General features: G+C 40.3%; 1 pseudogene across 1 annotated transcript; it reads left to right on the forward strand.

Annotated features, from left to right (window-relative positions):
• The first annotated feature begins 219891 nt into the window (after window positions 1-219891).
• LOC308522131 (cofilin-1-like) lies at window positions 219892-220397 on the forward strand (annotated as a pseudogene). Its single transcript has one exon. The product of its transcript is annotated as a cofilin-1-like (transcript).
• Window positions 220398-288358: the final 67961 nt, after the last annotated feature.

Below are 288358 nucleotides of genomic sequence, written 5' to 3' on the forward strand. Positions count from 1 at the left end.
CTGGGCCAGCTGGGGGGAGGGGCCACAGGCAGTTTAGGGGGGCCCGATCAGGGATCGAGCTAGTTGGCTGCCTCAGTGCATGTCATAGCAACTGGTCGTTCCCGTCACTTGGCTTTTATATAGATAGATAGATAGATATTGTCAGCCTCTGGTAATAACCCTGATACTGTGTGTGTGTGTGTTTGTTCCTGTGTGCATATGTGTGTGTGTATATGTGCACATGCACACATGTGTAATGGGTAGGAGGCTGGTCTATTTGTGTTATTTTCTGTGTAGTACATCTTTATACATATACATATATACACTGACATATGGTATCTAAAAAATTGCTTCTAAATTCTTCTTCTATCATGGCTTAGAAGTTTAATAAAATAGTCCAGGCTTTTGAGTTCCAATTCAGGATATACACTTTTCTAGCTGAGATCTAAGAAATGTATTTTGTCTTTCTTACCTTTACGTGCCTTAACTCTAAAGTGGAAATTAGTCTACATATTCCATGAAGTTATTGCAAACATCATGTGCTTTGGGATATCACATTACTAGCAGGTACACCCAACAAAATCTATTGCCCTTTTGGTGAGTGTGATTAGGTGGAAATAAGGCCAGGAATAAAATATCAAAAATAGGGATAAAGCAGTGGTTCTCAACCTTGGTTGCACATTAGAATCACCTGGGAATCTTTTTAAAATCCTGATTTCTGGGCCTCATCCTCCAGAATTTCTGTTTCTTTGTTACTAATGTTGTGACCCCACCCCATAACAAAGAAACAGAATTTCTGGAGGATGAGGCCCAGAAATCAGGATGTTGACATATAGTGCAACTCAGAATTCCCACCTCTAGATACATGTGCTTAAAGAGGTAAAAATACTGATATTTATTGCAAAATTTGTAATATATAAAATTGGGAATAATTTTAAAGTGTCCATTAACAGAAGAATGGGAAAATAAATTATGATAGGTTCATTGTATACAGCCTTTAAACAGGACAACTTAGATGTAAATGTTTCTCAGTGAGGTGACATCCTCCACAAAGAGAAGATATGAAGAAAAGCGACAAAGATGGCAATACAAAAGAGATTTCAATGATAATTCTTTCACTCCTTCAGAAATATGGAGCAAATATTACAAAATATGAAAAAGTCGTATCTGAATAACATCTTATTGATCTTGGTATTTTATATTCTAATACCCGGATAACATAAATGATTTTTTGTAAAATATGCTGATGTCTGTGTACATATATGTGTGTGTGAGAGAGACTGACAAAGACAAATTGTTAATTTGAAAGAGACCTTCTGATCTGTTTAATAAGAATTTTTGAGGCTTTCTTTGCTCTTTCTAGAAGAAAAACAAATAAGATAATTACATCACAAGACCATTTATTTCTGATCAGTCATTCACTGGATTTAATTTTCTTCTTCCTCTTTATTTCCTTAAATCCCAACATTCATTTTTCAGAGACTGGTAAACACAAGTTTTATTTTCTCTAAATTAATTTGTAGGTATTTAATTAATTTGTAAGTACATTTTTTTTCATTTCTTTACTCAAATATTGTCTTAGATTTCTATGTTTCTGCACATTAATTAGAAGTTTGGTTTTAACTCTTGGGAATGATATTATTATTATCTATTTCCCTGTATTTGCAATTATGATCATTTACATTTGCCCCTTTAGTCTCTCTATCTGTGGTTTTCAAGGTTGCCATTGCCATTGCTTCAGGTACCTGCTTTGGCCTCTTGAAGGTTCTTATTAGTACACCTGGCATAGTTCCCATGCCTCTGGGCTTTTATGAGTTCCCAATAATTATTCCTTTGTGTAGTGTAGTCAAGCTTGAAAAACACTGAATTAGGGTTGATTTTCTGTTATTTTATCCTTTATTTTTATAGCACAATTTTAAATAATCATATTAAATCTTGCTTCTTCTCCCTAGTCTTTCATAACACTCCCCCTGGTTATTTATCCACATTACGTCATTGCCATTCAAGTATCGAGATCACGAATCCCTTCTCTAAGAAGCCTTCTCGGAACCACTGACTGAATTAAGATTCCCCCACTTTTCACTCCTCATTGCTTTCACATTCACTTGCTATCCTCATTTAGTGCTTGTCTTTCTGAGGATAGAAACCATATCTATATGCATATTCCTATATTTAGATAATGATGAACAATGGATGACAGATAGATGATAGATAAATAGAGAGAGAGAGAGAGAGAGAGAGAGAGAGAGAGAGAGAGAATTGCTGGATAGAAAATAACAATTTTTAATCCATCAGTGCTGAGTATAGGGCCTGATAAGATTTCTCAATGAACTAATATAACAAAATAATGGCTCAAAAACATTTAATTAGCTTTATTGAAGAGCAGACATCCTCCTGCGCAATTAGCATCAAAAGGATCTGATTTTCTATTATGCCTACATTTAATATTCCCGAGCTGATATTTAAATATGTTTGGCTAACCACTTCAATTGTTCAGTATGCAAGATTACAGTCATTATATATATGTGGAAACAAAATCACCATCTAAATTCAAAGCAAAGTGGGAGGAAATCAACTTTCATCATTTTACTTTCAAGTAACCATTTTGCAATGGTAAATAAAATAAAATTAGTACCATAGATTAATACCTACTTACCTTGTGATAAACTTTCTGACACCCTAAACATGTAGGCACAATTAAGGAGCAGCTTTCACAAATGCATGCACTGCATGTAAAGACAGTTTTCACTCAGCTTCCACACAATGAATGACTTTAAAATTGCACTGCCTCTATTCTTTCTTTGCGTACATTGTCATTCTAGTGCCACAGAAATTTTTTTATCACTGTAATAATTCTATTGAATTTTTATATGGAAACTGACCAACTGAGAAATGTTTGCAACATGATTAGCACACAAGTCTAATTAAAGCTCAGAAGGCTATGACATTTACCAAAACTATAAATGTTCAATAAACATATGAAAAGACATATACTCATCCTATCTAATATAAGAGAAACATGGTAATTGGCGTATGACTGCTACCCTTCCATTGGCTAATCAGCGAGATATGCAAATTAAATGCCAGCCAAGATGGCAGCCGGCAGCCAGGCAGCTGACTCGAGCAGGGAGGCTTGCTTGCTTCAGTGACGGAGGGAGCCAAGCTTCCCTGCCTGCCTTGCCGGCCTCTCTGCTGCACTCTAAGCAGCATTGTAACAAATATAGAAGCTAAACAAAACCCCGGGCTTCAGCCAAAAGGACCGCAACATTGTTTCACATACAGAAGGGTAAACAAAGGCCAGAAACCTGCTTTCACCAGCAGAGGTCTCATAGCTGGAGCTGAGCCTCAGAGCTAAAGCTGGACCAGAATTTTTAAAAAAAAGGAAAAAAAGGACAGGTTGGGAGCTTCAGTCGCCCGCCAGCCTGAAAATGGCCATCAGACCCTCACCCAGGCTGGCTAGGCACCCCAGTGGGGACCCCCACCCTGAAGGGGGTGTGACCAGATGCAAACAGCCATCATCCCCTCACCCAGGCTGGCCAGACACCCAAGCGGGAATCCCACCCTGATACAGGACACCCTTCAGGGTAAACCAGCCAGCCCCCATCCATGCACCAGGCTTCTATCCTATATAGTAAAAGGGTAATATGCCTCCCAGCACCAGGATCAGTGGAGCTGCGAGGCCTCCCAGCACCGGGATCAGTGTGACAAGGGGCAACGCCCAAACCCCCTGATTGCCCTGTGGCTCTGTGTGTGACAGGGGGCGTGGCCACAACCTCCCCATCCGCCCTGCTCTGTTCCTGACAGGGGGGAGCTCCCCAACCCCCTGATCGCCCTGCGGCTCTGTGTGTGACAGTGGCGGCACCCCAACCCCCTGATCCGCCCTGCTCTGTGTGTGACAGAGGGCGGTGCCCCAACTCCCCTATTGGCCCTGCTCTGTGCGTGACAGGGGGGAGCTCCTCAACCCACTGATCGGCTCTGCTCTGTGTGTGACAGGGTACGGAGCCCCAACCCCCCTGATGGGCCCTGCTCTGTGTGTGATAGGTGGCAGAGCCCCACCCCCTGATCGGCCCTGCTCTGTGCATGACAGGGGGTGGCGCCACAACCTCCCTATTGACCCTGCCTTGAGTGTGACAGGGGGCGGTGCCCCAATCCCCCAATCGGCCCTACCATGAGTGTGACTGAGGGTGGCATTGCAACCTCCCGATCCACCCTGCTCTGTGCATGACGGGGCAGCGCCCCAACTCCCCAGTCGGCCCTGCTCTGAGCCTGACCAGGGGCTGCACCTAGGGATTGGGCCTGCCCTCTGCCACCCGGGAGCAGGCCTAAGCCAGCAGGTCGTTATCTCCCGAGGGGTCCCAGACTGCGAGAGGGCACAAGCCGGGCTGAGGGACCCCCTGGAGTGCACAAATTTTTGTGTACCGGGCCTCTAGTTGATAATAAAATTAAATGATCAGATGTAATTTCTATAATCTGTGAAATAGTAAAATAAATACTATCTTCCATGTGATCAATAGAAAGATATCTATTGGATTATGTACAATCCTTCTGAAGGATAATTTGGAAATATCTTAAAGTCTTAAAATATCCATTCCTTACTTTTACTATTCATAGAGACATACAGGGATGCTTATATAAACATTTATAAAACAGTAAATTTATTAAAATAAAATAACTAACAAAATGATGATTGAACTAACTATGTGAGGGTACTATTATTGAATAGACCATTCTGTAGGGAATAGTCATCTATTGGCATATTCTTTATATTTGGAGAAAATATTTACAACATCATTTCCAAAAGGAGTAGATTTTTCATTGATAACACATGCTCAATATAAAGACCCATTTATATAATAATAATAGTTCTATATGATGATTTTGTCATTATTTAGCTCCATACCACAGCATGATCTCTGAATCCTGATCTGGTACCAAGCCTTTTTAGGGCTCCAGAGTGTTCCCCATGTATCTGGGTTGAGTGACATGACTAATTAAACAACACACACTTTTAATCATCATTTAAAAGAAAAACATAGTTATACTATGACATTTCAATGATTTAAAGATGGTCAGAAAAATTTGTTCTCCAGAATATTCAGAAAAATTCCATATAGGATTGAAACAAAGTAATGTTTCTAAAATTGTATGGGGATGTAAGGGAGATTCTATAATTTTACCCTAAGGCATTCATTCTGGTAATCATAGTCATATTACCACAGTTCTATGGTAACTGATGAAAATGTGTTATTTAATTATCTTCCTTGATGCAATAATAAAAATATTGAAATGAAAGCAAAATTGATTTAAAATTCAGTTAATAAGGCTACCAACTGTGTACCTTTAAAAGTTTATATAAGGATCAAGCCATAATACATTCTTTTCTTCAAATGTAGCTGTGGGAAATATATTAAAATATCTAAATGACATCCAGCCAAGATATCTGATCTTTTCTTCCTCACAATATATAATCAACTAGGGGCCCGGTGCACGAAATTCGTGCACTGGGTGTGTGTGGGGGGGGGAGAGTGTCCCTCAGCCCAGCCTGCCCCCTCTCACATACTGGGAGCCCTCAGGCGTTGACCCCCATCACCCTCCGATCACCTGATCTGCCCCTTGCCCAGGCCTGACGCCTCCGCCAGAGGTGTCAGGCTTGGACAGGGGACCCCCACCTCCCCCCGATCACTGGCTCTGGCCCCTGCCCAGGCCTGAGGCCTCTGGCCCAGGAATCATGCCTGGGCAGGGGACCCCCATCTCCCTCTGATCACTTGCTCCACCTCCCGCCCAAGCCTGATGCCTCTGACCCAGGCTTCAGGCCTGGGCAAGGGGACCATCATATCCCCCCAATCCCCGGCTCCCCCCCCACCCAGGCCTGATGCCTCGGCCAGAGAAGTTGAACCTCATCACCCTCCGATCACCAATCACCGGATCGGCCCCTTGACCAGGCCTGAGGCCTTCGGCAGAGGTGTCAGGCTTGGGCAGGGGACCCCCAGCTCCCCGCGGTTGCAGGCTCTGCCCCTGCCCAGGCCTAACGCCTCTGGCCTAGGCGTCAGGCCCAGGCAGCGGGGACCTGCAGTGGCAGCAGGGGGTGCCTCGATTGTGGGCTTCGCTTTAGGCCCAGGCAAGGGACCCCTAGCTCCTGGGACTGCCAGCTTCGACCGTGCCCAGCTCCCATTGCTGGCTCCACCCCTACTTCCTGCTATCACTGGCCAGGGCGGCAATGGCGCCTGATTCTCCGCTCATGGCTGGGGGGCAGGGCAAAGGCGCCCCCAGGGCCGCCTTTGCCCTGCCCCCCAGCTCTTAGCTCCCCCCTGGGTTTCTGATCACTGTCAGTGGCAGGGGGCCTCTTTCTGCTTTCCCTTTCGCCTCCCTGCATTGTGCCTACATATGCAAATTAGCCGCCATCTTGTTGGCAGTTAACTGCCAATCTTAGTTGGCAGTTAACTGCCAATTATAGTTGGCAGTTAATTTGCATATAGCCCTGATTAGCCAATGAAAAAGGTATCGCCGTATGCCAATTACCATTTTTCTCTTTTATTAGTGTAGATAACACACCTGATTATTGAAAATTCAGGCAGAAATGGACAACCTGAAGCTCTAACAAACTCCTGACCTGTGCTGGCTTCTCCTGCATTTTCATGAGACATGATGTAACTCACTCCTTCCACTGATGTTTTCAGGGCTCTTGGCAGCATCTTTGCTATTCATTTATTCAATCTAGAGTAATCTGTGTTTAATAAAATGCTGGAACATGTCAGAATGAACAATTAAATATGATTGCTGTCATTGACAACTAATACTTATTGCTAAAAATCTCCCAGGCACAAATATGAGCATTTGGGGCTTATCCTATCTAATAATAGAGAAACATGGTAATTATCCGTACCTCCGCTACCCTTCCCATTGGCTAATCAGTGAGATATGCAAATTAACTGCAAACCAAGATGGCGGCCAGCAGCCAGCAGCTTGAAGCTAACATGAGGCTTGCTTGCTTCAGTGACGGAGGATTCCAACGTTCCCCACCTGCCTTGCCAGCCTCTGAGCCTGCAGTTTGAAACATTGTTACAAATATAGAAGATAAACAAAACCCCAGAAACTTGCTTTCAGCCAACCTGGATCTCAGGACTGGAGTTGGTACAGTGTTTTGATTATAGAACCTAAACAAACCAGATACCTGCTTTCAGCAGCAGAGGCCTCAGAGCTGGAGCCAGAACTAAAGCTAGCCCAGAATAAAAAAAATAAAAATAAAAAAAGGAGCGGTTGGGAGCTTCAGTCACCCACCAGCCTGAAAACCGCCCTTAGCCCCTCACCCAGACTGGCCAGGCACCCCAGTGGGGACCCCCACCCTGATCCAGGACACCCTTCAGGGCAAACCAGCCAGCCCCACCCAAACACCAGGCCTCTATTCTATATAGTAAAAGGGTAATATGCCTCCCAGCACCGGGATCAGCATGACAGGGGCCAGCCCCCAAACCCCCTGATAGCCCTGCGGCTCTGTGTGTGACAGGGGGCGGGGCCACAACCTCCCTATCTGCCCTACTCTGTTCCTGACAGGGGAAGGCGCCCCAACCCCCTGATCACCCTGCGGCTCTGTGTGTGACAGGGTGTGGCGCCCCAACCCCCCCACCCCACGGGCCCTGCTCTGTGTGTGTTGGGGTAGAGCCATAACCTCCCCATCGGCCCTACCCTGAGTGTGACAGTGGCGGTGCCCCAACCCCCTGATCGGCCCTGCTCTGTGGGTGACAGCGGGCGGTGCCCCAACTCCCCTATCGGCCCTGCTCTGTGCGTGACAGGGGGAGCTCCCCAACCCCCTGATGGGCCCTGCTCTGTGTGTGACAGGGGGGAGCTCCCCAACCCCCTGATCGGCCCTGCTCTGTGCGTGACAGAGGGTGGCGCCACAACCTCCCCATGACCCTGCCTTGAGTGTGACAGGGGGCGGTGTCCCAACCCCCCATTGGCCTTACCCTGACTGTGACTGAGGGTGGCATCGCAACCTCCTGATCCGCCCTGCTCTGTGCATGACAGGGGGTGGTGCCCCAACTCCCCAATCAGCCCTGCTCTGAGCCCGACCAGGTTCTGCACCTAGGGATTGGGCCTGCCCTCTGCCACCCAGGAGCAGGCCTAAGCCAGCAGGTCGTTATCTCCCGAGGGGTCCCGGACTACGAGAGGGCACAGGCCGGGCTGAGGGACCTCCCCTTCCCCCAAGTGCACAAATTTTTGTGCACCGGGCCTCTAGTCTGTATAATAAAAGGCTAATATGCAAATTGTCCCCACAGGCAGGAGTTCAACCAACCAGGAGTTAGACGTGCACTGACAACCAGGGGGTAGCATGGAACATGGTAGGCGTCAGCAAAGCAGCACTGGAGGCGCTGCCAGCCACATGGGCCCCTATAAGAGTGGGACTGCAGCAGGATGGTGGAGTAGGTGAGCAGCAGCGCCAGGCCAAAGCAGGTGTGAAGGGAGGCCCTGGACGGCAGTGGTGGCAGGCAGCTCGGGGAAGGGAGGCCCTGGCTGGCAGCTGGCAGGCGCTGGCAACCCTACCCAGGAATGAATTTCATGCACTGGGCCTCTATTTTTAAATAAATGAGAAGTTTAATTGAAGTAACTGTTCAAGATAATGGCAGTTAAATGCTGCCATGCACAGGGTGCATTTCAGACTAATAGGAATATGAACACAGTGTTTTTCTTTCTGTTTCCACCTTTCTTTCCTACTTGCTGGCACAGGGATTGATTTCCGCCTGCTGAGGCCTTTTAAAAAATGTGTTTTTATTTATTTTAGAGAGAGAGGAAGGGAGGGGAAGAGAAACATGAATGTGAGAGAGAAACACTGAACCAGCAACGTTTTGCTGCATGGACACAACCAACTGAGCCACATCAGAAAGGGCTGGTCAGGCTTTTGACTGAGGGTGTGATCTGCAGTTATTGGGCTCATCTCCTGGGGTGAGATGAGGAGGGGGCAGAAAAGTGACCATTTCTGAATAAGGCAAGAGAGGACGGGCCCTTGAGATGGGCTATAGAGGACAATGCCCTCTAAGTAAGCACAGAGAAAAAATAATAAATTGGATAGTGAGTAAATAAAATGAGATTTTATCTGAATTTTCATGTGAGAAAGTACTTTGATAAATGTCTCCCTTTTGCACCAACTGTATATGTAAAATGCATGTGATGCTTATCAGTTCCAACATGCAGCGCCTGCTGTGTGTACATAATACCTGTGTGTGTGTGCCTGCACAGGCATGTATGGAGAGACAAGAGATACATAATGTTTAGAGCAACTGATATAAACACATATATTTCCTTTGATAAAATTATTGAAGCTGCTGAAAAGGATAGTTGTGTTTTTTCTAACCCCTGCAAACCAATTTCCCATTATGGATATAGAAATGCTTCAAAATGGAAATGTCACATCACTGTCAAGTCACTGGGCTTCCAAGAACAACCATTAGGAGGAATTCACTGGAACATATGTAAACACTTCACTCCACTGAGAATGGAAGAGTGTGTCTAAATGGAGAGCCTTGGGAGTTCCTGTGACCCTGCATCGGCGGTCACCCCAGGGGAAGGCCATGGCCAGCATTGGCCACAGGGGTGTGTGAGGACGAAAAACAGAGATGTGGAACAACACAAAGGAAGGAAAGGAGGGAGTGAGTCTCTCCTCACCCTCACCCTCACCCTCACAAACCCTTGAGGAGCTAGAATGTCACACTAGTGGGATAAACATCACGTCTCTTACTGGGTCAGACATTAAGTCACAATCTAGCTTAAGGAAAACCCTGGCTGTGCTCCATTATATGGTTGATCAATAAGTAAGGAAGGACCTAGACAATCTTTTACTTTTTTTAATCCATGGTAGGTTTTTTATACAGAACTTTTTCTAGGTAATTCTTCAACCTACTGGTATTTCAGCCTGCTTTTATGCCTATTCAACAACTGATAAATAAAGTAGAATCTGACTTGATTGGTTGCACACTATTTCACTTGAACCATTAGCCCCTCCCTAATTCATCAAATCCAGGGGGTGAGTCCTGGATATTGGCTAACAAACCAGCTTTCCCACTTTTCCACTATCCCTTCCATCTCACCCTTCTATACTAACAGAGGTCTATCTTCCTAGAGGAAAGTGCTACTGTGGTCGGCAAACTGCGGCTTGCGAGCCACATGCGGCTCTTTGGCCCCTTGAGTGTGGCTCTTCCTAAGCCTTAGGACTACCCTAATTAAGTTAATAACAATGTACCTACCTATATAGTTTAAGTTTAAAAAATTTGGCTCTCAAAAGAAATTTCATTTGTTGTACTGTTGATATTTGGCTCTGTTGACTAATGAGTTTGCTGACCACTAGCAGCTAGCACATTCTATCACACACACACACACACACACACACACACACACACACAGTCCACTATCCAATTAACCCATGTTTATCACATGCTTTTTGAGGATGGAATCAATATCTAGAGAGTGCGCAGGCATCTTCTCTTAGTTGTTCCTGTCAATGATATTTCTCATTGATTGGTGGCTGAGACGGGAACCCCGTTTCTGTCTGGGGAACAGCCACATTGCACTGGTCCTTACTGCTTGGGATGTTTGTTTGCCGCTTCATTTAAAAATAGTGTTGTTTTTTTTTCAAAATTATTTTTAAGATTTTTTAAGGGTAGGGAAGATATTTTATATTTAATATTGCCTCAAAAATTATTTACATACTTATAGGAGCTGGAGAAATATTTGTCGAATGAGTGAAAAATTGATAGATGGCAAAAGATGTAAGTATAGGCAATTATCAACTACCTCAAGGGAAATTTCTCTTTAGTTGGGGTTATATTGCATTATTTACATGCTCTTATTCACAAGCTTCTATTTACTATCACTTTGCCTAGCAACTTATATTTGAAAACCTCCAATAAATAATTGCAGTTGATTGTTTACTATTAGTAGACTCAAACTGTTCTTTTCCTTTAAATATTTCTTCCATCTCATGTATTCTATGGAATACAGTTTGAGTGGCAAGGAAAAGTCCCTTCAAGTAAGCAGCAAATTAAAACTGTGACATAATGCACCAGGAAAACTGGAAGAAATGAAATGAGATAAAACACATCAACGAGAGAGAGAGAGAGAGAGAGAGAGAGAGAGAGAGAGAGAGAGAGAGAGAGAGAACTATATTTTGATATGGACTTTACAGTAATCTTGGAGAAAGCTGGCTATTTTCTGAATAGATTGGAATAATTTGGTAAAGTAGAAGGGGAGAGGAGGAGGACGTTGCATACAATGATCCATTTTCAGAGTTCTTCCTAAAATGATCCATTTTCAGAGTTCTCAGAATTTGTTACACACATTTCAACTAATAAATGCCACATGTGCCCCAAAACCAAAACTAAAGAACTGTCTCCTCCTTCGGACACCAGAACGCCCCTCTCACAGTCTGAAGCCACCAGTGTGCAGTCTGCCTTGCCAGTGGTGTTTCCTGAAACACCGCCCCGAGTGGGGAGGCCCAGCAGGGGTATGATGACTCAGGATGCAGAGACCTGAGCAGGACATAGGCACAGCAGGGAGAGGGCGAGGTGGCATGGTGCACAGCTCATGCTAAGGAAGAACCTGTGTGCACATATAGATTCAACTGTCCAGTGCAGAGGGATTTGCTCACCCTAGAAAGTATCTTGGTAACAGGTTTTAAGTCAGAGCGTCCCTGTGCATATCTGCCTTTTAGTGACAAAGACTTTGCTTATCTTTACAAGATATACACTGTGATTATAGACAGGAATAAAATGTGAAATCCATTTAAAATTATATATATGACGTATCCATGACAGGCCAGGACCTTGGCATTAAACCCAGGGCATGCTCAGTTGGGATTTTTCAAAGAAACTTCTTAATGAGGTAACTTTTTAACAAGGTGTTCGCAGTTAGGAACCACAAAGCGTATGTAGACACTCAGAGACCAGCTGCAGTGGGAAGCCACCTGCTCCTCTAGAGCTGATAGAGCAAAGGGAGGAAACGGTGTTAAGGAGAGCGGTAAAGAGCTGGTGGGAGCAGGGCCACCTGCATTGCTGTCCTAGTGCCACCTAACCTGTACACACAGCATTGCAGGTGACCTGGCCTAGACCGACTTATTTAAAATTCACAAATTTCCTTAGATCAACCTGTAAACCCATTTACATCACCCTAGATGTTATCGGTGTGTGTAACCACATCGAGCAATCTGCTAGGAGTTTAACAGAAGGGCTGAGAGGTAATTGGTTAAGCTCCTTTCATGCCAATGCCACCCCTGATGTTGACGAATGGCAGACCTGTCTTTTCAGGGACAAGCCCAGGATGACTTTCAGGACCAGGGACTCCTCTGGCTCCACCTTCAGGGGCTGGCCCAGCAGCCTGGAGGACCCCCTGCTGACCTCTGCATAAGCTATTCTCCTGATGCCCTCCTTCTAATACCACGTTATCCCCCGGGGTGGAGATTTTCTTCCATTTGCGAACATGCAATCTATTAAAGGCATGTTTCCAGCTGCGCCTGCATAGGAACGTCTAACTGTACCTGCGATGAAGAAGCTCCCTGGATGCTTATACAGAATTTCCCTGAATAAAGACGAATGGATGTCCTAACCCGTGGTTGGCAAACGGTGGCTCGCGAGCCACATGCGGCTCTATGGCCCCTTGAGTGTGGCTCTTCCTAAGCCTTAGGAGTACCCTAATTAAGTTAATAACAATGTGCCTACCTATATAGTTTAAGTTTAAAAAATTTGGCCCTCAAAAGAAATTTCAATCTTTGTGCTGTTGATATTTGGCTCTGTTGGCTAATGAGTTTGCCGACCACTGCAACTGGTTTGGCTCAGTGGATAGAGTGTTGGCCTGTGAACTGAAATGCCCCAGGTTCAATTCTGGTCAAGAGCACATGCCCGGGTTGTGGGCTCGATCCCTATTGGGGGACTTGCAGGAGGCAGCCGATCCATGATTCTCTCTCATCATGGATGTTTCTATCTCTCTCTCCATCTCCCTTCTTCTCTGAAATAAAAATAATATATATTTTTTAAAAAGACGAATGGAATTCCTTGCTTGTACGCAGATTGCTTTGGTGAAGTGGTGGTCTCCACCCACAGGGGGACCAGGTTTGTCTAAGGGCTTTCAATAAAGTGCATTCTTTCACATACATTTTCTCAAGGTCGGCTTTTGGCTGCCGAGTACTCTGTAATTGGGCCTGGTCTGGTCCAGTAACGCCAGTGCTGTAGCCCTGATGGGCGCAGGGAGGGGTGGGGAGTGGGGGTGGGAGAGGTCAGCGCCTGTGTCTGTCTGTCTGTCTATTCCCACCCTCTCACCTCTTCTCCACCTTCCCATCAGCCCCATGGATCTGGAGCCAAGGAGGGAGGGACCTCAGGCGGTGTCTTCCTGGGTGATAAGCCTCCAGAGACACAAAACAGGAGGGAACAAACTGGAGAATAAAAGTGGAGAGTAAATGCTGGGAAACCATCACACAGGGAGTGATGCCTTTAAATAAATATTATAAAGGAAGCAGAAGTTATATGTATAGCAGCATTTTCTAGCTGAAAACTAAGCTGATACCTTAATTCTGGTTCCACATCTGCTCTTTATTTGCTGAGAATTTCAAAAGCATCCCTCCCTCCAATCCTCTCTGCCTCAATCCATAAGGGTATTTTTATTTACCTTTTTTAAAACAAAAGGGTTTGTTCCTATGCATGTGACAAGGGTTAAAATAAGCCATGCTTCCTGGGGACAGAATGTGCGCAAACCCAGGACCCCCAATGTTCTTGGCACGGGAGATGCATCTCAGTGATGAAGAAGTCAGTGCAAATGGCGGGTGCCCTGGGCCTATGAACTCATAAACGTGAGCTTGAGCATTCTTTAGGAAACTTCAGAGGAGGCCTCATCAGAAGGTAACTTGTTGACAAGGGAAGCTCTGGGTTTGGAGCAGAGGAAGCTGGGTTCTATTTTCAACATAACCATTCATGGTGCGTTTTGAAATTCTTTAGATTTTCAAATAGTGTTTCCAAAGGTAATTTGGGTTGAAGTTACAAGTAGGCAAACACAGCAGAGTGTTCCCTTTCACATACTTTTCTATTCATCTACAAATGTCTCTGGTCTGCAATTTGCCTTAGGAAAATGCATGCGATTTTCTTTGATAAACTAAAAATTCCAGCCTCATGCTGCTCTTTTGGGGGAAATCATGAGGCTACTGTAAGAACAGGTAAACAGAAATGTAACTTGTCAAAAGTACTAATATTTAAAACATTGGAATTATAGTGATTGCATGCATCCTCTTTTAAGGGCTCCTGTGAAAATCATCGCCTAACATCATTCAGTTCAAAAGGTGTTACTGTCTCAGCTCCGGTGCTTTGGTTCTAACATGCAGAACCAAATAGACATCCGACACAGAGGGGCAGGGAGCTCCGGGCAGAAGCTGAAGAGAATAAGCCTGGTGGAGGGTGGTCAATGGTAGGGAGGCCTCATGGAGTCCACGCAGGGCGATAGTGTCCTCCAAAATAGCACAAATCAGACACGATGCAGGTGCAAACATTCCCCATGTCCATCTTTACCTTTGGTCAATATTTCTTTAATTGGAACTCTCCCCTACAGGCTTGCAGGTCTTAAAACATCAGATGTTAAATAGTAAAAATATTTTTTCCATGGCCCTTCAGATTTTTTGCCTGTTGATATCTAGTGTGTAGCAGTTTTCTTTTATAAGTAGTACTGAAATAAAATAAAGTCCAACCAAAATGTAAAAGGTAATAAAAAGGTTTGCTAAGACAGTAGCTTTTAAGAGACACTTACTCGATTGTATTAAATATGAGCCCCCAAATTATCACAGGAATGGGAATTCTAGCTAAAGAAGGCTGAATAACACCATTTCTGTTTCACTTCTCTTCATATGAAACTTGCTAAGATCCACAAAACAATCACAAAAAAAAATCAAAGCCAAAGCTCTTTTCACCACAACATGAATATGTTTCCAACTCTAAATGCCATGCTTGAAGATTATTTGCTAAATATAGTGATACTGGACTCAAAACGAGGTACAAGGCTGAAGAAGCTGCTTACCCAGACCCTGAAAGGGAGAACATGGGTGCCAATGCTCATGCCTGGGGGAAGGGAGGGTGAGGCGTGCTCAGGAACTTACAGCAGATGCTTCCGAACACAGGTGTGCACCCATGTCCCCTCTGTCTTCATCTGGCCTCCTGGGAGAGAGAAATAAAAGAAGGAACAGCAATCATTAGCTCTCAACATGGAGGGCTTGTAGCAAAGGTTTCTGTGCGCCACACTGCCCCGCTGGATGTGACACATAAGGAGGCATTTTCCCAGCTCCCCATCCCAGTTCTCAGACTATTGCCCTCCCACTACCTCCACCCTCTGCCTCCCTCCCTGTCTGCCTCCTGCTACCAAGTGCCAGCCCTGAGCAATCTCCTGCAGGGACCCCGCTTCCTTTAGCTGTCTAAGGCTGTCCTTCTGTTTTAAGTATTGCTTAGGTTTTAAACACAAGTAAATCCTTCTGTAAATTAAATATCAGATAGGAAACATTAAAAGTCATTAATTAATGCCTCAAAGAAGATAGAAGAAATTAATGACTGAAATTATAATACCATCATTTTAAATTCTACTGAATATATATTACTTATATACACATATATGTATAGAACCTATTTGTAGAAATATGTAAAGAGAGAGAGAGAGGAGAGAGAGAGAGAGAGAGAGAGAGAGAGAGAGAGAGAGAGAGAGAGAGAGAGAGAGAAGGTGAGAGAGAGAGAGAGAGAGAGAGAGAGAGAGAGAGAGAGAGAGAGAAGGAGAGAGAGAAGAAGAGACAGAGAACACAAAAGAGAGAGAGGTGCCCCCTCCCGGGGGGTGTGGGGCCAGTGGCACTGGAGGGATGGGTGATGGTTTACATGCTCATGCTGTCTGGGTGCACTTCACAGTCCAAATTCAGATCCAGCACCCAGAGGCGTCTACGTTTGGATTCAGAGTCCTGACCAGTGGTTACAGAGCTTTCTTAGTTTTGGTATGTTATGTATTGTATTATTTTTTGTGGGTCTTCCCAGAAAAACGGTATTCCTCTATTTCTATACACAAATATCCCCTAATCCCATATTAGCCGTATCACATCAAAAGTAAGAGAATTTTCTGTCATTATTTATCATCTCAAGACCAATATTGAGGAAACAACACTGTCGTTTCCTATATCACTCTGCCTATAACACAAATGGTCTTCATTTTCTCTTAATTCATAATGATACTGTCATCATAACCTGGTTATTATTTAACAGGAAAGGAGCACAGGGGAGACCAGATAATACAGGCTGCCATTTATGCGGCTTTGCCAGGAAGCTGCAGTTCACACTCTCCAGGTCTAGTCCCTGCAAAGTGCTGGGGGAAGGGATTGGGCAGACAGTTTAGATGATGCCAAGTGAGACCTGGGTGACCTGGGAAGGGACTTACTTGTCAGTCACACCTGGGAGCAGGTCGCTGGCCAGAATAGGGAGCGTGGGGATATGTGATATTTAAACTCCTGAGCGAAGGGGGTTCTCTCTCTCGGGCTGCTGGCCCTCCTTCTCTGCTCTCTGGGATTCCTGCTGCAGGGCCATGCTCCCTGCATTCGCCCACGTGCCTCGCAGCAGGCGGGACCCTCACAATGGACTCGTGGATGCAATCATCCTGATGCTACATCAGACCTGCTCTACTGTGCAATGGGAGCTCTGGCACTGGCTTTGCTTGTGGCTCTGCTGGACCCCAGCTGCACCTTCACCAGGACTGGTTTAAGGGACACGTGACTTTGGAAACTGAGAAATATAATTCCACTCATTCTCCCACACGGGTCTTAGAAAGTTTCTTTTCTCAGGATATTGCAAGAACCCCACTCCCACTAGTGACGGAGAAATTCCATCCACTCATTTCTCCAGCAACATTAGAATGTAAGCTATTTGAGCCTAAAGGAAAGGAAGAGGGATGGGTAAACATTACTGAGCTCTGTTTATATAGCATGCATTGTCACATTCTCATTAAACTTGGTGTTAAAAAGTCCCTCTGACATTGATATCATTGCCCACATTGCAAAGATGGGATAATTAGGCTTAAATGGGGCAAATAACATGCACAAGGAGTCTGAGCCTGATATTGCAACTGTGACCACAGGCTCTGAAGACGTACTGCGTTCGCCATAGTGTGCGATTCCAGCTGAGGATGTCTCGTCTAATGCTTCATCATGCATACCAGGGAGTGAGGCTCAGTGTGAGCACTAATCCACACGGCTAATTTGAGTGCTTTTGTACAAACCCCGCTTGTTTTGTGCCAAACAAGCCCTGAGCTGGCCCCACCGGAATGCAAATGCTTTTCTGAACCATGAAGCTCCCCTGCCTGGTCTTTTTTATCTTTTTAATCCTCAGGTCACTCTTGTTCTTATCTATCTGCACAGTTCCTGAGCACAGGGGCCAGGCAGGAAGTAGATTCTTTTTGAAGATCTCACAAGTGCAGCCCAATAATTGAAGTAAGCGAGAATTAACACTCCATTATAAGCTAGCTAATAGGAAATTTAAAAATCAAGCCCCAGATCAAGTTCTGCAATATACACAAACATTAACCAGAAACTGTGAAAATGAAATCTCACTGTTCTACTTTTTTGCTCTAAAAACATCTTGCATGGCCCTAGTTGGTTGGCTCAGTGGATAGAGCATCAGCCTATGGACTGAAGGGTCCCAAGTTTGATTCCGGTCAAGGGTACATGCCCAGGTTGTGGGCTCAGTCTCCAGTAGGAGTCATGCAAGAGGTAGTTGATCAATGATTCTCTCTCATCATTGATGTTTCTATCTCTCTCTCCCACTCCCTTCCTCTCTGAAATCAATAAAATATATTTTTAAAATAAATAAATAAATACTGTATTTTTCTGTGTATAAGACACTTTTTTTCATTAGACTGAAAATCATGGGGCATCTTATACATGGAAATCAGCCAAGGAAGGAGCTGTGGGTGTGTAACTGCCCGCACCTTGTCAAACAGGCTTCCTCCAATCACGAGCCTTGTTGTTACTGACATTAGCTGATGCCATAATTGGAGGTGGAGATGGAGATTGCACAGTTGCAACAGGGACCAGAGTGTTCTGAGACTATAAAGATGTCAAAAAATAAAAAGTAAATACCTGTAAGTGATTGTCTTAGTTTGTAAAATTCAAACTGAATATCATCAGCTCTGCAAAAGAGCATGGAAATAGAGCGGCAGAGAGAAAATTTGGACCCCCTCCCACTGAGTGTGTGATCAGACAGTGGAGAAAACAGAAAGAACAACTCCTTAAGATGCCAAAAAAGAAGAAGGTCTTAAGATGAAAACCAGCAAAATGTTTAAAATATTGATTTCTTAATTTTGGGTTGGAAAAGTGGGGGGCATCTTATACATGGGGGCCTCTTATACACGGAAAAATTATGAAAAATATGTCTTGCATGGAAGTTTCTTTGAAAGCAAATGTTACAATATTCTAATTGTGTATTTCAGAGAATCATGTTTTGGAATTCTGTGACCAAACCTCTTCTAAACCAACAATAAGACACAAGCCCCTTATGATCAAACCTTCCATGTTTATCCCGAAGGGTATGCAGTAACATAGACATTAGGTTTTAAAGTCCTAATCCTGGAAGAGCAGGACATATTTGAAAGTACTTTACCTAATCCACATGTATTGAATACTAACATTTCTAACACCCACTATTCCTAATCAACAACTTTTCTAACACACATCAACTTTTCTAGTTCATTTGTTTGATGGATACAACAGCCTCTGATATAATTTGATGAGAAAGGAAGAAGACTTACAGTAGGCACTTCTGTAGTGTGGCCTTTCTGATCTAAACTTATCAGATCTCCCCGGCATGATGAAGATACTGACAGACCCTGGTGTCGAATGGAAATCATCTAATATGCACATTTATATCACGTGGCCTAGGATGAATTATTTAAAGAAAATGATTACTTACAGATTTTCTGACTCACCTCCCCCCACCCCCCGGCCTGTGATCACTTGCTCACTTAACTCTCTTGACTGCCTTGCTTCTCTGATACTCTGATATCCTGACTTTCAATACAGGTGTGTTTCCAAGACCCTGACCTCATGCTCCTACCCTGTTCCACTGTAGTCACTCTGGGCTTAGGCTAGAGACTTTCTGCACCTGCTTGGACCTGCTTTCTCTCAAACTGCATGCTCACAACCAGCATGGTTCACACTATGCCTCCTGAGTCTGTCTGGTCCGGAAAAGAAGCACCAGGCTTCAGCTAGGATTCCAACTTAGTGTCCACAAGAGCACCTTCTGGAGGGATATCTAAAGGCAAATAGGCCCATCTCTCAGCACAAGCTGGGCTTCTGGGAGTTCACCTCTGTCAGTCCATCATCACTCCCCATGCCTGGCCTCCCGCCCCTCCCTGCCTCCCTTTTGTGACAGGGAGTTTGGAATGGTAGATGCTCCCAGCCAGCTGCTACTCTTGACTGTAAAGCAAAATGCTCAAGATACAGGATCAACAGATACAAGATGGCTCTCGCACAGGATGAAAACCTGCATCAAATATGAAATCTTATTGTTTTAATATATTTTGAGTGATTTTAACTTAAATAAATGCTGTATGAGCAAAATATTGCTATTGTTCTGTATCTGCTGGTGCAGCTGGACATTGGGGCTAGATCATCTTAGCTCAGCTACAAGCGCTGAGGAGCCCTACCTGTGAGGGAAGAGCTATGAGCCACTCTATTTTGGCAATAAAATGTCTCTCATAAGATATGAAATAAAATTGTTTTATAGAAAATCCTTTAAAAAGCAGCATCTTCTAAAGGCTCCTCTATGAAAGACACAACAGAAGGCACTTTATCCAATTTGATCCTCATGGCAACCCAGAAAGCAGGTGTGTTTATTTCTATTTTGCAGATAAAGAGACTGAGAAACTCTAAGGGATAAGTGACTTTCCCAGCCTCACACAAATAAGCTGCACTAGCATTTGAACAAACATTGTATTTGAATCTATGCCCTGAGTACAAACTGCGCCTCACTAACTTAGACTTACTTAATAACACTTGGTACTGATACTTTCTTAATCGAAGTGACGGTGAGGTGCTAGCTCTGGCCCTTTTCACTCTTTTCCAGGAAGGTCATTAGGAATTCCTGTCTCACCTGTCCGGGGAGGGGGGCCAGGGGAAGAGCATCCGTCACTGTTATTGAACTAGAATAGATCTACGTGTGAGAGGTTGGTAGGGTCACTCTATGTTTTCCCTTTCATTGGAATGTTTCCTTTTTACAACAGAACCTACCATAAATGGTGTCTGTTTTATTGACTTACTCTAATTGGAGTGTATGAAAATGTCAAAGCACTCCCCAAAAGATGAAGAGAACTTTCAAGTAGAGCAGCCGCTTGAAAAAATTTAAGAATATTTGCTTTAAAGTGTTACTGAAGTGGCCGATGCTCCTATTATTACACAACTGGGAAGAATTTTGAAAATGCAGAGAGAAAAGGCAATGCTAAAGCCAGAGCACCCGGTTATGAACGGGGAGATTTCAGTCCATGTTGGGAACGTGGGAACATGCCTTAGAGAGGCAGTGCCTGACCTGGACACCACAAGCCATTCCCCCGGGGACTGGCTCTTCTGGCATTGAGTCTGAAGGCTGGTCCCCCTGGTCAGTATGAGGAAATGGAGGGGGTCTAAGAGGACAGAATGGGAACATGCAAGGGACTCTGTTTATTCAGTGAGAACAAAACAATTCATGTGGTTTTGCAGAAGGAGAATTTTTTTGTATATCTTTATTGATTTCAGAGAGAAAGGGAGAAAGAGAGATAGAAACATCAATGATGGGAGAGAATCATTGATTGGCTCCCTCCTGCATGTCCCCTAATGGGGATCGAGCCCGCAACCCAGGCATGTGCCCTTGACCGGAATCTAACCTGGGACCCTTCAGTCCACAGGCTGACCTCTATCCACTGAGCCACACCAGCCAGGGCCAGAAGGGGAATTTGATCTGGGGCCAGAGGACCTGGCTGCAGTTCCCTCACTTCCTATGAGGTGACCTTCCACAGAACTCAGTTTTCTCTCTGCTCGTAGAGAGGGATGGATAACATAACAACAATGGCAACAGCTGCATCGGTTTAAGTAACTACAGTTCCCTTGACTTTGTCTGCATGACCCAGTTACTCTTAGGGAAGTCCATGAATGTGACGAGTCCTCTCTCTTATGAAGGGCCACGTGACTGGCCCAGAACAACAGCAAATGCTAACTACAAATCCCAGGCTTTCCAGTCTCATAGGACTCTGTTTCCTCCAACATCTTCCCAAAGTTCACTCCATTCCCACTATTTTTTCCTGAGAGCCATTACAATGTTAGGAAAAGATGAATAATAGCAATTCAATGAAGTACAAAGCTCAGAGCTGCAATGCCAGGGGTTATACACAGGTGGGGAAAAGTAGGTTTACAGCTGTTATTTTGTTGCTGTTGTTGCTAATCCTCATCCGAAGATATTTTTTTCATTGAGTTTAGAGAGAGAGGAAGGGAAGGGGAGAGACACACAGAGAGAAACATTGATGTGAGAAAGACACATCCATTGGTTGCCTCCCACACACACCCATCCAGGGCCAGATGTTGAGCCTGCAACTGAGGTAAGTACCCTTGTCCATAATCAAACCCAGGGCCCTTCAGCCCATGGGCTGGTGCTCTATCCACTGAGCAAAAGCAGCTAGGACTACAGTTGTTCTTATGGAAAAATATATAATGCAAGATCAAATAAGAATATAAGCATAAACTCTGTTTTGCATACGCACAAGTATAAACCTACTTTTTCCCCCCTCTCTATCCTATATAATAAAGAGCTAATATGCTAATTAGACCGAACAGCAGAACAACTGTCCAGACAACCTTCTGGATGAAGCTGGGGCTGCGAGAGCCAGCTGAGGCATCAGTCAGGGCTGCGAGGGTGAAGCCCCTTGCACGAATTTCATGCATCAGGCCTCAGGCGATTCTAATGTGCAGCCAAGGTTGAGAACCACTGATTTGTGATTCATTAGAAAATGAGCACAAAGATTGAGGCAGGTGCAGGGGCAGGCGGAGGCCCCGTGCCTGGGTCAGGGACTAGAGGACACTGAGGAGCTGCTTCCCGCTCTCTGCAGTGCACAACATCTCCGCCCTCACACCTGTGCCCCGTAGGTCCTGGGCTTGCTGCTTGCCTCCGGAAGGCTGCAGCCCAACTCTCTCCGCGCTGCAGGAGGACCTGCCTTGCTCCTTCTCTGGGGTGACTGCAAATCTTTCAGGTATTTAGTGTGCCCTGCTCTGGTCTGCGTCTCCTCCCAGATCAGCTAGATGGAGGGCATCTCTTCCAGGAATTTACAGGCATCCGCTGACCTTGTAGCAGTCACCATACTGGGCCTGTTTACATATAAGGCTTCCATTACACGTGAGCCATCCCTGGGCAGTGACTGCGACTGCTTCTTAGCCTTTGGCTTGTTTTCTTTCATTTTACCTTGAGGCCCACTATTTCTCTCTAGTACACAGGGAAGCTCGCAATGAAGCATGTTGATTGAGTAAAGGGAGGAGTGGTTAAGGAACTTATAGCCTAATGGTGGAGACAGAGGCAAATGAGCAAGCAGAATCTGAGGAGCTCCCCAGGTGCCCCTGGGGCAGGCACCCTGCCACAGCATCGGGGACAGTTCACTCCCAGTGCACTCCACCGAGGAAAAGCTCAGTGCTGGTTTTTGCCCCAACTGGAAATGCAAGGCAGTGTAAACAACGCAGGATTGAGAGCCATTGGACAGAAGGACTGTGGTCTGAGGAGAGTGAGTAGAGACCACAGGAGCTACTGGTGCTGTGCAGCCTGGGAGGACACACACTGCAAGGAAACCCAGGGACAGGGTGGGCACAAAGGCCGTGCACCTGGAAGGGCACGGAGCAGGGCTGGGGTAGCAGAGGGGTATTCTGGACATAACTTTAGCTGTGCCCCTGTGTCCTAAGAAGGAGAAAGAGGAAGGTTTTGACCTCCCTGAAAATTTCCCTCATGTTATTTCAAGTTAAGAAGGTTTCCATGAGGTTCTGTAATGTTTCTTCCCACATAAATCAGCTAGGTAACGCCTGTGCCTCCCCCCCAGCACAAGGAGGGGGCAGCCAAGTGAGGTTACTGTGTAGAGTACTGTGTGAGACAGGGCACTTGCTGCGCAATTCTACCAGTTTCATAGGAAATCCTATATAATAACAGCTTGATATGCAAATTGTTTAACTGGGAGTTCAACTGGGAGTTCGACTGCTTGCCATGATATATGCTGACCACCAGGGGGCAGCGAGGAACATGGCAGGCGTCTGGGACATGGCGCTGGCAGCAGGTGGCAGTGGTTGCGCTGCTGGCTCTTATGGGCCCCAATGAGAGCGGTACCACAGTGGGATGGTGGAGCAGGTGAGTGGGTGGCACCAGGCCAAGGCGGGTGCTAGCAGGGGCGCAATCACCCCACTTATCTCCCCACAGATGGCAACCAGCGGCCAGGATCCAGGGTTAGGTGGTGGCGACCAACCTCCCACGGTGCCTGGGCGGTGGGCTGCGACCTCTTGCCAGCTCCCTGCGGGCAAGGCTGATGGGGATGGAGGTGTGGTGAGGATGCAGGGTATCCTTTGAGCTTGCTCTCACTCCCCCTGCTACCCTCCCCGGGGAAGCCAGGGCTCGCACTTGTGCTCAGGTGCCAGGCTTCTGCGAAGAGCTTGCCCCGCACCCACACAGCCTCTTTGGGTGAGCCACGCCGCAGCCACCATGACCACAGGGGCCAGTCGGGCTCCCAGTGGGTTTACACAGAAGCTGGTCTGCAAGGCTGGCAGGGAGAGAGCGCGCTGCCGCCTGGCTTCCATGCGGTGTTGCTGTGCGGCCCAGAGGCCCATGCTGCTCCCTGGCCCACAGTGTCTGGCCACGCTCACCGCATCTCCACGTGGGGACTCGGGTGCCATGACTCAGGCGGATTGGGGCACATGAGGGTCTGGGGGCCCAGGTTCCGCCCACGGCCCAGAGATCAGCTGGGACCTGCCCTTCCATGAAAGATGCTCATGCTTTGATCATTGGCCAGACCTAGGGACTGCACCTGTGCACAAATTTCATGCACTGGGTCTCTAGTAAACTATATTGGCATAGACAGTATAGATCAAGTACAATCACCAAGTGGAAGTTAAAACACACACACAGTTTCTCTTGGTAGTTGGATCAGAGACTGATTGCCGCACTGTGACCACCCTGGACGCAGCTTTGCCCACACTCTCAAGGCTCAGGCTCAGGAGCCTATGGAAGGCATCCTTCCTTTCTCTCCTCACACCTAGAGAAACTAAATGTATGAAGCCGTTTCCCAGACAAATGTCGGTGGACAGGCTTGTCAGGACCTTCTTCCTGCACCTCGAGAGGACAGAGCGGAGAGGGTACCCTTAGCTGGGCCTTCAGCCTCAGGCTCCACTAGTAAATCTTTTCTCATGGAGCCCAGGAGACAGGGTGTCCGGGTGGCAAGATGTGATCCTAAGGGCCAGCCTCTGCTGTGCACGCCTTACAGGAGGGGCATCTACAGACTGGAAGCACTGTGTGGGTTCTCAGGCTCCCCCCATTCGCGTCAGGCAAGATGGTCAAGAGACAAATGACAGAGTTAGAGTTCCTTGTGTTTCTTTTCCTAAGAACTCAGGCAGAAATATGAAGAGAAAAGATATCTCTTTGCCAGAACTTGAGAGCATCCTTTGGGCAAGAATGCAACATTTCTGCCTTATGTTCCTGAACTTTAAAATTAGGAAAACAAAATGAATTTTCTTAGAGTAGTTCAGAAGATTAAATGAGATAATTTACTGAACAATTGTAAGATGAACTCAACAAATGTTAGTTCGTGGCAGCTTACAGATGTATCTTAAGCTGGCCTGACCCCTCTCTCTATAAGTGATGATATTTTGTGAACACTATTTTTGAATCTTGCTTCCTGGTTTACTGATTTCCACTAGTGTCCATCCCTAGGAAAAATTAGTATAATTTTAAAATATTAACTTTCAATATGTATTACCAATTTTCACTTACAGCAATAGCTTGGGTGAAAAAATAAAAGGAATGAAAACCTTGGAACTGCTAACATACAGTCGGTGGCACAAACTTGCAGGGCTAGAGAACACACACAGCATAACGGACACCACGAAACTGCACCAAAGAGCCACAGAGCGGTGGGATGTGGCCAATGCCCACACGTGCCGAGGAAACAAAGGTCAAACCATCGGTGAGTATCACAGGAATTAGAGGAGACGGTTGTGTCACCTTTCCGTTAGGGGCTGGCGAGGTCGGGAATATCGGGGCGCACCCTGATATTCCCACCACAACTACCTGGGACAGGGCTGGAAGCTGGTGCATGAGGACAAGCGCCACTGAGCCCGCAGAGGGTGCCGAGCAGACCCAGCGCCTCACTAGCAATGCGAAGGCCCCACTCACATTTCTCTAAGGGACAGGTAAATCAAGGGCCAAATAATAAAGAAAGAAGAGGACAGTTCACCTTTAGTAAAACAAACAAACAAACAAAAACCAGTTTGGCAGTCTAGTAATGGAATGAGCTTCACACCATGAAAATCCACATGTGGCCACATTTGGGGTGCCCCCCTGAACTGTATATCTTAGCCACCGAAGACGTGTTCCCTCAGGCATAGCGCACCATTTGAAAATGGCTCTAACAGAGAAATGAGGCCGCTGGAATGCAAAGAGCAGGGACATCTGAAAAGTAACCCATTTCAGACCCCATTTTTTTTAAATGTAGGAAAAGAAAAGGTTAATTTATTGCCTCAAATATATTAAGAATCTATTATGTACAAACACACACTTAGTTTCAACACTATGGGAGATACATTAAATAAGTTATTCAGAGTGCAGACCTCATGAAATTTATAACCCAGAAGAAGAAATACACATTCATAGATAATGACAGTATCACATAGACAGTGACTTAAATGTGACACTAAAGTCTTCTGAGCATTAGACTTTTAAAAAGAATGGACAAATCAGCTCATCTTCTCCTTATAATAAAAAATGAAAATAATACAAAGGAATGTGAAATAAATTGCTTCTCATTGGCAATAAAATAAATGTATGCCAAAGCAGGTTGAATCAGAGAAATGAGAAAGAAAACATTTAGAAAAAATATTTTTGTTGTTTTATCTCGTTCATGTGATAAACCTAATTGAATGTCAGATTTGGGCTGGATACCCAAGAATACAGTTTTTAAGTTATTATAAGTATCTCCCCCTGAGACATCATTTTTATTTAACTTAATAAGATAAGTTTATTGAAGAAATACAAGAAAAACATAAATTTAAAATAAATATAACTCTCATTAAGTTTATTCTACATACAGCCTTTTCAATGTACATAAATGTAAGTTAATATGCACTTACATAAATATATATACATAGCATGAATAATAAACAGTAGCTACTTTTGTCCATTGTATTTATTTTTTATAGTTTTATTAATTTCAAAGAGGAAGGGAGAGAGAGAGAGAGAGAGAGAGAGAGAGAGAGAGAGAGAGAGAGAAACATCAATGATGAGAGAGAATCATTGATCAGCTGCACACCCCCTACTAGGGTTAAGCCCTCAACCTGGGCAAGTGCCCTGAACTGGAATCAAACCATGAACTCCTGGTTCACAGGTCAATGCTCAACCACTGAGCCACATTGCCAGGCATGACTAATTTTAAACATTGAGATCTGTCCCACCAGCTCTCCTTCCTAAATGCACTGAGATCTCTGTCCCACCAGCTCTCCTTCCTAAATGCACTGAGGTCTCTGTCCCATCAGCTCTCCTTCCTAAATGCACTGAGGTCTCTGTCCCATCAGCTCTCCTTTCTAAATGCACTGAGGTCTCTGTCCCATCAGCTCTCCTTCCTAAATGCACTGAGATCTCTGTCCCATCAGCTCTCCTTCCTAAATGCACTGAGATCTCTGTCCCATCAGCTCTCCTCCCTAAATGCACTGAGATCTCTGTCCCACCAGCTCTCCTCCCTAAATGCACTGGGATCTCTGTCCCACCAGCTCTCCTTCCTAAATGCACTGAGGTCTCTGTCCCACCAGCTCTCCTCCCTAAATGCACTGAGGTCTCTGTCCCACCAGCTCTCCTCCCTAAATGCACTGAGGTCTCTGTCCCACCAGCTCTCCTCCCTAAATGCACTGAGATCTGTCCCACCAGCTCTCCTTCCTAAATGCACTGAGGTCTCTGTCCCACCAGCTCTCCTTCCTAAATGCACTGAGGTCTCTGTCCCATCAGCTCTCCTTCCTAAATGCACTGAGATCTCTGTCCATCAGCTCTCCTTCCTAAATGCACTGAGATCCCTGTCCCATCAGCTCTCCTTCCTAAATGCACTGAGATCTCTATCCCACCAGCTCTCCTTCCTAAATGCACTGAGATCTCTATCCCACCAGCTCTCCTTCCTAAATGCACTGAGGTCTCTGTCCCACCAGCTCTCCTTCCTAAATGCACTGAGGTCTCTGTCCCACCAGCTCTCCTCCCTAAATGCACTGAGATCTCTGTCCCATCAGCTCTCCTTTCTAAATGCACTGGGATCTCTATCCCACCAGGTCTCTTTCCAGGGCTGCTGCGTTGCACCCAGCATCCTGGGAGCATGTGGAACCTGCTACTCTTCCTGACCATACATGCTGGGACAAGGGAAGGGCCACAGTCTGTTCTGAGACATGTTGGGAAGAAAGAAATGGTGAAAAGGGTAAACCAACATGTTCTCTGACCACGTATCAGGGTCTTTTGACTCAAAACTGCTACTTCCCCCTCAATGGGACTTAATCACAAATTTTGCATTAGTTTCTCTCATCTAACGCATCATGCATCTCAGCATTTAAGTGAGTGTTCCATCTTATCTGGAAGAGAAACCCAAGAAAAAATATTTTCATCTCCATTTCAAATATGAGGAAACTTTTATGTGTAGAGTTTAAATAATGCATAATACATTACTGCACCAGCGATCAGCAAAGAGGGAACAAACCAGGTTAGATCTGACTGCAGACCTCATGGCCTTTCCCTGGAGTTTATATCAGATATGATGCAATATACTGGAATTGTTTCTAAGAATATAATTTGCTCAGTCAATAAAAATAAATCACCTTGTTTTTACAAACCCTGGCACTGGAAAATCATTTCAAGTCTTTTTACCAAAATCAAACAGGTAAAAGATATCTTCAGGCCCAGAGGCCCATTCCCCCTGGATGGAGGTGAGAATGGCTGTTGAATCAGCATAAAGATAATTCTGAGTTACATTTAAAAAGACAACTCATGTGGAAACAGTGTACACAAAGCCCCTCAGAGGCCACAGAGCTGCTTGCAGGTTGGACTCTCTCAGGGCCACGCCCAGGGCACAGAGGCAGCCGTGCTCTCTACTATCAGAGAATATCGCTGCATTTTCAAGTAAGTGCCGTTCTATGAGGTGTCCTGAGCAACAGCTCTTGAAACAATGTAAAAAAAATTGTTTTTTAATCACCACATAGCTGCTTGCTATAGGCTGAGACATGCTAGTACCAAGTACTAAAATATATGCTAGACAAATAAAAAATACCACCTGGGTGTCATTTCCTTGGATCACTATGGGAATGCTGAAAATCTCCCTGCAGTGATGGTTAATTTTGTGGGGTTTTGTTTTGCTTTTGTCTTTTTGTTCCAGTGCATTTTAAAATCTATGTTGTTAGTGGATGAAAATAATATGAACTTTCTGATTGATTTGCACCTATTATGAGGAGAGGTATAAACTACGCACTCCAAAGTGGGTTGAGTTAAGGCCTTTTATGCAAAATACTCATAGGTATGTACATGATTTATACAGTGTTAAGTTTGTAAAAACCCCTTGCTGATAAAACGGAGCAGTAATGAGTTAAAGTTAGGTATTATTATTATCCTATATAATAAAAGGCTATTATGCAAATTTTCCCCTCAACTGGGGGAGATTGGCCCACGGTCCCTCCCCCGGCTGGCTTAGCCCAATTGGCCCCAATCGGGGCGGGCTGGCTGAACCCTACCCGTGCATGAATTCGTGCACCAGGCCTCTAGTTACTAATAAGATGATGCTAGTAATTTAAGTGGGAGTACAGCTAAAAAATACTAGCTATCATTCATTATGATATTTTATGTCCCAGGAGGTATATCAGATGTTCAAAATGCCTCATTTTATTGCATTTTTCTCTCAATGACTCTAAAAGTTTGGGTACTGAGGCTCAAAGAAGCTAAGTAAGGTACTCAAGAGTCACTGATCTACAAGTTGTGCAGTGCAGAGAATTTGAATCCAGGCCTGCCCACATCTGAATTTCTCGCACTTGTCACACAGCCTCAGAGTTCCTCGTATGCTGAAGATTGAACCAGACTAATGATGCTTTCTTTGACAGATGTGACCTTTTTTACCCTCTTGTCATTCTGTTGTTCCCACGAGGGAATCTATGAAAGTGAACCCTCCTCATCTAGGCCACATGTGTTATTTCGTTTCCTCTACCTGTTATGAATATCAGTAACAATCCAGGGAGTACAGCCTGCTCCGTGGGTGTCCAGGTTTATTGAAAAGCACAGAATAATTCTGGCATGTTAAGCTGAAAACACTTTCTTAGAGATTATCTGAAACAGCCTGGTCAGTGACACTGAAACAGAACGAGAGTAAGTCATATGCTGACCATTGGCTGGCAGAGCCAGAGGGACCTTAATAAATTGATAAATTATTTTATAATTCATTTCTAGAAGTGGGGACCTTGAGTGCTGTGAAGGTGAAGGATGGGCTTGAGTAATTTAGAGCAGAGGCAAAGCTTGACTAGATCTTTCAGCTGTTCCTACTTATACTCCTTATGCTGTTAAATATTCATGGTTTTGCTTATTAAAATATTAGGGAAGTATGAAGAGAATATAAAAATGCACATTATCCACCATCAAAATGTCCATATCCCTTATCCCCAGACACACTCCCCACTCAGTCACAGCTACCTTTATGAATGTAGGTGTGTGATTAGTACATTTTCTGCTTTTTCTCCCATGTAGTGTATGACACACTACATGAAGTGACTGGTGATTCTAGTTTACAGAGATGACACTGAGGAGTGCATTATGTTGCATAGCATGCTTTATACATTCAAAACTGTATTCTAGCAACTTGTGTTTATATGCATTCACATATTTTTATCTATTTACCTGCTCTATACTGCCACATCATATATATATATAACAGATTATTTAACCATCTCCTGACTGCTGCCAATCTGTTATTATTTGCCCTACCTTTTTTATTTATGCTGCATATGTACCTGTGAATCCCAAAGCATATATCATTTTATTTTGCTTATTTCTGTTTTTATAAAAAATTATGATTTGCTATAATAACTTGTAATATTTGTATAAAATGATATAATTTAGCCCTAGCTGGTTTGGCTCAGTGGATCAGCCTGTAAGCTGAAGGGCCCCAGGTTTGATTCTGGGCAAGGGCATATATCCGGGTTGCAGGCTTGATCCCCAGTGTGGGGAGTGCAGGAGGCAGCCAGATCAATGATTCTCTCTCATTGATGTTTCTCTCTCTCTCCCTCTCCCTTCCTCTCTGAAATCAATAAAAATATATAAACAAAATAAAATGATATAATTTATAAAAAGTCTTCTGTTTCTTGTTATATTTCTAAGAGTGAGTCATTCCTGCCCCCAAACTGTATTTTATTTACTTTTACTGCTACATGTGCTCCATTGCACTAAGTTTAATAATATGCACACTATTTATCTATTGTGTTCTTGGTGGACATCAAGCTAGTTCGCACTACTTGCTGTTATGAACAGTGGTGCTATAAACATTTCTATGCATATGTCCTGGTGCATATTTTAGTAAGTGCTCCTGATTTGATGGTTATGTTCAATTTTGGAATACTTTGATAAAAAACATTGTATCAGTTTATCTACTTCACATTTTCAATAACATGTCATTTCCCCTATGCTATATAAAATTAAAAGTTATAAAAATTATTAAAATTTCCATTTGTCAGAATTCTCATTAATTTTATTTTAGAGAGAGAGGAAGGGAGAGGGCTAGAGTTAGAAACATGAATGAGGGAGAAACAGCAATCGGCTGCCCTGATTGTTCCCTGAAGGAATCAAATGGGTATCTTCTTGGTTCCTGGATCAACACTCAACTGCTGAGCCACACCTGCAGGGCCCATTTGGTAGAATTCTTAAACGCTGGATATTTAGTGGGTGTGAGAGTGCCTCTCCCTGAGGTCTCTGTTGAGTGTTTCCTTCCCACGTCCTGCGTGGGTCAGGGTTCAGGAACTGGAAGCAGAGCCACACACAAATGAAAATGAAAAGAAATAATTTGAAATATTGGGGGACCAGGCGGGCAAGTCCAACTCAAGGGGAAGGACTTCCACCCATGCTCAGGCCTCACCAAGCTTTTATTGATCTGGGATGCACCCATAGCATAGCCCTTAGGCAGGCGACCCCTGGCAACAGGCAGACTAGCCCATCAGAAAGGATTTACATGATAATAAATGGGGGAATAGTTTTCAGCTACCACTGTCTGGACAAACAGAGGTGGCGCCTAGCTCCAACCTTTGCTAGGGCTTCAAAGGCACCCAGCCTTTGGGTGTTCTCTGTCTAAGCTTCTCAGATAGTGAAGACAATAAACTGTTTCCCACAGGTCTCAGTCTGCATAACAGCTCATTACAGAGATTGCCTCCCTTTTAGTCCATTGCCGCTTTTTCTTCTGTGAAATGCCCAGGCTTATTTTTTGTTCAGGTTTGTTTTTATTGTAGTTATCATATATTTAACATACATATTTAACTATAGATTTTTCTATTAATGTTAAAATGTGTTAAATATCTTGATTTTCCTCCTAAATGTGATAGGAAACACAGCAGATTTTGGATACTATTTCAATCTTTTTGCTTCCTTTCCATAAAATTGCTCCTATTATTTTTGCCTGGAGTTTTAGTTTAAATGTTTTATTTCCCTAAATAACTAAGTTTATGTTGGTTGCTGGTTTGTTTTTACCACTTTTAAGTAAATTTTACCCCATTTGATGCTCATCTTTATTATTGCATTCCACGTCTCATCTTCGTATTCACATATTCCCATTAGAGCACTTGTCTTTGGTAGTGTTTTCAGTAAGTTTTAGAATTTACCGGTAAATTCTCTTCATGTGTAAATGCTTGAGAAAGTATAGTGTATATATATATATATATATATATATATATATATATATATATATATAGTAATGACTGTGCATGTATCAGTAGTGATCGCACTCACATTGGGGTGACTTTTTATGCTTAATTTTTTATTTTTAAGTTCTGTATACTCTGTGTACAAGAAGCTTTGCTGGAACACTTTCCACAAAAGCAACAGTGAATTTTAAGAATATTCTGCACTCTGTTCCCTGCAGCAAAAAGATAAATCATGGTGTAAATTATGTTGTTCCTCTGTCATCTTTGACTGGGGCTGGACCCAGAAGCTTTTGACTAGCAAACCATTATAGTCAAATATTGCTGGTGCCCCGGGGGCCTTTATGCTAGGAGCTCAGTAAGAGATGTTTGTGTTTAATCAATCCCTTTAAGGTCCCTCCAGGGGTGCCACAGCTCACAGACAAATGGGGTGATATTTTGTTATTTCCAGGCAGTGTGTCTCAGGCAATGTCGAATCAGAATGCTCACAGCCACCGTCTGAGCCTCCTGTGTCGCAGAAACACCCACTGTGTCCTGAGGAAGAGAGGCCAAGTCAGAGGGGCAGTGGGAAGGGTCACCTGAGGCTCAGGCTGCAGGAGGTTACCAGCTGGTGAAGAAGTGCTTAACAGCTGACAATTCTTCTGCCAGGGCCAGCTTAGAGGAACGACCCTCACAACTGTTGTTTATCTAGTTTTTTCCACTGGTGAGAAATGCGTTCTATCCTTAATGTTCTTTTTTACTCCTAATGTCCATCAATTTTTCTGTAATATGTCCAAGTGAGGGAACTTTTAAATTTTGTTTAGTGCTCAGAGTGTATTTTTCATCTTTGGAGACTTGACTCTCAATTCTAGAAAATTCTCAGCCACTATCATTTTGAATATTATCTTTCTGCTATTTCATCCTTTTCTTCTGGCTCCTATATCAAGTGTGTGTCAATCTACCTAAATACCCCAGCTGCATAGCTTCTCTTTCATAGTTGTCATGTTTTATTCTCTCTAATGTCTTCCAGGTAAATGCCCCTTCCTGTGGTTCCCCTCCCTAGGGTGTTCTTTCTGCCAGTGAAGAGTGTACCCCATTTATTGACTGTTTTCTAATTTCAATAATGTTTTTTATAATCAAAATATCCAATCAGACCTTTTTTTCTCTATCTATTGATGCCTTAGATACATTTGTAGTCATTATTTCTTTTTACTGTTTGAAGTGTTCATATATGTCCATGTTAAGTTTGTTTTGAAATTGCTCTGTAACTTTGTCGTCTGATTGTCTAGAGTGGCTCTCGTTCTTCGTGTTAAAATTCTAATTAACACAGAAAAGCATGTGTCATAGGTTTTTAAATGTAAATAATAAATAACCAGAAATTAGCTTTCATCTGAGTACTGTAGACAAATAGCCATAATTTGATTTCAAGGATGAAATGCCCAGGTTCTGTTACACAGAATCCACCTGGCACGGGTCAGTCATACACTGACCTGTCCTCCCAGGTGGAGGGTGAGAGCCTCAGGACACCATCTCCAGCTTCCAGCTGCAGCACTACAGTGGCATCCTAACTCTTGTACACCTCCCCATGCTCTTTTCTACCAAAATAACTAGGAAAGAAAAATAAATAACAGTTATCCAAATTGGAAAGAAAGAACTAAAAATGTCTGACTGTAGATTACAGGGTCAAATGTGTAAAAAGAAAAAGTGAACTAAGCCAGTCACAAAAACGTGAGTGCTGTATAATTTCACTTACCTGAGGTGCCTTGAGGAGTTACATCCATGGAGACAGAAAGTAGAGTGTCGGTTTCTGGGCCTGGGAAAAAAGGGAAATTGGGAGTTAGTTTGGGATCATGGGAAAATTCTACAAATGGATAGTGGTGATGGTTACAACATAAGAGTACATAGTGACACAGAACTGACCAATCAAGTATAGTTAAAATGGGAAATTCTGTAATGTCCATTTTGCCACAATAAAAAAGTTGAAAAACAAAGCTCATTTTGATTTAGGGGTGGATAATGGATTGGAAAAAGAAAACAACAAGTGCATTGGTTCCTAGCACACTTATGTGATGGGCTTTGAGATGCAGAGATGGTGCATGTAAAACAATACTGCATCAGGGGATAGCAGATAGAGCAGGTGGAGGGAGGCATGGAAGCACAATAACTTCCATCTTAAAAACTGCTGTTTGAAATTATCTGCTATTGTTAGATAGGCCCTTACCCTGTAAACTCTGCCATTGTAAACTCTGTCACTTTAAGACAGTCTCTTATTCTATAAAATGACTTTGTTTTTAACTCAAATAATAGAAAATATAAACTTAACTGTCTGACCTTGCAAGCTAGCCGTCTAATCTAATAAACAAGAAACATGCAAATTGACTGTACCTTTGCTATGCCTAAGCCACTCCCAACAGCCAATCAGAGTGACTATATGAAAATTAATTCAACCAAGATGGTGGCCGGCAGCCACAAAGCTAGAGCAGGCAGGAGGCTTGTTGCCCTGGTGATGGAGGAAGTCAAGCTTCCCACATACCCTGGCCAGCTGTAGCCTCCTCTCAAGGTAACAAAGTTTCAATTATAGAAGATAAATAAATCCCAGATACGTGCTTCCAGCCAGCCTCCACTGGGAGCTTGGGTGGCTGGGGGTTGTGGCCAACCTGCAAACAGCCATCAGCCCCTCACTCAGGCTGGCCAGGAACCCCAGCAAGACCCCCATCCCTGAAGGGGGTGTGGCCAACCTGAAAATGGCCCTCAGCCCCTCACCCAGGCTGGCCAGGCACTAGTAGGGACCCCCACCTTGAAGGGAGTGTGGCCAGTCTGAGAACGGCGCTCAGCCTCTCACCCAGGCTGGCCAGAAATTCCAGCAGGACCCCCACCCTGATCCGAGACACCCTTCAGGGCAAAAAAGCCGCCCCCCCCACCCATGCACCAGGCATATAATAAAAGGGTAATATGCAAATTGACCCTAAGAGCAGAATGACTGGAAATGACTGGTCACTATTATACACACTGACCACCAGGGGACAGACGCTCAATGCAGGAGCTGCCCCCTGGTGGTCACTGTGCTCCCACAGGGGGAGCTTTGCTCAGCCACAAGCCAGGCTGATGGCTGCCAGCCCAGCAGTGATGGCGGGAGCCTCTCCCACCTCCTCAGCAGCGCTAAGGATGTCTGACTGCAGCTTGGGCTTTTTCCCCACTGGCAAGTGGACATAGCACGAGGGCTCCTGGGCTGCCAGAGGGATGTCTGACTGCCACCTAAGCCAGCAGGTGGACATCCCCCGAGGGGTCCCAGGCTGTGAGAGGGCACAGGCCAGCCTGAGGGTCTTTCCCCCCTCCCCAAGTGCACAAATTTTTGTGCACCTGGCCTCTAGTCCAATATAATAGACTAATATAAACTAATACTGATAATGATTCCCATATTTTTTTAATGTATTTTATTGATTTTTTACAGAGAGGAATGGAGAGAGACATCGTCAGAAACATCGACGAGAGAAACATCGACCAGCTGCCTCCTGCACACCCCCCACTGGGGATGCACCCAAAACCAAGGCACATGCCCCCGACTGGAATCGAACCTGGGACCACCTCAGTCCTGGTCACCCCTAAATGCCTCTGCCTCATCCCCTGTCACTGTGGCTTTGTCTGGAAAGATATCTCGAAGGATGTCTGGAAGATGTTCAGTCTAATTAGCATATTTCCCTTTTATTAGTATAGATAAGTAGTATAAACTTATGAAGTTGGATACTTTAAAGATAATAGTTTATCTTGCTGTTTACTTTTAGTGATAAAAAAATTAGTGTCAATGTAATTGCTGTTGCTTTAGAGAAAATGTGTCTTCTTCACCCTCTGGTGGCTATTTAAAATCATTTTTTAAAATTTATGTATTTTTTTTTAATTTTGTTTTATTCCTTAAAATATTACAAAGAGTAGTACATATATCTTCTTTAAAAAAAAAAAAAATCTTTGTTATCAGCATAGATTCCCCTCTCCTTTTTCAAAACATATCTATGTATTTTGTTTAACATAGAAAGACATTTTATTTGCCCTTCCTTTTTGTTAGAAAGAGATAAGGAAGTATTCCTTAATTCTCTCTCAGTTTTACATGGAACTAGAAATGCTTTAGAGATGTTTAAATAAGAAATGGGATAGCTTTACTAAGACTTCTTAAAATATGATTATTCTAATTAAAACAGTTCTCATTAATTTTAACACATTTGTTCATTCTTAGGTAACTTTTAATTACCTCATTTTGTATTGTTTAAAATTTTTGTATGTTTTTTTTATGTCCTGATCTTATTTTTTTCTATAATTGTTTCCACAAGCTCTGAATGCCTTTATATCCAGGTAAAATGAATATTAATGTTTCAGTTTAAGAATTCTAATTCATTTATTTAAATTACAGAGACTAGCTTTATGCCACATTTGATTATTAAAGAATAAAGTGATGTCATCTTGTTATCTTTTAAGGCAGAAAGTGGAAAAAAGCAAACAAAATGCTAGTTGTATATGGTATTTGAATTTTCTGAACTTTTCTATAAAATAGATAATATATTTATTTTGACAACTAAATAAAATAATTAAGCAAAAATAATTCCCTGCAATTAGCAGAACGTTTAGGTATATTCACACACACATGCACACATTTACTTATATTCACACACACATGCACACATTCATTAGCTCTCTCTTTCTGGTGAAAATGCAAATTTTGGGGAGAAACCAAGATGGTGGCATAGGTAAACACTGAAAATTGCTGCTTCGCACAACAACTTCAAAAATACAACTAAAAGACAAAATGGACATCATCCAGAATCACAGGAAGGCTGGCTGAGTGGAAATTCTACAACCAGAAGGAAAGAGAAAAGCACACTGAGACTCAGAGGAGGTGTGGAAGTAAAGTGCAGAGGTATGTAGGTGCACGCGAAAAGGGCTGGCAACTGAGGACACAGTTGTGTTTCTCATTCGGGAGGGAGTCTCAAGCTCCCAATGGCTCTGAACTCCAGTTCCGGGCGAGTCTCTGGGGACCCAGACTCATACGGGGAGAAAGTGGACTATCTGGCATCAGGCAGAACGTGAGGGCGGCTTTCTCTCAGAGGTGCTTGCAGTGATTACCTGGGGACCCTGAGATATGGGGCCTCTTAGGGGAGTGCTGAGGATCAGTCATAGCTGTTTGCTCTGCCCTGTTGATTCCCTGAGATGCTGCCCCACCCAAGCTGTGCACAGAGACTTTTGTATATAAATGACCTGGCCCTTTGAAATCTAAAATTACCTAACAAACTGTAGCTGGATCAGAGAGACCCAGAATATCCAAAAGAAGGCCCAAGGCCCCACAGCAGTTTTCATTGCTTCACAGCTGGGCCTCATCTGGGCACCTCAAAACCCCAAACAAAGAAGAGGAATCTGCAGATCTCTCCATAGCTCCCGCTGGGTAGCCTCAGGTAGAGGCTAACTTAGCACTTCCTTAGAGATCCAAGGGCCAGTGTACCAAGTGGTCAGAGTGGGACCATCCAGATTACAACTCCTCAGATCCATAAGGGACAAACTCAGGGGACAGACTAAGTGAGCACCAAAGCTCCACTGAAGCAAGTCTTTCCCCAGAAGGGTGTCTCTAGCACAGAAGTTGTCCCACCATAGACACATCTGATTCTCACAGCCAATTGGCCTGGAGGTCAATTCCTCCCAGTGATACCAACTACAATCAAGGCTTAACTACAACAAGACTATGCACCAAGCCCACAAAGGGGTGCACCAAGAGTGTCCATCTCAGGTAATTGGGGAGGCTGAGCCACTGGGCCCTATAGGACACCTAGCACAGAAAGCCACTCTATCAACATAGGGAAGCAGCCAAAATGAGGAGACAAACAAAAGGTCACAAATGAAAGAAATGCAGGAAAGGAAACTACTGGATATAGAGTTCAAAACCACAGTTATAAGGTTACTCAAGAATCTTCTAGAAACCACCGATAAATTTAGTGATACCCTCCATAAATCTAGTGAGACCCTCAAGGATATGAGAAAGGACCAACTAGAAATTAAGCATACACTGACTGAAATAAAGAATATTATACAGAGATCCAACAGCAGACTAGAGGATCCCAAGAATCAAGTCAAAGATTTGAAATACGAAGAACCAAAAAACAACCAACCAGAAAAACAAAAAGAAAAAAGAAACCAAAAATATGAAGATAGTGTAAGGAGCCTCTGGGACAACTTCAAACGAACCAACATCTGAATTATAGGGGTGCCAGAAGAAGAGAGAGAACAAGATATTGAAAATCTATTTGAAGTAATAATGACAGAAAACTTCCCCTACTTGGTGAAAGAAATAGACTTACAAGTCCAGAAAATGCAGACAACCCCAAACAAAAGAAATCCAAAGAGGACCACACCAAGACCCATCATAATTAAAATGCCAACAGTTAAAGACAAAGAGAGAATATTAAAAGCAGCAAGAGAAAAACAGTTAGTTACCTACAAGGGAATACCCATACGACTGTCAGCTGATTTCTCAATAGAAACTATGTAGGCCAGAAGGGAGTGGCAAGAAATATTCAAAGTGATGAATAGAAAGAACCTACAACCAAGATTACTTTATGCAGCAAAGCTATCATTCAGAATTGAAGGTCAGATAAAGAGCTCCACAGACAAGAAAAAGCTAAAGGAGTTCATCACCACCAAACCAGTATTATATGAAATGCTGAAAGGTATTCTTTAAGAAGAAAAAGGTAAAAATAAAAATTATGAACAACAAATACATATCTATCAACAAGTGAATCTAAAAATCAAGTGAATAAATAATCCGATGAACAGAATAAACTGGTGAATATAATAGAATCAGGGGCATAGAAAGGGAGTTGACTGTCAATTCTTGGGCGAAAGGGGTGTGGGGGGTGCTGGAAGAGACTGGAAAAAAATCGTGCACCTATGGATAAGGACAGTGGAGGGGGGGTGAGGGCAGAGGGTGGGGTGGGAACCGGGTGCAGGGGAGCTATGAGGGGAAAACAGAGGAACAACTGTAATAATCTGAACAATAAAGATTTAATTTTAAAAAAAGAAAGCAATTTTAATATTTAAAAAATGCAAATTTTCCTTTTAGAAACAAAATAAATGTTTTCCAACTCTCTAGTACTAAGAAAATAATTTTGTTTTAAAATTATGGGTTTTATATATTTTTTCTTTTTAAAAGTGAATAGCTCTATAGCATCCATTTATGTAGGTAGTTTATGAGACTAGTTCAGAAATGTCTTAGCTCAACATGCCAGCCTGCTGGCAAAGGGCCTCCCGAGGTGCTTTGTGAGAGCGCCCTCAAAGCCACTGCCTCCTCAGGCCCAGAGCTGTGCTCATGCCTGGTCTCTGAACTCTGAAATGCTACCCCTTCTCTTCGCCAGCCCTCTCACCAAAACCTCCTTTTCTGCAGTTGCCTGGTGTTAGCTGTTGACACAGAGGAAAAAAACAAAGACAAGCTGTACTCATTAAAAAAAAAAAACAATGTAAAGCCATGGCCTAGGGCGTAATAGCCCAGCAGTTAAAATCCTACTGTCACCACCGAGGAGTACATTTACAATCTACCTTAGATCCCAGTTTCTCTTTAAGATATTGAAGATTGAAAACATAATTGCCTCTTGCAATAATTATGAGGAATAAATTAATTAAAGTGTGTAACATTAGACCACAATGTGGTCTGAAGATGCAGCCTGAAAACCCTAAATTAAGGATAAAGCATGTAGAGAAATGAATACTGAATTTAAAATTTAGTCCAGACCCAGTACATGAGTGAAATGCTATTATTTATAACTCGCAGAACACTGTGTAATTGTTGACTGACATAACAATATCTCTAACCATAAATACCTAACATGTTGTACAGAAGTTTATAATATTCAGTTTTGGTAGGATGTGTTGTTTATGGGTAATGCATCAGTACTAGTAACTTACAGAAACTGAAAACAGGACAGCAGACTCAGACAGTGGAAGGGCTGGTATCACTAAAGCCTTCACATGACACTCAAATGACACAGAACTCACCTATTTTTGCTTCCATTAGACTAATTCTTGTACCAGCGCATACCTGTAACCCTTAGCAAGTTTAGTTTAATTACAATCTTAAGGACATTCAGTGCAACATTCTGCAGAAATTAACAGCTCTCCTGACAAACAGCAGCCAGGAGTTTCTGTGGCACTAACATGCTGCTGAGTGGTTTGGGCTACTCAGACATCTGGCCCAAATGAAACAGCTGGGAAAACAAAGCTACTAACCTTTGTACAGAGGCCAAAGTGTTAGGGCAGACTCTCCCCTAACTGCAGGCGATGGCGCGGTGCCTTCCTTTCCCCAAATGAGAAAGGATAGACCCGTCTACTTTTCCTTAGCTGATCTACGTCACTCTGAGCACGTCCTGTCCACTTGAAGCTCATCAGATTCCGGCAGAGAAAGACCTTACAGTCAAAAACTTCATGCCATTCCTAAAAACAAAGGAGCACTATCTTCACCAGTAAGGACAGCGGATGAAAGGGAAACTAAACCAACATATGTTCTAAAACTGTGAAATGTTTGTTTATAGAAGAGCAAAGTGAAGCGTGGACACCTTGTGCAAGTTGTCCACAATAACACATTTAAACACGGCTGTAATGAGATCAGAACCCCAGCAAAGCTGTGGGCCTTCCATACAGCCCTCCAAGTCTATCAGATTATAATTTTGGTGTCTGTGTTCATCATAGATATTGGTCTGCAATTATTTTTTGCATTGTCTTTATATGGTTTTTATATCAGGATAATTTTGGCCTTGTAAAATGAGTTAAGAATTAGTCCCTCCACTTCAATTCTTTGGAAGAGTTTCAGAATAATATGTATTCTCTTTCCATCACAATTTAACCTCCTATACCTCCTCCCACCCCTCTTTCCTTCTGATAACCACTATACTGTTGTCTGTGTGTATAATTTTTGTTTTATTGTATTACTAGAGGCCCAGTGCACGGATTTGTGCACCAGTTGGGTCCCTCGACCTGGCCAGCTGGGATCAGGTCAAAACTGGCTCTCCGACATCCCCTGAGGGGTCCTGGATTGTGAGAGGTTGCAAGCCAGGCCAAGGGACCCCAACAGTGCATGAATCCATGCACCGGGCCTCTAGTATGCATATAAGATTTTTGGTTAACCTCTCCCTGCCACCCTCTCCCCCCTTCCCTCTGAGATTCATTAGTCTGTTCCATGTTTCCATGCCTGTGGTTTCACTCCTGCATTGAGTGTCTGCCCCCTGGAAGTCAGTGTGCATCATAGCTACCAGTCAGATGGTTAAATGGTAGGTTGGTCACTTAGGCTTTTATATATATACTAGAGGCCTGGTGCACAAAAATTTGTGTACTCGAGGGAAGGGGGGGGGCCCTCAGACCGGCCTGTGCCCTCTTGCAGTCTGGGAGCCCTCGGGAGATAACGACCTGCTGGCTTAGGCCTGCTCCCGGGTGGCAGAGGGCAGGCCCAATCCCTAGGTGCAGCCCCTGGTCGGGCTCAGAGCAGGGCTGATTGGGGAGTTGGGGCGCCGCCCCCTGTCATGCACAGAACAGGGCAGTTTGGGAGGTTGCGATGCCACCCTCAGTCACGCTCAGGGTAGGGCTGATTGGGGGGTTGGGGCACCGCCCCCTGTCACACTCAAGGCAGGGTCGATGGGGAGGTTGCTGCGCCACCCCTGCTCTGTCATGCACAGAGCAGGGCCCATCAGGGGGGTTGGGGCTCCATACCCTGTCATGCACAGAGCAGGGTCAATCAGGGGGTTGGGGAGCTTCCCCCTGTCATGCACAGAGCAGGGTCGATCAGGGGTTTGAGGAGCTCCCCCCTGTCACTCACAGAGTAGGGCCGATAAGGGAGTTGGGGCACCGCCCCCTGTCACACTCAGGGCATGGTGGATCAGGGGGTTGGGGCGCCGCCCTCTATCACCCACAGAGCAGGGCCGATCAGGTGGTTGGGGCTCCGCCACTCTCATACTCAGGGTAGGGCCAATGGGGAGGTTATGGCTCTACCCCGTCACACACAGAACAGGGCCCGTGGGGGGCGGGGGGGTTGCAGTGCCACACCCTGTCACACACAGAGCTGCAGGGCGATCAGGGGGTTTGGGCGCTGCCCTCTTTCACGCTGATCCCGGTGCCGGGAGGCCTCTCAGCTCCGCTGATCCCGGTACTGGGAGGCATATTACCCTTTTTCTATATAGAATAGAGGCCTGGTGCATGGATGGGGGCCGGCTGGTTTGCCCTGAAGTGTGTCCTGGATCAGGGTGGGAGTCCCCACTGGGGTTCCTGGCCAGTCTGGGTGAGGGGCTGAAGGCTGTTTTCAGGCTGGGACTGAAGCTCCCAACCACTCCTTTTTTCTTTTCTTTTTTTTTTTTTATTCTGGGCCAGCTTTAGCTCTGAGGCCTCGGCTGCTGAAAACAGGTTTCTGGCCTTTGTTTACCATCTGTATTTGATACAATGTTGCGGTCCAGCTGGCTGAAGCTCCACTGAATAAAGCAGGTTTCTGGGATTTTTTTAGCTTCTTTATTTGCAGCATAGTTGCTTAGAGTTGCAGCTGAGAGGCCGGCAAGTCAGGCGGGGAACGTTGGAGTCCTCCGTCACTGAAGCAAGCAAGACTGCCTGTTCACATCAGCTGCCTGGCTGCCAGCCGCCATCTTGGCTGCCAGTTAATTTGCATATCTCGGCCCTACTGTGTGAGTGACAGGTGGATTGGCCAATGGGAACAGTAGCGGAGTGACACTAATTACCATGTTTCTCTTTTATTAGGGTAGATAGATTTTTTTGCTTAATTCTTTCAACTTTTTCATCCAACCACCAATACCCCTCCTTCTGACAGCTATGACAACCCAATAAATTCCATATTTTTTTTTAAAAAGACAAAAAATAAAAGAAGGAATGGTAGGTATTAAATCTTTGAATGTTTTGCAGAATTCACCAGTGAAGCTGTCTGGTCTTAGATTTTGTTTTTGAGAAAGGTTTTTTATTATTGTTTTCATATCCTTACTGGTGATCAGTCTATTTAGATTTCTCAATTCTTCATAGTTCAGTCTACAGAGATTATATATTTTATGAATTTTTGAACATTTTCTGCATTATCTAATTTGGTGTCTTGTAGCCTTTCACAATATTTTTGTATAATCATTTGTATTTCGGTTGGGTCTATTGTAACTTTTCCTCTTACATTTTTAATTTTTTAAACTATATCCTTATTTACTTCAGAGAGGAAGGGAGAGGGAGAGATAGAAAAATCAATGATGAGAGAGTATCATTGATCGACTGCCTCCTACACACCTCCTATTGAGGATTGAACCAGCAACCCTGGCATTTTCCCTGACTGGGAATCAAACTGTGACCTCTTGGTTCATAGGTCAACATTGAACCACTGACTCATGCTGGCTAGTCTCATTTTTAATTTTATTCATTTGAGACTATTTTGTTTATTCCTTAGCGAGTCTAGGCAGAGGTCTGTCAATTTTATTTATCCTTTCCAAAAATCAACTCTTCATTTCATTATTTATTTCAATTGCTTTGTACTTTACTTCACTTATTTCTGCTCTATTTTTTATTATTTACTTTATTATATTGATGTTTGTTTTCATTTTATTTTCTTTACCTAGTTTTTTAAGGCATAATGTTTGATGTTTTTATTTGAGATCTTTCTAATTTCTTTTTTTTTTTATATATTTTATTGATTTTTTTTTACAGAGAGGAATGGAGAGAGATAGAGAGCTAGAAACATCGACGAGAGAGAAACATCGACGAGAGAGAAACATCGACCAGCTACCTCCTGCACATCTCCCACCGGGGATGTGCCCGCAACCAAGGTACATGCCCCCGACCGGAATCGAACCTGGGACCCCTCAGTCCGCAGGCCGACGCTCTATCCACTGAGCCAAACCGGTTTCGGCTTTTTTTTTTTTTTTTTTTTTTTACTTTCTAATTTCTTGAGGTGGACCTGTATTGCTATAAACGTCCCTCTTACTACCAATTTTTCAACATTCCCAAAATTTTGGTGTCTTGTTTTTCCTCAATGTACCTTTTGATCTCTTCTTTTATTTCTTCTTTGACTCAATAGTTATTGATTGGCATGTTTAATCTCCACATGTTAATAGTTTTTCAGCTTTCTTCTTGTAGTTAATTTTCAGTTTCATACTGTTATTGTCAGAAAATATAGTTGGTGTGATTTAATCTTATTTAATTTATTGAGACTAATTTTGTGCCCCAACTTATGGTCTATCCTTGAGAATGTTCCATCTTCACTTGAGAAGAATGTACATGTTATTATTTTAGAATGTAAAGTTCTATAAATATAGATTATGCCATTTGCTCTGATGTGCCATTTAAGGCGGATATTTCCTTGTTGACTTTCTTTTGGGATGATCTATCCGTTACTGTCAATGGGGTACTGAGGTTTGCTACTACTATTGTATTTTTGTGAGTTTCTCTCTTTAGATCTGTTATTAATCACTTTATATATTTTGCTGCTCCCAGGTGCAGGGCATATGTATTAATGTGTATGTCTTCTAGATTGTTTCCTTTATCATTATAAAATATCTATCTTTGCCCCTGATTACCTTTTTTATCTTAAAAATCTAATTTCTTCTGATATCAGTATGACCACACCCTCTGGTCTCTGGATCCCTATGCTGGAAGTATCTTCTTCCACCCCTTCACTTCGAGCTAGATTTCCTTTACAGCTGAGATGAGTCTCCTGAAGGTGACATATAGTTGGCCTTGTTTTTAATCTATCCTGCTGCCCTGTGCCTTTTGATGGATGAATTCAGTTCATTTAAATTCAGGGTTATTATGGATGTATGAGGACTTATTATCAGTATTTTCTCTTGTTACTCTGTATTTCCATCATTTTTTTCTCTTGTGTTTCTGTTTCCTGTTTTAGTTTGTTTTTCTATGAATGTTATCTATCAGCTCTAGATTTTTGTATTGTGATTACTATTAACTTTATGTAAAAAATAAGATACATATGTTTCCTGCCTACAAGAGCCCTTTTCTTCTGATTGCATCTTATTTCCATCCACCTGTGCAAGGTCAGTCCTTTCCCTCTTTGCCTTTCATGCCTTTGTGTTACAAATTATCCCTTTTCTGCATTTGTTTCCAAATTATAGAAGTTACAGTCATTTTAAAAATGCATTTCCCCCTTTCACGTATATGGTATACTTAATTGTTTAATACCCTATTCAGAAATAGAGTTACAATTATGTGCTTCTGTCTGATTGTCATCGTACTCACATGCTATACATGCTTGTCCTTGGCTTTGGGTGCAGCATCTCCTCCCCAAGTGGACTGTAATGCAGGCTTTGTGATGGTAAATTCCCTCAGCTTTTTTATTAATTTATTTATTTTTCATATATAAAAGATAGCATCCTGGTTTTATTATTCCTTGCTTTTTCTTTCTCTTTTTCAATATTTTGAATATTTTATATCCTTCTCTCCTGGCTTGTACAGTTTCTGCTAAAAAACCTGCTGATAATCCAGTGATGTTGGCTTTGTTGCAGTCTCTCTCTCTCTCTCTCTCTCTCTCTCTCTCTCTCTCTCTCTCTCTCTCTCGCTTTCTCTCTTTCATCAGTGCCTTGAGAATTCTTTCTATTTCATTAACGTATGACAGTTTCAATATAATGTTTCTTGGATAACGTGTTTTTACATTGAGGTGATTAGGTGCTTTACTGGCTTCTTGAAATTACATTGTCCAGTTCTGTCCTCTTCCCTTGCTCTTCTCCTTTATACCTATTATTCTGATTCTTTTTGATAGAATCAGACAATTCTGGCAGACATATGTCACTTTTTAAAACTCAATCCTCGCTCTTCTTCCACTTGAGTTATTTCTAGATTTCTGAGTTCACCAATTCTTTCCTCCACCCAGACTACTTTGTCTCCAGTGCTCTCTAAGCTATTCTTTATCACATTTATTGAGTCCTTTAGCTCCAGAATTCTTGTTTGGTTATTTTTTACAGTTCCTATTTCTTTGGTAAAGTACTCATTTGTTTGTTAATTTTATTCCTGACCTTACTGAGCTTCCTTTCTGACCTTTTTGTATCTCGAGGGTTTTTTTTTTTTCATAACTGCAATTTTGAATTCTATTATTTAAATCAGTATTCCAGGTCTTTGAGTTTGCTTTTGGATACTTTTTATTTTCTTCCGGACTTTTCTTTCTACTTTGGTTTTTCATGGGCATTTGAGATAGTCACCTCTTCTTTTTTTTTTTTCTTTTAAGTACTGTTTGTCTCTTTAAAAGTCAGCAGTTTGAGGCCCTGGCCAGACAGCTCAGTTGGTTAGGGTGTCACCCCAGTATGCCAAGGTTGCGGGTTTGACCCCTGGTCAGGGCACATTCAAGAATCAACCAATGAATGCAGAAATGAATGGCACAACAAACCTCTCTTTCTGTCCTTCCCTCTCTCTCTAAAATCAACCAGTAAATAAAAATAATTGGCAGGTTGATAAATACAGTGCTTTCTTCCAAGTTCCAGTAGACAGTGCTGTAGTGCAAGCTTTTGCTTTCTATTCTCTTCATTACTGGCCCCCCTGTGATCTCGGTTTGCTAGTGTTACCTCAGTCATGGAAAATGTGTTGTTTTCCTTGAGGTGCTGGGCATCCTGCCTCGGTTGTCTCAGTTTCAGGGCACCAGCCTCATAGTGGGATGTGGCAGGGCATCGTGCTCAGGGCTTCAAGTTCACAATACTCACTACTGAGATGCAGTGGTTGCCAGCCACACCGTGCTATCTGAGGTGTCTCCACTTCCTCTACCTGGTTCTGACTCGACCAGGTTCCACAGCCATGGGAGGCAAGAGGGAGAATGACGGGAGGAGAGGGGGGGAAGAGGAGGTGCACTGTTGTACCTGCAGCTTTGCCTCCTTGCAGTAATGGCAGCCCTTGTCCACAGCTGCCACACTGCTGTGCTGCTTCTGCAACCCTGTCCAGGGTGTAGATGCAAGAGGTGCTGGCTGCTCAGGCTGGAGTGTGGCTTCTGCCCATCCTACCCTCCAGGCTGCCATGTGCGGGCTGCAGCTTGACTGCACCGAGAGGAAGAGGATCTCTCAGAAATGCGTGAGTATTGAACAGGGGCCCTTTGTTGAATTATAGTCGTTTGATTTGTAACTTTAAGGGGAGAGCTTGTAACTTCTCACTCTGCTATGATGCTACTGTCACTTTCTGTACAAAAAAAAATAATTTTTGCTTGAAATGCCAAGGTCTAGATATATTTTGAAACTTGGGGTGTCTCAGTGATTTTTTTGTTTTGTTTTAGGGGAAAAAGGCAGATATATGATGTCATTTACTTTAGTATTTTAGCTAGAGAGGCTCATGTGTGTAACAGTTATGTTCAGATAAATTTATAAAGGCCAGTATCAGTGAGAGAGCAAAGTAGGAAGGGAAAGATCAGAGCAAGATGAACTTGGGGAGGTAGACAAAGGTTAGAATATCTAGAAACTTAGTGATTATGATCATTTTTTTCTAAGAAAAAATGTATTACAATGGTGTTGGTATTATGACTCTATTAGTTATGTTTTTGTTTTGTTTTTTGTTTGTTTATTTTGTTAATTCTCACCTGAGGATATTTTTTTTTCATTGATTATTTTAGAGAGAGTGGAATGAAGCAAGGAGGAGAGATAGAGATAGAGAGACAGACAGACAGGAACATTGATGTGAGGACACATGGATTGATTCCTTACCACATGCGCCCTGACCAGGGCTGTTCGAGGATCAAACCTGCAACCGAGGTATGTGCCTTTGACTGAGAATTGAACCCGCGACCTTCCAATGTGTGGGACTACTCTCTAACCACTAAGTGATGCTGGCCAGGGCTCTCTTAGCATTTTTTAAATTGCTATAATTGCTGTATGAAGAAAGAATTCCTGGAGGAATAAAGGCAGTAAATTATGGTATGTTCAACTATGGTGATGGCTATGAAAACAAAGAAATAGACTGGTTAAGGGACTGAATGTGGAGGGTAGAGAAGTAAGTGTCCAGGGGACTCAGGTTTCTGCTTGCATAGCAGGATGGATTAGCCAGTAGCCAGGAAACACTAGTGAGGACCTTGAAAAGGGAAGCCTAGAGTTCATTTTGGATTATAAGAAGGTTGAGGTACATTTGAGAAACCTGACAGGGGTTATCAGCCAGTAACTAAATAGGAATGTGTTACACAGCAAGGAATCCTGGGATAGAGGCACAAACTTCTAAATAAATCTCACTGGATAGTCTCATCCTTGCTTAAGATTGCTTAGGTAGAGAAAACCGACACATTGAAGGACTCAGACAGAGAGGAGTTACTTCATCGTGTGTCACACAAGACAACAACACTCAACTTCAGAAACCACGGGCCCTTTGATGCACGGTTCCTGAACCCTGGAGTTGCTCCATGTGGCAGACCTGATAGAGATCGAAGGACACAATGACTACGGGAAATGAAGGTGGGCTTGCAAAGTGAGTGCCTGTGAAGAGAGACAAGAGGGAATTATGGACAATGTGTGATGATGGAAAATAAAGGAAGATAATATCTTGAAAGAAGGGCTATGTGAAAATTTACAACTGCCACTGAGACACCAAGTAAAATATAGTAAACAAGGACATTAAACTTGGCAACATAAAAGTAATCAGAATCATTAGCTAAAACTCTCTCAAAGGACCTCAGGAGGTGGGATTCATATTGGAGTAGGCCGAGGAGCGAGCTGTAATCTCACCTGTTACTTTCAACTTGCACAGTACTCTGGATTCTCTAATCACACTTATCTCACTACATAACCTTATCCCCATATTAGCCTTTCAAATTAAGTGTGATTTTATTGACATTGGGACAATATCTTTGCCTTCTAGTCTCATCACAGCAGTAGAGTGGTCCTTCTAAATCATAATTCAGATCAGTTCTCTACTCTTTTTAAAACATTCCAGTGGTTCCCTATCTAAACAAAGCCCTTCATATTACTCCATAGACCAGTGGTTCTCAACCTGTGGGCCATTGCAATGTGAGAAGATGCTTGATATGACTTAAGTCTTTGTGAACTTGTAGAGACTTGTTTTGTGTCTTAACATGTGGTCTTTCTTTGAGAATGACCCATGTGCACTTGAGAAGAATGTATATTCCACAGATTTGGGGTGAACTGTTCTATGAATGACAATTAAAGCCATCTGATCTAGTGCGTCATTTAGAGTCACTGTTTCCTTGTAAATTTTTTGTCTGGAAGATCTATCCAGTGAAGTAAATGTGGTGTTCAAGTCCTTTACTATGATGATTGCTGTTGATCTGTCCCTTAAGGTCCCCCAGAAGTTTTTTGTTTATTTGTTTTCTGTTTGTTTGTTTTTTTATAAATGTATATGTAGGTGCACCCATATTGGGTGCATATAAGTTTATCATGGTTATCTCCTCTTTTTGCATTGATCCCTTTAATAGTATGTAGTGACCTTTATTGTCTCTTGTGATGTCCTTCATTTTGAAGTCTATTTTGTCAGTTATGAGTATTGCTACTTCAGCTTTTTTTTTCTTCCATTTATACTTGCCTGAAAACCTTTTTTCATCTCCTCATTCTAATTCTGTTTAAGTCTTTTGAGGTGGGTCTCTTGTAGACAGCATATATTTGGGTCATATTTTTTGTACCCATTCAGCTACCATATCACTTTTGATCAGAGCATCTAATCTATTTACATTTAAGATTATCATTGATAGAGACTTATTTATTGACATTTTAATTCTTTATGTCTAAGTTTCTCACGATATATTATTTCTTCTTTTCATTACAGCAGTCCCTCTATAATTTCTTGCAAGGCTAGTTTTCTATTTTTATTGATAGCTTTGCTGGGTATAATAATCTTGTTTTCAGGTCGTTGTTTTTCATTAATTTGAATACTTTATGGAATTCTCTTCTGTCCTGTAGAGCTTCTGATGAAAAATCAGCTGACAGCCTTATGGGATCTCCTTTGTAGGTAACAGTTTGCTTTTCTCTTGCTGCTTTTAAGATTCTCTTTCTGTCTTTATTTTTTGGAATTTTCATTATGATGTGTCTGGGTGTGGGCCTGTTTGGGTTCTTCTTGCTTAGGACTCTCTGTGCCTCTTGAACTTGTGTGACTTTTTCCTTCATCAGTTTAGGGAAGTTTTCTGCCATTATTTCTTCAAATACATTCTCTATTCCTTGCTCACTTTTTCCCCCTTCTGGCACTCTTATGATGCAAATATTGTTAAGTTTCATGTTGTCCCACAGCTCCCTGAAACTATCCTCCTGTTTATTAATTTTGCTGTGTTATTTTTTTTCTTTTTGGTTCTCTGATTGAATGCTTTACTTCTACCCAATCTTCTAATTCATTGATCCAATCCTCAGCTTCCCCTAATCTGCTGTATATCCCTTCCAATGTGTTCTTTATTAATGTTATGTAATTCTTCATTTCTGACTGTTTGTTTTTTTTTTTAGATTTACTATATCTTTTCTCATCTTTGTCATTATCTTTTTGAGTTCTATATCTGATCAATTTCTTTTTTCATTAATAACTTTTTATTTATTTGTATTGATTTCAGAGAGAAATGGAGAGGGAGAGATAGAAACATCAATGATGAAAAAGAATCATTGATCAGCTGCTTCCCCCATACCTCTCCCCGACAACTGGAGATCAAGCCAGCAACCTGGGCATGTGCCCTTGACTAGAATTGAATCTAGGACCCTTCAGTCCACAGGCTGATGCTCTATCCACTGACCCAAACCAGCTAGGTCTGATCAATTTCTTACTTTATTTATCTCTTCTTCTGGATAATTCTCTTTTCCTTTCATTTGGGGCTTATTTTTTGCCTGCCCATTTTGACTGCCTATTTGGGATGGGTCAATGTATTAGGTAGACCTGCTGCAACCCCCAATCTCTAGTGCAGGATAATGTCAGATGCTGTTTGTGTGTGGCCTGAATAGGCTCTTTTTAGCTATCAGCAATCCACAGCTTTTGGCTCCCTCTGCTGGGGCTGGATGACTTTGGAAAGTACCAAGATGTGCACCAGGGCCTGCTTTTCTTAGCCCTGAGCCCAGGAGGAGATCAGGCAAAGACTCAAAGCCTCCAGAGATCTGTCTCTACCTGCTGCTGATTGACCCTCAGTCTTTAATAGCCCCAGGTTATTGACCACAGGGTGAGGGGGAGAGATCTTCCAACTAGGTGAGACAACTGCTTTCCCCCACTTCCCAGGCAAAAACACTGAATAGCAAAAGTTTGCCAGATAAAGAAGTGTTCCACAGCATGAGGGAATGACCCAGCACAGGACACTGGGGTGGCTGCCTTCTCAGCTCCAATCCCAGAGCCCCCATTCCTGACTCTCCTCACACAGCTCTAGTGCACTCTGCCCACCCTCTGTCAGAGTGCAAGGTGAGTGCCTGCACATGAAATTTTGTGCATTGGCCTTTTATGAGGGTGCTTCCATGTCCAGCTGTCTCTGGCTGGTAGATAGCAATCCTGCTGCTTTTCTCAGCCAAGTGTTCCGTGGGCTCCTTTTTCAGTTTTGGTGCTCTAGGCTGGGGAGTCCACCTTGGGGTTTAGACTCCATAGTTCTTAATGGGAACCCCCCCACCCCTGAGATATCCCTCTGGAATTTCAGCTGCTGTCTGTGGGAGCCTGGCCAACCTGGCCCCCACCTTTCCTACCAGCCTCTGTGTGGTTTCCACTCTGTCCTGGTTATCGGGCTCTCTCCAGCTAGTCTTCAGTTGATTTTTCAGGGTGGTTTTCTGTATTTCTGTTGAATTTCCAGTTTGGTCCTGGGAGAGTGTCAGTGTAGCTTCCACATACTTTGCTGCCATTTTGGAATCTCTGACCTGCCACTAGTGATATGTTTTTAATCATTTAAAAATTCATGTGTGAGTGGGTGGGAAGAGTTCAACCAAAGTACTTGTATACATTATACATAATCCATGGATACAGACAATGGTGGTGGAGGCTTGGGGTGGGGTGCAGGGATGGACTATAAGGGGTCAATGGGTAAAAAAAGGGGGACATATATAATACTTTCAACAATAAGTATTAAAAAAAGGATCTGTGGCATCTCTTCTTAATAAAAGTTGTGATATCATACTGTGAAATGTGAATTTAAAGCATCAGGCAATTTGTAATTAGCTCCCAGCTCCAATTGAGTGAGGGGAGTTTGAAAATGAACTATCTATAATCAGGCCACCTGGAATCACAAAGTAAAAGTCAGCCTGTTGGTATTTGCATCCTACTCTGAACTACATTATACTTCTAGTACTTATAGAAATGAACATAAAACTAAGAAAGCTGTCAATTTTTTCATGCAAGCATAGTCTCCTGACCTTTACATTTTCACTTTAGCACTGTATTTAAACATTCAGAATAGACAAAACCACATTTCCAAAAAAATATATGAAGCAAGTAAAAATATTTACTCATTTTTAACTTATTAGGTACGTATTGTTCATAAAGATGTTAAAAACTGGGAATACAATAGTAAATATATCTGAAGAGGAACTAATGACTAATGGGAACTTATAGTGAATTTAAGGACTTGAATTATGATCGTGCTTTAATTTTCTAGTCTCAAAGTGGTTGTTTATTCAAACTATGCCTAAATGTTTCCTTTAGTAAATGTAAATGTAAACAAGATTCTATCCTAACTGTAATGCACAAGTTATACTGAATTAAGCATACCACATTTCTGCATATAAGATCCATATAACTGCATTTTCACTTACAAATGGTTAAAAAGACCAAAAGAATTTTGTGTCATATCCGTAAGGAATCGCATTGTAATCTGAAGCACAAGTTGATCGCCTATCGATTCTGTTGGAGTACTGATCATTACTGCAATGGAGAAGGTGCCTACATCATATTTAGAAACCGCTGGTCTCTTTCCCTACTTAAAGACTACAAAGCTGATTTCCCAAAGCCTCATCTTTACCAGTGGCTCTTAAAGAGTGCTTCCCAGGCTAGCGCACTGATATCATCGGGAACATGTTAGAAATGAAGTGAAGGGCCTCATCTACACACATTTGAACCAGAACCTCCTGATATGGGGTTCAGCGATTGTGTTTTAACTGGCTTTGCAAGTGATTCTGGAGGACATCCAAGTTTGAGGGTCATAAATTCAATCTGAAGTCAATCCTTTGGATTGGTGTTTCCAATCCAGGTTTCACACTCCCTAGAGCTGCACAGTCCATCCTGAGAGTTAATAGTTAGTGTGTGTATTGGTCATTCGGAATGTAGCTAACCCAAATTGAGATGTGCTATAATGGTAAAAAGAGTTCGGAGTCAAAGAGTTTATAAAAATGTAAAATATTTCAATAATATATATTGGTTAATAAACTATATTTTGGAGCAGTTTTTATGTTCACAGCATGATTGGGTGGAGGGTACAAAGATTTCCTATATACCTCTTGCCCCACACATGCATAGCTCCCTTCTTCCCAGTTATCAACATCCCTGCCAAGTGGTGCGTTTGTTATAACTGATGAATCTGTATTGACACATCGTGACTCAAAGACCATCATGTACATTAGGGTTGACATTTGGTGCTGTACATTCTATGGGTTTGAACAAATGTAAAAAGACATTTATCCAACATGACTATAATATACAGACTAATTTCACTGACCTAAAATATCTCAGCTCCACTATTGCAACTTTTATTCTCCTCTAAATCATGGCAACCGCTGATCTCTTTACTGTCGCCATATTTTTGCCTTTTCCACAATATCATATAGTTGAAATCACATAGTATATAGCTTTTTCAGATTGTCTTCTTTCATTTGTATTATACAATTAAAGTTGCTCCATGTATTTTCTTGGCTTGATCACTTATTTCTTCTTAGTGCTGAATAGTATTCCATTGTCTAGATCCGTGGTCTGCAAACTGCAGCTCGCGAGCCACATGTGGCTCTTTGGCCCCTTGAGTGTGGCTCTTCCTAAGCCTTAGGAGTACCCTAATTAAGTTAATAACAATTTACCTACCTATATAGTGTAAGTTTAAAAAATGTGGGTCTCAAAAGAAATTTCAATCGTTGTACTGTTGATATTTGGCTCTGTTGACTAATGAGTTTGCCGATCACTGGTCTAGATTATCACAATTCATTTATCTATTCATCTACCAAAGGATATCTTGGTTGCTTCCAAGTTTTGGCAATTAAGTTTGAAGTTGTTATAAACATACATGTGCAGGTTTTTGTGTGGACAAAATTTATAATCCATTTGGGTAAATACCAAAGATTGTCATTAAAAGTATATATTAAGAGTATGTTAGTTATATAAGAAACTGCCAAACTGTCTTCCAAAGTATCTGAACCATTTTGCATTCTCACCAGCAATGAATAAAGTTCCTATTTCTCTACATCCTTGCCAGCATTTGCTGTTAGTGTTGTGGATTTTGGCCATTCTAATTAATGGCTGTAGTAATAGTACCTCATTGTTGTTTTAATTTGCAATTCCCTAATGGCATATGGTGTGGAGCATCTGTTCATGTGCCTACTTGCCATCTATATCTTCTTCAGTTTAGGTGTCTGTTCAGGTCTTTAGCCTTTTGCTTATTGGGTTGTTAAGTGTATCATTGACTTTTAAGAGCTATTTTTAAAAAACTATTTTGGAAAAAAAGTTCATTGCCAGATATTTTTTTGCAAATATTTTATCCCAGTCTGTGGCTTGTCTTCTATCTTAATTAATAACATTTTAATATTGATTGCATGTTGAGATAATTAATTTGATATATTTGATTAAATGAAATATATTACTAAAATTAGTTTTACTTTTTTATATTTACTTTTCTTAACGGGACTACTAGAAAATTTAAAAGTTCATATGTGGCTTACATTTTTGTTACATTTCTGTTTATATTAGACAGCACTGTCCTTAAGCCTTCCGTTTCTCTCTTGAACAATCGCCCATTTCAAGGTGAGGCATGATACAGAAAGCAATGGTGTCAGGACTTCTGTGATAAATATTATAATAAGGAAGTAAAATGAAGTGTGAAAACTGTAGAAAAGGACTTACTGAAATAATTCTTTTATGTTACTGTAGTCAAGAAAAATATACTGAAATGTATTTTAGATCAAATATCTATTATGATTACAGCTTCATATCAGGAACTGGATGTCAAACATGGCTTTCATTTCAAAACTCGTTTGTTTAACTCTTTCTTAAAACCATGTTTTGGCCTTCTTCCTCAGAAGCTCTTGGACTTGTCTGTTTCTCAGTCCCTGGTCCTCTTGTTTTGTAGGCAGCTGCCAGCGCTCATGCAGAGGCTCTCTGTGGAAGATCCAGAGGCGCTGGCTCCTTGAATGAAGAACCACACCCTAGTGGGTGGGGTCTTGTTGCCCATGAAGCTTCCTGCACAGCCACTTGAAGCAATCGGAACCACAGGGAGGGGAGAGGGGGTTGCCCTGGGATTGATCTTGATCAATAGGAAACAGAAAAGGGCAAGCATGCGCAGATACTTCCTTTCATCCTCTCTTACCTCCTCCGGCAGAGCCCTGTGGAGAGATCTTTCACCTGTGCTTCTGTGGGTCTTCAAAAACAGAGGCTGGAGGCCAGAGCCACCTCCCTGCCACCGCACTCCTGCCTCAAGGGCCTGCTCCCACAAACACTGGACTCCAAACCTGGGATGTGAATGCTAGGCGGGACAAAGGGAGGATGGAAACCACAAGAGGTTAATGGACCATGAAAAGAGACCAGGATTCTGAGTCAGACGCCTCGTTGCATGGGGTTAATGTGTGGTGTGAGCACAGCAAAATCCGTTTCTTCAGGTTGTTTCTTATAAGTGTTTATTTCAAATGAAAGGTCTTTTTTCATTTCAATCTTCCATGCAAATTCAGGAAGATTGACTTTCCAAGTGTTATTTCAAAAATACAGTTAATTTTTCTTTAGTTAACCTAAAATAGCTTCTGTAAATACCAGTTGGCCCACTTTTTTATTATATATTTAGAGGTAAAATAAAGTTCCTCAAATATAGAGTTTCTCTGACTTATTCTTCAGTCATCTCCTGCTACTTGTGAATGTGACAGGAGAGCTAGCTCATCACTGCTCTTTGAAGATTGTGTGGGAAGACTTAGCATCCTATCTTACTTCGTTGTTTGGCATTTTCTCTGTACCATGTAACCTACAAAAGGAAGCTCATCCTGCTCAGTGGGAAGTGAAGAAATCGCTAATGACTTTATGGTGAATACACAAGTAGTGTAACGTTTGGTTTGGGTATTTTGTAGATGGCATTAATGAACACCATTCCTCAATGTGGTGATATAAAGGTGGAATGTCTACTGATACCTGCCTCATATTTATTTATACTGAGTGTAAAAATGGAACACAGAGATACATTCCTTCAAAATTTTATCAGTTGCTGAGAAGCAGTACTGCCACAGTTCCTTGGGAGCAAACCTAAGTGAAGATTCTGAGAATCCCAGAAAGCTGGGGAAGGATGTGATATACCAACAGGACAAACTCTGAGCTAAGACAAGACTCACAACTTCAGGCTAAACTCACCTAACAGGTTTTCTTAAGCTTATTCATTGTTTTTATAAAGTGAATTAGTTACCAAAATTTAAAATTTGGCAGGCTGCACACACACATGCAATCCATATTTGTGACTTCCTTTTAACAAGAATGTGATGCAGCCAGCTGCTCCCATCTTCCTCGTGGCTTCTGTTGGAGGAATCAGAGGAGCATGATCTCCCCAGTTCACCAATATCCCCACCTGACCTGCTTCTCACTCACTGTACCTGCTTGCACCTGAAGCCATTTCTGTTTGTTTTCAGTTAAGAACTTCTTCACATTTGCCCTGCCCAGTTTGGCTCAGTGGATAGAGCATCAGCCTGCGGACTCAAGGATCCCAGGTTCCATTCTGATAAAGGGCATGTACCTTGGTTGCCGGCACATACCTAATAGGGAGTGTGCAGGAGGCAGCTGATCAATTTTTCTCTCTCATCAATGTTTCTAACTCTCTATCCCTCTCCCTTCCTCTCTGTAAAAAACCAATAAAATATATTTTTTTAAAAGAACGTCTTTACATTTAATTACATCTAACCTGACCCATTGGAGAGTTCTAGAACAGTGGTTCTCAAACCTGACCACACACGAGAGTTACAAATAAAGCTTTAAACACTATTATGCTTAGCCCATACCCCATAGTAAACTAAATTTTTGGGGAAGGAAGGTGTAACATTCAAGCATAGGTGCTATTCAAAGTCATCCACAATATTCCAATGTGTAGTTTCAAAATCATGGTACCTGAGAACTTGGTTTAATCAAACTGCTGAAGTGTTCTTCCGCGGATTTCAAATACCTTACCCAGAGGAACAAGATGGCAAAAGGGATGACACACGAAGGGCACAGGGAAAGAGAAGCAGATTAGGTCAGGAGTTTGCAATGTTGGCTGCTCATTCGAACAACGTAAGAAATTTTAAAAATAACTGGCCTCCTAGCCCTAACATCAGGTCCTCTGATTTGAGTAATTTGTCGCAGTACATATTCATCAGTAATTTTTTTAAAGCTACCTAGTCTTTCTAGGAAAAAACTAGGACTGAAGACTAGTAGTTACTACAGCTTAGAGTACTTAACTAGAAATAAATAAATTAATCACAATAACTATGAGTCAACAGGCACCCTGGATTTTGTTGAACAAGCCAGGATTGTTAATGAATCTCATTTTCAGTGTGTGGACCTGACCTTCACTTTTGTTTAGCCTTTCAATTTCCATGAAAAGTTGTCACATCTCCAGAATTAGAGATTGGGTTTCTTACTGGTAGGGTCTACAACAGCATTTCATTTTCAGCATATATGTGAAATGCCTACTAGCTGCTTGTTTCTATCTTATTTCTCATTCTGTTGCAAGAATTGAGTTTGAAACCTGGCACCTGGTATACTGTCAATAAATGATTATTGAATTTGGACTATAGCTAAAGAGTTTTCATAAATTTTAATATCTACCTCTAAGTTTTCTTTCTTAATTCTCAGTTATAAAACAAACACTGCAACATGTTCTTTTCTGAAAATTTCCTAAAAGTTCTAAAATGTGGACTTAAATCAAAAAGTTATTAATTTAAATGTTCTTTAGGATTATCTTTTTAATTATTCAACAATACAAGATCCATTTAACCTGCTCAGCAATTCTCCTTTTTTAATATTACATTATCTAACAGTCTTTTTTTAATTTATTGATTAAGGTATTACATATGTGTCCTTACCCCTCCCCTCCATTTCACCCCCCCACACACACTCATGCCCTCACCCCTGGTGTCTGTGTCCATTGGTTAGGCTTATATGCATGCATACAAGTACTTTGGTTGATCTTTCCCTCTTATCCTCACCCTCCCCTACCTTCCCTCTGAGATTTGATGGTCTGATGGATGCTTCTCTGTTTCTCAATCTGTTTTTGTTCATTAGCTTATGTTGCTCATTTTATTCCACAAATGAGTGGGATCATGTGATATTTATCTTTCTCTGACTGGCTTATTTCACTTAGCTTAATGCTCTCCAGTTCCATCCATGCTGTTGCAAATGGTAAGAATTCCTTCTTTTTTTACTGTAGCGTAGTATTCCGTTGTCTAGAAGTACCACAGTTTTCTAATCCACTAGTCTGCTGATGGGCACTTAGGCTGCTTCCATATCTTAGCTATTGTAAGTTGTGCTGCTATGAACATAGGGGTGCATATATTCATTCTGATTGATGTTTCAGGTTTTTTAGGATATATTCCTAGAAGTGGGAGCACTGGGTCAAATGGGAATTCCATTTTTAGTTTTTTGAGGAAACTCCATACTATTTTCCACAGTGGCTGCACCAGTCTGCATTCCCACCAGCAGTACACAAGGGTTCCTTTGCTGCATGGAAGGACATATTTGCCAATGTTATCACCAAGGGCTTAATCTCCAACATTTACAGGGAACTGATACAACTTAGCAAAAGGAAGATAAACAATCCAATCAAAAAATGGGCAACGGAACTAAATAGATACTTTTCAAAAGAGGACATAAGGAAGGCCAAGAGACATATGAAAACATGCTCAAAGTCACTAATCATCTGAGAGATGCAAATCAAAACGACAACGTGGTACCATCTCACACCTGCCAGAATGGCTATCATCAACAAATCAACAAATGACAAATGGTTTTGAAGATGTGGCGAAAAAGCAATTCTTTTTACCTTTGTCTCTGATCTTCTGGTTCTTATTGGAAGAATCAGCAATGGGAGGAAAGGGTAATTTTCTTCCCCATCCTAGCACCAGAAATGTTGAGACAGCCTCACCAATGAGGAATAAGTATTCTGTCTACTGTCCAAAGAGATAAAGTTGAATTCAGGAAAACAGGAGACAAAAAATATATATGGAGGTAAAAATATTTATTGTTAATCATTACCCTAGGCTGGACTCTCTGGCTCCATTAAATTTGCTCAAATTTGGAAGTGGTATTTTAAGTCACACATGTAAATTGTATCTCAAATTGATAAAAGCAACAATTTTCAAGCATCCCCCAAGAGTGCCTTCCATAGTCGTAGCTACATATCCTTGATTTTCTCAAAGTCATTTGTGGACTGGGCTCTGTGACAGACAATAGATTCTAAAGATGGCCCCAAATTACTTTCCATTTGCTATATTCTTCTTAAATCTTGTCCTTACTGATATGAGAATTAACTCACCCTGCCCTGAGTCTGGGCAAACTGCTGACTTGTCTGTAACCAACACTATGTGTAGATGTGGTTCTGCTATTGAGGCAAGAAAGTAAAAAGTGATGTAACTTCCACATTCTTCCCTCAGACATTTGCCTGAGGACCACGAAAACAATGCAACAACCAGGAGACCAACTCAGTGGGAGGAAGCGCAGCCGGTCAGCACAGCCAGAAAAGACTGTGCAAGACAGGCTTGGCCAGCTCTGTGGCTCCAGCTCCAAACTGTCTGATCGCATTTGACAGAAAGACCATTAGCCAGAGTGACCCAGCTGACTACTGGAAACATTACCAACAGAATTGCGCTGTGAGTTATAATAATTAAATAGTAGCTATATTTTAAACCACTGAGATATGCGGTGATTTTTTTTTTTTTTAATTTAGTAATAGTAAGTGGAACACACTTTGCCCCACTGTTTATTTCTCAGGTAAGGAAGTTCCTACTTGATTATTGTTATTCTGGTAAATGTTAAACTACCAGCTCTCCAGAGGGAGCCCTGATTTTTACCACAGTGACAGGTTCTAGGGGATCGCAGCTGTAGGTTCATGTAAACCACAGTTAAGTTCCAATGGCATATTTCTGGTCACGAAAACATCACCAAAATTATAAATAAACATCCGAAGCATATCTAATATTAAGGATTGAGGTAAATGTGTGCTATACATACACTGAAGAAAGATGAGTGGAAACAAGACCATTCTTTCCAACCAGCTTATCCGCTTCCCGCTCAGGGTCGCCAGCGGCAGGTCAGGGCGCCAGGCACAGGCAGGAGCCCACCCTGGTCAGGACCATTCACACATCCACACTTACCAGCCTGGCCAACATAGGCACGCGGTTACCCAGCATGCACATCTCTGGGATGTGGGAGGGAGGAAGCCGGATCCGGGAGCAAACCCAGGCAGACCCGGGGAGACTGCAGACTCCGCTCAGACAGTGGTCCTGGCTGGGGACTGTTTTCCTTTTCCTCACCAGTTTACAGCCAAACAACACAGAACGGAATCACATATTTGAGGACCCGCTGTACTTGCTGATTGCCTGCTGTCATTTCAAGCTACGAACGTGATACGACTGAAAGTGGGGTTGGAAGAGCCACACAGCAGCCCACCATGGTAGGTTTCCTGCCACGCAGATGGCCTCAGGGCATAGGTGGCAATGCATTGTAGAAGACAATTCTAAGAACGTAAACTTTACGTTGGTTTATCTTTGTTTTTAATGTAATTTAATTAGTTTTAAATGTATATGGTGTACTATTTAATAATGTCAACGTCTAATAACCTAGCTCACAGAAGTCCTGAGAAGTTCGCCATGAGCCCCAGCGCACCACTGCGCATGTTCTCCTCTGTCCTGTGTGCGGCTCTGGCTGCAGTAGACACCGAGCTCAGGGGCACCACTTCCAATAACAGATGAGGCCTCTCTTGCACTGGCTGAGTGCCACACCAGGGACCAATCCACTCACTCTCCCAGCTTCTCGCACTGACTTCCATGGCTTACCTGAACTTGAGCAATCTGATTATCCACAATCATCAAATCAAAACCCATGCCGCATGTCACTTCACTAGGATTTAGTATTAATATGCCCCATAAGTAACTCGCATTCAATTTATAAAAATGGAAGTCAACATGTTTCCCATTGCCGCTTCCCTTCTTGTATCTTCTTTATCTTATTTAGTAACATTATGAAAAACTGGGTCCCAGAGTATGCTTGAATTCCACTCTCTCTTCATGTTCAGTCATGAAAAAAATCTGCTTATTCCACTGGCATCAGGTGACTCAACACAGTGTCCTTCTCTCTACTTCAGATGTGACTGCCATATCCCCATATGGATTCTTTATTGATCGGTCATTTCTCAAGCAGCCTCCCTACTTCTGGTCATCCGCTTAACCTTCTTTACCCTGACCTCAGGGTTACCTTCCTAACCAGGCTGTTCCTCTAGGCTGTTCCCTCCTTCCCAGGCCGGGAGATCAGTAGCCCCTACCACAGCACTCTTCCCACATCACAGCATCACCGGTGGAGACAGAGGGCCTTCTCAGGGTTCCTGTAGGCCTGCACATGGACAGTGTCTTCACTCAGATAATGGGCGAGTCTGAGAAACAGCCCAGATTTTCCTTTGACCAGGGTCTTCTTGACTTGCGGAATTTTACCTCAGTTCAGGTCATTTAAATTGTTCATTGCTCATTTCAAGGGTGCTTCTTTGTTGTATTTCTATGCTCTAGCTAACCTAACCCATGGGAACTGAAGTCAACCTGAGAGCGATCTGCTCTTGTCTGGAGATTAGTTCCACTTTTTCTCCCTGGTTCCCATGGGATAGAGCTATAGAAGCACAGTTATGGGAACTAACTGATGTCTCAAGAAAAGATTTCCCAAGGAGTTATGTCACTTTGACCAACCTCAATTTATAACAACAGAGCCATGTAGGTCCAATTGCTGTGGACATCAAATTGAAAAGGAAATCAGTTCATGTACCTACACTTCACCTCTGAGTTGGAGCATTTTATTTAAGTGACAGTGGCTGTGCAATAAAAAAATATATTGGTTTTATTTTTATTAACCTAAATTCAGATACTCAGTATTTTAATCTTAATCCTAATGTACTTAGATTCAGCACAAACTGCTGAGATGATACAATTCATTGAATCATAAAAGAAGATAGAAAACTTAAATGATCTGAAATACATTTTATATGTGACTGTCATTTTTCAATAAAACTTCAGTAACATGCCTATATCTTACAGTAAAGAATATATTACCATCACATTAAAGATTTCAATAAGTTCTGATGGTCACAACAGATTATTTGGATGTTTATAACTGAAAGGAAATGTTTTCCATCAAAATCTGCTGAGTTATGTTTTCTAGGGAGATTTTTCCAATACAAGTTCACATAGTAGACACACGAAGAGAGCTTTAGGAAAGCAATCTATTTTAGAAAGGATAACATTTTACCGAAAGATCTTTGTGTTTTTATTCCCATATAGAGAGCTTTACAGGTCTCTAAACTCTGGCCGAATACAGACAGCAATGCACAGGGCTGTTTTCTTTGTCATGGGCCTAAGGACTAAAGCTATTTTGCACCTGGCAGCCACGCCCCAGTGCTGCCGTCTCCCACCCACCAAGGTGCAAGAGCTTCACCTGAAGAAGGAAAGATGACGTTTCCACACGACTGTCCCGGGGCTTGTTATGCCACTTTGTTTTGATTGTCGCTCTTACAGAATGGGATGAAATATTTCAGAATTTACGTAGATTCCCGTGCTGTGCTACTTTAGCAATAGCATTTATTTATTTATTCACTACCCAGTCATGTCTCCATGAAACATTTATTTTAACAGTGGTTGAAACTTATTGAACAATTACTATATGCCAGGCCTATTGCTTAGCAGTTCATCTATTACCTCATACACTTCCCCCTACAGCCATATAAGGCATAGTTACCATTACTATGTATTTTGCAAAGGAAGAAACTGAAGTAAAAATAAGGTTCATGTGACGTAGAATTTTTCCCTCTACTTCCCACCATCAGCTGTTAAAAATAATTATTCAGTCCTAAAAAAGAAAAGGTGATTGCCAACATTTGTATAAATACTGTTACAGATTTAATAAATAAAAATATGCAATGTAAAGATAATGTATCATAGAAATGCACTGGATACTTATATAATTTAATTAACCAATGTCACCTGAATAAATTTAATAAAAATAAACAAACAAATAAATAAAACAACACGTAAAAATACAGCATGCCTAATTGGGTTTGAATTTCAGATAGAATATGTGTATGTATGTGTATGTGTAATATGCCTCATGTAATAATTGGAACATATTAATATTAAAATTATTCATTGTTAATAACATAAAATTGGCCTTTTGTGTTTTATTTGGGAACACTATTTATAAAGCTAGTTCAGCTTCTAAAGTTGGATGCCATCAATGTGCTACCTAGGCAAGGTTCCTTCAGGCTCCCGCAGGTCTGAACCCAGCTGGTCTGTGAGACACAGGATGATGCACGTGTCCCTCTTCCACCTCACCCGCCATGTCCTGAAGTCCCCAGCTGAGGACTCCTCTCCTGCCTGCACCAGGGGGTCTGCTCCGAGGCCCCGCTGTCCGCAGTGCTGTGTGTCTGCTGTTGTCTGCGGTGTTAGCTCCTGACCCATCTGAGCCTTCTGTTTTCCTGACAGGCATTTGTGCCCTGCCGGCTTGCAAGCTTGGTGGACTCTGCGTGCATGCAGCCTGCACCAGGTTCTGCATCTCACTCATGGGCTGTGAGACACCATTTTTGTTATTTCCTCGTCCGACTGAGAAACACATGAAGTCTGGGCACTGAAGGGGCTAAAGTGAAGAACTCCGCAAGGACTATGGCAGATTTAATGTCATGAAAGTAGAAACACAGAACACAGTGGGGACAAAGGCACAAGGAATGGGAAGCATGAACTCAGCCACAAATGGATAAACGGAGGCTTGGGTAAGTGCTTAGGATGGTGATAGATGGACATGCACTCACGCTCTGCCCTGCAGTTGGTCACTGCCTGCATACAAGTGTTTTGCAAACTCTGGGATGAATTCCCCTTGGACAGGCCAGGGGTATGTTGTGTCCTAGGTACCTTGCTTATAAATCATTATTTTTTAAAATATTGATCACTGCTTTTTTTCAGTAGGTATTTAACCATTGCACATGTGAGATAAACAGGGTACCTAGGACATAGCATGTAAGAAGACTCTTGATGGTAAGGGGCGTCCATCTTGCACCTGCATGGCCCTGAAATGAACCACTTCCTTAAAGATTATGCCCAAGGCACCTTTCTTGCCTGCCTAAGCCTCAGCACTATGGTAGGACTGTCTTCTGCTCCGCAAATATGTTGATTTCTTTGAGATCCCCAGTGAGTATTAACCATGTAAAATGAACATGTATCGAAGTGTATTTAATTTAAAGAAGAGCACTAGCTCATTTGTCAATCAGAATAATTCAACTGCACAAAATTATAGTTCCTAAATGTCAACACTGACCCCAACCTGGTGTTCACTTGTCCTTTCTGTTAAAAGTTAGGTAGACTATATCCCATTTTGAAATCACAGCGTGGGTTAGAAGGAACAGATAATGGGACTCCAGGGCAAGCCCCACCGCCTGCTGTGTAACCCCTCATGGATAAGTTCACCTTCTTGAAACACTTTCTTCCCGCGTGCAATGCTTAAATACCTACTGGAAAAAGCAGTGGTAAAGATTTTTTAAAAATAATGATTTATAATTGACTGAGGCTTTGAAAGCTCTTAATAGATAATGGTTCTCTTACCTCTGCTGCTTTAGCAATAACTTCTTTCCTTTGAGGTTAATTAAGTGTTAAGTTCTTATATAAGATAGTATGCAAATCCTTTTCCCAAAGACCATCTGTATTTGACGGAGGAGAACTAGCACTAGACATGCAGCCAAGAATCTGGGATTCACGTCTTAAATTGGCCAATACTCTCAGGTGAAATCATTTAACCACTCTGAACTGGCTTTATCATCGGTGCAAAAAAAAAAAAAATGCGCATGTAGGAAATCCGTTTCTTTACGAATATTCCATTCATTATCCTGTGCAAAGACCAAGTCCTTCTTCCCTCAGCCTCCCAGTACCATGTGCTCACCCCATTTGCTCACCCCACTTGCTCCTGCACCTTCTCTGTAGCAGCTGGGAGGACTCCAAAGGAGGAGCTTTAATGTGGAGCAGGAACTTGGACACTGGCCTTTGTTTCAGGCTTGATGATGACAAGACTGAATATTTTCCAGGGCAAGACAGATGGAGCTGAGGCACTGGGAGCCCAGGGTCAGCCTTCTACATCCACCCAAATGAGTATGACCACGCTGCAGTCTCCGCTCAGTGGGTCCCTGAAACAAGGCGATGCCCACTGGCAGCACTTAGAGGCAGTGCAGGTAAAGCCACCAACACCCCGCTGGGCACTTGGCAGTGTGCAGGGAGCAGTAATAGGATTTTTGTCGTTGCTTGTTTTTCATTATGAAGAGTTGTGAAAAGTCCAGATCAAGTCTGTAAGAGCCAGTGAGACAGGGATGGGACAACAATAAGAAGCATTAAAAACTCACAACAGAGGAAGCTGAGCTGGCAGACTGGGAGAGGAAAAGCAGGAGCTATTGGGGAAGAGTTAGAAGAGGCACAGTGGGAACCAATGGTCCCCAGCAGTACCCCTAGCACGCAGACCCCCCATAGCTGCAACACTGACCTGTCAGGCCCAGCAGCAACAGCAGTGAGGCCCTGCACACTGTGGGGATCCTTCAGGGGGAGGCCCTCACACTGTGGGGATCCTGGAGGGGGAGGCCCTCACACTGTGGGGATCCTGGAGGGGGAGGCCCTCACACTGTGGGGATCCTGGAGGGGGAGGCCCTCACACTGTGAGGATCCTGGAGGGGGAGGCCCTCACACTGTGGGGATCTTGGAGGGGGAGGCCCTCACACTGTGGGGATCTTGGAGGGGGAGGCCCTCAGACTGTGGGGATCCTGGAGGGGAGAGGCCCTCACACTGTGGGAATCCTGCAGGGGAGGCCCTCACACTGTGGGGATCCTGGAGGGGAGAGGCCCTCACACTGTGGGGATCCTGCAGGGGAGGCCCTCACACTGTGGGGATCCTGGAGGGGAGAGGCCCTCACACTGTGGGGATCCTGCAGGGGAGGCCCTCTCACTGTGGGAATCCTGCAAGCCCAGTGCCTAGGGTTCTGCAGCAACTGCCATCCATGCCATGGGCTAGTGACTTGTCCTCAGCTCCAGGCCCCAGCTGGTCTGAGGAGACAAGGCAGCAATCAGAATAATTAGGACAAATCATCACAGTGAATTAATGAATCACCACCCTCCCCTTGAGCACTATGGAAGGTTTAAAAGACTAACTCCCAGATGTGCTGCTGACAATAAATATTCCTGAAATGCTGTGGCTCTGTTTGTCCAGGGGACAGCTGCTAGGAGAAAAGCAACTTTGCCTCCTCCAAATTTGGCTGATCTGGTCACTTTGGACACTTGCTTAACTGAGTTTTTAAAAATAAGATTCTGCAGTTTAGCCAGCGTGACAGCATGAAGGCATTCCAAATGCAATTATTATGGTCAAACCACACAAATGCCCTCTTCCTCAGTGAAGGAAAATGAAAAGGGAAAAATACTATGACTTCCATTTTCCTTCACTCTGCATCCTGGACTACAGGAGGGATTCTGGGATTCGGGACATCACTCGCTGCTGTGGGCATATCCCAGTCCCCAGGGAGCACTGGATGCAAAGCCTGAGAAGGTGGAACTCACACCTGTCATGCAGAACCATGCTAGGTATGCTCTGTAAATCATTTCTCTAGTTAATATGCACAACAATCACATAACGTAGGTGTTCTCTCCAGGTCCCTAAGAGAAAGCTGAGAGCTGGCTGATTGCAGCTTGCCTGAGGGCACAGCCCACACCCTTCAACAGGAGGAAAGGGACTTAGCTCCACCCGTTAGGAATCGGCAGGCATGGCCCCTCTGCTGCTGTGAACAGGGGCTCCACCTGCCTCAGTGCCCTCGCCTTCTCCACTCCCACCCTCTGAGCTCCAGAAAGTCAGACTCTGAGTTAATTAAGAAAATTAATTCCGATGAGATGAAAAAGAAACCCTTATTTTTCCTAATTGTGTACACTGTTGAGGAGGACCAAAGTTCTGCCCCACCAAAATGTAACTTTAAAAGTCACATTTCAAGATGGTAGCTGGTAAGTGACATCATAAATTAGACATAATGATGTGGTATGATTCAAAAGCACTGACATTATTCCATTCTTCAAAGTACAAACTTTGCTTTTAAGCTGGTTTTAAGAAACAAAAGACTCACAGAACCTTTGACCTTCCCGCTTTATCTACCTGAAGAAATTAAGATAGAAACACCTGCTTCAGGAAGGGAGCAGCCCCTGCATACTCCCCTCAGCGCATGTGAACGTCGTCATGCGGACGGGGGAATCCAGCAGCGCAGGTCCCTCCGTGGCTATGGGTCCTGGCGGCCAGCAGGATTGTTGACCAGATGTTGGCTCTTTCTCACCTGCCTGGGCGTTGCCTGCTTCCCCTTCGAAGTCCCGCCTCCCTCTCCGTAGCCCAGGATGGCACGTGAGCCTCAGGGCCAGTGTGTTCTGGAGTTGCCTTTCCTTGTGGAACCCCGGGTGAACATATGTGGTAACTTTGCACATTTCCTCCTGTTAAGCTGTCTCGCGTTAATTTGATTATTAGCCTAGCCATGCCAGAAGAACCTAGGAAGGTGTCATCAATTATATTTCAGACTGGCATCAATCAATGTCAACAATGTTGGAAGTCGGTGTGGAAGGAAGAGCTCCAGAAAGCTCTGAGCAGTGGGACCATGGCTGTGCACGCACACTGGGGACAACGTCACACGGGGGACTGCAGGAGGTGGCACAGGTGCTATTCCTCATGGGGAGGAGCCCGGGCTCTGTGATCCAGCCAACACAGGTGTGTGAAAACAAGTTAAAACGTAACTTCTAGTTCCTCATGACTTTGGGGAAATGGCATAATTACCCATCATACTGTTTCCTCTCAATTCCAAAGATTTTGTGATCAGATGATGACATCCATGTGTTCCTCTTAGTTTCCAGGCAGAAGAACCAGCATTATATAAGTGTTTTCATTTACCTCCTGTTGGCTCTGAGCTCCTCTGCCAGGGACAGAACCTATCCAGGACACCAGAAATTGGAAAAAAAATATGAGCAGCCATAGGTAGATGAGTCATGCTTTATTTCAGACAAAGCAGCCATTGCCAACACAGCAGCCCAACCAAGAAGCCAGCCACCGCTGGTCAGCAACACATTTTATACCAACTCGGACAAAATAAGCTTCCTGCCAAGTGGTGGCACCCGTGTTACATGTGATACAGGTGCACCCGCAGTGCGAGCAGTGACACTGCTGTCATTGCCCTTGCACACGTGTGTGGCACAGGCCTTTAACATCAGGAGTACTCTGGGCAGGGTCCCCACACATCCCATTACAAAGTTATAAAATAGATAATATCTATCCCCATTATGAAGAAGGAAAATATGTTCTGGCAGGATAGAGCAATGCTAGGAAGGCCATGGTCAAAAGCTGTCAGAATCGGGATTCAAATTTGGACTTGATAGAATTTCAAGCTCTGGAAAACTGTGTGTACATGTTTCTGTGTGTATGTTTCTGTGTGTACATGTGCATGTTCATATATATATATATATATATATATATATATATATATATAGTTTATACTTTGAAGAATGGAATAATGTCAGTGCTTTTTGAATCATGCCGTATCACTCTAATTTATGATGTCACTTCCCAGCTACCATCTTGAAATGTGACTTTTAAAAATATAATTGATAGTGGAATTTTAAAATTGTAAGGAGGTCAGAGAACATATTATCCAAATTATTCTTTATTTTATACAGAAAGACTCAAAGCTCCCAGGTGGTGCTGTTACACATAAACCACAGCAAGCTATTGGCTGAGCCAAGACTCTCATCACATGGGCCATGTTCCACTCAGTGTCTAAACTGCTCTCAGTGCCCTGCTCTGAAGATGGCAAAGAATACACACATGCACACACAGGCACACACATGCACACATGTGCACATACACACAAACACATGCACACACAGAGGAACACACATGCACAAACACACACACATGCACACGCACACACACAGCAGTGGAAGCTGTCTTTCACTCCAGATTACAGTTCTTCTTACTGAAATCCCTGCTGATTTTTCTCCGGGGACATCCAGGTGCTCACTCAATGAGCACCCTCACTGGGGAAAAAGAAGAGATGATTAGACACAGACACTGGAGGAGGAGCCAAGAAGTCACCTCCCCTCCCTGCCTGAGTCTCTGAAAGCCCACCAGCTGCCCTCCACCTCCTTACTCCCCTGTGGTCTCCTTACACCCACCACTCCCTCCTTGTCCACCCAGGGCTCCCATGCCCTGGCCTCCAGAGCTCCCTGCAGCATAGCCTGAGGCTGGTGGTGTCCCCAGAGGGAAGCGCCCTCATGGAAAAGGGGGGCTGCTCGCCTTCAGGAATCTGTGGAGCAGCCTGTGTTTTCTGCTTTTCTGGAGGCGCAGCCTGATGTCTGATCTGAAGCTGTGAGCGCGCTTGCTCCTAGGAGAAAGTCAGTTCCCACAAAGCTCCTGGCCAAGGAGGCCGGGCTGCGGCCTCTGCCTGCGGGTCAGGAAAAGGCAGATCACCTCAGGACACACTGAGACCCCACCCCACCCCACTGGGACCAGGGGCTGCCCCTGGTGCACAGAGGGGACCTTGGCCACTGGGAGCACAGCACCCTTGGCCAAGTTGCTTCCCTTCGGAGCTCAGTTGCCTCCTGTGTCAAATTAATATTTGGTAGAAAGAGGTCTTTGGAAACATGAAACCCATTTCCAAAGAAAAAAACATAAGAAAGGCTGCACATAGAAGCAATAAAGCCACTCTGGTGGGAGCAGGAGGAAGACAGACCGATGCCAGACAGGATACCCCGAAGGGCCCTGCAAAGCCCTGGCCCAGGCACAGTGAGGACTTGTTGGGAGACCGAGATGTCCTCCCCGCGGATTACACTCTACTCCTGACAGCAGAGCCCCGGGAAGACGCAGCTTCTAATCAGCCTCGAAGAGCAAGCAGTGGCAGCCTGGCCTCCTGAGAGCGCTCACAGGTAACTCCTGATCACTGGTGCCGGTCAGGGAGGCATTCTCCCACCACCTGAGGAAAATACCCAGCCATCACTTCCCCTGAACTCCAATATAGCTTTCTCCATTGTACTTACAGCTGTCTGAGAGCATTTTGTGAACTTATTTCCTTATGTGTTTATTGTATATTTCTCTTATTCGGGGGCTCAGGACTCTGATGTGTTCAGTGACTATGTTTCCTGGCACAGAGATGTTCTATAGTGCATTATATGCACTGTGTTCCTGGCACATAATAAATATTTAGTGCCCAGCCAGCTTGGCTCAGTGGTTGAGCATTGACCTAAGAAGCAGGAGGTCACGGTTCAATTCCTGGTCAGGGCACATGTCTGGGCTACGGGCTTGATCCCCAATGGGGACCATGCAGGAGGGAGCCTATCTATGATTCTCTCTCATCGTTGATGCTTCTATCTCTCTCTCCCTTTCTCTTCCTCTCTGAAATCAATAAAAATAAAATTTAAAAATAAAATAAATATTTAGTGACTATATGTCTGCATTTCCCAGAATTTGATTGCAACTCTCCTTTGCTCCCTAAATTGCATCACTGTATGTATAGTCGACTTAAAGTCTGAATAGTGAGGTGAGCATTTCTTTGCCTCTCTAAATGGATCATTTCTTTGAAAGAAATAAATGAGACTTTTCAAAACAAAGCCAATATTACACATTTTGTTCTACTAAAAATAATCATCCTCTTCATAAAAGTTGTAAAGCCAGAGGGTGGTGTCAGCATGCCCCCCAAGAGAAGGGCTGAGGAAGATGGAGCAGCAGCCAGTGGCTGGCAGGCAGCTTGTTGGCACAGGGTGGCATGATGGAGGCAGAGCCCAGGGAAGACGCAGCTCTGTAATCAGCTTCAAAGAGCAAGCAGCTGCAGGCCTCGGCTCCTAAGAGCTTGGATTGCACCACGCAGAGCCTGCAAATTTGGTGACAGTGAAGAGAATAAAACGGAACAAATATGGCTAAGAGAGGCCCTTACAATAGAGCCAGGGCCTCAGTGCTCAGGAGCTGCTCTGGCTCCACCTGTTGCTAAACTCGGCCCGAGGCTGAGCCATGAGCATCCTGGGACAGCACCGCTCCATGGACACCTGAACTTCACCTCCTTCCTTGTCGTTTTTGCCTCCCTTGTTTGCACACTGGAACTCACCAATCCCTATTGGCCTCGTCAGAATCCTTCCTTTGTTTGAAAGAATTATATGTTGTTGATTTTGCTTTTATAAACCCTGCCTTTCTTTGTTCTCGCCAGAACACACTTTGGGTTGCCACACGAATCTGTGTCTCTCAGATTGCAAACCTTTTACTTTAAATGATGCTCCTTGTTCTTTATTGTAGCCTGAACCTCTTCATTGGTTAACACTGGAAAAGCATAAGTTGCTGGATTTCTAGTCATTGTTCAAAACCATCTGGCTGCTCTTAGAGCAGTGGTGCTCAACCTTCTGGCCCTTTAAATATATTTCCTCATGTTGTGACCCAACCATAAAATTATTTTTGTTGCTACTTCATAACTGTAATGTTGCTACTGTTATGAATCGTAATGTAAATATCTGATATGCAGGACGGTCTTAGGCCACCCCTGTGAAAGGGTCGTTCGGCCGCCAAAGGGGTTGCGACCCACAGGTTGAGAACTGCTGTCTTAGAGGGTTTCTGTCTGTTCCCAGGTGAGCTGAGTTCCCTGCATAGGAGGAGAAGGGTGCCTCAGAGCTGTGGCAAGCCCAGTTCAGTGCTAAGACGCATTTGCTCTTGGTGCTGCTTCAAAGTAGTAAACCTCCTCTGTTACATGGGGCTAGGCATGGCTCCCTCTGAGGACTCTGGATAAATGGAAATGATGTTTATAAGGCATCCAGGGCATTATTATTTTTCGACAGTTAATACTATTGACAAGAACAAGGTTCTGTCATGTCTTAAATTAAATGACAGCAGACCAGAGAGTGGGAGAAAGAGACAAGTTAATTAGTTAACAGGTGTGGGTGGAAACCAGTGAAAAGCTGCTCACGTTTCTGAAGGTACGTTGAAACTGAATGAACTTTCAGGCAGCTCCCTAGAAAGAACAGCCAACCCCCAGATGTCCCAGCATCCTGCTTACCCATGAACTCTGAGTACAACCAATCCAGGAGCAACAAAGCCTTCTTTCCTACAGACACTGCGTCCTGTTTCTCCTTTTCCCAACCCCTTCATCTACAGCCAATGCAATTCCTTCAAAACAACTTACTTCTCCCAACTGATTGTGTGTTTACTTTTTGAGCCTATTCCAGGAAGATAAGTGTGTGTTTTCCCTACCTAGCCCTGCTGCCGGTGGCTTAGACTGCACACCTTGGGGACTGTCTATTTTTGGGTTAGTAAATGGCTCAATTAACTTTCTTTCAGGACACTTTTGATTTATACGTTAATTTCTAATAAGATAAATAGGCATTCTACATGATCATAATACAACACAAGCCAAGAATGAACTGGAAACCCTGTAAAAAGTGAATAGAGATGTTATTGCCTATCACAGCGATTTTCAACCAGTGGGGCGCAAGAATCTTTAAAACATGCAGTAGCTGACTGTTTAGTCAGGGGCACTGACCTCTTTTCCTTAGATGGAATAAACATTGCTAAGAGAGTCCCTTACAATAGAACCAGTAGGTTATTAAGAAGTGGGGAATAGGAACTGCTCTTCCCCAGGAAACATACATTACAGGAGTTAAGAACCACAGTAGAAAGCCAATAGACTTGGCTTCGTGCCCAGGTCAGCCATTTACGATCTCTCTCTGCACAAATTACTTAATGCCATTAAGCTCCAGTTGGTTCAACCATAAAATGAAGTTAACAACACCAACCTCACAGGGCTGTTAGAGAGATTAAATTTAAAAATGAACATAATATGCCTGGCACAATAGCAGAGCTAAGAGTCGAAATTTGATCTTTGTCCTATAAGATGACATTTGTAAAGGCGATAGCATGAACTTCAGAGGCAATGTGGTGCAATATTTTTTTAAAAAAATGGTACATTTACTGAAAACTAGACAAAGTTGAAAGCTATTTAACAACTGATAAATAGAAAATAAACATTAACACTAAAAATTATATACATTCTAGCATGAATATGAAAAACAGTCCATCTCTCTTACAATATTTTAATCCTCTTAGTGATGGGTTTGGTTGTCTTGCTCTTGGCAGGATAGTTATTATTTTTGTTTTATTTTGTTCACTAAAAGGTTGATATATCTGAAACAGTAAGATTTAAGATTTCACTTATTTTGCCTTGCATTTTAGTATCTACTGAAGAACCCTTAACACAAATGACAGTCACAGTATAGTAGTCTTCCCTTATCCACAGGGGAGATGTTTCAAGACCCCCAGTGGATGCCTGGAGCCGCGGATAGGTGAACACTAGATATATTGTGATTTTTTCTGATACACATATACCCATTGTCAACATAAATTCCAGAAGACCATTTTGGGAGGCAAAAGAGATTTTAATTCATACAGGGTTTGCAAACTAGGCAGACATAGCCTTTGGCAAACACCAAAAGTTCTTTTAGAAGAGGGAGGGTTAAAAGCAGAAACAGAGAGCTGATCTTTAAGGGGATGTGTTGGGGCGAACGGCCACACTGCAAGTATGTGCGAGAAGGATGGAGATTGGTCAGGACTATGGGGCAGCTTCAGTTTCTGGTGACTCATAGTCAGCAGGTAGAGTCATGAGATATGACCAAGGTTGGAGGCATAAGACATGGTCAGGGGGTGTTACAACACATGGCTAGTAAGGGGGTGTTACAGGACAAGGTTAGTGGTGAGGATGGCAAGGCATGGTCAGAAGGGTGGAGTCACAAGGCTTGGGCCAACGCCTAAGTTTCCCTTGGCATCTGCAAATTAAATCGGCAAAACTAGATTTGAGGATAAAGGAACAATTCAGGGAGTGCAGTTCATTCATAGATTCAGAGTTCAAACTGCAAAACTGCTTAGTCACTAGAGCAAGATCAGAGATCAAATTACAGGAAGGTCTAGATCAGTGATGGCGAACCTATGACACGTGTGTCAGAAGTGACACTCGAACTCATTTTTTTGGTTGTTTTTTCTTTGTTAAATGGCATTTAAATATATAAAATAAATATCAAAAGTATAAATCTTTGTTTTACTATGGTTGCAAATATCAAAAAATTTCTATATGTGACATGGCACCAGAGTTAAGTTAGGGTTTTTCAAAATTCTGACACGCCGAGCTCAAAAGGTTCGCCATCACTGATCTAGATATTTGGTCACAAAATTGTAATATTAGAATCCTCACTATTGTAAAGTTTAATTTATAAATTAGGCACAGTAAGAGATTAACAACAACTAATAATAAAATAGAACAATAATCTATATATATAAAAGCCTAAGTGATGGAACGATGCTCACTGACCACCAGGGGACAGATGCTCAACACACAGGATCAGGCTCTCTCCTGTCTGGATCAGGCCTGTGGGGATCTGGCTCCCACCTGTCTGGATTGGGCCTGCAGGGATCAGGCTGAAACTGGCTATCTGACATTCCCTGAGGGGTCTCAGATTGCAAGAGGGCATAGTCCAGGCCAAGGGACCCCACCCGTGCACAAATTCGTGCACCAGGCCTCTAGGAAGAATATACTGTAATAAGTTTTGTGAATGTCGTCTCATTCTGTAACTATTCTGATGCCTGAGAGTGCTGCTAACAAGGGATGCACATGCAGCATGGATATGCTGACCAAGAGGTGATGCGTGTGTGGGTGGGCCAGAGCAGGACTGCGGGGAGGACAGGGCCAGATTCCATCACAACACTCATAATGACACACAATTTAAAACTCATGAATGTTTTATTTCTGAAACTGTCCATTTAATATTTTTGGACCAGGGTTGACAATGGGTAACTGAAACTGAGGAAACGGAAGCCACAACAAAAGCACAATGGCACCTGCCAGTGCTTCCATTTTTTAAGAAATTTGCCCTGATTTTTGCTCCTTCCATTGTTGCTCTAAAGTTAGTCAATTCAGTTTCTCCTCTTATGTCTCTGGCACTCTTTGAGCTGTTGTCACTGCACGAGATCTTAGAATGAGTGAGGTGTGAGCAAGTGAGTCTGTACATGGGCTCTAGTAGCCCTCTGTCTTTCTTAATGCAATTCCTACTGTTTTTCTTTTTTTTAACCCCTTGAGTGATGGGGAGCGCGATCACCCTCCTCCTGCAGTGTCACTATTAGATGCTAGTAGTTCACCCTGACCGGTTTGGCTCAGTGGATAGAGCGCCGGCCTGTGGACGGAAGGGTCCCAGGTTCGATTCCGGTCAAGGGCATGTACCTTGGTTGCGGGCACATCCCCAGTGAGGGGTGTGCAGGAGGCAGCTGATTGATGTTTCTCTCTCATTGATGTTTCTAGATCTCTATGCCTCTCCTTTCCTCTCTGTAAAAAAATCAATTAAAAAAAATATATATAGATGCTAGTAGTTCACTCTTTATGTGGGAAAAAAATTTAAAAACCTTAAATCAAAATGCCTTGGCAATTTTAGCATAGTTCCTAGGATATTGGTTGGCATTCAAAGGGTTAATCATGCCTGTGGATTGATTTTTTTTTTTTTTTAGAGAGAGAGGAAGGCAAAGGAATAGAGAGAAAAACATTGATTGGTTGCTTTGTGCAATCCCTACTGGCTATGGCAGCCAGATAGTATGGGTACTCTTCTTCTCGGCATGCCTGCCCCCGGCTAGGGAGCTACGTGTTGTGCTGGACCCCTCACTTCTCACGGGAACACTGCAGCTGAGACATCCCCTATTTCTCACCTCCACACCATGGGTGCGGGGCTTGTCCCATCTGCATCTCTGCTTGTCCTACCAGACTAGAGGTGGCCTTTACTTATAGGAATTATATAGTTGTGTAAAGGTAGTTTTCAGTTATGGTTGTTCAATAATTTAATTATAATTTTGATTGATTGTGGAAGGAGATGACCTAAGTTTTTTTACTCCATTATCTTGACTGGAAGCCTCAGACAAGGGAATATATTTTAGTTGTATTGCATGGTAAATAGGGCTTGCAAACAATCACAATTTTTATGAATAATATTTGTTCATTTTTGTGCGCGTGTGCGCGTGTGCGCACACACACACACATATATATATATATATATATATATATATATATATATATATACCCTGTATATATTTCCTATATAATAAAAGCCTAATATGCAAATCAACCAAGCAGCAGAACAACTGGTGGAACAACCGGTTGCCATGACATGCACTGACCACCAGGGTATAGAGACTCAATGCAGGAGCTACCCCCAGCCAGCCTGCAGGCCCCAGGCCAGTCAAGGTGGGTGCCAGTGGGGACCCCCTGATTGCCCTGCTGGTCACCCCACCAATTGGCTTTGATCACCAGCCAGGCCTAGGGACCCTACCCATGCACAAATTTCATACATCAGGCCTCTAGGAGTGATTATATACATACATATATACATATATAAAATATATATACATCGCCGTATATGGATATGGCACTTATTAAATAAAGAGCAGGATTCTAGTCATCATTGAGTTATTCCAAGCTTAAATTCTCAATCATCTGCCAAAGTATGCAAATTGCTTCTCAATTTCGAATGCACAATAATTAAATTAGCAGGTATTTTAACTGATACTTCATAGAGTAAAACCATGCTGAAAATGTAGTTACAGCTGTAATAGACTCAAGATGATGAAATAAAATGCAGCATAAAATATGCTCAGAAGCATAGCTGAGAATGATATAAAACAGCAAATTGGAAAGGTTTATGAAGTATTGAGAAAAACGAAAGAAAATTATAAAACTATTTGTGTATATTGGCCTAAGTAATAGGACTGTTTTAGTGCCCCTACACTTGTTGCTACAGAATTTAGGACCATGCTGTATAATAATTGCAGGGCCAGGTTTAAAAAAAACAAAACATGGTTGCTGGCTTTTGGCCTGCCCCTAACTACTGAGAAATAACGACATTCCATGCCTGGCATTCCTTTTCTCCTCTAAAACATGAGAGAACTACAGCCACCTTCCAGGGTTCTATTGGAATGTTACCTAAATAAGGATGTCTTCTAACTTGTAAATTATATTATGAATTTTAGTAATTAAAATCATCATGTTAGTTTATATAGAAAGGCATGAAACAATGTAATTATTATGCATATACTCATTTCTCATATAAAGAAATAAAACTCATTGAGGTTATAGTCATAAAATAAATATAACAAGTAGAGTTTAATGAATGGTGTACACTGTGCTTCTTTATTTAATTAATCTTTATAATGATTGTACAAGATGGATTACCTAATTTCTATTCTATAAATGAAAAACCTGAGGCTTGAGGAGTGAAGTAATTTCCTCAAAATCAACCAGCTCATAAGAAGTAAAAATGAGATTTATATCCAAGTACATCTATTCTAAGCTTATATTATCACCACTATGTTTCAATGCATTAACATCATAATTAAGTGTCTTCCTACATGCAAGAAACTACATCAGCCAAAAAGGGCTGTGTGCTGGGCAGGATAAGATACAGGTCACAGAGGATTTTGCTCTGTACATCTATAATATTTCACAGAAAGAATCTGAAGTTGACTGAGCATGGGTCGCAGGCCCAAAGCTTGGGTCTATCTGTCAGTCATAGGGGGTAAGTTGAGGCCAAATTCCCTAGAACTCCAGAGATAAAAAGCAGGGAAATGAAGTTCAGTCATCAAAGACCATATACAAGCCATAAATTTAGATTTAAAAAAATCCTGTCTGATTAAAAATGACAAAAAATATGATTTAACTCATATATGGAATATAAAGCAAAAAAGTCACAAACAAACCATCAGACAAAATAAAAAAAGACAAACTCATAAATACTGAAAACAGAAAGGTAGTTATTAGATGGTAAGGGGTATAAGGGAAAGACAAAATAGGTAAAGTCAATTAAATAGATGATAATATATTGAAACTACATTTTTAGTGATGAGCACTCCATAGAATATACTGATATCAAATTATAATGGTGTACACCTGGAATTTATGTTATTGACCAATTTTATCTCAATAAAAATTAAATTAAACATGTCATGTCTAAATTCATTACAATAAAATAACTATAATAAAAATGCTAAAAGATCTAATGGAAATTGTCAACAACATAGGTAAAGAAATGAGGAATTCAATAGAGATTTAAAAATTTTTATAAAGAACAGATGAAAACATTAGAAGTAAATAAAATGCAATAAATAAGGAATTATTTTGATGGCTTAGCAGAACGTACAGAGCAGATAAAAGATCAATGAATTTGAAAACACTTCTATAGAAACTATCAAAACTAAAATATAAAACTAAAAAGGATGACATAATGGAGACGCAGTATCAGAAATCTGAGCTATAACATCAAATATCTAATGCAAGATGTTCAGCTCTATTTGCTCTAACCCATAACTCAGGCTGGAAAAGCAGTGAGCATTGGTCAAAAATAATACAAGTCAAATTAACAAACCTCAAATGCTTGAGCAAAAGATTACAACATATACAATTGACTGTATAAGGTCCAGAGCAAACGCTGGGAGAGTTTCTTTCAGAAATTAAAACTTTTAGAAGTATCCATGTCTGCTGGGGATTTTAGAAAATCACATGCACGCCCAGAGAAAAACATGCTCAGAAAAGACCTGGGAAGATGAAGCTTCACCGTTGGTTGCTGCCTGAGTCACCTGGATATGTGATCAATGAGGACACCAGCAGAGAACCAGTCTCCAAAGACTTGGAGTGGTGAGATCTCTCTCTCTCTCTCTCTCTCTCTCTCTCTCTCTCTCTCTCTCTCTCTCTCTTTCTTTCTCTTTCTCTCTCATTTCTTTTTCTCATTTCTTTCTTCATTTTCTGCTCTTTCAGAATCAGTGAAATAAAAATTATTTTTTTAAAGAACAAAAACTGGCAAATATTACACAGGTAAAAAGAGGAAAGACACAAATGACTAAAATAAGAAATAGAAGTAGGAACATTACTACTGACCTTACAAAAATAAAATGTATTATAAAATAAAATAAAAACTCATACCACCAAATTTTATAGCCTAGATGAAATAAAAAAATATTATATAAACACACAGATTAATAAGCTGACTCATGAAATTGAAAATATCAACAGACTTACAAGTAAAGAGACTGAATAAGTAATAAAAAAAACCTTTCCATCTAAGAAATTCTATGAGCAGGTAACTTTATTATTAAATTCTACATTTAAATAATAAGTAACAAAAATGTCCCTCTAATTAATAAAAAATAGAAGCTGTCTTATTCATTTTATAAGGCAAACAAATACCCTGATATCAAAGCCAGATAAAGATGTCACAAGAAGACTACAGACTAATAGTCCTCATGAATATACACTTTAGAAAATCAATAGAATACTAGCAAGTTGAATTCAGAAGCATATTAAAGGAACCATGTGAGATTCATCCCAGAAAAGCAACGGTGGTTCACATACTATATAATAAAAGAGAAACATGCAAATTAACCATCACTCCGTCACTCCACTACACCCACCAGCTAATCAGAGTGACTATGCAAATTAACCCAACAAAGATGGTGGTTAATTTGCATATGCAGACGTGGAGCGAAGACTGAAGACGACTGAAGATAGTGGCGGTCATGGAGCTGGAGTGAGCAGGAGGCTTGGGTTGCTCCCTGCGATGGAGGAAGCCAAGCTCCCCCCTGGCCCTGGACTCGCTAAAGGAGTGACTGGGGGTGACCCTGGCCTCTGTTGGAGGAGCTGGAAAAAAAAATAAAAAGGAGTGGCTGGGAGCAGCCGGAGTGGAGAAGCCAAGCCTCGCTGCTGTGGCAGGACCAAAGGCCTGGGTCCCAGGTGACGGACAAAAACCAGTGCCAGCAGCCATGGGAAGGAAGGCCTATTGCGCGAATCTTCATACAACGGGCCACTATTATTAAAATAAAAATTTAATATACTACATTAGTGGTACAAACAAAAAACATAATTATTTCAATTGATGTGGAAAAGACATTTGAAAAAAACTAATAATCTTTCATAATAAAAACAATTAGAAATCCTATATAATAAAAGCCTAATATGCAAACTATCCCTAGATCGGGAGTTTGACCAGGAATTTGATTGCTCACTATGATGTGCACTGACCACCAGAGGGTGGTGTAGAATATGGTAGGTGTTGGTGACATAGTGCTGGCAGTGGGCGACAGTGGGGAAACTGCCAGCCCCAATGGGCCCCAATGTGAGCAGGATACCAGCAGGATGGTGGAGCAGGTGATCAGGTGACACCAGGCCAAGGCAGGTGCAAGTGGGGTGCCATCTCCCCTCTGATTACCCTGCAGATGGCAACCAGTGGTAGTGGTGGGGGGCAGGGCCGCCACCTGGCTTCCAGGTGCTGAGGGAGCCAGGTGGGGGCCTGATGACTCAGGACTTAGGCGCAGGGGGTGGGGTCATTCAGGGGCCCAGGAGCCCAGGTGCTGCCCAGGGCCCAGAGGTCAGCTGGGAACTGCCCTTCCACACTAGACGCTCGCTCTTTGATTGCCAGCCAGGCCTAGGGACCACACCCATGCATGAAATTCCATGCACAAAGCCTCCAGTCTATGAATAAAAAGTAACTTTCTCAATATGATAAAGGGTACTTATAAAATATCCATAGCTACCATCCTATTAAATAGTGAAAGACAGAAAATTTCACCCAAATATGAGCAATAGATAGTCTATTCATAGCAATTAAACAAACAAAAAAGGTATTTCAATTAGAAAGGAAAATGTGAAACTACTTCTATTCACAGATTATCTTATTCCATATACATAGAAACTTCAAAAAATATATACAAGAAAACTAATAGACTTAATAAAAAAATTAAGCAAAGTTGTAAGGTATAAGATGTACAAGATCAACACACAAAACTTATTGGAATTCTATATAATAAAGAGGTACTATGCAACCTGACCATCACTCCAACACACAAGATGGCTGTCCCCATCTGGACACAAGATGGGTGCCACAAGATGGCTGGCAGAGGAGGGCAGTTGAAGGGAACCAGGCCTTCAGGGTGGGGCAGTTGGTGGGTGTTGGAGACCCGATGTAAGCTGACATGGTCCTTGCACCTGAAGGGGCTAGCAAGGCGGGGACTCTTACCCACACAGTTTTCCCAGACTTGTTTGGATGGCGGTTATCAGTAGAATGAGAGCAACATTTGTAGAATGAGAACAGTCTTTCATGGCTTACCAAGAAGTCTGTAACTACTGAGATTTACTGTACCGAGAATTTGTCCTTCTGCTGTCTCCTCCCTTAGAGATTAAGAGGAACAAAGAATACATTCCTCTTGACAGACCTCCTGTTCAGTGTCTTGTCTATAAAGGCATTATGTGGTTAATAAACTTGCTGCAGTTCCTCGATTAAGCTGTAGTCCTCCCGATCCCCCTCTCCTGTCTTTCTTTCTTTTCTCAATTCCCACCTCCCTACCTCAGCCTGGCTCAAATTGTCAGGCTGGCCCTGACAGGTGGGACCAGGCCTGCAGGGGAGGGCAGTTGGAGGAACCAGGCTGTCAGGGGAGGGCAGTTAGGGGTGACCAGGCCAGCAAGGGAGGGCAGTTGGAGGTGATCAGGCCAGCAGGGGAGCAGTTAGGCATCAATCAGGCTGGTAGGGGAGTGGTTAGGGCATAATCAGGCTGGCAGGCAGAAGCGATTAGGGGCAATCTGGCAGGCAGGTTGGCGAGCAGTTGGGAGGCAGCAGTCCCAGATTGTGAGAGGGATGTCCAACTGCCGGTTTAGGCCCAATCCCAATCCCCAGTCGGACATCCCTTGAGGGGTCCCAGATTGGAGAGGGTGCAGGCTGGGGTGAGGGACACATGAATTTTGTGCTCCGGGACTCTAGTTTTATATATAATAATAAGCAATTTTGAATAAAGCATTTAAAAGAAACTCTAATTATAACAGCCTCCTAAATAAATAAATAAATAAATAAATAAATAAATAAATAAGAATGAGTTTAACCAATGAGATGAAAGATTTGTATACTGAAAACATAAAAATAAATAAATGAATAAAATGTTGATAAATGAAATTTTTTTAAAAATATATTTTATTGATTTTTTACAGAGAGGAAGGGAGAGAGACAGAGAGTTAGAAACATTGATGAGAGAGAAACATCGATCAGCTGCCTCCTGCACATCTCCTACTGGGGATATGCCCGCAACCCAGGTACATGCCCTTGACCGGAATCGAACCTGGGACCTTTCAGTCTGCAGGCTGCCACTCTATCCACTGAGCCAAACGGGTTTTAGTGATAAATGAAATTTAAAATGACCTAAGTACATGGAAAGACATTCCATGTCCATGAATAGGAAGTTCTAGTATTGTTAGAATACCAATACCACCCAAACTGTCTACAGATTCAATATAATCTCTATTAAATTTACAAAAGTCAGTTTTCAGAAGTAAAATAGTTGTCCAATTTATTGGCAGAGGAAATTAAAATGGTCCTTGAATAGCTAACACAATCTTGAAAAAGAACAAAAGTTGAGGTTCACACTTTCTAATCTCAAAACTTACTACTAGGCTATAGTAATCAAAACAGTGTGCTGTTGGCATAAGGATACACATTGAGGCCTGTAGAATGGAACTGTTAGTCCATAAATAAACTCATATCTCTATGACATACATTTTTTGTCAAAAGTGTCAAGTCCATTCAACAAGAAGACCCCTTCTAACAAACGGTGCTAAGAGTACTGAGTTCCGCCCTGACCAGTTTGGCTCAGTGGATAGAGCGTCGGCCTGTGGACTGAAGGGACCTGGGTTCGATTCTGGTCAAGGGCATGTACCGTGGTTGCGGGCACATCCCCAGTAGGGGGTGTGCAGGAGGCAGCTGATCGATGTTTCTCTCTCATCGATGTTTCTGACTCTCTGTCCCTCTCCCTTCCTCTCTGTAAAAAAATCAATAAAATATATTTTTAAAAAAAGAGTACTAAGTTCCACATAAGAAAATTAACTTAGACCCTTACTTCACAACATCTGTAATCTTAACACAAACTGAATCTATTACCTAAATGTAAGAGATCAAAGACTATGAAATTCTGAGAAAAACACTGAAGGATAACTTTTCATGACCTTGGGTTTGGAAATGGATTCTTATATATGACATCCAAAAGTACAAGCCTCAAAAGAAAAGATAAATTAAACTTCATGAAAATTATTTTTTCTTTGTATAGCAAAATATATTTGCAAGAAAATAGAAAGAAAATATATGGGAGTTGACCAGGAAAGTAGAAAATATTTGATATATATATATATATATATTTTGTATATTTGTTTATTGTTAATAGTATTACAGATGTCTCCTGTTTACCCCTGTTTACTCCTTTCCACCGACCCCCCAGAACAACCCAATTAAAAAAAGAACTGACTTTGAATGCATATTTCTCCAAAATATATACAAATGACTTATAAACACATAAAAATGCAAAATAGTATTAATCATTAGGAAAATGCAAATAAAAAAGACAATGAGATACCAATTCATATCTATTAGTATGTCCATAATTAAACAAACAAACAAACACAACAGAAAATAAGAGGTATTGCCAAAGATGTAGAGAAATTGGAACCTTGTGAATTGCTGATGAGAATGTAAGATGACGAAGCCACCACTTGTGAGAATGTAAGATGATGGAGCCACTGCTGGTGAGAATGTAAGATGATGGAGCCACTGCTGGTGGGGCTAATGCAGGTGCTGAGGCGGGAGCAGGTGTGGACAGACATACCTGGTGGGCAAGGGGCAGCCCTTGCTGAGGTGCCTTCGGTCAGCGTTCGAGGTGGGGAACCCAGAGGCAGCAAGAAGTTCCGCCCTCTCAGTGAAACGGTGGGATAGTCAGGATGACTGCAGGGGAAGAATGTGCACTCAGGGTGCGGGTGCCCATGAGCGAAGGCCGCCCTGACTGAGTCTCGTTTGCTTGGGGCCCAGCACACTCCTGCCAGGCAGCGGGTGACAGGACGTGCTTTTCTGAGTTAATGAGAGAAAACATTGATTCTCCCACTGCCTGCGAAGGTGGAAAGTGAAGTGGGGAGACATGCGGGGAGTGAGGTTTCCTTTCTGGGGGTTCCAAACTGCCATTGGTTCCTTTCACTGCTGACTAGAGATATACAGGGTGCTCCCCCAAATGTATACACACTTTGAATACCTACTAATTCCAATAGGCTTAAGCATGAAAAGAAAGAAACAACAATGGACCTGTCATCTGTTAAAAGCGTGGGCCTAAACCAGCAGTCGGACATCCCCCAAGGGATCCCGGATTGAAAAGAGTGGAGGCCAGACTGAGGAATACCCCGCCGTGCACAAATTTAGTGTACCTCTAGTTGTAAATAACACTACAATGAGCACAGAGGAGCATATATTCTTTCAAATTATTGTTTTGAGTTTCTGCAGGTAAATTTCTGGAAGTGGAATCACTGGGTCATAAGACAATAGCATTGGTAATTTTTTTAGGTAACTCCATACCATTTTCGAAAGTGGCTACACTGATCTGAATTCCCACCAACGGTGCATGAGAATTTCCTTGTCTCCACTTCCTCAACAACACTTGTTGTTTGTTGATTTATTGATGATAGCCATTCTGACAGGTGTGAGGTATGAGTGACACTGAGCAACTTTTCATGTGTCTTTTCCCCATCTGTATGTCCTCTTTAGAGAAGTACCTCTTCAGGTCCTTTGATCATTTCTTAATTGGATTATTTGTTTTTTTTTGGTATTAAGCTTTATAACTTTTTTATAAATTTTGGATATTAACTGCTTTTCACATTTATTATTGGAGAATATGTTCTCCCATATGGGTTTTCTTATAATTTTGCTGATAGTTTCCTTTGCTGTGCAAAAACATTTTTAGTTCGATGTAATCCATTTTATTTACTTTTTCTTCTGTTTCCCTTGTCCCAGGAGATATATTGAAGAAACCATTTTAAAATGTCTTAATTATTCCCCAAGTAAGTAGAAAAAAGACAATAATAAGTATCAGAATCAGTAGAAATAAAATATAAAGCAGAACAACAATAAACAATTCAAACAAATCAAAAGCTGTTTTTTTTTACGATCAATGAAATTAATAAAAATTTTAGACAGATTGATTAGGAAAGAGGAAGGTACAAATTACCCATAATAATTGGAAGAGAATTGCCATGTATTCTAAGATATTTTTTTAAATATGAAGAAAATATGATGATCACCTCTATGTCAATATATTCTACAGTTTAGATGAAATGTGCAAATTTCTTGGAATATACAAATCATAAAAACACACTCAAGAAGAAATAGATAATATGAATAGTCATAAACTTATTAAAGAAATTGAACTTGTATAAATAACACTCCAGACCCAAATGACTTTATTGGTAAAATCTATGAAACTCTTAAGAAAATTAAGGAGTAAGGGAGTATCTGCCAATTTCTAATGCCAATGAACCACAGAATTACTCTGATATGAAAACCAGAATATATATTACTAGAAACGGTAACTATAGACCAATATCTCTCAACATATAGATGCCAAAATTGTAAGAAAATGTTTATAATAGTAAGGAAATGGTTTCAAGCAATAAATAAAAATAATAATACATGATTAACAAGTAAGTTTTTCCCAGGAGCACAAAATCAGCTTAACATTGGAAAGTCAAACTGCTTAACAGCTACTAAATACAATACTAATTTATAGAAATCAATTTTCTTTTTAAAATATATATTACTTTATATTTAGTATCACATAATTTTTAAAGAAAGTCAATCAATATATTTCACTGTCTTAATAAACCACACAAAAAATTTCAAAAAATGGAGAAAAATATTTGAGAATTCTGATAGTTTCCATTTCATAAGTAAAAGCATAAAAATAAAAATTTATATGTGTGAGCAGCAAATAATAAGGAATTGAAAAATTTGAAAATATCATCTACCACTCAAAACACATCACATAATTATGACTAGGTCTAACAAAATATATGAAGTAACTTTATATTAGAAACTACAAAGTACATATAGAAGCAATTAAGGAGACATAAAAGAAGGCTGAAATATATCATTTTTATAATTAAAAATACAGAGAATTAAGATGTCAATTTTTCTTAAATTAATATATATACAAATTCAACAGTGATGGAATAAAAATCATAGAAGCTTTTCTTACAGATATTAGAAAGCTAATTTTAAAACTTGTGTAGAATAGCAAAGAAACTAGAATAACCAAAACAAATTTAAAAACTAATATTATCTGCTTTCAAGACTCAGTAACCAAGCTAGTGTGAATTGGTATTTGTGCTGACAAACAAATCAATGAAAAAGAATAGAGATCGCAGAAATAGACTCACATTACTGATGTTCATAAAAAATGCAAAGTCTGTGCAGTGGAGATAGAATGGTCTTTTCCACAAATGACAGTGGAGCAATTAGGTATTCACATGCAAAAGAAAACATAACCAACCACACACAAAACTCTAATCCATTCCTTGTGCATATACAACAACCAAAATGAGTACCAAATCTAAATGTAACAATAAAAACTACAAAAACATTAAGAGAAAACATGAAGATAAATATTTGTACCTTTGAATTAGGCAATTTTTAAAATATATGATACCAAAAGTCCAGTTGATAAAAAAATGATTGGTTACAAGGACTTCCTCAAATTTAAAAATTTCTGCCCTTTGCCCTAGCTGGTTAGGCTCAGTGGATAGAGTATTGGCCTGCTGACTGAAGAGTCCTGGGTTTGATTCCAGTCAATGGTATGTGCCCAGGTTGCAGGCTCAATCCCCAGTAGGAGGTGTGCAAGAGGAAGCCTATCATTGATTCTCTCTCATCATTGATGTTTCTCTCTCTCTCTTTTCCTCTCCCTTCCTCTCTGAAATCAATAAAATATATATTTAATAAAATAAAATAAAAATTTCTGCTCTTTAAAAGACACTGTTGAGATAATGAAAGGACAACTTAAATACTGGTAGACAATATTAGCTGTCTATATAATAAGGTGTTTATATTCAGAGTTACCAAGAAACAACAAATATAAAAAGCACAAAACAATTAAAAGACCATAAAAACAGCCATTAAGATAATTAATAGGCATTTCACAGACTCAGAATATAGTTCACAGTACATATATTTGATGAAGCAGTAATGGTTAGACAATACAAAGAACTCCTACTTATTCACAATAAATTTATGAACAACCCAATAAAAATGGCCAAAACTACTCAGAAAACTCACAAAAGAACATATATGACTAGACAATAAGTATCTGAAAAGGTGCCAAATTTTAATTATCAGACAAATACAAATGATAAACCCAATGAGACACCATGTTATATCCACAGGAATGCCTCCTGCCCCAATATTAAATACTTAATGAGCAAAATGTTGACAAGAATGTAGAGCAGCCATCCTCTATGACAGTGCTTGTAAAAATGTGAAATGGTGCAAATACTTTGGGGAACATTTGGGCAGATTTTCATAGAGTCAAACATATACCTATCACATGGTTCAGCATTTTTACTCCTAGGTATTGTATTTTCCTAAAAGATATAAAAACATATGTGCATAAATATGTCTACAAGATTAATAGCAGCATGTTATAGACCAACCTGGGAATGACTCAAATGCTCATTGACAAGGGAGTGAGTGAAAACATGGTGCTATTACCAAATATTAGTTTGATGGAAAGCTACTTAGCAATACAAAGTTGTTAACTAGTGATATAAAGGTATGAACATACAATATACAAACATTATGCTGACTGAAAAGTATCAGTCTTACAAGAGCTCATATTTCATAATCCCATCTAAATGAACTTCTAGACCTGACAAAACTAACACATAGAAGAAGGAGTTGCCTGGGCAGGAACTGACTGGAAGGAGACCAAAGGCATGTTGGGGAGAAAGAAAAGTATTTTTGGGATATTGTTTTAAGTGGCAGTAATATAGATAAATGCTATTATAGAAACTCATTAATCTGAACACTAAAAAAGTATTGATTTTATGATATGTGAATTATAAATCAAAAAAATAAGATAAAAAAGAGAGATGCAGGTATGAATTATCTAGTTTAATAACAGTGTTGAAAAGTACAATTATTTCTTATCTCCAACTGGTAAAAAATAAAACTGAGCACTGCTTTGAGCTGAAGTATGATACGAAGAAGAATTAACCCCTTCCGACTCCTCCTCTTCGCCCTCCTTCCCCTCTTTCTTCCAGCTTTTCTCTTGCTGCTTTTAAGATTCTCTCTTTGTCTTTAACCTTTGATGTTTTAACCTTTGATGTCTTGGTGTGTGCCTCTTTGGGGGTTCCTCTTGTTTGGGGCTCAAAAAAAAAAAAGATAGCTATAGCTGGTTTGGCTCAGTGCTTAGAGCATTGGCCTGAGGACTGAAGGATCCCAGGTTGTGGGCTTGATCCCCAGTGTGGGGCATGCAGGAGGCAGCAGATCAGTGATTCTCATCATTGATGTTTCTCTCTCTCTCTCTCTCTCTCTCTCTCTCTCTCTCTCTCTCTCTCCCCCCTTCCTCTCTGAAACCAATAAAAAATTATTTTTAAAAAATATGAACATAAAATCACAATAAATATATATCTTTCAGCAATCAAATCAAAATAAACAAAGAATCTAATGAACAAAATAAACTGAGAATAAAATAGAACCAGAGACATAGAAACATGGAACAGACTGATGAATCTCAGAGGGAATCAGGGGAGTGGGGGCAGGAAGAGATTAACCAAATAACTTATATGAATGTATGCATTACCTATGGACACAGACAATAAGGTTGTGAAGGCCTGGAATGGGGTGGACGAGGTCAATGGGGGAATAATGGAGGACATATGTAAGACTCTCAACAATAAATATTTTTTAAAAAGAAAGTCTCAAGACAAAACATAACTTGCATAACTCAACACACGCATAATTAATAAAAACTTAATTTTCTGCATAGTTTATTCTTGTATACTTAAAATAGTTCTTATCCTACCCTGCATGGTAAATCACACATTATACATTCTTCATATTAAAGGTGCTAAAATAAAAAGCATTTAAATGCTTAATACTGTAGTGCCCTATTTAATTATAAGAATATGTTATTCAATGTTATCTTTAACTGTTTTCTAGAGCAGTGCACTTGATGTTATTTTTAAATATAGAAAAATCAAAGTTTTTTAATTTTTAATTTACTTCATAAAATCACTTCATTAAAAAAATAAGACTACATAGTCACAGTGTTACAGTGTTTGAGAATATCTGTCCCCACCTTTATACGAGTGTATCGGTTAATAATGCGAATTTTGTAATCAAAGAAAACAAGATAATTTCAAGAGAGACATCAAAAGTGCTTTATTCAAAGTAATGTCCATCGCTAGGTACACATTTCCTCATCTTTCAGGTAATTTGTGGATATCGTCCCAATAGAACTTTTCTTGTTTTGAGGCAAACCGTTCAGAGTTCCAATTTTCCACTTTTACGCACGTTTTGAAGTGCTGCTCAAAAAGTATGTGTGCCACCGATCAGAACAAATGGTAATCTGAAGGAGCAAGGTCTGGTGAATATGGCGGGTGGGGTAATATTTCCCGGGCAAGATCTTTTAATGTGTCTTTAACTAGTTTTGAAGTGTATGATGGTGTGTCATCATGAAGCAAAATTACTTTGCTGTGTCTTCTGGAACATTCTGGTCGTTTCACAATCAAAGCATGGTTCAAATTGATTATTTGTTGTCGGTAGCAATCAGTACTAATGGTTTCACCTGGTTTTAGAAGCTCATAATACACCACACCTTCCTGATCCCACCAAACACAGAGCATTGTCTTCTTTCCGAAGCGATTTGGCCTTGCAGTCCATGTTGATGGTTGACCTGGATCAACCCATGAATCTGTGCATTTGGGATTCTCAAAATAAATCCACTTTTCATCGCCAGTCACAATTCGATGCAAAAAAGACTTTCTTTCATGCCATTGAAGCAACATTTTACTGATGACTTTCCAGTTTTCATTTGTCTTTAGTTCAGTTGATATGGCACCCACTTTCCTTCCTTTAAAATCTTTCCCATTGCTTGTAAAAAAATCGGAAATTGTTTGCTGAGTAAAGTTTAATATTTCTGCAAGTTGGTTTTGAGTTTGACATGCATCTTCTTCCAATAATGTTTGTAATTGTTGGTCTTCAAAAGTTTTAGGTTGACCTGGACATTCTTTATCTTTCACATTGAAATAATCACTTTTAAAGCATTTAAACCAGCATTCACAAGCATCTTGAGATGAAGCATGTTCACCATAAACTTCCTGAAGTATACAATAATTTTCAGCAGCACTTTTCTTCAAAATAAAGTAATGAATTCAAACTTCCTGCAAATGCTCTTTTTTTGGCAAGAAATTTGACATTTTTAAGCTTAAAAATATATATGATATTAACATCTTCAGAAAATTTGACATATAAAGTTTTGAAGCTTGCTGTCAATACAACAAAATAGCATACATATCAAATTGCATATATATCAACATATGTGTAACTCCATCTATTGAAGAAAAAATCCACATTAGTAACTGGTAACTTGATTCAGAATTCATTTATGTAAGAAAAACATGTATAAAGAAGAGAGATTCTTTATTATTTTATGTTTCAAAAGTTATATAATATGTTTTATATGTGTACATACAGTACATGCATAAATGTTACATGTTATATGTATGCCTCATATTTATATATCATGTGCAACAGAGAGGCTTTATATATGTCTAAGATGGTTCTTAGTAAGAAAGGCTATGATTTCTATTTTTAAAAAAAGAATCAACCCTTCTTGTTGTAAACCTCTAACATTTTTGTATTCTTTGTTACTGAGACACAACTAAGTAAACATATCAAGTCTTATTTGTTCTAAGACAAATTACCTTCTTATTTCTTCAATTTTAAAAGCCTCACCATCTTCCAACGCTTAAAGCATGAAATGTATCGATTACTTATAAGGCCTTTTAGTTAACTTGTTTTGTTGTGTACGGTTTTATTTTTTGTAGTAAAATTCCATACAGAGGAGGACAACTGACAAGGATGACTATGGAAATTAATTTTGAATGGCTTATGGTTTTAAAAAAGTAACGGCTGAGGGTGGCCGTGGCTGCAAATGACAAGTCGATTGTGACAGGCTGAGAGGAGGGTGGGAGGAACCAGTCTCTTTGCTGGATGAGTGAAGGCCAGAGGAGGAAGAGACCTTCCTGAAGTCCCCGCGCCTTCTCTCACCTTTCACTTCCAGGAAAAGTTTGAGCATTAACATTGGAAGAAGGAAAGAAAGTTGTAACTAACATTTATGGACTGAACATTACATGCTTGTTATTCTGCAAGGTGTTTGCCTACATTTCACTTAATCTTCATTAATCTTCATTTAAACCTACAAATTATGTGTTATAATTTCTGTTTTAAACATGAAGAAATTGGGGCTTATGAATTAAAGAATTTGCCTATTTTTCAAATACCTCTGCAACACCCTGGTCAGTGTGGCTGGGTTAGTTGGAGAATAGTCCCATACACCAAAAGTTGGAGGTTTAGTTCCCTGGGTGAGGAAAATAATTATGATGCAACTAACTGTTTCCTTAACCTCTAAAGCATGGCCAGTCTTCTTACAGACATACCCCTGTGTTTGGAAGGCAGTTGTGTTCAAGGTCAAGAGAAGGCAATCTCTTAGAGGGACTTCCATCTTCGATTGCAGGCATACAATCAATAACTTCACCAATCACCCATCAAATGAATTAACGAGACTATCTTTCTCTTCTTTTTCACTCTGCAGACCTTGCACTTTCTTTTCTCAGATGGCAAATTTCTGCTTTCAGCAACATAAAGACAACATGACAAGTTTGCCAGCATTTACAACATTACAGTCAGATTCTCATCATTGAAATTTTTCTTCAGTCTCCTGGTCACTAACAGACCTGATCAGTCTCTGTTCAAATTCTATTTCGTGTTTCAAATTCCAAAAAATGTCGGCCCTTGCTCCAAAAAAGATTAGACCAAGTATCAGAAATTAGAAAGAAGCAATAAAATGAACATTCTACTTTGGTCAGCTCATTTCAAATATTTTGTGATGCAAATAGAGAACAGTGGAAAACAAAGTGTGTTTTCTTCAAAGCAGCTTTTTAATAGTGTACGGCAGCCAATTACTGAATTTAGCTTGCACTTTCACACGTTTTACTTCAAATAAGAATATAAAAGAAGCAGCATCTCAATTCCTAGCTAATTTCATTGACGAGAATACTTACACATTAGCACTAAAATAATAAGATTGTGACTGAATTATACAATACACTATCCCTGCTTTTCCTGAAGCCATTTTACCTAGGTGTTATTAAATATTCAGGCTGTGCCAATATACATTAAACTACTTAACTTTAAAAAGTAAAATCTAAAAATCACATGTTGCAAATATTAAATATTTGAAAAGTACCTAGGTGAATATCAGGAAGAGGTAATTTACACTGAATCAGAGACAGAATAATAAAATAATAGCTTCACCACAAATTTATTTTGGAAGAAAAATTGTTAAGAAAATACTTGATAATCACCTTTCAGTAGAAGTTCAGATCCTAAGACAACAGCCAAGAGCACACAAATGATGTATAAGTGTATTATGTGAGAGCATAAGTGGAAAGAAAAAAAAAAGGATGGAATGGGGAAGGCAAAAGGGAGAGAACCAAACTAGGACATGATCTGAAACTATGGACATGATGACATGGAAAAAGTACCCACAATGGAATGGCCAACAGACTTTAAAGATCACGTTTTATCAACCACTTTTAAGGATTTTAGTTATCTCTTTGTAAACACCACCTCTCCCCCCACCACCGCTTCTTTTAATGAATCTCTTATGAAAATGGTAAAATACAAATGCATGTGAGTGAAGACCTTTTGCTAATATTTTAAAAGACTGAATTTTTCTTTCTATCACAAGAAAAAAATCAATTAATAAATTAAAATCTGCAGAAGCCATATTCTGATCCAAAGTTCACCATAAAATCACAATCCTTCCTTCACTCTACTTCCCTACACATACTCCTGTCATTATTAAAAACTAGAGGCCTGGTGCACGAAATTCATGAACAGGGGTTTGTCCCTCAGCCCAGCCTGCACCCTCTCCAATATGGGATCCCTCTCACAATCCAGGACTGCTGGCTCCCAACTGCGCACCTGCCTGCCTGCCTGATCACCCCCTAACCACTCCCCTGTTGGCCCAATTGCCCCCAACTGCCCTCCCCTACTGGCTGGGTCACCACTAACTGCCCTCCCCTGCTGGCCTGGTCAACCCCAACTGCCCTCCTTTTCAGGCCTGGTTCCTCTCAACTGCCCTCCCCTGCCAGCCATCTTGTGGTTTCCATCTTTGAACACATGGGAGCAGCCATCTTGTGTGTTGGAGTGATGGTCAATTTGCATAGTGCCTCTTTATTATATAGGAGCATCATACAAGAAAAGAAAACATGGGAAGATACCACTGAATAGTGAACATTAAAATATTTTAATATTGCTCTTAAGCGCTGAGAGGTTCCTCAAGTCATTTTGTGTATGCTGTCTTGGACCTGACCCATGCAGGTTTAATTTAAACCAGTGATGGCGAACCTATGACAAGCATGTCAGAGGTGACACGCGAACTCATTTTTTTGGTTGATTTTTCTTTGTTAAATGGCATTTAAATATATAAAATAAATATCAAAAATATAAATCTTTGTTTTACTAAGGTTGCAAATATCAAAAAATTTCTATATGTGACTCGGCACCAGAGTTAAGTTAGGGTTTTTCAAAATACTGACATGCCGAGCTCAAAAGGTTCACCATCACTGATTTAAACACTTTCTATACTATTAACCTAGCAAAGGCATTGCTACAGTCACAAAGGTCCCATCTGGACACCTCACAAAGCCTTCTAAACTCTGAAGGAGGGTCTAGGTGGGCAAAACCATGCCTTATCTGGAAAGAGGATTCACCCTTGACCTATGCCTGACATGGTTTACTAAATGAGATAAAACATAAAATTCTTACCTAACTTTGAGAGAAACATTGATAAAGATATGAATTTATGTGTTTTTGAATAAAAATAGATGTAAAATTAACTTTCTCTGGTGTTCATTTATTTCTTAACTAGAGGCCCAGTGCATGAAATTTGTGCACTGGGTGGGGGGCAGGTCCTTCAGCCCAGCCTGTGCCCTCAAGCAGTCCCAGGGGATTGGGCCTAAGCCGGCAGTCAGACATCTCTCTCACAGTCCGGGACACCTCACTCCTTACTGCCCTCCTGCTTTCTGTTCCTTGCTGCTTGGCTCACTGCTCCTTAGAGCTGCCACAGAGGTGGGAGAGGCTCCTGCCACTGTCGCTGCACTCACCAACCCTGAGCCCAACTTCTGGCTGAGAAGTGCTCCCACTGTGGGAGCACACTGACCACCAGGGGGAAGCTCCTACGTTGAGTGCCTGCCCCTTGGTGGTCAGTGCACATCATAGCGACAGGTCATTCCGCTGTAACAGTCACTTAGGCTATTATCCTATACTAGAAGCCTGTTGCACAAAGATTCGCGCAATAGGCCTTTCTTCCCCTGGCTGCCGGCACCGGTTTTCCTCCAGCACCCGGGACCCAGGCCTTTGGTCCTGCCACAGCAGAGACGCCAAGGCTCTTCAGTCTTCAGTCTTCAGTCTTCAGACTTCAGTCTTCAGTCTTCACTCCTACCGGAGCCCACAGTATTTGCTCTGTGCCTGCATATGCAGATTAACCTCCATCTTTGTTGGGTTAATTTGCATGGTCGCTCTGATTGGCTGGTGGGCGTAGCAGAGTGACACCAATTTGGATGTTTCTCTTTTATTAGTGTAGATAATAAAAGGCTAATATGCAAATAGACTGGACAGAGGAAAAACCAAACAACCAGTTGCTATGACATGTGCTGTCGACAAGGGAGTGTGCACGGAACATAGTGGGCATCAGCTGCAGTGGGATGGTGGAGCAGGTGAGTGCAGGATCCAGACCAAGGTGGGGCACCAGTTGCTGTCAATGGGGTGAGTTTCTGGTGGTTGCTGAAAATTCTTTGCTCCCATGCACCACGGTCCCTCCCGGTGCTCACACCTGCTGCCGGCCTCAATTGCTCAGTGCTGTCAGTGGTTGTGAGTGGTGGCTTCCAGCCCTGATTGCCCCTGAGGGCTTCTCCACCTCCCCCTGCTCCTGGAGGGCGATCAGGGCAGTAGCTGCCACTTGAACCCATTGACTGTGCCGGCCCCAATCTCTCCATGCTATCAGCAGGTGCGAGCAGGACTGGCTCTGTCAGCATGTGGGAGCAGCCGCAGTAAGAGCAGGGCTGCAGGCAGACAGGGGATGGGGGGATGTGGCAGGAGGGGCAAAGACCTGCTCCTGTGTCCACCACAGCCTCATGACCCACAGTTTCTTTCAAGGTGCATGAGTTTGTGCACTGGGCCCCTAGTATATATAGATTATTTCATGCACTTATGCCAATGAAGTTACATGTTTAAAATATATTTTAAATTGATGACGGTCTACAGAATAAGTAGTTTTAGTGTTACCTTCATTTTACAAATACAGTTATGTGCCACTTTACAATGGGAATATGTTCTGAGAAATGTGTCATTGTTAGGCAATTTCATACTTATGCAAACATCATACAGTGTACTCACATAAAACCTAAATGGTATAGAAAAATACTGTAATTGTATAAACTATACTTTTATATGACTGGCAGGAAAGTGTATTTGTTTACATCAGCATCACCAAATGCATGTGAGTAACGTGTCATGCTCTGCTGTTATGACAGTTACAAGGTCATTAGGCAATAGGAATTTTTTTAGCTCAATTGTAATCTTATAAGACCATCATCAACAGTGTGGTTCATCACTGAACAAAATGTTGGCCATGAGTGTAATGTTTGTTATCAGCTGAAAATTAGAGTGGTATAACTAAAACTTAAACATATTTTAACTCAGACTAAATAAATCCTATTTAATAAAAGAGTAATATGCAAATTGACTATCACTCCATTACAAAGATGGCAGCAGCCATGGAGCTGGAGCGAACAGGACGTTTGAGTTGCCCTGGCGATGAAGGAAGCCAAGCTTCCCACCTGCCCTGTTAGCCCTGAGCTCCATTCAAGGCTACAAAGTTTCAACTATAGACGATAAATAAATCCCAGATACCTGCTTCCAGCCATGAGGCCTCCACTAAGGAGGGGCTAGGAACATGGGTTGCCAGGGGCAAGCCAGGCTTCAAGCGGGATCAAGGCAACAAAGTTTCAATTATAGAAGTTAAGTAAATCCCAGATACATGCTTCCAGCCCGGCCGTGGCCAGCCTGAAAACGGTCATCAGCCTCTCACCCAGGCTGGCCAGGCACTCCAGTAGGGACCCCCACCCTGAAGGGGGTGTGGACAGCCTGAAAACGGCCATCAGGCTCTCACGCAGGCTAGCCAGGCAGCCCAGCGGGACACCCCCACCCTGAAGGGGCTGTGGCCAGCCTGAAAACAGCTCTCAAGCCCTCATCCAGGCTGGCCACACTCCCATGGGGTGAGGGTCCCCACTGGGGGGCTTGACCAGCCTGAAAACAGTCCTCAGCCCCTCACCCAGGTTGGCCAGGCACCCCAGTGGGGACCCCCTCCCTGAAGGTGGTGTGGCCAGCCTGAAAACAGCCCTCAGTCCCTAACCCAGGCTGGCCAAGCACCCCAGTGGGACCCCCACCCTGATCTGGGACACCCTTCAGGTCAAATAAGCTGGCCTCCACCCATGCATCAGGCCTCTATCCTATATAATAAAAGGGTAATATGAAAATTGACCCTAACAGCAGAGAGACTGGGAATCACTGGTCACTATGACACACACTGACCACCAGGAGGCAGATGCTCAATGCAGGAGATGCCCCCTGGTGGTCAGTGCACTCCCACAGGGTGAGCTTTGCTCAGCTACAAGCCAGGCTGCCAGCTGCCAGCACAGTGGTGGTGGCAAGAGCCTCTCCTGCCTCCTCAGCAGTGATAAGGATGTCTGACTGCAGCTTAGGCCTGGTCCCCGCTGGCAAGTGGACATCCCCCGAGGGCTCCCGGGCTTCCAGGGGGATGTCTGACTGCGAGCTTAGGCCTGATCCTCTGGGGAGCAGGGCTAAGCCAGCAAGTGAACATCCTCTGAGGAGTCCCAGACTGCGAGATGTCACAGGCTGGGCTGAGGGACCCCCTCCCAAGTGCACAAATTTTTGTGCACAGGGCCTCTAGTCCTATATAATAAAAGCTTAATATGCTAAGTGTCTGACCGTTGGTTCAACCTTTCGACCAGTCACTATGATGTGGACTGACCACCAGGGGGCAGATGCTTCAACCAGTAGGTTAGCTTGCTGCTGGGGTCCAGCTGATTAGGACTGGGCGAGATGGGCTGGACACACCCTGAAGCCCTCATGTAGTCCCTCCCAGTCCCTGACCATGCACCAGTGGGGTCTCTTGGCCTGACCTTAACCCTCTCGCAATCTGGAACCCCTCAGGGGATGTCAGAGAGCCAGTTTCGGCCCGATCCCTACAGGCCAGGCCAAGGGACCCCACCAGTGCACAAATCCATGCACCAGGCCTCTAGTAAAGCCATAGAAACAACCAACACAGAATATAGAGATTATTTGCCTTTGAGGACTATTTGCTACTGCTCACTAAAATGACTTGATGGCCCTTTTAACTTCCTCTGCCCCCGCAACTGTAAACAACACAAGATGTAAAGTCCTTCCTTCTCTGCACCCACTGTTCTGCCTGGACTTAATGTGGTCTGCAGGGGTAGCCACGTGCCTTCTGCTATCCCTGATTGTCTGGGACTCACTCTCTCCATTCTCCCAGCAGATATAATTTATGAGTCAGCTCTGGTTGTGCCACCTGGTACTTCTTCAAGCTGAACTTTAGCTGTACAGTATACCAATTGAACTTTATTCCTTACAAATAAACATTGCCAAAGGATCAAAACTTGTTTGCACCATTTCTCTAATGCATTTCCAAAAATAAATAAATTCATTTGTTCTTTAATAAATAGCCAAAAACTTTAGCTCATTGATACTTCTATGTATAAAAACTAAAAAATAAAAAAAAGCACCTGGAATGGAAATAAACTTGCTTTTTAGTCAAGTTGGCAAATTATCCTCCAGGAAATTTCTATGTTCCTATGTTTTACCAGTTACCACTACTCAAATAATAAAAACTTTTAAAAACAAGCACATTTCTTGTGTAGTCTCTAATCATTTGTTAATACCTTTCTCCAATGAACAATATTGGAAATGTTATTTTATATATTGTGGCAGTTATGTATTTCTGATTATTTTAATATCTGACATAAAAATTTTTGGTCTAATATAGCAACAAGTATCTGTATGAAAGCTTAATATTTAAGTAATTTAGCTCTATGTTTTCAATTACCCTCATGTTTGACATCTTATGGAGCAGACATCCAGATGTACCTCTGAAGATTTCATTTTTAACCAGGTGTTTCATTATCTACTAGACATATTTCAAATAAAAATATATATGTACGTACTTCTTTTACTTTTCTTAATAAATGAGCTTCTTCCAACCTAGGGTTCCAATTGTTCAATTCTGTACTCAGCAGAAAATCCATTGTCCTTGATGTTGTGTCTTTTTATTTGTTTGTTTGTTTGTTTGTTTGTTATTTATTTACTATTAAGCCCTCATTCTCTTCTCACTGGATCTTTTCTTCTCCAATCATGATAATGATTCTAACCAACAGATTTGGAAAATCTTCTCTGTTCTATGTTACAAAGAAATTGAATTGGAAAGATGGTTGCTACATAAAAGTTGAGTTTTTATCTTTTCAGAACACACTTCTTCACAATGTTGAGGGTTCAAATCAAACATTTTTTAGGAATTTGCTTAGTTCAATGTTCTGTGACAAAAAAAATGGAGGAATTCTAGAATTATATGGCAATTTTACTTTTTATCACTGAATTTAAAGACAGCCATGTATTTAATTGGCAATAAAAATAATTGTCTTAGGATCATTACTCCTTGGTTGCAAAGATTAAAACCAATTCAAATTGATCCAAATACAAGGGGTTTTTTTGTTTGTTTGTTTGTTTGTTTTCAGAAAGATTTACTAAAATGTCAGCAAAACACAGAGCAGGAATTTCAGCTGGGTCTAGTGAGGACTGAAAACTCATTGTCTGCCTCCCTTACCAAACCGCTCTTCTCTCTCTAGAAGTACAAGATTCCTGGTAACTTAGATGTCTCTTGTCAAATCTGCTCCAACCTCAAATCTTCAAAATGATTCTTCCTGAGTCTCTAAACTATTCTTTATATATTTGCAGCTTTCATTCATGTTTCTGTCAACTATATTCATTTATTTCTATGTGATATTACAATTCAATGAGTAGATCAAATTGTATTTCTCAAAAGAATTATCTGAAAGGCTCAGTGTGGGTTAATTCTAGTCTCTGCCAGGTTTCCGGCTTGGAGCAATCAATCGTGACCGGAGGATTGGGTATATGCAGGGCAACTGTATCAGACCTCCAAGAATACGTGGAGCATAAGAAATTTCTAAGAAAGGAGCATGACTGGATAATCAAAAATATATTGGGTTCCCTCTCCATAGAGGCAAACGCCAAAAGTATTTTGTTCAAGAGCAACAAACTTAAAAGCAACCTTAGAAACCAAATAGCCCAAATTCCGATAGGAAATAAAAGTCCTGTAAGAGAAAATAACTATAAGTTAACTTTATTACTGATTTTCCTTAATATTAAACTAAGATTAAACAAAATGTCAAATATCTTAAATATAATATATTAAAAATAATATGTGGATTGTGAATATAATCATAAACATCACTGGTCACATACTTTTATGATTCTGTTTTGAAATATTTTATTTTGGAAATATAATTGTTAATTTTTATAATACAAAGAACTAGTGCATATAATTAATCAAACATCCAACTGTCACAAAGACTTTTCTAAATTATCTACTATTTTCACATAACCTGTATTAAACATTCCTCAGGAACATATATTAGCCTATGATACCAAGAGTCAGACCTTACCTCTGTACTGCTAGGGTATGAATTGAAATGGCTCTCCTTCAAAATGGTTATGACAAAATATGATACACCTATTGTATGTATTCAATAATGTATTATAATATATTTGAAAGTGTGCCTCACATGGTTCAATAGTATATAAGTGCCCGAGGCTAGTGTCTATTGAAGAGTAGGGGTCATTATTAACCTCATTTGAACAACAGAGAGGCTCATTAATACTATGTCCCAGAAAAACATTCAGTTATGATGTGGTAAATATGAACTTGAATGCAGATTTGGCCAACTCCAAAGACTGTAATTTTCATCTGCTTTGCTGCCTCTTAAGAGATCTTAAGCTTATCTTATCTGCCTCTTTCCACACTGAGAAAAGAATGAGTCTAATATCAGGTAGGGGACAAAGAAAATTTACCTGCTGGCTTTGTGGGTGAAAATAATCCCAGACATCAACCAAAACAATCTTTGCATATGTTGATTGAATTTCTGTCTATTGATTTACATAAGAAATCTCCCTTGTTCCAAAGGAACCACATTTTATCTCCTTGGTTGCAAGTTTGATCCCTGGCCCTGCGGGGGCAAGTGTGGGAAGCAACCAATCGATGTGTCTCTCTCACACTGATGTTTCTCTCCCCCTCCCTCCCTTCCACTCTCTCTAAAAAGCAATGGGAAAAATATCCTATATAAATAAATAAATATCCTATTATAAATAACAAATATAAGATATTAACTAAAAGAGTACATCAAAATAAAAGCAGATAATAAATAAACTTCTCTTCACCAGGCCAACTTGTAAAAGCAATAATCAAAGTATATACTCAGAATTATTGCACCTAATCATTTTGATTTGGAGTTTCAAGACTGTAAATGAATAATTAGATGATAAGTTGCTCAATGAATCCTGATGTTCATTTTCCCTAAATAAATAAAGAAAGAAATAAAAGAAATAACTACTTAGAAGAATAGACAAATGTTTTAAAAGCCATTTACATTAAAATAATCAAAGACTGGTCATTTCTAATTCCAAGAAATTATAAATAGCATTGCATTACAAGAGATGAGGAGAAAGAACCTTAATGATTAAAGACAATATGCTCTTTTATGATTTTAATTTATTGATGACAAACATGAATGTCCTTATTCTTCTTTCCATTAATGTTAGGAAACTGGTGCTGATTTCTTATGTTTACATATTCAGAATCTCTAGGGATGGCTTCCCTGCATAATCAAAAGTGGATCAGCATAGAGAGCATTGCTTTTCTTTAGAGTGCTGGGACTGAAATATTTCCGCAACGACCTTACCTGGAATTTCGTGCATATAAATGACGGAAAAACCATGAGTGACCAGTTAGTTTCCACCAAGCCTGAACAGGCATGGACGATGCACCTGCCGGAGAGAACTGAGTGATGCTTCCCAAGGTCACCTGAGACCAGAACACCTGCTCGGCAACTACAGGAAGAGACACATCATGAAAGGACATTTATTTACTACATATATGCACATTACAAATGTTGAGAGAGAGAGAGAGAGAGAGAGAGAGAGAGAGAGAGAGAGAGAGAGAGAAAGAGAGAGAGACAGAGAGACAGAGAGAGACAGAGAGTCTCTCATTGTTCACTTGTGTCTTTAAAGCTGCCAGGCATGTATGGGGAGTCAGTGTTCAAGATCACTATTAGTACTTCTGACATTTTGCTTTTTCAAGATAAAATTTTTTTTACCAGTTTTGCAAGGTATTATTATTCCCTTTTGCAAAAATGAAAACTAGGTTTTAAAAATAGAAAATTTGCCGAAACCGGTTTGGCTCAGTGGATAGAGCGTCGGCCTGCGGACTGAAAGGTCCCAGGTTCGATTCCGGTCAAGGGCATGTACCTGGGTTGTGGGCACATTCCCAGTAGGGGGTGTGCAGGACGCGGCTGATCAATGTTTCTCTCTCATCGATGTTTCTAACTCTCTATCCCTCTCCCTTCCTCTCTGTAAAAAATCAATAAAATATATTAAAAAAAATAAATCTTAAAATAAATAAATAAATAAATAAATAAATAAATAAATAAATAAAATAGAAAATTGAACGAGAAAACTCAAATTATGGGGCTATAAGCACTCACTGTATCTATGTGCCTTCCCAAATAAGTCTAACTGCCTTATGTCAAACATTTCTGTTATCAATCACTGAGTAGTGGGTCCCCCTAACAAAACGTCATCCTGAGGTCATAAAGTTAAGACTTGTATATTATTAGAAGAGTTTTTTTTGTTTTGTTTTTTTTAAGACTCACTGTTGTTCACTTATAAACCTTAATCTCATTTTCCATTCAAAATTTCCAGACATGACTATCCTCGTAGCTCTAGCAGGCTGGCAGAGAGGGAGGCAGGTCTGCTTTTCCACCCCGTTCTTCCTCCTCGTCATACCTGATCACCCTGGTGGGGCAGGTCATGCAGAGAGGGCAGAACAATTCTCACTCCATGAACCATGGCTCGGGGCAACTGCTCTCCCTTTTTGCAATAAAATTGACTGCTGAGGTGCATGGGTTTGTAGTTGTTGCCTTCTCCATCCACAGTCCATTAGCAAGGAGGATCCAGTTTATGCACACCTCAGCCCCTCGTTGCTAGTTTCATGCAGTAAGTGATGCCATAGATATCAGCAAAGCAGTTCAGTCCTTAAACCCAACTCTTTTCCATAGCATACCAGGACCACACCAGCTAATGCGAACACAAGTGTCCTCACTCAAATGGCACACCTTGCCTCCCTTCCCAGCTTGTCTCCAAACTCCAGAATCAGGCATTCTGATGGTCTAGTGGCTCAGAATATTTAAGTAAGAGATTAACCAGGGCCCACTAGAATCATGAACTTGTCATGTTTCCATTCCAGAACACCAATTCCAAAAATTATTACTAAGAAGGTACAAAAAAAAAGAGAAATAATTTGTAAAATGTGAATACTTGTTTTCTTAGAATGGTTGCTTACAAATATTTTTTTCAAAGCATATTCAATATTATGTAAAAGTAATAATTTACATATAAAATATTATATTGGAGTATATGAGATCAGTGTTGGCTGGAAGTAGTAGAGTCAGAGTCATTGATTTAGGAAGTGGAATTTATGTTGACCCTTGAAAGATAGGCTGGTATATAGATAGCAAGAAAAAAGAAAAGGAAATTGGTGATAGGGATTGGATATTTTTGGGGAAGATACCAGAGGGGGAAGTACCTACTGTGAGTTTATCAGAAAAAAAAGACAACTCTAACCAGAGAGTCTTTTAAAAGTTAGTATTAAGTGCTGATCCTTCTTAAAAACAAACTAGTAAGGCCCTGGCCAGTACACTCAGTGGTTAAAGCATTATCCTGCACACCAAAGGGTTGCAGGTCTCATTCCTGGTCAAGGGCATCCATTTTTTAGGATGGATTTTTCTTCTCTCTCTCTCTCCTCTCTCCCCCCTCACATGCACTCTCTTTAAAACTGCAATGCAAAAATATCCAGGGGTGAGGGTAACAAACTCCACCCAAAAAACTGGAAAGTTAAAAGTAAGTAATACCTTTCAGGAAGGTGCTCCCATTGATTTTCACCAAAGACTTAAAAACCATCAAGCACTTAAGAAAGCTTTTGACTTCATCAAGGACAAATGCCAGCTATTACTTCTAAATAGTTAATTAAAAATGAAATTGAACTATTTGTGCATTCTTATTTTAATGACATTTTATTTGTTAGAATTATTTATTTATAGGATCCTTGTTTCATGACTTTTAAAATCAAAGAAGAGCAAAAGTGGACATCATTTCACCTGATATGAAATGCTTGGTTTAAGTAAAATACATAAAAACCTGAGCAATCATTTTATTTTGGTGGTCAGACTCTTTCGATAGATTTTTTTTAAGCATAAACGATCAGGCGAAGAGAGGTCACCATCACCACCAATGATATCCTAAACGTGATGGCTGACAACATCCCCCACCTCAATTATTGGTCAGGAACCTTTCCATTCTTAAGCCAAACACTTTGGGATCACCCATGACTCCTTTCTGTCTCTCATCAGCAAATCTTGTGACCTATCCCTTCAAAATATATCCAGTATTTCATCACTCTGCTCCTCCGTGGCCACGCTTTCCTCACTCCGCGTGGAGATGATCACTGCAGTAACCTTTAATCAGCCTCCTGTGCCTCTCAACATTCTTCCTCAGTACAGACATGACCATTGTATTTTTACCTCTTAAATGACATAATACCGCTCTCCTGCTCAAAGTCTGCCAGTGGCTTCCCGTCTCGTTCAGAGAGAAGGAGACTTTTCACAGCTGTCTTTTATTTGCTCCAGCCCTCCCCCCTCCTCCCTGCCCCAGTGCACCTTCACCTTTGTCTTCTTCAGCTGCCCAGCTTAGACTCTGCTCAAGCCACACCGCCCTCCCAAAAGCAAACCGCTGTCTCAGGGTACCAGCTGTTTCCTCAGTCTGGAATATTCTCCCAATATTTACCCAGCTCCCTGCCTTAGATGGTGTCCATTAAATAAGACTTTCCTTGACTATGGTATCAAAATGGCATGCAAGTCATCATTGTTACCCTGTGTGGTAGATTGCATTGTTGTATCCAGTTATTTACTCCTTCCCTTAATAGAATAATGCATCCAAACCTTGCTCTTATGGTGCATGTTGCAATGTCACCCATGTGACGGGGTGCCTTCCCATGTGGCTTGATTTGGCCAATACATTGAGGATGTGAGCTAGAATGTGGCAGCTCATTGCTGAACTTCCATTCAGCCTATTGTGTTGCTATAATTCTTTGTGAGGAGAGTATGCTCTGGGAGGCCACAAGTACAAGCAGGATGAGACAGATTTGGGAAGATATGAACCTGGAAACCACCAAAGTGACTTATTACAGATAATTATAGGCTTGTGAGTAAGAGAAATCAATGTTTGTTATTATAAGCTGCTGAAACTTGAAGATGCTGTGCAGCCTTATCATAGCAGTAATAGCCAATTATTTACCATGGTTTATTTATTCCAGAACACTTAACAACCTGTGACTGCAATACACCGTTACCTCTTTTTTCTATTTTCTTTCTCCATTGGTGACTATTGCTTTATTGCTAACATCTATAACAGCACTTAGGACATAATAGGCACTAAGTGAGCACTTACTAAATGAATGAATGAATGAATGAATGACTAAATGACTAAGTGTATGAATGGGTTATAAAATATGTAAATGGATAATAAGAATGTGCCCTTTGAGAAAAACTAGGGGAATTTCAACAGCATCACCACCTTGGGACTCTGAAAACAACTATCGCACATGAGAAATTTTTCATTACCAGATAATATGTACAGTGGGCATCCTAACAGCATCCCTGAGCTTGCTCCATCCCTAAAGACCCTTTTCCAGAGGAAGTCTAATTCTCCAGCCACAAGGAACCTACAGTCTAAAGCAGTGGTTCTCAACCTTCCTAATGCCACGACCTTTTAATACAGTTCCTCATGTTGTGGTGACCTCCAACTATAAAATTATTTTCGTTGCTACTTCATAACTGTAATTTTGCTACTGTTATGAATCGTCATGTAAATATCTGATATGCAGGATGTATTTTCATTGTTACAAATGGAACATAACTAAAGCATAGTGATTAATCACAAAAATAATATGTAATTATATATGTGTTTTCCGATGGTCTTAGGTGACCCCTGTGAAAGGGTTGTTCGACCCCCAAAGGGGTCTCAACCCACAAGTTGAGAACCGCTGGTCTAAAGAATTATTTTTTCTTATTATGAACTATTGTGCCCCAAAGACAGTTCCACATGATTTTTGAAACCCACATGGATAGAGGGATGAGAGTGCAGTGAGGCTCTAGGGTGGAGTGGCGATGACAGTAGTATTGGGTCAGGTATGATAAGGGATGGAGATGTGATCCAGGTACACTAACAAGAACCTTCAAAAAGTGTGTGTTGCCCATACAGAATGGCTCAATGGTTGAGCATTGACCTATGAACCAGGAGGTCACAGTTTGATTCCTGGTCAGGGCACAGGCCCCGGTTGCAGGCTCCATTCCCAGTGTGGGGTGTGCTGGAGGCAGCCGATCAATGATTCTCTCTCATCACTGATGTTTCTTTCTCCCTCTTCCTCTGAAATACAAAAAAAAAAAAAAAAGTTTTTGAAAAGGTGTGATAGTATCACAGTTTAAACACAGGAACAAATATATTACTTAGATTATCTGAATCAAAATGTTCCTGATGATAAAGGGGCTGGTCCAAGATGGCTCAGTGACAATGACCTTGCCCTAGAGAAAATTTGAGGCCAAACAAGAGAAGTGCATTACCCAGAGTCACACGGCCAGGCAGTGGAAGACACGGGGCTAAAACCTGCTCTCTGACTTCAGTCCCAGTTTTCAGCATGAAGGAAAGAGCACTAACAGGCCCCCGCACCTGGCTTTCAACTTCTCCCAGCTCTGCAATATGCCTTTGTGGCTCTTCTCTCAGTTCTCACTCTGTCCCTCCATGCTAATGATTATTCCTGTCACTGCTAGATAGGGAATATTATCTGAATACACTTGACATGACAGGTGGTTTGGATATATTATTATGTCATGTTTGTGACAATTCATGAACATTAGATAGTATTACTCTATTTTGCAGATGAAGAAAGATTCTGGAGGTGAGAGAGTGAGGTGAACTGGCTAACGGCTAATAGATGGGAAAGCCTGAATTGAGGCCCAGCTCTGCTTGGTATCTTATTTTTGTGATCATTTTACTAACCTGTGCTGCCACCCGTCGGCATGCTTCAGAATGTCCTGTTCATCCATGTGTCTGCCTGCTCCCCCTCCCCCAGTGATCATGCATGTGATGAACCTGTCCTGAGCTTCCGAAGCAGGACTCCGACCCCTCATCTCTGGTCACTAAGCTAATATCCAGCTGGATTATTGTACTTAGAGCATCTGTGGAGAGGGAGCAATTACAGTGATCCCTGCTGTCTGGTCATCTGTGGGTAACCTTATTTAAGAGAGGACACCCAGCTTTGTATGGAACCAGGGGACACAAGATACTGTAAGCCTAACTGCCATTTACAGATTCCTTTGGTGGATATTCTGTATCTTCCTGATTTCTCAAGGAAACCTGCATCTATTTTTGCTTAACCTTGTCAATGCTATGCAACCTTAGTATCTTTGCTTGGTTTCTTCAAAGATTTTTCTGTAAGGAAATGTCTTTTTTCCAGGATCTCCAGGATTGAGGTAACAGAACAGTTATATAGGTAGGCCAAGGTGCGGAAGTGATCTCCCCCAAATACAGGCAATAAGGGTGTGCATTATCTCTAGATAATTTTATAAAGCAACTAGAGAGAACCACTGCACAAAATTCACCCATCACCGAAGCTACGCAGGCCAGCCATGAGCCCAGCTTGTGGGAGCGCACTGACCACCAGGGGGCAGCTCCTGCATTGAGCGTCTGTCCCCTGGTGGTCAATGTGCATCATAGCAACCTGTCATTCTGCTGTTCTGTCAATTTGCATATTAGCATTTTATTACATAGAATGCTGTTGTCTTAAATTTAGCCTGATTTTTATTACCATGCTCCATCTACACTAATAAAAGACAAAGATGCTAATTGACTATACCTTTACTACACCTTAAGTCACCCCCACCAGCCAATCGGAGCGACTCTATGCAAATTAACCCAACCAAGATGGCAGCCAGCAGCCACGAAGCTGTAGCAAGCAGGAGGCTTGGTTGCCTGGACGATGGAGAAAGCCAAGCTTCCCCCCTGCCCTGAGCCAGCTGTGGCCTCTGCTCATGGCAACAAAGTTTCAATTATAGAAGATAAATAAATCCCAGATACCTGCTTCCAGCCAGCCTCCACAGGGAGTTTGGGTAGCTGGTGGCTATTGACAGCCTGCAAACAGCCATCAGACTCTCATCCAGGCTGGCCACATCCTCATGGGGTGAGGGTCCCCGCTGGGGGGCTTAGCCAGCCTGAAAACGACCCTCAGCCCCTCACCCAGACTGGACAGGCACCCCAGCAGGACCCTCCACCCTGAAGGGGCTGTGTCCATCCTGAAAACAGCCATCAGCCACTCACTCAGGCTGGCCACATCCTCACAGGGTGAGGGTCCTTGCTGGGTGGCTTGGCCAGCCTTCAAACAGCCATCAGCCCCTCACCCAGGCTGGCCAGACACTCCCATATAATAAAAGGGTAATATGCAAATGGACCCTAACAGCAGAATGATTGAAAATGACTGGTCACTATGACACACACTGACTATCAGGGGGCCGATCCTCAATGCAGGAGCTTTCCCTACTGGTGGTCAGTGTGCTCCCACAGGGGGAGCTCTGCTCAGCCACAAGCCAGGCTGGTGGCTGCCAGTACAGCGGTGGTGGTGGGAGCCTCTCCCACCTCCTCAGCAGCACTATGATGTTGGACTGTAGCTTAGACCTGCTTCCCGCTGGCAAGTGGACATCCCCCGAGGGCTCCCAAACAGCCAGAGGGGTGTCTGACTGCCAGCTTAGTTCCAATCCCCCAGGGAATGGGCTTAATCCAGCAGGTGGTCATCCCCCGAGGGGTCCCAGACTGCGAGAGGGCACAGGATGAGCTGAGGGACACCCCTGAGTGCACAAATATTTGTGCACCGGGCCTCTACTCAATTATAAATAATTTTAATAATAAAATACTCCTTTAAAATATATATGTAAGTTCTAAACAATTGTTAGGATCATTGTTGTTTCAATATTACACATGCATGTCCCGTGAGCAAATTTTTATTACTTATCTTTTAATAAACATTGAACTCTATGTGGGAGTTAATTTAAGAAGTCCCATTTATACAGTCAGTCCTGACACATGCAGACTCAGCTACAGGTGTTTTCAGAGTAAATTTATAGGAATCTGAAGTCATTTGGGCTCACGCTGCACACAGCTCACTCAGGTGAAGTCCATGTCTTCAACACCTGGAGTGTTGCATTTTCTTGTGTTTAAACAGTAGAGTAAAAATAAATGAGATAGCCCAGGAACTGCAAAGAGAAAGAACTAGAACTTAACCTTAAGTGACTGCCATTCTGTCATTCATAGTGATCATTTCCAATCTCTGTTTATTATGTTTGTTTGTTTTTATTTCCCTTCACCTTTTTCACCCTTTACCTATCCCCTTCCCTCTGGCAACTGTCATTTCCTTCTCTGTTTCTATGAGTCTGTTTTTGTTTGGTTTGTTCACTTCTTTTGTTTTCTCTAGATACCATATGTAAGTGAAATTATACATTATTCGTCTTTTTATGACATTTATTTTAGCATAATATCCTCTAGGTACATACATGTTATTGCAAATGATAAAATTTCCTTCCTTTTAATTCCTGAATAATATTCCATTATATATGTAGCATATCCTCTTTATCTATTCATCTATTGGTGCAAACCTGGGTTGCTTCTGTATCTTGGCTAATATAAATAATGCTGAGATAAACAAGGGTGAATATATCTTTTCAAATATTTTGTTTGTTTGCATTCTTCAGATAAATACACAGTGGAGTTATTGGGTCAGATAGTAGTTATATTTTTAATAACTTGAATAATTTTCATACTGTATTCTACTGCACCAGTTTACAATCCCCCTTATAAAGCATAGTGTTCCCTTTTCTCCACATCCTCTCCAACACTTGTCACTTGTTGACTTTTTGGTGCTAGCCATTCTGCCAGGGTTGAAGTGATATCTCATTGTGGTTTCAATTTGCATTTTGAATTCTTATGATTAGTGATTCAGATCATCCTCTCATGTATCAGTAGGCAATGTACAGGTTGTCTTTGGAGAAATGTCTATTCACGCCCACTGCCCATTTTTTAATTGAATTGTTTGGGTTGTATTTTTTGTTTGTTTGTTTGTTTGGTGTTGAGTTCTATGATTTCCTTATGTATTTTGGATATTAGCTCCTTATCAGTCATGCCATTTGTAAATATTTTCTTCCATTCAGTAGGTTGTCTTCTTGTTTTGTTGATGGTTTCTTTTACTGTGCAGACGTTTTATTTTTAATTTAATGTAGTAATGTTTGCTTTCGATTTCCTTGCTCAAGGAAGCATATCCATAAAGATAGTTTTTCACATGTACTTGTCCAATTTTTAAAATAAAATTTATTAAAGAGAATGTCACATCTCCATTGTATAATCTTGCTTCCTTGCCCTATTTCTGTTTGAAATATATTACCGTAAACAGAATGCAAACTGCTAAGTGTAATATTTTTTGTTTAAGTGGAAACTTTAATTTTGCATGCAATATTTTTCATGAATATTATATTTAAATGTACTCTTATTTAGTTGTTAGTTGTTTTAAAGCTTAACAATGAATCAAAAAGTTATCTTCACTGGTAACTCATTGACTGTTACTGAAAATAATGTTGTATAGTAGGTGAAGGTTGTTAAAAATGACCCTCTGCAGGTGTTGCATGTGCCAAACATACCCCTGGAGATTCTAACCAGGACAGCGAGCCTCATACATTTGCCCAGGCAGGTGTGTGCTTCTCCTCTCTGGTGTCACCAGGTGTCTCTGGCTCATTTAGTTCACATTTTTTCTACACAAAGAGCCAAGCCTTCTTCAGCTTGAAGACAATTTCCGATGTAGGTATTCTGAACGCCGGAGAGGAAAGAACCCAAGGTGTGTTCGTAAACCCACGTAATGTTGATACATCAGAGCAGAAGATAAAACGCAGACACTCAAAGAGATTGTTGGCCATAAATGCCTGTTAGAGATTACCGTGATTTCATCCATAACATTTTTACAAATGTTAATTAGGCCATCACATTTTAGTGAAGAGAATTGAAATAATTATTATCTGTTCCACACAGCAGTTGAGTGGTTTTCTCAGCTCACAGACATGTTTCCGTCTCCCTCACCCTCATCATTAAAGTCCCTTTGATAGTGTGGGTGGTGGAAAGAAGGGTCTGCAGGCCCCACACTAAGTCCAAGACCAGGACTGCTGTCTAAACTCTGCTCCTGCTTGCTCAGTGACTTGTAGCTTATATTAAGTTTGCTGACTTCAACATCTTTAATTTTTAAAATAGACATCACGCTTAACTCCTGGATGGCTTAGAGTGATGAAATATTAAATGATAAAATGCCCATCAAGTGATACACAAATATAGCAAAGTTTACTTTAAAAGTGCCTTAAAAACTTCCTTTTTCAGAGGTTTTCTCATATTGATACATTTGAAGATAAAAATAAATGGAAATAAGGTTTTAAGTTCATATTTGAAAATTAATGTAGTTACCAAATGTGTTGCCTTTTGGCTTCATTAATTTAATCTGGCATATATGTTCTGTTTGTTTAGTGAGACCAGGCACATACCTAGGACAATGCTCACCAAGGACTGAATTATTTGTGAGGATTACACACACACACACACACACACACACACACACACACGAAAAAAAAAACAAACAAGTCTAAACTGCCATGTTCACATCAAACCATGTCCACAAGGTGGCACAATCCTATGACAGCATACAAAAACTTAGGCACATATTCATGATTCATTTGTAAATTAATTAACTGTGACTCCAAATACAAGTCTCAGTATATTATTCCAGGCTACAGAGGATGTTGTCATTGGCATTTAAAGAAGCCCTGTCTCCATATAATATACTAAACCATCATGCTCTCAACTCAACATAGGCTTATCTACTGGAAATATCTACTCGGTTTATAAAAATACTAGGGGCTTAGTGCACAAATTCATGCACCTTGAAATAAACTGTGGGCCGTGAGGCTGTGGTGGGCACAGGGGCGGGTCTCGGCCCATCCTCCACTCCCCTGCTCAGCCCCTCCTGCTGTGGCCCCCACCCTCTGTCTGCCAGCAGCCCTGATACTGCCATGGCTGCTCCCACACAATGATAGCGCCAGCCCCTCAGGAGCAGAGGGAGGTGGAGAAACCCTCGGGGCAATCAGGACAGGCAGCCACCTCTCACACACACTGATGGCACCAAGTGATCAGGACTGGTGCTGGACTCCAGCAACGGGTGTGAGCAGGGTCAGCACCAGCAGCAGGTGTGAGTGCCGGGTGGGACCACAGCATGCGGGAGCAAAGAATTTTCAGTAACCACCAGAGGCTCACCCTGATGACAGCGACTGGTGCCCCACCTTGGTCTGGTGCCCCTGCTCACCTGCTCCACCATCCCATTGCAGCAGATGCCCGCTGTGTTCCGTGCTCTGCTGCCTGCTGCCGACACCCACCATGTTCTGCGTGCACCCCCTGGTGGTCATTGCATGGCATAATGACTGGTTGTTCAGTTGTTCAGTTGTTCTGCCCTTTGATCTATTTGCATATTAGCCTTTTATTATATAGGATTGAGAGCTGAGTCAAATTTCAGGCCTACATAAATTAGAATCTCTATGCCTTGAATCCAAAAGTATATCTATATTTTCTAAATTGACAGAGGTCTTAGTCTTATTCTTCTAATCACACAAATATGAATGGTATTGAGTTTGGCCACATCACTTTGTTCCAACTTCAACCACATATATACCTTATTTCACTTTAAACACAATTTGGGGCGACTTTAAAGAAACATACAAAATGTAATAAAAGATCAAGGACAGGGAGAAAGTTCAAACAAATATGCAGTGGTGATGGCGGGAGTCTCTGCCACCTCGGCGGCAACTTAAGCCATCAGTCAGATATCCCCTGAGGGCTCCCAGACTGCGAGAGGGCACAGGCCACCCCTCCCTGAGTGCATGAATCTCAAGCACTGGGACTCTAGTGCCTTCTAGTATTATAATAACTTTGAATGATGGCAGATGTGTACTAGACTTATTGTGGTGAGCACAACATCTATAATAATAAAAGTGTCATATGCTAATTAGACCGGACAGCTAAATGACCTTCTGGACATCATTCTGGCTGTCCTATTCAATGAAGCCACAGTGGTGGGGGCTGAGGCAGAGGCAGTTTGGGGCAATCAAGCAGGTAGGCAAACAGTTAAGGCAGATCAGGCAGGCAGGCAGAGGCAGTTAAGGGAGATCAGGCAAGCAGGCGAGTGGGTGATGGGCAATCAGGCAGGCAGCCAAATGGTTAGGGGCAATTAGGAAGGCAGGCAAATGGTTAGGGGCAATCAGGCAGATAGGCAGAGGGGTTAGAGGCAATCAGGCAGGCAGGCAGGCCATTGGTTAGGAGCCTGTGGTCCCAGATTGTAAGAGGGATGTCCAATTACCAGCAGTCGGACATCTCCCGAGGGGTCCCAGAATTCAAGAGGGTGCATGCCAGGCTAAAGGACTCCACCATGCACAAATTTTGTGCACTGGGCCTCTAGTCCTATATAATAAAGGGCTAATATGCAAATAGACCAAATGGTAGAACAACTGAACAACTGAACAACCAGTTGTTATGACGTGCGCTGACCACCAGGGATGTGTATGGAAACATAGCAGGCATTGGCTGCAGTGGGATGGTGGAGCAGGTGAACAGGGGTACCAGAACAAGGTGGGGTGCTAGTCTCCGTCATTGGGGTGAACCTCTGGTGGTTACTGAAAATTCTTTGCTCTCGAATACCACGGGCCCACCCAGCCATCACACCTGCTGCTGACACCAGCCCTGCTCACACCCCCAGCCAGTGCTCGGCACCGGTCCCGATTGCCTGGCACCATCAGTGGGTGCAAACAGCAGCTGCTGGCTCCAGTCGCCCCTGAGGTCTTCTCCACCTCCCCATGGTCCTGAGGGGCAATCAGGGTAGCAGCTGCCACTCACACCAGCTGATAGCGCTGGCCCCAATAACACCTGCTGCTGGCACTGGCCCCAATCGCTCCTCACCATGAGTCATGCAAGCAGCTGCAGCGGGAGCAGGGCTACTGATAGAGAGGGGGCTGGGGTCTGATGTGGGAGGGGCTGGGCAGGGGAGTGGAGGATGGGCTGAGACCCAACCCTGTGCCCACAGCAGCCTTGTGGCCCATAGTTCCTTTCAAGGTGCATGAATTCATGCACTGGGCCCCTAGTAGGGTATATAAATGTCAAATCAATATTTTGGACATTGGACACTTATATAAAATTGTATGTCAACAATATTTTAATGAGAATGCATTTTAAAAGTTAAGAATAAAATAAATATCAAGTGAAAGTTATAAATAAGCAGTTTTAATCCAGAGGATTTCAGTATATTGGAGAGAGTAAAAGAGAGGGAGAGATAGAGAAAGAATCTGTTATAATTAAGGTACACTTATTTCCTTAACAAAAGTCAATTACTTGATAATAAGTTAAGAATAAAATACTAAATCAAAAGCATAAACAAGGGAAATAGCTATATATAAAACCAAACAATTATTTTAAGCAATTAAATAGATTTTATAGAAATTTAAATTATCACCTATGGTATCAAAATCCCAGTGGGTACATTAAAGAAACAGATTATATGTAATTAAGCAGAGAACTGGTGAACTGTAAAAAGATCTGAATAATTACCCAGATCACAGAAGTGAGGGAAAAAAAGTGTAAGTAAAACTGAGGTAAGTTGAAGATAAAAGGATAATATCTAATGTGAATTTACTCAGCTTTTCAGAAGAACACAAAGAGAAAGAGAACATGGAAATTTAAAGAGAAAGGGACCATCAATAGATGAGTGGATAAAAAAGCTGTGGTATATTTACACAATGGAATAATATGCACCTGTAAAAAAGGATCTCTTACTCTTTGCAAAAGCATGGATGAACATGGAGAATATTTTCCTAAGCCAGTCAGAGAAAGTCAAGTATCATATGATCGCACTTATAGGTGGAATCTAATGAATAAGGTAACCTTACCCCCAAAATTGGTCCAGAATCATGGAGACATGAAACAGAATCACAGATCTTTGTCGGCAGGTGGTGGTGGTGGTGGGGGGGGGAGGGGGTCTGGAAGTGATTAACAAAAGAAAATATAAGCATAAATTATAGCACATGGACACAGAAAATATTGTGGTGAAGGCCTGGGATCAGAGGGAAGAGCTGGTTGGAGGGGGAAAAGAGGGGCACAAATGGGGGACATCTGTAACACTGTCAACAAAAACAAAAGTAAATTGATTAAAAAATAAAGATAAAGGAACCAAGTGATAATATAATAACAAGGAATTTTTGATAAATTATGAAGAAAATGACTCTTAAGATTCTAAAAATTTAACATATTTTAAAAAGTATGAAGAAAGGGAAATTCACATCCCAAAACATTTCAATAAAACTTCAGCATATCAAAAACAAATCAATTTTCAGAAAGTCAGAAATCTGAGAAACAATCCTATCTAATAAAAGGCTAATATGCAAATTGCCCTCTTGGGAGTTCGACCAACTGGGAGTTCAACTGACTGGGAGTTCGACCACTGGTTGTGCCATGTGCTGATCACCAGAGGGCAGTGCAGAATAAAGGAAGGCCCCAGTCAGAAGCCAGAATCCAGCAGCCAGGGAAGGAGAAACAAGGCCCTGGTCAGCAGCTGGCATCTGGGAGAAGGAAGGCCTCAGCTGGTAGCCAGCAGCTGGGGAAAGGAAGGCCCCAGCTGGCAGTCAGCAACCAGAAGAAGGAAAGCCCTGATGGGCCCTGATTGCCAGCCAGGCCTAGGAACCCTACCCTAGCATGTATTTTGTGCACCAGGCCTCTAGTCTACATATGAAAAATCAATGGATCCCAGGTCTGTAATGTTAACCCCTTTGCTACATTGAAAGTAGAATTAAAAGCAAGCACAGACAGTAAAAAGAAAATATCAAAGTATAAGAAAAGATGGCAGAGAATATTTCAAATTGATCAGTCAATACAATAAATGAAAATAAAATAATCAGTGAAACATGGCTTTCAGAGAATAACATAATCAAGATGATAGATAGGAAGTTCCTGACACCTGCTCCCCAACAAAAACATTAGAACAAATACTAGAGACTATTTACTTATGAAATATCTGGAGCCACACAGCTCAGTGTGTGTCTGAGTCTTCAACAAGAGCTTCCCAAGGAAAAGTGCACATAAACTCTTGGCTGAGCCCAGCCAGCTGATGCTTTTGCAGGATGCAACCTCAGCAGGGCAGTCCATCCATGTGGTTGCAAAGGTAAGAGTTCCTTCCTTTTTACAGCTGCATAGTATTCCATTGTGTAAATGTACCACAGCTTTTTTATCCACTTATCTGCTGATGGGCACTGGGCCTATTTTCAGATCTTGGCTATTGCAAGTAACGCTTCCATGGACATAGGTGTACACATATTCTTCCTGATTGGAGTTTCAGGATTCTTGGAAGATATTCCCAGAAGTGGGATCACTGAGTTAAAAGGCAGTTTCATTTTTAAATTTTGAGAAAACTCCATACTGTTTTAAATAGTGGCTCTTCCAGTTGGCATTTCTGCCAATAGAGCACTATGATTCCCTTTTCTCCACATCCTCACCAGCACTTGTTTTTTATTGATTTATTGATAGTAGCCATTCTGACAGGTGTGAGGTGATAACTCATTGTAGTTTTAATTTGCATCTCTCTCATTATTAGTGATTTTGTGCATTTTTTCATATGTCTATAGACCATCTGAATGTCCACTTTGGAGAAATGACTATTCAGGTCATTTGTTCATTTTTTAATTGGATTGCTTGTATTCCTGATGTTGAGTTGTATATGTTTCTTATATATATATATTTTTAAATTAACCCCTTATCTGATGTATTATTGGCAAATATGTTCTCCCATAGAGTGGATTCTCTTTTCATTTTGCTGACAGTTTCTTTTGTTGTGCATTTGATGTAGGCACATTTGTTTATCTTATCTTGAGTTTCCCTTGGCCTCAGAGACAATTGACAAAAATATTGCTGTGAGAAATGTCTGAGATTTTATTGCCTATATTTCCTCTAGGATTTTTATGTTTTTGCATATTAATTTCAGTATATTATCCAGGTTGAGTTTATTCTTGTGGATGGTGTAAATTGGTGATCTAATTTCCTTTATTTGCATGTATCTATCCGAATCTCACATCACCATTTATTGAAGAGACCATATTGACTCCATTGTATGCTCTTGACTCCAATGTCAAATATTAATTTTCCATAGAGACCTAGGTTGATTTGTGGACTCTCTGTTGTGTTCCGTTGTCTATATGCCTGTTCTTATGCCAGTACTAGTCTGTTTTCATTACAATGACCTTGTAGTATAATTTGATATCTGGTATTGTGAAACCCCCAATTTGTACTTCTTTCTCAAGATTGCTGAGGCTATCCAGGGTCTTTAGTTCTATATATATTTTGGTAATATTTTTTCTATATCTATGAAATGTGGCATTGGTATTTTAATAGGAGGTGCATTGAATCTATAGGTTGTTTTGGGTAATATGGACATTCTAATGGTGTTAATACTTTCAATCCATGAACATGGTATATTTTTCCATTTGTTTGTATCTTCCTCTATTTCCTTTTTCAATGTCCTATAGTTTTCTGATTACAGGTCTTTTATCTCCTTGGTAATTTTATTCCTAGGTACCTTATTTTTTGGTTGCTGTAGTAAATGAGGTTGTTTTCTTAGTTTCTCCTTTTGATCATTTATTATTGGTATATAAAAATACCATTGGCCCTAACCAGTTTGGCTCGGTGAATAGGGCATTGGCCTATGGACTGAAGGGTCCCAGATTCGATTTTAGTCAAGGACATGTACCTTGGTTGCAGGCACATCCCCAGTAGACATGTGGAAGAGGCAACTGAACAATGTTTCTCTCCCATTGATGTTTCTAACTCTATATCCCTCTCCCTTCCTCTCTGAAAAAAAAAATCAATAAAATATATTTAAAAATAAAAATTAAAAAAATACCATTGATTTCTGGATATTGATTTTATATTCCTCTACTATGCCAAATTACTTTATTAAATTGAGCAGTTTTTTTGGTGGAGTCTTTAGGGTTTTCTATGTACAATATCATGTCATCTGAAAATAATAAGAGTTTTAATTCCTTCTTTCCAATTTGGATGCCTTTTATTTCTTCTTCTTGTCTGATTGCTGTGACTAGAACTTCCAGCACTATATTGAATAAGAGTGGTAAGAGTGGATATCCCCGTCCAGTTCCTGACCTTAAGGGAAGCAATGATAGTTTTTGACCACTGAATATGATGTTGCCTGTTGGTTTTTCACATATGACCTTTACTATATTGAAGTATGACCCCTCTATCTCCACATTGCTGAGAGTTTTTATCACAAATGGGTGCTGGATTTTAGCAAGTGCTTTTTTTTGCATCTATTGATATGATGATTTTTATCTTTCATTTTGTTTATGTGATATATAAACCTTTTATGATTTGCAAATATACCAGCCTTATATATCCAGAATAAATTCAACTTGGTCATGTTGTATGATCTTTTTAAGGTATTGCTGAATCAGATATTCAGATATTCCATTAAGGATTTTTGCATCTATCTATATTCACCAAGAATATTGATCTATATATTTTGTTTCTTTGTAGTGCCTTTATCTGGTTTTGGCATTAGGGTAACATTGGTTTCATAAAAAGTCTTCCCCTCTCTTGAATTTTTTTGGAATAGTTTGAGGAAGATAGCTGTTAGTTCTTCTTTGAATGTTTAGTAAAATTCACCTGTGAAGCCATCACATCTAGGACTGTTGTTTGCTGTGAGTTGTTTGATTATTGATTCAATTTCATTAGTTATTATTGATCTACTTACATTGTCTGTTTCTTCCTGATTCAGTTTTGGAAGACTGTATTTTTCTAGGAATTTGAAAAATATTCACAGTGGGTTTTTAATGTCTCATACTATGACTGCACTGCTGTTGATCTCTCCCTTAAGTCCACCTTTATTTTCTTTATATATTTAGATGTTCCTGTATTGGGTGCATATATCCTCTTGTTGCAAAAATTTTGATGCTTTTATCCAGGTCTTCTATTTTGTTGTCATGTAATATTTTGTAATATTTTCTTACAAACTTTCTAGTGGTTACCTCTCCTCTTTCAGTTCTGATTTTATTTATTTGGGTCCTTTCTCTGTTTTTTATGAAGTCCAGTTAAAGGTTCACCAATCTTATTCATTTTTTCAAAGAACCAGCTTTTGGATTAATTGATCTTTTTTAAATTTCTATGTCATATATTTCTGCTCTGATCTTTATTATTTCTTCCCTTCTACTCACTCTCAGCTTTTTCTGCTATTCTTTTTCCATTTTTTTAAGGTATAAGGTTAGGTTGTTTACTAGAGATTTTTCTTGCTTTTTGAAATAGGCCTGTAAAGCTATAAACTTCCCTCTCAGAGCTGCTTTCACAGTGCCTCATAGATCTTGGATGTTTATATGTTCATTTTTGTTTGTTTTCAGGTAATTTTTGACATCCTCCTTGATCTGATTGGTGACCCATTCATGGGTAAATAACGTTATCTTTAGCCTCCATATGTTTGAATATTTTTGAGCCTTTATGTTTTTATCATGCTTGATTTCTAGTTTCATGCCATTTGGTCCAAGAAGATGCTTGATATTTCAATCTTCTTGAATTTGCTAAGCCTCATTTTGTGTCCTAACATGTGGTCTATCTTTGAGATTGTTCCATGCGCACTTGATATAAATGTATACTATGCTTATTTGGGATGAAATGTTCTGTAAATATTAATTAAATCCATGAGATCTGGTGTCACTTAAGGTCTTCATTTGCTGGTTGATTTTTTGTTTGGAAGGTCTATCCAGTGCTCACAGTGGGTTTTAAAGTCTCATACTATGACTGCACTGCTGTTGATCTCTCCCTTAAGTCCACCTTTATTTTCTTTATATATTTAGATGCTCCTGTATTGGGTGCATATATCCTCTTGTTGCACAAATACCTTTATTATTATGTAGTGACCATCTTTGTCTCTTTTATGACCTTTATTTTGAAGTCTATTTTGTTAGACATGAAGTATTGATACCCCAGCTGTTTTTTGTTTTCATTTGCATTGAATATTTTTTTCCAACCCTTTACTTTCAACCTCTATGTATCCTTTGCTCTTGTAGATAGCATATATATGGGTCCTATTTTCTTATTGATTTATCTTTCAATATCTTTTGATTGGATCATTTAATCCATTTGCATTTTCCTTCACCAGGATAGGCAAGTTTTCTGTCATTATTTATTCAAACAGGTTGTCTATCCTTTGCTCATTTTATTTTTCTTCTTGTACCCCTGTAATGTGGAAGTTGATATATGTCATGTTGTCCCAAAGTTCCCTTAAACTATCCTCCCGCTTTTTAAAACTCTTTATTGTTGAGAGTATGAGAGATGCCCCTCCTCTTTCTCCAAATTTCCCACTTTCACTCAGTTCCCACCCAACTTCAGGCCTTTATCCCTATTGTCTGTATCCTTAGATGATTAATATATGCATATAAATATTTTGGTTAATTTCTTCCTACCCCCCTTCCCTCTGAGATTTATCATTCAGTCCCATGTTTTTATGCCTCTGGTTCTATTTTATTAATCAGTTTATTTTGTTCAGTGGATTCCTTGTTCATTTATTTTGATTTTTAGATTCAATTATTGATAGATATGTATTTGCCATTTTATTGCTCATATTTCTTCCTCTTCTTCTCTTTCTTCTTCTTCTCCTTCTTCTTCTTTCCTCCTCCTCCTCCTCCTCCTCCTCCTCCTCCTCCTCCTCCTCCTCCTCCTCCTCCTCCTTCTTCTTCTTCTTCTTCTTCTTCTTCTTCTTCTTCTTCTTCTTCTTCTTCTTCTTCTCCTTCTCCTTCTCCTTCTCCTTCTCCTTCTCCTTCTCCTTCTCCTCTTAAAGAATACCCTTCAACATTTCACATAATAATGGTTTAATGGTGATGAGCTCCTTTAGGTTTTTCTTGTGTGTGAAGCTTTTTATCTGATTTTCAAATCTAAAGGATACCTTTGCTGGGCAGAATGATCTTGATTGTAGGTCCTTATTATCCATCATTTTGAATATTTCTTACCACTCCCTTCTGCCTGGAAGTTTCTGTTGAGAAATTAGCATTTGTAGATAATTAACTTCTTTTCTCTTGCTGCTTTTTTTTATTGTTTTATTGCTTAAAGTATTACAAAGAGTATTACATATGTCTCCTTTTTTTCCCGCCCTTAACAATCCCCTGGCCTCCCCTACCACCCAGTGTCTTATGTCCATTGGTTATGCTTATATGCATGCATACAAGTCCTTCGGTTGATCTCTTACCCCTCCCACCCCCCAACCCTCCCCGGCCTTCCCGCTGTAGTTTGACAGTCTGTTCGAGGCTGCTCTGCCTCTGTATCTATTTTTGTTCATAAGTTTATAATGTTTTTTCTTATCCATAAATAAGTGAGATCATATGGCATTTTTCCTTCATTGACTGGCTTATTTCACTTAGCATAATGCTCTCCAGTTCCATCCATGCTGTTGCAAATGGTAAGAATTCCTTCTTTTTTACAGCAGCATAGTATTCCATTGTGTAGATGTACCACAGTTTTCTAATCCATTTTAAGATTCTCTCTGTTTTTAACCCTTGATGTGCCTTGGTGTGGGCCTCTTTGGATTCCTTTTGTTTGAGAGCTCTTCACTTCCTGGACTTGTAATTCTATTTTTTTTCACCAGGTAAGGGAAGTTTTCTGTCATTATTTCTTCAAATAGGTTTCCAATATCTTGTTCTCTCTCTCTCCTCTCTCTGGAACCCCCATAATGAAAATCTTGGTATGCTTGAAGTTGTGCCAGAAGCTCTTTACACTATCTTCATATTTTTGGATTCAGGGAATTTGGTGAGAACAACAAAGCATGAAGAAGGACATAGAAACAATGAAAAATAAGCTAGAAATTAAAAATGCCATATCTGAAATACAGAATACATTGGAACGAGTAGCCAGTAGGCTGGATGAAGCAGAGGGCAAAATACAAAATTTAAAAATCAATCAGAACAGCAAAAAGAAAGAAAATAATAAAAAAAGCAATAGGATGGGACTTGAGAACCAAGATGGCAGCATAGGCTTGCTGCAGGTTCAGGTTGGGTACAGCCTGCAGCCTCCTCTGAAGGAGCAGGTTCAGCCTCCCTGGGCTCAAGAGTTTCCAGTTGAGGATGTTTCTGACTCAGCCTGCAGGAGGGGATTAAGCACTTCTTCCCAGTCCTAGACAGTAGCCACCAAGGGTTTCACATTTGTGTTCTACTCTGAGCCAGTCTCCCATCCCCCAAAGAAGTGTGCCCAGCAGGGGGATCTGAGACTTCACAGGGCTGAACTAATAGTCTCCTATTGGGGGTGGTGTTCACAGCCAATAGGAGGGGGCACTGGCTCTACCTCTACTTCCTGGAGCTGGGATCTCAGATAAGCTTCCCTACAATGCAGTCCCAGAACCCAGCACTCACCTGTCTGTCTCCCTGACAGAAGCCTCCCCAGGGAATAGAGTCTAAAATCCCAGCTCTGAGTGGAATCAGCACCTGCATCCCCCAGTCCAAGCAGGCAGGGGTAGAAATCAGCTCCAAGCAGGTCTCCAATCTCTCCACTGCTGGTCTCAGTAAAGTGGGGATCGAAATTCCCAACTCTGCTCCAGTTCTCAACTCTGCAGTGTGGTCCAAAAATTCCTGACCTGCCCTTCTCCCCTGGACCATCAATCCAGCAGGATAGATAAGTCCAGCTACATATGTCGGGGGAGGGTTCCAACCCTGTGCTTGAGGTGGGAGAAACCTTTCCCCAAGCTAAACAGTTTAGTCATTCCTGGGGTCTCCACAATGCCTAGTAAGAAAGAAGAGGTCCCTCAAAGTCACTGCTGGGTGCAACCAGCAGACCCCTCTGCTGGACCCAATCACAGCAGCACAGCTTCCCCCACAGTCAGAGCCCAGGACCTGGGCTGCTAACACTAGGAGCGCTCCTTCACCAGGAAGGTGTGGTTGGAGTCTCCCAGCAGACAGTGTACCCCTGTATCCCTCTGCCCGAAGCTATATGGGCGCTCCTTCTTGTCTCTGCTACTCTGGGTTTAGGATCCCCTACCTGGGGTTATGACCCCACACTCCCAGGGGAAGGGAGTTTTGTAGCCAGTATCCCCTGGGCCTTTCAGCCATCGCACCTGTTTAAGGAGGGCTCCCTCTTTCTGAGACTCCCCTCCTCTTACCAGTCACTCTGCGGCTTCTTTAGTGCTCCTTAGATATAATATTTCCAATCAGCTACACTTCACTTGGTTTTCGAGTTGATTGCACAGTATTTTAGCTGTAAATCCAGTCCCCGGGGGGAGCAAGGGCACATAACCTCCAGCCACTCTGCAGCCATCTCGCCTCTTCAAGTTGATTGTGCTATATGATTTGGTAGCCAATCTACTCTGCCTCATTCTTTTTATTGTACTCCGCCCTGGGAAATAAATGCTTATCTGGGTGCACTCAATTCTTAGTTATCCCTCAGAGGAGCACCATGGCTTCTGAGTCTCAGGATGATCTGGAAGAGACCACAGAATCATATTATTCTATTGTGCTTTAGAAACTCAATTAAAACATCTGACTTTTTCATCAAGGGCTGACTCATTCCTGAGGAAGAATAAAAATAAATGTAAATGTGTGGAGTGAGTAAGAAGCTGCCTTAACCACCAGATCTAAAGTAGTCAAACTCTTAATGATATCTGCTTTGTGACCTGTGTTATGCTAGAAACAGAGCAGGCAGAGGCAAAATCAGACATAGCCTGTCCTTATGGTATTCCAAGTAAATTGGGGGTTGGAGTAGATACCTATTGTATAACTATTGACATTTGACTATATTCACTTGGACTCAATTTCTAATTCACTGTGACCAGCCAGTCAAACATGCCTCCCTGAGATCTGCATCATTGGGTGTGACTTTAAGAAAGAGGGAAGGTAGAGACAATAGCTTTGAGAGCCCAGGGCCAGGGTGGTCATGGTTTCTAGGTGCAACATTGAATCTCCAAGGCTGGGAGCTGCCACATCCTCTGCTCAGCTATAGGCATTGCAATGCCCTGCAATGTTGGTTCTATAGTGTTTATGGGCCATGGTTTCTTTATCCTGACTTGTGTGTAAGCCTGACTCACTAGCATTTTGTACAGTGTTATGACTTCCTTTCTGAACTTGTTTGCAACTTAAACTATAGTCAGTTTCTTTTATTGCATGGTTTTTAAAATTTATTTCTATTAAGAAACTTATCTGATGAAAACACTTCATGCGTGTGTGTATAGGTGTATAAATATAAAACTCCATATGATATGGTAAACTTAATTTTAGAAATGTCAAAAGATGAGAATCTACTAAAATGTAAACTTAATAAGAGCAGGATTATGGCTTTATTTTTGTTTTGCCAGGGACTTGTTAAATATTTTCAGATGAATGAATCATTGCTGTTTGACTATCTGGATGCATATAGCTTATATTGGTTGATTTAGACCCAAGGAAAAAATTCACACAAACTGTGTTCTTTAATATTTTAAATAATGTTGTGGCTTGCCTGCTTTAAAATATCCCAGAAATATGCAAGTACTTCACATTACTAAGACTGCCTTGCAGAATCCTGTTGACAGTTCTTAATGCCTGAGGGAAATGTGAATGTCCTCCACTTTGCTCACCCCAACCTTCTGAAGAATATTATTTATCTTTATGTGGCATAAATGTACACCTCAAGGCAAAATATTATGGAAGTTCCCTGCATTTCTGAGATGTAATGCTGCAGGATTGTCCCTCAGTTTTCAAAGCAGGATGGAACAGATTTCTACTAAATAGTTTGTCATATCTTTAATGTTGCCATTTTGTTCATGTTCCCTCACTCACATAATGGGGAGGTACAGAAATACACAGGGTTGTGCATCAAGTCTATTGCATTTATTTTGCACACATAATGCTGCAAAAGGGAGCGCAACAGAAGATAAGTTATGGCTGTGCAGCATGCTTGCTCAAAGCACAATAGCACCTACTACAGGCCTCCTCTGCTACACAATTGCCCATGCATCCAAGCAGTAGCTGTTAGGGGAGCCTTGCTTTCATCCTCACCAGTGAGAAGGCATCTCTCAACGTATTCCCCAGTCAACCATCACCATGAAATGAAGACCTTATGCCATTTCTGAATAGATCAGCCATGACCACTTTTAGGAAAATCAATTCACAACATGGGACCTTCACCCTCTCAAACAGGGGTCCTCAAACTACGGCCCGCGGGCCACATGCAAATACAAATATTGTATTTGTTCCCATTTTGGGTTTTTTTACTTCAAAATAAGATATGTGCAGTGTGCATAAAAATTTGTTCATAGTTTTTTGTTAACTATAGTCCGGCCCTCCAACGGTCTGAGGGACAGTGATCTGGCCCCCTGTTTAAAAAGTTTGAGGACCCCTGCTCTAAAAGTTGCCAAGAAGTTTCTTCCTCAGAAACTCTAGCTGGTTATATGTGCAAACATATTGGTTCTTCTTGTGACTTTTTAATAAAATAGATCAAGTTAGTAGCCAAAATAATTTAAAATTCTGATGGCCATTCATCAGAACCTTTATTTTAAGTCGACCTCAAAGTCATCTCCCCTGAGAATAGAGGGTTTCAATACTCTGAGACAATGAAATGTGTGTTTTGAAAGACAAAACCTTTTTTCTAAAAAAATCTTAGACCCTCTGAGTAGGTGCTTTAAACTTTCTTACTGTTTGTCCCTCCTGAAGCCTGAAAAGGTATTATAAGAATTTAATAACTCTATAATTAGAAACTTGGCAAAATTAAAATTCTGATAAAATTTTTCAGTTTTCTAAGCAACTTGCAAGTGCCTCCTACAGATAATCCGAAATATAAACAGCCCCAAACTCTCTGAAACTGAATGTTCCCTTGCCTAAGAAGAACAATGTCCTTTCAACCCTGACCCCTTAAAAGTTGCTTATCAATGAAATACAATTGTTTTAATCTTCTTTAAAAACAGCAAAAGCATAAGGCTCCTGAACAAATACTGTAAATTTATTCAAACTAGCATAAATAGCTTTTTGCCTGTACATTTCTTAGGGCTGCAATTGTAAAATCACAACTGTCAGGTCTTTGGTTGCATCTATTTATATTTGGGTTTCCATATTTACCTCCAGAGACTACTGATAGAATTCATTTATAAAGAGCTCTGTTTAATTGCCTTAAGTGAGTTAAACACTTACATAAATTAAGAGAAGTAACAGAACCTCACCCAAATGTTTTTCAGGTTCAGAAAAAATATTTTGTATTAAAGTTACAAAAATAGACATGACTTTAAAATTGTCAGTATTATACTTAATACTTTTATGCTACCTAAGCTTACAAACTGATCAGCAACAATAACTTAATACAGTGGCAGGCTTGGTCTAACATCTCATTAACTTTTAGCGGGTAACCTAAACATAATTATTGAGAAAAAAATAAAATAAAGTGATGTAAATAGAGATGTCAGCTGGATAAAATTAAAGTAATTTATTAAAATATTTAATATTGACAATGCACTCATATTAAAATAAAATTTAGTTATTCCATCTGCTAACAAGTAAAATTTTTCCTGTACTGTTGGTATGCTATTAATAAGAGATTATGAAGAAAAAAAAGCAAATATTTAATGTTTTATTAAAATAAATTATTGTCTGTGTTTTTTATCATCAGGTTTTTAATTGGTTAAGTAAACCAAGTATAGTTAATATTAAAGGAGCTAAATTTTACTTAAAGCTATTTAACTTTCTGTATTTGCCTGTGAAGTATTTCTAACCATCCTATATAATAAAGAGGTAATATGAAAATCAACCCTCACTCCATCATGCCATCACAAGATGGCTGCACCCACAGTGGAGTTAGGGTTCCCATAACACAAGATGGCTCTGCCCAGCAGTGGAGGCGGGATTCCCATAATGAGTGATCAGAAGGGACTTGAGGCTGCGCCCCCCCGCCCGGCGGGGTTTGGCAGGGGACCTCAGGCCATGCCCCCCACCCCAGCAATGGGCTGGGAGACCTGAAGGTGCTCTGGGGGTCCTGAGGCTGTGCCCCCAACCTGGAGGGGCTTGACAGGGGTGGGGCCAGCCAGGTCTGGGTCTTGTGCAGTTTCGAGGTGCACATGGGTGGGCGGGAACTTGACTCTGGGTCCCACAGCGTGCCCCAGATTCTAACAGGAGGAAGATTTTCATATACATTTTACTAATTTTTTTTTTCATCTCTGACACTTCTATTATAAATAAAGGGCAAATGGCAATATTAAAATATTTCCTCTAATTAATTCACTTTTAATGTGCATGAATTTCATGCACCAGGCCACTAATGTTTACATAAATAAGTATTGTTTCACGATTACCTATAATTCTATTTCACCAAATGTTTTAAAACTTTTGATACGTTTGACAAACTTCCCAAAACTAAAAAAAAATTATATCTAAGATATTTTTCTTGACCTTAAAAAAACACACCAAAAAATATTTTAGTTTTTCAAAATAAAGGAGGTGCTGCATTTGAAACATTTGAAAGAATATCTCTTTTATTAAGGTTAAAACATGTAACTGGTTACATACATAGTCAAGGATGTTTAATACCAACTCCATTAGGGCAATTACAACCCCAATGTAGGAACCAGATTTTGAAAATACTCTTTTCTTTTATTAAAGCAAAATATTAAACTATTTAGGCTACTTTAATATGTTAAATTACTTGAGAAGCATTGTCAAGTAAATGACACCAAACCTTTGATTATATATATGTAGATATTATATTAATATCTTTTGTTCTAGATATTACATCAAATTATTATATTCTGACTTGGAAAACTTACATTCTTTATTTGTCTCTTAAGTCTGTAATTTTTTTATGTCTTTGAAATGTAAACTTCCAGGAACAAAGAAACCAAAAAATAAAAAACAAAACAAAACAAAACAAAACAAAACAAAAACATGGCCCAAAGAAACTGAAGAATAGAAGAAGCAGAAGGGGGAGGGGGAAGAGGAGGAGAATATATTTTAAAAATACAGAGTGTTGTAGAAGTTCCCTTATAAAATTGATTTATAAACAACCTAAGGTTTCCTACAAAACTACTAGAAAGTAATAAGAATAGAAATGATTATATGTAAAAGTAGGATGTATCTTTTCAATAATAGAAGATATACAGAAAGAAGATGCATCATGCTGAGGGAAAATAATAAGTAATGATCTTTTGGTTAAAAAGATATTAAGAACATTTTATTTTACTTCTTTTTTTTTTTCTTTTTTGGAAAGAAAAAAATAATTTTGTCCTAAAGTAAAATGATTGTTTTAAAATAAGAAATGAAAAGATTGGATAAAAGCTAAAACATATAGATAAGCTTCAGAAGATGTTGAAGTTACAGAAATTTTGTGGAGGCTATTGAAAGTTTATAGAAAAGTGATATTGAGAAAATCATTTAATGTTGGTCTAACTGACTAAAGTTGAAGTGTAAACTAAGTCAATTACACTATGTGTACAAGTATAGGAACCCTAACCAGCTCTTTAACTGACTATATTTCAGTACTTTGTCATTTGCAGACAATTATTTTACTCTTGATGCTTTTATTGCAAAAATATTAATCTTCAAAGAGATTTAGGGAAAGGACTCAGAAACTCCAAAATGTAGGTTTCTGAAGAACTTTCAGACCATACCATTAAACTGGTAAAGATTTGTAGAATTCTGAGGAGAAATTGGGTTCATACAAGTGCTGCCAAAAAGATAAAGACCAATGAGAATTAATAACATGGGACTAAATGAACTGATGAGAATAATGATAATTTTATAACTTTTATTTGAAACATGAGTTTTTAATCTTTTTTTCCAGATATAGGGAATTTGTTTTTTTGCTTAAGCTACCTATGACTTACTACAATTTGGTAAATTAGACCTTTTAAACAAAATTAAAACATTATTTTCCTCTGTACCTGATCCCTCCAGAGTTTAAAAACTTATAATCTGCACCTTCATTTTTCCCTTACTTTAGTTTCTTCCTATCTTGAAAATAATATGTCAAGCTAGGCATTCACTATAAATTTATTGTTTCCTTTTCTCCCTTAATTTATGCCAGGAAAGATAACTCAACTTTAACAAACATCTTTAATCCACTCCACAGGTCAAAACATGCAACTGATTACACACATAGTCAAGGATGTTTAATACCAACCCCTTAGGGCAATTTCAACCCCAATGAAGGAACCAGATCTTGACTAATATTTGTTTCTTGGGTAGGTATTACAATAAATAAATACATGATTAAAAACTTGCCAAAAATCATAGAGGAAACCTTGGAAACTATTGCCTAAGGATATATATTTAAATTTCTTTACATGAGTTCCACTAGAAAATATAATTCATCTTAATTAACCACATCCTGGCTGAATAAGGTGGGGTGTGCTCTGTTGGGAGCACCTCCTGTTGTACTTGGGTAAAGCAACTCTGATGAAATGGAGATGAAACTGGATGAAACCTGGGCACAGCCAGATGGTTAAAAGCAGAGCCCACGTTCCCCTCATGGTTCTTTATATCTCTCGCCGACTGCCCTCAGGGACTGCCTCCTGGTCAGATCTGTGTTTCAGATTGGACTTGCATTCTGTTTGATGTTATAGAATTTTTGCTGTTATAAATTGTGTTTATTCTGCGCAGCTCAATATTACAAAGACAGCACTCTGATAATGGCTGCTCCAAATTTTGAGATGATCACTAAGGCCTATGTTTATCTTCCTCAATATTTTGATTTTTAATACTAGTTCTTCATTCACTCATTTATGGTCTTTATTCTTTGTACTTACTCTTTCTTTTTGAAACTATGTAGAGTCTTTTCTTTTTGACTGCACTGTGCCTTTGCCTTCTTTATGTTTCTTTTAGACACCCTGATATCTCCTCACACACAACATGTGTTGAAAGCAACTCAATTTCTTCCCAGGAAAGGCACCCAGTGACAACACTGTGCACCAAATCACACATCCCTCCATCCTTGAGGCCACCTTTCTTTAGGCCAATGCAGATGCCTGTTCCGTTGCACACACTGCACTGCTTGCCTTCGCCCCAGCCCTGGTCATTGGGACGTGTCTCTGGTTGGCGGGCAAGGGCTCTAACGAGGCAATGGGCACTGCTTGCCTTGCCTCAGCCCTGCCCGCCCCCAGATCTCTTTGGGACGTGTCTCCGGTGGGTGGGCAAGGGCTCCAGAGATGCATCTGCACCACTTGCATTCGCCCTAGCCCCTTCCCCCGGATTGCATTGGGATGTGTTTCCGGTGGGCAGGCAAGAGTTTGGGCGAGGCATCTGCACAGATTGCATTGCCCCAGCCCCCGCCCACCCCCCGGATCGCATTGGGACATGTCTCCAGTGGGCAGGTGCGGGCTCAGGGGAGGCGATCCGCATTGCTTGCCTTCGCCCCAGCCCCCATGCATTGGCACATGTCTTCGGTGGGCAGGCGAGGGCTGGGCGAGGGGATCCGCATCTCTTGCCTTCGCCCTAGCCCATGCGCATTGGGACGTGTCTCTGGTGGGTGGGCAAGGGCTCCAGCGAGGCAATGGGCACTGCTTGCCTTGCCCCAGCCCCTGCCCACCCCTAGATCGCATTGGGATGGGTCTCCGTTGAGCGGGCTTGGGCTGGGCGAGGTGATCTGCACCGCTTGCCTTGGCCCCAGCCACCACCCCTCCTGTGGGCGGGGGAGGGCTCCGGTGCAGTGATCAGCACCGCTTGCCTTGGCCCCAGCCCCCGGCAGCCCCCATGGCAAACGGGGAGCCTGGATGGTGGCTTACGCTGTCCTACCCTGCCTTCAGTATGCAAATTAGCCGCCATCTTTGTTGGCAGTTAACTGCCATCTTGGCTGGCAGTTAATTTGCATATCTCTCTGATTAGCCAATGGGAAGGGTAGGGGATGTATGGCTAATTACCATGTTTCTCTTTTATTAGATAGGATATTAATTCAAATAGAAATTTATATCTCACAATTATATTTCTGTGATAATCTTTCTGCCTTTAGTGTCTCTTCTTATCCCACTCTACCATCCATCTTCTGGGATGATGTCTGGTTAATCTCCAAATTATCACTTTTTGTTTTTATGTAAAGCTTTGGGGCCTAACTGATAAGCTCCAAACTTAACAGCCAAACATTCCAGACCCCATACTGATACCCCGATTTACTTCTCTATTGCATTTCTGGAAATCCATCTGTAGTAGTCAATTTAGTCAATCTTTCCCCTGAGATGTGCTCTGCAGTCCTTCAGAGGTACAATGCTCCTTTAAGAAGTTAATAAAACAGAGGGCTAGGTCAGTAAAATAGCAGTGGATCCCAGGGAAGAGTTTCAGGAATGCAACGGCCACGATGTGACAGGAAGGAGCTAGAAATACAAGCAAACAGTGCTCTCTCTGTTTACCTAAATAACATGGAACCCTTGGGTTTGCAAATTTGATCAAGGACATGTTTTTGCAAAAAAATTAGCACTTTTTACTTATTAGCTTGCACCAAATGCTGCAAAATATATAGCTGTACTCCCTGCATCCAGAAGAGCAAAGGCAGCATGAAGACAGACTTCACAAAGGAACACCATGTCAACTATTTTCAGCCATGCCAGACATCCATGGAATTGAAAGCAGGGACTTCAAGTGTTTTTAGCTTTGATGGTTCACTCTTCTGAGCTTCTGCATTTTTGCTTTTCTCTAACAACCTCTTTGTGCTGTTTCTTGCACCATTACCTCTGTGAATACTGTAATCTAAAAAGGCATTAATTTTCCCACCAGTTGCATTGACTCATTTGCAAATGTGGAATTCGGCCTCTATTAATTTCCTCCTTTTCAGTACTTTCTTAATTGAATTACAGCATGGTTTATAATCTGTCACTTCATTCTCTTGCTTTGAGGGTGGTTCGGTTATATTAAAATCATTGGGTAGGAATTGAGCACATATGTTGTGGATCAGTAAATTCAACACAGGTTTAGCACACACACACACACACACACAGAAAATGTTTCCCAGAATTGTATAGCTTGTATGAAGACAATTAAGAAGAAAGTTGACCCCAAATACCCCCTTGCCCTGGGTCCTAATTGCACTTCCCATTTACCACTTCTGAAATATTCAGTTCTCTGTATTGTGCTTATTCCTCATTTTGACTGTGAACTTCTGGAAGTTAGGGAATAAGACTTTTATCTTTATATCCTAATACCAGACTCGTTGTAGTCATATTACAAATGCTTACTAGCTATGGACCAAGTATTGGATTATATTTTGGAGTTGAGGGCTGGATACAAATTCATATTTTTAAAAAAGTCTCTACATTAGAGACTCAAAGGTCTAATTTTATAATAATATGTTCTCCATTCTTTGAGATATCTCTAAATTATTTTAATACATTTTGAGAAATCCTCAAAAAATTCTCAAATTAGTAAAAGAAGAAAGGATAATTAAGATTTATTTATTTTCTTGTAGGGACATGTGTGCTTTTTCAGAGATAAATACCTAGAGTAAACACTATGAATGTATCCACATGGCCTCACTGGTGTACAGCAGGTATCACACACACACATACACACACACACATGTACACGCACATGGTCTTGAGCATGCCCCCTGATGCTCTGTCATCAGAGCTGCTGGCTTTCCACATGTCTGACTGTGTTCAGGACTGTGAAAATTGATTAGAAGAAAGCTCATTCTTGATAGATTCATTTTCTGGTCAGAAACATATTAAAAATATACTCAAGCCTACTAGCAATTAGGAAAATGTAAATCTTACTAAGATGAGATGTCATTTTTACGTGTTAGAATCAAATGAAATAAAACACAACCAGACCTGGTAAGGATGAGACGATGTGGACACTTCTATACTCTATTGATAAAAATTAATTTTTTGGAAGGCAATGTGTGTTCACCCTTTCAACAGTAGCTATTCCAAAAGAATTTGCAGAAGAGTTGAACATACCTAAAAATAAATACAAATGGTTCACTGAAAGAATGCTTCAATAAAGTTACAATGTATCCATGTGAAGAATGCTATGTAACCAACAAAAGGAATGAAAATTCTTCTCATGTTAATTTGTCCACATATATTATTAAGAAAACATAAATGACAGAACAGTATGTCTAGAATTATATTTTTCTTTTATGTGTGTGCATATGTATTTCTCCATATATATTTCTGGAAGGGTATATAGTCAATTTTTTACAGTTGTTAATTGTTGGTATTATTACCATATACGTTTAATGTAGAGGGAAGCAATTTAGGCACTTTTATGTATGTCTTTATATGCTTAAATAATGAAAATGTAACAGGGAATAAAAACTTTACACTGCTCCAACTCAACATGAAGTGAGATTAGAATAAAATGTACTAACAAACTGATCAAAGGAACTCACACACTGACAGTTTCTTATCAGCATCTTGCAGGCCTCAGCAGCTCCAGTTGCTTTTACAAGAAACGGCCTTGACCATTACTTCGCTGACACGGATAGCCCAACTGCAGGAGCTTGGCTAGCCCTGACCACTGCCAGTGTGCTGCCCTTAGCATCCACATCAGGTCCAGCAAGGGCACGGCCTGCCTTTCACTGACCCTCCTGTGACCTCTTTGTCCTGCTTTCCCTCTTCCTCCCTATAACCCTGCCTACACCGAGATGCTAAGAGGGGCTGTGGACAAGAGTTCCCCATCTTCTCGATATGCCAGCACTCAAAACCTTTTTCCTTTTCACCAGCAACTGTCTCACGGGTTTCGTTTTCATGTCTGTAGACAGTAAGTCTGGTTACAAAATCATGGAGGAAAAATTTCTAAAGATTCCTTAGTATACACACATGTCTGCTGAGCTTTTAAATGATAAAACAACCCATTAATTGGTTGAAATTAGGAGCATTTCAAATTTTAAAAAGCATTTGAATAATATTGTGGTAAGAGCATTGGAAAAGTACATCGACTATTCTCAGTCCAAGTGTAGTTTAAAGCAATAGGCCAGCCAGTGCCTGACATCCTCCAGAGGAGAAAGCCTTGGGAACAGCATGCTGGGCTGCTGGCATCTGTGTGCAGTTTCTGCAGCTGTGATTTGGGCTTAGCTGTAACTCTAGGGATGCAAGTAAATCGATTCCACTAACAATTACCTCCATTGGCTTATCAGGTGTCTCCAGGGGGCACAAAATGGAGATATACAGGTCTCTGCATCTCTTTCAGTTTTATTAACTATCACTGATGAAGCAAACTACAAATCTTTAGACCATACATGCTTCTTACAACAAATTTATTTAATTTAATGTAAATTACTGATGACTATAATATTAAATTATGATAATTCTATAAATTGAACTATGAATTAAGACAGACTGTATGAAAAAAAGCCAGTTCAGAGACAAAATACCTACACCTAAGTACTTTATACTTATTATTTTCATTCCTTATTCTAACTGGATAAATTATTTCAGTGCTCTCAATTTATATAAAAGGAAGTTGTGTCTGATGATGATCAAGTGCCTGTCCCAAAGTCACATAATCCATAAATACCAGGATTGAAATCCAGGCTGTATGACTCCAAAGCCTATAATTCCCCCTGGAACATGTTGCTTTCCAAAGCATTAGAATTCACTGAAGAAAGTAAGTGAACTTGCCTTTTCACTCTGCAGGTATTTTTGTTAGAACCACCAATTTATTTTCTGTTATCTGTGTTTCTCATTGGTCCACCTCCACCTGTTTCAGTTGTGTTAGGGCTAATGCTCACATTGATGTTGTCCTATAAACTCTCGCATTTCCAACTCTGGTCTGTAGAGTCCCAAATATTAGGCATTCTTATTTTGGGGGAAACAATCAATTAATGAGACCACAACTAATCGCACCTCAGAAAATTAAAAGTATTTGCTAAAAAACAAATTAGAAGTAGACAAAAGATTATCCTGATGTGGAAATAGGTGCATATCTTTCCCAGGTTGGCACATGCCCATCACATCCCCGGTACACTCTTAAGTTTTCTGTAATTGGCCCAGTGCCCCCGTTCTGCCAGATACAGCTGGACCATGTTTTAAGCACTGGAAACAACTCAGGTTGGGTCTTCAAAACCTGTTTTTTTATCTCTTTAGTGTTCCAATTCCTAAATCACTGAGATCCATGGAGTCTCAGCTGCTCACCTGGAAAATGGGAAAGTTAATGCTGCCACAAAGAGTTTGCAGAGGATTAAAGATGTTTCCTTTAAAACACCTATGTAATATATTCATTCACAAATGAGTTCACAAAATTATCCACACAGTCCTCAGCTCCTCCCAGGTGCCTGACATAGCCTGGAGGTTAAATCCTAGATCACTGTCTGGGGGCATGGGGTCAGGAGGGGTGGGAGGCAAGCACCAGGGAATAAGCAAGTACAAATATGTTTGGCCTATAACATTGATCATGAGGTAGTAGCTATTATGGCTTCCTTCGTATCAAACAAAATCCATAGTGAGATGCATAAAAATATACATATAAGGCTATGTTACTTTATTATTGAGGCCAGGAACAGGGAGCAATGGGAGCTTGACTTAAACATTTTAACAAGATTTTCAAAGAGGGAATATTCTTAAAGAGCCTAAGCTTAAAACTTTAATAAATTCAGCTAAAAAATGTTCCCATTCATATTCACCAAGATATTATCAGAACAATCCTATATAATAAAGCCTAATATGCTAAGTGTCCGGGTGTCCGGTCATCTGTTCAACCACTCAAAGTGTAATATGCTAATGATATGGTAAGGCCCCTCAACCGCCACTATGATGTGCACTGATCACCAGGGAGCAGATGCTCCAACCAGTAGGTTAGCTTGATGCTGGAGTCCGGCTGATCGGGACTGAGCTGGACATGCTGGACACTCCCTGGAGTCCTCCCAGAGTCCCTCCCTGGCTGGCCAACCTCCCACGTTCCTCCCCCACCCTGAATGTGCACTGGTGGGGTTCCTCAGCCTGGCCTGCACCCTCTTGCAATCTGGGCTGAGGGAAACCCCCAAGTGCATGAATTTTGTGCACTGGGCTCTAGTTTTCTTTTTAATAAAAGGCAATTGAAGAAAAATTGTCCCCAATGAGGTAGAACCACTTTTCTTTTTATTAAAATATATTTTATTGATTTTTTACAGAAAGGAAGGGAGAGGGATAGAGAGTCAAAAACATCGATGAGAGAGAAACATTGATCAGCTGCCTCCTGCACACCCCCTAATGGGGATGTGGCAACAACCAAGGTACATGCCCTTGACTGGAATCAAACCTGGGACCCTTTAGTCCCCAGGCCAACACTCTATCCACTGAGCCAAACTGGTTAGGGCTAGAACCACTTAATGACTTAAGTGAAAATTAGATCCAGTCTCCATCCTGTACTAAACACATATTATCTTAGCAATTATAGGGGAGAGGAACTTTTCCTTTCTACCCTTCCAGGTTCTTTGCCTATTCTGACAATCAATTTGACATAGGAGTCAACAGAAACAGAGTCTGAATGTACAGGAAGCCCAAAGATATGAGGCTACTAACAGTCAGGTCATTGAAGCTTATATGCAGTGCAGAGCTAAGGAGAGTGAGGCAGGGGTCTGGACTTCAAAAGGAAGGAAGACAATTCAAAGAAAGATGGTAAGAGCAAACATTTGGTAACCATGTAAAAACTTATCTCTAGTAATAGCACTTCTCCTGGCATATATTATTTTAGACAGAAGGCTCTTCTTAAGTCTGTTCAACCTTGATTATATTCATCTCAAAAAACAAAAAAGATGCCAAGGTGGTCCCTTCTGGGTTGGCCTGACATGAATCCCATCACAATATATTTTTATATATGGTGGGTTTACATAAAAAATAAAAAACAATTTTATAATCTACATTTAGTGTTCTGCTTATGCAATTAAAGACTTTTATGTGTCATCTTCATTATACATTTAAATAGTTCATAAAATTATAATCTAAGGTATTTACCCATTTTGGTTATAAATTTTAACTACAAATGCAGTCAGAACAAAAGAGCCAGAATGTCCATATTTTAGAGGCTTCAAACCAGCCCCTGCTTCAATTATGCATGGCTTAACAGAAATGAATTTGCAGCCTTTTATTTCTTGGTGTAATGAAGCTCAAGTATTTCATAAAGTATAACTGTACAGCAAATTTTGAGCTCATTTTAGAATAATTAGCACAGTGATGTTACTTATGAAATTAAAAAGAAATGTTAAAATTTTCCAATTGTAAGCACTTTTCAAAGGCTCGTTCTTTTCTCTAAAGTAAATAATCTTTCACTCAGAAGAAAGCTAGTAGCTCTCCATTTCCTGCACTCCCTATCTTCTCTCTTTCATCTCCATTAAAATACTAGTGCTTGTTCAGACAAGAGAAAGAGCCTCTGTAGATTAAGCAGATAATATTTTAAATGATGCATTTACCTCAAGTTACTCTAGCTCAGTCTGTTGAACCAAAAAATACTTAAAATCTGTACATTAAAGTGTCATCACTTAATATTTCACTAAAATATGACATTCTCATATCCTTTCCCCCACCTTCTCCATAAACAGAAGGGCACCCTCTCGGGAGAAAGGAAGAACTAACACGTCATTTCTACAGTATGTCAGACATACTACAGTGTGAGGCATATCACATTCCTAATTCTTTGAATATTCACACAGTTCTATGAGTTCAGCGATGCCCTTAGTCATGCTGTAGGCAGCAGCGAAAATGACACGAGGTGATGGGCCAGTGGAGTGACACTGCACCTCAGTTCAGCCATCTCAGTACATGAGTCCTGGCTAAGAAAGGATTCCGGCTAAGATCTAAGACTCAAACTATGAGAGAAAGTTTATTTAAAAAGCCACAGAGGAGGAAGAAGTGCGCAGTGGAAGAAATGAGCTCAGGGAACCAGTTACAGAGGCAAAAGAAGGCCCGTGGAGCTTAGGAGAGAGAGCCCTAAAGTAGCACACCTGAGAGGACAGGGGGTGGGGGTGAGGAAGGCTGGAGCGTGCTCCTGAGAAAAGCACCCTGGTCCTCCTCCTAAAGGCTTTCACGGCAGGGATTTTAGGGGAGTACCAGGGGAAGGTCTCAATAGAACAGGGGTCCTCAAACTTTTTAAACAGGGGGCCAGTTCACTGTCCCTCAGACCGTTGGAGGGCCGGACTATAGTTTAAAAAAAAAAAACAAACTATGAACAAATTCCTATGCACACTGCACATATCTTATTTTGAAGTAAAAAAACAAAACGGCAACAAATAAAATATTTGTATTTGCATGTGGCCCGCTGGCTGTAGTTTGAGGACCCCTGCATAGAATATCCATCAGCTTCCAGGTGTGTCCTTTAATTCATTGTTCCTCCTACTAGGGCAGTAATGGCGAACCTGACACGCGTGTCAGAGGTGACACACGAACTCATTTTTTTGGTTGATTTTTCTTTGTTAAATGGCATTTAGATATATAAAATAAATATAAAAAATATAAGTCTTTGTTTTACTATGTTTGCAAATATCAAAAAAATTTCTATATGTGACACCGCACCAGAGTTAAGTTAGGGTTTTTCAAAATTCTCACACGCCCAGCTCAAAAGGTTCGCCATCGCTGGCATAGGAGGTCTACCGCGTGTCCAGCCACATGCCAGGGGAGGGTCTAAATTGCATGACCAGTGATGTGAAAGGTGAGGGGTCCAAATCACATGACCAGTGATGTGAAAAGTCAGGGGGTCCAAACCGCATGATCAGTGATACGTTAGGGGAGGAGAGGTTCCCCTGGGGAAAAGGTACTTGATTTCCCACTTTGCCCCTTGCTAGGCACCCTGGCGACCTTCTATACCTGGCTCACTGCCCTTGCTCTTCTCATGTCTGCGTAGCTGTCTACCACAATTCCTGTTTTGCAAATGAGAATAGTCAGACTCAAGAACGTTAAGTAAGCTTCCCAAGGTCACATAACCTAGGGGAGGATTTAACTTAAACTGGTCAAAGTTTGGACTCTGTCTTGCTACATTCTGTCCCGGCCAAAGGTGGCAGAGGCTGTTTGAACAAGTTCTAAACAAATCTCAGTATGAATTTTATTTACTTTAACTTCATTTATTAAAATTACACATTGTAAACTAGGTTGTTAGAAAAGCTAATAAAGCTGCAACCTCTGAACTCTGGAAAATGTTAGCATGAGGCTTGGAAGGCCTTGGTGCCAGGAAACAAAGGCGGCCCGCACCCCGGGCGAAGCTCTGGGCCTGCTCCTCATTGAGGCTGAGACCTTCACAAAGATTTGCATGATCCAGTATTTCAACCTGTTAGAGAGAGCTTCTCAGGTAGGATTCTGTTATATTACATTGTAGCAAACAAAGGAAAAATGACTATGAAATCATGTTATTAAAAAAAAAATTGTTAGCAAGCATTTATTGAGTGACTGCAACAGTATAATCCTATGCTGGGTTTGGGGAATAAAATCTCAAAATAATTGGATGGACCCAGCTCTTACCGAGCTGGAGTAAGCAGGAGAGGTAAACACAAAGTAGATACTTTGGAATCTCATGCGATGCATGTGAGGCAGGCATCTAGTGAGCAAAAATGCTACAGCCAGGAATTGTGTTTTGTTTACACAAGCACCTAATAGCTGGCAAACTGGACGCTCAATAACTACTTATTGAACAGAAGAGTCACAGAGCATCAAGGAGCCACATCACTGCAGGCTTGGTGACTTGGGGCAGAAGTGTGAACGTTCCTGAGAGGAAGTGATGCATAAAGAAAAACCAGAAGAAGAAGTAGTTGCTGTTCTGGTGGTAAGGGACTGCGAGACAATAGCCAAGTGCCAAAGTCAGCAAGAGGTGAGTCTGGACATCTCCTTAAGGAAAAGAAAATACATCAGTCTTGGTGGCTAGGCTGCAGAGGCCCCTGCAGAGTGGGATCAGAGAGGCAAAATGTGTGAGAGCGAAACCTCTGGGTTAGATTGCGGGAACTCCGTGCTGTGACAGTCTGGGTTAGAGCAGGACTTTTCGAAACACGCTCCCAGGATAATTTTCTTAAGTACATTTAGAATATGTTGGCTTAACAAAGTTATTTTAAAAATATGATAGGGTAATATGTTTTATAAATTAATCAGATGGAAATATTGTTCCATGTTTATTTGACCATAAACTAAGAAAATCAGTTTGAGAAACACTGGACTGGAAGCAATGCACAGATCAGCTACAAAACTCAAATCTTCTCTCACTCATGGTCAGGTCTGGAGTTTGCGAGGTGGCGATGGAGGGTTAAGTCTCCACTGTGGTGGGAGAGAGCTCTGGACATACATATGTCCGGAAATCATAGGTCTTTTCATTACACCCTGCCCTGTGGCCAATCTCTATACCCTGGCTTTATGTACAATACTTCTACTTATTTTCTCCTACATGATTCAGATTCCTACTGGGAACAGATATTTGGCCACTCCTACTCCATACTGTTAGAATTCCATCTCTGTACCTAATTCTAATAAAGTATTCTTTCAAATGCCCGGAACTTGCCTCTACATGCTCTTGGAATGACCTACTCCTGGCCTATACAGAATGTCGTTTGATAGGACGTGCACTTCTGCTGAGTCTCCTATGGAGCAGAGCCTCCTTATATATCTAATGAGTATGAATTACAACCAAACTCACCACCCACCTTTAAATAATACTTTTTTTCAAAGTTAGTGACCACCTACTTTGTATGGCTGCACGAAGCCAGGGCCCCAGCTCTGTTCTGCCTGGCCTACGCTTGTTCTCCTCCACCTCCAACTCCACCATGTTGCCAAAAGCCATCCTCCTTTGACCTAAAACACTGGATAACTGAAGAGTGAAAATAGGTGCATTACAAAAATGTAATTGTTGTAAAAATACAACTTGCTTCAGAAATTACTACAAAATTTGTTTTTATACATTTTTTGACAAAGATTAATTTTGCTCCTTCCATATGGGTATTTGGCTAATTTACATATGAGATGATGACAACCCATTGTCTTCAAATTCAAATTTCCCTCTAGGAGTGTGACTGTTCTTGATTTTCCTCCAGGGGTGTGACTGTTCTGGTTTTTCCTCAAGGGGTGTAACATTCTTGATTTTCCTCTAGGGGTGTGACTGTTCTTTGCTTTCCTCCGGGACTGTGACTTTCCTTGTTTTCAGTAGTACTCGCTGACTTGGCTCTCTTCAGTCACAGATGACTCTTTTTATATCTTATCTTCACAACCTAACCTTCTTTATACTCTTTATCATGTGACTTGTTAACCAGGCTTTTAGATAAGCTTCTGGGCCACATTATGGACATCTGACAAAAATGCTTTTTGTTGAACTCCCATTATGTCTCATAATATTGAGATTAAAGCTAGAGTATTGGTTTTCTTAGCCAAATTTAATTTAAAATTCACATATACTCATATTTACACACATTCACACAGTTCCTCATTATAATTCTCATATTTTTCTCAAGTTTATTTTGTTTTTATTTTTCAAAATTGTCTAGGCCAAAATTGCCAACAAAGGTTTGTAGAATATTTTAAATGAAATATAAAAACCCTTAACTTGAGGAGTGTTGCAATGATATTATAGACAAATAATCAATATTACTCCAAATCTAACCTAAACTGACCCATACATTTTTCCAAAATTTTGTAAAAAATACGTCAAAAGAAATAATTGCAAAACATTTTCTAAAATATAAATATCTACACAATTTTATGTAGAATTCTGATAAAATGCTAAATTGCTGTAATTTGTATTCAAGGCTTCAGAAGTAATTGACATTCTTCCTAAGTCTGGGGAAAGGCAATCAATGCCAAAAAGGATGATGAACCCGCTTATAATCAAGCCACAAGAATCAGAAAGAGAATGGAAGGTAACAATTAAAAAAAAGATTGTATTAAACTTACTATTTCTTTCATGTGGAATTGTTACCACAGACAGGGAGCACCTGGGAGTCTCCCCCATTGGCCAGGTTGGTGCATGGGTGGTTCTTGCACTGAGTGTACCAAAAGCTGGAAAGATAAATAGACAGGACCAAAGCACATGGGAAAGTGGTAAGATAATTGGATAAAAAGATAAAGCCCACCCCTCCCTATCCCTATCCCTATAAGAAACTTGGGATTTAGCTGGAAGGGGGAGGGGGGGATGGTATTTGAGATGGGAGTCCACCATTCTCCCAGGTCACAGCATCTAAATAAACCTCTTTCCTTTTTCACCAGGTTCTGTCTCATAAGTCTGGCTTTCACTGTGGCAGGCAGCCAAACCTGGATTTTTGTTTTCAAAATTTGAAAAAGCCAGGGAGCCCACGTACCAGGTACCATGACTATTTGGGCTAGAGTTTTGCTTTAACTAATGTTAGTAACAAAGAGGATTTATCTATTAGTTAAAAAAGTCTGTTCATGATTTCAATCAAAGGAGAAGGATTTGTCAAATACATTGTATACACCAATTAAGATGAATATGTAAATTATTTTCTTAATTCCATTAATATGTATATTACACTAATTCATTTTTAGATATGGAACTTCTTTTGTATCCTTAGGCAACTTCCACTTGGTCATGGTATAATCTTTTTAATATGCTGCTAGGCTCAGTTTGCTAGTATTTTGGCACGAACATTTTCATCTCCATGGATAGGGGCCATTGGTCTATAATTTTATTTTCTTGTGATGTATTTGTTTGGCTTTATTATCAATTATATTTGTTATGCTGACCATATAGAATGAGTTAAGAAATTATTGTCCCTACTGTATTTATGAAAGACTTAAATATTTGGTCTTAAATCTTTGTAAATGTTTGATAGAGCGGTCCTTGGCCTTTTTTTGGAAGTTTTTGATGGCTGATCTATCCCCTCATTTTAAATTAATCTTTGTATATGACGTGAGGTATAAATCCAACTTCATTCTTTTGCATGTGGATATCCAGTTGAACCGGAAACAATTATTGAAGAGACTATTATTTACTGAATTTTTTTTTGGAAGTCTTGTCGAAAAACTATTGACCATAAATGTAAAATTTTATTCAGGGGCCCTGAATTCTACAATATTTATCTAAATACAATTTCTTATACTATTTTTGAGTTATTTTCTCAAAATTGCTTTTCATGGGGATTACAATTAACATGTTAATTGATAACAATTAAGTTCAGATTAACGTTGACTTGATTTCAATATTATACAAAAAGTTGGTTCAGATATAGATAGATATAGATACAGATACAGATACAGATACAGATATAGATATAGATATAGATATAGATATAGATATAGATGATATAGATATAGAAGATATAGATATAGATGATATAGATATAGATACAGATATACACATATACATATGCATATACATACACATACACATTACCTATACATATAGACATGGACATAGATATATAGATATAATTCATTCTCTCATCCTTTGTTCTATTATTGTTATATGAGTTATATCTTTGCTCACCAATACAAATGTGTAACTAAAGCTTTATACAACTTTTTAAAAGTCAGATAGAAAGGAAAATTAAATTAGTTACAAACATATAAATATATGAATACTATCTTTTTCATTTACATATGTACTTAACTATACTAATGTTATTTATTTCTTCTTGTGGGTTCAATTTACTATTTTGTGTTCATTCATTTCAGCCTGAAGGACTCTTTTTAATGTTTCTTACAATGTATATTTTAAGCAATAATTTATCTATTTTTTATCTAAAATGTTTTAATTTAAAATAATGTAAAGGATAATATTGATGGATATAAATTCTTAGTTGATTCAAGAAAGTAAGTGAGGTTTTATAGGCTTTAATTAAGCTTCTAGGGCAAGTCATGTTCTTCAGTCAAGTTTTCTGTTTGTTTGTTTGTTTGTTTGTTTGTTTTTACCTGAGGTATATACAGGCATTGCTATTGCAGATTCTCACTCTGCTATAGTTCTTTTTGTTTTCAACTCTTTTTGGAATCCAGAGGAGTGGAAGGTTGTTGGCCCGGCTAGGATTTGAAAAGTTGGAATTTCCTGGTCATAGTAAGAGTAGGATAGTACCAATAGTCTATCTTGAGCTCCTCACACTTTCCAGTTTGGCACCCATGAGAAATTATTACTATATCAAGCTGTCATAAAACCATATAGGCCACAATTTGTTTGTGATTTTTTTTAGTAAATCAACTAAAGTAAATATAAGCATGCCATTACATACATGTCAGCTATAAAGGTAATGGATATGACCCCAAACCTTGAGCATGTCCAGATACACAATTTCAGCAGCATTTCATGCACGCAAGAACAGACACAGCTACTGAACTCAAAAACTAAAACACATCTTCAAAGTCTATCAAGTAAGAAATAAATATTTTAATCTTATATTTTAAAAAAAAGATTGTAGGTATGCTATGTGGAAAATATATGGACCAATTTGTATACATTGGGACTAGAAGAACCCTAAGATTAAGTAAACATTAGCATAATAATGAGAACATCTATATAGCATTCATAATTTCACCAATTGGACCTCTTTAGCTATAATATCCAGTGAAGTAATGTATTAAATGGCTGTTTTGACTTTTCTCTTTTTCAATTGTTTGGCTATTCCAGTAGAAAGTAAAATTACTCAGCAATGTCATTTCCTTTAATTTATCCAAGCATACTATAAAATGCATTTTATAACCCTCTCTGTTTAAGGTTCCAATTATTTAAGAAACTTGTCTATAATTACACAGTTGATAAATGTCCAAAAGTCAAAAGCCTATCATCTTGCTCTTTTTGGGAAAACACACTGCTCCTTATGAATTTCATTGAGTATTCTCCAAAGAGCTACCCTCACATCTATACCCTCACATTCCTTCAGAAGATGTCTTTTTATTCTCTCCCTGAGGAGAGGAAGCTGGGAAAGGGTATAGGTGATCCGACTGTGGAGAGTATGACATGCCCAAGACCCTGGAAAGGATGCACAAAATTTCTGTGTCTGAGAGAAGTTGAACCTTGTCTTTTGGTTCTTGTTTCATGGATACATGGAATTCCATAGTCATCCTTCTAGCTTCTGGTTTGTACTTAGGTTAGCCAAGGATCTGTGCTTTCTGGCCCAGCTCCTTCAACTACCTATTCCTGGGCCTTCCCCACCACCCCAATGGGGAGCATTGAGAAACAGGAAGTGTAAACCTCAGATTGAAGTAATTCTCTGAAGTCATGTTCTCTCATTAGAGCTGATATTGCTACCTTCTGTTGACCATCAGTTTTCTAAAGGTATCTTCTAATATTCCCAAGTCTGGGACAAAGGAAATATAGGTGTTGTGATCAGAGGCCAATTCTAAGGTCTCCAAATGGTCAATGCTTGAAGACTGTATCTTTAAAATTATGGGAGCAAATTTGCCAGTATTAATAATAAACATTAAAAGGTTTACATTTCTGGAGTCTCATATTTATCTTAATTACTTATAACTAGCATATTAAAAGCACTAATAACAATATCTGGCACGTAATGGATACAAAATATATAGATGTAAATGAATGAAAGGAAGCAATCTGAAAGGCAGACCAGGATGTATGCACAAAAATGTTTACCAGAGCATTATATACTGAGATTTAAAACAACATTAGAAATGTCTTAAAACATAGCATTTTTATGTCTTATGATTAATATGTATTTATAGATTAAAATATGCAGAAAAGACTTGCATTTCTTAAAATATAATGACATTAGAAAATGTTATTGATCTAATTCAACCAAACAAAACTATATATAAAATTACTTGACCTGAATTTTAGTCCCCTATAAGTTAGAAGTGTCTCTGGGAAAAATTAAACATATTGGAAAGGATTCTGAGAAGTTGGAAGCCTGAGTTCACATCAGCCCCTTCCCCAAATCCTTGTTGGAATAACACACTTGTAACAGAGAGAACATTCACTAAAATGGGCCATTCCGATCAGGGGATTAAAGTGCAAAAACCCAGCTGGGGCTCTTCCCACTAAGTTGTTTATTTTGAATAGTTGAGCATTCACTTTTTTCTCATTGACTTGATGTGGCAGAGCCTGATCCTAGCTCTCCTGGAATTGATTGGAGAGATTGCATTTGTAGGTCTGAGAGAAGAGGGATGAGTGATGGAAGAGAAGTTTTGCTTCTCTTGCATTATGCGGCTCAAAAAAATTCCATTTTCATCTTGTATAGGCAAAGGTGTACTTGGATGGATGACTGAAGATGTGATATATCAAACAGGAATTTGATCAGAATCAAGTAGTTGTTCTGTAGTTTGCTTCAGATAACTCTCAGAAGGATTTACGTTTCAATTTCAGTTAAGGTAATGTTAAGGAAATGAGGTATTGTTGCTTGATGCTTGAATGGAGGAACCTGGTCTCTGTTATTGAACCTCTAATGGTTAGTGAGCCTTAAATGGTTCTTGGCATTTTTTTGCAATTCACATTTTTTGGTCTCTTTAACATGTGAAATTATACCAATTAGTTTACCCAAGACTCCTACATCTGATCATTGGTCAGGAGGACTGTAACCCACAATATTTATCAACTTTACAAGGATATTTGAGAGAAATGACCTCCTCTGGTGTTGATTTAATTCCTGCAGAATATCACATATGTGCATGGACCTATACGAAGCAAAGCTATGTAGCCAATTCCTACCCCTTACTATGGCAACAACAACAAAAAGCAAAGAGCATCCAATGAAAACTATAGATAGACTTTATAGGGTACCATGACTTGAATAGTTGTACCAATCAAACAGCATAAAATAAAATATGGCAGAGAATATAGTATCGTTTTCAACTAGAAAAATGTGTCGTGTCACCTCCCAGGCATAAATGATAATCTGGAACCAAGTTAGCTGGCAATTTAACAAGTACATACAAGTATCTGTATAATATGGCACACAAGAGGCACAAGCAACCATTTTGGAAAGCTTTGGGGCAACATCTCATAAATTCCAAAAAGTATATAGCTTCCAATTTAGTAATATCATGATTTGTTAAGTATCTTACATAAATTCTGAAATATGCGTAACTGAAAAAGTGGGTTTGGCTGCCTGCTGAAACAAAAGCCAAGTGCTGGTACAAAAGAAAAGAGATTTATTCAGGTGCCATGCAACCTGGGAAAATGGTGGATTTCTGTCTCAAAGAACAGCTCCCCTTTCTTCTCAAGCCTGTGGTTCTTATAGAGAGGGGAGGGCTTTCCCCCCTATCCAATTATCTTGCAAGCTTTCGGCTCTCTTGCATCCTGCCCATTAACTTTTATAGCTTTTGAGCACTTGGGTCCTGTCTATTCATCTTTCTAGCTTTCTGTCTACTCATGTTAAAACCTCTTCCTGCACCATCGTGGCCAATGATGCTCCAACTGACTATCTATGGGAACAAATCCTCCCTCAAAACTATGGACCCTTATAGTTTTACAAGAGTAAATGAATGGAGGTCTCATTTTCTGTAGTTATTTTTCCTGCTGTCAAGAGTGGGGGGTAGTCTTAGCTATTCTCACTTCCAGAGATTCTTGCTATCTACTAAAGGAAGAAGGGGTAGAATAGAGGAAAGCCTTTACATGTAGGCGAAGGATTGCTGTCTTTGGAAGATAGCATATTCTTTGTCAAGAGGATGGCACTGCTGAACAAGTGAACTTGTAGATTGCTTCATATTTCAAGAGGCAGTGCTGCTGATGGGCTTCTGAAGTGAGACGTATTTGTAGACAAAAATCAAGTGCTTAGTGAGGGGGAATGCCTAGTAATGAGCTGGAATTGCAGTGAAATAAGAAACTGGAGAGACGAGGGGATCCTCACGATATAATCTTAAGTGGGGCTTGAGTAGCATACCAATAGCGAAATAAGTTTGCCAAGGAAGCCACGGTCTAGGAAATGTGGACAAAGGCTTTATCAGTCCAAGTATGTGCATAAAATATAGCAATTGTCAAAAAATTAATAGTAAAATAGAAGGTAACATTGTCACTTAGCCTTTGGAGATGCTGTCCCTTTCTGAAATAGGAATTTTGAATCTCTTTCAGGAGTATAAGTCCAGCTTTCTGGTGCAGTATCAACAGCAGCAGCAAGAGCCAAGTCCTCAGGTGGTGCCCACTTTATCTGTGTGTGGTGGATCCAAGGCTTGATTCTTGTGAGCTTTAAGGAACAGTATGTGGTCAGAAGGACATCATAGGGATAGATTGCTTGGCTGTTCAGAACTTGAGTGTTTAAGGTCATATGTTTGTAATCCTCACCTGAGGATACATTATTGTTTTTTTTAACATATTTTTATTGATTTCAGAGAGGAAGGAGGAGAGAGAGAGAGAGAGAGAGAGAGAGAGAGAGAGAGAGAGAGAAAGAAGAAGAAGAAGAAGAAGACGAAGAAGAAGAAGAAGAAGAAGAAGAAGAAGAAGACGACGAAGAAGAAGACGAAGAAGAAGAAGAAGAAGAAGAAGAAGAAGAAGAAGAAGAAGAAGAAGAAGAAGAAGAAGAAGAGAAGAGAGAGAATGAGAGATAATAATTGATCGGCTGCCTCCTGCACGCACCCCACAGGGAGTTGAGCCCACAACCTTGCCATGTGCCCTTGACCGGAAATGAACCCAGGACCCTTTAGTCCACAGGCTGACACTTTATCCACTGAGCTAAACCAGACAGGGCTGAGGATACGTTTTTATTGTTGTTTTTTAGGTAGAGAGGAAAGGAGAGAGAGAAACATAAAAATGAGAGAAACATCAATATGAGAAACATCGATCGGAGACTATTAATTGAACCTGCAACCTTGGTATGTGCTTTGACCTGGAATTGAACCCACAATCTTTTGGTTTATGTGACAATGCTCCAAACAACTGAGCCACCAAGCTGGGGCTTTGAGGTTTTTACTAAGACTTGGGTCTCCTGGAATGAGTGTAAGGGCTCCTCAGACATGTAGATAAACCTGCAATAAACAAACTTGTTCAAACATGCTAATGCTTGCCTTAAATGTTGTCTAATGTTTCCCCAGGTATGGTGAAAGGATTCTAAAATTCTGTGGCAACACAGTCCAACCGTATTAGAGCTTAGCTTTAATTTTTGGGTCCTGCCATTCAAAGACATTTACTTGAGCCTATTCATTGATTGGGATGCAGAAAAAAACATACTTCAAATCTAGGCTGAAAATCATTTGCTGTCCCAGGGTCAACAAAGTATAAGGGTTGGGCACTGAGTATGCAGCTCTCATAGCTGTGTCCTGGACAATGTTGTTTATAGCCCTAAAGTCCTGTATAAGTTGAATTCATCAGAGTTAGGCTTTTTGACTAGCAAATTGGGGTGTTACAGGGAGACAGGCAAGACTAAATTAATCCTGATTTTAAGAATTTTTGCAATACCGCTTAAATTCCCTCTAAAGCTTCCTTTATAAGGGGATATTGTTTCTTCCATGGGATTTGTGCCCCTTCTTTTAGATTATTTTTTGTGGTTAGGTGTTAACCACCCCACTTTGGGTTCCATCAGTTGAGACATTTTAATTGACCTGCTCATAGATGGGAACAGTTCACCTCTGGGTTCTTTTAGGCAAGTCAGGAACACCTGAAGTTGGAGGGCATATTCTGGTGGGACTCTTAAACATCATTGCTGCTTCTCAGGGAAAAATATTTTTTTTCATGCAATTTACAAAGTAAATATTGACCCAAAAATAGAATGGGGAAGCTTATGGAGAGAAAACTATGCATATGTTTTTGACCTAGAGATCGAAGGAGTACCTGCTTTAATAATTGTCCAGTCACTCTAATAACTGAAACTATAGCTCAATTTTTCATGGTTAGCTTTGTTGTTGTTGTTGTTGTTATTATTATTATTATTATTATTATTATTATTATTTAGCACTGAGTAGGTAGCTCTCATATTTATGAAGAAGTCAATTAGCTCGTTCCCCACTGTCAATTGTACTCCAGGTTCCTGTGGGGATATAGTAATAGGTTGTGAGGTGCATGCTAGTGTCCTGTCTATTCATCTTTCTAGCTATCAGCATGCTCAGAGTTAGAACCTCTCCTTGCGCCATTTTGGCCAATGGGGGAGACTCCCCCCCGCACTCTGACTGACTGTCTACAGTAACAGAACAACTCAAGGATATTACAATGCTACTCTCACATCCTGTGGAGCTACAGCTTATCTTGGGAGGCAGGTAGGAAAGAGCAAAGAGAGCTTCAGTACAGTCCCCTAGAAATTTGTCAAAATTGTATTATGGAGAAGAGTGTTTTCAGTTCAAACAAACTTATACTATAGTAGAGGCTGGGTGCACAAATTTGTGCATGGGTGGGGTCCGGCAGGCCCACTCTGATCAGGGTCAATCAGGCTGGTTGGGCCTGGGGGAGGGGCTGTGGGCAGTTGGCTGGCCAGCCCCGCCCCCTGGTCGAAATCCCGGTCAAGGGGACAATTTGCATATTAGCCTTTTATTTATAAGATTACAATGTAAATTTATTTGGGTATAACTGAAAATATACTTATATTAAAATACACTAAGTAATTGAGGAACACATATCATATACATATGCATAATACAGTAAAGATGAGTAAGGAATCATTCCCAGTAAGACTGCTAACAAGGCAGACCTGTTAACTCTAGGTCATGGCCTTTGTGCATTACGGTTCAATTTTAGAATACTGCTGTACGTCCTAAATGTTAATAATATTTCTGCCTTTATTTTTAACTGAGTTAGAAGATAAACTGCTTCTTGTTGTTGGTGCTAGCAGATATAATGGGCTTGGCCTCAAAAAGGTTATTTTAACTTCCTTCTTAAAATCTCTATTCTTAGAGCATTTTCGTTTGCATTTGGGCATGATTAAATTGAGTAGGTGTTAAAGAGAAGATCCTGGTTATAAAATTAAAAAGAGTTTTCTTCTCAGGATTTAGATATGAGGCAACATTGCAGATAGTTAAGCCAAGAACAATAGCACTCATTTATCCAAAAGGTAAATTGGACAATCACATTAATATTCTTAAAATTTATGTTTTAAAAGAGGTTGGGGTAAATAAAGCTCATGGCAAAAATAAGCATTTTACAAAGTTCACAGTTAGGTGCATCAAATACACATTTTTGTTATGTGTCAAAAGACCAGGAATTAATTCTTAATGTAGCAGAACCTAAGTCCAAAACAGATTGTCACTATCATAGAATTGACTTCAGAGAGCAATAATGAATCTTGGGGGTAAGGTCAGCACCCTGCTGGAGGAAGCTGCTCCAAATTCCTGTCCTTCACACACAAAAAATTTTAATAAAATAATAAGCAGTAATTGTAAGGATTTACTTTGCCAAATCTCTAGAAAACAGTTAAATGTCTACAGCAATCATGTGAATGAAAAAAAAAGTAAAAGGCAACTTAAAAATGGTAGAAAAGGTTTGTGTGTTTCACTCGCTTTGCTCACCCTGCTAAGCTTGATGGTGATCTTGAAAGTGACACCCTATATAGCCCATGTGAGATCTTGGTCCCCAATTCCATATAAAGCTGAGCTGTCATTATTGGCAAATTATTGTTTGTCTGTTCTAATCAGTCTCCAGACTACCTAAAGTTTGAGAATAAAACCTGGGAAATTTTTATTTGGGAAATTAGGACATACAAAAGCATCTGTGTGTACCAGTAAATTTAGGAGGAATATAAAACAATAGAGCTCTGGCTGGTGTGGGCTGTTGGTTGGAGCGGCCTTCTGTACACTGAAACATTGTGGGTTCAATTCCTAGTCAGGACACATACCTAAATTTCTGGTTTGATGTCTATATGGCAATCTCTCTCTCTCTCTCTCTCTCTCTCTCTCTCTCTCTCTCTCTCTCTCTCTCTCTCTCTTTCCCTCTCTCCTCATAGAATCTCCCCTAACCCCTAACAACTTCTCTGACCATAATTCCCTTCTAGCTCACTCATTCCAGGCTTACTGGACATCTGGCTAATCCCCACCTCCCAGGCTATGCATACCTTAGGGCTTTCATATCGGCTGTTTGCTATGTTAGGAATGCTCTTCCCTTGATATCCCCATAGATATCTTCTTGGTCTCTTCTCAGTCTTTGCTCAGATGATATCTTTTCAATTAAAGCCAACTTTTAAACTTGCAACCATACCCTCCCCCAGCCTCCCAACTCCCTTAGCCTGTTCTACTTTTTTGTCATAGTACTTATCACCTTAGAATATATTATACATTTAGTAATTTATTATGTGTTTGTATATTATCTATCTGAACACCCTAGAGCAGTGATGGTGAACCTATGACACGTGTGTCAGAGGTGACACGTGAACTCATTTTTTTTGGTTGATTTTTCTTTGTTAAATGGCATTTAAATATATAAAATAAATATCAAAAATGTAAGTCTTTGTTTTACTATGGTTGCAAATATCAAAAAATTTATATATGTGACATGGCACCAGAGTTAAGGCTTTTCAAAATGCTGACACGCCGAGCTCAAAAGATTCGCCATCACTGCCCTAGACCATAAACTCCATTTCAGGTTTTTTAATCTGTTGTAGTTATTGATACATCCCAAATATATTCCTTGTGCAGCACATACTTAATGTTGAACACACATTTATTAAATTAACATATAATTTAGGGTAGAAAGTTTTGAACAAGCAGGCAGATTTATCCTTGTCTTTCTACTGTAATTATAAAATGTAAAAAACCCTTTGCTTCCCTAGATTACAATTAATTTATTCTACAAATATCATTGGTTTTAATCTTAAAAATTATGAAATTTAAATAAACACATACATAATGCCTTAGTCAATAAAGAAAAATATAATTTAAAAAATAAATAAATAAATATAAATTAATTAATATTTAAGGAAAAGATGATGTTAATGTTCAATAAATAAAATATAAATATGAGGTTGAGAAACAAGGGTGTAAGGCCCTGGGGACGGTCCCAGCACATGGCAGGTGCTCAGTGGAGTCGGGTTGTCTGGGTGCTCATCACCTCCTGTGGAGAGCAGAGGAGGTTAGAGTCCGTATGGTGAAGCATAATCACTGAAGGGACTTCACATTCACTTTCAGGTAGAAATATAGTGTTCATTGGAGCAAGTCATCAACAAAATAAGCTAAGACTTAGAAATGACTAATAATGGCCATGTGGGATTCAGACACTGGGAACCAGAACTCCAACATACTCGAAGGTTTGTAGAAACTGTGAATAAAGTGGATGCTATTTGAAAGGTAGCTAAGAAACACGGAGTTATTGAAAGGGTAGAAAGCACCACTGTTCTGGATAATCTGAAGCCACCATGTCCTAGCCAATATCATTCTCTCTAGTTTTTTCCTCATCACTCTCACTCGCATATCTTACTTTCCAGGTGTGCAGCTTCCTACCGCAGATCTGTGCGTTGAGCCATACAGGACATTCTACTATCTAATAAACATCCCAGGCAGTCTTCTGGGAGACTGAGCTCACATTTACATATTCTTCTAGTACTTCCATGGCCCCTCCCCTAATCTCAGTGAGAAGTCTCTCCTCTCCAATCTGTACTCAGTACACTCTGTCATGTTATCTATACTAATGAAAGCCTAGGTGGTCCTTGTGCCCTCGTGCGTGAGGTCATCACAAGATGGTCACCACAAGATGGCCGTGGCTCCATGCAGCATGGAGGAGGCCGGTCACAGAGTCTCTGCTGCCTCACATGGAGGAGGTGGGTCCTAGCGGAGGAGGTGGGTCATGGCAGGGGAGGGCAGCTGCGGGCGATCAGGCTGGCAGGAAAGGAGAAGTTAAGGGCAATCAAACAGGCAGGTGAGCAGTTATGAGCCAGTGGTCCCAGATTATGAGATGGATGTCCAACTGCCCTGTGGGATCGGGCTTAAACCAGCTGTTGGACATCCCCTGAGGGGTCCCAGATTGGAGAGGGTGCAGGCTGGGCTGAGAGACACCCCCCATGCACGAATTTTGTGCACAAAGCCACTAGTTTATCATAAGGAACTATAATTTTCTATTTACCAGTGTGTCTATACACTACTATATTATTAATTCCCCAGACATGCCTGTGGGTTTTTTCTCTGGACCCTCAAAGTAGAACATACAACAAGACATTGTCTATGCTGGGCAAACAGATCTCAACTTTTCTATCCACCAAGTATATCAAAAGCACCTGAAGGCTAGGCTGTGTTTCTGTCACCTTTATATCTGCCATAGTACTTTACACAGGGTCTGGTATACATTAATTGTTCAATAAAGTATCATAGTCAGTATAATTAGTTAACCAATGTATTTATAAGGATCACATTCCATGGAGCTATAAAAAATTATTAGTTCAGGAGGAACAGGAAAAAAAGAGCTTAAAAAATGTTAACTGATACTTTGAGTCCTCTACTGTTTTTCTTGGGAAACACTTACTGTTGTTGTAGATCTGAACCTAGTATAACTTCTTCCTGGAAGCCTTCAGAGAAGGCCCTCACTTTGTTCCCTACATATACTGCTCAACTTTATTCTCCAGCATTCTATTACAGGCTCTCAAAATCCTCTCATCAAAGTACAGTCAGCCATGGATATTGATCCATTGTTAACTGAATTCCCCTGCCTCATTTAACATTGTAAACAACCCCAAATTCTTAAAGTTTGATGCTTCTATATCTCTGGATCTATTTTTGCTCATCAGTTTACGTTGTTCATTATATCCCACATATGAGTGAGATCATGTAATACTTATCTTTTCCTGATAGGCTTATTTTGCTTAGCATACATAGAAGCATTGAACAGACTGTCAAACTTCAGAGGGAAGGAAGGGGAGGGTGGGGGGGTGGGAAGAAATCAACCAATGAACTTGTATGCTTATAAACATAGTCAATGGACACAGACAATAAGGGGTGAAGGTCTGGGCTGGGGGGCAGGGGCAGGCTGGGAAGGGTCAATGGGGGAAAAGGAAACATATGTAATGCTTTCAACAAGAATTTAAAGAAATTCTTAAAGAATTAAAAACAATTCTTAAAGTTCTCTATTCTGTTGGCTTTCTTAACACTATTATAACTTAGTTCTATCCCTATGTCTGACAATTCCTTCTCAGGTTTGTTTTTCTCCCTCTCGACTATATTTTCATTCACTCCATTCTTTCATCAACAGGAAAATGTATTTATTGAGACCTACTATATGACAGACATTATTCCTATTGGAGCAACATTTCTTGACATTTTATCTGTTTGACAGTCACATAGGAAGTTATTTACTTTATCGGAAGACCCAACTAGGCACCATGGGCTCTCTTCTTTGGACATTATTCCTTCTTGGAAAATGTGTTCAGTCTCATGGAAGATATAGGTGAGTTTTAAAAACTCACATGAATTCATAATTGCAGGCTTTATCCTCACATCCTTAACCTTGACTTCACATCTCAGCTTTTTAAAAGTTTAAAAAGTTTTCCATTAACACAATCCTTTGCTATACCCAACTCAAATTGGCATGTTGGCCTCATGCCAATACACAATAACTTCAATATGTTTTGTTATTGTTACCTTTTATTTAATATATTGGAGTGCCATTGATTAATAAAATTATACAGGTTTTAGGTATACAATTCCACAATACACCATCTGTACATTGTATTGTGCATTTACCACTGCAAGTCAGTCTTCTCCCATCACCATTTATCCTGTCTTTACCTTCTTTCTCAATAATTTTGGCCTCAATATTTTCTAGCATAAAATGTCATCAAAAAGGCTTTGTAATGAAAAATAAGATTACTCATTTTTAATATATTTCTTTCCTTCCTTCCTTCCTTCCTTCTTTCTTCTTTCTCTCTCTCTCTCTGTCTCTCTCTCTCTTTCATCCTTCCTTCCTTCCTTCCTTCCTTCCTTCCTTCCTTCCTTCCTTCCTTCCTTCCTCTCTTTCTTTCTTTCTTTCTTTCTTTCTTTCTTTCTTTCTTTCTTTTTCTTCTTTCTTTCATGTGGCTTAACAGTTACATAGCTATTGTGGGTTTCAGTTTATTTTTTTCTTAATTTTTGTTTTTTTTTCATTTTATTGAATTTACTAAGGGCCCAGTGCACAAATTCATGCACCTTGTAAGGAACTCTGGGCTGCAAGGCTGCAGTGGGCACAGGGGTGGGTCTTGGTCCATCTTACCCACCCCCACCCAGCCCCTCCAGACGCGGTCCCCAGTTCCCTGTCTGCCAGTGGCCCTGCTCCCACTGCCACTGCTCCCACATGCTGATGGTGCCGGCCCTGCTCACACCTGCTAATGGCGCAGGTGATCGGGGCTGGCGACAGCAGCATGAGTGAGCAGGGCCAGCACTGTCAGTGGGTGCAAGTGGTGGCTGCTGCCCCGATTGCCCCTCAGGAGCAGGGGGAGGTGAAGAAGCCCTGAGGTGCCCAGCACAGAAGCGGGTGTAAGCGGTGGCTCTGGTACCAGCAGTGGGTGCAAGCGGGGCAAGTGCTGACAGCAGGTGCGAGCACCCAGAGGGACAGTAGTGCACGGGAGCAAAGAATTTTTACTAACCACCAGAGGCTTGCCCTGATGATAGAGACCAGCACCCTGCCTTGGTCTGGCACCCCCACTAATCTGTTCCACCATCCCATCGCAGCTGACGCCTCCATGTTCTGTGCTCTACAGCCTGCTTCTGATGTCCACCATGTTCTGCACGCACCCCCTGGTGGTCAGCACACACCATAATGACCAGTTGCTTGGTTGTTCAGTAGTTCTGCCATACAGTCTATTTGCATATTAGGGCTTTATATATATAGATTAGGGTGACATTGGTAAACCTAACTATACAGGTTTCAGGCACACAATTCTACAATGCACTATCTATACACTGTATTGTATGTTTATCACCTCAATTTAAGTCTTCATTCATCACCATTTATACCCCTTACACCCTCCTCCATGGCCCCTAACCCAATACCTCCCTGCAATCATCACACTGTTGTCCATATCCATGAGTTTTTCCTCTCACTCTCTTTTTCCATTTTGCTCAATCCCTCCACCCTCCCAACCAGGCTCCCCAACCCCAACAGCTATCAGCCTGCTCTCTATCTATGAGTCTGTCTCTATTTTGCTTCTTACTTAGTTCATTTTGTTCATTGGATTTCACATATAAGTGAAATCTTATGGTATTTTTCTTTTTCCTGATGGGCTCATTTCACTTAGCATAATACTCTCCAGGTCCATCCATGCTGTCCCAAAGGGGAACATTTCCTTCTTTTTTATGACTGAGAAGTATTTCATTGTGTCAACATACCAAAGCATTTATAGTCACTCATCCACTGATGGGCACTTAGGCTGCTTCCAAATCTTGGCTATTTATATGTATATAAAAGGCTAATATGCAAAGTGTCCCCTTGGGAGTTCAACCGAGAGACTGGGAGTTTGATCACCCCTATGACATGCGCTGACCACCAGGGAGAGGTGCTGAACGAAGGAAGACCCTAGCCTGCAGCCAGAAGGCCTCAATCAGTCCTGATCACTGGCCAGGCCTAGAGACCCTACTTGTGCACAAATTCATGCACCAGGCCTCTAGTTGTAAATATAGCTGCAATGAACATATGGGTGCATATGCTCTTTCTGATCAGTGTTTCTGGTTTCTTCAGATAAAATCAAAGAAATATAATCTCTGGGTCCTAAGGCAGTTTCATTTTTAATTTTTTTGGGAAACTCCATACTGTTTTTTTCATAATGGCTGCAACAGTCTGCATTCCTACCAACAGTGCAGAGTTCCTTTTTCTCCACATCCTCACTAACACTCGTTGCTTGTTGATTTATTGACAGCAGTCATTCTGACAGGGGAGAATTGATATTGCATTGTGGTTTTAATATGCATCTCTCTGATTATTAGTGACATTGAACATCTTTTCATATGTCTATTAGCCATCAGTATAAGCAATTTTGAGAAGTGTTTTTTTAGATATTTGATCATTTGTAATTGGATTTTTTGGATGAATTATATAGTTCTTTTTTTAAGTATTACCTATGTCTCCTTTTTCCCTGAAGGACCCCTCCCCCACCACTCCCTCCCCTGAGGACAAGCCCCCAACTGCCCCAGTGTCCGAGCCCATTGGTTATACTAATATGCATGCATACAAGTCCTTTGGTTGATCTCTTACCACTAACCGCCCCCCGCCCCCCCGCGCCTTCTCTCTGAGGTTGGACCTATTTTTGTTCATCAGTTTATGTTATTCATTATATATATAGTGAGATCATGTTATATTTGTTTCTCTGACTGGCTTATTTCACTTAGCATAATGCTCTCCAGGTCCATCCATGCTGTTGCAAATGGTAAAAGTTCCTTTTTTTTTTTTTTATAGCAACGTAGTATTCATTCCATTGTGTAGATGTACCACTGTGATGTGCCACAGTCTCCATTCCCACCAGCAGTGCAAAAGTGTTCCTTTTTCTCCACATCCTCTCCAGCACTTATTGTTTGTTGATTTGTTGATGACAGCCATTCTGACAGGTGTGAGATGGTACTTTGATGTTTTGATTTGCTTCTCTTCGGTGATTAGTTACTTAGAGCATATTTTCACATATCTCTCGACTTTCTGTACATTGTTTTTCAAAAAGCATCTATTTAGATCCTTTGCCCATTTTCCTTATTTCTTCTTCAATTTAAAATAATAGTCTTGCTGAGTAATGTATTTGGGTTGTAGGTCATTGCTCTTCATCACTTTGAATAGTTCATGCCAATCCCCTCTTACCTGAAATGTGTTTGTTGTGAAAGCAGCTGACAGTATTATGGGAGCTCTCTTATAGGCAATTAACTTTCTCTTACAGATTATAGGATTCACTCTTTGTATTTAATCTTTGTCATTTTAATTATGAATTGTCTCGATGTGGACCTCTTTGGATTTATCTTTTTGCTACTTGCTGTGCTTAACCATGTTAGGAAATTTTTTAGTCATTATTTCTTCAAATAAGTTATTGATTTCTTACTTTGTTTTTCTTCTGGTACCCTTATGATGCAGATGTTGTTATATTTCATGCTTTTCCACAGGTCCCTTCAAATATTCTAACTTTTATTATTTATTTTTATAACATTTTGTTGTTGTTATTGCTCTGATTGGGTCTTTTTTCCTACCTTGTCTTCTGAGTCACTGCTTCGATTCTCTGCTTCATCCAACTAACCATAAATACATCCCATTGTATTCCTCATTTCAGATATTGTATTCTTTATTTCTAACTGGTCCTTTATTATGGTTTCTGTATTCTTTTCTATATTCTTGAGCCTCCTTGTAACCATTACTTTGAACTCTATATCAGATAAATTTCTTGCCTCCATTTCATTTAGCTCTTTTTTTTTTTTTTTCTGGAAATTTCTCCTGTTCTTTCATTTGTAGCCTGTTTTTTGTTTATTTGTTTGTTTGTTTTGTTTGTTTGTTTGTCTCCCCATTTTGTATGCCTTTTTTGTGCTTGTTTCTATGTATTAGCTAGATTTGCTATGACTCCCAGTCCTCGTGGGGTGGCCTTATACAATGGGTGTGCTGTGGGGTCTAGTGGTGCAATCTCCTTTGGTCACTTGAGCTGGCTGAACCAGAAATTGTGTGTGTGTGTGTGTGTGTGTGTGTGTGTTTTATGTGGGCCTTCCTGTTGTAATTGAGTCTTGATTTATATTGGTTGGCTAACTTTGAGTCTCAAACCCAATTACAGTGTGCTAGCTGCTGTGCAGATGCTTACCACATGAAGCAGAATTTGCCTCAGCAGAGTTTAATGCCTGCCAAGATCTCGCTTTGGTTATGCTGTTTGTGAATCTGGCTCTGCTGTTGTTTAAGTTGTCCGCTGGGTGTGTTTTTCCTGGGCCACATTGGGGGAACTCTGATGCAGGCCAGTGTAAGATGCTGCCTGTGATTGGCCTTTAGACACTTGTTTGGGGCGGTCTTGATGTGGTTTCTTCTGTAAATCCTTGGTTATAAGTCTTCTCTCCAGCTTGTCTTCAGTTGGTTATTCAGTTCTATAATTTAATTGTAAATGCAGGTTGGTCCCGGGGGTATAGAGTATAGCTTCTAACTATTGCAGTGACATCTTGGATCACTAATATATTGCTTAATCACAAAATATCACACATATCCACAGAGTCCCCATACTCATTACTCATATAAGGATAAATGTACACACACACACACACACACACACACATATCCATACAACACTGGTCACTAAATATTAGTAAGTTGACCCAATGTCCTAATAACCCAATGTCAAGAAGCAAAAGACAGTTTCACTTTAATACTGTAGTTTTTATTGGCCTTTGACAGCATTCCATGGGTGCTATATCCATCCCTCTTTGTATAAGAAGATACTTTGGATGGCAATAACACTTTAAAAACATGTTTTCTTTAACAGATTTGAAGAATTTTCAGGTTTATTTTCATTTTATTCATGCCAGCATAGAATTTTCTTCTACTCACTACCTAATTGAGCTTATTCTTATTTATGGATTTAAATACCATATTTCAATTCCAGCTTCAATCTCTTTCCTTATAATCAGATTTCTATTTTATCTGGCTATGTACTGGCTTATCTAAGTATCTGAAATACATTGCAAACTTATCTAAAAACAGAACTCTTTTTTTCCCCATTTATTCTCTCAGCATGATTCTTTTCCAGTATTCCTCATTACAATAAATATCATTAATATTCAACCAAGAATAGTCCAGGAGATACCGCTGATATCTCCTTTTTTTACACTATATTTTTTTAGTCTTTCAGGGTATTCTGATAACTCTGTCCTTAAATATACCTTGAATCAATTGCTTTCTAGCACTTTCTTTATTATCATCCTAGTCCCAACCACTGTCATCTCCCAACTCAACTATTAATAAAGTCTTCTAAAATGTTCCCCAAAACCTACTTTTGGCTATACATTGTCTCTTCTCAATCCTGTAGGCACTATAATACTTTAAATATATGTCAGTTTATGTGGCCATCTTCACCATTCTACCCCCATTTAAAACCATAGCACTTGGAATAAAACCAGTGTTTCTAGCCTCATCTCTGTTTCTAGCCTCACCTCTGCCTGTGGCTCATTAAAAGCATCTGCATTGATCTTCCTGTTGTTACTCAAATATTACTTGTTCATCCTATGTTAGGGCATTTTTCTTAATCTTGTCTCTGTCCAGAATATGTTTACTCACATGAATGATAGTGTATGCTTATGCTCTATTGTCTCCCTTCCAGAATATGTCCCTGACCTCCGCGTCAGCAATGCCCTTTGCCTCTCTTCTTATGCATTTACACACTCTCTTTCTCACCCACTAGCTCAGTGGTCGGCAAACTCATTAATCAACAGAGCCAAATATCAATAGTACAACAATTGAAATTTCTTTTGAGAGCCAAATTTTTTAAACTTAAACTATATAGGTAGGTACACTGTTATAAACTTAATTAGGGTACTCCTAAGGCTTAGGAAGAGCCACACTCAAGGGGCCAAAGAGCCACATGCGGCTCGCGAGCTGCAGTTTGCCGACCACAGCACTAGGAAATATACTTTATAATATACATACCATTTTTAAAATTGCTATGTGCTGTCCACACTAAAGGGATGGTGAATTATGTTCTATCTCCTTGATAGCAGAGTAGGTATTAAGGTTATATTTGTTAATATTTTTTTTTCTTTTTCCTCCCCCATGCAATATACACTCAAGTTTAGGAGCTAATTCTCATGGCCTAAAATAGTTCCCAGTAAATTTGTAGATTCTCACTAAGCATTAACCAATTGAATGAACTAATCTTCCACCACACATACTTAATCATATGTCTGAGGCTTTACACAACCACTTGCACCTACCTAAAAATCTCTTCTTTCCTTTTCCCATGTCTGGGTAGTATATGATCACTCACTCTTAAAATTCAGGTTTTTTTTGTTTTTTTTTTTAACCCTAACCCTAACCCTAACCCTCTCAGTTCTTTATATATGCTTAAATGTAAAAACAAATTCATTTATACACTGCATTGTAGTTAATATATAACTATATTATTGCGCATGTTACTCAAAATTACAAATTAATTTATTTTTGCATTTCTGCTTGCTGACATCCCTAGTGAGTTCCTTGAGGCTTATTTACCTTTTGCAATTGTGATGGCTAGCACTGGTTTTTGGATATTGTAAGATATATCTTAATGTTTTCTAGTTAAAGGAAATTAAATTAGAGTCATGCACACCCAATGACTCTTCTGTCAACACAGACAGCATATATGATGGTGTTCCCATAAGATTATAATAGAACTGAAAATGTTATATTGCCTAGTGTTGTCAAAGCCATCATAACATTATACAGGGCATCACAAAAATTGTATACACACTTTAACAGCTGATAGCTCAATTTTGAAAATGAAATGTATTTTAATAAACACTGCCTTTATAATTATTCAAAGTGTGTGTACACATTTTATAGCACAATGTATTACTCATGTGTTTGTGGTGATATTGGTTTAAAAAAAATCTCCTGTACCCTGGCCTAATTTGCTCAGTGGTTAGAGCAGGGGTGGGCAAACTTTTTGACTCGAGGGCCACAATGGGTTCTTAAACTGGACCGGAGGGCTGGAACAAAAGCATGGATGGAGTGTTTGTGTGAACTGATATAAATTCAAAGTAAACATCATTACATAAAAGGGTACGGTCTTTTTTTTTTTAGTTTTATTCATTTCAAACAGGCCGGATCTGGCCCGCGGGCCGTAGTTTGCCCACAGCTGGGTTAGAGTGTTGACCTGTGGACGAAAGGGTCTCAGGTTTGATTCATGTTCAAGGGCATGTATCTCAGTTGCAGGCTCGATTTCTGGCCCAGGTAGAGGCTTGCACAGAAGGCAGCCAATTGATGTGCCTCTCTCACAGCTCACATGAATGTTTGTTTCTCTCTCCCCTCCTCCCTCCCCTCCTCTCTTTCTAGTATATATATATATATATATATATATATATATATATACACACACACATATATATGTATATATATATACACATATATGTGTATATATATACACACATATATATGTGTATATATATGTGTGTGTATATATATACACATATATATGTGTGTATGTATGTATATATATATATATATATATATATATATATATATATATATATATATATTCAATGAAAAAATATCCTTGGGTGAGGGTAGAAAAACAACCCTACTGTTCTGCCAATTGTATAAAAAATATAGCACATACAATTATGTACATTACAGAATACTTAATAATAATGATAAATTACTATGCTACAGATTTAAGTATTTACCATAGAGTACTTTTTATCATCATTTTATAGTGAGCTCTTTCTACTTATAAAAGAGTTTGCTTTAAAAGAGTAGGCTGTGTTACTCCAGCAGCAGCCGCATACATGTTGTGTTCACTCTCGTGATTAGATTATGTTATTTTCTGCTTGATTTAAGCCCATGTTGTTTTGTACAGTAGCATGCTGCACAGGCTGCACCTGGGAGAAACAGGCTCTACAATTTAGCCTTCATGGGTAGTAGGCTAAACCAACCAGGTTTGTGTACGTGCATTCTGTGATGGTTGCACAAACACGAAATCGCCTAACCATGCATTACTCAGCCTGTATCCCCCTTGTTCAGCAATGCATGACTGGAGATGAATAGCTTGAGTCTCACTTTCACACAGTTGATTTTCCAAGCCTATTTCAGGAACCTGACCTGAATCATCTGCTCACAATGAATCCAAATCCTTGCTTTGGATTACAGCGCCCTCACGTGGAATGGCTCTTTCTCTCCCTGGAGTCTACTAGAGCTGTGTTGTGTGTAATCGGTAGGACTCTGAGTCCTTTTATGCCAAGAGCCTTTACGCCTATAAACTGAGGCCAGAACAGAATGGAGGTGAAAGGAAGTAACAGAGAACCAGGTAAAAGTTCAAGTAAGCAAGTCAAACAATCACCTGGCATTTCAGCCATAGTTTGGGTATGGACATGTACATGAAGAAATCTGGAAATATATGGAAGCTTTTTTCTGTCCCAACTTCCTTACTTAAGCAAGCTGCATTTCAGGTCTCAGCTGCCTGTGCATGGTCTGGGTGAGGATGAAAGGTCAAGATGCCTCTAATAGAGAAGACTGTTAATTAGAAATCAAGCCTGACAATTCTTTATTTTGCTGACACCACGGATTCCAGAGATTTGGTAACTGTCCAGATATCGAGGGTAAGATGAATATTTTCAAGAATTAAAAAAATACAATATTTTTGGATTTTCTTTTCTATTGTAACATTTTTATTATAAAAGTAAATAAAATTTTCCAGAAAAGGTAGGAACGTATAACAGTGTAGAGAAAAAAAAAAATACCCTCTTTGAAAAAAATGAATTGATATATTTTCAAGCACTATTTACAAGTACATTTAAAGTAGTTTAAATTTACTTGTACAGATAACTTTACACCTTATATTTTCAGGTCACATTATAAAATAAGATAATTTTACATCTTAAAAAAATCACATGGACAAAACTAAATGAATGTGAGCTATCTCCAATGACTTTTTCAAATTGAGGAGGTTCCAACTTTTTGTCATTACAATTTTCCTAATTGAGGAGGTTCCAACTTTTTGTCATTACAAATTATGTTGTAATTACATATTTCCCCAATGTTGAGCAAATACTTTTTCTCAACACAACTTGTTCTGCCTTCCAGAGTAGCACAGCCTGAGTCGGTTACTCCTACAATATATAAATACTTTGAAAAAAATCCACTAGTAGCTGCTGAGTTTATTCTTAAATTTGATTATTGTTAGGTTGAAAAGAAACTCTAAAGAAGATCTACCTGTAGACTGAGCATACATGAAATCAGAAGGCTTTGCCCAGAAATAAATGATAAGGTTTAGTTCAAGGGCCTGAAGGTCAGTGAAGGGAAACCACAGCCAGGCAGTCCCCAGCGATTTTGAAGAAGACAGACAAGCTGAGACTTCTTCTTTTTTTTTTTTTTTTTTAAATATGTTTTATTGATTTTTTACAGAGAGGAAGGGAGAGAGATAGAGAGTTAGAAACATCGATGAGAGAGAAACATCGATCAGCTGCCTCCTGCACATTTCCTACTGGGGATGTGCCCGCAACCCAGGTACATGCCCTTGACCGGAATCGAACCTGGGACCCTTCAGTCCGTAGGCTGACGCTCTATCCACTGAGCCAAACCGGTTTCGGCAAGCTGAGACTTCTTATAGGAACAGCACACTCTTGAGAAGAATCAGTCCTGCCTGCTCAGCCTCTGGACTGGTCGGGAAGGATAGCCCTCTGCATGGCTGGGGGTCTACCGGAAGCCAGGAGGTCTGGATAGGTGAGCATCCTCTCCTTCATCCTTCAGGGGCAATGAAAGGCTCGGTGGGAGGTCTGAGGTGGATGCCAGCATGACATGGGACTGAAGAGGTCAGGAGTTTAGGTCCCAGGCTAGTTAATCCTCATGCCTCTACTTGATTTTAGTAATTTGGCAGCTTGGCAATAATGACTTCATTCCCTTTCTTTACTTTTTCTTTATATTCTAGTCTCATTTTGTAAATAGGGGAAATTAAGTCCACAATAGGACAGTCATCAGGCCCCCTCAACACTACCCCCCACCCCCATGGCATACATAGTAGTGGCAGAGCTGAGTGGATTTGATTGTATTACAACTCTCAAGCCACGTATACATCCAACATGCTGCCTTCTCGTCTCCATGATGAATCTCCCATCCCCTCCAAGCATTCACTGGTCATACCACTTTTCCTGCCTCTTCAGGATCTCACTGGTCTTCTCCCACGTAGCTCCAGGAGTCATTCAGTTCACTTGGTCTCATTGATACAAAAATGAATCCCCAGTATTTTTATAGGTGTTTTACATAATACATCCCAGTGAATTCTCACAACCTACGGATACAGGTTTGTCATCCTTTCTTCACAGATGAGAGAACTGAGGCTCTGTGCAGGGTGGGCCTTGCACAATAGTACAAAGAAGGTAAACAGTGAAAATAGGGTTTAGTTTCAAATCCATTTTTAATTCCTCTAATTCAAGTTACATTATTATGCTCTTGGTTGGTTTTAGAATTTATTAATTGTTGAACATCTAATTAACAGTAGAACATTAACTAGAATTCACGCCTCCTGACATTAGAAAGTCTTCCCTCTCTTAGCCACATTACGACATCACATATCAAAACTGAGATCGAGATACTTGTACATATTCAGGTCACAGTGATCATTGAAATTATCCCACCAACTGTTAATATGGGCCCCACACTTTCCATACTTGTGTCTTATTGCAAAAAAGTCTGATTTTTAGCATCTGCCCCCTCAGTGGCCCCTTTGTTCTGCTGCTTCCTGACCAGTTGATCCGGGTGCAGGGCACCACGGGCCTTCCAGGGCCGGGTGTGCAAATCTCTCAGCAGGGCGAGCACTGCCGGCCAGGCAGTAGAGTTGCTTACTCCCTGGAGAAATGATAATTTGGCTTGAGTTTTAAATTAGAAAGTGTTGTTGGGCTTAAAATTAAGAGTGTCACCATAAGATGTTTGGTTAAATAATAACATATTACTGATTATTTTAATTTAAAAACAGCTATCACCTGTAATTAAATGTTCTTTACTTAACATGTTCTCCTGTGGCTTGCTCTTTAAATATAAACAAGAAAAACGGTAGGTAGTAGGGTTCAAACATTCCCAAAGATAACTGGGACAGGGCCCATGGCATCATTGCCGACAACTGCACATTTGAGAAGCAAAAATGTGTGTGCATTTTTCTCCCACTCAGAGAGACATTGGCAGATTGAATTCATGTTAAAAAAAAAAAAAAAAAAAAACTCTAGCCACAGAATACAATATATGATGTTTTACCATGTAATTCAGGTAAGACATGTATTATGTACATAATCATTTAGCAGAAAGTAAAAATATTACTGCAGTTCATTTCTAATAAATACAAAGTTACTTACTATTAAGATTAAATCTTACTTTTCCAGGCTCCTTGGTTTAAAGAAGCAGTTTGGTGCAGTGGGGATGAAAGGAATAAGGACAAAAATACTGGAGCTTGATAAGAAATAAATGCTGAGCAATGTACACTGGAAACTCAGGCACCAATTCTGCTCAATTTTTTTCAAGTTAGGGAGAGATGAGTTCATTCATCACTTCACTCAAGAATTTCCATTCAGTCTCCCCTCAGTGTCAGATCTTCCAGTCCTGAAGACAGTGAGCACATCAGTCCCAGTCCTATCTTCACGTCTCCAACATTCTAGAGAAAAAATTAGAAGATAAATAAACAAGCTATTTTTAAATATTATTGATTACTGTGAAGAGTGCCAGGACTGACTAGTAGACCCTGAGTGATGGATGAATGATTACTCTGACACACGTTTCTGTGAAAGAGAGGGCTAAGGGATTGCCTGGCTAAAGGAACTAAACAGCCCCATTTGCTTGCCTCCTTAGGCTTTTATTGTAGTAACAGCTTGAACTAAAAATAACTATTAGATACAATCAGCAGGATAAGTATCCTTGAGAAAGCACATGCTTCTACAAGGTCGGGTCTAAAGACTAAACATAAAGATTCTAGTAAAACACCCCGGGGCTCAGACTTGTTTGGAAAAGTTAAGGCAGGGGCTGCTACCTTCAGCAAAGTCCCCCTAGAAGCCCCCAACCTTTCAGAGAATCCTCGTTATAGACTGTATAACTAAGTCCTATGCTTCCTTACATCTCTCCCCTTTTTGTTTTGCTGGCTGTAGAAGACAGAGGAACGTGGTAAACTTTTTGCATTGGAATGTCAGGGTCCCCAAAGCACATTTATGCCTCGAGTTTGATTTTATAGTCTATAAGAAAAACAAAGAGAATTATAATGACTGTAATGGTTATCCGATCAGGTACTAATTGATTCTAGGAAACTATGTGGTGGGGTTTCTCTACTCTAAATGCTCCTTTACTCTATTCCAAGCAGTAGTCTGTTTTTCATGTTCATTGACACCGTTAATGACTCTTTAATTTTCCCTTGTAACATGTTTACTTCTTCAATAAGGTTATTATGAAAAGACTCTCTATAGATGCTTTTTAATATCAATCTACTGATGGTGACTACTGTTCCATTTTAAAGGGGTGACACATATGTACTTGTGCTCTCAATCATAATTAAGCAGTTGCCTGTATGCTATAGCATCCTGTCTTTCCCCCAGATATTCAATGGCTATCTCTACTGTCTATAGTCTAGCTAATATATTTTTTATCTATGTACTGTTGTATAGTGAATTCCCTAGTTACATTATAGGCCATATTGTCTACAAATGTGGCCATATGCACAGACTCAGAAAAGGCCACCACAGTGACACTGGCAGAAGCAAGAATAACAATAGCCAAGATGATGGCTCTAATGAGCATTCCTAAAAATCTGTTGGGCCATAAGTCTTTCTTCTGAGACTTCAATAGCCGATGAGCCTTGCCATTTCCTGGTGAGATTAACAGGTATCAGGATTTCTGCTTGTCTCCTAAGTACCATAATAGTGCTGATGGTCAATGAGGTAATATTCTGGGTGGTAATACAGGAAGCAAAATAAGCTCCTTCTCCAACCTGTACTAGAAAAGATGAACTGTGGCTGATTAGTAGATGGGGGCCTATAACAAAGGTGTAGGGGTGAGTGGTGCAAATCAGGCTATTGTCAGTAAGATTATTAGTAAAATTATACTATAGTGGCCAGAGGAGTTCTGACCGTCACCGTGCCACAATTTCAAAGAGCTGAAAACATGGCCTAATCTCTTTAAAGTTTCCTGAAATGTCACGCCTAGTGCTCGAGGTCATGGGGAACTCATCCTTCCCTCAGTCCAAACCTCAGTCATGCCTGCATAACCGATGTAACTAGTATCAGATGCACGGTGTACCAGGGTGTCAATGTGCTTGGCTTGCAAATGACTATGTGGGCTCTAAACTATAACCTGTTGGTCCCCTAGGACCATCAAATGGGTATGATTTCCTTGACAAACTTCCTAATGGAATGCTTCGGTAAAGGGGTCCTACTGCTGTATGGAGGGAGGGGAGGTATAATAGTATTAGATTGCCACAGGACAGACTGCCTGCTGAGAGAAATATTTAATTTACTAAATTACTTTAAACATGCTTCCTTATATCTGAAAAGTATAAGAATTAGTAATACTTTCAACAAAAGTTACAAAAACTATATAACTATTTTCCATTTATTTAGCTCTATAATAAAATTGTTGTTTCTTCTGGGTTTTTCCTACTAGTATTTCTATAAATTCAAATACTTTATAGAGTAATTTAAATGATATGGAATCTTGTCCTTTCTGTAAAACATAATATTCTAGAATAATAATTAGAGCTATAAATGTAAGTATAATATAGTTATTATTTGATAAAGCTCCCTATGTACCTTAAGTAGAAAATTTTTCTTTATGAGAGAGAAGACAAACATGAGGTATTTTAGAGCCTATTGTATGATCTAAAGCCAATTCTAGGTCAAAAAAAAGTTTCTTAAAATTCAAACCCTGGGAAGGTAGTCAAATACATTAAACTAAAAAATTATGTATTATTATTATTAAACAGTATTAAGTATTTTATTCAGTTAAAGTAATCCAGTTCCTGATTAATATGACATAATTATGCTTCTTAGGCAAATATAGGATAAATCTCTTTTTTCCCCCTTTACTTTTATTTATAGGCTTATTTTTTGAATGCAAAATATACTTATATTTTTAAGAAGTATAACAGTATAACAGAGATAACATGACCTTAACGACTCTCAGGAGGCTGGAGAAGGGTGGGTGTGTATGTGGGGAGATAGCCAGTCCTAAGGCTTGTTCCCAGGATTGCAGTAACTCCTGGGCCTCTAACAGCTTTAGTGTAAAAGTACCATTTTTTTCTTCTTTACAAGGAGAGTGGCCCCCCACCCCCATCTATCCCCTTGCTGCTGCTTCTGTAGCCTACGCAAGGGTACTTCTGTAGCTCCAGTCCTCTAGGATAAATACTTGTGGAGTTTAAATAATTGTTTCCCATATTTTTTTTCTTTTTAAGTAGACTAAGAATATGAAATATTATATATAAGAAGAGATTTTTAAAACAGAAACAAAAAACCCCTATAGTAAAAGAATGAGTACTCACAAAAGGGTTGACTGGGACATTAACCTTAGAATCTTATTTTACACTAACCCAGTACAGTAAATGAGTTTTGAGTGGAATAAAGCCTAAACAGTAGAGATGAAGGATTCCCTATGTTTATAAAATGGCAAAGTTCAAACAAAGTCCCTTAAAGATAAGAAAGTGAGCAAAGAACATCAATCAGTAACTAAGCTACATTACAGACAGACAAGACCTTCCACTTGCTAAGAGTTTCTGGTGGCTGATGTCTTGAGAGGGAGAGCAGGAAGGGCTTCCAAGATTAAGAATTCTTGGCAGCTTCTGAGAAGTTCCTGCAATCCCTGCCACATGTTCAGCCTGTGACAAGTAGCTAGGGCCTCTAGTAAAGTGAACTATGTCACATATTTAAACAAATTAAACCAAACAACAAAGACACAAAACAATTAACAGAGATACTCTATGTACAATGGTTATAGGTAACATAACCTACAGACAAGCTTAATAAACTAGAGTCCTTTTCATGGATCTTTCAGAAGATCTTATAGTTCCCAGGACTTACAGCCAGAATGTGGCCCAGAGGGCTCCTAGATGGGGTGGAGAGTGAACGCCTATAAACAGCCTGTTGTTCACAGATCTCATCACATTCTGCTCTCTATAATAAATATTGACTGGCGTCTAGAGTTGTTTTGGCCAAAATCTGCCAGTCCCAAACAGCCATGTGATAGTTTTCAGACAAGGCATTAAGGAGTCCTTTTGTAAATGGACTGTTAGTCCCATTTTCTCTAACACTTTTCCTTATTTCTTTAAAGGTATAAAAGGAGAGCGGCTCATGGATTCTATTATCTTGTTGATCTTGCATAACTGGGCAAGTTAAAAGCTCTCCTCCTGACATGGCCTGCCTGACACAGGAACCCGTAATTGAGGATCTCGTTGACGAGCCTTCCCACACGGGATCGGGAAGTATTTCCTCCAGCCGCAGGGCTTTAGGTATTACAGGCTCTGCAACAGGGGGAGGGGGCGGTGGTAAATCCTCCTGTGCTCTGTAGGCTTTTGATCTTCAATATGAAGTGGGCATAATGCATCTCAAACAAGAGCCCACATAGTTAATGATGATAAGGACACTCGTTTTCCCTGGGCCTGATTTCTCTTTAAAGTCCTGCCTGCCCACTTGTTCCCAGAGATTAAAGTCTAGCGTTCCAGCATCAGGGAACCAAGGATTATAAATTATTACAGTTTGTAATAAGCTTTTTAGTTATTCTTCTGTAACAAAGGCACCACCTGCTTTTAATAACTATTTCAGCACTGTGATATATTGCTGCTGTTCTGTGGACAACTGTTATCCCATTATGAAACCTTAGCAGAGAAACAATTCCCTCAAACTTGGAAATCTTAATAGGGCTCCAATGACTTACTGCACAGTTACTTTTGTTTTCTTCCTCTTTGTTTTCTAGGGCTCCGTCGCATTTCATTGCATTCCTCAGTTCTCATATGGGGCACCACTTGCTGGGATTGACCAGCAGTCCCTGAGCGACAGATAAATGATTATTCTGACAAATGTTTCTGTGAAAGAGAAGGCTAAGGGACTGCCTGGCTAAATAAACTAGACACCCTCTTTCTCCTGCCTCCTTAGGCTTTTATTCTAGCAACAGGTTGAACTAAAATTAACCTCTAGATCAGTGATGGCGAACCTATGACACACATGTCAGAGGTGACACACAAACTCATTTTTTTGGTTGATTTTTCTTTGTTAAATGGCATTTAGATATATAAAATAAATATCAAAAATATAAATCTTTGTTTTACTATGGTTGCAAATATCAAAAAAATTCTATATGTGACACGGCACCAGAGTTAAGTTAGGGTTTTTCAAAATGCTGACACGCCGAGCTCAAAAGGTTCGCCATCACTGCTCTAGAGACTATCAGCAGGGTAAGTATCCTGAGAAAGCACATGTTTCCACAAGGTGTGTCTACAGATTAAACATAGAGATTCCAGCAAAACATCCTGGGGCTTGTTTGGAAAAGTCAAGGCAGGGGCTGCCACCTTTGGCCAGGTCACCCAGAGGCCCCCAACCTTTCAGAGAATCCTCCTTACAGACTTTCCAGCAAAGTCCCATGCTTCCCCACAGAAGAGTATAGGATGGGCATATGATTGAAAGCAATTTATGGACCATGATATGCAAATGCCTGTTGTAAAAATGAATAAAGAATTAATGCTAGATTGTTTCTAGATGGAAGATCTAAGGAAATATTATGGGAAAGGCACTTTAACCATTCTTTGAATTATAAATAGGTTTTCCAGGAAGAAATGGGGTCAATGTTATTTCAGTTAGAAAAATAGCAAAAGCAGCAATAGATTCTGGAAAGGGTCTGTTTCATTCAGTGATAGGCCTCTTCTTCTCATTCTACAAATCTCTAAAATGGAGAATCTGATGGCTTTGCCATTCCTGGCATGTCATAGGAATGAAATGACATGCTTTTCAAAGGTCTCACAGATTCTGAAGAGCCTAAGTCTTTTCCCTTTTATTAAATGATTACAATAATCTCCTCACCCTGGACCTGTGGCTCAGTTGGTTGGAGCATTGTCCAATATAACAAAATGTTGTGGGTTTGATTTCTGGTGAGGGCACATACCTAGGCTGCAGGTTTGATCCCTGGTTGAGGCTTGTAAAGGAGGCAACCAATAGATGTTTCTCTCTCTCCCTTTCTCTCTCTCAAATCAATAAAAAATAATATTAATAACAAAAAAATCGATATCCCTGGATGAGGAATTTAAAAAAAATCTTCTAAATGGTCTCCTGGCTTTCAGCTGCCTGAAATTTATATCTAAAACATAGGTTCTCAGATTATTTTTACCACAACCCAAAGTAAGAAAAACAAATTTTGTGACCTCCTACACACATTTCATAAGGCAATACTTATTTGTGGGGAGCCGATATAGGGTTAAGCCTTGGACTGACCTGTTAGCAAAATCACAAACAAGTCTTCTTCCGAGTCTTAAACAACCCAATCCAAGAGGTGGCTGCTGATTTACACGCACTGTCATTTAAAAAATAAAAATGGGGAAATTTGCCGGAAACCAATCCACCTTGCTGCTTGACACAGTCGCTGCAGGGAAGAAACATCTGCACAGCTTATGTTTCAAGGGACCTGGCATATATGGCATATGTTTTCTCCCCCTCTTAGCAATATGTGTTTTAAACAGGACCGCCTCCCCAAGAAAGGCTGTTTCCCCAGGTGGGGATTTTTCCCTGGAGTTAGGGATTAACAGGACTAAGACTGTTGGCAATAAATTTGGTACTTGTTGGGCCCACATCTCCAAGGGTCTGCCCACCAGGGAAAGCACCAAAGCCTATACCCCTGGAGACCCACCAACACAGGGCAGTCCCAGGGAAGGCAAGCAGCGAGGCTGGGAGGACATAACCTTTACTGGGTAGGATAATCTCCTTCAGTCACTTCCTTGTAGCTTATCAGTAGAGCAGTGACCTTGGAATAGCCTTTATAATGGAACACAGAGATTAACCTAGACAGGATTAAACTCAACAGAACTAGATTAACAAACGCCATAACCTTTGGAATAGAATTGATAGGATTAAATCAACTAGTATAAATACAGATGTAATAGGACAATAAAGACCAAACCTGGCTGGAGAACATGGCTAGGCTGGTGATCAACTGAATGCTGTCTCCGTGTTATTCCTTCTTCGCTGACTCCGTCCACACCTTTGGGAACCCCTGGACCTGCTGGGGTTGGACCCCAACACTTACTCATACTACTTGCAATTTGTTTTAATATTATTTTCAATTTTATCTATTTTATTAAAAAAATGCTGGTTTGGAGCATCTAATTTAATTTCATGACCCTAATGGATTTAAAACCTTTGTGTGTAACCCTCTGCTTTAAAGCATATATGTCCACAGGACTTTTTTGCTTAGTCATTTTTTTCAGAACTTTAAATTTTATTTTCCATTACAGTTTACATTCAATATTATTTTGTATTAGTTTCAGGTGTACAGCATAGTGGTTAGACAATTATATACTTCACAAAATGCTATCCCCAATATTCTAGTACCCACCTGGCACCATACATAGTTAATGCAATACTAGTGACCTGGTGCATGGATTCCTGAACATTGACAGGAAATAATTAGAAGGTGGCCAGTGGGGTGGTACTGGGCAAGATAGCCCAGACACGCCCTGGAGCCAACCTCCTGCAGTCCCTCCCTGGTGTCTGCTGAGTGAGTGGGGTCCCTCCAAAAGGTGGAGTTCCTTGGCCTGGCCTGTGGGGATCGTGCTGAAACAAGCTCTCCGACATCCCCCGAGGGGTCCCAGAGTGCAAGAGGGCACTCTGCAAAGTTGCTGTCATGCAGGATGCGGAACACAAACACAAGAGTGCAGTTAATCAGATTCAGGGCCAACAGTGCCCCAGCAACAACATAACCAAAGGCTGAAGGTGGAATCACCTAGCCCCGCAAGGAATCGGGCTCCCTCCTCTCTAGTTTTGAGGTGCATCACCCGAGAAGCACCACTGCCAAGTTACTGCAGTTTGGCAGCTCCTGCATTGAGCGCCTGCCCCCTTGGTGGTCAGTGCATGTCATGGCGACCGGTCAGATGGTTGGACACTTAGCATATCAGCCTTTTATATATAGAGAGAGTGTGACTATATTCCCTATGCAGTGCTTATATCCCTGTGACTATTTTTTATTATCAATTTGTACCTTTCTTACGGTTGACACTATTATAGATGTCCTCTGCTTAATCTTCAATGGCTCTCTATTGTCCACAGTATAAAGTACAAACTTCTGAGCAGGGCTGAGGATTTTGATGATCTGGCCTTTTCCTTCTTCCCCAGATCTCCCACTAGTTCCCACCTCATTACTTCTATTCCCGTCTTGAATTACTTGCAGTTTTCTAATCCAGCCATCTGGAGCTCTACATACACAGCTCCTTCTCTCCATAGGAAGCTCCAATCCCCACCACTATCACCACACAGATGAGGTTTCTGGGTCTTATGGTTATTTATACTCATACTTCAAGTCTGAGGTCATGGGATTCTTGAAAAAAGATGGTCTATATTTGCTAGCCTGGCCTTGATTTCCAGTCCATATATTTATCTGTGTGCACTTCTAGGAATGCCTTCATTATATTATACTAGAGGCCCAGTGCATGAGTTCATGCACGGGTGGGGTCTAGCCAGCCTGACCCGATGGGGGCCCATCGGGCTGGACTGGGCTGGTGGGAGGGGGGAGGGGCTGTTGGCAGTTGGACAGTGGGACCTGCTTCCAATTGGGATGTTGGGGGCCTATCAGGGTACATATCAGGCTGGTTGGCTGCTGCAGTGACATCATAGCCAATGACACGTTGTCCTGGTCATTCTTTATATTCCACTGTTTCAGTCACTGGGCTTTTATATATATAGATTATAAATGTGTTTCTTTTTCTTTAAATTTATATAGCTTGAGTTTTAGATTTCTGTATTCTTAATTCTTGGAGTCCAATGGGAATTCAATAAATGATTTTATTAAATAAGTTAATAAATGCTTCAATTAATGATAAAACATAATAAATTCTTCCCAAAGTACTATTTCCTCTATATAGCCAGACAATTCTTCCTAGTTGGCTATGAATCACCTAGAAATTTTATTTTCCTTAGTGTTTTCTCTGCTTCCTGAGAACTGACTCTATTAGGGAGGAGTAAATGATTTGCCAATTGTTGTGTTTTAACTGAGTGCACTCTTTGATTCTATGGCTGGTTACATGGTTCTGGCTGCCCTTATTTCCTAACAATCTCAGGGATTCTATGTTGTTAAATAGTGGAAAGGGTTAACTTGAATGTCTCTGTTTTAAAATATCTTAGATGTCAATGTGTTGAAGACAATTACTAGAAGAGTAGAGTTTTCAAGTCCTTTGTACAACTAAGAGTTCAGTTTATTCCTGAATATTCAATGGCTGATTGGAGACATCCTATAGGACTTGCTAGTGTGCAGTTCTGAGACAAGGAAGGTTGTATAATAGTTGAACATGTGGGTTGAGTATTCTGGGAATACATATGCTGAATTTCCTAAACAAATAAAATTCATAAAGTGTTTATGTAAACAGTACCAGTCACTGCTTCTGTAGGAATTAAAAGTATGCAAGAGAGCACTTTTATTTTCAGGTGCACATGATCAACTATAACATGTTAATTCCTTTATTAGAAACTAAGTGGGGAGCTCTTTGTGACTTTCCTAGGTGAAGAGATAGATAAACGATGCTGAGAAACTTTCTAAAATATTTTCTTAGCAACTGTGAAAGCCGAGACATTTCATTCTCTGTGCTTTGAGATTAGATTACCTGTGGGCATTAAAAAATATACCCACATAATGCAAAAGATATAGTTCTTGTTTTTAAGGATAACGGGAAATCAAATGCTGGGCATGCGAATGATTCTAAGCTTGTCAAAGCTAATGCAGCAGTAACACCTCACCCTCATTCCTCTGTCAGCAGCTCAGCTTCAGTGAGAAAATGGCCTTTGACCCTGAAACTCTTGTCCTCCTGGCAGTCAATGGCTGAGTAGAGTCATAGCGACCGTGAAAGGGTCAGGAAGAGTGAAATTAATGAGGAAGAAAATTAGAGAACAGTCTAGCATTGTATTATGCTACACCTCTATATTCCTTTCTTACAAACAACAACAACAAATAAAGACAGAAACCCCACCCCAATATATGTGACTTAAAAATTCATTCCACAAAAGAATCACTTGTGAATCATTTTAGATTTTTAAAAACTGATAACAGCAGTAGATAGTAAAAACATTAATGGTTTTATATGTATACATCCATACCAAATGTATTTCTGCACTCCAAACATAAGGAGAAATGCCAATGGATTTGCATGTTGGCATTGCCTCTTTTTCCATGAAAATTAAGTTACTTCTCCAACATCAGCAAGACCATAAATAGAGATCTGCTTGTAACAACTAGGACAACTCAGGTATTCAGGACATTTTATTGAGAATATTAGATTGTGGTGGACACATTAAGGCTTTGTGCTCTAGCTGCTTCTTCAAAGGCTCAGAATCAGTGACGAACTAGTGTAGAAGAATCTTGAACTCAAACAAGCATTTAAGCTCATCAACTTCCTGTGAGATCAGCCAAATCTCTCATGTCTGTACCACTGCTAACTTCTCTGCCCACTGTCCTTCCTCCCCCTCCCTTTCCCAGGGGTGCCTTTCCAGACAAACCAACTTGAACACGTAAGCACTGCAAATGTTTGTTGGGTTGTGATCATGTGGCAAAATAATGACTGAACATATTTTCTCTGTTAAATATAAATATACATTCTATTAGCTGGAGAAGTGTTAAGACTTTTTACCAATTAACTCTTTGACAGCAGTGTGAGTTTGAATCATATGTCTCAATATTTCCACATAATTTTATGCTACAAAAACAAATAGAAGCATTGAGTTGGGACTGAGGATAACAATATGATTAAATATACAGAGTCAGACAGCCTAGATACAATTCTGACAACATCACCCATTTGACCTTGGGTGAGTTATTAAATTTCTTTAAGAATAAGTATGCTCATTAATGAAATATTGATGTTAATAATAATATCTTATATGTAGAGTTCTTGTAAGGACTCAGAAACATATCAACACAGACAAAATGTTTACCACAATGCACAGCCAAACATGAGCATTCAATGTGCGGTCTCTCTGAAACCCACCCAGTTATGCAGGCCCAATTGCGGTCTCTCTGAAACCACCCAGTTATGCAGGCCCAGTTGCGGTCTCTCTGAACCCACCCAGTTATGCAGGCCCAGTTGTGGTCTCTCTGAACCCACCCAGTTATGCAGGCCCAGTTGCGGTCTCTCTGAACCCACCCAGTTATGCAGGGTAAACCTAACGTCCCAGTGCCCACAGGCTCTAAATAAGGTCGCTTCCTATTCCTTCTCCAGCCTCATCCCTCTTACCACACTTGCCTCACTTGTCCTTTCTATCACACTCGGCTCTTCAATGCATTTAAACACACTAGTGTAACCTTCCCTCATGATTTCGCAATGAATGCTCCTTCATCTGAAGTGCTATCCTCTACACCTTTCCAGGTCTTTTCTCAGATACTGTCTTCTCTCAGAGACCCACCTTTACCTTCCTATTCCAAATAGTAACATAGTTCCCATGTTCTGCTCCAATGATCCTGATATTCTTTACTCATTTTTAAAATTTATTTTTCTCAGTGCACATATTATCTTCTAATAAATCATATATATGTATACACACACACACACACACACACACACACACACACATATATATATATATATATATATATATATATATATATATATATACTTGTTTATACATAAGCTTGCATATTTGTGTGTATATATGTAATATTTTTTTTGTCTTTGTTTACTATGAAGGCATAAGTTTTTACCTGTTTTATATACTGTCTCATTCTAACTAAAAAAACAACAAACAGGTGGCTAGTATATTTTTCTCAATTAAAAGTGTAGTAACTAGGACCAAAAACTAAATAAATACTTGCATTGTATGTCTCACCCATTATTAACAAACCAGGGTGTTTCAGCAAGGTGAGTTTACCAAAACATATTTCATATCTCCCTATAATGGGCACTATGCTAACTGAAGGAAATACATATACAAAGAAGATGTGGTTTGCCAGGCCAGTGTTCCCAGTGGTTGAGCATGACTCAAGAGGTCACTGGTTCGATTCTGGTCAGGGCACATGCCTGGGTTGCAGGCTCAATCCCCAGTATTGGCATGCAGGAGGCAGCGGATTGATGTTGTCGATGTTTCTAATGTCCTCAGCTGCTAGTCCAGTCTAGGAAATGCATTTAGTTGAAGGATATCATCTTGCTCAAGGTCACATCCCCTTCCTTGGAGCAGCCTGTATGCAATCACTGATAAAAACAAAACAAAACAAAACAAAAACAAACAAACAAAAATCCATTATAAAGCCCAGGGCTCCTTGATCCAACTTAGGTCAACTCTGAAAGACCAAATCAGTTGCAGAGCTCCCAACAAAAGAGATTGAGGTCTTCACTGCAATTTCAGCATAGCCCAGCTTCTCGTCTATTCAGTCCTGCTTTAATTCACTCCTTTCATGGTGTTAATTCTAAGAGTTTCCCCCAATAAACCTCCCCTATAGCCTCATTATGTAATGTAAGCCCAACGTTATGAAAGAGATGTTAATACCTCATATTACCCTTGATGAAATTAAATAGAAAAATATTAAATAACTTTCACAAGATTAACATAGCAAATATGGACAAACCTAAGACCAGAAACCAGGTCTGTCTGATTCCCAAGTCCAAATTCTCTTCTATTAATGAAGTCAACTTGATCTGCTTTTCTCTCCTAATCTTCCGATGATGTACAGCCGGTTCCAGAATAACACTCCTGTCCATTCTGCTTGCTCACAGGCAGCCCACAGAACTTCTAATGGGGTTATGTGTAATGTCAGCCCAACAACAACAACAACAACAAATTGAGCTCCTGCCAAAATCTCATAAAGCATGATTGCAAAGACACCCCAAAGTTTTCATATTTACTCCTGAAATTCCTTCTCTAGTTCTTCTGGCTTTGCCATCCTTTGTTCTTTATTCAAAAGAGGGCATTAGACTAAGTGAAAAAAAGCCAGATAGGGTAAGCCAAATACCATATGATTTCACTTTTTTGTGGAATCTAAAGAGCAAAACAAACAAACAAACAAACAAAAACAACAACACAGAAATGGACACATAGATACAGAAATCAGATGTATGGTTGCCAGAGTTGGAGGGCTAGGTGTAGCCAAAAATTTGTCACAGGAATGTATAATACATTATAGGGAATACCAGTATAAATTTAATAACTATATATGATGCCAGGTGGGTACTTGAAATATCAAGGGACTACTTTGTAAAGTATATGATTGTCTAGCTACTTTGAAAAATAAAAAAAGAGGAGAGGTTCTGATACACAAATAAATAGATCTACTACTTGCCATAATCAATTCTGTCCTAGCCATCACACTTAATAATATGGATTCTGGACCGGACTGTTGGGCTAAGGACTCTAGGCATAGCTTTAAAATTGATTTTGGATTACACAGCAGTGTAGAGTTTTTAAATACTGAGTGTAAAATGCACCTCATTGTTATTTCTTGAATTTTACTTATGATGCTTAACTATTTTTGTGGTTTAATATCTGAAATATTTTTTTGATGCCTTTAAATTCTGAGATCTCTATTCAGGAACTTTAAAAAACTGAACTATATATTATAGTGGGGAAAATAAGGGGGCTTTAAATAACATAGGCCTTGATTTATACCTTGAATAACCTATCACTTGCTGTGAACTTGAGTTTCCTTATATATAAAAAACAATACAATAATTCTCACTTTTTTTTCTTTATTTTACTTCACAGATATTGTGTTTTCATCAACATCACGGCAAAACTCTCCAGAGGCAAAAATATATTACAACTGCTGAAGGTTCAGATAATACTTAGCTTTTTTTAGCAATAAAGTATTTCAATTACAGTATGTACATTGATTTTTAACATAACATTATTTCACACTTAATAACTTACAGCACAATTAAGTGTTTTTTTTTTATTTCTGTGAAATCTAAAAGTTTGTGTTACTAGTTTTGTTGTGGTATTTGTTTTATTGTGGTATTCTGAAACCAAATCACAGTGCCTTCAAGATATCTTACACTACATCACAGGCATGTTTCCATAGTACATGCACTTAATATATTATACAATTCTGAATGGTAGTTTTCCCTTCTTTGCTCCCAAATCCCATCACAGAATTCCCATAAGATCTCTAGAGCTTCAGTAAATGGACCATCAAGAGCCTGATGCTTGTCATCACTCATTCCATATTTAAGAATTATCAGCTTATGCCCTGGCTGGTGTGGCTAACTGGTTAGAGCACCAACTCTCATTTTGAAGGGTCCCAGATATGATTCCTGGCCAAGGGCATGTGCCTAGATTGCAATCCCTGAGTTGCAGTTTCTGGGTTGCTGTTTGTTCTCCAGCTCAGGTCAGGGTGCATGCAGGAGGCAACCAATCAATGTGTCTCTCATCAATCTTTCTCTCTCCCCCTCCCTCCATTCCAGTCTCGCTAAAAAGTAATGGAAAAAATATCCTAGGTAATAATCAACAACAAAAAATTACCCAAAGAATGTAATAGACTTATATAATGAAAATCACAAAACATTATTAAAAGAGACTGAAAACAACACAACAAAATGAAAAACTATCCCATGTTCATGGATTGGAAAAATCAATGTAGTTAAAATGGCCATATTACCCAAAGCAATATACAGATTTAATGAATCCCATCAAAATCCCAATGTCATTTTTAAAATATATTTTTTATTGATTTCAGAGAGGAAGGGAAAGGGAGAGAGATATACAGAAATATCAATGATGAGAGAGAATTATTGATAGACTGCCTCCTGCACACACCACACTGGGCAGATGGAGCCCATAACCTAGGCATGTGCCCAGACCAGGAATCAAACCAGGATCTCCTGGTTCATAGGTCAACACTCAACCACTGAGCCATGCCCAATGTCATTTTTTAAAGAAATAGAACAAGAAATCATCAGACATTTATGGAACCACAAAAGATGCCAAATAGCCAAAGAAATCATGAGAAAAAAGAGCAAAGGTGGAGGTATCACATTTCTTGACTTCAAATTATACTACAGAGCTACCATAATCACAACAACATGGTATTGGCATGGAAACAGACACACAGATCAATTGCACAGAATAGAGAGCCCACATGCAAACGAATGAAACTGGATTACAGTTGGTCCTCATGTACAAAAATTAATTCAAAATGGGTCAAAGATCTAAATATAAGACCTGAAACAATAAGTAACATAGAAGAAAATATGGGTACCAAACTTATGAACCTAGGTATTAGATAAGATTTTATGAACTTGAATCCAAAGACAAGGGAGGTAAAGGTAAAAATAAATTAATGGGACTATATCAAACTAAAAAACTTCTGTACAGCAAAAGAAACTGACAACAAAAGAAAGAGTCAGCCAACCAGGTGGGAGATATGTGCAAATAGTAGCTCCAACAAAGGTTTAATTTCCAAAATATATAAAGAATTCATAAAACTCAACACCAAACAAACAAACAACCCAATCACAAAGTGGAAAGAGGACCTGAAAATACACCTCTCCCAAGAATATATACAAACAGCCAATCCTATTTAATAATAGGCAAACATGGTAATTGACCATACCTTTGCTACGCCTCCCATTGGTTAATCAGTGTGATATGCAAATTAACAGCCAATAAAGATAGCGGCTAATTTGCATACTGCAGGCAGGGTGGGCCAGTGCGAATCACCATCTGGGCCCCCATGTGCTGCCTAAGCCACGCCCCCAGCCGAGACCCCTGTGTGCAGCCCTGGGAGGGTGGGACCCCCATGTGTGGCTCTGGGTGGGCAGGACTCCTGTGTGCGGTCCTGGGAGGTGGGGCTTGGTGGTGCAATCGGCCCGAGGAAGCCCTATTCTTGCAGGGGCTATTGGGGGCCCCCAATCAGAGACACAAACCTGCAGGCCCAGCACCCAGCAGCCCCAAGTCCTGACATCAAGGCGCTGGGGCTGCTGGGAGTATCAGAGACACAAACCCGCAGGCCCGGCACCCAACAGACCCAAGGCCAGCCACTGCGGTGCTGGGGCTGCTGGAGGCCAGATGAGAGACACAAACCCGCAGGGGGTCCCTGAACCCAGCAGCATCAAGCCCGGCCACCACAGTGCTGGGGCTGCTGGGGGCAGGATCGGAGACACAAACCCTGCGAGTCCTACACAGGATGAGTGCTCTGTTCCAGACGAAGTGCTTTTCCTCCAACCCAGCTCTCCCTGGGAGTGCGTCCTGGAGGGTGCTCTCCCTGGGAACCCGGAAATCTGCCTCTGGGGCAACTGTGCAGCAGCCACACCTGGCAAGCCACGGAGAGGGTGATCTACCCATGTGGATGTATACACTGGCAGAGGCCACGCAGCTGCCATAGTTGAAGTCATCCTTGATGTAGGAGCGGGGGAGCAGGGATCAGAGTGGGCCAGGTTGTCAATGGAACCCCAGCTCCCCACTGAATGACTAGAGCACACGGTCCTCAGTCACTTCCTGAGCAGCCCTCAGCCCCGACCGGGAATCAACCCGAAACCTAAGTAGGTGCCCTGGCAGAATGGAACCCAAACCTTTGCTGTAGCAGAGGAGCTCCAACCCACAGCAGGGGCCAGGGAAGCTGGTGAGTGCAGCAGCAGTGGCGGGAGCCTTCGCAGCAGCATTAAAGAGCAGCAAGTCAAGCGGTAGGAAGCAGCAAGCAGGTGGGTGGTAAGGAGGAAGGGGTCCCGGACTGCGAGAGGGCACAGGCCGGGCTAAGGGACCCTCCCATCCATCCCCAGTGCACAAATTTCGTGCACTGGGCCTCTAGTAGATATATAAAAAGATGTTCAACCTCACTGGCAATTAGGGAAATGCAAATCAAAACTACAGTGAGATACCACCCGTTAGAGTGCCCACTTTCAACAAGACAAGAAATAACATGTGTTGGAGATGTTGAGGGGTAAAAGGAAACCCTCATTCACTGCTGGTGGGAATGTAGACTGGCACAACCACTCTGGAAAGCAGTCTAGTGGTTCTTCAAAAAATTATGAATGGAGCTACTACACAGCCCAGCAATTCCTCTCTGGATATGTTGAGTAAGACTCCCTCCACGTTCTGCATGGAGTAGGGTTCAGTATCTGAAAGAGGAGCTGCACAACAAATGAGAGAAAAAGACACGAGATAATTTTGCAATATTGGGGGACCAGGCAGCAAGTCCTGAAGGACTTCCTCCTTGCTCAGGCCTCACCAAGCTTTTATTGATCTGGGATGCACCCATAGCATAGCCCTTAGGCAGGTGACCCGCCATTAACAAGCACACTAGCCCATCAGCAAGGATTTACATAATAATAAATGGGGGAGTAGTTTCAGCTACCACTGTCTGGACAAACAGAGGTGGGGCCTAGCTCCTAGCTTTGCTAGGGCTTCAAAGGCACCCAGCCTTCGGGGGGTTTCGGGGAGTTCTCTGTCTATGCTTATCAGATAGTGAAGGCAATAAACAGTTTCCCACATGGATATATACCTGAAAAACTCAAAATCATGTATTCACAAAGATATATGCACCCCTATGTTCATTGCAGCATCATTCATGGTGGCCAAGACAAGGAAAAACCATAGTGACCCCTGATAGAGGACTGGATAAAGAAGATGTGGTACAATACACAATGAAATACTACTCAGCCATAAGAAAGGATGAAATAGTGCCATTTGTAACAACATGGATGGACCTTGGGAACATTATGCTGTGAAATAAGTCAGTCAGGAAAAACTCAGAACCATATGATTTCACTCATATGTGGGATATAAAACTGAAGCTCGTGAACACGAACAGTAGTGTGGTGGTTGCCAGAGGGAAGGGTTGGGGGAAGAGAGACTCTGAATATATGATGACTGGAGAAGATTTGACTTTGGGTGGTGGTTACATGTTGCAATATACAGATCTTATAACATAGAAATCCACACCTGAAACCTTTATGATCAAGTGGACCAATGTCATCCCAATCAATTTAATATAAAAATAATTATCAACTTCTTATTTTTCTAATTCTAACCTATGGATTAGGTAAATCAATAGTATCGTTCACTTTGCTTGTCACTGAAGAGTACTTATTTGGGAACATGTTACAAAAATCAAGGCCTTCCTAACATATTGAATGCAAGGGACTATTGTAAACTATGCATATGTCACAAATTCTTAAATTTTAGCATGCATAAAAAAGAGTGGAAGAAGCCATTAGAGGTATATTTTCAGGAGAAAAAAAACTTCTCCTGGAAAAGAATTCAGCTAGTGGGAAGGAAGTAAGAGTTGCTTGCTCAGAATTGACTATAGGTCTGAGTCAGTGAGAAACTCAATGTACACAATCCTGTCTGTAACCAGATTGATATTTGCCCAAACTTCTACAGATCTCTACCAGAAAACTATAGTGAGAAGAACATCAAAAAACTATGTAGAAAATGAAATTGCTTTTTGTGGTAAAATTTTATAAAGCTCTGAGGACACATGATTGTGTTACATATAAAACAATGTAGTACCTAAAGTGGAAATGATAACTTTTTATTACAAATGGGTAATTTTGCAGCATTACATTCAAATAGGACCAGAAGCCTGAGTCATGAAATGATGACAATGCCAGGCATTTGAGTGTCAATGCCAGGGTTGGAGGAAAGATGATGTGGAACAAAACAGGAGTGCATGGGGAGAGAACAAGCCTACATGAGATACCCCTGGGGAATTCCTGAAACCAAAGGACTTGAGCTGCTGCGGCGTGAATGAAGGCAGAGGCTAACTTCTGCCTTGGCACCATTTTTTTTAACCCTGTTTACCCCCAAGTGAAGCTAGATTGGGAAATAGCATTTCAGTAAGTTCACTGCTCTCCACCCTCTCCAATTTCTTTGTGCTTGGCCTTGCCTTTGAAACTAAATAGTTTTAAAAAGAAGGAAATTTTATCTGCAACAGGGTTTTAGGTAGCTTGGAGCATTTGAGATCTTTGGTCTTCTGAAGAGGTCCTCCATTTAATATATTTATTTATGAAAGATATTTCAAAACACTGTTAATATGGTTTTATATTTAGATTTATGAAATTTGACCTCAACACAAATTTTGTGCCCACACTTTCTCAACCCCACCATACCCTCTGGGGAAAAAGTTTCACCTAGACATCTCCTTCCTTGGAGAAGGATGTAGAAAAAAATGTTTTCATTTCTAAGCTAGAGAGACATGAGGGAAACTTAGACCAATCAATTTTTGCAACACACAGATGAATGCCCATCCATTCATTTTTATTTAATTCTTTCATTCATTCTCTCTCTCTCTCTCTCTCTCTCTCTCTCTCTCTCTCTCTCTCTCTCTCTCTCTCCTCTCTCTCGTCTCATAACCCTGTGGATCCCAGATAGAATCTCATCATAGCACTTTCTCAGAACCATCTCAGCCCACATTTGTGCAACTCTTATAGGAACCCCTATAGCCCTCAATTTGTTCCAGCTGTGACCCACATTTTATCCATCATCTCTGAATTTTTGTCCAAACCTGTTCTCCTTATTTGACTGTAAGCTCCTGACTACTAATGGCTGTAGCTTACTTATCCCCCAAGTCCTGCGCTCAAGAATAAATGGTAATTCATCATTAATAAAATTGGTGAATGGCCTGCAGCCTCAGTATAAGTGTAAAAACAATTAATCTAATATAGGCTCTGGAGGACTCAGGCCTGAGCCAACGGCTCCTCCGCAGTTTTAACCACCACTCAAAACAACTGGCCTTGGTGAAGATACTGCTTCAGCGTATGTCTGAGATTTTGCTGCCTGTGTATTCGTCTAGTATTTTTATAGTTTCCCATCTTACATTTAAGTCCTTTATCCATTTTGAGTTTATTTTTGTGAATGGTGTAAGTTGGTGGTCTAGTTTCTTTCTTTTTTTGCATGTATCTGTCCAATTTTCCCAATACTATTTATTGAAGAGACTGTCTTGCCTCCATTGTATGTTCTTGCCTCCTTTGTCAAATATTAATTGAACATAGTGGTTTGGGTCAATTTCTGGGTTCTCTATTTTATTCCATTGATCTATATGTTTGTTTTTGTGTCAGGACCAGGAAGTTTTGAGAACAGTGGCTTTGTAATACAGCTTGATATCTGGTATTGAGATCCCACCTACTTTGTTCTTTCTCAGGATCGCTGCAGCTATTCGGGGTCATTTTTTTTTTATTCCAGATGAATTTTTGGAGAGTTCATTCTAGGTCTATGAAATATGCCATGGTATTTTAATGGGGAATGCATTAAATCTATAGATTGCTTTGGGTAGCATGGGCATTTTAATGATGTTGATTCTACCATTCCATGAACACAGCATGCTCTTCTATCTGTTTATGTCTTCCTCTATCTCTTTTTTCAGTGTCCTGTAGTTTTCTGGGTACAGGTCTTTTACCTCTTTAGTTTATTCCTAGGTATCTTAATTTTTTTGGTGCAATATTAAATGAGATTGTTTTTTAATCTCTCTTTCTCTAAGTTCACTATTGGTGTACAACAATGCCATAGGTTTCTGGGTGTTAATTTTGTATCCTGCTCCATTGCCAAATTCATTTCTTAAGTCTAATAATTTTTTGATGGGTTCTCTAGGGTTTTATATGTACAGTATCATGTCACCTGCGAATAATGACAGTTAGTTTTATGTCTTCTTTTCCAATTTGGATGCCTTTTATTTCTTCTTCTTGTCTAATTGCTATGGCTAGCACTTCCAGTACTAGGTTGAACAGGAGTGGTGAAAGTGGGCATCCCTATCTTGTCACTCATACAGTTCCTAGGGCAATGGAAACTAAAGAGAAAATAAACAAACGGTACTACATCAAAATAAAAAAGCTTCTGCACAGCAAAAGATGCCATCAACAAAACAACAAGAAAACCCACTTCATGGGAGAACATATTTGCCAATATTATCTCTGATAAGGGTTTAATCTCCAAAATTTACCGGGAACTCATACAACTCAACAAAAGGAAGATAACCCAAACAAAAAATGGGCAACAGACCTAAATAGATACTTTTCGAAAGAGGACATAAAGAAGGCCAAGAGACATATGAAAACATGCTCAAATCACTAATCATCCAAGAGATGCAAATCAAAACAACAATGCAGTAACATCTCACACCTGTCAGAGTGGCTATCATCAACAAATCAACAAATGACTAGTGCCGGCGAGGATGTGAAGAAAAAGCAACCCTTGTGCACTGCTAGTGGGAATGCAGACTGGTGCAGCCACTGTGGAGAACAGTATAGAGTTTCCTCAAAAAACTAAGAATGCTACACTGCAGTAAAAAAGAAGGAACTCTTACCATTTGCAACAGCATGGATGGAACTAGAGAGCATTATGTTAAGCGAAATAAGCCAGAGAAGGATAAATATCACATGATCTCACTCATTTGTGGAATATAATGAACATAAACTGATGCACAAAAACAAGTCCAGAGACAGAGAAGCATCGATCAGACCATCCAACCTCAGAGGGAAAGTAGGGGAGGGTGGGGGTAAGGGGGAGAGATCAACCAAAGAACTTGTATGCATGCATATAAGCCAAACCAATGGACACAGACACCGGGGGGTGGGGGTAGAGGGGTGGAGGGGCAATGGGGAAATAAGGACACATATGTAATACCTTAATCAATAAAGAAAAAGCAGTTGTAAAAAAAAACAAACAACTGGCCTCTTTAAATTCTAAATTGCATCAATCGTGTCAAAAATGTTAGTTGCAGCACTGAATCCTTCTGTTTTTCACTTAGTATGCACAATAGGACTTGGAATATGGGAGGCCACTGCCAGCTTCTCTCATTCTTTCATCTGCAGTGTTCACTACAGCGGAGAACCCAGAGCTACCAGTATGCCTACTAACGTGTCCATGCTTCAAACAAAGAGGTTCCTAAGTAGACACCTAGGGGTTTTAGTGAAAGAAAAATTGCCTTTGTATTGGTAAGGGGATGAGCTACCATAGTCAAAGGGAGGGAATTATGGGTAAGAGGATGTGCCTGACTAAATATAAAGTCCATTAAAGCACATTGCAGTTAAAGATCACTCCTTAAAAAGCCCCGTTGAAAATGAACCTCTGAAGGGTTGAGCCAAGCAGCCTACTCTGTCCCTGGAAGGACATAAAGGGCCTCTGCTGGGTAAAAAGGAAAAGGAAAGAGCAGTCAGCTGGACCTGGCTTCTCCTCTCTCCATTTCTTTAGGTCTCCTTGCCCCCACTCTGCAGACTTCAGTCTAGTACAGTGGTAGGCAAACTGCGGCCCCTTGAGTGTGGCTCTTCCACAAAACACCACATGCGGGTGCAATTGAAACTTCGTGGCCACACTCAAGGGGCCAAAGAGCCACATGTGGCTCACGAGCCACAGTTTGCCGACCACTGGTCTAGTATAACTAATCTCAATACTCACCTTAACTCTCTCATGTGGGGTTCACTTCGTTCACTTCACCTGAAATAGAGTTTAAACTCCAAACCATCCTGTTTATGTGTTGTTGGATTGTATTCCTGTAGAGTTATTGGCCCAGACTTGTGTATTCCAAGGAATATTTTTTGGGGAAAGGGAGAGTAGTGTTTTTTGAACACCTATTGTGTGAATGATATTAAGTTAAGTCTTTTATGAGAAGTCATGTTTAATTCAAACAAGAAATTATCTCTCTCTTCCAGAGGAAGTAAATCTATTGATTTTAGACCATATATATTTCTATCAACTCCCCGATGCATCACTAGTAGTTTTGTCCATTAACTAGTAGTTTTGTTTGTTTGTTTGTTTTCTGCAGGACCCTCCTCATCATCACACCTGTTATTCATTGCCATGCAACATCTGTCAACTTTGACACCACTTCAGGGTGCCTATTTGATGCATAACATCACCATTCTCTACTTTCTTTGCAATACCCATCAATTACATTTTCAATCAACAAAAATATATTGAATGACTGCTGGATCTTATTACATTAGATGCTGAGAATATTAAGAATAATTAGATTTAGCCCTTGCCACCCAGGAGGCAACAGAGGCATGCAATCAAGTAAAAAAAAAATGATATAGTAGAGTAAGTACAATGAAAAGCAAAGGCAGATGTAGGGTTTGTGGAGCCAGAAGCTTAGCAATTTGGAATGTACTCTCTAAGAAAAACAATACAAAACTTCAAATAAAAGTTGCTTTGAATATTAATGATAAAATATCCAAATACAATACAAATTATTTTAAAAGAATGAATAGCTTATACATAATAAAATTAAAAAATAACCTATGCTATTATTAATTAACATACACCTGTTTAATATCTTTTCTGTACATTTTTAGTGCAAATTATTTAATTTCCTTTTTGTATGACATCAGTTCCATAGACTATTATCTAGATAGATAGATAATCTAATATTTCTTCTAGCAACTTGATCCAGGTTATTTATTCTTATTTTTTATAGAAAAGTTTATTTTACCTGCACAAGTTTTTACTGGTAATACCATATAAATGTTATGTTTCCCTTAAGTTTAGAAGAAAATATTGCAAGAGTATTTGGTGTATGAACTATGAGATTCAGAAGAATTTCCCTAAACTAGCTTCCAGTCCCTCACTTATCAAAACTTGCTTCCACTTAGCTACATACACACTCCTTTCTTGCCACTAAGTATTCATCCATTTTGTGACACACCTTGGCCCCTGTGCCTCTTAGTCATGATGCCAATTCATCTGGCATGGAGAGTAGTTCAAAGACTCTGAGAAGTTGTTTCTATGCTATAGACTAAAGTGACAGTTGAATAATTATAAATAAGCCCAACAGAATGCGTTTCTGACCCAACTTTACTTTAGGTGGATCTTTAAAGTGCCCACGCCACCCCAACAGTGTCAACAAGTGTGGAGAGATGACAGAAGTTAGAATACAAAGAGGCATCAGACTGAGGTTAAAATACCTGATTTATGTTCATTTTTAAAGCAGACATTGTCTGCCCTAGCCAGTTTGGCTCAGTGGATAGAGCGTCGGCCTATGGACCGAAGGGTCCCGGGTTAGATTCCCGTCAAGGGCACGTACCTCAATTGCAGGCTCTGCCTGGGCCTGGGCTTCTCCCTGGCCCCCACTCTGCCTGACCAGGGCTCTGCAGGAGGCAACCATTCGATGTGTTTCTCTCACATTGATGTTTCTCTCTGTCTTCCCCTCTCTCTTTCACTCTCTTTAAATCAATGGGAAAATATCCTAGGGTGAGGAGATTATATATATATATAGTCTGGAGTGCTGGCTTCTGGGCTGGCTCCTGGCCTGGTGGGGCTACTATATGTCTCCTCTAAGCAGTGTATCCCAAGGGCACCAGGAAACATGTATTAGGATTTATGAGCCTCCCTCCACGGACAAATACAGCAACAGTACTGGGTACCATGTGACTGCAGAAGGTGGATGCTCCTCCCATCAGTCTGTGGTGGGGATAAAGCTGAGAAACTGCTCCAGTGCCTCTGCTGGTGACCACAGCCCTCTCCTCTTCTTCCCAATCCATTGTTCTGCAAGGTGTGGCTTCTTGTTTAATTTCTTGGGAAGTTATCAAAGCACACATTACAGCTTGAGTCTCAAACAGAAAGGAAAACATGTGATCCAGTTTCCTCCTGCTGGGCTGCCATGTTTCTTTCTCATTATAATAGCATTACTAATAATTGTTCTTTGAGTTGTGGCTATGGTACAGCTTTCCTCTGAGGATTACCACCATTTTTCTAGGTTCTGGGGTGTTTTTTGTTTGTTTGTTTTTAAGTTGGACTTTTAATTCCTGTATTGGGGGAAATTTCTCTAAGGATCAGTTTCTGGAGCTGGTTTGAAGATTGGACTTTTTTTTTTTTTCCAGATTCTATTCTGTCTCAGTACTAATAGGAAGTCAAATAATTTTTGTGTCCCAGTTTTACTTTCCACCTGCTTCCAACACACAGGTTGATTGTATAAAAATAAATATTTTTCATTAAAAATGTAATTAAAATTTAGTACAATAAATAAAATAGAACTTTAGGAAAATGAAACACAACAAAAGAGGATTATTATGAAATCAATAAAAGCAATAATAAAAAGTTATAAACTTAACAATCAACTCACAGACCACCTATTCTTTGTGGCTTTGCTGCCCTTAATCGACAAACTTTCTTTTTTCTCCCTGCCCAAGGCTCTCTATGAGCATCATTCTCTGATTAAACAGGTGATGTAATGAGACATGTTAGAATAATGTCAATTTTTCAGTATATACAGTCACTAAAATAAAGGAAGGATTTTTCATTCTTTTTTAAAAATATATTTTATTGATCTTTTACAGAGAGGAAGGGAGAGGGATAGAGAGCTAGGAACATTGATGAAAGAGAAACATCGATCAGGTGCCTCCTGCACACCCGCTACTGGGGATGTGCCTGCAACCAAGGTACATGCCCTTGACTGGAATCAAACCTGGGACCCTTCAGTCTGCAGGCCGACGCTCCATCCACAGAACCAAACCAGTTAGGGCAGATTTCTCATTCTTTGTTCTACCATCAGTTGAGGGAGGAAGTCACTACATCTGTTCAGATCAAGAAGATAGGGCTATGTCTAACTAAAAGAATAATAAAAATGCTCTGGGTTAAGCAGTGCCTGGATGTTGTAACTGACCAGGGTTGGCTGCCTGCCAGAACAAAATCCAAATTTGCACAACACGTGGTGGGAAAATGAAAGAGGTTTATTCAAGTGCTATCAACCCACAAAGATGGAGGACTCTGGTCCCAAAGTCCAACTGAATATCTCAGTGCAGACACAGTTTTTTTTTTTTTTTAGGGAGGGAGAAAGAATACAGGACAAAGAGATCAGGGGTAGAGGTTGAGAGTTCTCTGTTGACAGGACTATGTCCAAGCCAACACAGTCTGTGCAGATAACTGGTTAAAAGTCAGCAACTCTCCAGGAGTGGGAATGTTGAAAATTCATAGACTGTCTCCCCTGAAGCCAGCTCTAGAATCAGCTCCTAGAAGAGGCTTACATTGCCAGTGGCAGCATCCACAGAAATAATGTTAAAAGAATGATGGGGTGAGTTACAATTCCCCACTGTGACAATTCTCCACTGTCAATTTTCCCTTTCATATCTATGCAGCTTTTGAATTTTTTTTTTTTTTGGGGGGGGAGGGGGCTGAAAAACTTGTGCCTGTTGTAAAGCAAAATCTTAGAGACAGATTCAGTTTTTCCACCACAGGAAAACCAACTCATAAGAAGCTTCAAAAGCAATAAAGACAAGCAGTATAAATAAAAGAATGGGTAAACCTAAATTAGATCAGACGAATAGTGGCATGAGCGATCCCCTTGGTTTCTCCACCAGCAATTTCAGCAAGTTTAACAACTATAACTCAGTAAAGGATTCAATGCTCAGCATGCAGGCCCTCTGCAATTGATCCCAGCTGAGGAATGTGGGGGAAGCCCTGTGCATGTTAGCCACTACCAAGAGGACAAAATGAACCCTAACCCCAAGCATTATGGCTATACTGATGGCAGCTGCGGGGGTTAGCTTTGGGATTTCACAATGCTAAAAGGCTTGTGATTCAATGCCACCTACTGGAAAATACTAGGAAGTTCTCTGTGTGGAAATCAGTTAGAGAAGAACCACCAATTCATTGATGTCTAGTCCAGCAGTTCTCAACCTGTGGATCGCGACCTCTTTGGGGGTCAAACGACCCTTTCACAGGGGTCGCCTAAGACCATCGGAAAAATACATATATAATTACATATTGTTTTGTGATTAACCACTATGATTTAATTATGTTCAATTTGTAACAATGAAATTGGGGTTACCACAACATGAGAAACTGTATTAAAGGGCCACGGCATTAGGAAGGTTGAGAACCACTGGTCTATTCAGAGAAGGAACAGTCAAATACCATGAATAACAAGGTAGCAAGTCAGCTCATAAAGAAAATGAAAAATCTCCAGAAAGCAAATAGGTACACATGGAAATATATGTCATAAATGACAGAGAATTCAAGATTGCAGTTCTGAAAATATTCAATGAAATACAAGAAAATACAGACAAGCAATTTAATGCACTCAGAAAACAAATTAATGAGCTGTACCATAGAGATTGAAACGTAAAAAAAAATAATGAGTATGAAGAATTCAATAAAAAAATATTAGGAATGAACTAGTGAGCATAGGAACCAGAGCCTAACAGATGGAGGAAAGAATTAATGATATTGAAGATAGGACTCTCTTACTGACACAGAGGGAATGAGAGAGAGACCTAAGCACTAAAACAATGAAAGAGCTCTAAGAGAACTATCTGACTCCATCCATCAGAAAAAGCAGTAAGAACAATAAATAGGCATATCAGAAGAAGAGAAGGAAAAGGGAACAGAGAGCCTATTCATACAAAGAGTGGAAGAGAACTTCCCAAACCTATGGAAAGAACTAGATCCTTGAATGCAAGAAGCAAACAGAACACCTAGTTACCTCAATCCAAAGAAGTCCTCTCCAAGGCATATCTTATCACAACTGTCAAAAATTAATTACAAAGAAAGAATTCTCTGAGAAGTCAGAGAAAAGAAGAAAGTGACTTATAAAGGAAAGCCCATCAAGTTATCTTGAGATTTCTCAGCAGAAATGCTACAAGCCAGAAGAGAATGGAACCAAATATTCAAACTACTGAAAGTGATAAATTACCAGCCAAGAATAATATACCCAGAAAATTATCACTTAAATACAATGAGAAATAAAGACTTTTTCAGACACAGAGAAGCTGGGGGAATTTATCAACAGAGGACATCCTCTCCAGGAAATATTCAAGGAGGTTATTCTACGTGAAACAGAGAACAAAAGGTCATGATACTATGACTAAGTTCACACAAAAATAATTACAGCATAAGCAGGTGTAATTTGTGACAACAAAACCATAAAAGGGAGGAGTAAAAGTATGAATTTGCTAAGAAGAATGAAGATCAGATGAATTCAGAAAAAAACAACTACTACTGTATATATGAAACATTTTTCCCCATAAACCTAATGGTACACACACACACACACACACACACACACACAAACACACACACACACCAAAATTGGTACACATAGCTGAAATAAGAGGGGACAGAGGACAGACGTGTAAAATACCACCAAACAAAAACAACAGATGCAAACACAAATGAAAAGAACTAATGGTGGCACAGAGCTACCAGAAAACAAAAGAAAATGGCTTTAGAAAATTCTCATACATCAATAATATCCCTAACTGTAAATAGACTGAATTCATCAATATAGAGGCATGAGGTAGCAGACTGGATCAAAAATAAAACCCATCCATATGCTGCCTTCAGGAGACACATTGAAACTTCCTACGACAAAGGTAAATTCAAAGAGAAAGGGTAGAAAATGATTCTCCAAGCAAACCATATCCACAGAAAAGCAGGTGTAGCCATTTTTATATCTGATATCATAGACTTCAAAGTTAAAAGGATACCAAGAGACAAAGATAGACATTTTATAATGATAATGGGAACACTATACCAATAAAACATAACACTTCTTAATATATACGCACCCAACCAAGGAGCACCAAAATATGTAAAACAACTACTCACAGAACTAAAGGGAGAAGCAGACCAAATCACAGTAATAGCTGGGGACCTTATCACACCATTGATAACACTACACAGATCAACCAAACAGAAAATCAATAAAGAAACAGTGGCCTTAAATGACTCAGTAAACCAAATGAACATAATCAACATTTATAGAACCTTTCATCCCCAAACATGAAATTATACATTTTCCTCCAGTGTACATTCTCAAGGATAGACCATATGTCAGGTGACAAAATTAGCCTCAATGAATTTAAGGAGATTAAAATTATACCAAGCATATTCTCTGACCACAATGCCCTGAAATTAGAAATCAAGTGCAAAAAGGAAGTAAAGAAACCCAAAATATGTGGATGGTAAATAATATGCTGAATGTGGAGGTTAAACAATATAGTTAAAATGACCATATTACCCAAAGCAATGTACAGATTTAATAAAATTCACATCAAAATCGCATGTCACTTTTTAAAGAAATTGAACAAAAAAATCATCAGATGTGAATGGAACCACAAAAGACCACGAATACCCAAAACAATCCTGAAAAAAATAAAAAAAAAAAGAATGAAGCTGGAGGTAAACAACATAAAAAAATGAGTAAGTCAAAGAAGAAATAAAAGATGAGCTCAAAATATGTAGAGAGAAAAATGATCATGACAATACGACATACCAAAACTTCTGGGTTGCAGCAAAAGCTATAACAAGAGGGAAGTTAATATCATTACAGGCTTAGCTCAAAAACAAAACAAAAAAAAACCGAGAAATCCCAAGTAAACAACCTAACATTACATCTTAAAGAACTAGAAAAAGAAGAAGAAAAGCAACGCAAAGTCAGCTTAAAAAATAATAAGAAATTTGAGCAGAAATGAATGAAATAGAGAATAAAAAGACTATACAAAATATTAATACAACAAAGAGCTGGTCCTTTGAAAAGATTAGTAAAATTAAACCCCTGGCTAGACTTGCTAAGGAAAGAAAAGAGTCATATAAACAAAATCAGAAGTGAGAGAGAAGACACCACAGACATCACAGATATACAAAGGATCACACCAGAATATTATGAAAGACTACATGCTACCATATCCAGACGAGATCGGGCATGTTCAGGGTGGTGTGGCTGTAGATCATGCTACCATATTCAATAACCTATGAGAAATGGAAAAGTTACTAAAAATACATAACCTTCATGAATCATGAAGAATTGGAAAATATAAATAGACTAAGTAGAGAGGAACATGAAACTGCCTTCAAAAAACTCCCCAAAATTAAAAGTACAGGACCAGAAGACTTAACCAGTGAATTCTACCAAACATTAAGAGAGGATTTGAAACCTAGCCTTCTCACTCTTCCAAAAAAAACTTGAAGGAAAGGCAATACTTCCTAACATATTCTATGAGACCAACATAACCCTGATACCAAAACCTGGCAAGAATAACACACAAAAAGTAAAACTACAGACCAATATCTCTGATGAATATAGATACAAAAATTCTAAACAAAAATACTAAGAAAATCAAATACAACCATACATTAAAAAAAAAAAAAAATACATCACTATCAACTGGGGGTCATTCCAGGGGCACAAGGATGGTTCAACATATGCACACAGATTAATGTAATACACCATATTCACAAAAGAAAAGATAAAAATCATGTAATCTCAGCAATAGATGCAGAAGAGTATTTTATAAGATACAATATTCATTTATGATTAAAACAGTTAATAAAATAGGTGTGGAAGGAAAGAATCTCAACATAATAAAAGACATATATGAAAAGCCCTCAGCCAATATCAGACTCAGTGGTGGAAAACTGAAAGTTTGTCCTGGCCAGTGTGGTTCAGCTGGTTGGGCATTGTCCTGGACACCAAAAGGTTGCTGGTTTGATTCCTGGTTAGGGCACATGCCCAGGTTATGGGCTCAATGCCTAGTGCGGATGCAGCCAACCAATGTTCCACTCTCACGCTGATGTTTCTTTCTCTCCCTCTCCCTTCCACTTTCCCTCTAAAATTCAATAAAAATGTTATTTAAAAAATGTTATTTAAAAAAGCTAAATATACGTTTGTTTAGCTTTTCCTCTAAAATCAGGAATAAGACAAGGATGCCCACTCTCACCACTCTTATTCAATATAGTTCTTGATAGTTCTTGAAGTTCTAACCAGAGTAGTAAGGCAAGAGAAATAAATAATAGTCATCCAAATTGGAAAGGAGGAAGTAAAATTACCACTTTTTGCAGATGACATGATTCTGTACATAGAAAACTCTAAAGATCACACACAGAGACAAACACAAACTATTAAAAGATAAACAATTACAAAATCAATGTACAAAAATCAACTGCTTTCCTATATATTAACAATGAAACTTCACAAAAATAAATGAAAAAAACACACACAAACCACATTTCCTTTTGCAATTGCAACCAAAAGAATAAAATATCTAGGAATAAACTTAACAAATGATGTGAAAGACCTATATACTAAAAATTACAAAGCATTATTAAAAGAGATTAAAATGGAAATATAATCCATGTTCATGGATTGTTAGAATCAACATAGTTAAAATGGCCATATTACCAAAAGCAATATACAGCTTTAATAAAATTCACATAAAATCACAATGTCATTTTTTAAAAATATTTTATTGATTTTTTTTACATAGAGGAAGGGGGAGGGATAGATAGTTAGAAACATCGATGAGAGAGAAACATAGATCAGCTGCCTCCTGCACACCCCAAACTGGGGATGTGCCTGCAACCAAGGTACATGCCTTTGACTGGAATCGAACTGGGACCCTTCAGTCTCCAGGCTGACACTCTATTCACTGAGCCAAACCAGTTATGGTTCACAATGTCATTTTTTAAAGAAATATAACAAAAATCATAAGATTTATATGGAACCACAAAAGACCATAAATAGCCAAATCAATCCTGGAAAAAAAAAATGAAGTTGGAGGTATCACACTACCTGACTTAAAATTATACTACAAAGCTATAATAATAAAAACAGCATGGTATTGGCAGAAAAACAGACACACAGGTCACTAGAACACAATTCAGCTCAGAAATATATCTGCATTTGTTTGGGCAGAACATTTTCAACAAAGGAGCCAAAAGCATACAGTGGGGGGAAAAAAGCTTCTTCAATAAATGGTGCTGGGAAAATTAGAAAGCCACATGAAAAAGAATGAAACTAGGTTACAGTTTGTCCCCATGTATAAAAATTAATTCAAAGTGGATCAAAGACCCCAATATATTATTTGAAACAATAAGTTACATAGAAGAAAGCATAGGTACTATTGACCTTTGTCATAAAGAACATTTTATGGATTAGACCCCAAAGGCAAAGGAAGTAAAGGCAAAAATAAATGAATGAGATTCTATCAAAATAAAAAGCTTCCACACAACAAAAGAAACCAACAACACAAAAAGGCAAGTGACAAAATGGGGAATGATCTTTATCATCCTGACAAAGGGTTAATATCCAAAATATATAAATAACTCATAAAAATCAACACCAAACACACAAGCAAACCAACTAAAAATGGGTAAAAAAACGAATAGACACTTCCCTTAAGAAGACAGACAAATGACCAAAAATATATAGAAAGATTTTCATTTGTACTATCTAATGGGAAAATGCAAATCAAAACCACAATGAGATATCACTGCACACCTGTTAGAATGGCTATTATCAACAAGAAAAGTAATAAGTATTGGAGAGGTTGTGGAGAAAAAGTCACATTCATTCTTTGATGTGTACTGGTATAGCCACTATGAAAACAGTCTGGTAGTTCCTAAAAAAAGTAAGAATAGAGCCCTTGCCAGTTAGCTTCAGTAGAGCATCAGCCTTCAGACTGAAGGGTCCCAGGTTCGATTCCACTCAAGGGCACATGCCTGGTTTGCAGGCTTGATCCCCAGTAGGAGGTGTGCAGGAGGCAGCCGGTCAATGATTCTCTCTCATCATTGACGTTTCTATCTCTCTCCCTCTCCATTCCTCTCTGAAATCAATAACAATATATTTTTTTAAAAAATAAGAATAGAGTTACCATATAACCCAGCAATCCTTCTTCTGGGTATCTACCCTGAAAAACTAAAAAAAAAAATGTATTTATAAAGATATATGCACCTCTACATTCATGGCAGCATTATTAATGGTGACCAAGACATGGAGACAGCCAAAGTGTCCTTTGAAAAAGTGTTGGATAAAGACGATGCGATGTATATGGAATGTACCTTAAGAATATTATGCTAAGTGAAGTATGTCAGTCAGAAAAATTAAGAACCATATGATTTCACTCATAACTGGAATATAAAACTGAAATGTATGAACACAGACAATATGTTGTTACCAGACGGAAAGTTGTTGGGGGTCTAATATATGGTGATAGAACATGGTTTGCTTTGTTGTGGGCACCCAGTGCAATGTACAGATCTTGTATCATAGAAATGTACACTTGAAACATATATGATCCTACTAACCAGTGTCAACCCAATAAATTTAAACATAAAACAAAAACTAAATTAACAATTTCTCCTAGTATGGATCTAATTCCTTGTGGGATCCATGAAAATAGATTCACAAACCCATCTCCAGTTTCCTCAAAGGAAGGGATTTGATGGTCCAGTGTTTCCTGAAGCCAGGTAGCCTATTACCTGATTTTAGTGTTGCTTATTTCTACCTCAGCTGAGATGTCAGTGTAAGTACCAATAAGGAGATCTGATGGTCATACACCTCCTTATTCGGCTCAAATATAATTTAAGGCAATTTTATTGTCTAAAACAATGTTGGCTAGAGTCCAGGTTTTTTTTGAATATTAGAAAGTGAGGTGGCACTTTCATTGCCTGTGGTGATTAAAGTCTTGGAAAGATTTTGTAGTATATGTTGATGAATAACTATTCCCTACCAGAGTCATAGAGTATATCTAAAAAATATTAACACATTAAGCGCCAAGCCTGTTTTGTCTTCCTTTCCGTTTAGCCCACGATATCCGATTTCACCAATATGCTGCCTGCCGGAGACTGAGGAGGCCCAAACGGAAGGTATAGTGTCAGTCACCAGTGACTGACATGACGCTTAACGTGTTAAGCACCATCTGGGGTTTCGGTGGTGGTATCTCAATGTTGGTTGCTCTCCATGGAGTCCCATCTGCCCAAACAGTTCTACTCATTTGCTTGTAGATCTCAGGGGGGAACAGTTCTCCTCCAAGTCCTCCTGAACAGGTGAAAAGCAGCTGCAGTTGAAGTGCATGTTCTGGTGGAACTGGTAGGTGAAGGAGAAAAGGTTACTTTACTTAGTGTGCAATTTATAGACCAACTCCCATCCCAGCAGAGGGATGGGGCATTCAGACACATAGAGGAAGCTGTGTGATAGTTTAAGATCTATGAACTGGCATTCTAAAGGCTAGAGGAAGGCTTATTGCTGCATTTTCCCCATATCCCCTGTGACCAAGCCTGTTGTTTTTAGTTTGTTTGTCTGTTTTCTTAGTCAATTTGGTGCTCAAGACATAGTACATGGGTGGCTCCCATGTCTACTGAGAAGTCAAGCAATATGTTCCTCACTGTCGATTGTATCCTGGGCTCCTCTGGGGGAATAATGATGGGTCAGGAGGTGTCCAGAAAAGCCCCTGGGTCTGCTCATTCATTATCTGAGTGACCACTCAACTTTACTATCTGCCTATGTGTCATTTTTAAAATCTTTTTTTCCCTATGCCCACTGCTAGGCATCAAAAGCTTTCTGCCTTGGTGACCTTCTGTACCTGGCCTATTGTCTTTGCTCTGATCTTGTCTGTATCCCTGCCTATCACACTCCCCACTTAATGATCTTGGCTTTGACTCCTTTCAGGGAAAAGGAATGCTGGTTCTCTTCTGCTCCCTGTTTAAAAAGGGAGTCATTTTCCTTCAGAACATCAGCCTGCTGTTCTCAGTCAGCAGGGTGATGAGGCCTGGGCACAGAAGGAGGTTGTGATGGTGTCTAGGGGTGGTATTCCCTGAGTATAAGTAGGACTTGTAACCTGGTAGAGATAAACTGTATTATAATTCTCCATGTTATTTGGGTGAAAGAGAAAAATTCAGGATCCAGTTCTATTCATAAGTGAAAAATAAAACTTTGAAGACAATGAACTGAACTACAGTCTAATTATAGAGTCTAATGAAACAATTTGTCTCCCCCTAAAATTACCCTTATTTTTATTAAAGGGACAAATGAGGACCAATTCATTTACTGTATTAGTCTAGTTTCAATTTAGCCTGATTATTTACATAAACACAACAGAATAGCAGTTGATCATGTAGGCTTTCTTGAGTTGGCTTTGCTGGAAACTTTATAAGGAATTGAATTTTAATTAGCCTCTTAGGGCAAAGAAGCCAAACCACACAGTTGACATTAAGCTTGGCCTGCAATACCTACAGATATGGGTGGGAACTTCAAGTTCTCTAGGTCCCCAAATGTCTTGGGGTTCCTCCTTTGCTATCTCCCAGGAAGTAACCTTTGCTCCTCACCTGAAAAGGCATGTCTCTCTCAAACATGACATTCCAGTCAAAGTCTTGGTTAATGAAACCACAATTGAAAATTGGCTTTATGTGTCTAGTTATAAAGAAATCATATTCCTACGGATTCATGTAAATAAACATATTACAATGAAAATAATAATGCTCACTCATTAATAGTCTTCAAATTCTGGAGGGATAAGGAAGGGAGAACAATATAAATGCCTCAATATTGCTTATGAAAATATAACTTATCAAATTGCTTTAAGAAAAAAATAAATTACCTTATATCTACAAAATTTAAAAAATTAAAAAATCGGCAATACTTTAAAATATTCAAATACTACAATTTTCTTTAGTTTATTTAGTCCTATAATTATGTTTTGTTTAATCTGGTTGTTTGCAAGTATTTCCATAAACCCATTTTTTTCAGAGTTCTAGTAATCTTCATGCAGTTCCAAGGTATGATCTGAAAGTTTATTCTCAGAAATATGTAATCTAGAATAAGTGAGAGTCCCTCTCATGGATCTTTGTAAAGATGTACGGTATTTGCAAATGTGTCAGAGTAAAACAGTAACTGTCTCTAAATGACAAGAAAACCTAAAATTGTATAGTTATAGATCTGACTATAATATAATTGACAAAGAAATTTGTTTTCCTGTAACAACAGTTTAAGATAACAATTTGAATTACAAATGAAAGTATATCAGAACTTTATAGACTCTTGGAGATTTTTATGCAATCTCTAGAATATTCATCCTATAAAATGAAGATGTAATATGCTAATTAACACTTATTCCCTCACAAGATGGCTGCTTACCACCAGGACGGCAGGGGGATTAGTGAGAGATGACCAAACAACTGAACAAGCAGGCTGCATGGGGTGACCAGACCGGCAGGGGGGTCAGTTTGGGGCAACCAGGCTGGCAGGCAGAGGTGGTTAGGGGTGATCAGACTGGTAGGGGGACCTGTAGAGGTGATCAGGAAGGCAGGCAGGTGAGCAGTTAGGAGCCAGCAGTCCCAGATTGTGAGAGGGATGTCCGACTGCCAGGTTAGGCCCAGTTGGACATCCCCTGAGGGGTCCCGGATTGGAGAGGGTGCAGGCTGGGCTGAGGGGACCCCCCATGCACAAATTTCGTGCACCTGTCCTCTATTTTATATATATAACTAAAAAAGGCTCTAAAAAGCCTCAGCAGTTTTGAGAAAGAAGAACAAAGTTGAAAGGATCATGCTACCTGATATCAGCTACATTACAAGGTCATAGTAATCAAAACATCCTGGTACGAGCATTAAAAAAAAAAAAAAAAAAAAAAAAAAAGACATACAGCATAGGTCAATGGAGTAAAATAGAAAGTCCAGATATAAACCCACACCTCTATATCTATTAATAATTGGGAAAAAAAATAAATATAATACTATGGGTTAAAGGCAGTGTATTCAATAAATGTTATTGGGAAAATAGTACAGATACATGCAATAAATGAAAATCAACCACCTACTTGCATCATACACTAGCATATACTCAAAATGGATAAAATACTTAAATGTTAGACTCAAAACCATAAAAACCCTAGGAGAAAACATAGGCAGTAAAATCTCAGATATTTCTCATACCAATATTTTGTCTGATATATCTCCCCAGGCAAGGGAAAGAAAAGAAAAATAAACAAATGGGATACATTAAACTAAAATGTTTCCCAGAACAAAGAAAACCATCAACAATATAAAAAGAAAGCTCACTGAATGGGAGAAATTATTACCCAAAGATGCATCTGATAAGGGGTTAATATCCAAAATTTATAAGTAACTTATACAACTCAACATCAAAAAAACAATCAATCCAATTAAAAATTGGTCAAAGAGCTCAGCTGGAATGCTCAGTTGTTTGAGCTCGGTCCTATGCAGCGAAAGGTTACAGGTTCAATTCCGGGTCAGGGCACATAACTGGGTTGCCTTTTCCATCCACTGTTGGGGCACATACAAAATCAGCCAATCAATATTTCTCTCTCATATCAATATTTCTCTCTCTCTCTCTCTCTCTCTCTCTCTCTCTCTCTCTCTCTCTCTCTCTCTTTCTCCCTTTATCGAAGCATGTGTTTGGGTGAGGATTAAAAACTGAGAATTTGGGCAAAAGACCTGAATAGACACTCCTCTAAATCCTCCAAAGGGGACATACAGATGGCCAGTAAACAGATGAAAAGGCATTCAACATCAGTAATCATAAGAGAAATGCAAATTAAAACCACAATGAGATATCACCCCACACCTCACAAAATGGCTACCATCCATAAATCAACAAGTGTTGGTGAGGATGTGGAATTAAGTGAATCCTTGGGAATTGTTAGTGGGAATGCAGATTGGTACAACCACTGTTGAAAGCAGTATGGAGGTTCTTTAAAAATGACAAATGGAATGGCCTTATGACCCAGAAATTCCATTATTTGAAATATATCTGAAGAAATATGCAACAGTGATTTGAAAGAATATAGGCATCCCTGTGTTCCTTGCAGTGCTATTTACAAGAGGTAAGATTTGGAAGCAGCCCAAGTGTCCATCAGTAGATAAGTGGATATAAAATCCCTGGCACATTCAAACAATGGAATACTACTCAGCCATAATAAAGAAGGTAACCTTACCTTTTGTGATACCATGGGCAGACCTGGAGGGTATTATGCTAAGTGAAGTAAACCAGTAAGAGAAAGACAAGGACCTTATGATTTCACTTATATGTAAAATCTTATAAACAAAACAAACAAACAAGATGGAAACAGACTCATAGACACTGAGAACACTGACACCTGTCAGAAAAGGGAAGGGGATTGAGTGCTGAGTGAAACAGGTGAAGGGATTAAGGAAAAAACACACAACAACAACAACTCATAAACCTCATAGACACAGACAACAATATGGTGATTACCAGGGGGAAAGAAGCTGGGGGAAACTAGAAGAGAGTAAAGGGCAGATAAATAGTGACAGGAGGTGACTTGACTTTGGGTGGTGAACATACAACATAATATACTGATTGTGTATTATAAAATCATACACTTGAATCCTGTATAATTTTATTAACTTATGAAACTCTAAAACATTCAATAAAAATAAGTAAATTAATACTACTTTCTATGTCCCTTTCTTTTTTGATTCACTTCTTGGTATATAAGATCTTTGGGTCTGAGCTCAGGCAATGGGTAGGATATTTCTGTAATTCAGTTTATTTATTTTGTATTTTGGAATGGTACTCATCTGTTCACAGATCATATTTTCTCAGAATTTGACCTATTTTAGATATAAAAATTTTCCTAAAAATCCTAGGTATTATTTGACAGAAATACCTTTTACTCTCACTCATCATACATTCAGAACTAGTGAGCACATTTGGCTAGCTTTCATGTAGTTCACCTAGTAGAAAGTCTGCTGAGACCCTGGTGAGAAAGAGAAAGTTGTTTGGGCAAAAATGAGCAGCTTTCAAAAAGTAAATGGTTGGGCAAAGAGGAAAAATAAATCTCTGTACAGCACAAACCAAAAACAACCGCAAATGTGACTCCTAGACAAAATGTCTTTCTAGAGCCATGTCTGCTCTCTAACTCACTCAGTGCCTGTGTTCACACCCGGGCCATGCAGCACCTGGCGTGGCTGCCCAGGTCTCCTACACGGGGAGTGGCGTAGTTTCCTGTGGATAGCTTCAGCATATGCAATGATGAAACCCCCGGTGACTGATGTATGGAGGATGGAGGTCTTAGTCGTCACCTGAATCACTCAGCGTAGTTGCTGAGGCTGCTGCAGCAGCACAGGGTGGCAGTAAAAACAGCAGTTCATATGTGCAGGACACAGTGTACAGCTCCTCTCGTAGACTCTTGACTATTTAAATGATCTGTGCTGTAGGTATTCTTTTGCACAACGGGTATATTTCCTCTCCTAACTCAACCAGGGTTATTATGAGGATCACATAAAATGAAAGTGATTTTACAGTTAAAAGAATTGTACTGATATGGGGTGTTGTTCTTAAGCAAAATAAATATATTTCTAACCTTTGCTCTCCAGCTATATGTACTGGTTATTAATAATTCAGCCAGCCCAATATTGTAACATTATTTACTTCAATATAACATTATGTAGAAAAAGAACAAGATTATCTTTTATTTGTTCTTATAAATAGATGGATTATTTTAGGTGAGTGCTTCATTAATTGTCTTCATACCAGCAAATCCATTCAGTCAATCAAACAATGTGGCAGAGTTTAGCTTTAAACAATCTCATTTGGGTAATTAGCACCTGCATGGAAGGTTAAATTGCTTAATTGATTTTGCAAACCCTAAAGCTTGAAACACCAAAGTTTGACCATTTTTTTTCCTACCAGTCAACTATGAGTTCTTTAAAAGCATTGTCATCATGTTTACATGGGAACTTACTATGTGTTACTACTGTGCCTTCGAGCAGGTGCTCAGGGAAGTGCTGATGAGATGACTTCATGGGAATTACAATCAAGTGGCCAACATTGACGTTAAGCATGTACTCTTACATATTAAGGTAAAAATAAAGCATAAACTTAGCTACAGATGGATATGCATAGTATTATGAGAAAGACCATTGACTTGAAAGATTTAGTTTATTTGGGACGATCAAGGAGTCCATCTCAGAAAAAGTGACAACTGATTCAAGCCCAAAAGAGAGGATTGGGTTTGTAGAAGAGAGGAGAAAACTGCCTATAGAAAGCTCAGGCAACAGGAGAGGGAGCTGGAGTCTGGTCTAAACATTTCCAGGACCTGAATGTCAATGTCTGGAGTAAGGAGATTGAGAGAGACTAATGTCTAAAACTAGGAGAGGAGCAGAAGGCCCGCAGAGCAATGTAGGTTATACCCAGGATTTGGACTTTCCCCTAACAGAACATGGAAAGGCTTTGAGGTCAGGAAGGGGTCATATCTAAGGGATGCCATGACTAGATTTTCATGTTTAAAAGTCCCTACCCAGCAGTCTGACTGGTGCAGAGCAGAAAAGCATGTTGATGGGGGACCGACCTGGAGACAGTTGTAACTGTCTGAACGGAAGATGATGGTGCTTTGAGGGAGGGCTGTGCCACTTGAGAAAGGTTTATGCTGAAAAAACAAGCAACCCCCAAATTTCACAGACATGAAAAAACCAAACAAAGTTTTCTCTGTCACTCTGGGCATATTGTTCCAGGCTGCATTGTCCCATCCCAACTACATCTGCTGGAAGATTTCACAAGCCCTAAGCAGGTGAGGGAGAATGGGGAATTTTACACTGACTTCTAAGTACTTCCTCAAGAAACTATGTAACTCCTGCTCAGATTTTATTTTTAAAAGTCTTGTGTCATAACGAACTTCAAGGAAAGAGAGACAGCACCACACTGTAATGAACAAGTGAGCTGAGGTCTGTTTCCTTTTTCTAACACAGTCATTCCCAACTGGATTGGTTTTTCCCCCAAGGGGACATTTGCAAGGACTTGAAATAGTGTGAGTCGTTACAACTGGATGGCTGTTACTGGCATCTAGTGGGTGGACACCAGAAATGCTGCTAAACATCCTCTAACACACAGTACAGTTCCCCAGAACAAAGCATCCTCTGGCCCCGATGTCAGTAGCGGTGAGGCTGGGAAATCCTGCTCAGGCCTCATGGTGACTGCATATTTGATGCATGATTGCACCTTTCTTGCAATTGGAACTCAGGGAATATATAGAGGTGTATGGTTCTCTGCTGAACTTGCGAAGCACTAAGCCCAGCATCTGTACCTGAGATGGTTCAAAGAATAACCTGGACTTGATGAGATGCAGCTGCACTGGGTTTTCGAAGCTACACACTTATTCCAGACACAGCTGTGTGCTTTGCAATGTACAAAATGTTAAAGATGCCACAGTTGATGCTTCCCTCAGACAACGGTGTTCACACCCTCTTGGCATCTCCCCTCAGGAAACACTCATGCCAAGTGTAGAGCCATGTTAAGAAATTGGAAATTGCAGGGAGGTTATGATCCCTATGCTGTTGCTATATATGCTGTGTTTTTTACCTTCTATTTTTTCTTCATGCTATGTAAATTTTGTGCAGGGAGAAGCGTATTACATCTTGTGAGAGTGTTTATCAGTCCAGGCAAAAGACCACCGCTCCTGTTGGAGAGGCCACAGGACAAGAGGCCGATCTCTGGTAAGCAGAAATGACATCTCCCTCAAGTACTTGGGATTGAGATGAGAGGAATCAGCAGTTTTGAAAGACTTTTAATAAATGATGCAAATACTTTTGCTCCCTTTTAAAATCTATTCTGTACATCTTCTCTTCTTTGCCAGCAAAGACTGGATTTTGTTCAGGTATCTTTCCACCTCTGTGCTTTAGGGTAAGCTGGTACCAGTTCCCACGCCAGTAATTGATTTAGGCAGGACATGTAATATAATTCAGGCAGATAATGTGTACGGGAGAAGCCACTGGGAGGCTTCTGTGGACATGTTTCTGCATTGTTAAAAAGCGAAGCTTGAGGAGAGATGGCCTTTTCCCCCACTGAACATGGTTGGATTTACATGTAAGCCTGAAATGTGTTTCAGCACTCTTGCAATCATTATAGGAATAGTTGGAGGATGAGGCAGATGGACTAATGACAGCAGAGAGAAAAGTGAAGACGAGCATTTTACAAGTCACCTCTGACTCTACTTGTCCTGGAGCTCTCCTATCGAGGTTTTCCTATTATTTGACATTAAAAATTCTTGAATTTTAAATAAACTTAAATGGACATATTTTTGTTAGGTATAGCTAAACATACCAATACAGAATTTAATATGTACAGGAAATATGATGGTCTGGGTACAAGAAATGGATAATAGAATTCTTAGACTTTTGGGTGGTAACTAGGGATAGCATGGTCTTACAGACACGTAAACACTAGAATAGAAAGCTTAATTAGAAACATAACACATTTGCTCCTGGATATTTTGAGTTTTAGGTGCTTTGAATGATATAAGAAGAGATTTCAAGTGGGCAGTTGATACCTGTGTTTACAGTTAATAGAAGAGGTCTGGTGTGGAGATATCCACTTGCAAGTGCCCGAGGAACAGGTGATGATTTGTGGATACGGGTGGGCTAGCCTGGAGAAAACTCACAGGTGTAATTGCCTAACACCAATTCTTCAAAACGTCAACATTTAATATCGATGCTCACATCAGGAAAGATGAGCCTGTGAATGTGGCCAAGAGGAGGAATTGAAGAAGCAAAATGAAACCAGGGGCATATTGTGCCACAGACATTCAGAGAAGTGTTTATAAAAAGAGGACGACGTTGAAAATATCAAATGCTGTATGAAGTAAAAATGATTATGAATCAAACATTCCAACCACTATTGAGTTTCCTCAAAAAATTAAAAATGGGATGTCTTTTAACCCAGTGATTCCACTTCTAGGAATATAACCAAAGAAACCCAAAACACTGATTCAAAAAATATGTAAACCCCTATGTTCATTGCAGCTTTATTTACAATAAACAAGATTTGATGCAGCCCAAGTGCCCATCAGTAGATGAGTGGATAAAAAAAGCAGTGTTACATTTATACAATGGAGTACTACTTAGCCATAAAAAAGGAGGACATTTTGCATCATGCGACAGCATGGATGGACCCGGAGAGCATTACGCTAAGGGAAATAAGCCAGCCAGAGAAAGACAAATACCATATAATCTCACTTATATGTGAAATCTAATGAACAAAATATACAAACAAGCAAAATAGAAACAGACTCATAGATACAGAGAAGAGACTGACAGCTGTCAGAGAGGGCAAAAGGTTGTGGGGGGGGGGGATGCGGCTGGGAAAAATAGAAGAAGGGATTAAGCAAAAGGAAAAAAAAGAAAAAACTCATAGACACAGATAACAGTTGCTGATTCCCAAGAGCAAAGGGATAGGGAGAGGTAGAAGAGAGTAAAGGAAAGATAAATAGTGACAGGAGGAGAGTTGACTTGGGGTGGTGAACACACAATACCATCTACAGATGATGTATTTTAGAACTGTAAACTTGAAACCTGAATAATTTTATTAACCAATGTCACACCGATAAATTAAATAAAAATTAAAGGAAGAACATTTGTTTTAATTCAAAAATATTAAAAATGAGAATTAGATTTTAAAAAATAGTTATACATACTTGTGTAGCATAAACTTTTTCACAGGCATTGTCTCTTTTGAGTTCACTGGCATTTGTTAAAAAGGATTAAACTGTTGCCCTAACCGGTTTGGCTAAGTGGATAGAGCATCGGCCTGCGGACTGAAAGGTCCCAGGTTCAATTCGAGTCAAGGGCATGTACCTTGGTTGTGGGCACGTCCCAGTAGGGGGTGTGCAGGAGGCAGCTGATTGATGTTTCTCTCTCATCGATGTTTCTAACTTTCTATCCCTCTCCCTTCCTCTCTGTAAAATATCAATAAAATATATTTTAAAAAAGAAAGGATTAAACTGTTATTGTTAAGTCGGTTGTCCTCAGGGACAATGATGCTTAGATATGCTAAGTGATTTGATCTATGAAGCAATGCCAAGCTGGACTTAGCACATAGCTGACTAACTCTGGATTTAGGTCTTTTTCTATACCAGCCCCAAACCCTACTACAGTTCACTCCCTTGCCAGGAATGGTGAATTGATTCTGTTTAGTGAGAGGAGGAACGTCTGCTGCCTAGTGAAGCACATCATCCCCTTTGGAAACATGGGATACCTGTGCTTAAAGCAGCTATGTAAAATAGGCATTGATGGATATATTAGCTTGGTAGGGCTGCCATACAAAATGGCTTCAACAGCAGGAAGGTGACATCTCACGGTCCCAGGGCTGAAGTCCCAGATGAAAGTGTCAGCCGGGTTTGAAGACCTTGAGGCTCTCCTCTCTGCCTCCCCCCATCTGGTAGTTTCCTTGGCATTCCTTGGTGTGGAGAAGCGTCACTCGGACTTCTGTCTTCATCTTCACATGACATCTCCCTGTGTGTGTCTCCGTGTCCAAATTTCCCCTTTTTATGAGCCTATCAGTTGAATTGGATTAGTGTCCATCCTAATGACTTTCTCTTAATTAATTAAACCTGCAGCAACTGTCTTTCCAAATAAAGTCACATTGTGAGGTACTGGGCCTTTGGCCCTCAGCACATGAATTTTGGGAGGACACAATTCAATCCATAACAATAAGCTTCTCTAATAATGAGTAAAACTGTACTATATGGTTGGCTGATGCTGTCACTCTATATAGAGAGAGACTGCACATACATTTGCCTGCATGCATGTGTGTTAGAATCCAATACTCCTAGGTCAGAGTAACATAGACATACATGGCTACTACTCACATGAAAAACACTGGCCACAGCAGCTTCTTGCATAGCTCTCCATGCTCTGATCCCCAAATTGTAATGCACTAGCATATACCTCAGAAAAGAAAGCATAAAATTAAGAGACTCAGCTGTGATGGTTCTCCTTGCACATCAGCCCATGCTAACCTCTGGAGAAAAATTACTAAGTATCTGAAATATGAGTCATTCTCCTCTAGGAGAGATGGGAAGGCATAGCCAGGTTTCTTACCCAAATATAAGCAACTTTCTTTCCTGCCCGGAGACTTTTCCAGCAGAGAGTATCTCTACATCTCTCTGGAGGGACACATTATCTGTAAGTTTCAAAAGTGCCCTTTTCTTCCTGTACCAGCTCCCAAATTTTAAAAAGTTTATTGTTTATTTTATTGAATTTATTGGGGTGATATTTATTTCCCAAGCCATACAGGTGTCATGTGCAACTCAACAAAACATCATCTGCACGCTGCATGGTGCACCCATCGCCCAAAGCAAAGCCTCTTTCAGTCCCCATCCATTACCCCTTGGCCACCTCCACCTCGCCTGCACCCCACTCCCCTATGACTGCTGTCTGTGTGTTATGTATGTATATATGTTATGCATATATGTTTTATATATGTTATGTATATATGTTTTTTTACTTAATCTGTCCACCTTCTTTCTTACAGTCCCCCCACCCAGCTCCCCTGTGACAGCTGTCAGTCTGTTCCATGTTTCTATTTTACCTGTCAGTTTATGTTGTTAATTAGATTCCACACATAAGTGAGATCATATGACATTTTTCTTTCTATGACCTACTTAGCCTGATGCTCTCCAGGTACATCCATGCTGTTGTAAAAGGTAATATTTCCTTTTTTTTTTTTTAGTAATATTCCATTATGTAGACGTATCCCACAGCATTTTTATCCACTCATCTGCTGATGGACACTTGCATTTTTTTCAGATCTTGGCTATTGTAAATAACGCTGCTATGAACAGAGGGGTGCATATATTTTTTGAAATTCCCGGAAGTTAAATAGCTGGGTCAAAAGGCAGTTTCATTTTTCATTTTTTGAGGTAACTTCATACTGTTCTCCACAATGGCTGCACCAGTGCATTCCCACCAAGAGTGCACAAGGGTTCCCTTCTCCCCACATTCTCTCCTGCACTTGGTTATTGATTTATTGGCGGTAACCATTCTAACAGGTGTCAGGTAATATTTCACCTGTTGTTGACTTGTGTAAGTTCTTTATATATTTTGGAAATTAACCCCTTATTAGATGTGGAAAATATGTTTCTCCATTCAGTAGGCTCCCTTTTCATTATATTGAAGGTTTTGTTTGTGGAGCAAAATCTTTTTAGTTTAATAGAGTCCCATTTGTTTATTTTTTTCTTTGTTTCCATTGCCTGAGAAGATATATTGTCATGAGAATGTCTGAGATTTTGCTGCCTATATTTTCTTCCAAGATTTTTATGGTTTTGTGACTTACAATTAAGTCTTTAATCCATGTTGAGTTTATTCTTGTGTACGGTTTAAGTTGGTGGTCTAGTTTAATTTTTATACATGTACTAGAGGCCTGATGCACAGAATTTGTGCAAGGGCCTTGGCCCCGGCCCCCGCCCACTGCTGCAGCCGGGGGCCTCTGCCAACTCTGCCTCGGCCCCCACCCTCTGTGGCTTTGCCTGGAAGGAAGAATGTCTGGAAGGATGTCTGGTCTAATTAGCATGCTATGCTTTTATTATTATAAATCTGTCCAATTTTCACAACACCATTTATTGGAGAGACTTTTTTTATACCATTGTATGTCTTTTCCTCCTTTTTCAAATATTAACTGGCCATAAACTATGGTTTTGTTTCTGTGCTCACTATTCTGTTCTGTTTATCTATAAGCCTGTTTGTGTGTGAATGTCATGTTGTTTTGATTACTATGGCTTTGCAATGAAATTTGATATCAGGTAGTGTTATACCTCCAACTTTGTTCTTTCTCAAGATTGCTGAAGCTGTTTGGGATTTTTGTTGTTTCATATAAATTTTTGGAATGTTTTTCTAGATCTATGAGCTATAACAAGAGCATTTTAATAGGAATCCCTTGAAAATCTGTAGATTTCTTTGGGTAGTAAGACATTTCAATGATGATAATTTTTCCTATCCATGAGCACAGTATATGCTTTCACTTATTTGCAACTTCCTCAATATCTTTCTTAGTATAGTATATTGTAATTTTCTGAGTACAGGTCTTTTACCTCCTTGGTTAAATTTATTCCTAGGTACCTTATTTTTTGTGTCAATAGTAAATGGGATTGTTTTCTTAATTTCTCTTTCTAATAGTTCATTATTGGTGTGTAATATTGTTGAATATAAATTTTATATCCTGCTACTTTGCTGAATTCATTAAATATAGCAGTTTTTTTAGTGGAGTGTTTAGGATTTTTCTAAGTACAATATCAAATCATTTGCAAATAATGACAGTTTTACTTAACCCATTTCAATTTGGATGCCTTTGAATTCTTCTTATTGTCTGATTGCCATGGCTTCCACTACTGTGGTTAATAAAAGTGGTGAAACTAGACATACTTAACTTCATCCAGGTCCCAAATAGTAGCCTTTGAGGGAGACACGCTACAAATGTCTAAGTGCAGAGGTCAGCAGGGCGGGGCCCCTGGCTGCTGGAAAGGCAAGAAATGTGTCTCCCATTGGGGGAATAGCACCGACTGAGATCCCGGGTGAGATAAGAGTAACCGCCACCACCCACCCAATCCCTGGTGATGTAGTAACGCAACCCAGGTCCCAACTGTCTTATTCCCAGACAAAAGCCTCCCTGGGAGACCCTCTCTGGAAGGCCTAGCTCTACATGGCACTCTGATTCCCCAGGAGGTTGAACTCAGAAAGGCAGGGCCACAGGGAATGATTTGACAGGTGGGGTGGGGTCAGCAGCTGTGTGCTGGAGGTGGGTAACAATGGCCCCTTTTCCAAGGCATCACAGTTCAATCACTGCCTGAGTCTCTGCCAAGAGCTTCTTCAGAAAAAGAGCTTTTCATGCCCTGGCTGGTTTGGCTCAGTGGATAGAGTGTCGGCCTGTGGACTGAAAGGTCCCAGGTTCGATTCCGGTCAAGGGCATGTACCTTGGTTGCGGGCACATCTCCAATAGGAGGTGTGCAGGAGGCAGCTGATCGATGTTTCTTTCTCATTGATGTTTCTAACTCTCTATCCCTCTCTCTTCCTCTCTGTAAAAAACCAATAAAATATATATATATATTTTTTTTTTTAAAAAAAGAACTTTTCAAAGTTCTTTGCTGGGTGCAGCTAACAGACCCTTCTGCAGGATCTGAACAGGACAGAGTGGCCTTACCAGTGGCTGGAGGACTGGGCAGTGCACTCCCCAGGCTGGTGCTGTACCAATAGGAGTGCTGGACCCCGGGAAGGTGTTGTCTGGCTCTCTAGCCTCTGGGTCTTCTCTCCCAGTCAGACTGGATCTCCTCTGATTTTCCCCACCGGGCGCTATGTGGGCTCTTCTTCTCATTTCTGTTGCTCTGGATTGGGGATCCTGGTGTGGGGTTGGGTTTCCATGGTCCTGTGGGGAGGGAGTTTTGCAGCCAAGATATCCCTTTGGCTTCTCAGCTACCAGCCATGCCTCTGCTCTTCTTACCAGCCTCTATGTGGCTTCTCCTGTAAATCTTTGGTTACTTTATTTTAGCTCAGCAATACTTCAGTTGGTTATTCAGGTTGATTGCTCTATAGTAAATCCAGTTTGGGTCTGGGAGCAGTGAGTGAAAACCTACTCTGCAGCCATCTTGGAATCCCTCAGCTCTGCCTTTTTATCTTCTTTTTATTTCTCTTTAAATCTCCTATATTAAACATTCATGTTATTATTGCAAATGTTCCAAGTTCTTAAGATTAAGTGAATTATTTTTGATTGGAGGAAATGTTATTTCTTAAGATTAAATTAACCTACTCATTGAAACAGGTCTAACATATGACAAGACATGCTTCTTCTTAATTATAAAAATTGAAATTTTATTTAAACTCTATTATAAGTTTTAAGTTATATCCTGATAACTCTCATTTTTTATCCATATATTGGTCATTTCTAAAGTCTTTTGATTTATATTCCTGGATAATAATTAATGTATATGGAGGTCTACAGTGAAGTGACCCTCACCTCACAAAATAAGTAGTTATTGGACACAGCTGCTTGGGCTGTATTACCAGCCCATGTACCCAATAACAGTCCACACATGCCAATTGGGGGAGAGGGTATTATTATGGTGTGTTGCAGGGATATAGAAATATTGGAAAGATAGACTCCACTCTTGTGAATGAATATAACTCTAAAGTGCTTATTGATTTTTTAAAAATGTCTTTTTTTCTTATATTTCAGGTTTTTGGACTTTAAAAACATAAATAGTTTTCATTTTAAAGGATTATAATGGCACTCCTAAATAAATGTAAGAACCAACATAAAGCCACAGAGGACTCCTTTATAAGCTACCTATAAGAGGAACAAAAACCAAAAGTAAAATTGTCCCTGGCCAGTGTTACTCAGTTGGTTGGGCATTGTCCTGTGCACCAAAGAGTTGCTGATTCATTCTTTGTCAGGGCACATGCCTGGGTTGTGTGCTTGATTCCTGGTAGTGGGCATGCAGGATGTGGCTGATGGATGTTTCTCTCTCACATCAATGTTTCTCTCTCTCTCCCTCTCCTTTCCTATTTCTCAAAAAAAAAATCTTTAAAAAAGTAAAAGTGAAGAGTTTTTATAAGAGACTAGAGGCCCAGTGCATGACATTCATGCACTGGGGGGTATGGGGGTCCCTCAGCCTGACCTGCACCCTCTCCAATCTGGGAGCCCTCAGGGGAGCCCTCTCCAATCCAGGAGTTTCTGTCTGTCTTTGCAATCATATGAGTGAATTGTCTGAGACCCCCAACTCAGTTTGGTTTGTTGCTCACAGAATAATAGAGGCATTTTTTTTTCTTTGCTTCATTGGTGGAGATTTCCTGGAAGTTTTAGGATATCTTCCCTTTCATTTTTCCTAGACACTCTGATTTTATTTATGTTTCTCACCTTTGCTTTCCCTCCATCCCCCACCACAACAGTAACTTGCTCCAGGCTCACTTTGCTCTAGTGTCTAGGAGATCTGTCTGCCACCAGAACTATGATTCCCCGCATTCCTGGTGCTCCCCGCACTCTGGGCTTCCACTTTGGGTCCTGGGGCTGCCACCAGAACTACTATTCCCAGAATTCCTAGTGCTCCCCGCGCTCTTGGTTTTACCTTCCTGCTCTGTCTCCATCCCATGGCCTCCCACTCTGCCAAGTCCTCCAAGACGCCAGCTATCCCTCTCTGCTCTCCACCCAGTGGCCTGGGGGGAATGACTGAGGGAGCCACATCCCCTCAAGCAGCCGGCTCTCCTGCTTTGCTCTCCACCTGGTGCCTGTGTATGCAAATTAACCTGCCATCTCTTCCGGGTTAATTTGCATACCCACTCCTGATTAGCTGGTGAGCGTAGAGGAGGGACAGTCAATTTACATGTTTCTCTTTTATTATATAAGATAATATGCTTGTGGACCTTTTGTCAATGCCTCAAATTTAAGGAACATAGCTAAAGGAAAAAAATACATAAAACCAATATATGGTTTTGGGGTTTGATTTAATAAGCTTTTTAATTTACACTTACTCAGTTTAACTGAAGATGTTGCATTTTTCATGCATAAGACATATTTTTATTTCTTAGCCATAGTAAAGATCCAAGTAGATCTTCTCCTATATAGAATCAACAAGTTTCATTCTGGTTCTATGGCAGGTTGATAGTGTAGACCTGTGTTCAACTCTCAAGTCTTTATTGGAGAAGGACCTTACTATTGCATTTAACATTGCTAAGAGAGAGCTATGCTTCATTCAAATGGGAATAATGATTCCTACCATTTGGACTTATTATATATTTACAGGTAATTATGTAAGTGAGCCCACTATAGACATATAAAGTTGGTAGTCACTACTAGTTGATCTGGACAGGAAGTTCATCTGGACAGAATGTAATACCAGTCCTGGAATTTTTGTCTTCCACATAAAATCAGCAAAATGACCCTGGTCTTTCTCATGCCCAGATGAGTAGTAGCACAAGTATCGGTATTTTGTGTGCTACAGGAATGTCCTCTTCTGTTCCAAATTCCTTGCCCTGCTTAGTGAAGTCCTCATTAAAGAAAATGAGTAAAACTTTCATTCTACAGAGCTAAAAATTTGATTATTCCTTCCGAGAAAATAATAATGCACTGAGACATAGGAGAGAAAACGAGTTTGAAACTATGAGATGGAAGAAAGAAAGATCACCAGGCAGAGAAACTGTCAAGTGACTTCACGTTGTCCATTCTCTTACTGGTTTTGATAATTTGTAGAACATGTTTCTGTACCCAGAAATTAAGTGAAATCCTTCTTCAATAAACATATTTGAACAAATTATTTATGATATAAACACATCTTTATATGCATGGGTATGAATATATGTATATATACAGTTGAATCATGATCTAAAATGTATTCAGTCTCTGGATGTCTTTATAAAAAAACATGAAATCCATGTTTATAAAGATTTTTATAAAAGACATGCATTAAGCTAGCGTAGAAGTTTTGGAATAATCTAAAATCACTTGTTTTTTGTTGTAGGTTTTGTTTCAAAGGGCATGGAACACTCGGCTCTGAAGCTCCTTTGATATATGATTCTAACATGCTGGATAAATGTGACCAGATAATTAATCCTTCTAAAAAGATTTACATTTTTCCATTAGAAATATTGGTCCTTTCAGCAGGAGTCATAGGCTCCTTCTGACGGCAGTCACCAATCTCCTACTTCTTCAATGACATCATACCTAGGTTTCACCCACAACATGCCATTTGAGTGGACTGACTGCTGATTGGGCGTGCAGGGCGGGACTGCCTCATCACACTGTTTTACTTCAAAGAGCCCTGGATGGCATGGAACATATTTGGAAAGATGTTTATCTTTTTTACTGACACTTATTCAGGAGTGGATTTGCTATGTAGCTAATAAGCTTAATCTTCAGGGTCTCTCATTGTATTAGTTTATTTTAAGGCCTTAAACCTAATTTTTACTTTTTGGGGTCTTTTGTATTATTTTTGTTAAAAGGGATTCCCAAATTTGAATAAATTTCAGGACTTACAAAAGGTATTATTCACTTCTGCACTAATCACAGTCTAATCATAAAATATCTCACCTCATACTTCTTTAAAAGCCTCCCAAAGGACAGTGGTAGGAGTTGCAGTGAAGAGAAAGGGTTTTGGAAACATATAGACTTTATTGATCTTGAGCAAGTCATCGATGGCTCTGAAACATCTATTTCCTTAACAGCAAAATGAAAATAATAATTTCTAAGATACTTCTCAGAGCTAATTGTAACCTCCCACAGACATAGTAGAGACTAAAGCTTACCCTTTACCTTCCAAACAGTCTGAAAATAGTTCCATTGTAAAACTGAGTTGACTCACTGCTTCTCAACCTTCTTCTTCCAAAGGTCCCAACCGAGTAAAAGGGATAGCATCCAGTGCCCTGTTTCTCTGCTGATATCAAAGCATCAGTACATGTTGATGATTCTCTGATATAAAGGTATAAAGCCAATATAAGTACCTGAAATTTAAAAATGTTCCATTGGCTATGTCCAGTTGTGCCAGTACCTCTGATCATTGCAATCAATCCAGAGGCAAGCAGACAATTTACTCTACCATTACACAAAGTAGATGCCAGACACCACGTGGCTAAAACATCCCCATGAATGATTGAAGTTCAATCATAAATTTGTTTTGCCATCATATCAACCAAAAAGTCCATGTTCCTATTATCAACATACAAAAGACCTCATCAAACACATGGGGCCATCCTTTTCTACAAAATGGGTGTCAGAACACTAAGAAATGGAGAGCAACAAGACAATAAATATCATTGTGGTAGATTCCCCGGGGCAGGCTTCGTTCTCTAGCACACCTCCAAATTAATTCCAAACAGTATGCAATGCTATCACTAAAGAAAGGCAATTTAAAGATGGCCACGTTATAACTGATGGAGCGCTGCTAGATGTTTAGACAGTGATCATCCATTTTCCATCACTGACAGATTCCGTTTCCTCCCTGAGAGCCATTTCATAAAGTCCCCAGGGGCAGCCTGAATAAAGCTGCTCCTGGACATCATGCAGACCGCCAGCTGCCTACCAGCTGCCTGGCCCCTGTCAAGGCTGAGGGAGCTTGAATGACAAAAGAAGAATTGAACTGGTAATGCAGCAGTACATGGCATACATCACCATTGTGCAGCAGGAATGGGCAAGTCATCAATAATAAAGTGATTTCCGCCAGAGAAATTTATTGAACTGGTACATTAGCCAGTAACCTACCCCAGGTGTGCAGGTGCCCTGAAGCTCTGACCCCGAGAACTCAGTCAGTCTCTCAGCTCAGTTAGGTCCCTATCTCTGTGACTTCCACTATGGCAGTAGCAGGGCAGCAGGTGTGAAAGGAGAGGGGGTGCATATATTACGTTTTCTTTACTTCATGCTCTATAGCATCTGGCCACAAGAATAAGGGAGAGATTTGCTAAAGCAGCTTAATACTGAACATCAAGCAGCTGCCCAAAAATCATAACTTCTGATTATTTCTGATCTCTATTGAATTGGAGTCATTACTTCTGGTCACATTGCTGAATGTGAACCACTCAACAGCCAGGGCTGCCAACAGGTTAGCTGTCAGGAAGCTGATCTGGGGAAAACAAGACTCTACTCCACCTTCAAATATCAAAAAGGTGTCTTTTTTGTTTCTCATTAAAAAAAATCTACATCTCTAAACTAGAACATAAGTTTCATTTGAAGAATTCATACCTGTTATAAAAATAAAAAAAGAGCAGTCGGATCCCAGCAGCTGCTGCAGCGCCGCTCATCTTTCCAGGCTATCTTGCTATCTCCTTTAGCTTCCGGAAACATGGCCTCTGGTGTGGCTGTCTCTGATGGAGTCATCAAAGTGTTCAATGACATGAAGGTACGTAAGTCCTCAACACCAGAGGAGGTAAAGAAGCGCAAGAAGGTGGTGCTCTTCTGCCTGAGTGAAGACAAGAAGAACATCATTCTGGAAGAGGGCAAGGAGATCCTGGTAGGTGATGTGGGCAAGACAGTAGACGACCCCTGCGCCACCTTCGTCAAGATGCTGCCAGACAAAGACTGCCGCTATGCCCTGTATGACACAACCTATGAGTCCAAGAAGAGCAAGAAGGAAGACCTGGTGTTTATCTTCTGAGCTCCTGAGACTGCGCCTCTTAAGAGCAAAATGATCTATGCCAGCTCCAACGATGCCATCAAGAAGAAGCTTACGGGGATCAAGCATGAATTATAAGCAAATTGCTATGAGGAGGTCAGGGACCGCTGCACTCTGGCAGAGAAGCTGGGGGGCAGTGCTGTCATCTCCCTGGAGGACAAGCCTTTGTGAGCTCCCTCCAGCTCCCCGCCTGGAGCATCTGGCACCCCAGACCTGCCAGTGGGGGGTTGAAGGCTGCCCCCTTCTGCCAGACCCGAGGGGCTGGAGGGATCCCAGCAGGGGGAGGGAAATTTCTTCACCCAGTTGCCAAACAGCCCCCCACCCCCTGAACCTTTCTTCTCCCTCCACCCCTGACGGTTCTGGCCTTCTCAAACAGTTTTTTATCTTCTGATTCCTCTTGGGTTGAAGCAGACCAAGTCCTCCCTACCCCAGACACCCCAGTTTTGGAGAGGGCCTGTATTTTTTTAATGACACCCCTAGTTGCAACCTGTTGTCCCCCTTTCCCATGCTGCCAACTCCTAACCACAACGGTGACTCTGTGCTTGTCTATTTAGTTCTATGTATAAATGGAATGTTGTGAAGATAACCCCTCCCCATGTTGCTTGGTTCCCCTCCCTTTTCCCCCCTGGTCTTGGCCACTCATGGAAGCAGGGCCAGTAAGGGACCTTTAATTAAACAAAAACAAAAAAAAAAAAAGGAAGAAAAACAACAATAAAAAGCCTCACTTAAATAAATAAATAAATAAATAAATAAATAAATAAATAAATAGATAGATATAAAAAAAGATCCTGAGGAATTGCCATTTACTTTTACACCAACAGAGAAACCATCTTGGAAGAGTGTAACAGCAATATACAAACAAGCGGGAGAGGATGAGGGGCGTCATGGTTTTAGGAAGACCATGCAGGGCTCTTGACACTTATTCAGGAATGGATTTGCCATGTATCTAATGTGTCTCTTTCTTGTGTGGCCTCCAAAGGAGATTATGTGAAAGTAATTTAAAAGTGAAATTTCTTAAAGTGTGTTGGAAGAGAAAGGAACAGGTACAGACGAAAAGGTCTAGGATAGTGGTAGGCAAACTCATTAGTCAACAGAGCCAAATATCAACAGTACAACGATTGAAATTTCTTTTGAGAGCCAAATTTTTTAAACTTAAACTATATAGGTAGGTACATTGTTATTAACTTAATTAGGGTACTCCTAAGGCTTAGGAAGAGCCACACTCAAGGAGCTAAAGAGCCGCATGTGGCTCGCGAGCCGCAGTTTGCTGAGCATGGGTAGGAGAAAGTCCATATATTCTCTTGGCAACAGGGCTGTTTGTGTCAATGGCTGGGCAGAAAACAGAGATGTAACAAAAAGAATCATGATGACTATCCCATCGTAATGGTAATAAGAATGGCTGTTTACTTAGTTCTCGTTGTTTACCAGGCCCTGTGCTAAGCATTCGCATACAGTTTCTTATGTAATGTTACTAATATCTACATAGAGCTGGTCATATTGTTCTTCCCACTTTAAAAATAAAAAACTAGAAGATCAAAAAAGTTAATTAACTTGATGAAAGTCAACCAGTGGCTGAGCTGAAAAGCAAACCCAGCTTCATTTTACTCCAAAAGATTAAAACACATTATTTTTATCAAAGCAAAATGAAATGTGGTAAGGATAAATAATGAATTCTCTTGGCAAGGCTACATGGAGACCCTTCTGTACCCACCACTGTGTCAGTCATCAGCAGTATAGAAAGAACAAAACACGTTCCTACATTCAAATTCCTCACAGTCCAGTCAGGGAAGTGAAATCATAAACAAATAACCACAGGTTCTTTATGTACAAACTAAACAAATGGACTCTGGGAAACTAAAACAGAAAATGATTTAACTAGAAAAATAGAGAGTTGAGTTGGTTTGAGTAATTAACACCGGATACTGCAAGAACACCTCCCACTAAATCACAGTGACTGACCCCAATAAAGATTTGGCCATTGTTTATGCCTCAGTCTGATACAGGTGAGATATTTGTCCAACAGCGACCCTGGGATTTAAGCTTCTTCCATGTTGCAGTTTTGCCACAAACTGGCCTCAAAGAAAGAGAAAGATAGAGGAGGCCCATTGGTTCTTTTTAAAATTATTTTAACCACAGTTTACATTCAATACCCTCTGGCACCAGTTTCAGAGGTACAGCAAAGTGGCCAGAAACCATGCACTCTGCAGAGTGGTCCCCACTGCCCCTGGCACCCACCTGACCCAAACCCCATTAGCTCCACATTACTGACTGAATTCCCCATGCTGCAAACCATCTCTGTGGCTGCTCTGCATAATTGCTTGGCCCATGAGTTAAACATGTCACTTCTCACAGCTCATTGAACAAAACAAGTAATACGGCCCCCAAATAACTGCGAAGGATGGAAAATGTAGGGGAGCATGAGGAATACCTGGAGATCACTAACTCTCCAGTTTAGAGGACTGATGCCTAGAGCAGTGGGCATGGAACACTAGGGAACGCGGCTGTCTCATCAGAAAATCATTCCTCGGTGAATGAGCGCCAGTAGACTTATTCTTCTCACTCTTCCGCTCAAGAGGTGTCTCTTGTTGCTAGAGGAGGAGAGAGATCTTACCTGTGAAGGGAGAGTCAACCCCAAAAGGGAAAAAGGAGAGATAGGACTATAGGAAGTGACTAAGAATTGTTCGGTGAACAGAGGAAAGGGGAAATGCTCAAAGCAAAGATGCAGCAAAACAGTAATGTGTGGCAGCACAAGAAGCTTCCAGCCATTCTTGACAATGTCAGAGAATTGAGTCTCAGGGGCACAAGGGAGGAGTCTGGAGATACTGGGCAATGGCAAGTCATAGTGAGTGCTGTTTGATCATTTAACTCAATCCCGAGTAAGTAGATGGTGAAACTGATGTACAAGACCGCACATAAGTAGACTGCTCTCTGCACAACTAGAGCCATTTTGTCATTCCCACAATCTGAGGATTGAAAAGAAATCACAAGGAGAGTGACACCGCTGCCCACCCTATGACAAAACACACTCAAGCATTCACACATTCACACAAACACACCTATTCACACACTCACATGTATCACATGCACATTCATACACTCACATTTAACATCCACATCATCACTTATGCACACATAAACACACTCACATATGCTCACACATACACTCATACATGCCCACACCTACACACTCAAATGTGCCACATACACACTCATACATTCAAGTGTGCCACACACACATGGACACACATTTAATATGCTCACACACTCCCATGTGCCTGTTATGCCCAGATTTCAAGATCCCCAAAAAACCACGTTAGGGAGCCAGTCCGATGCAAAAGCAGAGGGTCTCTTATACAAGCTCGCTTGGTCCCCCCCTTGCCTCCATTACTGGGTGCAAGAGAGAGCCCCGAATCCCAAGAGAACAAAGAATTTATAGGGCTTGGGGTCGGGGGCAGGGTGCAGCTAGGGTCTGGTTACACAAAGACAGGGAGGGTGGCCAGCATACATTTGGCCTTGGGCTAGTTTCCCCCGCTTTCCCATTGGCCGAGATAAGGGCAGGCTGAGTAACTGATACACCCTGCGGCTTTTTCTTGGAAGAGGGGTTAAGGACACAGCCATCAGTCCTGCTTTGTCCTTTCAGTACCCATATACACACATGCACACACTCACATAACCCCCCACACAAATGTTTTCATGGAAAGGTGGTAGCAAAATAGACATAAAAGTCTACAATTCTGTTACTTCGTTCAAAATTTGTACTTTGGAAAGATTCAAATGGTTGCAGGTGATGGATCATATTAACTCAAAGTAAAATGAATCCAGAGTCCGCATTTAATAACACATGTAGGTAGGGGAAGCCCTGGGCTGGAATCCACTACCAGTGACGGGACCTCTGACGAGCGGCTGGAATTTTCCTAGACTTGGTTTTCTCATTGCTATCAATATGGGGAAAATGTTATCTTTCTTATGTGGCCTCCAAAGGAGATTATGTGAAAGTAATTTAAAACTAATCTGTATTCCATAGAAGTTCACATTCCAAGTGGATACCTCCTCCATTTGTGCTGACACCTGAAATAAATTTGAGCATAGACTCTAATAAACAAGGTTCTGAGGGACAAGATGTGGGAGAGAAGGAACAGATGAGGGTCAGAGGACCGGGTCTCTGTGCCTGTCTCTGACCCCACTGGGTAACCTCATAGTAATGCTGAAGTACCAGTAATTAGCAATATGTACTCAGACTGATCAGCAATAATTCATTGAATTTAGAGAGCATCATTTTGTAAGCACTTAATTTTGAAAATGAAATTTCAAAATGCAGTATGGCTCTCACGAATGCAAAAGGATAGTTCATTCAAACTAGTTTTAAGCAGATACTACACACAGAAAAAGATAAAAATAAATGGGACTGTTAGGTCAAGGAAAATAATATGAAGTGTCAGTTTTATAATTATCCTTAAGTAAAAGACCTATCTCTATGCTGAGAGAAGAACCAAAATACATTGGATGGGCATACAGTGAAAGAACCATAAGTCTTTGATATTCATTGATTGAAGAAAAACAAACAAAAACAACTGATGGATGTGAACTGAGCTATTCTAGGTTCCTCAAAGAATAAATGCTGTTACCATTAAGAGCTCATTGTTTACTCCTCTCACTCAGCCCTGACACACAGAGAGAGCTGGAAAACTGCTGAGTAGAAATGGCATTTGGCTGGGTCCATTTGTGGACAGCCATTAATATCACTAACAGGCCCATGTGTTAGACTTGGCCCAACAAGGGCACCAGATGCATCCTCCCAGGCAACCCGTGGCCTTCTGACTGTGACTGCAGGTGGGAACACTGCGTCTGCTTGCATTCAGACAGCTGGCTTCTTTGCTCAAGACAGAGCAGCGATGGCACTGTCACTACAACTCCACTTCGTGAAAATGAATGTAGTGGTGTGTGTGTGTGTGTGTCGGGGGGGGGGGGTGCGCAGGAGAGAAGGGCGCGAGTTCTGGCGCCAGATCTGACCAACAGATAGATGGTGCTCTCTTGAGGACAAAGGATAGACAATTAAAAGTGACTCTAGACCTGTTTCTACAGACCCAGCTAAGTTAACTAAATTTAACAAGAACTTACGCATAATGTGTATCTAGCCTTGTGGTCAGGAAAGAGATCCAGGAAAAGAAGAAAAGTACCCTTACATAAAGGCATACTGCTAGAGTGGGACAGCGTAGAATCAGAGCAAGAAATAAATTCCCTGTTGGGGCAAGAGTAAAGCATATTTTCAAGCTCTCTGACAGGGATTCACAGACGTTGTTTTAACACTTGCAATCACCCTGTGAGTAGATACTAAAAGCTTCATTTTCCAAATAATGAAGGCAACACTGAGAGGGTCTGTGGCTTCCCCCAGGTCACACAGTTTATTGGGTCAAGATGTAAAGCTCTGATTTTGAGGAACACGTTGTTAGAGTCCACATTAGATTTTAAGGGTTATTGAGTTCAGAAAAGGCAACTCAGAGTGTGACATTTACATAGTGCTCACAGGGCACCTACCATCTTTCTAAGCCCTTTTTCAATTATAACTCATCTAACCTGTCATAGCAAATCCATACTTAGATACTAATATGTCTGTGCTGTAAAAATAAGAACCCAGTAAACAGAGCTTCAGTCAGTAGTCCGAAGTCACAAAACTAAGTGGAAGAGTAGAGATTTGAACCCAAAAGAGGCCTGTCCTTCTTGTTCCCCACTCCACTATATTAAATAGTCACTGGCAATGTTCATTTCCCCCTCTCCCCCCCAACATGGGGCCAGGCATTTGGTTGAGTGGATTATTAATTTGTTTTATCTGTATTGGATCAAAACAGAAGTTTCCAAACTCCTCACACCTTCCCCATCCTGTTTTCAAAACATAGAAAGGTATATTTGCAGTTGATCCTCTTAGACTTGAGGACATGAGAGAATATCGCTGTGCCAGGAAACAGCAGGGAGCACAGGAAGGGTGAAGGGGTGAACACACCAAACCTTTCCTTCTGGAGGCCAGGACTTCAAAGCTTACATGTGGTCAAAGTTTACAAAAGACAGATGGGTAGTTATATTGATAAATATATGACAGAAATATTATAGATGGATAGGTAGATGATGATAGATGATAGATAGCTATAGATAGATGATAGATGATGATGATTGATAGATAATAGATGATATATAGATAATAGATGATACATACATACATACATACATACATACATACATAGATTTTCTTTTATCTTCTGACCAAACTAGAAAACCAGTGTGGGGTTAGGGAAAATTCCACAGGTGAAAAGTTCAATTACTTTGCTCCTCACTTAACACCCAGGAAATATGGTAGGACTTCTGTTGGCAAGACTACATGGTAGAAAGCCTGTGCATGAGGAAAAAGTCTCCATGTGCCATTAATAATCTCCTTGTACAAGTTTGACACACATGTAGCAGTGCTGTCAACTTCAAGGAATAATGTCTGTTTGGACAATTAATATATTATTGCTGACCATTGGGACATTAGACCAGAAGGACTGAACCAAATGTTCTGATATGTGGCAGCCCATAGAAGTTATGGAATGTTTCTCAAGAGTAAGAATTCTCAAACCAAAAATATATTCCATTTCTTATCTACTATGACAAATAGGAGCTTTAAGTAAGATTTTTTTCTGATTTAAAACAAATAATTTAATGAAAGATTCTCAGACCAAAGTAAATTAAACCCCTTTCAGTATATATATATATATATATATATATATATATATATATATATATAAAATTCTTCAATTTAAATATTTTATACTCAATTAGCTTGACTATCTGAAAAATGTTTCTCTTCTCTTTTCTCCAATTCTGTCTGACTCAGTCTCACTGTCTCTCACAGCACCACACACACACACACACACACACACACACACACAGCTAAAAAGAATGTTGGTGGCAGGTGTAAAAATGAATACCAACTGGTTTTTAAGTAATGGAATCAAATGCTTAGTTCAGCAGGAGTCTGCTCTGTATCTAATTTTTCCATGAAGATTTTCATAGAGAAGTGATAATCACTTTTGCAGAGAATACTGACAAGGTGTACTCACTTGGTTGAAGGAGAAGAAAATGAGTATGTGCATTTAAAATTTTGTGTTTACAATTTTAGGGAAAGGAGGAGCATGACTATAGTTTCATAACTGCTTTAATGCAATTGGTTCCACTTGGGGGAGAGACATGTTGAAATCCGATGAGTAATTGAATTTAAGCAGCAATAACACTGGGCATTGTCAAACTCTTACAGCTTTTTTTTGAAAATGTCTTCTTCTTTCTTTCTGGGGAAAAAATGTACATAATATAGAATACCATGACCTTACCCAATAGAAAAGAAGAAAATTAACAGTTATTTCACCTAAGTGCATCTGCATTTGAATCACCATATGCTAAAGTCTATGCAACTTCTAACTGCATAATTTCTTCTCCTAGCTTCTTCCTGCTATAAAAACACAGAATTTTGGAGCTGAATGGTGTATCTTAAGAGTAATTTTAGTGTAAAGTTCTCATTTTAAAAATGAAAAATCAAAGGCCTAGAGAAATAAGGGAACTTGCCTGTGGATGTATAATAAATTGGTGGCAGAAATTGGACCAAGTTTAGAACTCCTGATGCTGCTTCTTGTGTAGTTAAAGAAAAAAAGGCCTGAGGGGCAAGGGCAGGGGGGAGAACAGGTCTAGTAAAGAGGATCCTGTGGTCTGAATGTTTCTGTCCCCCTGGATTCCATGTTTAAGTCTTAACCTCCACATGTGGTAGTATTTGGACATGAGGTCCCTGGCAGGTGATCATGTATGGAGGGTGAAGCCCTCATGAATGAATGACATTAGTGCTTTAGCAAAAGAACCCAGAGAGCTCCCCTCCCCCTCTTTCCCTGTTTGGGTGAATAAGTCTGCTACCTGACCTTGGTCTTAGATTTCCGCTCCTGAGAAATGTGAGCGATGCATTTTTGTGTTTGACAAGCCTCCCATTGTGTGGTATTTTGCTATAGTAACCAAAACAGACCAACTGTGACAGAAGGCTTCAGGGACCAGGACCAATCATCCCCAGGAAATAACTCAAGGAGCTAAAAGGGCATGATAGCTGATGAAAGGTGATTGGCCATTGCAATCTTTTCATCGGTACTCTTTTGCTCACAAGGGGGAGAAAATCATCTAAAACTATCTTGAGCTCAAGGACACATTTACATTTTTTATGCAACCAAGAGGCCTGAGTTTAGAAGCAATTTCAAGTATACTTGCAACTCAGGTGCCCAAATGACCATCAATACTTTCTCCTGAGCTTTTTTTCTTAATTCTCTGAATTGGTCTATAATATTTAATATTTAATATCTTCCCCGTGATGAGGCAGAGGGCCTCTGTAAACCCATATCCATATTCTCTCAGTTTAGCAACCTCGGTTGGAAAAGACACCTGTCTTCCCATGTTCAAACATTAATCACAGAGCAGATCATTACTCTGCCCTGCTTAGGTCATATACCAACGCTGGATTCAAGAAATGGGTTAATATGACTGGGGAGATTCTGGTCACAGCTCAATCTTACCTGGGTCTACTGAGGGAATTGATGTTTCACTCACCAACTGGGAGTGTAAGATAAGAGTATCTTAAAGGGAAGGGAACATGTAATAAAAGGAAACAGGGAAGCCCAGCCAGTGTGGCTCAGTGGTTGAGCATTCACCTATGAACCATGAGGTCAGGATTCGATTCCAGGTCAGGGTACATACCTGGGTTGTAAGCTTGATCCCCAGTGTGGGGTATGCAGGAGGCAGTCAATCAATGATTCTCTCTCATCATTGATGTTTCTATCTCCCTCTCTCTTCCTCTCTGAAATCAATAAAAAATATATTTTTTTAAAAAGAAACAGGGAAGAAACTTGCTAAAAAATAATTAGAGGCCACTTTCCAGGGAACCCAAAGTATGATAGATGGTACCCGGCATGGCCCAGGAGAGCTCACTCTGCATTTTGGAGATTTTTGTAGCTGACCTAGGTCACCTTCATGCTGGCAGACACTGAAGATCCTAGAAATGGTGGTTGGTGGAGTAGGGGTAGTCCTTGGCGTGTTGGAGTGGCATAAACTGTTAAAAGATTCCCCAATGAGCCTTGGCCAGGTGGCTCATTTGTTTGGAGCTTCATCCCATATGCCAAAAGGTTATGGGTTCAATTCTGGTCAGGGCCTATAGCTAGGTTGTGAATTCCATCCCAGGTCAGAACACAAACAATGGGGAATCTATTGATGTTTCTCTCTCACATCCATGTGTCTCTCTTTCTCTCCCTCTCTTACTCTCTCTAAAAATCAATAAAAACATATCCTCCAGGCCCAAGGGATGGTCCCGCGGATACCTGGGAAACGCCGACTGGCTTCCGCCGGAAACAACCTTCAACCAACCTCTCCGGGGACTCCGGGCCCCACCGCCCACCGGCCGTGGCCACCGCCTCTGACCCCCAGCCCAGAGGACCTACAGTGCCCTCTTTCTCCCAGGCGCATGCGCCCGACAAACACACACCCCCACCCCACTCCCACCCCACCCCCCACCCCCGCGACACTGTGTCCCGTCCAAGAGCACTCTGCCCAGGGACACCACCAACCACCCCTACACACACACACACACACACACACACAACCGAGGGACATGGACAACAGGGGGATGAGAGCATGAGTGGGGGCAGGGATGGGGGTTTAATGGGAGATTGAGGACACATTTGTAATACCTTAACTAATAAAGAATTTTTAAAAAATAAAAATAAATAAAAATAAAAATAATACACGTAAGTATATTATCAAAAAACAAAACAAAACATATCCTCAAGTGTGGATCAAAGAAAAAAAGATTCCAAGATTCCCCAGTGACAAATTGCAATGTTGTACCAGAAAAAGAGTTATGTGCAGTATATCGGATGATTAAGAATAATCAAGAATTAATAAGTATAAGGATTATGGAACTGGATGAATATTACTGTGGGCAACAAACACTTTAAAAATATTAGTATAAGTAAAATGAAAGGTTGAGATGAATAATTTACAACCAAAGATTAAGATGAGAGGTTTTCTCTACCATCATTTATAAAGGGATTCTTATCTACAACAGGAGAGAAGAAAACGCTGAGGGGAAGGTCCACCAAGAAGTTAACTATGCAAACTTAACAGGTCTGCCATGGCAGGATCATGGTTTTTCATGGAAAGGAATGGACCTGGGACAACCAACAGCTGTGAGATTTTAGGAAGGCCTTCAGTCAGTTAGGATTCCACCAGAAAAAAACAAAGACCTGTAGGATAAACATACTTACATCACTGTGTGCATGTGCAAATACACATTTGTACGTGTGTGTGTGAGATTTGTTGCAAGGAATCTGTCCATTGGTTATGCTTATATGTATGCATACAAGTCCCTTGGATGATCTCTTACCCCATCCCTCCCCCACCCTCCAATGCCTTCCCTCTGAACTTTGATGGTCTGTTTGATGCTTCTCTGTCTCTGGATCTATTTTTGTTCATCAGTGTATGTTGTTCATTATATTCCACAAACGAGTGAGATCATGTGATATTTATCTTTCTCTAACTGGCTTATTTTGCTTAGCATAATTCTCTCCAGGTCCATCCATGCTGTTGCAAATGGTAAGAGTTCTTTCTATTTTAAAGTAGCACAGTATTCCAGTGTATAGATCAGCAGTACTCAACCTGTGGGTCGCGGCCACTTTGGGGGTGGAATGACCCTTTCACAGGGGTTGCCTAAGAATATCAGAAAACACATATATAATTACATATTGTTTTTGTGATTAATCACTATGCTTTAATTATTTTCAATTTATAAAAATGAAACTACATCCTGCACATCAGATATTTACATTATGATTCATAACAGTAGCAAAATTACAGTTATGAAGTAGCAACAAAAATAATTTTATGGTTGGGGGTCACCACAATATGAGGAACTGTATTAAAGGGTCGCGGCTTTAGGAAGGTTGAGAACCACTGGTATAGATGTACCATGGTGTTTTAATCCACTCATCTGCTGATGGGCACTTAGGCTGTTTCTAAATCTTAGCTATTATAAATTGTGCTGCTATGAACATAGGGGTGCATATGTTCTTTTTCTTGGGGACATTCTTAGAAGTGGGGTTATTGGGTCAAATGGGAATTCCATTTTTAATTTTTTGAGGAAACTCCATACTGTTTTCCACAGTGTCTGAACCAGTCTGCATCCCCACCAGCAGTGCCGGAGGGTTCCTTTTTTTCCACATCCTCTCCAGCACTTGTCATTTGTTGATTTGTTGATGATAGTCATTCTGACAGGTGTGAGATGGTACCTCATTGTTGTTTTAATTTTCATCTCTCGGACAATTAGTAACTTTAAGCATGTTTTCATATGTGTCTTGGCCTTCTGTATGTCCTTTTTCAAAAAGTGTCTATTTAAGTCCTTTGCCCATTATTTTATTGGATTGTTTATCTTCCTTTTGTTAAGTTGTATGAGTTCCCTATAAATTTTGGAGATTAAGCCCTTATCAGATATAACATTGGCAAATATATTCTTCCATTCAGTGGGCTTTCTTGTTGTTTTGTTGATGGTTTCTTTTGCTGTGCAGAAGCCTTTTATTTTGATGTAGTTCCATTTGCTTATTTTCTCCTTATTTTCCATTGCCCTTATGAGCTGTATTGGTAAAGATATTACTATGACATATGTCTGATATTTTGTTGCCTATGGATTATTCTAAGATTTTTATGGTTTCCTGTCTTACATTTATGTCCTTTATCCATTTTGAGTTCAATTTGGTGTATGGTGTAAGTCGGTGGTCTAGTTTCATTTTTTTTTTTTTTTGCAACTATCTGTCCAATTTTCTCAACACCATTTATTGAAGAGACTGTCTTGATTCCATTGTATGCTCTTGCCTCCTTTGTCAAATATTGATTGAACATAATGGCTTGGGTCAATTTTTTGGTTCTCTGTTTGGTTCCATTGGTCTATATGTCTGTTCTTGTGCCAGTACCAGGCAGTTTTGAGAACAGTGGCTTTGTAATATAGCTTGATATCTGGTATTGTGATCCCTCCAACTTTGTTCTTCTTTGTAGGTGTGTGAAACATGCCATTGGTATTTAAATGGGGATTGCATTGATTCTATAAATTACTTTGGGTAGTATGGATATTTTAATAATGTTGATTCTACTAACCCATGAACATGGTATAATATCTTATTTATTTATTTCTTCCTCTATCTCTTTTTTCAATGCCCTATAATTTTCCAAGTACCTCCTTAGTTAAGTTTATTGTTATGTATCTTAATTTTTTCTTTTAATGGTAAATTGGATTGTTTATTTAGTTTCTCTTGCTGTGAGTTCATTATTGGTGTATGAAAAAGCCATAGATTTCTGGGTGTTAATTTTGTATCCTGGTACAATGCCAAATTCATTTATTAAGTCTAGTGTTTTTTAATGGAGTCTTTGGGGCTTTCTATGTACAATATCATTTCATCTGAAAATAATGACAGTTTTACTTCTTCTTTTTCAATTTAGATGCCTTTTATTTCTTCTTTTTCTCTGATCACCATGGCTAGCACTTTCCAATACTATGTCAAACAGGAGTGGTGAGAGTGGGCAACCCTTGTTCCTATTCTTAGGGAAAATGGATTCAGTTTTTGCCAATTGAGTATAATATTGGCTGTAGGTTTGTCATATAAGGCTTTTATTATGTTAAGGTATAATTCCTCTATTCTCACTTTGCTGAGAGATTTTATGAAGAAAGAGTATTGGATTTTGTCAAATGTTTTTTCTGCAATTGATGTGATTTTTATCTGTTTGTTTATGTGATATATCACGTTTATTGATTTGCATTATATTGATCATCCTTGCATACCTGGAATAAATCCCACTTTGTCATGGTGTATGATCTTTCAAATGTAATGCTGGATCTGATTTACTAGGACTTTGTTGAGGATTCATCAGAGATATTGGCCTGTAATTCTCTTTCTTTTTAGTGTCTGTATCTGGTTTTGGGATTAAGGTAGTGCTGGCTTCATAGAAAGAGCTTGGAAGTGCGCCTTCCTCAAATTTTTTGGAATGGTCTGAAGAGAAAAGGTTTTAATTCTTCTTTGAATGTTTGGTAAGATTCCCCTGTGAAACCATCTGGCCCAGGGCTTTTGCTGACTGGAAGTTCTTTGAAGACTCCTTCAATTTCCTCCGTAATTATCAGCCTATTCAGATTTTTTTATTCATCCTGATTGAGTTTTGGAAGGTCATATTTTTCTAGTAATATGTCCATTTCTTCTAGGTTGACCAGTTTGTTGGAATACATTTGTTCATAGTATTTTTTTACAATCCTTTGAATTTCTGTGGGGTCTGTTGTTATTTTGCCTCTTTCATTTCTGATTTTGTTTATTTGGGTCCTCTTTCTTTGCTTCTTGGTGATCCTAGGTAGGGGTTCATCAATTTTGTTTATCCTTTCAATGGACTAGCTCTTGGCTTCATTGATCTTTTTTATTTTTATTTTTTTTTGTCTCTATGTCATATTTCTACTCTGATCTTTATTATTTTCTTCCTTCTGATTACTCTGGGCTTTTCTTGTTGCTCTCTTTCTAATTCTTTACGTTGTAGAGTTAGGTAATTTATTACCAGTTTTTCTTGTTTTTTGAGGTAGGCCTATAATGCTACGAACTTCCCTCTTAGGACTGCTTTCGCTGTGTCCCATAGATTTTGGATTGTTGTGTTTTATTGTCATTTTTTCTAGGATTTTTTTTTTATTTCTTCTTTGATCTCTTTGGTAACCCAATTATCCTATATAACAAAAGCCTAATATGCTAAGTGCCTGGTTATCCAGTCGCCTGTTCAACCAATCAAAGTGTAGTATGCTAATGATTTGCTAAGGCTGCTCAACCAGTCTCCTTACATGCACTGACCACCAGGGGGCAGATAGTCGATTGGTCAACCAGTTGCTGTGATGTGCACTGATCACGAGGGGTCAGACACTAACAGGTAGGTTAGCTTGCTGTTGGGGTTTTTCCAATCAGGACTGAGCAAGATGGACCAGACATACCCTGGAGCCCTCCTATGATCCCTCCCTGGCTGGCCAACCTCCCATGTATCTTCCTCGGCCCAAATCATGCACGGGTGCGGGTCCCTTGGCCTTGCCTGCACCCCTTCACCATCTGGGACCCCTTAGGGCAGCGGTTCTTAACCTGTGGGTCTAAACCCCTTTAGTGGTTGAATGACCCTTTCACAGGGGTCGCTTAAGACCATCCTGCATATCAGATATTTACATTACAATTCATAACAGTAGCAACATTATAGTTATGAAGTAGCAACAAAATAATTTTATGGCTGGGTCACAACATGAGGAACTGTATTTAAAGGGCCAGAAGGTTGAGAACCACTACCTTAGGGGATGTTGGAGAGCCAGTTTCAGCCTGATCCAGCAGGTCAGGCCAAGGGACCCCACTGGTGCACAATTCATGCACTGGGCCCCTAGTTGTTTAATAACATGCTATTTAGCCTTCAAGTATTTCAAATGTTTGATTGTTTTTATTATAGTTTATTTCTAATATTATGCCATTGTGATCTGAAAAGATGCTTGATATGATTTCAATCTCCTTGAATTTGGAAAGACTTTGCCTGTGTTCCAATATGTGGTCTATCTTTGAAAATGTCCTATGTGTACTTGAGAAGAATGTATGTTCTGTAACTTTGGGGTGGAATGTTCTGAAGATGTCAATTAAGTCCATCTGATCTAGTGTCATTTGGGATTGCTGTTTCTTTGTTGATTTATGTCTGGAGGATTTATCCAGTGATGTCAATAGGGTATTAAAGTATCCTACTATGATCATATTGCTCTCAATCTCTCTCTTAATATCTTCCAGAAGTTTATTTTTGTGTTGTTGTTGTTTTAATATATTTTGGTTCTCTTGTGTTGGGTGCATATATGCTTACCAGAGTTATATCCTCTTGTTGTATTGATCACTTTAGTATTATGAAGTGGCCTTCCTTTTCTCTTATTATGGCCTTCACTTTGAGGTCTATTTTGTCAGCTATAAGTATTGCTACCCCAGCTTTGTTTTCATTTCCATTTGCCTGAAAAATATTTTTCCATTCCTTCACTTTCAGTCTGTCAGAGTCCCTTGTTCTGAGGTGTGTCTCTTGTTGACAGCATATATGTGGGTCATGCTTTCTTATCCATTCACCCACTTGATGTCTTTTGATTGGAGCATTTATTACATTTACATTTAAGGTTATTAGTGATAAGTACTTGTTTGTAGCCATTTTTATTCTTTATGCCTATGTTCCTTCTTCCTTTTCTATTTCTTCTTTTTACAACAGTCCCTTTAGCACTTCTCGCATTCCTGGTTTGGTAGTGATAAACTCCTTCAGCTCTTTTCTTTCTGGGAAGCTCCTGATTTCCCCTTCAATTTTGAATGATAGCATTGCCGGATAGAGTATTCTCGGATTCAGTCCCTTGCTTTGCATCACTTTTATATTTCATTCCATTCCCTTATGACCTGATGTGTTTCTGTTGAGAAATCACTTGATAATCCAATGGGAAATCCCTTGTAATTAACTCTCTGTCTCTCTCTTCCAGCCTTTAAGATTTTCTCTTTGTCATTAACATTTGCCATTGTAAGTACGACATGTCTTACTGGGGATCATTATGGGTTCATCTTGTTTGGGTCTCTGGGCTTGTGTGACTTTTTCTTCCCCAAATCAGGAAAGTTTTCTGTCATTATTTCTTCAAACAGGTTTTCTAATCCTTTCTCCCTTTATTATCCTTATGCCATCCCATTATATGCATGTTACTTCATTTCATGTTGTCCCAAAGCTCCCTTAAGCTCTCCTCCCCCTTTCTTTTTTTTTTATATTTTATTGATTTTTTACAGAGAGGAAGGAAGAGAGATAGAGAGTTAGAAACATCGATAAGAGAGAAACATCGATCAGCTGCCTCCTGCACATCTCCTACTGGGGATATGCCAGCAACCCAGGTACATGCCCTTGACCGGAATCGAACCTGGGACCCTTCAGTCCTCAGGCCGACGCTCTATCCACTGAGCCAGACCGGTTTCGGCTCTCCTCCCCCTTTCTAATTTTTTTTTCTCTGATTGCTGTTCAGATTGGGTGTGTTTTTCTGCCCTATTGTCTAACTCACTAATTCAGGTCCTTCGCGTCTTGTAGTCTACTGTTGAAACTTTCCATTGTGTTTTTTATTGTAGCTATATAACTCTTTATTTCTTCTTGATTCTTACATAAGTTGTTGATTTTCTCATCTATCTGGTTTGTGAACTATATGCCCCTTACACTGAATTCATTTTCTAGAGCATTGCATGGCTCCATTTCATTTAGTTCCTTTTCTGACAATTCTTCCTTTTCTTTCCTTGGAGGGTTGTTTCTTTTTCTCCCCATTTTTGTGTCTCTTTCTGGCCCTGGGTACCCTGCTTGGGGTTTGAGAGGTTGAAAACCCTATCAGGGCAATGGTCTTGAAATCATTGGTCAAGAGGCTGGGTCTGTCTTGAGTCTCACACCTTTATTGTCTCTGCTTTGAGTTGTATCCCCTTCTCCAATGGATCTGGTCCCTCAGTTTTCTGCTTCAGATGCTCGAGGTGGTAACAATTTGTTCACAGTTTCTCTGGTGTCAACTCCCTGTGAGGACCCAGAGCCCGCTGGCATACAATTTCCTGAACAGCCCCAGCACCCATGGCAAGGTGGCACCCTAGGTCCCTCTGGCAGCACACTTGCAGTCTGTTCCTGTGGCCCCAAGCTTGGCACACTGGCTTGCTCCAGGTCACTCCAGAAGTGCTCTCCTATGGCCTGAAATTAGGTGCATGCTGGGTTTCTCTGGGTAACCCCTGCAGGACTGTCCCAGGGCCTAAGGAGAAGCAGGTGCAGGTTGCTCTGGGCCCCATAGTCAGAGCTCCCCTATGGCCTGAGTGGAGCATGTGCTGGATTACTCCAGGTTTCCCTGGCAGCAAGACCCTGGGCTCAGGGTGGAAAGGGCATGGGTTGCTCTGGGTCCCATAGTCCTTGCTTTCTTGTAGACAGGAGTGAGACACACACTGGGTTGCTCCAGTTCACCCCTTCTCAGTGTGGAGCAGGGATGGATTGCCCTGGGTCGTTCAGTCTGTGCTTTCCTGTCACAAGGAGTGAGGTGTGCATTGTGTTGCTCTGGATGGTCCCAGCAGAATTGTCTCAGGGGCTGGGGTGGAGCATGCACCAGTTGGTCTGGGTTGCAGAGTCAGATATCCCCTGTGGCCCTGAGTGAGGCATGCACTGGGCTGCTCTGGATCACCCCTCCTGGGCCAGGGTGAAGTGGGCGTGGAGTGCTCCAAGTCACCCCAGCAGAGCTGTCCAGAGGGACAGGTTGGGGCATGCTCTGGGTTGCTCTAAGTCACCCTGGCAGCAGGTCCTGGGGCTCTGTGTGGAGGAGACACTGGGTGGTTCCAGGTCAGGCTAGCAGCACATTTCTGGAGTCTGGGGCAGGGGTGGAGCACAGGGTTCCCCCTGGCTTGCACTCACTGCAGTGTCTTGGGGGCGGATCCGAGGACACTGAGTCCCAGTGGGCTGATGAGGAGGCCTGGTGCAAGAGCTCACTCTGGTGGCACACACTCCCTGCAGACATCTGGGAGCATGCTGGTAGGTACAGTGCCACTCACTGCTGGGGCACGGTGGTGGTTCCATGTGGGTTATGGTTGGCATATGGCATTCTCTAGTCATTCTCTGCCCTTCCTTATTCAAAACTGTCTCCTCAGCTGTGTCTAATTTGTTAATTCATGGTGGATGTTCTCCAATTTAGTTGCTTTTCTGGCCTGGCCCCAGGAGGAGGTGCACAACACTGCTGCCTATTTGGCCACCATTTTCTCTATCTAAAGTAAACTTTTTATAGATGCTAATCACATCTACAAAACACTTCCTTAGCAAAGCCTATTTTCATGTTTGGTTAACAAACTGGGTGCTATAGCCTGGCATAGTTGACATGGAACTGATCTTCACAGGCTTGGAACAGGAAAGAGTTGATTTTAACATCTGTTTTCATCAGGGATATTGGCCTATGATTTTCTTTCCTTATAGTGTTTCATCTGGTTTTGAAATTAGAATAATACTGGTTTCGTATAAAGATCTTGGAAGTGCTCTTTCATCTTGTTTTTGTTTTTGTTTGTTTGTTTTGTGTGTTTTGTTTTGTTTTTGTTTTTTTTGAGTAGTTCAAGGAGGATAGGTGTTATTTCTTCTTTGAATATTTGGTAAAACTCCCCTGTGAAGTTATCTGAGCCAGGGCCTTTGTTTTCTGGGAGTGTTGTTGTTGTTGTTTTATTACTGCTTCTATTACATTGGTAGTTATCAGCCTATTTAAATGTTCTGCTTCTTCCTGATTTAATTTTGGAAGGCTATATTTTTCTAGGAATTTCTCCATTTCATCCAAGTTGTTCAGCTTGTTGGCATATAGTTGTTCATAGTTATTGCTTACAATCCTTTGTATTTATATGGCATCCATTGCTATATTAGTTCTTTCACTTCTGATTTCATTTATTTGGGTCCTCTTTGTTTCTTGATGAGTCTGGATAACAGTTCATCAATCTTGTTTATCTTTTCAAAGAACAAGCTCTTGGATTCACTGACCTTTTGTACTTTTTTTTATTAGTCTCTATGGCATTTATTTCCTCTCTGGTCTTTATTATTCCCCTCCTTCTATTTTCTCTGGGCTGTTCTTGATTTTCCCTGTCTAATTCACTTAGTTGTAGGGTTAGATAGTTTATTGGTGCTGTTTCTTGTTTCTTGAAGTAGGGCTGTAATGCTTTTAAATTCCCTCTCAGAACTGCTTTCTCTGTGTCCCATGGATTTGGGGTGTGTATTCATTTTCATTTGTTTCCAGGAAATTTTTAATTTCTTGCTTGATCTCATTAGTAACCCATTCATTGTTTAATAACATGCTATTTAGCCTCCATGAATTTGAGTTCTTTTGAGTTTTTTTATTGTAGTTTATTTATAACTTCATGCCATATTGATCTGAGAAGATATGTGGTATTATAGCAATCTTCTTGTTTTGTGTGCTAACATGTGGTCTATCTTTGAGAATGTTGCATGTGTGCTTCGGAAGAGTGTATATTTTGTTGCTTTTGGGTGAAATGTTATGTAAATATCAGATCCACCTGATCTAGTGTGTCATTTAAGGCCTCTGTTTCCTTGAAACTCTTACAAAGAGTTAAAAATAATGTTTATAAAAATGTTGAATGACCTCAGGAGATAAATAGATAAATTTAGTAAAAAGTTTAAGAATAAGAACATATAAAAGGGAACCAAACAAACAGGAGGATGCAATAACTAAAATTTAACAAAGTAATAATACACTAGAGCAGTGGTTCTCAACCTTCCTAATGCCATGACCCTTTAATACAGTTCCTCATGTTGTGGTGACCCCCAATTTCATTGTTACAAATTGAACATAAAGCATAGTGATTAATTACAAAACAATACATAATTATATAGGTGTTTTCTGATGGTCTTAGGCGACCCCTGTGAAAGGGTCGTTCAACCCCCAAAGGGGTCGCGACCCACAGGTTGAGAACCGCTGCACTAGAGGGAATCAACAGCAAATTAGGTCATGCCTAAGAACAAATCAGCAACTTGGAAAACAAGGCCCTGAAAAACATACCATCACAGCCAGGGGAAAAAAAAAGAATTTAAAAAGTGAGGATGTTAAAGGGACTTCTGTCACAATGTGAAGTGTACCAACAATTGCATTATAGCAAAGAAACAGAGAGAGAAAATGACAGAAAAGCTATTTAAAGAAATGACTAAAAACACCCAAACCTAGTGAAGAAAACAGACTTATAATTTAGCAAGTACACAAAAACCCAAACAAGATAAACCCAAAGAGGCCCAAACCAAAACACATCATAATAAAAATTCCAACAGCTAAAGAGGGAAGCTTAAAAATAACAAAAGAAAAGTAACTAGTTATTTACAAGGGACCTTGTAGTAGGACTGTCAGCTGATTTTTCAACAAAATATTTTCAGGACAGAAGAGGAAAGCACAATATAATTAAAGTGTGAAAGGGGGATACTGTCATGCAAGAATACTGTACTTAGAAAGGTTATTACCCAGAATTGAAGGAGAGAAAAATATTTTCTCAGGTAAGCAACAGCTAAAAGAGTTTATCACCACTACATCAGCTTTACAAGAAATGTTAAAGGGAATTCTTTAAACAAAAAAGGTCAAAACTAAAAATAAGAAAATATTATAAAGGAAAAAATATCACTGGAAGACCTATCCAGTGATGTCAGTTGGGTGTTAAAGTCCTCTACGATAACTGTATTATTGTTGATCTCTCCCACAGGGTTGGGAGGACAAGAAGAGATAAACCAAAAAACTTACTCATACTTATATACATAGCCCATGGACACAGGCAATAGGGTAGTGAAGCCCAGGGGGGTGGATGGTGGGGGGGGGGGATAAATCTATCTGTAATACTATCAAAAATAAAAATACATTTAAAATGAAAAAAATAAGTAATGTCTGGAAAATTTGTATAGCTCATAACTAAAGCATAGATAAGGTTGTTATTTGAAAAATAATGTAAATGTGTCTTAGAAGTATTAAAATTTCGTAAAACTAAAATTTTTGTTTTCTGCGTTTAGGTGCTACTATATTGATGCATATATTTTTTTTACAATGGTTATATTTTCTTGTTGAATCATTCCCTTTATTATTATGTAGTGACCTTCTTTGTTTCTTGTCATGGTCTTTGTTCTGAGGTCTATTTTGTCTGATATGAGTATTGCTAGCCCAGCTCTTATTTCTTTTCCATTTGCATGGAATGTTTTTTCCATCTTTTCATTCTCAGTCTGTGTGTATCTTTTGTTCTGAGGTGTGTCTCATGTAGACAGCATATATATGGGTCATCTTTTCTTATCCATAGCAACCAGACAAGAAAAGCAGATAAAGACATCCAAATTGGGAATAAAGAAGTAAAATTCTTTTTCTTTTTTTTTGCAGATGACATAATACTATATTTAGAAAACTGTAAAGATTCCAACAAACTGTTGGAAATAAAAAATGAATTCACTAAAGTATCAGTATACAAAATTAATATTTATAATACTATTACATTTTTATGCACTAACAATGAAATATCAGAAAGAGAAATTAAAAAAAAAATTCCATTTACAATTGCATTAAAACAATAAAGCACCTAGGTATAAATTTATTCAAGAAGGTAAAGAATCTGTAAACTGAAAACTATGAGACATTGATGAAAGAAATGGAAGTCTATACAAATAAATGGAAAAAATTTTCATGTTCATGGGTAAAAAAATTAATAAAATTGTTGAATTTAATATTAAATTAATTGTTAAAATATCCGTATTACCCAAATCATTCTACAGGTTCAATTCAATATCTACAAAATACTAATGGTATTTTTCACAAAAATTGAATACAAATCCTAAAATTTGTTTAGAACTATAAAAGACCCTGAGTCTCACAGTAATCATAAGGATAAAAAAATAAAGATGGAGTCATCTTGTTTCCTGATTTCAAACTCTATTGCAAAGTTGTAGTAATCAAAACACTGTAGTATTGGCATAAAAATCCACACATAGATCAATATAACAGAATAGAGAACCCCTAAATAATATGGGATCAAACTTGAGACAAAGGAGCAAGACCACCCAGTGGGGGAAGGATAATTTATTTAATAAATATTATTGAGAAACTAGGACAGCCACTTGTAAAAAATGAAACAGGACTTCTATTTTATTTTATTTTACTAGAGTCCCGGTGAGTGAAATTCGTGCATGGGGGTTGTTCCTTCAGCCCTGTTTGCACTCTCTAACAATCTGGGACCACTGGCTCCTAACCACTTGCCTGCCGGCCTGCTTAATTGCCCCTAACCATTCTGCTTGCCTGACTCATCATCCTTAACTGTCTCTGCCTGCCTTCCTGATTGCCCCTAATTGCTTGCCTGCCTGATCGCCCCTAACTGCCTCTGCCTGCCTGCCTCATTGCCCCTCAGATTACACTTTTATTTGTATAGTTAGTTGCCTTACTCCAAGTTGTAAGGACCTGCTTGTCATAGAGATAGAAAAGTTTTAATGTTTACTCTTGATTATGGCAATTAACTAACACAGATGACCACCAAAAAGGTGACTTACCAAAGAGTGTATAGCAAATGGTGCTGTTAAGTCCTCTTCTGTGAAAACGTGCATGTCATGCATTGCATCTGCCTGGGTACATGAAAGAGTGAAATTTTTGTCTGTCTTTGCAATCATATGAGCAAATTGTCTGAGACCCCAGCCCAGTCTGGTTTGGTGCTCACAGAATGATGGAGCTCTTTTTTTTTTTTTTCTTTGCTCCATTGGTGGAGATTTCCTAGAAGTTACAGGATATCTTCCTTTTAATTTTTCCTCAACACTCTGACTTATGTCTCTTCAGTAACTTGCTCCAGGCTCACTTTGCTTGAGTGTCTAGAGATCGCACAATGCATCGCCACCAGAACCACAATTCCCAGCATTCCTGGTTCTCCCTGCACTCTCAGTTTCTGCTTCTGGTCCAGGGGCCGCCACCAGAACTATGATTCCCAGCATTCCTGATGCTCCCTGTGCTCTTGGATTCTGCTTCCAGGCAGCTGGGGTGTGGACACTGGGCTTGTGTTTCCAGGGTGATGCCACCAGCGTCCTGCCCTGGCCACTATGGGCACTGCCATCTCTGTTGCAGAGTGAAGGTTAATTTGCATATTACTCTTTTATTAGATAGGATTATTTTTTTGTTAAATAAGTTTTTATTGATTTCAGAAAGAGGAAAGAAGAGGGAGAGAGAAAGATAGAAACATTAATGATGAGAGAGAATCATTGATCAGCTGCCCTTTGCACATCCCCCACTGGAGATCTAGCCACAACTTGGTCATGTGCCCTGATCATGAATCAAATTATGACCTCCTGGTTCATGGGTCAAAGCTCAACCACTGAGCAGGACTGCTATTTTACACTCGCTGGGCAGGAAACACGCATATCAACTTGAAATGGATTAAACACTTGAATGGAAGATGTAAATCATAAAACTCTTAGGAGAAAACAAAACATGAGGGTAGGTTCCTTAAAATTATTTTTGGCAGTGATTTATTTTATATTTTACAAAAAATAAAAAATTACAGTAGAGTTATTATATCTAACTAAAAACCTGCATAGCAGCAAATGAAACAAAATGAAAATGGAACCTAGTAAATTGGAGAACATATTTTTAAATGATATATCTGATAAGATGATAATATTCAAAATAAAAATATATAGAGAACTCATACAACTCAATAGGTAAAATAATATAATTAAAAATAGGTATCAGAACTGAGTAGACATTTTTCCAAATAAAATGTAAGAATGACCAATGTGTACATGAAAAGGTGCTCAACATCACTAATAATTAGGAAAATTCGAATCCAAACCATGATGATATATCATCTCAAACCCAATAAAATAGCTGTCATCAATTAGGATGCACATGCAGAGGAAAGGGAAGCCTTTGTGCTTTTGGTGAGAATGTAAATTGGTGCAGCCACAGTGGAAAACAGAATGGAGGATCCTCACAAAATTCAAAATGTAATTGTAAAGTGATCTAGCAATTCCACTTTTGGATGCATATCCAAAGAATATAAAAAATAGGATATCAAAGATATCTGCATTCCTGTGGTCATTGTATCATTAATGCCATAGTCAAAATATTGAAAATCTACCTTCTTTTTAACAATCTAAGCATTATTCAACAGATGAATGAATAAAAAAAAAAAAAAAAACACGTGGTATATATAATGGAATATTATTCAGCTATGAGAAAGATAGAAATCTATCATTTGTGACACAGGGGTAGACCTTGAGGGCTGTAGGGGCCATGTCAGAGTACACTGGATGCTCAAGGCCACTCTGATCATGGAAATCCTAATCAGGGTGTTCAAGGCCAATTTACTACCTGCAGGTGCAAGAGCAAGGACACAACAAGCTATACACTCCGCAGGTGTGCCTTTCTATAACTCAAATACTGATGTCACTATTTGGCATGAGGCCTCTTTTGTTTGAGCTCATACATATGTTGTCACTGACCAGCCAGTTGTTGGCTGCTCTGTTTGTAATAAAGCGTGTCCCACTTTCCTGCTTGTACCCATGAGTTTTTTTCAGTTTCCTTCACCCAGAAGGGTTAAGTCCCTGGTTGAGGAGCTTTCTCTTGACAAGGACATTATGCAAAGTAAAATAAGTCAGGTAGAACAAGAAAGTATCACTTATATGTAAATGCAGGAAAAAAAAAAGTCAAACTCAGAATAAAAGTGGTCATGAGGTCAGGTGGGGGGAGGTGGGGAAAATAAAGAGAGATTGGTAAAAGGGTACAAACTTTCAGCTACAAGATGAATAAATTGTGCAGGTCTAATGTAAATCATAGTGACTATAGTTGAGAAAACTGAGTCTATAATTGAGATTTGCTAAGAGAGCAAAACTTAATTGTTTTCCTAAAACAGTTAAATGTGTGAGATGATGACTGTGTTAATTAACCAGGGCAGGGGGGATTTTTTCACAATGTGCACTAGTATGTATACCAAATATCATGAAATACAGTTTTATATCCCACAATTTGTCAACTTTCCTCAGTAAAGCTGAAATAAGGAATCGATCAATTAATTGAATTAAGTAGCTGCTATACACAGATAAGTTCTGTGGTGATTTATTGTCCAGGATGAGGAGTATAATAGAATTTGGTCCTAGAAATGGAGTGGTGTTATAACTGAGGTCTTAAACGTGTAGCACTGGCTCCACCAGGTGTTGAGCAGACACTGAAGGGCCTGGAGCAGGCGTCTATGAAAACATAATGGACTCAGGCTGCTGGGAAGTTGTGAGGGAACATGATACTGAAATGTGCATAGTCTCTCCATCCTGTGCTCCAGGATGGAGAGGACCTGGGACTCTGGTTGGCAGTATTTATTTAACTCCCAGACAACAACCAGCATTGCCTTCTGGACATGTGTGTGAGCCAGTGTGGAATGCACAAGAATGCTGCCTGATGCAACTTAAATATAGGAAAGCTTTCAAAGTCTAACTTCCCTTTTGGTAACCAGCTGTTTTTCTATATAGATTTATTAACCGTTTTCATGCCAGAGAGCCAAAATCTGGAAAAATATTATAGTATTTATGTATTTTATTTTTCTTATTGTATTGCCTAAAATGGCTATAATAGTGTTAAGTAGATGCATGTATATCAGATTTTCTTGTGTTAGCCCCACATTAATGGTAACATAAAAGAGCTTTGTTAATAATAATAGTTATTGCTGATTCTTACTACATGCCATGTACATAATAGTGGTATATCATAGAGTTTCAGAAGCAAAAATTCAGAGGCCAGATGTATGCATTTTACTCCCATCTCTACTCTTACTGATTGCCCTTGGCCAAGTCATTTTACCAGTCTCCAGTTTTCTCATCTATGAAATGGGGATAACAATGGTCCACTTAGCTCACTAAGTTGTTACTGGGATTGAATGAGTGAGTAAAGATAGTATAATGTAGTGCATTACCTGATCTGTAGGAAACATTATGAAAGTGTCTGTTATTGTTAACTTTTATCAAGTAAACGCTATGTTCATACTCTATGCTGCGTGCTCTAATACATTGCCTCATACAATGTTTACAACCTCTCTACAAAGTGTGCATTATTTCCCCAACATTTCAGAGGTAAATCAGCAGATCCAAAGGATAAGTAATTTGCCTACTTGCTCAACTATAAATGGCAGAGCCAGATTTTGAACTCAGTGCTATCTGGCTTTCTAGTTCATGTTTTGACCCAATGAATGAGTGGCATGCTTCCTGCTCCATGCCAAGTCCTTTGCAAAAGCAAAGAGATATATCCCATACATGGGTCTTAAAGCTCCAGGCGTGAGTCAGGGCTGCCAGCAGAGCGCTCTATTTGCTGGATCACTGAATAGCAGGCGAGAAGGGCAGCTGCACGGCATTTGGCTCAATCCAAAGTGCTGAATTTTGAACATTAAGAAAAGTGGCTGCCCTGGGTTTCCCTGAAGAGCAGTGAGCTGTCAGGTGCAGAGATTGCATCAGACAAAAGGCCTCGGTTATCTCCCTGCAGGGATCTGATATTTTATGTTACTTAGTTTTTATTCTGAAGTCTTAATGAGAGCTGCCGTGAAGATAGCCCAAGAAATGTCTAGCACGGAAGGTTGGTTCCACTGAATAAGCTGCAGTGATTGAGAAATGAACATGTTTTGAGACTTCTAAAATACGTTTTCCATTTTAATGGCACTTCGTTTCACATAGTCTTTCTCTTCAACCTTAACCTGCTTTATGACATTCAATTTCACATTTTCAAATGTGTCATTGGTGGTTCCATGAGTAAGAACAATAATGTCTTCTGAAACAGAAAGCCAAGTAAAACTGAAGTCATCATCCAAGTTTGCGTCCCTGCCCTCGCCCCCGCCCCCCCCCGGCCCTTTCTGGCATTGATTTTGTCCTTCATTTTATTTGGCATGCCTAACACTTTAAAACAGTCTTAACTCTCTCCTTTAAGATAATCTTTATGTTCTAATGTCTTTTTTTTCATTTCTTCTTCCTCGTTTTTATTAACTACAACTATCTCTCTAGTGCATACCCACAAAAGCACATACTCAGATTATGATTATTTTCTAATGAAACCTATTCCTTTCTCTTTAATCACTCCTACTCACTTTTAAAAAATAAGTGATTCAAAAATAATCTTTAGGCCTGGCCAGCATGGCTCAGTGGTTTAGTGTCAACCTATAAACCAGGATGTCACAGTTCAATTCCTGGTCAAGGTACATGCCCAGTTGTGGGCTCAATCCCCAGGATGGGGCGTGCAGGAGGCAGTCCATCAATGATTCTCTCTCATCATTGATGTTTCTATCGCTCCTTCTCCATTCCTTTCTGAAATAAATAGAACTATATTAAAAATAATTACCTTTAGTAAAGAAAGGTAAACTAGTGACATCTTCAGCGGTTCATGTGGATACCATTACTTATCATACAATGTGACCAAAAGGGCCATCACGCCAGTCCTAATATGAGAGAAAACATCAGACACACCCAGGTTGGGAATGTTTCTATAGGACACTTGCCAGTACTGCTTAAAATGGTCAAGGCCACAACAAGCAAGTAAACTATGAGAAACTGTCCCAGAGCAGATAAAGCTTAAGAGGTATGACAATTAAATACATTGTGGTACCTTGGGTTTGATCATGGATAGAAAAAGGAGATTAATGGAAAACCTAGTGAAAGCCAAATAAAGTCTGGATTTTAGATATCAGTAATGTACCGATGTTGATTTCTTAGTTTTGACAAATGTGCCATGTAACAAAAGATGAAAATGGGAAAAACTAGGTAAAAGATATGTATGAACTCTCTATACTGTCTTTATAACATTTTTGTAAATATAAAATTATCGCAAAATTAAAAATTTACTTAAAAATGTTCTTTGCACAAAACTCTTCAACAGAACTCCACTGTTTATTAAATCCATGTGTCTGACCCTGTTGTTTCTGACCACCGACTGCCTGCCCACTTCAGTCACCTTTTCTGGCAGCGAGAATAGTGTTCCCACCCGGAGATGACCATGCGCTAAACCCTGGGACCTGTGAATGTTACCTACATGTGAGAAGGGACTTCCGTGTGATCAGTGTTAGGGACATTGGCAGAGAAAGATTATCTTGAGTTGTTTGGATGGGTCCCATTGACCATATGAACCCTTAAAAGTAGAACACATTTGCTGTCCAGAAGCAGGACAGATTGTGGCAGGGGAAGTCTGAGCAATTCCTAGCACAGGCAGGATTTAATGCACTGGCTCTGGCACGCAGGGTCTCAAATTCAAGGACCAGAAGAGGCCTCTAAAAGCTAGGGGCAGCCTCCAGCTGACAGTGAGGAAAAAAGCTGAGTCATATGGCTGCTGGAAACAGATTCTGCCAATAACCTGAGTGAACCTGCAAAGTTAATTCTTCCCAAAGCCTCTCAGTAAGAACCCATGGCAACCAATACCTTGATTTTAGTTTTGTGAAACCTCAGGCAGAGAAACAAGCCAAGCCAATCTGGACTTCAGACTTACAGAATTGTGAGTTCGTAAATGAGAGCTGTTTTAAGTTATTAAATCTGTGGTAATTTGTTACAACGCCAAAGAAAGCTAATTCATTCTTCTATTCATGTACAATTATTTTTTGCTTCCTTCAAATGTGCCAAACATGTGGAACACATTCCACAAAAATTAATGGTATTTTTATCTTGCCATTTTAAATTCTATTTCTCTTGCCTAATTTGCTTTTTTATTGGCACAAATTATAAAATTTATAAAGTCAACATTTTCTATTTGATCTAAGGCACGCTTAGCCATCTTGTTTATATTATCTCTGCCAAGCATACGGTACATGGGCTAGGTTGCCTCGTGTTGTTTTGCCATATGAATAGATAATTAGGGCTACAGTCTTGCCTGTCCACTACATATATATACATACATATACTAGAGGTCCAGCATGTGAAATCGCGCAAGACCCAGACCCGCTGTGCCAGTGGGACCCCAGACCCGCTGTGCATGAGTATCTCCCCGCTGCGAGCCACTGCACCAAGCAAGTGGCAAGCTGTGAGCCCCACCTCACCATGTTAGCCAGAGCCCCTCCGCACTGCACAAACCACGAGACCCTCCCCGCCACCATGAGCAGCTCACGAGCTTGCGGGAGAGACTGAGAGGTGCTCCATGCACCTCCTGGTGACCAGTCATTTGGTCATTCCGGTGTTAGGGCATTACAGCCACTGGCCTTTTATAATATAGACTAGAGGCCCGGTGCACAAAAATTTGACCACTCGGGGGGAGGGGGGAGTCCCTCAGCACGGCCTGTGCCCTCTCGCAAGTCTGGGACCCCTCGGGAGATAACGACCTGCTGGCTTAGGCCTGCTCCTGGGTGGCAGAGGGCAGGCCCAATCCCTAGGTGCAGCCCCTGGTTGGGCTCAGAGCAGGGCCTATTGGGGAGTTGGGGCACTGACCCCTGTCATGTACAGAGCAGGGCAGATTGGGAGGTTGTGATGCCACCCCCAGTCACGCTCAGGGTAGGGCCGATTGGGGGGTTGGGGCACCACCCCCTGTCACACTCAAGGCAGGGTCGATGGGGAGGTTGCAGCGCCACCCCCTGTCACGCACAGAGCAGGACCCATCAGGGCGGTTGGGGCTCTGTACCCTGTCACGCACAGAGCAGGGCGGATCAGGGGGTTGGGGTGCCGCCCTCTATAACCCATAGAGCAGGGCTGATCAGGGGGTTGGGGCGCCACCACTCTCACACTCAGGGCAGGGCCGATGGGGAGGTTATGGCTCTACCCCCTCACACACAAAGCAGGGTCTGTGGGAGGGGGGTGTTGGGGTGCTGCACCCTGTCACACACAGAGCTGCAGGGCGATCGGGGGTTGGGGAGCTCCCCCATATCAGGCACAGAGCAGGGCTGATCAGGGGGTGAGGGCACATTCCCCTGTCATGAACAGAGCAGGGTGGATAGGGAGGTTGTGGCCCCGCCCCCTGTCACACACAGAGCTGCAGGGCGATCAGGGGTTTTGGGCGCTGCCCCCTGTCACACTGATCCTGGTGCCGGGAGGCCTCATGGCTCCGCTAATCCCGGTTCTGGGAGGCCTCGCTGCTTCGCTGATCCTGGTGCTGGGAGGCATATTACCCATTTACTATATAGGATAAAGGCCTGGTACACGGGTGGGGGCTGGCTGGTTTGCCCTGAAGGGTGTTCTGGATCAGGGTGGGGGTCCCCATTGGGGTGCCTGGCCAGCCCTGGGTGAGGGGATGATGGCTGTTTGCAGCTGGTCACACACCCTGGGTTGCCTGGCAGGTCTGGGTGAGGGGCTGAGGGCTGTTTTCAGGCTGGTGGGTGACTGAAGCTCCCAACTGCACCTTTTTTTCTTTCTTTTTTTTTTTTATTCTGGGCCAGCTTTATCTCTGGCTCCAGCTCTGAGGCCTCTGCTGCTGAAAGCAGGTATCTGGTTTGTTTGGGTTCTATAATCGAAACACTGTATCAACTCCAGCTCTGAGATCCCGGCTGCCTGAAAACAGGTTTCTGGGGTTCTGTTTAGCTTCTGTATTTGTAAGAATGTTTCAAACTGCAAGCTCAGAGGTTGGCAAGGCAGGCAGGGAACGTTGGTTTCCTCTGTCACTGAAGCAAGCAAGCCTCATGTTAGCTTCAAGCTGCCTGGCTGCCGGCCGCCATCTTGGCTGGCAGTTAATTTGCATATCGCCCTGATTAGCCAATGGGAAGGGTAGCGGACGTACGCTAATTACCATGTTTCTCTTTTATTAGATAGGACTAGAGGCCCAACACGCAAAAACGCATCAGACCCAGACCTGCCACATTAATGGGACCCCAGACCTGCCATGCCACTGGGACCCCAGACCCGCCATGCACGAGTGGGTCGCTGCCACAAGCCCTGCACTGCATGAGCCGTGAGTCCCGCCTTGTCGCATGAGCCATGAGCACCACCTCGAGTGCGAGCAGCTATCCCTGTGGGGCCCCACAAGCTGGGAGCCCCATGAGCAGGGAGCCCTGTCTTGCCACATGATGTACAGGGGGAGGTTGGCTATGGGAGCACACTAACCACCAGGGGGCAGCTCCTGCATTGAGTGGTCGTGCACCATAGCAACTGGTCGACCAGTCATTCTGGTCATTCTGTTCATTCTGGTCATTCAGTCATAACATATATATATATATATATATATATATATATATATATATATATATATATACTCTTTCTATCCTTAAAGTCCAGCCCTCACTTGCACAAATATTGACATTCACACCTGATAATATTTATATTGTCAAGCTCTGCAAATTGCTGAAAAGTTACTTTGAATATCTTTGGGTGTGTGAGCCTGAGAGAAAACATTCAAACCCAGTAAATGGTCTGTTGGTCAGGCACAAATTCACCAAAGGAAAGGTAAAGTTTGCCTAGCACTGTGTTTCCCTCAAATTTTTTTAAAATAAAAAATTCTCTAAACCATCATAGACTTCAATGTATCACTTTTCAAGATGCCTGGAAGCTAAGACATCTACACAAGACAAATCTAGGTAGGGACAAAAGATGTGGTTTTCAAGATCAGAAGCTGGTGAGTTACTTTCACATCTGAAGTTCAATTTAATCTGAAAGGAAAGCAAATCCATCACGTCCACTTTACCTGCCCACAAACCTGAGGGAATTCACTTTTCTCCCAGTTGAATCCCTGTCTTAGGTGTTATTTAGCTCTTTCTGCTCTGGAACACTTACTTTAAGGTGCACATATAGAATTAAATTGTGCTTTCTTTTGTTGGCCTGTGTATGTTTACATTTTCCAAATGCTCCTAAGATTTTTAACTGCAGTTGAGATTTCTTTAAAATGCAAGTGTGAATTTTTTCTTCACAAAGACACCCGGTTACACCATGGAAGCAGGCCAGTATTCTCAAGTGGACCATGAGGAGTTTATCTGCCTCTGATTCCATGGCCCTCTCTTCCCCTATGGGCTCTGGCCCCTTTGCTATGGTGGAGTCCCTCCTCAATGCCCAGCTATGTTTAAGGGACAGTCTGACAGTTACACATCCCAGGAAGATGTAATTTTAGTGATGCCTCACACAGAGACCAACTCTAATAGCCAAGCTTGTATGTAACCATTTCAATTAAAAATATAAGGCTACAGATGAACACAGCTTGGAAACTTCCATTTGATGAAGATAACTGGGAACATCCTCAGATAAAAAAAATGTTTTCCTTCCCCTTACTCCAGTGGAAGAAAGAAACTTCCATTTGTCAAACATATTTTCTCGGTACCACACACTGATGAACAATTTTAAGTCCATGTTATAGATAAAGGTCACACAGACGGTAGAGAGTTAGGATCTAAACTTGGGTGTTCCATGCTCCAAAGATCTTGGTTATTCCCTCAACATAGTGAATGATGCCACCGACAGTGCCAATCCCAGCACATACCAGCTGCAGCACTTAAACCGGCATTAAGAAGGGTTAGCATGAGCCTGATTTCTAAGTACAAGCAATCCAAGTTCAGGATGAGCTTTGGTTTTGTTTTCTTACTTGTTGATTTAGTGATTATGCTCCCCTGTGGGAACGGAGATGCACCATGGGGTAGGGACTCTGCAGTAAGCCAACTCTGCATCATGCCTTGGCTCTTGCCCAACCTGTGGCCAGAGTAACCTCAAGTGGGTGACCTAACCTCCTCAACTTCAATTTCTTCCTTCAACTGATGACAATAACTCTGACCATGCATCGTGCTTGGAAATGCTAAAATAAGCCACATCCTGAGTACTCACTGAACATGCAGGAGTATAAAAGGTGCTCTTGCATGTTACCTCAGTTTTGCATTCAGAACCAAGCCTACTCCCTCTCTATATAAGGAGTAAAACTGAAAGCTTAGCCAGATACTTAGGAGTTCAGAAACCTAGAAGAACCAGTTACTAAAGCTGACATAGCCTTCTTAAAAAGCCCCAGAAAACCCACCCAATTTTTAATAATCTCTATTGTACTTTATGCCTCATTTATCCTTGTAGGAATTTAAAATACAAATTAAGACAAGTGCACCATAGCTTGAGATTATGAAGAATGTTAGCAAGGGAGACAGACTAAGAGAAGACAAACTTACACTACCTTTCTCTCTATGGAAAGCCAGGCCAGAGGACCCAACACGGTAATAGAGTAGGTAGAAGTTTCACCCACCTCCTTCCAGGACCAAACTGGAATTCCAGTTAAAATATAGAACAATCCACTTAAATAACCAACTGGAGACGAGCTGGAGAGAAGTCCTATAATCAAGGATTTGCAGAAGAAACCACATCAAGACTGATAGGAAAGGGAGAGATGCAAAAGGGCTGATCCCACACTCAAGTGTGGCTTCTGAGAATCCAAGGGATATCTCAGCTATAAAGGTTCCCCTTGAGTGTGGACTGCTCAGCCCAGAGCACCAGAACCAGAAAAAGACGTCCATGTAACATCTGGCTGTGAAAATCATCAGGGATTCTTACCACCAGGCAGAGAGAGGAATCTGCTGGAAACCAAAAACCCTCTTAAAGGGCCAGCACACAAAATTTCATTTGCAGCCACTCACCCTGGGCTCCCATGCAGGGAGGGCAGAAAAGACAAAAGTCATGTGTGGAGAGAATGGGTTTTGTGGCTCTGAGGAGAGAGCAGAAAAGACATGGTCCCCACGTTGAGTCCTCTCCCACACTGCAAACACCATCTTTCTTGGGTTGCCCACTCCCCGGCACAGGGCATCACCCTGGGGGAAAGTGGTGGCTCCATCCTCTGGGCTCCTTGATGCCCTGCCCTGCAGAGCCCTCACCCTGTGGAAGCAGCAGCTGCCTGAGCTGGGCACAGAGGTCCAGGCAAACTCAGGGGTGTTGGTGAATGAGGCCCGTGGCTCTGGCACAGGAGCCATTCCTCCCATTTTCCTGCAAGCCTGACCAGCCCCTCCCTCACAGGAGATATACTAGCCCCATGGTCCTGAATACTGGTGGACATGCTCTGTGACCTTGGGCTATACAGAAAGTCTGGGAAGAACCCAGGACAGACTGAGTCATGTGGCTCTAAGATGGAGGCCAGTTTTCTCTAAAAGCCCTTTCTTCACATAACACATCTTTGTTTGTTTGGGTCTGATAAACTCTGCCAGCCTCCCCCTGACAATTCCCTGAGATTCCATCCCACCACAATGGTCTGCAGGAACCCAGCGGGTGGCAGTTAGCCTTGGTGTTCCCTGGGGCTTCAGTTACAGGTAAGGGGCCCTATACCCAGCACTGGCACCATGTTTAAACCTGTATTAGTCTGATGGACACCACTTGCTTTTCCCTGGTGACCACTGAGAACATACCTCATGCAATGGGTGCACTGCCAGCGGCTCTCTCAGGAACTGAGCCTAGCAGGCAGCCTGCTGGAGAGGCTGGTGGAAGAGGATCTCCAGGTGCTTTGGGTGTATTGCCAACCTGCCCCTGGGCTGGGTGCTGGTCAAAGCCAGCCTTGGTGCACAGCTCAATCCTTCTCTCTCTCACACACACACAGGTTCAACGGAGGGAGCCATAGACTGTGCATGGTGTGTAGCACCAAAAAGTTTTCCCAGGGCCTGTCATAGGCATATTCTGTCATCGACCTGCACCAGAATCCTCCCAAGAGGCTCCAGAACCAACCAACACAGTGGCTAGATTCAAACAACATCAGAAAAGGATCCAACTAGCTCCAGATTCTGCTGAGGCAAATCCTGCTTCATGTGGTCAGCACCTGCACAGAAGCTCTTACACGTGGTCAAGGATGACCCCCAGAGTCAGCAAACCTCAGGGTTGAGCCCATGCACAAATGGACCAACAGCAATAAAATCTCAGTTACAACAGGAGGGCCCACATAACCAACATAAGGGACATTCTGATGACCAGTTCAGGAGATGAAGGTGACTGCACCACTGGGTTCCAAAGGGCACCTACTGCATAAGGCCACCTTACAAACTGAGAGACCCACCTAATACACAGAAACAAGCACAGAGAGGCAACCAAATTGGGGAGAAAGAAAAAAAAACATACCCCAAATGAAAGAAATAGAGAAATTTCCAGAAAAATAAGTAAATGAAATAGAGGTAAGCAATTTACCAGATAAAGAATTCAAAAAATGGTTATAATTATGCCCAAGGAACTTAGTGAGAACTTCAACATCATAAAAAGAACATAGAAACCATAAAAAAGAACCAGTCAGAAGTAACAAACACAATATCAGAAATGAAGAATGCACCACAAGATATTAAGCCCTTATTGGACATATTGGTGATTATGTTCTCCCATTCAAGGGGTTGTCTTTTAATTTTGTTGTCTTTTAGTTTGGTTATGCAAAACTATATTTTGATGTAGTCCCATTTGTTTATTTTGCATTTCCCTTGCCAGAAGGAAATATATCAGAAAAAAATATTGCTGTGAGAAATGTCCAAGATTTTACTGTCTATATTTCCTTATAGAATTTTTATAGCTTTGAATCTAACATCTGTCTTATGACCTAGCAGTCCCACTCTGGGAATATATACAAATAAATCTAAAACACTAATTTGTAAGAATAAATGCACCCCTATGTTCACTGCAGCATTGTTTATAATAGCCAAGATTTGGAAGGAGCCCAAGTGCCCATCAGTAGATGAGTGAATAAAAATTTACACAATAGATTACTACATTTACACAATAGATTACTACACAGCCAGAATAACAGGAAATCTTATCTTTTGTGACAGCATTGATGATCCTGCAGAGTATTATACTTAAGTGAAATAAGCCAGTCAGAGAAAGACAAGTATCATATGATTTAATTTACATATAGAATCTAATGAACAAAATAAACTAACAAATTGGAGACAGACTCAGGGATACAAAGAACAGACTGAAAGCTGCTGAGGGTGGGGGATAATTGAGGGTTAGGTGAGAAGGATGAAAGGATTAAAAAAGACTCATGGACACAGGCAATAGTATAATGATTGCCAGAGATAAGGAGGTGGGGCCAGGAAGGAGAAGACAAAGGGGTAATTATGGTGATGGAAAGAGTCTTAACTTGTGGTGGCAAACACACCAAAACAATGTACAGATGATGTAGTGTAGAATTGTATACCCATAACCTATATAATTTTGAAACGTATCTATCCATTTCAGAGAGGAAGGGAGAGGGATAGAGAGAGAGAAACGTCAATGATGAAAGAGAGCCATTGATAGGCTGCCTCCTGCACACCCCCCAACTGGGGATCGAGCTTGCAACCAGGGCATGTGCCCTTGACTGGAATCAAACCTGGGACCCTTCAGTCCGCAGGCTGAGGTCCTATACACTGAGCCAAACCAGGTAAGGCCGAAACCTATATAATTTTATTAACCAATGTCACCCTAATGAATTTAACAAAAAAATTAAAAAGACAATACATTAGAAAAAATAAACAGTAAATTGGATAATTCAGAAGACTGAATCAGTGATAGTGAAGAAAAGGTAGCAGAAAACAGAGCAACAAAAAGAAAAAAATAATTTTTAAAATGAGGATTGTTTAAGGGTACTTTGGGGCAAAAGAAGCATAATAACATCCACATCATAGGAGTAACAATAGGAGAAGAGAGAGGGCAAAAAATTGAGGAACTTTTTGAAGAAATAATGATTGAAAACTCCTCTAAACTAATAAAAGAGAAAGACACAAAAGTCCAGGGAGTACAGAAATGCCAAAACAAGATGAACCTAGAGAGACCCACACCAAAACACATCATAATTATAATTTCAAAGCTTAAAAACAAGCACAAATATTTTTACTTATATTTTAATCCTCAGGATATGTTTATTGATTTTAGAATGAAAGTGAGGAAGAAAGAGAAAGAAACATTGATGCTTTTGTTGTCTCCCATAAACACCCCAACCATGATTGAACCTGTAACCTAGTTATATGCCCTGACTGGAAATTAAACCCATAAGCTTTTTGGTACATGGGACAATGCTACAACCAACTGAGCAACCTGATCAGAGCAGAATTTTAAAAGCAACAAGAAAAATAAAATTAGTTACCTACAAGGGAGTTTCCATAAGGATGTCAGCTGATTACTCAACAAAAACATTTTAAGCCAGAATGAATTGGCACAAAATAATCAAAGTGATGAAAATCAAGAAGCTACATCAAGAACACTTTTCCCAGCTAGGCCATAATTTAAAATTGAGATAAAGAAGAAAAACAAAGGAACTAAATTATAAGGAATAAAATAGCAATAAATATGTACCTATTAATTATGACTTTAAATGTAAATGGCTTATATGCTCTAATCAGACAACACAGGGTACCTGAAATAATAAGAAAACATGACCAATATATATGTATGTTGTCTAAAAGAGACCCACTTCAGATCAAATAAACACAAAGAGACTAAAAGTCCAGGTATAGAAAAAAATTTTCATGCAAATGGAAATGAAAAAAAATCTGAGTTAACAATAATTACTTCAGAAAAAAGTAGACTTTCAAACAAAAGCTCTCCAGTAATAAGTGGCAAAGAAGGACACTACACAATGATAAAAGGATCATTAATCCAACAAGAAGATAAGCATTCATGTACCTAACATAGGGTCACATAAGCATATAAAACAAATTTTGATGGACATAAAGAGAAACATCAAAAGTAGTACAGCCATAGTAGGATTATTTAACAGCTAATATACATGAATAGAGAAATCTTCCACACAAAAATCAACAAAGGAACAGCAGCTTTATGTGGCACACTAGATCAGAAGGATTTAATTGATATCACCAGAGCATTTCACCCCAAAGCAGCAGAATATATATAGTTTTCATGTGTATTTGAAACATTTTCTAGGATAGACCACATAATAGGAGATAAAATAAGTCAATAAATCCAGGATTAAAATAATATCAAGTGAAATAAGCCAGTCAATGAAAGAAAAATACCACATGATCTCACTTATATATGGATAATAAAGACCATTATAAACTGATGAACAAAAATAGATACAGAAGCAGAGCAGCATCAAACAGATTGTCAAACTACAGCAGGAAGGCCGGGGAGGGTTGGGGGCGTTAATAAGAGATCAACTGAAGGCCTTGTATGCATGCATATAAGCATAACCCATGGACAGAAGACACTGGGGGGTAGAGGAGGCTGGGAAGGTCAAGGGGGAAAAAAAGGGGGAGACATATATAATACTCTTTGTAATACTTTAAGCAATAAAACAAAATTTAAAAATAATAATATCAAGCATATTTTTATCACAATGGTATTAAACTAAAAATCAATTCCAAGAAAAATAAAAAACACACAAATAGCATGTTACTAAACAATTAATGGGTTAAGAATGAGATCAAAGAAGAAATCAATAGCTACTCTTAAAAAAATGAAAATGAGAACAAAACAACCCCAAAACTATACGATACAGAAAGGAGTCCTAACAGATAAATTTATATTATTATAGGCCTACTTTAAAAAAAAAGAAAATTATCAAATAAACAATATCTATAATAATGAAAGCATAATATGCTAATTAGACCAGATGTCCTTCCAAAGAAGCTAGGGCTGTGAGTGAAGCCTGGGTCCTGGGTGCCAGCAGCTGAGGGAAGGAAGGCCTACTCTTTCACAAATTTCATGCATCGGGCCTCTAGTAAACTTATAAATAAAGAAACCAAAATAAATAAATAAATAAATAAATAGGAAGAATAATTGCAAACAGAGTCCAAATGGAATAGGAGAAAATAATAAAGATCAAAGGAGAAATTAACAAAATAAAGTAAAACAAAACAAACAAACAACAACAAAAAATAAAAAGGTCAATGAAGCCAAGATAAAAAAATATTGAAAAATATTTAACCAGACTCATTTAGAGGGGAAAAAATAGTCATCAAAAAAATAAAATAAAAATGAAAGAGAAGTAACAAATGATACACAGAAATACAAGGGATTATAAGAAATTATTATGAACAACTATATGCCAATAAACTAGACAAGCTGGAAGAAATTAATACATTTCTATGAACATAAAATCTGCCAAAACTAAAAAAAGGAAAAAGCAGAAGAGATTCAATGTGGCGGCTGAATAGGCAGATGTGTACTGCACCTTGTCACAGAGAACATAGAGGCTGCCAGAGAGAGACAGAAAGTTACCTAGAAAGGATTTCCCATTAGAATATCAACTGATTTCTCAACAGAAATACATCAGGCCAGAAGGGAATTGAATGAAATATACAAAGTGATGTAAATCAAGGGAGTGAATACAAGAATACAATACCTATCAAGGCTATCATTCAAAATGGAAGGCAAAATTAGGAGCTTCCCCAATTTAAAACAAACAAACAACAACAACAACAACAACAAAACTATGGGAATTTACTACCACCAAGCCAGCGATGCAAGGCATGCTAAAGGGACTGTTGTAAAAAGAAGAAATAGAAAGGGAAGAAGGAAAACAAGCATCAAGAATAAAAATGGCGACAAACAAGCACCTATCAATAATAACCTTAAACATAAATGGATTAAATGCTCCAATCAAAAGACAGGGCGTAGCTGATTAATAAGAAAACATGACCCATCTATTTGCTGTCTATAAGAGACCCACCTCAGAATAAAAGACTCATACAGACTGATAATGAAAGGATAGAAAAAAAATTCTTCAGGCAAATGGAAATGAAAGCTGGGGTAGCAATCTGACAAAATAGACCTCAAAGTGAAGGCCATAACAAGAGATAAGGGGGGCCCCTTCATAACATTAAAGGGAACAATTCAACAAAAGGATATAACTCTGGTAAACATATATGCACCCAATATCGGAGCACCCAAATACAAAAAAAACAAAAAACAAACAAAAAAAAAACTTCTGGAAGATATCAAGGGAGAGATCGACAGCAACACAATCATAGTAGTGAACACCCTATTGACACCACTGGATAATTCCTATAAACAAAAAATCAGCAAAGAAACCACAATCTTAAATGACTCACTAGATCAGATGGAATTGACATCTTCAGAACATACATTCTTCTCAAGTGCAATGGGACATTTTCAAAGATAGACCACATATGGGGACACAGGCAAAGTCTCTTCAAATTCAAGAACATAGAAATCATATCAAGCATCTTCTCAAATCACAATGGCATAAAATTAGAAATATTAGAAATCAACTACAATAAAAACAATGAAAAAAATCAAACACTTGGAGGCTAAATAACATGCTATTAAACAATGATTGGGTTACCAAAGAGATCAAAGAAGAAGTAAAAATCATCATGGAAACAAATGACAATGAAAACACAACAATCCAAAAAACTATGGGACACAGTCCTCTGAGGGAAGTGCATAGCTCTACAAGCCTACCTCAAAAAACAAAAAACAAGAAAAATGGTAATAAATTATCTAACTCCACAACTTAAAGAATTAGAAAGAGAGAAAAAATAAAAGCCCAGAGAAACCAGAGGAAGGAAAGAATATAGATCAGAGCAGAAATAAACAACACACACACACACACACACACACACACAAACACACACACACAAAACTGGTTCTTTGAAAGGATAAAAAAGATTGATCAGCCTTTAGCCACTCTCACCAAGAAGAGAGAGGACCCAAATAAACAAAATCAGAAATGAAAGAGGTGAAGTAACAACTGAACCCACACACATACAAAGGAGTGTAAAAACTCTACTCCAACAACTGAACAACTTAGATGAAATGGACTTATTCTTAGAAAAATACAAGTTTCCAAAACTCAATCAGGAAAAATTAAAAAAAAAAAACCTGTATATGCCAATAACTTTCAATGAAATTGAAGCAGTAGTAAAAAAATTTACAGCAAACAAAAGCCCTGGTTTGGACTTTTGTAAAACTCCTTCATAGAGGAGTTTTACCAAACATTCAAAGAAGAACTAACACCTATCCTCCTCAGACTATTCTAAAAAATTCAAGAGTAAGGCACACTTCCAAGCTGTTTCTGTGAAGCTAGCATTACCCTAATCCCAAAACCAGATAAAGACATGACAAAGAAAGAGAATTACAGGCAATTATCACTGAGTAAAATAGATGCTAAAATCCTCAATAAATATTAAGAAATTACATCCAACAATATATTTAAAAGATCATGCACCATGATCAAGTGAGATTTATTCCAGAGATGCAAGGCTGGTACAATATTCACAAATCAATAAACGTAATACATCACATAAACAAATTGAAAGACAAAAATCACATGATCCAACAATGGATGAAGAAAAAAGCATTAAAAAATCCAACATCCATTTATTATAAAAACTCTCAGCAAAGTTGGAATAGAGGGAGTATATCTCAACATGATAAAGACTATATATGACAAACCTACAGCCAACATCATACTCCATGGGCAAAAACTAAAGCCATTTCCCCTAAGAACAGGCGCAAGATAGGGATGCCCACTTCCACCACTCCTGTTTGACATAGTACTGGAAGTGCTAGCCATAATGATTGAACAAGAAGAAGAAATAAATGGCATCCATATTGCAAAAGAAGAAGTAAAACTATCATTATTCACAGATGACATGATATTGTACATAGAAAATCCTAAAGACTCAACCAAAAAACTACTAAACTGAATAAATGAATTCGGCAATGTAGCAGGATATAAAATTAACACCCAGAAATCTATGGATTTTTTATACACCAATTATGAACTAAGGAGGTAAATAACCTATACTCAGAAAACTATGAAACATTGAAAAAAGAGATAGAGGAATACATAAACAAATGGAAGAATATACTGTGTTCATGGATTGGTAAAATCAACATCATTAAAATGTCAATACTACTCAAAACAACCTATAGATCCAATGCAATCCTCATTAAGATTCCCGGTGCATATTTCACAGACCTAGAACAAACTCTCCATATGGAATAAAAAAGATTCCAAATAGCTGTAGGAACCCTGAGAAAAAAGATCAAAGTTGGAGGAATCATAATACTAGATATCAAGCCATATTACAAAGCCATTGTTCTTGAAACTGCTTGATACTGGCACAAGAACAGACATATAAACCAATGGAACTGAACAGAAAACCCAGAAATTGGCCTAAGCTATTATGTTCAATTAATATTTAACAAAGGAGACAAGAGCATATAATGAAGTCAAGATAGTCTCTTCAATAAATGGTGTTGGGAAAATTGGACAGATACATGAAAAAAAAAAAGAAACTAGACCACCAACTTACACCATACACAAAAATAAACTCAAAGTGCACAAGGATTTAAATGTAAGTTGGGAAACCATAAAAATCTTAGAAGAATCCTTAGGCAGCAAAATATCAGACATATGTCTTAGCAATATCTTGACTTATACAGCTCCTAGGGCAATGGAAACTAAAGAGAAAATAAAGAAATGGGACTACATCGAAATAAAAATCTCCTGCACAGCAAAAGAAACCATAAACTAAACCACAAGAAAGCCCACTGCATGGGAGAACATATTTGCCAATGTTATCTCTGATAAGGGTTTAATCTCCAAAATTAATAGGGAACTCATACAACTTAACAAAAATAAGATAAAAAATACAATCAAAAATTGGCAAAGGACTTAAATAAACACTTTTTGAAAGAGGACATGCAGAAGGCCAAGAGACATATGAAAACATGCTCAAAGTCACTAATCATATGAATGATGCAAATCAAAAGGACAGTGCGGTATCATCTCACACCTGTCAGAATGGCTGTCATAAACACATCCACAAAGGACAACTGCTGGTAAGGATGTGGAGAAAAGGAACCCTCGTGCACTGCAGGTGGGAATGCATCCTGGGGCAGCCACTGTGGAGAATAGTATGGAGTCTTAGCTGATTTGGCTCAATGGAAAGAGCGTTGGCCTGCGAACTGAAAGACCCCAGGTTTGATTCTGGTCAAGGGCACATGCCCAGTTTGTGGGCTCGATCCCCAGTGGGAGACTTGAAGGAGGCAGCCGATCCATGATTCTCTCTCATCATGGATGTTTTTATATCTCTCTCCCTGTTCCTTCCTCTCTCTGAAATCAATAAAAATATATTAAAAAAAAACAAAACAGTAAGGAGTTTCCTCAAAAAATTAAAAATGGAACTCCCGTTTGACCCAGTAATTCCACTTCTAGGAATATACCCCAAGAAATCAGATCACCAATCAGAAAGGACATATGCACCCCTTTTTTCATACCAGAACAATTTACAATAGTTAAGATTTAGAAGCAGCCTAAGTGCCCATCAGCAGATGAGTGGATTAGAAAACTGTGGTACATCTACACAATGGAATACTACACTGCAGTAAAAAAGAAAGGAACTCTTACCATTTGCAACCACATGGATGGACCTGGAGAGCTTTATGCTAAGCAAAATAAGCCAGTGAGAGAAAGGTAAATATCACATGATCTCACTCATTTGTGGAATATAATGAACAAAATAAACTGATGAACAAAATAGAGCCAGAGGGGAAAAAATATTTTATAATATAAGTAATCCTGTTATTTGCAAATTTTTCATATTTCCTACAATTTTTGTGATATTATACTATGTTAGTACAGTTTGGTAAGCTATAATAATAAAAGTGTAATTAGACCGGACAGCCAAATGACCTTCCAGACATCCTTCTGGACATCCTCTGGACGACCTTCCAGATGAAGCCAGGGCTGTCAGGGCCGAGCCCCTTGCAGAATTTCATGCACTGGGCCTCTAGTATTATTATATTTAAATCGTTTTATTGAAATATTAATGTTTATTGCATGTAAATGGCTAATTATTTTGTATCTACAAAAAAACATAAATATTATTCTGCTTGATGCTTTTCTGAAAAACTGTTAAACTCTCCTCATATTTTAAAACTCGTTTTTATTTTTGCTCTTGTGACTGGGTGTTTTTCTGCTACCTTATTTTCCATTCTATTTTATTCTTCTGCTTCATCTAATTGATGTTGATTATCTATAGTACATTCTTCATTTTAATTATTGTATTCTTCATTTCTTCTGGTTCTTTTTTGTTTTCTATTTTATTTATTTTTTTCTATCTTTGTTGAAGTTCTCACTGAGTTCACCTATTATTTTTTGTTGTTGTTTGCTTTTTTGTTGCTGTTGTTAATCTTCACCTGATGATATTTTTTTCACTGATTTTTTTTTTTTTTTTAGAGAGAATCAAAGGGAGGAGGAGAGACAGACTGGTTGCCTTCCACATATGCCCCAGCCATGGTTGGGGATCAAGCATATAACTGAGATATGTGCCCTTGACTGAAATCAAACCCGTGACCCTTCAGGCCAGCACAATAACCACTGAGCAAAACTGGGAAGGGTGAGTTAATTGAGCAATTTTATAACCTGTATTTTGGTTCTGTATCTGGTGGATTGCTTGCTTCTATTTTGTTTAGTTATTTTTCTGAAATTTTTGTCTTGTTCTTTTACTTGGGATATTTTCATTGTCTTCTATTTTGGTTGACTGTGTTAGTTTCTGCATATTATTTAGATCTGCTACATACCCTGTCCTGACAGAGTGGCCTTATACTAATGGTGTCCTGTGGGGCTTAGTATCATAGTCTCTCTGGCCATCTTTGTCAAGTGCTCCAGGCATGTCACCTGTGTGGTTTTTGTGTGCTCTGCTTGCTCGCTCTTGCCACATGAGTATGTGGAGTTGACTCTCAAGTTTACTACTTGTGAGGGCTGACTGAGACTACAGCAGATGAGTTGTTGTGTGATGTCTGACCGCTAAGTGTGGGAGTGGCTTTAGTAGGGCTCTGATGCCAGTTGAGCCCACCCTTCAGATGTGTCACTTGTGGAATTCATTGTGTGGTGCTCTGGTTTGGCCTGAAGCCAGCCACCAGGTGTAATGGGTCTGGAGGATCTTTGGAAGGATTCTGGTGCAGTTTATATTCAGCTACCACTTATGCCAGGATTGAGGCTGCTTGGTAAGATCTACAGAGCGATCTGCAATTAGCTGCTGCTTATGTTGGTCTGAGAGGGCCTTAGTAGAAGCTACACTTTAAACGGAGGTGGGGCCTGACCGGTTTGGCTCAGTGGATAGAGCGTTGGCCTGCGGACTGAAGGGTCCCGGGTTCGATTCTGGTCAAGGGCATATACCTTGGTTGCGGGCACATCCCCGGTGGGGAGTGTGCAAGAGGCAGCTGATCGATGTTTCTCTCTCATCAATGTTTCTAGCTCTCTATTCCTCTCCCTTCCTCTCTGTAAAAAATCAATAAAATATATTTTAAAAAAAATAAAAAATAAAAGGAGGTGGGCTGCCACTAATACTTGGCATGTAATACTTTCTTGGGAACCACAATGCAAGCTGAGGCCAGCCACCCCTTGTGCTAGGCTGGTGACCACTTAGTTAAAGCCAAGTTCCAAGCCAGGACACTTACGCCAGTTGTGGGGCTACCTGATAGGAGTTTTATGCAAATTGCTGCTTGTGAGGACACGGGGCCACTTAGCAGGTGCTACAACTCACACCCAGGCCAGCCACTGCTTGATGGGAGGGAGCTTGTAGGCCTTTGAGAGATTTGGGGAAAGCCTGCAGCATGAGCTGAGGTAGCCTGCTTGTGTGGAGCAGCCACTGTAAGAAGCTGGGCCAGATGAGCAACTCGGGTGGTTTGGGGTCTCAAGGAATCACCTGGATAGGGGCCAGGGTTTTAGGTTAATGGAAAGCATAGATTTGGTGCCCACCGCACTGGACTGGCTGGTTGGGAGGAGAGCTCTTCAAGGGAACAAGGGTGCCTGCCAGTGCTCTGTCTTCAGAGAGATTTGCCTCAACCTCTGCACTTCTAGCCCTAATCCTACAGTTAGTCCATTCAGTTCTTCCCTGCATGTCCCTGGCACTTTTCGAGCTGCCCCTGTATTAGAACCCAGAGCAAGCGAGTTTGTGTGCTGTCCCCATTGAGAGCAGCATGTGTCAGAGCTGTCGGTCTCTCTTAGACACAGCCCCACTGGCTTCTACAGACAGAAAGATATTGCTGGGACTTCTCTTCCTGGCACTGTTTTTCCCTGCTGGGAAGCTGGATATGGGTCTGGGACCCCTCATTCCTCAGTGAGGAATCTGCTGCTGAGATATCTCTCCCTATTCTTTGTCTCCACACTGTGGGTGTGGGACCTGCCCATTCTGCATCTTTGTTCCTTTAAAATCTCAATGTGGCCTCTTCTTTATATCTTTAGTTAGGAGTTCTGTTCAGCTATTATTCAGGTAGTTTTCAATGATGGTCATGCTATAATCCTATCTAATAAAAGAGAAACGTGGTAATTAGCGTATGTCCACTACCCTTCCCATTGGCTAATCAGCGAGATATGCAAATTAACTGCCAGCCATGATGGCGGCCGGCAGCCAGGCAGCTTGAAACTAACATGAGGCTTGCTTGCTTCAGTGACGGAGGACTCCAACATTCCCTGCCTGCCTTGCCGGCCTCTGAGCTTGCAGTTTGAAACATTGTTACATTGTATGAGTTCCCTATAAATTTTCGAGATTAGGCCCTTATCAGATATGACATTGGCAAATATGTTTTCCCACACAGTGCGTTTTCTCATTGTTTTGTTGATGGTTTCTTTTGCTGTGCAGAATCTTTTTATTTTGATGTAGTCCCATTTGTTCATTTTCTCTTTAGTTTCAAGTGCCCTAGGAGTTGTATCAGTGAAGAAATTGCTTCGGCATATGTCTGAGATTTTGTTGCCTTTGGATTCTTCTAGAATTTTTAAATATAGAAGCTAAACAAAACCCCAGAAACCTGCTTTCAGCCTGCCAGGATCTCAGAGCTGGAGTTGATACAGTGTTTCAATTATAGAACCCAAACAAACCAGATACCTGCTTTCAGCAGCAGAGGCCTCAGAGCTGGAGCCAGAGCTAAAGCTGGCCCAGAATAAAAAAGAAAAAAAAAGAAAAAAAGGAGCAGTTGGGAGCTTCAGTTACCCGCCAGCCTGAAAACAGCCCTCAGCCCCTCACCCAGACTGGCCAGGCACCCCAGTGGGGACCCCCACCCTGATCCAGGACACCCTTCAGGGCAAACCAGCCAGCCCCGACCCGTGCACCAGGCCTCTATCCTATATAGTAAAAGGGTAATATGCCTCCCAGCACCGGGATCTGCAGAGCCGCGAGGCCTCCCGGCACCGGGATCAGTGTGATAGGGGGCAGTGCCCAAACCCCCTGATCGCCCTGCAGCTCTGTGTGTGACAGGGGGCGGGGCCACAACTTCCCTATCTGCCCTTCTCTGTTCCTGACAGGGGATGGCGCCCCAACCCCCTGATCAGCCCCGCTCTGTGCCTGATAGGGGGGAGCTCCCCAACCCCCTGATCGCCCTGCGGCTCTGTGTGTGACAGGGTGTGGTGCCCCAACCGCCCCCACACGGGCCCTGCTCTGTGTGTGATGGGGTAGAGCCATAACCTCCCCATCAGCCCTGCCCTGAGTGTGACAGTGGCGGCGCCCCAACCCCCTGATCGGCCCTGCTCTGTGGGTGATAGAGGGTGGCGCCCCAACCCCCTGATCCGCCCTGCTCTGTGCATGACAGTGGGGAGCTCCCCAAACCCCTGATGGGCCCTGCTCTGTGCATGACAGAGTACGGAGCCCCAACCCCCCTGATGGGCTCTGCTCTGTGTGTGACAGGGGGCAGCACCCCAACCCTCTGATTGGCCCTGCTCTGGACAAGAGTCAAATAAATTTATTTCATTCATTCTGTACAGTGTCTGCCACATCAAAAGTGTTCGGTAGTTTTTTCTAATAAATCCATTAATAAATTCCAAGACTTGCACAGTTATTATTTCAGGTCCTCAATATACTTATCCTCAACTTCTACATCATAAAAAAATATAAAATCAGTGAAGGCCCATGGAATTATTCCTCTTTAGCATTGTGCTGCCCAAAAGCTCCCACATATACTAATCCAACTTTGATGATTAGTCAGTTTACTTTCATATTAGTTGTGTGTTTTTTTAACTTTTATTTATTGCTCACACTATTAGATTTCCCTCATTTTCTCCCCCTTTTCCCACCTCCACCAAGCCCCTGCCCCCACTCTCTCTGGGCATCACCATCCTTTTGTCTGTGTCCATGGATTATGAATATATACATATTTTTTTCCCCCTTGGCTAATCTCTCCACCTTCTTTCATTTGTTCTCACCACCTGTCTCCTCAGAACACTATCATTCTGTTTCATGTTTCCATGCTTCTGGTTCTACTTTGTTCTTCATTTTATTTTGTTCATTAAATTCCACATATAAGTGAGATCCTTTGGTATTTTTCCATGTCTGGTTTATTTCACTTAGCATAATAATCTCCAGTTCCATCCATACTGCCAAAAAAAAAGTAAGTGTGAATTGTTTTAATACATTGCTTGAAAAGAAAATGACATTTCCTTCATGATAAGTCACTTGTGAGAATGAAAATGAGAGTGACTGTGTCTCTGACCATGTTTGAGATGATTACATTTTAGTAGGTAAATTAGGGCGACTTCTCCTAGGACAGCCATGCCATGTTTAGGTCAAGAGCAATGTGCACTCTAAATAGAGAGCTTGTAGAAGCTTAAATGGTTTCAGCATAAGTAAGGAATCTTGTGTTCCACTATAATTATGTTATCAAAATAAAAGATGGTTTAGTGAGAAATGGCTGTAAAATAAATTGATACAATTGTGTATTTATGAATGAAGATATAGTTGTTTTTTTTCTGGGTTTACTGACAGTAGGAAAACATTGGATTTTGCAACCCTTAGAGGCTTCAAATGCAAATGATCTTTCTTTTAATTCTATCTTTGCCACAGTTTATCAGGAAATCTCACGTGTTTCCTTGACCAGTTTCCTTATTTTTTTGTAAAGCAATAAAGTAGTAAAGCTCTCCCAATTCTCCCCACAAAATGGGGAACTGTTACTTGGTTAATATTTGAAACTTCTACATAAAAAAAATGCATGTGTTTATATGTATGTAAATCGCCTAAATGCATGTATAAGTTTATACATAAATGTATGCGTGTGCATATACGTATACATGTATATAAACAGAGAGAAAGAGAAAATATCTTAGAGCAGTGGTTCTCAATCTGTGGGTCACAACCCCTTTGGGAGTCGAACAACCCTTTCACAGGGGTCTCCTAAGACCATCGGAAAACACATATATAATTACATATTGTTTTAGTGATTAATCACTCTGCTTTAATTATGTTCAATTTGTAACAATGAAATTGGGGGTAACCACCACATGAGGAACTGTATTAAAGGGTCGCGGCATTAGGAAGGTTGAGAACCACTGTCTTAGAGTCTGCTTTCCCCTCAGCAGTTGGAATGATCTTTTAAATAAGAAAACCCAATCCTAGCTCTGTCCTAGAGTGGATTTCTGCACATCCTATTATGGCCCTCGGCCTTTCCATCCTCCCTCCTTCCTGACCAGCAGCACCTGGACATCCTAGGTTCCTTTCTGGTTCTCAAACACAAGAAAACTTTACCTGCTTTGGGTCACTCACTTAGGGCCCTCCCCTCAGACCACTCCTCGGCTAGCTTATTCAGAAACTTGAGGTTTCGACACAGTGTCTACCTCCTCAGGACCCCTCTCAGAAACCATAGATTCTCTTTCCACCTCATGTACAGTGGTCTCACTTTCTATCACAACACTTTTAAGATTTCTTTCACAGCAATGTAATCACCTTACTTGTTGTTTTTATTACTTATTCTCTGACTTCTCACAACAAATTGAAGAAATACTGTTAGTGCTGCCTGTAATATATCAATCACCACCTATCTTGACACATAGTAGATACCCAGAAAATATTTAATAAGTGAATAAATAAATAAGTCCATAACTCACATTATCATGGGATAACTTGTGTGTGTGTTTTTTTGTGTTTTTTTTTCATGAAAAATGAGTCATGGAAACAGTCACATGTCGTCACATAAAAATGTCCCCGATTTTCAGTTGCTGAACTCTAGTCAGAATATATATATCATTGAATTAAGTGTATTATCTTTAAAAATTTATTATCAGGTACTGCTCTGAAATGTAAAGCTTTGTACATGTATTTTATATATTTGCACAACTGTTTCTGTATGAGATAGCTTTCTAAGTGTGGAACTGTATTATCAAAGAATTTAAATATTTCTGGATATGTTCAAATTGCTTTCAACAATTGTGTCAAGAATTGTGATGAGTCTCATATTTTGCCCTACTGACAAGTCAGCCTGCCACCGTTTTAGTAATGAGACTCCCAGGTCAGACACAAAAGACTTTGCTGCTCACATCACAGCAGACAACAGCTGACCTGAGTTTTATGGTTATGCTTGCACCCCTCCAACCAGCCCATGGGAACAATGCAAAATAGCCTGAGTGAATTCTACACACGCAATGGAACTGAAGCTTAGGATACTCCAAATTTTTGTAAAGGCCCAGAGCAAACCTGCACAACCTTTGAGCCAGAAGGTTGTCCTAGGTCCGTGGTTGGCAAACTGCGTCTCGCGAGCCATATGTGGCTCTTTGGCCCCTTGAGTGTGGCTCTTCCACAAAATACCACATGTGGGCACGTACGTACAGTGTGATTGAAATTTTGTGGCCCATGCGCAGAAGTCGGTATTTTGTGGAAGAGCCACACTCAAGGGGTTAAAGAGCCTCATGTGGCTCATGAGCCACAGTTTGCCAACCACTGTCCTAGGCAGTAAAACAGCTGCCCTCTTCTTCAGGGGCAGATACTATATTTTCCAAGGTAGTTTTTTTTCCATAAACATACTTGAAAAAATTGTCTGAAACAGAAATTATTATTGCCTCTGTTCACAAAAATTACTGCAATATAAGAGGCCCATGGAGAATTATCTCTCACAATCCTGCATCAATTATACTTCTCCTAACAAAATATCTAACATTGGAAATAAAAGTGATAAAAAAAAAAAACAGCAATGAAAGGAGTTGACCAGTGCTGTCTATACAGGCAAATCAAAGGAAATTTGGGATGTTGAATTCTGATGGGTTGGTCAAGGTATGCAATCAATCTGGATACTTCCCTAGCAAATGGAGTATGAAGATTGGTATGTCTGGGATTTATTCAATAGAAGTGGCATACCTCATATCTTTCCACAGTCAATTGGTCAGAATTCAGTCGCTCCCCCTAACTGCAAGGTGGGCTGGGAAATGTAGTCTGGTCAATTTTCCAGGAGTAATAGGAAACAGAATTTTCTGAACACCTACTTGTCTGTGCCTCAGAAAGCCTCATTCCCATATGATTTTTCCACATACTCCTGTCACATTAGGTTTTGTGTATCAGAGCAATCTCTCTTCTCATTTCTCCCAAAGGATGTTTTGCTCTTCAAGGACCTATTCATGCAAATGGAAAAGAAAAAATGCTGGAGTAGCAATACTCAGATCCAACAAAATAGACATTAAAATGAAGGCCATCACAAGAGACAACAAAGGTCACTACATAATACTAAAGGGATTGATCCAACAAGCAGATATAACCCTGGTAAAAATTTATGCAACCAATATAGGTTCACCTAAATATATTTTTTAAAAAAAACTTCTGGAGGATTTAAACAGATAGATTGACAATAATACAGTCAAAATAGTGGACATTAACACCCTCTGACTTCCTGGACAGATCTTCCAGACAAAAACTTAACAAGGAAACAGAGACTCTAAAGGACACACTGGATCCGATGGATTTAATTGACATTTATAGAACATATCACCCCAATGCAGCAGAATGTACATTCTTCTCAAGTGCACATGGATCATTCACAAAGATAGACCACATGTTAGCACACAAAACAAGTCTCGACAAGTTCAAGAAGATTGAAATCATATCAAGTATCTTCTCAGATCAGAGTAAAACGAAATGAGAATCAACTACAGTAAAAACACCCCAAAACATTCAAACAAGTGTAGGCTAAATAGCATGTTATTAAACAATGAACAGGTTACCAAAAAGATCAAGAAAGAAATGAAAAAATAAACTTCTTGGAAACAAATGAAAATGAACACACAATAACCCAAAATCTCTGGGACACAGTAAAAGCCATCCTAAGAGGGAAGTTCATAGCACTACAGCATACCTCAAAAAACAAGAAAAATCAGCAATAAACTATTTAACCCTACAACTTAAAGAACTAAAAGAGAACAACAACAAAATCCCAGAGTAAGTAGAAGGAAGGAAATAATAAAGATTAGAGATGAAATAAATAACATAAAAACTAATATATATATATATATATATATATATATATATATATATATATATATAAAATCAATGAAACCATGAGCTGGTTCTTTGAAAGGAAAAACCATTAGCCAGACTACTCAAGAAACAATGAGAGAGGACCCAAATAAATTAAATAAAAAATCAAAGTGTAGAAGTAACAGTTGACACCACAGAAATACAAAGGATTGTAAGAAAATACTATGAACAACTATATACCAACAAGCTAGACAATGTGGATGAAACACACAAAGTCCTAGAAAAATACAATCTTCAAAAACTGAGTCAGGAAGAATAAAAAAACCTGAATGGGCCAATAAAACCAATGAAATAGAAACAGTAATAATAATTAAAAAACTCTCCCACCAAACAAAAACCCAGGTTTGGACGACTTCACAGGGGAGTTTTTCCAAACATTCAAAGAAGAACTAACACCTATATCCCTCAAACTACTTCAGAAAACTCAAGAGAAAGGAACATTTCCAAACTCTTTTTATGAAGTCAGCAATATCTTATTCCAAAATCTGATAAAGACATTACAAAAAAGAGAATTAGAGGCCAATATCCCTGATGAACATAGATCTTGAAATCCTCAACAAAATATTAGCAAACCAGATCCAGCAATATATTAAAAAGATCATATACCATGACCAAGTGGGATTTATTCCAGAGATGCAAGGCTGGTACAATATTCACAAATCAATAAACATAATACATCACATAAACATATTGAAAGACAAAAGTCACATGATCATATCTATAGATGCAGAAAAAGCATTCAACAAAATCCAACACCCATTTTTTTTTAATATATTTTATTGATTTTTTACAGAGAGGAAGGGAGGGAGAGATAGAGAGTTAGAAACATCGATGAGAGAGAAACATCGATCAGCTGCCTTCTGCACATCTCCCACCAGGGATGTGCCCACAACCCAGGTACATGCCCCCAACCAGAATCAAACCTGGGACCTTTCAGTCCACAAGCTGACACTCTATCCACTGAGCCAAACCGGTTTTGGCCAACACCCATTTTTTATAAAAAAAACTCTCAGCAAAATGGGAATAGAGGGATCATATCTCACCATGACAAAGGCCTTATATGACAAGTCTACAGCCAACATTATACTCAATGAATAAAAACTAAAACCATTTCCCCTAAGAGCAGGAACAAGTCAGGAATGCCCACTTTTACCACTCCTGTTTGACATAGTACTGGAAGTGGTAGTCATTGTAATCAGACAAGAAGAAGAAATTTAAGGCATCCAAATTGGAAAAAAAGAAGTATAATTGTTATTATTTGCAGGTGACATGATTTTGTACATAGAAAACCCCAAAGACTCAATCAAAACTACCAGACTTAATAAATGAATTCGGCAATGTAGCAGGATACAAAATTAACACCCAGAAATCTATGGCTTTTTACACACCAACTAGAGAATCTATGGCTTTTTATACACTAACTCGAGGCCCGGTGCACACAAAATTCATGCACGGGAGGGGTCCCCTAAGCCCAGCCTGTACCCTCTCCAATCTGGGATGCCTCTGGGGATGTCTGACTGCCAGTTTAGGCCCAATCCTGGCCTAAACCGGCAGTCAGACATCCCTCTAACAATCCAGGACTGTTGGCTCCTAAATATTCACCTGCCTGCCAGCCTGATCACCCCTAATCACCCCTGCTTGCCAACCTGATCACCCCTAACTGCCCCCCTGCTGGCCTGGTCACCCCCAACTGCCCCCCTTTCCAACCTGGTCACACCCAACTGCCCCCCCTGCCTCCTGCAGGTCTGGTCACTCCTAACTGCCCCCCTCTGCTGGCCTGGTCACTCCTAAATGCTCCCCCTGCCAGCCTGGTTACGCCCAACTGAACCCCTGCCAGCCTGGTCTCCCATCACTGCCCCCCTGCTGGCCTAGTCACCCTCAATTGCCTTCCTGCCTGCCTTGTTGCCCCCAACTATCCCCCACCATCTTGGTCACCCTTCATGGACCCCCCTGTCAGCCTGGTCACCCCCAAATGCCCCCCTGCCAGCCTGGTCGCCCCACACAACCTGCTGTTCACTCCTCTGGTCATCCCTCACTAACCTCCCTGCTGGCCTGGTCACCCATGCAGGCTTCTGTTCACTCTTTTGGTCATCCCTCACTAACCCCCCTGCCAGCCTGGTTGCCCACACAGCCTGCTGCTCAGTCATTTGGTTGTCCCTAACTTACCCCCTTGCCAGCCTTGTCACCCTACTCAGCCTGTTTGGTCGCCCATTTGGTTGTTTTGGATGTGACGACCCCTGGCTCTCTTAATATATATATATTATGAACTCATAGAAAGAGAAAATAAAAAAACAATTCCATTTACCATTGCACCAAAAAAATTAAGATACCTAGGAATAAACTTAACTAAGGAGGTAAAAGACTTATACTAGGAAAACTACAGGACATTAAAAAAAGAAATAGAGGAAGACATAAACAAGTGGCAGAATATACTGTGTTCACGGATTGGTAGAATCAACATCATTAACATGTTCATCCTACCCAAAGCATTTTATAGATTCAATGCAATCCCCATTAAGATGCCAAGAGAATATTTCACAGACCTAGAATGAACTCTCCAAAAATTAATCTGGAATAATAATAATAAAAAAAAGACCCCTAATAGCTGTAGCAATCCTGAGAAAGAACAAAGTTGGAGGGATCACAATACCAGATATCAAGCAATATTAAAAAGCCACTGTTCTCGCCGGAACCGGTTTGGCTCAGTGGATAGAGCGTTGGCCTGCGGACTGAAGGGTCCCAGGTTTGATTCCGGTCAAGGGCGTGTACCTGGGTTGCGGGCATATCCCCAGTGGGAGATGTGCAGAAGGCAGCTGATTGATGTTTCTCTCTCATCGATGTTTCTAACTCTCTATCTCTTTCCCTTCCTCTCTGTAAAAAATCAATAAAATATATTTTTAAAAAAAAGAAAAGCCACTGTTCTCAAGACTGCCTGGTATTGGCACAAGAACAGACATATAGACCAATGGAACCAAACAGGGAACCCAGAAATTTACCCAAGTGATTATACTCAATTAATATTTGAAAAAGGAGGCAAAAGCATACAATGGAGCCAAGACAGTCTCTTCAATAAATGGTGTTAGGAAAATTGGAAATAGACATGCAAAAAAAAAAAAAAAATGAAACTAGACAACCAAATTACACCATACACAAAAATAAAGTCAAAATGGATAAAAGACTTAAATGTAAGGCAAGAAACCATCAAAATCTTAGGAGAATCCATAGGCAGCAAAATAGCAGACATTTGTTGTAACAATATGTTTACCAATATAGCTCCTAGGACAATGGAAACTAAATAGAAAATAAACAAATGAGACTTAGTCAAAATAAAAAGCTTCTGCACAGCAAAATAAATCATCAACAAAACAACAAGAAAGCCTACTGCATGGGAAAACATATTTGCCAATGTTATCTCCAACAAAATCTAATTTTACAGGGAACTCATACTACTTAACAAAAGGAAGATAAATAATCCAATCAAAAAATGGGCAAAGGAACTAAATAGACACTTTTTAAAAGAGGACATAAAAAAGGCCAAGAGACATATGAAAACATGCTCAAAGTCATTAATCATCCAATGAGGTACCATCTCACACCTGTCAGAATGGCTATCATCAACAAATCAACAAAAACAAGTGCTGGCAAGGATGTGGAGAAAAAGGGATCCTCATACACTGCTGGTGGGAATGCAGGCTGGTGTAGCCACTGTGGAAAATAGTACGGAGTTCCCTCAAAAAATTAAAAACAGAACTCACATTTGACCCAGTAATCCCACTTCTAGGAATATATCCCAAGAAATCAGAAAGACCAATCAGAAAGGATATATGCACCCCTATGTTCATAGCAGCACAATTTACAATAGCTAAGATTTGGAAACAGCCTAAGTGCCCATCACCAGATAAGTGGAGTAGAAAATTGTGGTACATCTACACAATGGAATACTATGCTGCAGTAAAAAAGAAGGAACTCTTACCATTTGCAACAGTGTGGATGGACCTGGAGAGCATTATGCTAAGTGAAATAAGCCAGTCAGAGAAAGATAAATATCACTTAATCTCAGTCATTTGTAGTATATAATGAACAACATAAAGTGATAAACAAAAATAGAGCCAGAAGGGGAAAAATATTCTAGAATATAATAGAAATAATCCTGTTATTTGCAGATTTTTAATATTTCCTACAACTTTTGTGATATAATTCTATGTTAGTACAGTTCTGGTAATAGTATTATACTAAAAATATTTTTAGTCTTGAAATATTAATGTTTATTGCATGATATAAAAAAAGAAAATTAATTTTAACCAAGAGAAATGGAATATATTGCAAGGCGGGATTGTCAACCAGAATTTCTCTTTAAGCTCTTCTTGCTAAATATTTTTTAAAGGTTCTTATAAATTTTATTTTATTTTTCTTTATTGATTTAGGTATTACATATATGTCCTTAACCCCCCATTTCCCTCCCTGCTAAATTTTTAAAGAAAATATAAATGGGGTCCCAAGGCTCATTTTCTTTTAATCCTCAACTGAGGATATTTTTCCATTGGTTTTAGGAAGAGTGGAAGAGAGAGAGAAAGACAAAGAGAAACATGGATGTGAGAGAAACACATCAATTTGGTTGCCTCCTGCACGAGCCCTGGTCAGAGGAGGAGCCTGCAACCAAGGTATGTGCCCTTGGCTGGAATCAAACCTGGGACCCTTTGATCTGTAGGTTGACACTCTACCCACTGAGCCAAACCAGCTAGGGCCCCAGCGTTCATTTTTGAACTTCCTTTTCTTAGTAGGTGCCCATCTACATATAATGTTTTTAATAGCCTGGTCATCTCTGTGACCTTGTAAATGAAGAGTTTTCCCTTCCTGCTTATTTAGCTATTAGGATATTTTCTTCCATCTTCAGGTTTTAAACTCTCTGCTGTTTTCTTTGAGAGATCACAGGAATTTCTTAATTATCTTTAATATTTTTTATTATTTCGACAGTGCTTCCGTAAACATGCTGTCTTAGCCAGATCAGCTGCTTTAACAAAATACCATAGACTGTGTGGTTTAAACAACAGACATTTATTTCTCATAGTTCTGGAGGCTAGAAGTCCACGATCAAGTTGCCAGGACTTGTCGGGTTCTGGTGGGACCCTCTTCCAGACTTGCAGATGGCTGCCTTCTTGCTGTATCCTGCTGAGAGAGAACTCCCGTGTCTCTTCCTCTTCTTATAAAGACATTAATTCCAACAAGGGGGATCCACATTCATGATCTCATCTAAACCTTATCCCTAAGTCCTTACTCCTAATATCATCACCCTGGTGGTTAGGACGTCAACATATGAATTTGGAGGGACACAAGTGTTCAGTTTATAGTACAGATATTTGCTTATGTGTAACAAGCTGTCTCAAATGTTTTCCTGTGTGCTAGCTCAGACAGTCACTTCCCCCATTTTTATGCATTGTGGACCTTGGGGTGGAGTGAGTAACAGGCTGCTCTAGGATACCCACCCAGTGGGCAGCAGTTGTCTGTACTCTGGAAGATTTAGATTACCTTGCCTGGCACCTGTGATGAGCCCAAGATTATCAAAGGAATGTTACATAGAGTCTATCTATAATGAGCAAAACCTTAGGTAAAAAATCCAGGATGCCAGACCTAAATCCAGTTCCACCAGACCTCTAGGTACCAGCTGTGTGACTCTTGAAAACTTGATAGCTCCTTTTGCTGCCTTTTTCCCTCTTACATCAAAAAATTAATAGGTTGAATAAAACTAAGGTCCCTTCAAACTAAAACCCAGTGATACAATAAATATGATCCATGTTTTTATTGTCAACGAATATATATATAAGCAAAACCATCCATCAGGACACTAAAATGAGGAGAAATAAATCTTAAATCATATAAATAATCCAAGACAATCCTTTATCAATTTGTAATTGCTTCAGATATCCTTTGAAATGGAATCACTTTCCACTGGGGCTCTGTCCCGCCAGCCATCAACCCCATCCACCAGTCAGTATGATGCTGTATGAAAGGAGTAGAGACATACCCTAGGGGTCACACAGAGCTCTTCCCTCCATGGGTGTTAGTTAGGTAGAACTGAGATTCAGACACCCACTCAGTTACCACAAACCCAAACTTCACATTTCTAAAACACATTTTTCTCATTCATATTTTGGATTTATAGAATCAAATAGCAGAGCCAGCATCAATGAAATAATAATGATATTAATTGTAGAATTATAGCTGTGATAAATGCTAACAAATCTTTTAACATTGAGCCCTAGCTTTGATTGGTGAGGTCACAAACGTTTTGGAAGTGATTTTGGAACTGTGAGGGGAAGGTGAAGCAGACCGTGTGCCCAGCTAAAAGCACACCCTCTTATGGGCCCAGGAAAGCACAAAAGCTCCAAGGGAACAAGAGAAAGTGCAGCAAGTACAAGGAGGCAAGGTGAAAGAGGTTGGAGGGTCAGATATGGTTAAAATAAGGTATGATGACCATAAAATTATCAGACAAACCATAACACACTTGAGCATAAATAGAAATTATTTTAATAATTATTCCAGGACAACAGGCAGGAATCAGGACTGTTCCTAGCAAACAGGAGAATTAGAGAAAGGAAAGCCTACTAGTAAATTATTGCAGAAACTAGATAAGATACAAAATATTAAAAAGATGGAATTTTACAACTGAACGCCATACAGTTTTGGTGTGTGTGTGTGGCGGGGGCGGGTAGGAGGGGGGGGGGTGGGAATAGGGATAGATGAAAGTAAGCTTTTTTTATATTTCTTTGGCAGGAAACTGGACTTGCCTCTAGCAGGGAACAGATGAATCATCTCAGGGGTCCAGCCTAGTTAATACATGAGTTTTTTTATTAAAGTAAAATAAATATGAAGCATTAACATTGCTGTGCCAATGAAGACTTCAAGTCAATGTTTCTGTATATGTTGATTTTGCTCTATAAAATAATTGTCCAAGAAATGTAATTAATAGCTCCCAAGTATGTTTTAGATGCACATAATACCAAATTTTTAAGAAATCACAGCTTCCTTTAACATTGGAATCAATAGTCATTTACCCCCATAATTGATACTAATTTCAGAATCAAGACAACTTAAGGTTAATGCATCCTATCGGCCCTGCTCATTTGTTTCTACCTAAATCTTAGCTACAAGTTGAGAGTTGTGAGGGAAACGAAAAGAGAATAAGACAGAGACAGAAGAAATGAGAGAGGAAGAAAAGAAGGAAGGATTCATTTATATACATTAATCTGTTTACCCTCCTGTTTCTGTAAATAGTGTAAGCTAGGAACCAGAGCAAAGCCAACTCACAGTGAGCCCTTTGTGCTTGGCTTCCAGAAGAAAATCAAAAGGCTCCCATGAGCTGAGCTGCATAGAAGCTGGATTGGTATCTGCTCTAAAGTAAGAATCCAAATTGTGAAAAGTAAATTTTAAATAATCTTGAGAAAAATAAATAAACCTGTTAATAAGACTGGACACTTTCTATAAATAGAAGTAACAACTAGGAATATACTTATTTTTCAACAACTTTTATGAAGAAATATTGAACTTTTGTTAATAGTGTCACCTCTCTATGCCTCTTGCTTCCTCTCTCTCTTCCTCTCCCTCTCCCTCTATACCCAACTCCACGCACCCATGCACCCTTCCCCTCTCCCTTTCTCTTTCACAATCATCCACAGGCAGGGTTAGTCTGAAACCTGACGTGAGAAAAAAAAATATGTGCTTCCATCTACCCTTTCTGGCCAACCCTCTCAGGGCTCTTTGATTACTCCTGGCAGGTTCTTATAATTTCTGAGTCCCTTGGGGCAAACTTGGAGTCCATAGGATCCCTTCCCTGCACTATCAGAGTGGTCATTTCTTTAATAACATCATTCAACAAGAGAGAGACTGATTTAGAAAATATGAGCTACTAAGGTATAAATAACTATGTCATGCACTACCATACTCCATTCATTTTTCATCAGAGTAATATGCAGAGTAATATGCATTTATTTAAAACATATGTGGAATAGATGGAACATGGCAGCAGGCAGGTCTGGAGTGAGGGTGAATGTGTGAGTGTGTGTGAGAGGGAGAGTGAATGTGGGTATGAGAGTGAGAGGGCATCTGGTTGTGGGAGAGGGAGCTTAGGGGAGTGACTGGGGTGCTCCTGGTAGAGGAACTGCCATTGCGGCATGCTGCTCGGTGCACTTCTCTCCACTTCAGGGAGCACCCCTTGGCTATTGGCAGGTGCTCACAGCCCCACTGCTGAGCCCGGAAATCCCCAGACACACAGACCAGCCATACCGATTCAGTTAGCCTGACTGTGCTCCTTGGAGGGCCTGCTGGCTACATAACTAGCAGTGTGTGGGGTCTGCCCAGCCATGTTGGTGGACAGGCACCCAGTCTGCCCTATGCACCAGCGGAGCAGCACACAGCCTGACCCTCCTCCCTCATCATTGGAGCAGCCCACCCACACCGCCACCCTGACACAGGCCCAGCCAGAGGACAGGAACCTGCTGCCCCAAACAGCACGCCTGACCCAGTGCCCCTGAAGGACTGGCCCCACCGCCTTGACATAGTGTGCCCAGCCCTGACACTGTAACCCAATGCTCCAGGATGCATGAACCTGTCATTGTGACTCACTGTGTTTTACCCGGTGCTCCTGGACAATCAGTTCCACTGAAACAAGCTGCCTAGTCGATGTGATCTGATGCCCCTGGATGCAGAGACCAGACATACCTAACCTGGTGCCACCAGAAAATTGGATGCACCACTGCAACCCAGTGGAACCAGTCACCTCTGAAGACACAGACTTGCCACAGACCTACCCACTTCACCCAGTTCCCCAGATACTGGACTGCTAAAATTGGAAGACAAAGAAACAACCCCAAATGAAAGAAAAGGAGGAATTTCCAGAAAAGGAACTAAATAAAATGGAGGGAAGTAATTTGTCAGATAAAAATGCAAAGTAATGGTTATAAGGATGCTCAAACATCTGAGTGAGAATTATAAGAAACTTAATGATAATTATAAGAAACTGAATACACCATAAATAAAAATCAAGAGGGAATGAAGAATGACATAGCTGCAAAAAAGAACACCCTGGAGCCCTAACCAGTTTGGCTCAGTGGATAGAGCATCGGGCTGTGGACTGAAGGGTCCCAGATTTGATTCTGCTCAAGGGCATGTACCTTGGTTGTGGGCACATCCCCAGTGGGGGACATGCAGGAAGCAGCTGATTGATGTTTCTCTCTCATCGATGTTTCTAGCTCTCTATCCCTCTCCTTTCCTCTCTGTAAAAAATTAACAAAATATATTTTTAAAAAAAGAACACCCTGGAAGGATTCAACAGTAGACTAGAAGAAGCTGAGGACAGAATCAGCAAGCAAGAAGAAAAGGTAGAAAAAAAAACACCCAATCAGAGCAGCAATTGGAAAAAAACAATTAAAAGCAGGAGAGTTTAAGCGAGCTTTGAAAAAACATGAAAAGAAACAACATCCGCATAATAGAGAATCCAGAAGGAGAAAAGCTGAGCAAGGAACAGAAAACCTGTTGGAATAAATAATGACAGAAAACTTCTCTGACCTGGTGAAGAAAAAGTAACACAAATCCAGAAAGCACAGAGTGTCCCAAACAAGATGAACCCCAAAGGCCCACAAGACACATCATAACTAAAATAACAAAAGTTAAAGACAAAGAAAGAACCTTAAAGGTTACAAGAGAGATACAGAAAGTTACCTGCAAGGGAACTCCCGTTAGACTATTGGCTGATTTCTCTATAGAAACACTTAAGGCTAGAAGGGAGTGGCATGATATACAAAGTAATGAAAATCAAGGGGCTGAACCTAAGACTACTCTCTCCAGCAAAGCTGTCATTCAAAATAGTGCTAGAAAGGCTAGCCAGAATAATAAGGGAAGAGCTATAATAATAAAAGTGAAATATGCTAATTAGACCAGACAGCTGAATGACCTTCCGGATGTCAACTGGACGTCCTTCCGGATGACCTTCCAGACGAAGCTGTGGTGGCAGGGCTGAGGCAGAGGTGTTTAGGAGTGATCAGGCAGTCAGGCGAGCAGTTAGGGGTGATCAGAAGGCAGGCAGAGTGGTTAAGGGCAATCAGGCAGGAAGAGGGTTTAAGGGCAATCAGGCAGTCAGGCAGAGTGGTTAAGGGCAATCAGGCAGGCAGGCAGAGGGGTTAAGGGCAATCAGGCAGGCAAGAAAGTGGTTAGGGGCAATCAGGCAGGCAGGCAGAGGCAGTTTGGGGCAATCAGGCAGGTGGGCAAGTGGTTAAGGGGCAATTAGGCAAGCAGGCAAGTGGTTAGTGGCGATCAGGCCTAAACCAGTAGTCGGACACCCCCCCACCCCCGAGGGATCCTGGATTGCTAGAGAGTGAAGGCCAGGTTGAGATACCCCTACCCTGCCCCGTGCATGAAGAAATTCAGGAAATGCAAATCAAAACTACAATGAGATACCACCTCACACCTGTTAGAGTGGCCATTATCAACAAGAAAAGGACACAACAAAATGGAAAAATATCTTGTGTTCATGGATTGAAAGAATCAACATAGTAAACATGACCATATTATACAAATAAATATACAGATTTAATGCAATCCCCTTCAAAATCCCAATGTCATTTTTAAAGAAATAGAATGAGAAATCATCAGAATTTTATGAAACCACAAAAGACTCCTAATAGACAAAGAAATCCTGAGGGAGGGTGGGAAAGCTGGAGGTATCATGCTACCAGATTTCAAATTATGCTACAGAGCTATGATAATCAAAACAGCATGCTATTGGCAGAAAAATAGACACACATATCAGTGGAACAGAATTTACATTTCTGCTATAAAACAACATATATGTGGACAGATAATTTTCAACAAAATAGCCAAAAACACACAATGGAATAAAGACAGTCTCTTCAATAAATGGTGCTTGGAAAACTGGGAAGCCACAAGCAAATGAATGAAACTGGATTACAGTTGGTTCCCATGTACAAAAATTAATTCAAAATGGATCAAAGACCTAAATATAAGACCCAAAATAATAAATTGTGTGGAATAAAATATAGGTACCAAACTTATGGACCTTGGTTGTAGAGAATATTTTATGAACTTGACCCCAAAGGCAAGGAAGGTAAAGGCAAAAATAAATTAATGGGACTATATCAAACTAGAAAGCTTCTGCACAGCAAAAGAAACTGACAATAAAACAAAGAGGCAGCCAACCAGATGAGAGATGATATTTTCAAGCAGAAGCTCCAACAAAAATTTAATTCCCAAAATATATAAAGAACTCAAAGCTCAACACCAAAGAAGCAATTCAATCAAAAAGTAGGCAGAAGACCTGAAAATACACCTCTCCCAAGAAGACATACAAACAGCCAATACATATATGAAAAAATGTTTAACCTCACTGGCAATTAAGGAAATACAAATCAAAACTACAAGACATCACTTCATACCTGTGAGAGTGCCCATTATCAACAAGACAAGCAATAACACATGCTGGAAAGGTTGTGGAAAAAAGGGAACCCTCATTCACTGCTGGTGGGAATGTAGAGTGGTACAACCATTATGGAAAGCAGTCTTGTGATTTCTCAAACAATTAAAAATATAGCTACCATATGACCTAACAATCTCTCTCCTGGGTATATTCCTGAAAAACTTGAAATCATATATTCACAAAGATACATGCACCCGTATGTTCATTGCAGCATCATTCATGGTGGCCAAGACAGGGAAACAACCAGTATCCTGTGATAGAGGACTGGATAAAGAAGACATGGTACAATTCACAATGGAACACTTACTCAACCACAAGAAAGGATTAAATAGCGCCATTTGCGACAACATGAATGGACCTTGAGAATATCATGCTAAGTGAAATAAGTCAGACAGGAAAAGCTCAGAACCATATGATTTCACTCATATGTGGGATATAAAACTGAAGCTCATGAACACAAACAGCATGGTGGTGGTTGCCAAAAATAAGGGGGTTGGGGAGAGTGTGCTAATATATGGAGACAGGAGGAGATTTGACTTTGGGTGGTGGGTACACGGTTTTGTAACATAGAAACTCATACCTGAAACCTATATGATCATGATGACAAATGTCACACCATTAAATTTAATTTTAAAAAATTAAAAATAAATAATTATTATTTTGTGCATACCTTCCTTATCTCTTTGGGGATGTAGTTTCAAGCAGGGAGGCTATTTCAGTAATTCCTTGGTACAGGTTATATCTCTGTAATAATCATCATATCTATATGCACGACTCAGCAGAAGTTTCTCACCGACATCTTAGGAGAACTGGTCAGGTTCAAGCAAAGTGGAGTTACAAAGACTGATTATTTTATTTTATTACAGAAAGTAAAAGTGAAAGCAGATGAAAACAAGGAGAGCTTCCAAGAGGAGATGATGCTTAAGCTGGTTTGTGAAGAATAGTAAACGTTTCCCAGGGCAATTTTGCCAGGGCTTTCAGAGTGGGAGGTGCACGCCCAGATGCTGCAGGTCTGCTGGGCACCAGCAAGATGCAGTGGAGCTCCGACTAGGAGTTTCCATCATTTCTAAAGGTCAGGCAGGGAGCTGTCTCTGGCATTGTTTGGGTAGGTACTATTAAAAGTGTAGGGAAAACATATTTATGCTGTATTTAAGTTTTCATTAATAATAAATTCAGGTGAAGTAGCTTTGCTAGTAATATTGGTCAACGTCCAATTGAAAGCACAGATGTCAGGACATTTTCATAAATGGATTCAGTTACATTTAATAGTGCTGTTGATGAGAGAAAACTTAATGAAAACCAACAGATGGTCTATTTAATATCGCTCTCAGCTTTGCAACATGTGCCAAATGTGATACACACAATGACTTGACAGGGCTGTTACTGGAAGCCTTTAATTACAACTATTTGCACTCCTGGGCCTGCTGAATTTCATAAAATAACACTGCAACTCTAACACTGGCCAAACCAGAATTTAAATAATACCCATTTTGCGCTCTTGTTGTGACTTTGTGTTTCTAAATGACTTCTACAGACAGTTTTCTGACAGGTTTTTGGGGTTTTTTTTGTTTGGTTTGGTTTTTGTCAAGAAAATGAAGCCAAAAAGCAGGATTAGTTCAGATGGTCTTTCTTCCACACATTAACACAGTTAGTCTGGAATGTTGAACAGCAACTCCAAGGTCAAGAATAAGTACGAATTCTTTTATTAGTAGTTTCCTCAATTACAGGGATAGCTCAACTGAGGTAAACTGCCAAAGCAATAAATAATTAAAAACAGTAGTGATGATTGTAACAATTGCCCTGTTCTGAACCTTGGTAGGCTCCTGGCAACTACTGCGACTACAAATTATAACAACTAGGACACTGGAGTTGAGGTCATGGAAGCCTAGAAGAGTCCCATAGCAGGTTCAATGTCACACAGCTTGTAAGTGTTAACCCAAGCAGCGTAAGCAGAGTAAGAGCGGACACACTGGTCAATTAAAGCAGGAGAGCAGGTTACAAGAAGGAAGAGAATGAGGCGAGGGAGGGGAAAGGAAGAAGTTATTGAAGTTCAACCAGATGTACACAAACTGAGAACATTCCTATTTAAATTGCTTTAGAAAGAAGGTAGTAGGAAAGGCTCCGCTACCTGATTCCTTCATGGGCCCTATCCATTGGGCTGCCTCTATGTAATGAGTGGCTAGAGTCTGGGGAAGAAGATGGTGTTCCATGGAATCTCTGTGTGGATGCCATGGAACAAACAAAAACAAAACAAACAAACAAAAAGCCTAGAACACTACACACAAGGGGATTGGACACAGTAGGTTTACAGTTAGTTGTTCATATAGAAAATAAAAGATTAATAAACAATAATACAAGAATAAACTGAATTCTGCACACTCACAACTTTAAACCTAGTCTTGCTACAACCTGCACATATGGGTGATTTATAAAAATTGTTCGTCTCTCAGGTGAGGATGTGCCAGGCTGGGGCCCGGAAGGCCTGATGGCCACCCACTGGCTGTTGGGGAGCCCCTCAGAGTAGGAACACTGGGCGGTAACACCGATATACTGAACGGACTACACTATTGACTTCAAGCACAAGGGATCAAACAAGCCTCTCTATGAGCCCAGAAGAAAATTGCAGGTTGCAAATCTGAGAATCTCGCAGGATGCCAGAAATAGTGCTCCTGCCCCTGAATAGCTCCTGCCCTGACAGGCTCCTGCCCTGATAGGTACCTGCCCTGATAGGTACCTGCTCCAAGTGGTGGAGCAAATCAATCATTGAGAGGACAGAGAATAGTCTATATTTCTGTTAATTCTGCACAATAACAGAAAAATCGTATTATTTTCTGCACTGAAAAACAATAGTATATGATAGAAAGAAAGTATAAGGGCAGTATTCTTTATACATAATAAACCAAGAAATCCTAAACTAAAATAGGATGAAAAAAAAAATTAAACACTTGGAACTTTAAAAGAATCCTTCTAAAAATCCCAATGCTTAGTAAAAAGTTTAAGGTAAAAATTATAGATTTGTTCATTTATTTATTCATGGTGAAAAAAAGTACACCAGAACCTGGGCAAAGTAAGAATTAAAATTTATGAAGAAGAGATTGTTTTATATGTCAACCTACAAATAAATACTAGTAGTATTCAGAGGAAAATTTGTAGCCTTAAAATTAATTTATTAATAGTAAGATTACTATTAATAAAGAGGAGAAGGAGGAAAAACTGAAAAAAGATTACTCAACTAATATAATTTACTAAAAGTAATTAATAGATATAAACTTGAAATTAATGAAACAACTAACAGAATGATTTTAAAGTGTTTTAAAATCAAGCCCATTTAAGAGAGAAAAAAAATATTTACCAATTCTGATCAAAACCTAAAAAAATAAAATATGTAATACCAAGAAAAAGAAAGTGCATAGATTGATGAAATAGTTGTGGAAGAGTATATGCTCACTTTATAAACAGAAAATTGTTATTTTATGAAAATATAAATTTGTAAGATTAATTTAGTTTACAAAACATTAAAAAGTTATAAAGATATACCATAAAATAGAGGTTTTATAGCTGAATTCTACATATCTAAACATCATCATCACCCTGACCATCAACATTTTTAGTTAGTTTCATTACCCCAGGTTATAGACTAGGATATCAAAATTTGACAAAGATAGCACAGAAAACTGTAACAACTTTTTCTTATAAATATATATTTAGAACTCCCTAATAATTTATAATCACATTAAATATAGCATCATATTTTAAAAAGTAATATTTAAACTAATAAAGTTTATTCCATGACTATTGATTCATTTTAAAACAAATTTATCAACATAATATATAAACATATTCAAGTAAAAAAAAAAACAGAACACCTGATTATGTCATGTCCTGAAAGAATATTTAATAAAATTTAGAAGCCATTCATAATGAAAACTTTTACTAAAATAAGAATAGAAAGCAATTCCTGAAACACAATAAAGTCTAATTAGCATTTTCAACCAACTAACAACAATATTGTTGAAATATGAAAGTCATCATGAGTAGAAAGAGGAACAGTAGTTATTTCAACAGTCACTAATATGTAGAAGTATATATATGTTTTGCCTAGAAAATACAAAGGACTACTAAAAACATATTTGAAATAATAAAACAATTCAGTAAGGTGGCTGAATACAAGTCATAGATTTTAATGGTAAAAGTTTCATACCAGAAATAAGTATGTAAAAAATAGAAAACTTACTAACAAAACCTGTAAAAACCACAAAATATAGAGAAATTTAACTTAGATTTACTGGGCCTATATGAAAAGAGATATAAAATGTTATAAAAGGACATAAAACACAAGTTACTAGAAAGACATAGCATGTTAACAGGTTGGAAAACTTTATTAAAAGTCTAGATCTTAATTATAAAAATGGCAATTCTACCCAAACCAATATGTCTTTTTACTAAAATGACAATTTTTAATCTTGAATTGTTTGAAGTGGAAAAATAACTGCATGAAACTTTTTTAGAAAAATTCAAAAGCTGTTAGAAAGCTGCGTGAAACTTTTTGAGAAAAATCAGAAAGCTGTTAGTATCATAATAGTGGTATTGACACAGGAATATGTGGATCGGTGAACAAAACAAACAATAGCATTATAAAATAAAATACATAATTAGAAATTATTATGTGCTAAGTGTGCTATGGTAATTAAAAAGAAAATTGTGATTTTAGAAAAATGTGACATTTAAATAATTGCCTATCCATCAGCTAAAATAAATACAATTTTTACATAAGCAGATAGTAAGTGTTTTCAGCGATGTAGTCCATGCATCTCTTTCATGGTAAGCTGTCAGCATGAGAAGAGAGGAGCCACAGACAGTGTATGAAGAAGGGGGCCGCTATGTTCCCATAAAACTCTATTTAGAATAATGGGCAGTGAGCGGCTTGGCCATAGTTTGCCAACTCCTGA

Source organism: Myotis nattereri, assembly GCF_964212035.1.
Source record: "Myotis nattereri genome assembly, chromosome: 7".
Lineage (NCBI taxonomy): Eukaryota > Metazoa > Chordata > Mammalia > Chiroptera > Vespertilionidae > Myotis > Myotis nattereri.